General features: G+C 35.7%; 2 protein-coding genes across 6 annotated transcripts; one reads left to right on the forward strand and one right to left on the reverse strand.

Moving 5' to 3' along the window:
• Positions 1 to 13,309: 13,309 nt before the first annotated feature.
• Positions 13,310 to 69,586, forward strand: Phyhipl (phytanoyl-CoA 2-hydroxylase interacting protein like). Its single transcript, XM_076835056.1, has 5 exons — positions 13,310 to 13,415; positions 52,406 to 52,602; positions 53,642 to 53,816; positions 56,277 to 56,394; positions 69,052 to 69,586. The coding sequence occupies exons 1-5, from the start codon at positions 13,310 to 13,312 to the stop codon at positions 69,584 to 69,586; spliced, it is 1,131 nt and encodes a 376-aa protein (XP_076691171.1).
• A 550-nt stretch (positions 69,587 to 70,136) lies between these two features.
• Fam13c (family with sequence similarity 13 member C) lies at positions 70,137 to 188,267 on the reverse strand. Of its 5 annotated transcripts, none has more exons than XM_076834299.1 (15): positions 188,169 to 188,267; positions 187,795 to 187,833; positions 181,689 to 181,745; positions 177,494 to 177,695; positions 144,953 to 145,071; positions 124,224 to 124,287; positions 103,191 to 103,275; positions 91,177 to 91,387; positions 89,876 to 90,014; positions 84,988 to 85,069; positions 83,329 to 83,540; positions 77,371 to 77,466; positions 75,887 to 76,086; positions 74,496 to 74,597; positions 70,137 to 71,628 (listed from the first exon to the last, which is right to left on the reverse strand). In XM_076834299.1, the coding sequence occupies exons 4-15, from the start codon at positions 177,566 to 177,568 to the stop codon at positions 71,505 to 71,507; spliced, it is 1,509 nt and encodes a 502-aa protein (XP_076690414.1). In that variant the 5' UTR covers positions 177,569 to 177,695; positions 181,689 to 181,745; positions 187,795 to 187,833; positions 188,169 to 188,267; the 3' UTR covers positions 70,137 to 71,504. The 5 variants fall into 5 exon arrangements, with proteins under 5 accessions (XP_076690414.1, XP_076690413.1, XP_076690410.1 ...); XM_076834298.1 differs by lacking the exon at positions 188,169 to 188,267 and adding an exon at positions 187,972 to 188,076; XM_076834295.1 differs by lacking the exon at positions 188,169 to 188,267 and having other exon boundaries at positions 75,887 to 76,083; positions 187,795 to 187,929.
• Between the last annotated feature and the right edge of the window lie 100,091 nt (positions 188,268 to 288,358).

The raw sequence follows: 288,358 nt of genomic DNA on the forward strand, positions 1-288,358 counted from the left end.
AGGAGGACATTAGCAGTCTAGGGACAGGATCATTTCAGCTTTGAAGGCCATGTATGTATTAATTTATACAGAAGTATCAGTAAAAAAATCTTATGAGAACACATATTATACCACCTATAATTCCATATGCCTGATAATTATCATATAACAGAATAGCCCAAAGTGTGCCTTATAATTATCCATATTTAGATATTTTTAGCTACAGGAAATCATTAGTGTATTAGAAATATTTACTTGCATTTTTCTTTTCTTACCTATAACTTCACACTGAGGTCAAAGAGAAAGTGTGACTTATGTCTTTATGGCGTACAACTAGCTAAAGTCCAGAAGATATAACTAGAAAAAGGAAGAGTAAATGGTCCTAGTAATGGCATGTGAATTACTATAAAAATAAATTATGCTTTCATAATGTACTAAACTGAAATACAAAGACTTTTCATATGTTGTACACATGAAACTTAATTATACAAAATAGATAATTGGAAATCTTATATAGACGGACAAATGCATGTATGTCTCGATAAAAAAGCTATATGAGTAATATTTGACAATAAAAGTTACATAAAATGTTTCTATTACATAGTGCTTGTCCCCAGAGCAATATAGAGTAACTATGTAATTTGCTTATCTGTTTGGGAAATCACATGCTGTGACAATGTTAGGCAGAATCTATAAAACAAGTTCAGTTTCTTTTCCAGACTTTTTGTAAGATATGTGCAAAAAAAAAAGAAATATTGAGGATATTAATGTGGAAATTACCATGGTTCTAATAAATAGAAAATAATTCTTTTATCTACAAGAGACCAAATTGTCTCACTTTGAATATAATGGTCATGGACTATATTGTAAGGAAACTATTCTATAATAATTCATTGAGGTCCTAGGAATCAAACTCAGGGCTTCATACATGTTAGGCAACTAATCTATTATTGAACCACATCTATAGCCCTAATTGTAATTATTTCAAAACTAAAATTTATGATATGATACTCATTCAGAACCAAACAGAGACCTGACTGGAAACCTCAATTAATAAGAAGTCCAGATTTCCAAACAATAGCATCATCAGAGTGATTCTCATATTTAGATAAAATAAGAAAATAAAGATGACTTAGTAGTAATCTTTAAAATAATATGTAGGTATTTTATAATCTATACATATATTTTCATTACATGAAATCAAAGTTGCCTACATACCTGGTTTCCTATTCATCATTGTTTAATTGCCATGGCACAGAAAACACTCAATCTTCCCTGTTCTTTAAAAGAACATAATATTTTTATGATATATCTATGGAAAAAAAATTTTTTTACAAAGTGTTTTTAGGGGTAAGATGAATGCTTTTGTGTATCCCTCTACAGATTAAAATGCTTGACTCAGCAGCACTTTACAATGGAGAAGCAACCTGATGGCACTTTGGTTTATTATACTTACAGTGCTCAGGACAAAGGTTTTATTCACATAGATTTTCCTAGCTGAAATCAATTTCTCCCCTTTTTGTGCTTATACAGCACATGATTCCTTTCTCTCATATAGTCTTTGCTATATGTTGCCTTATTCTAAGCTGTACTTTTTATGTAAAAGGTGAAATATTAATATTTACAAATATCTCGATATAAATTTTAATGTTTTTCTCTTTCTTCCCTCCAAATTAAACCTTCATTTCTAAATCAATACCCCTAAGCACATGCTTTCTATGCAGAATTCAAAGTATTAGTAGCATTATCAGACAAACAAGTAACAAGGAAAATGAAAGAATAGAGTGAACTAGAATGAAGGAACCATGATTTTGTATATTTTTAGTCTAGATATTGGTATGCCAGAAAACTGTGTGTGTTACCGACCAAGAAATGTTTGTAGTATATACCAAATTATGAAAATCAGATAATTTGTGTCAGGCTGATGGCAAACAGACTTTTATCTCCTTATGAGCAAGTTCACTTTCTGAATAAATGTCTTCTACTTCTCTGTATCCTAGTACTTAGTGCTTTACAACAGAAAGAACTAAAATTCTTTGTTAAAAGTACATTAAACCAATGGAGTTTACATATTTTTAGTTGTAGTTAGACACAATGCCTTTATTTTTTTATTTATTTTTATGTGTTGATTCTTGTCTTTAAGGCAAACCTCTCTCCACTACTCACTATCCATGGGGCATTTCTATTGAGAGGGCATGGGGGTAGGGAGAAAATGAGAGAGAGTGTGAGAGGGAGAGAGAGGAAGAATGAGAGATTTTAACCCATCTTAGCTTAAGATGTTTTCTTTGTAGTCTGGGGAGCTGAGGGAGAGCAAACATATCTGATCAAGGGTGAAACTTTGAAGTTATAATTTTGAAATTTGAAATATAATTTGAAAATTATAAATTTGAAATTATAATCCAGATGCCAAAGACAATTTCACAAGGTTACCCTTTTACTTCATTTAGAAACCATTGTCTTTTTTATTTTAAACTTTTTAAATTGTAGGTGGATACAACACCTTCATTTTATTTTTATGTGGGTCTGAGGATCAAACTCAATGCCTCCTGAGTGCTAGGAGCCTCACTGAGCTGCAACTGGAGCCCTAGAAACCACTGTCTTGACAAAGGCATTGAGGCCTTTGGAGAAAGAAAAGACAAGAGCCTCTAAAAGAAATTCAACATATCCAAATTAAGTCTTCTTGTGAGGTGGCAGGAAAAAATATGTCAATCATATTAGGACCAGTATAGATTTTGCTGCACACCCACAGGTGAGAACTATAACATTTGTATCATCTACTACTGTAAATTCACAGCTTCAGCTTCCTTGTAAGAAAGACAAAGGACAAAGTCATCATGAGTTGTTTTACAAAGTTCTTATATGGTTTTAACTGAAAATGTATTACATTTTATTTAATTATTTTTTACCTTTTAAAAACTGTATTGGTGCATTATAATACATAATAGTGAAAATATAAATAACTACAAGCAAATTCGATGTTTGATTTGTTTATGTGGCACAGACAGATTTATTTGATTTAAAACATACTGATACATATCCTAAAATAATATATGTTTGGGTCACATGTATAATGATATCCTTAAAAGAGAAATAGATAAGTTGACTACTAAGGGCCCTTAAGTCCTATTGAGTGTAACATCTGCTTAGCTTTGTTCTCTTTTCTTGCCCTGCCACCCACAAGGGCATTTGACTATTACCAAACAAGAAATAAGAAAATGATCTAGAAAGAATGATTGATTCATGAATTGAGATAGTGAAATAATATTGAACAGAAACCAGGGCAATAGAATATAGTAAGGTAGTTATGTGGCAAGAACAAACTAAATATGTTTGGTTTGCTTCTAAAGTTCAATTTTGCAAGAATTAAAATTTAATTTTGTATTACTCAGGTTTCTTGGAATATTTGGACCTTTTTCATAGGCTTACTGTTCATGTAGTATTGCTATAGATTTAGTCTTTCTTTGGTTATGTTTAATTAACTTCTGTGATATCTTAAAAAAGCAAATCAGTGTTTAGCTGTAAAACAATTTTGGGGGGAGGAAAAATTAAATGCAATGTAGTATTATTGTGCTATCATAAGAGAAGTATCACATGAGAGACCAAAGAAATAATCTCCTCATCACTACTGAAACATAAACTAAATCCATACAAAGCTGTCAGGTTTGCTCTGTGAATAACTGAAATAAGACTTTGCTACATTTCATGGACTGTCAACACCTTCCACACCATGGAAGATTAGCTCATGATCTGTCCCACAAATGTGTGAATCCACAGATACTTTGTGGTTATATGACACTTATCATAAATAGAGAATCTTATTATCAAGCTTTATGACATGTCCTGATTTAAGTCTTAGAGATCATAGAGTAACCAAAAGACTACATAAAATGTAACTACACTGCAGCAGCCATTTCCTTTTTATATGCTATGCATAATTAGCTTTAAAATCATCCATGATATGTACAAATGAAACCTGTAAACATTTTTTTTCATCTTAGAAATACAAGTTTCAAGAAGACTATTGTGCAGAATAAAAAATGAAAGCTTTTGTGAAGGATTTTATGCATACAAACAGCCATATAATGAAAAATAATAAAGAAAAATTTCAATGTGAATAAGCTGGTAATTGATTTAGAAGTACTTATTTGTAGTCAAATAGCTCAGATAGCTATACAACTACTCTATAGTTATCAGATCACTCTCATTATAGGGTGCTTTTAAGTTTTGAACATTGTATTTTAAGAGGAAAATATGAAATTTTATTATAAAGTTATAATGTCCTTGTTGTATTATATATTACAACAAGGACATTATAACTTTGGAACAAAGCTGTAGTATGTGGAAAGATTTAATCTAGAGAAAGAAAAAAAGAATCAGAAGAGATATCATGGCTGCCATGTGAAAAATTAACTATTTTCTGTCTCTAAGACAAGTAAGGAAACATTCACAGTGGGGAATGTTGATTCCACATAATGAGATAAACAGAGCATTCTAGATGGAACAGGCTACCCCAAGAGGAAATAGTTCTATAGTTATTACACATATTTACATACAACTTTGCTAGCTATAATGGTTCTTAGGATACATAGGAAAGGCAGTGGTAAAAGACATATTCCAATCTGAGTGCATTTGAAAACTTTATGAATGTTATGCAATAAACATGAGTATAGTTAGGAACAATAAATATTCTCATCTATGTGTACCAACACTGGAGTCCCTTGTTAATGACAGTGGAAGGTAAAAGTCATCTGTATCCACAGCCTTCCCTATTGCTACTTTCTAACTGAAACCACACCTATGAATAGCTACTGAGTTAATATTTATGATGCTATCCTCCATTGCTAAGAATAGTTAACCAGAAATAACTCCATCTATCTGCATTCTAAGATAATAGCAACAGTTCAGGGTAGGGGATATGCTGGGAAGGAAAATGTCTTTGTATTATAACATAAAACTGAAAGTCTATTCAATAATGTACTTTATGTATATACATATATATTCTACATTCATGCATACATAGATTTGGATCATCATTAAGTGGGTGTTATTGACTGAGTAATCTCTGTAATAAGCCTCTACATACCCTGAAGTTTTTCTCATCATATGTTTTAGAGCAGGCATAATTTGGAGCCTGTGAAGTTAACTTCAAATGTTTGTATTATGATTATTTTACCAATATAAATATTACAGAGAAAATTTCAAGGAAAATGTGATTGTTAAAAGTGTCCTTTCTTATCATACTAATTAGTGTATGTCACTGATACTACAATAAAAATTGAGAAGGGGTTGTGAAATGTTCAGAAAAAAAAAATGAGGCTGCTTTAGAGGTCCTAAAGGCATTTGTTTTAGCTTAGAACTTGGGGGAAACTAAATTGTACTAATCATTATAAAAGTCACAGCTCTAATTTTGCTGAGATAAAAATCCTTGTGACATTTCTGTGGCTATATTTAAGAGAATGCTAACTAAATCAGCATTTAAGGGGAGCAGTTTTGAGCTGTGTACAAAACTAAAGGTCTTTTTTTTTTTTTTTTTTTTTTTTTGGCCCGTGAAGAACTTAGAAAATTAGTTTTGTACCTAATAATAGCAACAACAACACAATCCCTCAATACTAGAAGGATATATCAAGAAGTCAATATCTACCTGGAACATATGACAAACTAATTGTGATTATATACTTATAACCTTTCTCAACCTGTGCAGTTTATTTCTTCCATGACAAGGTACTTAAGAAGGACTGTGCACTTGAACACATCCCGAATATTCTCTATGCAACAGACACTGAATAGAAGGCACAGAACCAAAGAAGAAAAAAACTGAGTGGTTCTGTATATAAAGAAGTTCTTTCTTTTCTATTCTTCTCAAGATTTTTTCTCTCAATAACAAATCCTGTCAAATTTTGACTAGTTTTAGCAGAGGATATTTCAAGATAGGATATTCTAACTGCTGTTTTTCAGTTAGGTTGGTTTATTCAAAAATCTGGAATAGCAACAACTAAAGATATTGCTTTAAAAATGTTCTTAGGATAATCTATTTATCATTGGAAAATACACTGAAAAATGTGTACATTTTTCTTTATATGCTTTATGATGCTATGCTGTAATATTAACATTTATAGTATATAAATATCAGAATTTTATCTTTTACAGTATCAACATATTGAAGGACATCTCCTTTTGTAATTTTTTTTACAATATCAGAAACATAATAGTTTAACATCACTATATTAAATCAATATTAAAACAATAGTTTCCTTTTTATCCCTAATTATACTGCCCTGATCTATAATACCTTATAATTTCTTGTTTGGACTATAATATTCTCCCAAACTCTACTCCCTCCATTCCATTCATCTTATGAAACACAGGCAGAGTATTATCATAACATAACTGCAGTTTGTCATATAGCAGCCTAAAAAGTTCAACATTAACTATAGCATCTAAACAGGCTTCCAATGTAAGTGACGAAGTTCTGATTAACAAAGTTTTTTAGTGTGTTGATCTTAATAGTAGTACAGATTAAAGAAGGGAAGTAGGAAGACTACAAAAATACATGGCAATTTCAATAATTTGGTTAAAATGATAACAATATGGAAGTATTACTAACAATTCAGGGAAAAGTCACACAACCAAGAAATATTTTAAAATTTCAATGGTTTTGATGATAGTTTGATTTAAATAGTAGAAAGGTAAAAATCAGAAAGTTTGAGGGAATTATATAATTAAGAGATTACTGCTACTAAAGAGTAAAATGGGAAAAATTGGAAAAGTGAATCAGTTTGAGAACTTGATTAATTAGAAATGATTATAATAATGTAAATAAACATGTTCATTAGAGAGTTGGAAATAGGGCAATGGCTTCTGTTGAGAGTTGGGGACTTGAGACAGGATATGAATACACAAACAGTAGAACTCCACATCATGGACAACCCATGTAATGGGATCCAAATTAAAATAAGTTGTACTACATTTATGTATAATATGTCAAAGTGCATTCTACTGTCATGTATATCTAAAACGGACAAATAAAAAAAGAAAACAAAAGTGAAAATCTAAACATTAAGAGATTAAAACATGAATTCCCGGAGGAAATTTCTTTAAACAGGAAAGAAGATAATGTCAGAAGTTCAACTTTATGGAACACCTACACTCAAGAGAGCAACATAGAAGTTAAGAGTTGATAAGTATTAAGGACACATAAAGAAAGAGATCCAATAGAGTTCAGCAATACAGAAGTTCAACAGAAGTAAACTGTTGAGATATCAAAGCGACTGCAGATGATAAAAGGTCTTTATATTTGGTGCTCTGAAATGTCATCAAATCCAAATGTCTTCTGAAGAATAAGAATCAGAGTACTAAAGACTGATGATAAGTTGTGGAGGGTTAAAAGTAAATGGAGCAATAAATAACACTTTTATAGAGTGTAACAATTTACAATGGGTTCCTAATATACATTGGAATAAATATTAAGAAATTGAATAAATTGTTCAGTAAGACAATTTTTTAAACAAGGGCATTGGTGATGTGAAAAGACTGAAAAAGGAAGAGAAAAACTGAAGAAACTGGAGGTAGGGAAATAGAAAGATAATTCTACCCTGTAATACAATGCACTGAATAGGTAGCATAGTAGGTTTAACCAGAAACTAGTGAATAAAGGACAGGAACAAAGGAGAAACTTCAGCTTTCATTTTCTTCCCCCAGGAAAGAAGATGAGATCATGTTTATTTTAGAATTAAAATTTTTTCTTGCTCTATTAAACTATGCTTGGCAAATGAAAATCCCTTATATTTTATATGTACTATGTGATGTTTTAGTATACACTGTGAAATTATTACCAAATTAAGCTAATTAACATCATATATTTATCTTTTTTTGTAAGAGCATTTATGACCTAGTCTCTTGGCAGATTTCAAATACACGTTAACTATAGCCACCATGTTGTACATTAGGTTTCTAATGCTCATTCATCTCATAGCTGAAGGTTTGAACTCTTTGGCCTATTCCTCTTTTCTCTACCTTCCAAGCCCTAAAAACCACTGTAAATCTTAATTCTGTTTTAGATTGCACTTATAAGTGATATCATGCAGTACTTATCCTTCTAGGTATGGATTATTTTATTTAGTGTAATGTCCTCAAGATCTATCCATGTTGATACAAATTGGATTATCTCCTTTGTAAATGCTGAATAGTAGTCTAGTGTATGTGTATCACATTTTCCTTTTCCATTCATCCACCAACAGGTTTTAGGTTGTTTCCACATTTTGACTATTGTAAATAATGCTGTAATAATGAGAGTCAGATATCTCGATGAGGTACTGATTTAATTTCCTTTGGACATATACCCAACAGAATTGTTGAATCATTTGGTAGTCCTATCTCTAATGTTTTGAGGAACCTCCATACTGATTTCCATAGTGATGGTACCCAATTTATATTCCCACCAACAAGGTTTCCCTTTTCTCCATATTCTTGCTAACACTTGTTATCTTTTGAATTTTTTGATAAGTCATTCTGACAGACTTGAGATGATATTTCATTGTTGTTTTGACTTTTTATTTCCCTTATGATTAATACTATTGAACATCTTTTCATATATCTGTTAGCAATTTATAGGTCGTCTTTGGAACTTTGTCTATTTAAGTCCTTTGCCCATATTTTAATTGGGTTATTTGTATTTTACTATTGCATTGCATGAGTTTCTTATACATTTTGGATATTAATTCCTTTTTGAATATATGGTTAAAAATATTTTCTCCCATTCTGTAGGATGTCTTTTCATTTTGTTGATTATGTCTTTCACTGTGCAAACACTTCTTAGTTTATTGTCTCACTTGTCCATTTTTTGCTTTTGTTGCCTGTGCTTTGCTGTCAAATCTAAAAAAATTCATTGCCAATATCAATGTCAAGCAGATTTTCTTCCATGTTTTCTTCTAGGAGATTTTTGGCTTCAGGTTTTAAGTCTTTAATCACTTTGAATTGACTTCTGTGTATGTTATAAGAGAAGATCCAATTTTATTTTCTTTTTATGTGAATATAAAGTTTTTCCACACCATTTATTGAAGAGTCTATCATTTCCACACTGTGTATTCTTGACACTTTTGTAGAAAATTAGATGACTGGAGATAAGCGTTTATTTCTTAGCTCTCTTTTCTTTTTGTCCATGTGTCTATTTTTATGCCAGTACCACAGTGTTGTTATAGCTTTTTAATATAATTTGAAATCAGGAAATGTGATACTTTCCAGTTTTGTTCTTGCTCAAGACTGCTTTAGTTCTTTGGGATGTATTTGTGTGTGTGTGGTTTCATATGAGTTTTAAATTTTTGACTTCTGTGAAAAACACTATTGAAAATTTCATAGGGATTATCTGAATTTGTACATCACATTGGTTAGTGTGGAAATTTTAACACCACTAATTTTCCAGTGTATGAACAAATGTGTCTCCTACAATTTCTTTCATTCAATTTTCATCATACAGATCTTTTACCTCAGTAGTTCAACTTATTCCTAAGTATTATATTTTTTTCTGAAGCTATCGAGAATATAGGATTCTTTGGTTTCTTTTATGAACGGTTCATTATTAGTTTATGGAAGCACAACAGATTTTTGTATGCCGTTTTTGTATCTTACAACTTGACTGAATTCATTAGTTCTAAGATTTTTTTTTGTGTGTGTCTCATTTGTTTTTGGTGGAATCTTCAGGATTTTTTTTTTTTTATACAAAAGAACATGTCATGAATAAACAGACAATTTAAGATCTTCTTTTCAATCTGAATGCCTTTTCTTTTTCCTACCTAATTCTTCTGGCTAAGACTTCCAGCAATCTGGAACAGAAGTATGAATATTGTCTAGTTCCCGATTTAAAGGTAAATATTTAAGTTTTCACTGTTGAGTATGATATTAGCTATGGGCTTATCCAGTATGGACTTTATTACATTGAGCTACATTTATTCTATACCTAATTTGTTGAAGGTTTTTGTCATGAAAGTATGTTGAATATTGAATTGTTGAGAGCCACAGCTGAAGGGGCCCCAGCAAACTTTCAGACTGCCAGCTGATGACTGGCTCACAGCGCCCCAGCAACATCTAGCTGATTGGCTCCTCTGTGGAGATGCTCACTGAACTGTTTCCCTGCCCTTTCAGACTACCAGCTGATGATTGGCTCACAGCGGCCCCAGCAACATCTAGCAACATCTAGCTGATTGGCTCCTCTGTGGTGATGCTCATTGGGCTGTTTCCCTGCCCTTTCAGACCACGGAACTGCTCATTGGGGGACTTTTTTGGCTCCGCCCATGCGACCCAGCCAATCGGCCTCAAGAGCAGGAGGATTGTGGGAGGAAGAGGCTGGTTTGGGGAGTGTGGCTTGTGGGAAGCAGGTGGTGGCAGTTGGGCTCTGAGGGTTTTTTCCTGAGGAGCTGCTTTGTTTGGCATGTGTGGTTCTAAAAATAAAGTTAGTTTCTTTTATTACATTGAGCTACATTTATTCTATACCTAATTTGTTGAAGGTTTTTGTCATGAAAGTATGTTGAATATTGAATGTTCTCTTTTTCTGTTTTGTACTGGGGATTGAACCCAGGGGGCACTTTACCACTGAGCTGGGATCTCACAAAATTGTGGAGACTGGCCTTGAATTTGCAATACTCTCACCTCAGTTTTCCCAGTTGCTGGGATTACAGGTGTGTGCCATTATGCTTTTGAATGCTCTTTCTGTATTTACTGACATAATTATACAGTTTTTTATTTCATTATCTTAATATGGTGCATCACATTCACTGATTTGCATAGGTTGAACCATCCTCCTGTTTTACAAGCCTGAATACAATTAAACCATAAAGTTATAATAAATATAGAAGTTTTCCTCAGTGTTTTAAACGTTGCTAAAATACTTCCAGGACTTTGTATTATAAAATTGACCAGCTATCCTTTCTTAAAGAGGTTCTCAGTGTCCCATAATAATATCATGATTTTATAAGGTACTTTACAGTTCATAGAGTTTATATGCATTATCTCATTCCATCTTCTTTTGTATTTGTCATAATCCAAATCCTCAGCAGAAAGGTGCCTTGCATTGAGTAGATCTCAGAAAGTCACATTAATAATTCTCAAAGTATTAACCATTTCCTGAACATACAGTCTAGTTTACAAATGCGATCATGCTAATTTACTATTTCAAATTTTTTAACAATTTATCATTTCCTTAAGATAAAGTCATTTTATTTATTTTTGAGAGAGAGGGGGGAGAAGAGAAAGAGAATTTTTTAATATTTATTTTTCAGTGGACACAACATCTTTATTTTTTTATTTTCATGTGGTGTCGAGGATCAAACCCAGCAGCCCGTGCATGCCAGGCAAGCACGTTACCACTTGAGCCACATCCCCAGCCCAAGATAAAGTCATTTTAGAGTTTTCCATGACAATCCAAACTAAGTTATAACCCTTATATGCACTTGCAGAAGTTCCTGTACTTCTTCCTTCACATCTACCACATTTATCTTTTAAAATAGCTGTCTTTCCTGATAGATTTGAACTCCACATTTCCACACCTGGATATTGTCCTAGGTGATTAACAAATATTTCTAAGAGTTATAGTCCTAATTATATGCATGTTATATTTCTCATTGTAAACCAGAAAGACGAATCCACTCTGGTTAGGCTATCAATTTCTAGTTCTACAGAGCAAAGCTTTTGAATACAAGGAATTCACCCTAAGTACTACCTTGTCATATCTTTTGACAAGTAATAATTTACCCTATCCTTAGGGACACCCCTACCATAACAGTATGTTTTCAAACTTCAAAAAGGAGATCCATCTTCATTAATACCTAAATTTATAAAGAGGGTGTTTCACTTTACCATATCCAATTACCTTTCACAGATTTTTATCAAATTGCAATTGTGCCAAGTTTTCCATAGGCCGGTCCTTCCATTTTAGGAGGCTTCCATTAACTAGATTTAGCTGTGTCATGGCTAAATGGATGTGACTAGAAAGGGTAGCATATAGCAATCTATATGTAAATTATTTCTCTATTGGTTAACATGTATGTTTGAAATTGGAAAATCAATTAAAAGGAACTTAAATTAATTTCCAACAACCACCCATTACAAAAAGGGGGTCAGGTGTCACTATTTTTGATTCCAAGATAGCAACAAAACTAAATCCTATTTCAAAACAGCAAATGGAAACAGAAGTCAATAGGCTTTGCTTTTCGTCTTTTATTTTTAAAACACTGCACATTTACTAAGTGCACTGCAGAATTTTAAATGCTTTTAAAAGCAACAGGCATATAAGTTTAAGGTAACTTGAGGAAGCAACGTCAATCTTCATTTTCTATGGTAGCAAAGATTCCTTCTATACCTAAGTATAGAAACCCCATTAGCGTCCAGAACAATGCCTAGCCCAAAATGAGCATTTAATACTTATTTGTTGAACAAATGAAAGATACTCGAGTTTGTGAGCTGGAAAGTGACTGTCGCCCTGAAGCAGGTATGCAATCTTTTCAGCAGGCTAGCTGGCATTTTCTTATCTCCTCACCCTCAGGGTGGCCAAAAACCGGGCCCCTATATTCTTACACTCCTCAGGTAACCCGCTAATTTCTCACACAGCTGCAGCTGTTTCTGAGGACTTTCTGGCTCAGCTGAGTGTGGGCAGCAAGCAGACCTGGACTCAGTCCTCTGGCTCCAACACCCCAAATAAAGAGGCTGGGCCCTTGTTTTTCTAAACCGTGATAAACAACCAACCTGCTCTCCCTCGCCTTCCCATGCAGACAGACGCCTTGAAGCCCAAACCAGCTCCGCCTGACACCGTGAGAAAAGAGAAACAGCAAGCTACCACCGCTAAGAGCCGGAGCGAGGCCAACGCGCCACGCGTAGAGCTGCGCCCCCAGGTGCCCGTCTTTCCCGCGTGCTCCGTCGTCCGACGCCTCACGCGGGAGGTTGCGGGGGCCGCGGCGCAAGGGCAGCCCCGGGCGCGTGCGCGCGTAAAGGGAGGGGGCACCGCGCTCCAGCAGGTGGGCGCGTCCTCCCGCGCGCGTGCGCGCGCACTGTTTCTCACGTTCCCGGTGCGCCTCGTCCCCCTCCCCGCCGAGAGCGCGCGCCTCCCGCCCTCGCGCCGGGTCCCGCTCAGTCTGTCAGCCGCACACTCCCTAGAGCTCCTGCCAGGGCCGTCGCCTCGGCCGCGGCTCTCCAGCCTGGCGGCTCAGCCTTGGCCTCTCGGCGCCCAGTCTCAGATCTCCTCCCCGCTTCACCACTACCCTTCCTTTCCCGCCCTTCTGACCCACCCACCCCACTGAGAGAGCCTGGATACGAAGCAGGCGGGCTTGAGAAGGGGGTTGGAAAAATGGAGGTGCCGCGCCTGGATCATGCCCTCAACAGCCCCACCAGCCCCTGTGAGGAGGTGATCAAAAACCTTAGCCTGGAGGCCATTCAGCTGTGCGACCGGGACGGTAAGAGCGGCCGGGACCGAGAGGAGAGGGGCCGAGCCCGCGCCAAGGCTCTGCGGCCGCCCGGGCCCCGCCGACGTCGCCCGCTCGGGCGGCAGGGTCTTTTGTTGTCTCCCAGGGTGCTAATAAATGCAGGTGCGAGGTCCCCTCCTTCCCCTCTCACCCCAGAAACAAAAGGATCCCAGGGCTTGCGTCTTGGCGCGGAAAGTCGCCCTCGTCCACGGCGACCCACGCCGCCTTCGCCTGCCTGCCCCGGGAGGGCGCCGTTGGCGCCCGCGGCTCCTGCCCGGACCAGGCGTTTCCGATCTTTGCCGCAGTCCGGATTTCCCGGGTCTCTTGGCACCGAGGGAAAATGCCCTTTGGGGGTTTCTGTCACTTTCATCAGGCACGCAAACAGTAGTTAGCATTCCCTGCCTAGAAACTTATCAGACAATGCTTTTGGAAGCCTCCCATCCTCGGACTCCCTAAATTAAGTCCATTTATCCTCTCAAATTGGGGTGAGAGTGACAGTTTTTTAGTGAAGGGGCGAGGGTGGGGTGGGGTGGAAATCCCAAGCATTTCAGCACCAAGGACAGGCACTGGCTTCAAGGTTCAGGGCTGTGATTCACACTGTCAAAAAATGTCTGTAAAGGAATTGGCCTAATATAGCTGCTGTGATTCAGAGTATGTGCGAGCTAAGCACCATTGTGTGCCGATATTGTATTGTTTATTCTATTGTTAAAGTTGGCAGTCTCCTAAACAAGGAAATTGGACACAGGTCTGAGCGTTAAAGGGATAAACTAGTACTGTGTGCAGTGTGGGTTACAGGGCATCTGTGTTAGTTGGATTAGCTGGAGAGTCAATGCTTTTGCAGTAATGTGGAATAAAACTTCATTTGTAAAGAAGTCATTTAATTAGTGTTTGGTTGGCCAAACAATTGTAAAATTCTACATCTGACAACAGAAAACCAATTTACAGATTGTCAAGAGGACTCTGAATTCTTTGGACTATAAATGAAATTAATGTTTAACTATATAGAGAGCTAATGATTGTAAAACATTTTTAAACCAAAGTTATGTAGAGATACCAATATGCTCCCAGTAAGATCATAAAATTTTATTAGTGTAGGCCAAATAGGGAGCAGAAATCTTGTTTGCAAAGTCTTAGGTGTTGCTGTTTGGTATATTTAGGTTAAGTAAACACCAAAGTTTAGTTTACTTCTGTTAATATCTACTAATTTTGGAACCAAAATTCAAACCAGTGACAGTTTGAATAATTTCTGAAATAGATATGGTATGAATAAATATGTATTCTTACCAAGGCTACTTACATTTCCTTTATTCATGGATGGTTAAGTGTGTATATTTAGCTCATCTAAAAATCTTTTTGGAATGCCTTATATAAGTTTGCGTGATTAGACTAAAGGTTATTTTAAATATATCACATAGGAAGTTATTTGAGTTTTAATTTATACTTTCATGAAGTCACTTTGTAATGCTACCATTTTAATTTGCAAATATTTTAATTTTCTTAGGTTGGTTTGAGAGGAAATGAAGAATCAAATAAAAAGTAGATGTCAGTAGTTGGAAGTGGGTAATTCATTGTTGTTCCTCAGATCCCAGTAATCTCGATATTTAAAGTGAATTAATCATGTTTCAAAGATATTAGGGAAAATAAAGTTTAGGGACTTTTTAAATGAAGTTTACAGCGAGTTAATGTAGAGTGCAAAAATTAATGCTACATTTATTGTGGTCTTTTCTAGAGTAGTAACTATTTTGTTCTGGTTACATTTTGTAGTTGTTTCTGTTCACATTGTGAATTTTGCAAAAGGAGCAAATTATGTAACATTTAATTAGGAATATTTGCAATAAGCAGTTTCTATGAAAATTATTATTTGAAGACCTCTGATGGATTTATTAGAGACTAAGGAGGCTTCAGTAGGTAAAAGAGCTTATACCAATGAGTACAATAAGCTAACTATTCTATTAGAAGATTCATAAAAATTTGGAGTGACTAGTGTAGGCAGTTGTTAAATGGTTAACTTTTTTTTTCTTTATGATCCTACCTTATGTATCAATTCCAAAAATATTAAATTGGCTTGATGGGAATTATTTAGAGGGGATAATGTAGTTGTTTTTGAAAAATAGTTTGTAAAGTGTTGCATTAAATTTGTCAATCAGACCTTATTTAGCATCATTTTACATTGAGAAATTTTCAGCTGGGTGATATTTTGTTCCTTTTGCTTCCTTCACTTTCCTTCCTCTCAGGTCTCCTTATTTTACTTTTGCCTTAAGCACATAAGTATATCTTCTGCCACACACTTGTCTTTCTACACTATATAGTTATAAGTGTGTGGCAGAAGACATACTTATGTGCTTATGTACATAATAAGCATTATATTTTCATAATTTTATGATCATTGAAATAGATTTTTCTCACTTATTCTTTTCTCATTTTACTCCACTGTTAATTTGATAATGAAAAAAATAAAACATCAATTCCTTAAAAGTATAATAAAGTGAACATTCCTTTACCCTCTCCACTCATACATGTTTTAAATTTTATAATGTTTTGCATATTGTATGAACTAAAAGCTGTAGCATCTAGGAACATAACTGTATGTCGTTCTTATGTTCCCTTGGCTCTTCTATTTTATATTTTTATTTGTTACTTGCCTATTTTCCTACATATTGATGTTTAAATTATTAGCATCAATTCACAATGTTTTTTTCCTAGCCTATAAAAATATTTAGTAGTCTTGAAAGAATATAAATTAGAGTTCAAGTGGTCATGTAATTGGATTTTTAATTAAGCAAGAGGGTTCTTATAAACACGTAAACACAGAGAAACATATACATTATGGGTAGTCTTTCTTTTGATTGATAGTACTTGGTCCCTGCCCAGGTGTGAAGTTACTTGAAGTTCAAATAAGGATTCTGGATAGATTTCTATTAGGAAATCTTTAAGATGCACTGTAGATTTAGGGGCTTATATAAGTCTGTATTGGAAATAGGAGATTATGTTTGTTTCTCCACCTCTGCTGTGCTGAAATATACTCAGATTGCAAACATGATATGATTTCATTATGACTTCTCAAAAAAGGAAGGAAAAAATAATTTTTCACTTGTTAGCATCAGTAATATGGGAACTCATTTCCAGGTCATTTCTTTTCTTCTTGTAGAAATTTCAGATGCTCATTGACCTGATGGGAATAAATTTTAAAGAAATTACACAGAAGCTGACAGATTTAACTTTCTTTGTTTCTAACAATAGTTCTGTGAAGAAAAAGAAAAAACCAGTTTTCTCCTTTTTATATGTTTAAAAAATAGATTTCTTCAAATGTGGACTTTATCATACCTATTTAAATTATAAATCTGTTGAACCTCATTATTTATGCTCATGCATGTGTGAATTAAACAAATTTTGACTCAAAACAAAGTAATCCACATGCTGGGAAGCACAGTGTCTATTAGATAATCCTTGATAACATTTTCTGAAACAAACATCTAGGAAAAGTACCCATACTCTTTAATATCTTTATTACAATAATGTAATTACTCAGTCTCACTGACATGCTGTGGGGGGGTATGTGTGTATAATAATACCATAACAAATATGACTTTGGTTAGAAAATTATTGACTCCTTAGCTGTCCAACCGTAGGCAAGTGACTTAACATTTTTAACAAAGTGGGCATAGTAATGTCAGTTGTATAGAAGTGTTGAAATAATAAAATGAAGTATATAGTATAAAAATAGAGTAATAATTATTGTGAATGAAATATTATTCTCCAAATATGTTATTGAGTTAAACTACTGCTTTATCCTCTTTTTTTTGCTAATGTATTAGTCTATGTTGTTTTTCATAATTTTAGTTGTGTATTGTTTAGTTAGGAAATCTTATACTTTATGAGTAATTAATGCAAACTAAATTATGTATTTTAAAAGAACAGTAAATTTAAAAATCACAGTTAAGTAGTCTTATCCCTTGATTTTATTTTACCATCTCATCAATAATCTTTGTTAGCCTTAGCCCTAAAATATGTTTTCAGCTTCTAATTCAAATCTTTTTGTTTTCTTTTCTTGTGCCTTATGACCTTAGGTACTATTTTGAGTAGGTGTTTGCATAAGAGCCCTTCTTTGTCTTCCTTTTCAGTACTTTTTAAAATATTTTTTCTAAGGATAGCTCTGTAGGAGGTCATATGACCTCTGTATTCATTTCTGTTACTCTGGTATGACTATGAAGATGCTGCAAATTCTCATTAGTGAATATGGAAAAAAACAAAAATGAGAACTTAAAAGAAACTAAAAATTGAAACTCATCAGAATTATGTTAAACAAATTCATATTCTTGGTAGGGATTCTCATTCATTCCCCTGGAAGACCAAGAAGTTATTACAGTAAAAGTCTCATCAAAGGATATGTGGCCAGACTCCCTCCAGTGGTAGAATGACTGATGTGTCCTAAGTAGTAACACTGGCAAGTTGCTCTGTTGCCCAGGTAGGCTGGTCAGAAATTCACTCTATAAAGAACAGTATCTACACAATGTCCTAGACTACTTGGTTTTATCTCCACTAGTATTTCCACCTTGTGTATGCCCAATCTTGATTTTTTACTCTGATGTAAATATACTTTTCCTCTTTTGAATTGTATCCTGGAGTTCAGTGTTAACAACAGTTATATTGCTTATTGCAGCAAGCATGATCCTTCTAGTTTATGATTTCCCTTCTTTGTCCTTAGTAAATGCATAATTTAAGTTTTGCCTTGTAGAATATGCCTCTTTCTTGGATTTATTTTCCATTATTGTTAAATTTCTCTGTAAAAGTCTTTTGTCTGTCTTTTATTATTTAAATCCTGATGTGACTACTCAAAAACACATGCCTTAACTGTTTAAAATATTTTGTTATTACTAGACAGTAGTTAAATATCTTACTGAGCAGGTAATGTTTCATACACATACATTTAAGAAGTAAAATTAGCGTTTGGGAAGGCTTCTAGTAGAAATCTATAGAAGAAGTAGGCAGAAAAAATTAGAAAGCTTTACAATCTTTTATGTAAGATAATGAGTGGCAATGGTATAAAAGAAATCTACAAAGTAACTACTAAAGAATTGATGATTGAATTTTCAGACAAAATGAAATGTGATTAGGAGTAACGTTAGAATTTTGTCTGGAAAGTTCTGAAAATCAGAAGAATCATTGATAGAAAATAAAAATAAGGAGAAAGGAAATGATATTTAGACATCATGATGACATCAGGTTTTACGTTTCAAATTTTAGGTCTCAGCGAACATCCAAGTATGTCCTAAGCTCTTTCCAGGGCCTCTTCCCTCTCTCATAGATACTATATTGCCAGAAAAATATTGTGTATTACTTTGTCATTGTTTTTAGTATGGATCCCCTTGAGAGACCTTACATTCATTTTAGGTTCTTTTTCTTCATTCCTACTCCTCAAAAACTTCTTACAATCTGATGATAAAACTTTTAGAATCATTACTATATAAAATTAACCATTTGGATATTTAGAGAGGATTGTGAAAAATCATCTGCTTAAAGATATAGAGTCTCCAGTCTGAGTCCTGACAGACTTTTTAAAGGGATTAGTATAAAACAAAAAGAACATTTAAGTTATGTTAAAACATTTGAAATACAACATTGAGACCCCTTGGAAGGTTACAATAAATATTCATCAATTCTTGTACTATGGGAAGAAAAATTCTAGAATACAGAGAAGAATTGCTCATAGAAATACATGTTCCATTAGGGATTCTAGAACTTATGTGAAAGGGGAAGCTTAGGATTTGACTTTAGTGTTAGTCTCTAATGAGCTTTGCTTGTATCTTACTCCTTGAAGGAAAAGAGTGATAATATCCTGGGGATAGTCAACTTTGAACCCCAAAGATGAAATGAATCTACAATCAGGTTTGTTAAAAACGCAAACAAAAACTGAATTTTGAAGTTGCTCTATAGAAGTGAATTGAACAAAGAACATGACACTTGGAATTGGTTCCTTTTGTTTCTCATGACTAATTGAGTCTAGTTTGTGGCTCATTTAAAGAACAGACTTCTCTGGGAATTTTGCGTATCTACTATTTGTTATAGTGGTTGTGGCAACTTTAGTAAATAAATCTGTCCTTTTGTTTCTATAGCCTGTGGGAGTGTTGCTATCTAATTATAGTATGAAAGACTTGTAGCTTTTCCAGACATATGCCATTAAAGACAAGGCACAACATTTTTTTTCAATATACTTTTCTTATTGTCCACTAATTTGAATGATATGGTAAATATCTCAGCCTTTAAAATTTTTAAAGCTGGTTACTAATGACAACAAGAATCAAAATAATCATATACTATGTGATAGATTCTTAGTGGTTACATTTTAAAGTTGCATCTATGATGTAGACTAGAAATCAGCAAGTTATGGTCTTTAGGCCAGATCTACTAACCTGTCTTTTTTACAACTAAAATTTTATTGGAACACAGCCATGCACATTTGTTTGCATGTTTATCCACGGTTATTCTTTTGCCACAGCAGCAGAGAAGAGTAGCTGTGATAGAATCTATAGCCCATAAACCTTAAAATACTTATTGTCTGACTCTTTATTGTAAAAGTTTACTAACATGTTAGATAGAAAATTGAGAATGCAAGTTAGTGTCTTCTGAAAGAAAGTTATAAAAGAATTTCTGATAGAAAATTGTATGCTCATTTTGATTTTACATATTATCAGGATTTTAAGATTATGCAGGTCATGCAGAGAACTGTGGAAACCTGACTGTTAGCACAACAATGTTAGCTAATGTGTGGGGTTAGTCCCAAGATGGATGGCCCTTTATTATTCCATTGTGTCTGATAGACAGAAAACAAATCCTAATTTTAACATGAATCTGGCTTTCATATAATAAAATTTAGAAAGGCTATTTATGATTAGGTAATTCAAGTGCACTTGTAATTCTATTAATATGTTTTAAAGTGTCAAAGATAACTGAGAATATGTACAATTATATTAATATATACTATGAAATTTATGTAGGTACCATAATCCTTACTTCTTAACCAAACTCTCATTTAAAAAGAGTCATATTTGGGCTGGTATTGTGACTCAGCAATAGAGCGCTTGCCTAGCACAGGTGGGACCTGGGTTTGATTCTCAGCACCTCATAAAAAAATAAAAAAGGCATTGTGTGTGACCATCTACAAAAAAAAAAAAAAAAAAGATTCTCTCTCTCTCTCTCTCTCTCTCTCTCTCTTTCTTTCTTCTTAAAAAAAAGAGTCATACTTATTCATCTTTTTGTTGTCCATAGCCTATCAACTATCTGTAGTAAAAGACCCTTTAAAAAAATGCTGTCACTGAAATTTACAGAATATTTTTAAAATTACTAAAAAATTTAAAAAGATAACAAATTTTTCAACAGACATAAAATCAGATAAATTCCTGTGAAAGTTTCTTTTTAAATTTAGTATTTTTTAAATATTTATCTCATTGAAGACTGATACTTTGTAGACTATCACTTTTGAGTAGAACATACTTAAGTAGGACTAGCTAGAGGATGGTATCATTCTGTTATCCTTAGATAATTTTTAGGTACTAATCTTAACTAGTGAAGACTCACACTTTGTTGCCTTTTGTTCTCTTAGTTAACTGCTATTTTTCGCTATTTGTCTGTATATGCATTCCAACTGTAGGGTCTGTATAAAGAGCAAGTGACAGGGTTAGGGGAAGGATCTAAGAACTTGGCTTCTTCATTCAAATAATTCAGAGGTGTAATTTATTTGGGAAGATAATATATTTAAATATATAAATATTAATATGTGATAAGCACTGTAATGGAGTATAGAAGAGAAAGTGTTTAGTTCTGTCATAAATTTGGGAATCAGCATTTTTTGGATATTAAAAGTAAAATTTTGCCAGAATAAGGGGGAGAAGGGCATTTCTGGTAGAGACAGGAGCATATCCAAAGGCATAAAACCATGTAAGTTCCATGTATGGGATGTATAGCTTTTTATATTGCTGGAGGAAAGAAGTATGCCTGGTAGGAAATTAAGCTGAAAGCTAATTAATGCTAGCTAAGGTATGTAATTATGAGGAGTATAGATTAGTAGATTGCAAACTTTCTAATTTGTAGTGAACCTTTAATTAAAAAAAAACTTTTTATAGAAGTCCATTTAATAAGTGAAAATAGCATTTCACTAGGGTACATTTATCCAGTAATTCTAAATTTAACAGAAGAATAAAGCAGAATAAAGTCAATGAGTAACAGGAGGAAATTTAAATTAGCAGTTATCCTTGAAATTTCTATTTTATATCAGCCTTAACATTCATTTTATTTCTTTATTTTATCTTTTTTTGATATTATGTGTTGATAATTATAAGTTCATACAAATAAGTAGTGGCAAACTAATGTTTTAAACTCATTTACAATCTCAAGATATTATACAAATAAACTGATCCAGAATTAATGAAAAATAGTAAGTTTTTTAAAAACTTGAATCATGAAAGAGTAAATATTTCATTTGGAGGCAAATATTAGAGTGGATTTATCAGTCACTTCATTTTTTCATTTATGATAAAATATCTTGTAACATTCTGAGATATTTGTTGATATCCTTTTGTGCTTATGAAAAGTTTAGTCAGTTAAATTTATTTTAGTTATATGATGAATCCTACCTGTAAGGTTCAATTTTATTTTGAAAACTTATCTATATTTATAAACTTACTGACATTCTGAATATATTATGATTTTCTTCATTTTATTAAAGAGTTAGATAAATTGGTTTGCTCAAGTTATTTATATTCAAAGGATTTATAAAAAATTTAATTAATAAAAATATTTCTTTTGAAGCACTTATGCCTTGCTTCAGGACACTCAGCTAATGGGTTTTGAAATTTTCTGTCTATAATATCATAGTTGACTTAGAGGAAAAAAACCTACAATTTAAAGGACATTTTATATGTGATTATCCAAAATTACTTTGAAATACCTCCATGTCTAATTCTTATTAATGCACAGTTACTACTTTGTAAAATCTGGCAATAGCTTTTATAGGAATTTTTTATATTATATACTTCCCTTAATATAGTTGTCTCAACATTTCTGACAATTTAGTGGATGATGTTTTGAGAACTGATTTAGACAATATATTTTTCTTCTCCGCTATTTTACTGTTTTTTGAATTTACCTACTTAGAAAACTACAGAGACAAATGAAATCTGCCACATTCATATTTTCATTCAGTTAAATTGGAAAGATTTTATATAATTTTAGCATTTCAATTAATCAGGTATATGTGTTGAATATTTTTGTATCCTCTGAATTTTAAGACATGTATCAAGGCACATGTCTTTTTGTTTTGTTTTTTAAAAACAGCATACTTATTTAACGTTGGTTGCAATATGAGAAATGCAGGATTTAATGAGTTTTTTTCCAATTGTATATGCTTTTTTTTTTATGGTAAGTGGTATAATGACTTTGTTCCATTGTCAGATTTACAACTTCAGTTACTATTTTGTTGCAAAATTATGGACTTTGTCAAAGACTATATCACTATTTTACAAAATCTTTTCATGTGAAACTTAATGAAAACTTGTCAGATTTTATCATTACAAATTAAGTACTAATGATAAATGACTATTTTTTTATTTTAACTTTGAGTATTTATCAGAGCTGCTAGCAGATTTATTTCACTTGGAAGGGTATATCCATGTTAAACTTGGTTAGTATTTCTTGTATATCTAGGAATCCATTTTTAGTTTTATAGGTAATCATTTTATTACCTATTACTGGAAAAAGTGTAATTGTATCCCAAACTTAGAAGTAACTTCATTATTAATATAATTAGAGATGAAATAAACAAAGCTCAGACCAATTCCTTAACCTGTTTAATTTGTTATGATGAGAAGAAAATCCAAACAGATGCAGGTGAACCTTTCCTGCAACTAACTGAATGCTACATGTAGTACATGATGTTTGTAATGTTTTACTTGATCATATTTTTGGTGGCTTGAATTTCAACAAACAGGAAATAGAACCACATGTTTTTATACACTGTACCATTTTGTGCACTGAGTTGTAGGCAATGTTTTATTTTGCTGCTCACCCAAAATCACATAATATGGCACAATTTAATGTATGCCATTCGTATTACCATTTTAAAATTAGTTTAAAAATAATTACAAATAAAGTTAAATGATGATGTTTGCTGAAGTCATCTCTTTAATAAAAATATTTAAATCAGTTTTCAGTTTTCAGTAGTTCTCACAATTTATCCTAGAGGGCTTGTTAGAGCACAGATTGCTGAGCTCCATCCCCTGAGTTTCAGATTGATTAGATCTGGGGTGGAGCCCAAGAATTTGCTTTTCTAACAAGTTTCCAGATGATGCTGATGTCAGTGACCCATTGGAGAAACAATGCTGTAGATAAGCATAGTTTTTAGGTAAGGAAGTATATTTATAAATTTTCCATTACTATAAGGGAATGCTGGAGGCTGGGTGATTTTTAAGGAAAATAGGTTCATTTAGTTAACAGTTTTGGAGACTGAAAGTCCAAACAGCATGGCACTGACTCTCCTATGGGCCCTTATCTAGCAAAGGTCCTCTGGCTACCTCATCAGGGACCAGGGATGACCTTGTCTGTCTTTTTTAATAATACTCTTGCCAGAGACAACCAGGGGCCCACAAGAATTACCTCAATCCCTTCCAAGGGTAATGCCCTAATGAGCTAATGACCTCCTACCAAGTACAAAATCTCACCTCTTATTTTTAATTGATTTTATTTTTTAAATACATTACAGCAGAATGCTTTACAGTTCTTTTTACACATATAGAGCACAATTTTTCATGTCTCTGTTTATATATAAAGTATGTGCACACCAATTCATGTCTTCATACATGTACTTTGGATAATGATGTCCATTACATTCCACCATCATTGCTAACCCTATGCCCCCTCCCTTTCCCTTCCACCCCTCTGCCCTATCTAGAGTTCGTCTATTCCTCCCATGTTCCTCCTCCCTACCCCACTATGAGTCAGACTTCTTATACCAGAGAAAATATTCAGCATTTGATTTTTTGGGATTGGATAACTTCACTTAGCATTATCTTCTCTAACTTCATCCATTTACTAGCAAATGCCATGATTTTATTCTCTTTTATTGCTGAGTATTATTCCATTGGGTATTTATGCCACATTTTTTTTATCCATTCATCTACTGAAGGGCATCTAGGTTGGCTACACAGTTTAGCTATTGTGAAGTGTGCTACTATAAACATTGATATGGCTGTGTCCCTGTAGTATGCTGATTTTAAGTCCTTTGGGTTAGACCTAGGAGAGGAATAGCTGGGTCAAATGGTGGTTCCATTCCCAGTTTTCCAAGGAATCTCCATATTCTTTCCATATTGGCTGTACCAATTTGCAGTCCCACCAGCAATGTATGAGAGTGCCTTTTTCCCCACATCCTCGCCAACACTTATTGTTGTTTGTCTTCATAATAGCTGCCATTCTGACTGGAGTGAGATGATATCTTAGAGTGGTTTTGATTTGCATTTCTCTAATTGCTGGAGATGTTAGAGCACAGATTTGTGGATTGTGGATTGATTGTATATCCTCTTCTAAGAAGTCAAGTGTCTGTTCATGTCAGAACTAGTAAATGAATTCAGCAAAGTAGCAGGATATAAAAATCAGCACCCATAAGTCAAAAGCATTTCTGTATATCAGTGGTAAATCCTCTGAGAGGGAAGTGAGGAAAACTACCCCATTTACAATAGCCTCAAAAAAAACAAAACTTGTGAATCAATGAAAGAGATGAAAGATCTATACAATGACAACTACAGAACCCTAAAGAAAGAAATCAAAGAAGACCTTAGAAGATGGAAAGATCTACCTTGCTCTTGGATAGGCAGAATTAATGTTATCAAAATGACCAAACTACCAAAAGCACTATACAGATTTAATGCAATTCCAATCAAAATCCCAATGGCATTCCTCATAGAAATAGAAAAAGCATTCACCTCTTTTTTTTTGGTACTAGGGATTGAACTCTGGGCAGGGAAGAGTGAGCTTCATCCCCAGTCGTTCTTTATTTTTTATTTTGAGATAGTGTCTCACTAAATTGCTGAGGCTAGTTTTGAACTTAGAATTCTCCTGTTAGCCTTTCAAATCGCTGCAGCTACAGGCATTCACCACCACACCTGGCCAAGCCTTGCCTCTTAATGATCCCAACATCTCTTAACATTGCCACACTGAGATCACACTTTTAACACAAGAAACCTTGGGGACAAACTACATCCAAAACATATCAGGAAAGAGATATTAAATTTTGGGTTTTAGAAGTGGTATTCTGGCATTCCTTTTGATGATATTGAACTCTAGGAGTTTAACCAGTTAATGATAACTAATTATAATAGGTAGGATTCCTAAAACAAGACAGGTAAAAATCAGTGGTGAAATCAATGAATATTCTAAGGTAAAGATCTGTAAATTTGTAATTAAATTGGAATATCTCAAGTGAGACATGAAAAATGAGTTGTTGAGAATGGCTCATTTTGATATATTGGGAAGTTGGGTATATTTTGACACTACAAAACAAAATAGGAATTATTGGATGGAGGGAATAAAGAGGTAGGCTTGGTATAATAATCTATTAAAGTAATCTCTGGGTCAGTTTAGATTTGAAATGTTTTTGAAATATCTAGATGGAAATGTGTAGAAGGCCATTAGAAATATACATCCATGTCTCATAGAGAGTAAAATTGTGGACAAAGATGGAAATTTGGTTGTCTAAACTGTTTCTCAGTTGCCCTTATTTTTCCTTTTTCAATGTTCATTCCTTATCTTGTCAGTGTTTGAGATCCATGTCAGGTGTGGAACTGCTTATTAGAGTGAATAAATTAGAATACTGGTGCTTGCTTTGGCAGTATCTGAAATTATCATTTGAAAATTAGTGTTTTTTAAATATATTATCAGTTTTAGTAGGGTACATTTTAGGCAGTTAAACATGGATGAAATACAATTGACCTAAGCTCTGTACTGGATATGTTTCTTTCCCTACTTTTGACTGTATATGATTATTTTGTTTACTATGGAAAAACACTGGATTAATTTTTCTTACTTAGCAATATATTCTGCTGTAACATAAATAAATATTCTTATTCATAAAATAAATGAATTGTTGGAGCTTAAATTACATGGGAGCTTAAAGAAAAACAAATCTTCACCAAATCTGTTTCTTAGGTTTCATACTGAATATATACTATTAAATTATCTCTGACATTTTTATGAGAGGAAGCATATACTAAACTGGAAATGCAAAGATTTAGCATTTGTCGTTTTACTTCTAAACAATGTCTAAGGTAGCTAAATTATAATTGTGCTGATGATTTGACCTTGAGCCTACTATTTTAATGTTTACTAGAGTATTTGTTTAGAGCTAACCTAAATGAGACCTTTTTTTACACTTACATTTTGTTTTTTGCAGATTCTTTCTTTTTAGGTAACCCTTCCATTTTAAAGTATAATTTTTCTCTAACATTTTCAAGCTGGGTATTTTACACTATTTGTGTATTCTGGTGCAATTTGTTATATCCAGTTTTTTTCTGGGGCTTAATGTGTTGGTTATGTTCAGTGATTTTTTTAAAAAAAGGAAAGTCTAATGACTAAAAAGCAATGGTTTTGGAATTTACTCTTCATATTACTTGTTTTGCTAAAAGCTTCGTTTATTTAAATTCTAGAGGTAAAATTGACACTAACAAAATTTGATTGCAGTAATGATAAATGTTCCAAATAGAATCTAGCCATTTCTTCTATACAAGAATTCTTTTTGTACCATATTTTGTAGTATCTTAATTTATATAGATATTTCTAAGAGCTTTACATATATTTCTAAGAGTTTCATATGAATCAACTATTGAACTTTTTTTTGCTTGTCTCTTAACAGTTTGAAAATATTTTCCTATAGTATTAATACTTTCTAATTTTAATTTTCTAAAATACAATGACCACCTACTTTCCTTATTATATAATAATATTTAAATGAAAATCCTAAATAATTTCCTGGTAACATTCATTATGCTATTTAGCACAAATCATGTGTTGGTATTTTGTTATTTTCATTGTACTTTAAATTCAGATGTTGTATATTTTAAGAAAATCTGAAATATGAAATCTAAACTTATAAAACACATTAGTCAGGCAGTATTTTTCCTATAATAGTATTCACCATTACTGCTTTAGAATATGACAGAAAGGTAAAATGGCAAAAAGTGAAAACAAATAATTCTCTTACGTGTAATGATTTCTTAAATTATTTCTGAAAGTTTTATGAGAGGAAGCATATACTAAATTGGATATTAACAGATTTCATATTTTCTGTGTTATCTATATTTAAGCCATGTCATAGGTAGCTAAATTATAATTTTGCCAACAATTATTTTTAAATAATTTTGCTGATAATTACATTAAAATTGTACTCTAAAAGGCCAAATTTGTGTCATTTACCTGTAAAGTGCCAAGCTTAACCAGTATTTCTGTCAATATTCATTTTTCCTTATGGTCCACAGAACACTTATAAACTATAAAAAAATATTATGTTTAAGTGTGGTGATGTAAGAAAGGGAAAAAAGAATTTTAACCAGAACAGTTTTTGTGAAAATCAAAAGCATTTTTCAAAATTTTTACGTTGAATGATATTTATTAATAATATAAATTATGGCATTGTAAAGTTTATTTTGGCACTGTAATTTAACTCTTTTGAAAGTGATTTTTATTGGCTTGCATTATCATTAAGGGTCTGTGACTTTTGTAGGTGATGAAAAATATTTTAGTTTCTTATCTTAGGCTCATGTCTTAGTCCCCCTATAGTAAAGACAGATTAACTAAAGAAAAGCATATAAATTTGATTTTAACATAAATTTTATGTGACACAGAAGCCACCTTGAGGAAATGAAGATCCAAAGAATCTCCAATTCTTCCCTAGATTTGGAGAAATATGATTGAAAGAAAAGAGGATCTGATCTAATGATAATAAACTAGGAGAATTTAACAAGGCCTATTGTTTTCAACTTCTCTGTATTCTGTGTGTGTGTGTGTGTGTGTGTGTGTGTGTGTGAGAGAGATATATATATATATATATATATATATATATATATATATATATATATATATATATGCTGGGGATAGAACCCAGGGCCTTCTGCATGCAAGGCAAGCATTGTACCAATTGAGCTATACCTGTAGCCCTCCTCTGTATTCTTATGTCTTCAGAGTTAAGAATGTTCTTTTCCTCTGGGTATAGGTAGATCACCTGCTCATGAAAGTCTTATGATCTGTTTTGGAAAAGGTAAGAAAAGGTCAGGGTGTGAACTTTTTAAGCTGTTTTCTCAAATCTTTCAGCTTAGTATAGTTTGGAGCAGTATGTCCTAAACTCATCACTTACTAACATTTTTCTGATATATTCTCTTGCTTAGGAAATTATATGGGTCTTTTGATCATAGTAATGTAAAGTTGACTAAAATACATGGATTGTAGGTAAAAAGAATCAGTCCATAAGATGGCTGACTCATTGCTCTGGTCCCAATATGAAGCAGAGCATCATAATCAAAGGACAGGGCTAAAGAAAACAGCTTACCTCATGGTCATCAGGAGACAGAGAGGGGAAGGGGCTACAGGGAAGATGAACCCTTCTAGGTCACGTGTACCTTCTCTAGCCATGCCCAACCTGCCTCCAGTTACCACCCAGTCAGTCTTTTCAAACTGGGATAGATTGCTTTTCTTACAGCTCTCACAGTCCAATCATTTCACCTCTGAAAACTCTTGCATTAATATAGGTGGTTTTGGGGGACATCTCATATCCAAACTATAATAATAATGTTTTTTTAAAGATAGAGAGAGAGAGAGAGAGAGAGAATTTTAATATTCCATTTTTTAGTTTTCAGCAGACACAACATCTTTGTTTGTATGTGGTGCTGAGGATTGAACCCAGGCCACACACGTGCCAGACGAGCGCGCCACCACTTGAGCCACATCCCCAGCCCCAAATAATAATAATGTTTTAATTTTGGTTTTTAATCTGATATTTTCCCAATTAATATATTAAGTTTTGCTAAACTTGATAGGGAGTACCTTCTCTAGTATGCTTTCAGTAATTGTGTTTTCATGCTTTCATATTTCAGTTCATTAATGCATTTATCATTCACTCAGCAAATATTTATTAGGGCCAGGTGCTCATTAACACAGTAGGAAAGAATTCCATAAAGTTGTTTAAAATTTATCAAATTGATATACTCAAAATTAGATTGCAAAGAGATAACATCATTGCAATTCCTTGTGAACATTTTATTCATATTATGCCGATGTAGGAGATCTCTCTTGCCCAAGTGGCATTTTGAATAGATATTTTTCATGAATGTTGTGTGTTTTGGTCATAAGGCCTAAAAAGATTTAATTAACTCATACATTTTCTATAGAAGAATTTTCTCTTGATTTTTTTCTAATCATAACATTTTTTTTCTGCACCAACAATGAAATTTCCCAATTATTCACATTATTAATATTTTTTAAAAATTTTGTTTAAGTCTTTAATCACCCATTTTGTCAGCACACCATAAAGAACATATTTGTGAGTGTTTTTGTCACATATGTATCTTCATGTCTCCTGCTAAAAGAATGATATAACATCCTAGTTAGCAATATGCTAGACAATTGCAGTTTTATGAGTAACCTGTGAATACAGTTTTGCTTCAATTAATGTTTTTGCTTTTTAGATTTAAGCAACAGTCCCACTGAAAGCTCAGATTTTGGGGTGATAGCAACAACAGTAAGGTTTGAATGATTATAGATCTTAACCTGATAATTGGTCTGGCTTTCATAACTTGAGTTCCTTAATACCACTTGTAAATTTATCCTTTGGAACAATTCTGTATCTAAGAACAGATATTGTAAGGAACTCAAGGTCTGGACTTCATGATCTTGGTGTCAACTAATTCCTGATATTAATTTATCCTGGTGTTTTGTTTCTAGTAATGAAGCTCTTACTTTGACCTCTCTGATCAAACCCTTCTTATATCTGTCTCTAAAAGCTGAATCTTTCTTGTGTTTGTATCTATAAATGAATCTGTGCCTTATTTTCTTGCCCATTATCTGTATTTTGCCTTTCATGTTCCTCATGATTAATACTATACAACTTGCTGTTAAGCCTCTTTGATACAACAACCTGATCCCCTGAACTTCTTCCTGTTACCTACTACTAGAGTATTTTCTTTTATTCTAGGTCATACTTGACCTTTCAAATGAGACTTTTGCCATATGAAGACTACCTGATATTCTGTCTGGTTTTGTCTCCCTTCCTGTTGTCTAGAATTTGCCCTATTGGTATATTCACCTCATAGTCCTGTCTAATCTCTGAGACTATGTATCAAGTATCAACAGTGTGATCCATCCTTAATCTGAGATTCTCTGCTTTTACAGTAGCCACTTAGAAATTCTGTGTAAATAATGACTATTTCTGGAAATTTAAACCTGATTATTACAATTTCATTTTGTATTTCCTCTCAGAAACATTCAGAAGAAAAATTATTTGATTCAAACATGTATGCTTGTACATGAGGAAGACAAAAAATGTAAAAGTGACTGTCTTAGTCATCTTTCCCCTGATGTCACTAAAGGATCTGACCAGAACAGTATTGGAGGAAGAGTTTATTTGAGGGCTTATGGTTTCAGAGGTCTTGGTCCATAAAAGGCTGACTTCATTCCACAGGGATTGAGGTGAGGTGAGGCTGAACATATGACCAGAGAGTGTGGTAGAGGGAAGAAGCAGCTCACATCATGGTGACCAGGAAGCAGGGAGACTCCACTCTATAGATACCAATACACACCCAAAGCCACACCCCAATTCTCATCTCCTCCAACCATACCCCATCACTTCAGTTAATCCCATGGGGAACTAACTCACTTGATTAGACTAAGGCTATATATAACCCAATCATTTCTCCTCCAAACCTTTTTGCAATCTCATATGAGCTTTCCGGGACACCTCACATCCAAACCATAACACTAAGTAAAAACTGCCCTGGGTATTTTAATTTTTTATATTTATCTTATTTTTGGTAGATTTTGGAACACTTAACTGCAAAAGAGAAAAGAATAAAATTCCTGTTATTTCATGGCTGTTACGTTTTTAAGTGATTAACTACAAATATTATACTAGTCAGGTTTTATCAAATTCCAAAGTTATGGAAAGTATCTACATGATTGTTAACATAGTGCTGAACATTTCATATAAGACTGGCTTCTTTAGTAAAATAAGATAGTTTTTTTGCTCAATAAATGATAGGTAGTCACAACCTTTGACTTAAAAAACAGACCATAACTAATTCACCTTAATAATATTGCAAATGGATACTTCCTTCAGTTTATAAAGGGTAAATTTAGCTTCATTATAGCATAACATCTGAGTAAACCAAAATACTTTTTAGGTCATGTGATTTTGTTGTATAATTTGTCTTCAGTACAAGTTAATTCCTTAAAGTAAGAAATTTCTGGTTTTATTTTATTTTTTCTCAGAGAAGGGGATTATTATGTTTTCATACAAGTAAAATCAAACTGTAATGGAAATGTTTCCACAAGTAGCTGTGGACCCTTATATATTTAATGATAGTCATTATACTTTAGGATTTAAGATTATATGCTGCATAACTGGTATGCATTCCAAATTATGCAGTGATTTTCTAAATGTAGAGTTTATTTGCTTATCAAATTGTGCATCAATGATAGTAAATTAATGATAAAATGTAATTCAGTTAATGATTTTATTTGACCTCATTAGGAACCATATTTATTGTCTGTGTCATTTTCAAGACAACAGTTGATTAATAATTTTATATTCATATTATTTATTAGCTCCTAACTACAAACTTCATTGATTAGTTGGCAATCATATTCTTTATATTGTTCCAAAGTTTGGATTTTGGTTAATAATTTGCAGAGGTGTTTACATTGATTGGTAAGGTCCTGAATAAAATGGTTTTTTTTTGTAAAAAGAAAAATTTGATTTTCATTTCATTTTCTTCAGTAATGTCAAGAGTTATGGAGTCATCCTTTTAACATAGAAATCTTGCCATGTTATTCATTAGTTGCCTTTTGACTACATATTTTACTAACTACTACTTACTAGTTCTAATTAGCCATTCTCTAACATTAAGAAGCTCTTTGTGACTCTCCTAGTCTAGTTGTATTTCCTACCATTTCTCTTTATCTTTTTCGAACCAAATCATTCTGCTTGTATTGCCTTTAATACCCCATGCTATCTTTGACAAAGTTTGAGAATATTTTTAGAAGTCTAATATTTAAAAGACAGCTTTTATGTTAGGATAACCAACTTAGGAATGAGAGGAATAGCTTTTAAAAAACTGTATATAAAAATATTATAAGATAGGGGATACACACAAAAAAATTATTTTTGTTTAAAAAAACATGTAGGGGATCCAGTCTTTGAGAAGAAAACAGCTTGGGTTTTGGTAGAAGTTACAAAGGATGAGTTAACCTATATTAGTAATTGAAGTCTAAAATTTATGGATGGAGCATCTGGGTGGATGTTGAGGTCACTTACTGAATTGGGGGAATACAGGATTTGGGAGTCATTTCAGATTACTTAAAATTTGAGGTATCTTTAAGACACCAAAAGGGAGGTGTTGACTATATTGCAACCTTGTAATATAAACTTGAAAATTATCAATAAGATCATTTATAGATGATAATAATGATAGTAATCTCTAGAGTCATAACTATTTAAATTAATAAAAATTACATCAGAGTTAACTCTTCTATTGTACTAATTATATTTCATGTGCTCAAAGTTATATATGGTTAAGTGGTGATTATACTAAACAGTACATACAATAATCATTTCTTTCATTGAAGGACATTCAGTGCTATTTCACATTGGCAGCATTCATTGACAAAGAATGCTGGACTGAGAAACATTAATAATTTTTGATTAGGCAAAGAGCTATAGACTATGAAGGAATAGTTACTAATATAGGAGAAAAACTAAGACAATGTTTAAGAAGCAGCAAATGGTCAACTCTATTAAATTCTATTGAGAGTTGTGAGGGAAGAAAATTTTCTCACTCATCACTAGATGTTGAGAGCCACAGCCGAAAGGGGCCCCAGCAAACTTCCAGCTGCCAACTGATTGACTCCTCTGCGGTGATGCTCATTGGGCTGTTTCCCTGCCTTTTCAGACCACTGAGCTGCTCATTGGGGGACTTTCTTGGCTCCGCCCACACGACCCAGCCAGTCGGCCTCAAGAGCAGGAGGAGTGGGGGAGGTGGAGAGGCTTGTGGGAAGCGGATGGTGGCAGTTGGGCTCTGAGGGTTTTTCCTGAGGAGCTGTGTGGTGTGGTGTGTGTGTGTGTTCTAAAAATAAAGTTCGTTTCTTTTGACAAGTGGCTCCTGAATTATGCCCAGCCAGACTGCGGCAACTAGATTAGTGGTGGAGACTTATAAAACAAAAGACAGATGAACAAGAAGAAAATGTACAAATTTATTTAATATTCATTTTATGTGACACATAACCTTCAGAAGTGAAGACTCAAAGAAATATGGAAGCCTATATGTATGTATGTATGTGTGTGTGTGTGTATATACACATATTTTATGCTAAGTCTTATGAAGAAGTAAGTGGATAGCTGTAGAGGTGATTGGACAAAGAACCACGATGGTTTTAAACTGGGGGAAACTTAGCAAGATTTGCTCAGATTCTTCTCTGTCCGTGGTGTTAAGCAATAACAATTGTACTTCTAGATAGAAGTACAAATCTTACTTCATAGTAAGATCAGAGAATTCTTAATGTCCTGCTTCAGGGGAGAAGGTTGCTTTAACCATTTCCTCCAATACTAAGGTGCCATATTTTACGTTAGCAGTCTTAAACCCCATCAGATGTAAAGCCAGGAAATAAATGAAAATTGCCCATTTGTTTTGCCACCATACAGCTTATTGGTGACTTGACAAGAGAATTTTTGTTGAAGTGGTAGAGATAGAAACTAGATTTGATTGTGTTTAAGAGTGAATAGGAAGGCTGAGGCAGGAAAATTGCAAGATCAAAGCCAGACTCAGCAACTTAATGAGGCCCTAGCAACCTAGCAAGACCCTGTCTAAAAATAAAAAAAGGACTGTATTGTTCAGTGGTAAAGCACCCCTAGGTTTCATCCATAGTAACTCCCCCTAAAAGTGAATAGTAGGTGAAGAAATAGAGATAGCTTTTGGCAGGTATTTGGAAAAGTTAAATTATAAAGGGAAGCAAAGAAAACGATTATCTAAAAGAGTATGCAGAAGTAGGGGCTTTAAAAATTTGCATTTATGCACACACACACAGACACATATATAGAATACTACATTGTAATTTAAGTTCCTTGAAAGCATGACATTTACTGTTTTATTGATTCATCTTTTAATCCTCCTGCATGGATGCATTGAACAATAATGCATGTCTGTTGAATATGAAAGTCAGTCTTCTAGCTGAGAAAACAAATTTTTAATATTTAATATTCTTGGAGTGAGATTCTAGTCTCTAAAACTTGTATATTTGCTCGTGGAGACCTGCTTTTGCCTTTTCATAACCTTGAGGTGTCAAATAATAGTATACTAGACTATCTTTTACAGAAATAACTTCTCTCAGATATTTATTTTGCAACTTGGACACTTTCTAGTCTTCAAATAACTAAAGGAAACTTGAAGTGACAATAAAAAATGATCTTTTTATTTAAGAAGATAGATTTTGGTGAGCTGATCAACTTTATAACAGTTCTCTGAATACAAATGGAGCCTTAGTTTTAAAGAAAGCACTTTAAGATGCAGTAGACTTGTGTTTATAAGCATTTTAGTAAAAATTGAAATAATACAAAATGACTAATTTTTTAACAAAAACTATGTTTTAAGATGCAAAAGTTAAAAGAAATAATCTGTGAGGTGAATAGAGAGCCTACATCTTGGGAGCAAATCTTTACCCCTCACACATCAGATAGAGCACTAATCTCTAGGGTATATAAAGAACTCAAAAAGCTAAAAACCAAAAAACAACCCAATCAATAAATGGGCCAAGAACCTGAACAGACACTTCTCAGAAGATGATATACACTCAACAAATATATGAAAAAATCTTCAATAATCTCTAGTAATTAGAGAAATGCAAATCAAAACTACGCTAAGATTTTATCTAACTCCAGTCAGAATGGCAGCTATTATGAAGACAAACAACAATAAGTGTTGGCAAGGATGTGGGGAAAAAAAGTACACTCACACACTGCTGGTTTTTTTCAAATTGGTGCAGCCAATATGAAAAGAAGTATAGAAATTTCTTAGAAAATTGGGAATGGAACCACCATTCGACCCAGCTATCCCTCTCCTCAGTCTATACCTAAAGGACTTAAAAACAGCATACTACAGGGACACAGCAGCACAATTCACAATAGCTAAACTGTGGAACCAATCTAGATGAATGGATTTAAAAAATATAGCATATATACACAATGGAATATTACTCAGCAATAAAAGAGAATAAAATCATGGCATTTGCAGGTAAATGGATGGAGTTAGAGAAGATAATGCTAAATGAAGTTATCCAATCCCCAAAAACCAAATGCCGAATGTTTTCTCTGATATAAGGAGGCTGATTCATAGTGGGGTTAAGGAGGGGAGATGATGGGAAGAATAGATGAACTCCAGATAGGACAGAGGGTAGGAGGGGAAGGGAGGGGACATGGGCTTAGAAATGATAGTGGAATGTGATGGACATTATTATCCAAAGTACATGTATAAAAACACGAATTGGAGTGAATGTTCTTTGTATTTAAGAACATTCACATTTGTATGAAACATGAACATTTGTATGAAACATGAACATTTGTATGAAAATTATGCTCTATATATGTAATAAGAATTGAAGTGCATTCCACTGTCATACATAAATAAAAAATTAATTAAAAAGATGCAAAAGTTTTGAATTCCTAGTGCAAATATACAAAATGTATACCTTCCTAATTTTTCTCTATAATATGCAATTGTCGTATTTGAGTTTCAAAGAAATACTTGCTTTTGCAATGTTTTAGCAGCTTCTGTGCATTTTGATACCTGTGATGTTAGTATATTGTGAATGTATATTGCATTAAAAATTGATTTTGCATAAATTCATTGTTTTGACAATGACAGAGTAAATGTAGGGAAAATTTCTACTTAAAATATGGCACCTAGGGCTGAGATTGTGGCTCCATGGTGGAGCACTCACCAAGCATGTGTGAGGCCCTGGGTTCAGTCCTCAGCATCACATAAAAAAATAAAATAAAGGTGTTTTGTCCAACTACAACTAAAAAGTAAATATTTAAAAAATATGGCACCTAAATGTAGGTATAAATGTAGGGGAAATATCTACCTAAAATATGAATTATATTTTATATATCATTCAATTTAAAAATAAAATCTAGATAACTTTAATATATTTATGATGATTCATAACCAAAAAGTAAGGAATATTGAATATAAATCACTTTTTGCTGTATAGATATAATACCATTCCATCATTCTTACTTTCACTTGAGAAATTTTTTTAAATGATGCTTATTAGAAGAAACATTTTTTCTTTTATATCCAGGGATTCAAGTATGCTGCCAGTGCAAACTTTAGACTAAGATAAAATTTTATACTCTTTTTCACTCATTATTACTTTCTGAGTGAAAATAAATTTTTTTCTTATTTACGTATGTCTTATTGAAATCAGACTTGACTGTCTCAGTGCCAATTCTCTGAGTCATCTAAGTTCCTTAGCTAAGGAGTTTTGATTAACTAGCAGTTCTTGTTTTTGAACATGTTAGGCTTGCGTATTCTTGTTAAATGTATGGATGAATCCAGGTTTTGTTGTGCCTACATTTATGCAACTTGAGGTGTTCTAATTGAGAAAAACCGTGTAAAGCCCTAGTTTACAAAACAATGTAAATTATTTAAATACATAATAAAGTGCCAGGAGCAAGTGCAAGTGAGGGTCTCTTAACATTTAGCTTCATTAGCTTCCTGGTAAATTTACTTCTAATACTTCTAATACTTCTAGTACAAATCATTCTCCCCATTTTTGAGGTGAATCCCTTGAGTACAAATAATTTCAGTAATCTCTCTAAACTTTTAAAGAGATTCTTGATCCTAAAGCCCTATTCCAAAGCTCATACAATATAGAAGAATAGAGTAGTGACGAATTTGTACCCCATATACCGGTACAGACACAGTTGTCAGTAGTAGGTAAGACTTGAAGTTAATTTTACAGAATAAATTAAAAATATGACTAGAATCATATTTATTCAAAAAATGTGTCACCTCAACTTTATATAACTTGGGTTAGGGTTATAGAAGAAAAAATACATTTAATTAAAAATTATGTAATTTTGTTGGGCTATAGAAATGGACCATGCAAATGAGAGACCCAGAACATTAAGCTTCATTAATCTCATCATAAGATTCATCTTATTACAATGTAGCACTACCAATTTTGTATGCAAAATTTATTCTTTTGAGGGAGATATAGATAGTGTGTTATTACTATATTAAGTCTGCTTCTGAAATAAGCCAGTGTTGACCATATGCAGAAAAATAATATTCTGCATATTTTGAGAGTCATTTTGATGTCCATTCATCATATTTGGACTGTTTTCTGCATGTATTCTTTAAAAAAGAGGAAGTACTATGTAAAATAAATGATGAAAAGTGGCAGGTCAAAGAAATATGAATAAATTAGTGTTAGTAGTTTGGTATCTTGCACATGGAAGGTATTCTTTATAGTTTGATATTTATGTTCTGTAATGTTGTTTGTAAAAACGAAATACTCATCAGTAAGTTTTCTACTATAAGCTGGGTGTGGTGTTACATGCCTATAAACCCAGCCACTTGGGAGACTGAGACAGGAGAATCACAAGTTTGAGGCCAGCCTCAGCAATTTAACAAGGCCCTAAGCAAGTTAGTGAGGCCCTGTCTCAAAAAAAAAAAGGGATGGTGATGTGGCTCAGTGGTTAAGTGCTCCTTGATTTAATTCCCAATACCCTCTTGCAATGTTTTCTACAGTAAAACTATATTTAGTTGCCCAGGTAGGAAAAAAGAAATTCAAATGAGGCTCTCTAATTACTTTTATTTTTTTTTTTATTTTTTGTACATTTTTTTTATTGGTTGTTCAAAACATTACAAAGCTCATGATATATCATCTTTCATACATTTGACTCAATTGGGTTATGTCTAATTACTTTTATATATGTAAAATTTTATGCAGCTGGTTTATTTAATACCCCAAATTGTTGTATCCATAATTGCTTTTATAAATCACAAAATTATGCTAATTAGATATATGAATAAAGTTAAGAACTTATTTTCATTTTTACATGTATAATGACCACTCTTTTGCAGGAAGAAATTTTAGACTTGATAATTGATGCTCATTAGTCACAACATAGAAGTACCAACATATATGTCAATTAAGTGAATTTGCTTATAGGTTGGTAATTTTTTAATATGACTAAATACACTGAACAAAGAAAGATTAGTGAAAGTGAAAGAAGAACTTTGAGTTGATATCAGTAGTGGACAAGATACCTTTTTCCCTAAGGTAGGTTTATGCAATAATTTTACTTCAAATATGTATTTTTTTCTGGATTTGAATTGACCTCACAGGAGTTGACTACAAAGTGGTCAAAACAAAGTGCTTCAGTTCAATTTTAAGGGTATAGATCACATGCATTTTAAAACTGATTAGACAATTTAACTTGGAAATTAACATAGGATATGGCTAAGCTTATAAATAGGAGTATAAAACATTTATCTTACACTTTCTTATGTCATTGAAGACAAAAAATTTTTTCCTTTTGTGAATTAAGAATCCAGTTCTATATGTGAAGTGTCAGCACTACAAAGATGTACATGTTTTATTGGTTTCTCATAAAACTCCACAAACACCAAAATCCATGAGCATTGTAAATTAACTACTTTAGACCACTGGTGTATTGGGCTTCTGAGACTGAGGATGATCATATTTACCTGCTTTGACCACATAGGGTATCTTCGTAGAAAAAAAAAATATTTTCTTCAATATGTAAATATCAAATTATTCTCTATGGAGCTATTTTCCTAATATTGTGACAGATGAATTTCCATGTCCTCCTTTTGAAACTCCTAACAAACACTTGGAGTACTGAGAAGCTATGAGACAGTGTTGGTATCAGGAGGTTTTATGAACCTCATAGCTGTTTCAATAAATGTAGTTGTATCCTTGGTGAAGAACCAAATAGCAATTCATAAAACTTAACTGAAAATGAATTGAAATTTTTGTAATAAAAAAGTAGTGCTATCTGTATTTAAAATAAATCCTAGAATGATAATCACAAAATAGAGATTTTGAGATCCAAAATTGAGGTGAAATGCCATTTGGAAACTATAGTTATGGGGGAAATATGCTTTTAAAAAATCTGTATTACTGATTTGGATGTGAAATCAATGAGGGAAAAATGTGTGGATAATTAGAAATTATTATAAACATAAATGTAAAAGAAACATAATTCATAAAGAGGGGCTGAATTACATTATGTTTATAGAAAAGAGGCAATAAAAAGTGATGTGTTGCATAAAAATAAAAGACAGAATGCACCAAGCACTAGATTAAATGGGACCTTAAAGACAGGAAATGTTATGTGATCTGCAGCACAATTTAGTTAAAAGAAAATAAAAGGGAAGCGAGTATGAGAAAGAAGCATGAGATTAAATTTAGAGATTGTTTATATTCAAGTAACACATCAAAATTAGAAAACTATAGCCTCCTAAAGGAGGATTTACTAAAAATACATGAATACTAATTTCAGCAATTATTGTTTCTTTTTCAAAGGAAAAAACATTAAATATTTCTGGCAGTACTGACATTCTGAAGGGAATCAGAAAAGTTTTGCATAAGCTGGGTATGGTGGGTATACCATACCTATAATCTCATGGACTCTGGAGGATGAGACAGTAGGATCACAAATTCAAGGCCAGCCTCCTGAATTTAGCAAGTCCCTCAACAGGTTATGGAAACCCTGCCTCAAAACAAAAATTAAAAATAACTGGGAATATAGCTCTGTTGCAAAGTACCCTGTGGTTCAATCCCTAGTACCAAGAAAAGAAAAAAAGGAAAAATGGAAAGTTATATATTAATTAGACCAAAGGATACAGTAGATTAAAAATTGCCTTTGACTAACATTACCTCATCTTATATTCATTGACCCTATGAAGATAATTCATACTTACTAGATGTCAGTGGCACCTTTCCAAGTTTGTGATGTTCAAAAACATCTCCATACTTTTCCAAATGTCCCCTATATGAGTAATAAGATTGAAAATCAGAAAAGGTCTAGACTAACATTTTTATTACAAACTTATTTATTTAATTCTAGACTTCATGAATTAATGAGTTAAAAACAGTACCTTTTGAAATTATACACTTTGAATATAAATTATTATTGAGCTGTTCAGTTAGACTACAAGGATATTAAGGTCTAATATTTTATGCTTTATATAATATACCTAAAATGCCCAAATTGTTAATTTAATTGATTTTTACTACCAGCATCTTTTCACCTAACAGTATTCAAAATAGAAACCCAACACAAAATTAAACTGTAAGAAATCATCATGTAATGAAAAAGTTCATGAACTTAGAGGAAAAAAAGGCATAGATTTGCATTATTTCTTTTAATTACCCATTCTTTGACTCCAGTCATTTTTTTTAGTCTTCCTGAGCCCTACTTTATTTATATGTAGAGAGGAGAATTAAATTATATAAGACAGTTTATAAATATCAGTTCTTGAAACTAGTGTCGAACCATGGAGAAGTTTACATTTGGCTTCTGCTAAATGAAACAGATACAGAAATTTTAGTGAGATCTTCATATAGTTAAATTTACTTGATTTTTATAGGACTTTTATTCTGAGATTTTTCCATATTTTAGGATAAAATATAATTTATTTAATTACATTATAATTGTGATTATAAGAGCATATTATTTCCTTTTTGCTCTTCATAAAATCAAAAGAATTTTTTAAAAAAATTACTAGTCTGTTGAATTAAGAGATTAAGAAGTATTGGCTAGATCTCTAAGGCCTTGCTTCCTAGAAGAAAGAAGAATGTCTGAACATAAAAATTATAGCTCTACTATTTTCTTTTGTTCAATAATATAATTAGCTGCATAAGAATAACTTAGCAAATACTACCAGAAATTTTTCAAATTAAAAAAAAAGGATGGAAAGAAAGTTATATAAAAACTTAGTATTCTTAAAATGAAACTTAGAAAACCTTCAGGTAAGATGGGAATTTTGAACACGAGTATCAAATACCACCTTCAAAAGATCTTGGCAAAGATGAAAATAGAGAAAAACTTTTCTTAACAATGAAAGTTTTATTTTCACCCACATTGTATTTACTGAGAAATGTTTTGGAATTTACTCATAGAATCCTATTGTTTAAGAAGTATGTAAAAACTTGCCCCTTCCTCCTCAGAAAACCATTTGTTATTATAGGGAAAATAGTAGAGAAATTCTTGGAAGAATTCTTATAGTAGTACTCTCTGACTTGGTGGAGAGAGGATGGCTAGCTAGTAACTTTACTTAGAATTCCCTTTGTTACTATCAGATCAGTAGTTACTGAAAAGTAGGTGTTCTAGGGACCACAATAATCAGGACTCTGCTACCACCTGGTGGGTAAGGAAGCTAATCTCTTTATAGACTCTGCTGTAGAAGTCAGAAATTGAAGAATCCAAACTTGACTACATATTGTGCTGAAGGAGGAATTTAGACCAGATAGATTACTAGCAGAAGAAAACAGGTGCCTAATAGAATGACCAAGAGGAAAAAACTGAATGAGGTTTCTTTGTTGAGATTATCCATAACACTATTTTCTTGTTTCTCAGACACAAAAATTTCTTAACCAAAAAAAATAAACTTATATAACTATCCCCTTCAAATTAAGATATAAGAAAACTTTAAAATAATCCTCTTATAAGAAATGAGATTTAAATAGTATCTATCAGTTGTATGCTAGACCTGAAGAAAGACTTCTTCCTCAAGCCTGAATACAGAAAAACCAAAATGAAGTCTATGAAAAGCCTCTACAAAGAAATGGCTGAAGGAAAATTATTAATGAGAGATGGAAGAATGATACATTTTTAGATTTTTTTATAATACAACTAAATTTTTAAATTCTGATTTGTATTTTCAGTAAAATTCAATATTGGTTTTAATGAACCAAAACATGAAAGATTAAATAATGAACTTATATATAAAAAGATGTAATTCAGAATGAGAAAGAATATAAGATAATTATTAATGCTATACAAATTTTCAAATTCCATTCATAGCAAAGAGTGGAAACTACACTGAAGGAAAAAAGATCAGAGAGATGGGGAAACAGTTGAAATTTTTTCTCTCAGAATATAAAGGAAAAGACAGATGAAAATAGAAGATGATATATACGGAGGACAAACATTGAATATACTGATACTTATGGACTCAGGAAGGAAGAGATAAGAATAAATTGAACAGAAAAATTATTGTGTTAATCAGATCCTAAAAGTGTTACAGAACTCCAGCCTTCTGGGAAACTCAGGCAGCGCAAAGATCATTCTCCCCATCAAACCCCATTTCTTGTGATCAAGTCAGAAAGATTTCAAACATGTCACTCAAAGTAACAGGCATGAGTTTATTGAAGGGATAGGAAAAGAGAAAGGGGACACTCCTCTCAGAGAGGAGAGGTATAACATCCCTCTCTTGCACTCCAGTTTTATTGGGGATTCCAGAGAAGTTTCCAGAGAGTCTCACCCAGGTCCACCTCTTGACTTTAGATTGACGGCAAGATGACATCAGACTTTTAAGTCCCCAATGCCATGCCAACTCTAGGTCACTTTGGCCCATGCTGAGGAATTCTAATGGAATTCATAGCCATAAATTCTTAAAGATTCCTCCTGTGGTTATGAGTAATTATCCTTATCTCCCTGAGTTTCAGGATCTGGTCTGTGAAAATGGTCACAAAAGCTTCTCCCTTCAGGGTAACTTGGGCTCCTTTCATCGGACATTATTTTGGACCTGCATTTCTCTTGCCAGTAACAGGTAGGTTGCTGAGGAATATGACATAACCTGTTCACTTAAGCCAGGCAAGGCTGCAAGTAAATTGCTTCTTGGAAAAGAAAGCATGTGGGGTTCAGCAGAGTGGGCCCATTTTATAGAATTGTTACCTTAATCTCATGTTGCAGCTGTCTGTCCCCTATCAAAGGGATCAATTAAGATTTAGAGACAAATCAAAATACCAAGCAAAACCTTTACTAATTTACTTGGACAGTAATTATAGTCAAGCAGCAAAAAAGGCTCAGCTCTCCAGGGTTCCATTTCTTTAAACACAGCCACCCTAGGCAAGAGATGGGCGTGGTGGTGGTGATTATATCCCATTATATCCAAGGAGCAGTGGAGAAAAGTGCCTCCTGCCTTGGGTGTCCCCATCCCCCATGACAAAATCTTGGTAGAGGTGCCTGATAAGAAAAAGAGGTACCTGGAATTGGAATGCAAGTATGCTTGTGAGCATGGCTGGTGTGTTGGTGTGTATGTGTGCATGTAAGTATGTGTAGCAGAGGTGGAGGGGCTGACTCCTTGACTGTACCAAGTTACTGACTGTACCAAATCTGGTATGGAGGGGATACCCACTACCATGAAGTATGGCAAGGAAAACCTCCTGTCTATGATTAGGTGTGAAAGATTGTATATAGATTTTTGGAGAAGTCAGACACCTCCTTGAATTGTAAGAATGCTAAAAATAACCTAGTAAAAAACAGGGGGATGAAACAGGTTAAAGTGAAAAAACAATCATGTTTGTCCCAAACTTCACAACAATCTTCAATGCCAGGGAACAATGTGGTAATAAAAGAATGTCTTTGTACTTGCATAACAACCTGGTTAAATGCAGAATTCTCTAGGTATAACATTTTTGCCATGTTGTTATTCAAGTACAAAGACAACAATGAAAACACTTTCAGAAACACAAATATTTATAAAATACTGATCTTGAGAAAAAAAAAGTGATTTGAAAATGTCCTTCAACCAAACTAAAGATTGGAAAGGTAATGTTAAAAGTACTGGTACAAAGTAGCAAAATTATTTAAGTAATGGAGTTCAAAGAATTGGTGTAAATAAGGTTATGAAATGGAATGAAAATATTATAAATTATTTTTCATGGGAAGAAATTATTTTTATAAAAATTTAAAGTATTTTGAATCTAAAATATTATACTATTAGAAAATCAAAAGTAAAAATATGTCAATTTCTTCTACATATGAAAGTTCAATAGATATTTGTTTCATCTTTGATGCTGAAGAAAAATAACTTCTAGTAGAATACGTAATGCGATTTATATCTTTGAAATTACTAGGGAAAAGATATTTGAGAGAAAATACATTCCCTATAGTAAAAGAAACTAAGTAACAACAAAGAAGAATTTATTAAACATAAGCTCTCATTGACAAGAAGAAAACAATTCTAATAATTGGCAAAATTATTTAAATTGTCTAAATGCAAAAGTTGTACCTAAAAACATTGCCCCAAAAGATTTTAAAAAATAAAGTGTAAAATTAACAAAGATATTTCACTACATGTAAATTGAAATAAAGCAGAATATGAAGGTATTTTCAAGTGCAGTCCATGTATTATTACACTTACTGAGTATTCTAAAATAGTCATTTTTTAATTGAAGAAAGCTATCATCCTCAGGGAAGCTATAACTGTCATGAAGCTATAACTGTCATGTATCTATACATTGTGTTTCATAGTATGGTATAAAAATAAACAAAATACATGTATTTCATACTATGTTATCAAAATAAATAAAATACAATTTTAAACATATGAAAAGAAATTATGAAACAGTAGTCAAGTTCTTCAAGTAGGCAAAAACAAATAGAACAAGGTTAGAGATGATCTGAATAGTTTTCCTTTTATAGATCATGCATTTTCATGCTTTTGGTTTAAGTCCAAGAACTTTTTGTCTAATCTTAGTAATCACAGTTCTCAGTGATTTTTTGGCCTTTTTTTTCTTCTAATGTTTTATTGTTTTCAGTTTTTCTTCTGTTTGAGCTAACCTTTATGAAGGTGCAAGGTTTAGGTTCAGTGCTTTTTTGATCTTTTAAGATGAAATAAGAGTTCAACTTTTTTGTCAATTAGAACACATGGATACTTTAAATAACGAAATATAGACTTCAGGTGCAAAAACTGGGTATTATAAAACTGTGGTTGAAAATACAAATTGTTGTTAATAATTGTCCACAATTGCACTTCTTGGGATTGAACCAAAGATAAATAATCAAATGTATCAAAAATTTACATAGAATAAATGTCCTGTATTGTGATTGATTGATTAGATAGAATACACCAACATTAGAAATACTTGTCATGTAAAAATGTTCACAATATATTATCACATATAAAAACGTTTATAAAATAGTATGCATAAAATGTTATTAGTATAGAGTTTACAAGTGATTTTTTATTCTTTGTATTTTTTTCCTAAACGTTCCAATAATATTCATTGCTACTTACTAAGAGTATTTTTAATTTAGAGAGTTGTAGAGAATAGTTTCTTTGTGGTTACTAATTTGAATTTTATTACTGTCTGAAGTTTTCTTTCATGAATTTAAAAGTACTGCAGTGTTATGTATGAATGTACCATGGTGAATCCCACTTCTCTGTCTAATGCACCAAAATTAAAAGTGAATTCAAGAGAAACAAGAGTAGAGGAAAGGGATCTGAGGGAGGAGGAGAGACTTGGGAATAAAATGGAGCAAATTGTTATGTGCATATATGAATATGTCACAGTGAGCAACACTTATTACATATGATTATAATGCATTAATAAAAAACATTTTTTAAGTACTGCAATATTTTAAAGTTGTTTTAAGGAAACGGGAGGTATTTTTCCCTCAGCAGACTGTGTCTCTGTAAAGGAAGTTATTAAAATAACTTATGTTTAATTATCCCTTAATTTTAAATGCTTATTTTTCATTTAAATGAAATTTTAAAGAATAATAATTACACTCAAGAGTAAATCTTGTATTATGTTTTATTTTTGGTATGAAATTTTCTAAAATATGGAAAAAGTGAATAACCACCACTTCTTTGTTGACTGATTTAATTTATACATATCGACCTGCCCATCTAATGATGAATTTAGAAGTAATGAAAAGCAGAAAAACAATCTCAACCCTTCAAAATTCATATTATTTACTAATATTTTTTAGGTTAAAAACTTTTTAAGGTTTTACAAGTTTTTGAAAACAGTAATTTGTTTATCCTCAGACTAAAGACAAAAATGATTGTAAGTGGTATTGAACCAGTTATAGTTAATACATAGTAAAGTGAAATGTCAAGTCAGAAATAGTGCATTCTTTGTCAAACAAATAAGTAAATATATTATGTATCACTTGAACCAGTTTTCATTTTGTTGAAAATAATTATAGATGTCATAAGGGGGAGAATGTAATTAAATATCTGCTGTTGGATTCTATTTAAGAATAGAAATATACATATGTATGTATTTCCAGCTCTTCTAGCTATTGAGAGGCCCTGGAAGCAATGACTGCTATTCTCTTCTAAAATGACTCCTAATTCCTAGAGAAATTGTTGATTTCAGCAGAGAAGTACAAAATAAGCTAGAACACCTTGTTAAAGAAAGAAAGTGAAAAGGGCTTGAATAATTGTGGGGCCATGCCTAAAGGACATAGAAACCATCTTGAAGGACTTCAGTTGGCTATCTGTAAGGCAAATTGAGTAACAAATAACCATAGTATAACAGATTGTCTTAGGCCACTTGTGCTGAAATAATAAAAATACTTGGGGCTGAGTAATTTATATAATAGAAATTAATTTCTCACAGTTTTCAAAGCAGGAAAGTTCAGAAACAAGGCACTAGTAGCCTCAGTGTACATTAAGAACTAGTTTCTGCTTCAAGATGGTATCTTCAATTCCTGTAGAGGAGATGAGCAGTATATTCTCATGTCAGAAAGTGGAAGGGCAAAGGATGACTGTAATAAAAACAATAGATTATATGTGTTGGTAAGAACCCTTATATACTATGCTAAAGGGAATGTCAAATGGTGCAGCAGTTTTAGAAAACAGTTTTGTCATTTCCTCAGTAAGTTAAACATAGAGTTATCCATATGATGCAGCAATTCCACTGCTAGGTTATATACCCATGAGAGTTGAAATACATGTACACATAGGAGCCTTATTTATAGCAGCACAAATGTGGAAAAACTCAATGTACGTCAACTGATAATAGATAAATAGCAGGTGGCATATCCATACAATGGAATATTATTTAGCAATAAAAACAAATGAGACATGATGTAACAGGGATGATGTAACAGGCCCGTCACAAAGGAGCACATATGGTATTATACTATTCATGTGAAATGTACAGAATAGGTAAATCTGTGAAGACAAGTGATAAGGCAATGGTTGTTTAAGCCTGAGAGAAGGGGGCATATGTATATGGATAGAGATAATGACTAAGGTATATAGAGTTTCTTGGGGGGTTAAAATTTTTTCTATAGTTGATTATGGAGTGGATGCATACCTCTGAATCTGCTAAAGGCCACTGAATTGTGTGCTTTAAATGAATGAATGTATGGTATGTGAATTGTATCTTAACACAGCTATTTTTTCATCTGATCATCATTTTTTAAGGTGATTTAAGTTCAGTGAGTAAAGCTCTATATATAAAAAATTATTAGTGTAGTTTCACAGCATTTTTTATCTTGCATTTTAATATTTGCTGCTGTTAAAACTACTTACGAGCTTACTGTGTTGAGGTGGTTATGGGGGTGGCGGTGGTGTCCCAAGATGCAGTTGGCTGCATTGAATGCATTCTGCTATCATGTATAACTAATTAGAAGGATTTTTTTTAAAGTCATAAAAAAGTTATCACCTGACCCCTCATAACAAATTTCTCCATGTTTTTGAATTTATGTCTACTAGGTTGTAAATTGTAACAGACATAGGTATTAAACAAACACAAGGCTGACTTATAATGAGAAGAATGCTGAAGTTTTATAGAAATTCAAATTATCAAATATTTTGAGAAAAAGTCAAAAAGGATTGGGAATTTCAAAGATTTTTTTTTTATAATTTAAGGTTAAAAAGGAAACTTTTTTTAAAACTTTATTTCTATGTGGTACTGAGGATCAAACCCAGTGCCTCGCATGTGTGAGGCAAGTGCTCTACCACTGAGCTGTAGCCCCAGCCCCCAAAGGAAACATTTTTAACTCAGTGGGATATTCAACACTGCTCCCCAAAAGTAAAAATTTAGCAGATGTGTTACTGGTGACCTGAGGTATTTCAAAACAGTTGAAGTTTGTCATGAACATAAATCATGCCTTCCCCCAAGGACAATTCTTTCTGTAAATGAAACATGTAAAAGGAACTCTTCCATTCCACATTGTGACTCAAATTCAGATTACTGAAACTTTACAAGAGGAATGCACTGTCTCTTCTCTTTCTAATCACACATAGATCAACCTCAGACTTCACAAGTAAAAATCTTGTGTGACTTTCACATCATTCAACAACCAATACAAATATTTCCAGAACCATCAAATTTTCAGAGTAAACTTTGTACCACTGAGGTGATGGTATTATTTTCAAAAGATTCTCCTATTCATAATGTATGTTCTTTATTTGCCCCTGCATTTATTTTACCAAAAATTATTCAATTTGTTTGCCTAATTACTGCCAAAGTATCTATTTATCTCAGTCCAATCAATCCAAAACACTATATACTACATAAAATTATTTTGATAAACTGTCAATTTCTGACTCTGTTTTAGACTGACAGTGCCCCCAGATTTGCCCCAAGTTGATTTTCCCTATTTTTAAAAACTTTTTAAAATAGTTAATGGACCTCTATTTTACTTATTTATTTATATGTGGTGCTGAGATTCGAACCCAGTGCCTCACACATGCTAGGCAAGCACTCTACCATTAAGCCACAACCCCAGCCCTACTTTTAAAAATAAAAGTAATAAGTTTTCAAAAAAAGTTACTTATGAAATGCTTAGAAAGAAAAGTTCATGTTTGGTCAGACAGAAGTATATCAAGCCATTGTTCTGTATTCAACATCACTAATCAGAAGTATAGCCACAAATATTAGAATAATTTAGAATGTAAAGTAGAGAAAGGTATTTATAATTACCCTTAAGATGAAATCTTACTGGGGATACAGATACAGAACTGCATTTGGAAGTATATTTGATTGATAGAACTAAGATATTACTGGCTTTTTAAAAATATTAGTGTGATGTTAGCTAACTGTAGTTTTATTAGATTTTATAGACAGAATCATTGTTTTCTGTCCCTCATGTCAAAATCTATCAGTTAAAAATTGATTCACAGAGTATGAAGAAGAAGCAAGTTACATGTGAACTCACAGAATTTACTTAAATTATTTACTTCCTCTACCTAAGTAAGAAAGCTGCAATGCAGGTATTTAATGGTTTTGTTAAGAATTGGGACTATCATAAGTAGCTGAAAGATGAAGATTGTTGATATAACAAAATCTTTATATTGCCTCCAATGGGATAATATTATTTGAGCAAAGATTTCCACATTTTAATAAAGAGAATAACTTTTCTCAAATCTTAACATTTATAGGAAAAATATATAAAACAAAACATTCTATTGAATACATATCAATTGTTAACTAAGATGATGATGGAAATTTAAATGGGAAAATATATAATATCTTTGATAGAATTATATACTGAAGTTTTAAGTTAAAATTGATCAAATGGAAGAGCTTTAATTTTTCTCCATATGATCCTAAATAACAATTTTAATTATTTTTTCACTGAGTTGTGAAATTATATGGCTGTAGTATAATACAGATGAGACACAGAAATTTCTACTATTTGAGTCTAGAAAGTTTTTCATTAATGTTACTGATGTTTTAAAGATAACTTCAGTTAGAGTAATAGGTTGAAATGTGAGATTTTAAAAATAAGACAAAATTACTAATGTTTGGGTGTTATTTTATTGCCTTTGACTTTTCTAGCTCCAACGAACGGATTCCAGTTGGATTTTTTTCTATTCCTTTGGTTTTTGAAAAGCTTTAAGCCAGAAGCAAATTTGGGTTATCTATGAGACCAGATGGGGAGGAAAATGAAAGGGGAGTTTCTAACAGTTTCCTGAAGGGGGAATTTGGAGAAACTTAAAGTGTGAGAGAAGTTTTTAAGAGAAGAAAGGAATTTTTCGGCTATTGTTTAAGAAATGAAATTGAAAAACTTAGGTTGCTTTGAAATTAGTTTTCAACTGCCATCAGTTTCCTTTGATCATAGTAAAATTTGAGATGAGACAGTGTGGCTCAAATATTTAATACAGTTGGGAATTGTCTAACATTTTATATCAGTGATTTTCATGGAAATTGGAGGAGGGAGAACAATTTTATCTGGAAGAGGAAGGTATTTCTGTAAAGTTACTTTTTTTTCATTGTTGTTACTTTTAATTATAGTTAATTAAAGTTTGATATTTTGTCCTGTTAAAGAACAAATTATTAGATGATTGATATATGACCTACCATATTTATATATTATTATCAATTCCTTTTTTCCCCTTTGGGAGCATTGAATATTATATTAGCTTGGGGAAAGAGAATGTGGGAAGAAATGGAGTAGAATTTGATTCCAGTATGTCTTCTTATACATGAAATAAACTTGGTGAATCTGAATTTTCTTTTTTTATCCTGTCATCAGTCTTGTCCTGCTCTGTACTGTCAGCCAAAGTGGTGATAATTTCTTTAAGTACAGAGACAGTCTTTAAAGTCTACAATTTCCAGATGTTGGATCAGTTCTTCAAGATTTTAGTGATATCAGTGAACATGGCAATCATCTTTTTGTGTTTTCTTTTTGAACCTATCTATTGTTTCAGCACCCAAAAATAAATTTATCGGGATATCACAGGGAAAAGATTCCTAGAGTAATCCTTGACAACACAGTAAGTTGTAAGTGAATAGTCTTCAATATTATTTGTTATATAGTAGAACAAATTACATGCTAGTAGAACTGTTACATGCTATTTCTATATAATATCTCCACAATGAAAAGGAGGAACAATTTGTATAGTTTGTTATTGCTACTTCATACAGTTTTATAAAAATATTTCATTTATTTGACTGGAACCCTTCATTATCAACATCTCTATGAAATCATCTAGCTGAAACACCCAATACTACTTGAGGGAAGAATTGATCATGTAGGGAAATGGTCTATTGTTTCAGCACCCAAAAATAAATTTATCGGGATATCACAGGGAAAAGATTCCTAGAGTAATCCTTGACAACACAGTAAGTTGTAAGTGAATAGTCTTCAATATTATTTGTTATATAGTAGAACAAATTACATGCTAGTAGAACTGTTACATGCTATTTCTATATAATATCTCCACAATGAAAAGGAGGAACAATTTGTATAGTTTGTTATTGCTACTTCATACAGTTTTATAAAAATATTTCATTTATTTGACTGGAACCCTTCATTATCAACATCTCTATGAAATCATCTAGCTGAAACACCCAATACTACTTGAGGGAAGAATTGATCATGTAGGGAAATGGTCTCTTGGGAATTTTCAGAAGAAACCTAATCATTTAAGAGTAATATTTCATATATTATAAAGATGAATCATCAATGTTTTTGTTTTTACTCTATGAAGCAGAAATTGAGAAACTAAATTGAAATTGTAGACATGATGAGAATTAAGTCATTTCTGCTTTTTATTCATAATACAACCTTGAAAACATTCTTTATGATCATTATCATTCAAATTATTTCGTGAACAAAATGAAATCCCAGATTTAGTAATTAGAGAATTATTTTCAGAAATATGTACATTGCTACAGATTTCATAGCTAGAAAAATCCACTAATTGGATTCTATGCATTTTTTTTGGCAGGTAACAAATCACAAGACAGTGGCATAGCAGAGATGGAAGAGCTTCCTGTACCACATAACATCAAAATAAGCAATATCACATGTGACTCTTTCAAGATTTCATGGGAAATGGATTCAAAATCCAAAGACCGAATTACACACTATTTCATTGACCTCAACAAGAAAGAAAACAAGAACTCTAATAAATTTAAACACAAGGTAAAAATCTAACAAGGACTTATTTATCTTAAATGCTTTCTAAGTATGAGGACACTTTAAAAGAAGAACAATGTTCTATTAATGACATATGATATAGTTAGCAATGGGAAGAATAAAAATTGTATGTGATTTAAAAACCCTGTACCTCTAATATATTTTGGAAGAAAATGAAGTGCTCTGCTTATTGTTAAATGAATGCAAATACCATATGACCTAAATATTCTACTCTTTGATATTTATCCGAAAGAACTGAAATCAGTATACTATGATGATATGGACATTACATCATTTCAGTGTTTGTAGCAGCACAGTTCACACATTATGGAACCACCTAGGAGTCAGCCAACAGATGAATGGATAAAGAAAAAAATAATGTGTGTATACACATACACACTATGTGTGTGTGTGTATGTCTGTATACACATACACACTATGTGTGTGTATGTATGTCTGTATACACACACACATAGTGTGAATGTGTATACACACATTATTTTATATACACACACACATACACAATGGAATTCTACTTAGTCCCAGAGAATGAATTGATGTCATATACTGGTAAAGGTTAGAACTGGAGAATATCATGCTAAGTGAAATAACCCAGAGGCAGAAAGTCAAGGGTGAAGTGTTTTTTCTCATATGTGGAAGCTAGACCAAAATAAGTGGTGGGGGGGGATAAAAAGGTGACTGAGGGGTTTCCTTGAAAACAGAAGATAGATCAGTGGAATAAAGGAAGGAGTTTGAGGAGATGGGAAGAGGGATAGGAAAAGGGTGAAATTAATCTGACCAAACTTTCCTGTGTACATATATGAATATACCACAGAGAATTTCACCTTTGTGTAAAGTATTTTTAAACAGGTAAATTCTTTTGTTAGTTAGGAATTTAAGTTTCTCTTCTCTCTGTTGTTTATAAGTGACTAAAGTTACACTTGAACACCCTTCCCTCCCTCCCACCTTTCTTATTTCCTTCCTTTTTATCCTTTCCCTTCCTTCCCTTCTTTTTTGTTACTATTCTTCCTTTTTTCCTTTTTAGGATGTTCCAACAAAATTGGTGGCAAAAGCTGTTCCCTTGCCAATGACTGTCCGTGGACACTGGTTTCTGAGCCCAAGAACTGAATATACGGTAGCAGTGCAGACTGCCTCAAAACAAGTTGATGGTGATTATGTTGTATCTGAATGGAGTGAAATTATAGAATTCTGCACAGCAGGTAAGAAGACTAGATACAAATACAAGTAAAACAAAATGTTACTTGTTTCCAGAAAGGTAATTACCAAAAAGTATTTCTTTTTTGTAACTATGAAGTGAATATGTATTGCATAGGTTAGTTTTTCATTGTCAGTAGCATTGTATAACAGAATGAACAATATCGTATTGATTGAAGGGAACTGAAGTTCTCAGTTCTCAAACTTGAGTGATGTCACCAAATCACTTTTTTGCTGCATATATAGTTTGATATTATTTAGAATGAAAACTTTATAAATAAAAATCCATGCAGTTTGATAATATACTCATCATATTTTGAACTTCATTTTCTTCTTTTTATTCTTTGATTTTCACAGATATTGAAGGAAGGAAGACAGAAATATACTTCTCTAATATAGGGGAATTGAGGCAGGTCTCAATAACAGTTGGATTTTTCACTTGAGTAGTGGAAGAGCTTAAGGAAAAGATAGCTTTAAACTAGTGTCCTGTTTGTGTGTCTTTTCTTTATTAAAAAGTACCTTAATAACCATTTGGCATTAAGAAATCTGATGTAAGGAATCTGCTTTAATCTAAGACAAAAAGGCACAACCTCTTTTTCCATTGTGTCACACAGTTTGAGTATCCCTGATCTGAAATCTGGAACATTTTTTAATACTGATGTTTTTGAATTTTTGAGCATTTTAGGTTTGGGGAGTGGGAATGCTCAATCAGTAAAGTATATGCAAATATTCCAAAATCCAGAAAACTCTGAAATTTGAAATACTCTGGTGTCAAGCATTTTGGATAAGGGATATTCAACTTATAATGCAGTTTTCTCTATGACAAATGAAACAGTATCAGGTATTTGTCACTAAAAGGAGCTAAAATTTATTTGCTAAAATCCCATATGACATTAGAGAAAGGTTTGAAATATTGTTTCTTTTTTAGTTTAAGGAGATCCTTCCAGTTCAGAAATAGCACACATGCACACACATGCATACAAATGCACACACATGCACATGTATTCATTCTGTTCAACTATATAAGTGCATGTTGTTATTTCTATATGTATGAAGGAAAATTCTTTTTTTATTTTGTTTTCATTTAAAGTGGAATCTCCCTGTAGCTATTATGTACATCGCATAATTCTCCTAAAAATTATAGAGAAACTGCCTGCTTTTAAGTGAACCACAACAATTTCTATACATTATTTTGCCTTTTTATTTTTGTAAGTAAAATCTAAGAGGAACTGAAGCTGTTCAAAGCTGTAATTTGAGTTTATCAGTTTATTTGGGGACTGTTTCTTATAAACTTTATTTATAACTTGGTCTCTTATATTTTAAAAAAGCTATTGTGAATAATTGTCATTTAATCTTGACATTAATTCACATATCATTTATTGAGCCCATACTGTGAGTTAGGCACTTTACAAGGTATTGGAAATACAATATGATACAATCATATAAAATAGAATACCACAGACTAATCTACTTCTAGTATGTAACAGAGATAAAACAATACTCACTATAATAATGTCATTATTGACTATTTAAAACAATATTTATCTCCTATTGATCATTAGTTCTTTGAAGGGAAAAATATATTTTTATCTTTTTAATCTGATTATTTAATTTTGCATAGTGCTTTGTATATAGTACATTTTAATATAAATAAATGCTGGTTGAGCTGTACAGAGTAAGTAAACAAATTCTGCCATGAGCACTTTAACTAGGTTGGTCTGTTTAGAAACTCTAAGTAACCTTTATAGACCAAAAGTTTCCTTAGTTTCTGCTGCAGGTGTTTGAAGTAATTCTCAATTTTCAAAACAAAAAGCTTATTAAGAAGTATCAAAAAAAAAAGAAGTATCAAATAATTTTAAGAGTTGTACTAGATTTTCAAGAGTCTTTTGTACTCAGAGACATGTATGAGCCAGAAATGGAGTCTCAAAGTTACTGGCTATATGAACACTGAGCAAAATCATTTAACTTTGATGAGCCTCAATTTTTACATCATTAAAACAGCCATATTTAGTCTATCTTATGAACCTCAGAGGTTTAGAAAATAAATTAAGATTATTTCTACTTTGCTGATTGCTTACAGATTATAAATTTTTTTCATTCAGTTTATCAACTTATTGTAGAAAAGTTGCTATAGTGCTGATGGACATTAATTGGGTTATGAAGACTTATATTGAACATAAGTTTGTTTCAGGATATTCAATTTCAAAGAGTAAAAAAATACAAGGATATTCTAAGAAACAATATTAACCATAACAAGGGGATAGAGATGTAGCTCAGTGGTAGAGCACTTGTTTAAAGAAAAATGTGCCACACAAGGACAGTGAATGTATGTTTGTTTTTTATAAATTGCAATTACTGTTTATTTAGTTGAATTCTCTGAAGGTAATTATTAATAATTTCTAATTAAGTATGTAACTGATATTTTTGGTGCTATATTTTAAATAAAAAGACTTTTTTTATTACAGACTATTCAAAAGTTCATCTAACACAACTATTGGAGAAGGCTGAAGTGATTGCAGGACGTATGCTTAAATTTTCTGTTTTTTATCGTAACCAGCACAAAGAATATTTTGACTATGTTCGGTAAGAATAAAAAAATTGGTGTTTTTTAACTAAAAATGATTAAGATTCTAGGCTCATGTTTCCCATTACTCTAGTTTTATAAAATTGGAATTCCAGATTTCTTTTTTAAATAGTTAATTATACTGACTTTTATTTCTCAGAAAAATTAAATGAAAAAAATCATATAATGATTTTCCCCCCACATCACTTAGATTGCTTTCCATGATCATATAACAATTCTGGTCTATTTGACTGGAATGTCTTAAATCCGGTATTTAGATTGATGAGTATTTATTATACATATTCCTGCAAATCCCACTAACTCAAATGTCCTCTGCTTCACACTACCAAATGTTCTTCCCTTTTTGTGGATTTCTTTAAGACATTGAAATGAGAGGATAAGAAAAAAAGACTATGTCATGAATTATTATGATAATTCAGATGGGATTTTCAGACTTTCTCCAGAGTGGAAAGCTCTTAATCATTAGTGCAAATTAATTATTCATGAGAACAATCTCTTTTGTTTACTTTTGAATTGTAGTGATTTCAACTGGATTTTTAAAGATCCCCTATTTCAATCCCTTGAAGCAATTCTCAAGAAGTTAATAGAACTCTATCCCATAGGTAGTTTTAATACTTGCAACATTTTCATATTTGTAGAAGACAATTTCAAGAACATAAACAAGCAGATATATGTCTTAAAGTGAGACTAAGGATTTCAAAATGACAAGTGCTATGTTGGTTCTAAAATTTTATACAGAAATCACACTATAATTTTGTCATTTTTAAAAGCCCTGGTCTCGCTTTAGACTTCAGAGGATTCTTAAGTTGACAGGACTATATATGAAAAAATTTAGGAAGCTTTGGCATTCTTTCTGTTTTCTTTATATTTCTGTTTCTCTTAAATCAAGATCATGGTACTAGGTTTATTTTCCTGGTATTGTTGATGTCAATTTTAGATGGCCACTGGAGGTCAGTGTTTCTCTACAATTTTATTTGTCCTTCAGATGGGAACTGGCCTTCCATACTTGCTTCATCTGTTTTCAAAAATTCTCCCAAGAAGTAAAAGGGATAAATAGCATATGGAAAATGCATAAAGTTGATGTACACATGGCATGATATGATTCCAAATTGTAACATGAAAGATGTTTTTATTATGAAGAAAATTTGCCTTTGATGGATTTCCTGTAATTATAGTAGTAAAATCCATGTAAATTATATTTTCAAGCAGTACATATAAATAAGTATACATTGTGAAGGAATTGATAGAATCTTTCAACATTGTTTCTTAATGATGGTTTATTAAAAAACCTTTATCTCGGCAGATCTTGGTATTCATCTTATGCTATGAATTTTAGTTAGGACACATCTTCTTAGTTAGAGTCCATTTAAAATGTCATAATCTTATTCAGAGGCTTAAATATGGTGGAACCTTTCAATTACCTGATAAACTTTCCAAATCATTATTTTTGGGGAAAAAACCTAAAGTCTGATTTAAACTATAAGAAATGAACTCATTTTGATCTCTTCTTGAAAAGAATTTCAAAGTGAATATTGTTTTCCCTTACTTTAAATGAAAAATAAGACTTTACCTGTTACTGCTGTTCATTTTCAATAGATAGCTTAATTGTCCTTAAATTCCTTACTGTATCTGAAATTTTATTTTCAAGAATTCAATAAGATCAGTAGGTATGTGCAGGAATTCTTATATTTTTGGTGTCAGATTCCATATAACCTTAAAGTTGAGGCTCTGTCATTAATAGTAGGTCTCATTCCCTAACTTGAATTCCTATTTATATATTTTCTGCTGTTGTTATTTCATATAGTTGCGCTTGTGGCTCTTTATGAAGGGCATATGAATTTTATTAATGAAAATGAAACAAAGGTAACAAATTTTGATCAGGGGCAAAATGAAAAAGACACACATTTCCATATTCTTTTTACTAAGGACAACTAAAAATTTGGGGCATTATATATAAAAGAAATATTAAATTTTGCAAAGTAAAAGGAAGAAGGTAGACCAACCAGGTATTCTGGAACTGGATAAACAACACAGGGATGAGTTAACTATGTTTTCTTTACTTTTTTTTTTTTGTCACATGTAAAATCAAGTTTTTAATTCACTTTCACTTGTTAATTCTATGATGCTTTTTATGTAGTTGAGTTTCTTTTTTTATTTGTTCTAATTAGTTATACTTGACAGTAGAATGTATTTCAACACATCATGCGTAAATGGAGCATAATTTTTCATTCTTCTGGTTGTGTATGATGTAGAATTATACTGGTCATGTAATCATATATGTACATAGGATAATAATGTCCAATTCATTCTGCTACCCTTCCTTCCCCCATACCCACTCACCTCCCTTCACTCCCGTCTGTCTAATCCAAAGTACCTCTATCCACCCACCCCCTTACTGTGAATTAGCATCCGCATATCAGAAAACATTGGACTTTTGGTTCATTGGGAATGGCTTGTTTTGCTGAGCATGATATTCTCTAGCTCCATCCACTAACAGGCAAATGGATAGCGCTGCAGAATTTCATTCTTCTCTAAGGCTGAGTAATATTCCATTGGGAATATATACCACCTTTGTCTAATATGGGATAACTTTTATTTATGTGGATTTATTGATCTACATGTCTGTTTTGGTGTCAATACTATGCTGTTTTTGCTACTATGGCTCTGTAGTATAATTTAAGTCTGGAATGTATACCACATTTTCTTTACCCCTTCATCAATTGAAGGGCACCTAGGTTGATTCACAGTTTAGCTATTGTGAATTGAGCTGCTATAAACTTTGATGTGGCTGTGTCACTGTAGTATGCTGATCTTAAGTCCTTTGGGTATAAACAGAGCTGGGGGTGGGGGCTGGGATGTGGCTCAGTGGTAGAAGGCTCACCTTTCACGTGCGAGACCCTGTGTTCCATCCTCAGCACCACATAAAAATAAATAAGTGAAATAAAGATATTGTGTTCAACTACAACTAAAAAAGAAATATTTTTAAAAAAAACAGCAGGGGGATAACTGGGTCAAATGGTGGTTCCATTTCAAGTTTTCTGAGAAATCTTCATACTGCTTTGTATAGTGGTTATACCAATTTGCAGTCCCAATGGAAATGTATGAGTGTACCTTTTTCCCTACATCCTAGCCAACATTTATTGTTGCTTGTATACATGGCAGTTGCCATTCTGACTGGAGTGAAATGAAGTCTCAGTGTAGTTTTGATTTGCATTTCTTTAACTGCTAGAAATGTTGAACTTTTTTTTCATATATTTGTTAATCGATTGTATTTCTTCTTATGGGAAGTATCTTTTTAGTTCCTTAGCCAATTTATTGATTGGGTTATTTGTGGGTTTTTTTTTTTTGGTGTTAAGTTTTTTGAATTCTTAACATATCCTGAAGATTAGTGCTGTATCTGAGGTACATGTGGTAAAGTTTTTTCTCCCATTTTTTAGTTCCTCTCTTCATATTCTTGATTGTTTCCTTTGCTGTGAAGAAGCTTTTTAATTTGAATCCATCCCATTTATTGATTCTTGATTTTACTTCTTGTGCTTCGGGAATCTTATTAAGGAAGTCAGTTCCCAAGCCGACATGGTAAAGATTTGGGCCCACTTTTTCTTCTATTAGGTACAAGGTTCTCTGTTATAGTGCCTAGCTAGGTCTGTGATCTACTTAGAGTTGAGTTTTGTGCAGGGTGAGAGATAGGGATCTAATTTCATTTTGCTGAATTTCCAGTTTTCCCAGAACCATTTGTTGAAGAAGCTATCTTTTCTCAATGTATGTTTTTGGCTCCTTTGTCTAATATGAGATAACTGTATTTATATGGATTTGTCTCTATGTCTTCTATTCTGTACCATTTGTCTACATGTTTGTTTTGGTACTAATACCATGCCATTTTTGCTACTATGGCTTTATACTTTAATTAAAATCTGTCATCGTGATGCCTACTGCTTCATTTTTCTTGCTAAGAATTGCTTTGGCTATCCTGGGTCTCTTATTTTTCCAAATGAATTTCATGATTGCTTTTTCTATTTCTATGTCTATGAAGAATGTCTTTGGGATTTTAATAGGAATTGCATTAAATCTGTATAGCATTCTTGGTAGTATGACCATTTTCACAATGTTAATTCTGCCTATCCAAGACCATGGAGATCTTTCTGTCTTCAGTTTTTTTTTTTAAGTATCTTTCACCTCTTTTGTTAGATTGATTCCCAATTATTTTATTTTTTTAGGCTATTATGAATGGGGTAGATTTTCTAATTTGTTTTTTAGTGGATTTACCACTTATGTATAGGAATGCATTTTATTTATGGGTGTTAATTTTTTTTTTTGTTTTTTGTTTTTTTTTTTGGTTCTGAGGGTTGAACTCATCTCACTGAGTTGCTTTCTTTTGCTTACCTCACTTTTGCTGAGGCTGGCTTTGAACTCTTGATCCTCCTGCCTCAGCCTCCCAAGCTGCCGAAATTACAAGTGTGCACCATCATGCCCAGATATGGGTGTTAATTTTATATCCTGCTCCTTTGCTGAATTCATTCATTAGTTTTAGAAATATTCTGGTGAAAATTTTTGAGTCTTCTAAATATAGAATCATGTTGTGGGCAAAGAGTGATAGTTTGAGTTCTTCTTTTTCTGTTCGTATCTCTTTAATTTCTTTCTTCTAATTGCTCTGGCTAGAGTTTCATGGATGATGATGAAAAAAGTGGTGAAAGAGGGCATCCTTGTCTTCTTCTAGTTCTTAGAGGGAATGCTTTCAATTTTTTGCCATTTAGAATGATGTTGGCCTTGGGTTTAGCATATGTGACTTTTACAATAGATTTTTCTCTTGTTTAGATCATGAAGCACTGCTACAATTCGTCAAATGGTTTTTCTCTTATCTGTTGAGATGATCATATGGCTCTTGTTTTTAAGTCTATTGATGTTATGAATTATGTTTATTGATTTCCATGTGTTGAACAAACCTTGCATCTTTGGGATGAACCCCACTTTATCATGATGGCACTATCTTTTTGATATATTTTTGTATTCTATTTGCCAGAACATAATGGACATGTGAAACTATAGCAGATCTAGTATTTATGTGTTTAGTATCAAGGAAAAAAAGAAAATGGGACTAAAAAGTATGCATTGATGTATCTGGAATATCCCTCAAATTTAGAAAACAACCTAAACCTACAGATTCAAACTGAGAAAACCTCAAATTAGATAAATCCAAACAAACCCATGCCAAGACATATCAGAATCACCTGAAAACTGAAGAAAAAGAAAAAAAAAATTCAAAGTGGTAAGAGGGGCCCCTATCTGTAGGGAAAAGAATAGTTGGACTGATACCATTACCAGAAACCATTGAAGCCAGAAGTGGCACAGTATTTTCAAGTAACCAAGAATCCTATTTGAAGTGAAAAAATTCTATAAGAATAATGGGGAATAAAGAACCTACAATAAAAATTAATAAAAAAAATAAAATAAAAATAAAAATAAAAAATTAAAAAAAAAGACATACTTAGATGAAGAAAAACTAAGAGAATTTGTTGCCAGCATACCTAACCTAAAGAATGGTAAGAGGGAGTTGGTAAGACAGGAACAAAATAATTAAAGAAGAAATCTTAGAACATCAGAAGAAAGAAAGAACAACGGAGTGAAATATAGGCTACATGCTATCACAATGCATGTATTTCTTATGCCTCCTTGTTTTCCTATCCACGAGTCTTGGTCTTTTCTTGAATCTTCATTTTTTAATAAGTTCCCTAGGTAGTTTTCAGGTGATGGAATTTAAGACCATTCCTATTCTAAAGTCATTGGCAGATCCTGAGCATACCTCACTGGCTCACAAACTCTTTAAGAAGCATGGTGATTAGGGAAATCTTTCTTTGCTTCATTGGTAGCTTGAACTTTTCATTTCAAGTCATACTGGTAGGAATAGCAAGAAAAAGACATGCTCAAGGAATTCTGGGGGAAATTTAACAAAACCACCACTCACAAAGGTGGTTGCAGGGTTAAGCAACTAATAAGGCATAATAAAACAACCAGAAACAATCAGAAGTTAAGACCATTCTTGGAAACAGAATGAGTAGGGAGTCAATCCAGCAAGAGTAGTAGTGGACAGAGAGATGTAGTTCTAGAAGAACCCTACCAAGCCAGAACCACAAGGCCCCGAAACATGAAGTAAGAGAGACATCGAAGGATTTACCTCCTTACACACCAGATCTTCTGGTATCTCCCATTGGTATAACTGAAATGGAGAGACCAAAGGACAAAGAATTGGATGATAGAGTCTTCAGGCCACAGTGGTAGGTAAGAAAGGTGAAGAATACATCTGGGAATGAGGTAAAATAACCATGAGTGTTGAAAGCAAAATTCAAGGAAGATAAACTTGATTTGTAAACTGTGCATAGTTAAAAAAAAAGCCAAACAAAATACTTTTATGCCAATATACATGGACAGCACTCATTTGTTACTTTTTTGTTTAGTCGATTTTTAAATTATGCAACTAATACAATTATATAGGCTCTTTAGACAGAAGTATGGAGACTAAATGTGAAAGTCTGTCTTTAGCTTCATTTTCTCAACTCTTTTCCCCTTAGGTAATCACTTGAACAATGTGTTGGGAATACTCCCAGGGCTTTTGCTATACACTGACATGTGTAAATGGTTAGGGTTCTCATTCTACATAAGTGGACTTATAAATATGGTTTTAGAACTTGCTTCAAAAATGCATATCTTGCCAGGCATGGTAAATTAGCCTGCAATCCCAGCAACTCACAAGGTTAAGGCAGGAAGATTGCAAGTTCAAAGCCAGCCTCAGCAATTAAGCAAGGCCCTAAGCAACTCAATGAGACCCTGTCTCTAATAAATAGATAGATAGATAGATAGATAGATAGATAGATAGATAGATAGGCTGGGGATGTGGCCCAGTGGTTAAACACCCTTGGGTTCTATCTCATCTGATTCAAATGTATGATATGTCAAGATCATTGTATTGTCATGTGTAACTAAGTAAAACAAATAAAAAAAATAAAGGAGATAATTGAGATGATTAATATATACACAGTACTGAATCTTATCTATAAATAGAATATATATCTTACAAAAAAAGCAGATCTTAACTATTTTAATTCTACCTTGTATTCCATAGTATGGAGGTACCATCAACTGATTTTTTTTTCTTGCTGTTACAAACTATAATAAACATCCTTTATTCTTTTTAAAATTCTTTATTGATACTTATTTGTTCATCTTTATGAGGATACATTATGAGAATTAGATGCATGTGCACAATGTGTAATACTCAAACCAGGGTAATAAGCATTTCCATCTCTTTAACATTAATCGTTTCATGTGTTGGGAATTTTATACTTTTCTAGTCATTTGGAAATATAGATTGTTTTAATCAATAGTTACACTACTGTGTCATAGAAAAAATAACAACAACAACTAATTCTTCCTTTCTATGTTTTGATTTCTCTTGTTGAACTTCTTTGCATTCTTCCTCTCTTCTGCCTTCCTAGTTTCTAGTGACCACTATTCCATTACATTCTTTGACAAGATCAAGTTTTAACTTCTCCAAATGAGTGAGAACACATATTTGTTTTCTTGTGTCATACTTCACATAAACCTCCAGTTTCATCCATGTTGCTACTAATGGTAAAATTTCATTCTTTTTATGGCTGAATAATATTCTGTTATGTGTGTATACAATACTTTCTTTATCATGCATCCACTGATGGGTATCTAGATTGATACTATATTTTAGGTATTTGTGAATAATGCTGCAATAAGCATGGGGATGATACAGATATAGTCTCCGGATCCTTGGCAAAGGTGCTAAAAATATGTTGGGGAAAAAGACAGACTTTTAAACAAATTGTGCTGGAAAAACTAGATATTCATATGTAGAAGAAAGAAACTAGATCCCTAACCCTCACCTTGCACAAAAGTCAACTCAGAATGGGTCAAAATGGTAGGAATAAGACTGTAAACCGCTGGAAAAAAAAAAGTAGAGTCAACACTCCAATATATAGGTATAGACAATGACTTCCTCAGTAGGACTTCTAAAGCTCAGGAAGTATATGAGAAATTAACAAATGGAATGCCATCAAATTAAAATGCTTATGCACAGCAAAGGAAATGATTAAGAGCATGAAAAGAGAGCCTATAGAATGGGAGAAACTGCTAGCTACTCTTCTGACACAGGATTAATATCAAGAATATATAAAGAACTCAAAAACACCAAAAAACAATATAATCTATAAATAGCCAAATGAACTATACAAAAGAAATACAAAAGGCCAGAAAATATATAAGAAAATGTTTAACATCTTTTGCAGTTAAGAAAATGCAAATCAAAATGATACTGATTTCATCTCACTCTAGTTACAATGATGATCATCAAGACTACAAATAATAATGAATGCTAGTAAGGATAGGAACAGTAAAAGGAGCATTCAGATGCTGTTGGTGAGACTTAAATTAGTACAACCACTGCAGAAATCAGTATGGAGGTATCTCAAAAGATCAGGAATGAAACTACCATGTGACCCAGGTATACCACTCCTTGATATTTATCCTAAAGAATTAAAAATCAGCATACTATAGTGATATATACATACCTATGGTTATAATAGCATATTTCACACACAAAAAAATTGTGGAACAGCCTAGGTGTCTGTCAACAGATGAATGGATAAAGAAAATGTGATTTATATACACAATGGAGCTTCATTCCGACATGAAGAAGAAAATGTCATTTATGGGAAAATGAATAGAACTTGAGAACATTATGTTAAGTGAAATAAACTAAACTTAGTTAAGGGTCATATGTTTTCTCTCATTTGTGGAAACTATAGAGAAAAAAAAAGGTAAAAATATGTGTATGAAAGGGAATCATCTGAAAACAGAAAGGAAACCAGTAGAGTGGAAGAAGACAACTGCAGGGAGAAAGGGAGAAAGTGAGGTGGTATGAGAAATTAAATTTCCCAAATTATGTTGTGTGCATATATGAATAGGTAACAATAAATATGTGTGATTTTAATCCACCAATATAAAATAGTTTTAAAATATACATGGGCCGAGTATGGTGTAGTTCATGCCTGTAATCCCAGTGACTTGACTCAGGAGGCTAAGGCAGGCAGATCATAAATTTTCTACCTGCCTGGGCAATTTAGTAAGACACTTTCTCAAAATAAAAAGGGCTAGGGATATAGCTCAGTGATAAAGTACCCCTGTGTTCAATCCCCAGTTCCAAAAGTACGTACGTACGTACATACATACATACATACATACATACATACATGGGAGTGTTAAGTATTTTTTGATAGAATGATTTCATCTTCTTTGGCCGTGTACCCAGTATTGGAATTGCTGGATCATATACCAGTTCTGAGTTTTTTGAGGAATCTGCATACTGTTTTTAGCAATGACTACTAGTTTTCATTCCCACCAGCAGTATATAAGCTTTCTCCTTTCTCTGCACCCTTGTCTGCATTTGTTAGTTTTTGTCTTTTTGACAATAGCCCTTTTTAGTAGGGTGAGATACCACCTTGTGGTTTTGATTTGTGTTTCCCTGATAATTGGATTGAGTGTTTTTTTAATATATTCATTGACCATTTGTATGTCTTCTTTTTGAGAAGTATCTGTTTAGCTCTTTTGCCATTTTAATTGGATTATTTTTTTTGGGGGGGGGTTGTTGTTTCTTATATATCCTGGATATTAATCCCCTATCATATGAATTGTTCACAGATACTCTCCCATTCTGTAGGTTTTCTCAGTTCTGTTGATTATGTCCTTTGCTGTGCAGAAACTTCTTAAACTTAACACAATCCTATCTACTTTCACTTTTGTTGCCTGTGCTTTTGTGGTTCCTATCTGAAAAACCATTGCCTATACAATATTTTGAAGTGTTTCCCCTATGTTTTCTTATTTCATAGTTTCAGGTTTTACATTTAGGTCTTTGATTCATTTAGAGTTAATTTTGGGGTACAGTGTGAGGAAAGGATATAGTTTCACTCAGCAGCATGTATATATACAATTTTGTCAGCACCATTTATTGCAAGGCAGTCTTTTCTTTATTATATGTTCTTGGTGCCTTTGTCAAAAATAAGTTGGCTTTATGAACATGGATTAATTTTGGGGTTTTCTAATGCTGTTCTATTGGTTAATGAATCTTTCTTATGCCAGGATCATTGTTTTTCTACTCATATAATAGTGGTGGACTGGGGATATAGCACACAAAGCCCTGGTTCAATCCCCAGCACCACAAATAATAATGATAATATATTGGTGTTTCTCCCTCCTGATTGCTTTGAGTCTTTTGTAGTTCCCTGTGAATTTGAGGATTTTTTTCTTCTATTTCTGTGAATAGGCTTTGGTATTTTGATGGAAATTGCATTGAAACTACAGATTCCTTTATGATGGTATTAAGATCATTTTGACAATATTATTCTAATCCATGAACACTGTATAATTTTTCCATTTTTTGTCTTCTATAATTTCATTCACAAGGTTTTATAATTTTTATTATAGATATCATTTACTACATTAAATTTCTAATTTTTTTGTAGCTGTTGTGAATATGACTGCTTTCTTAATTTCTTTTTCAGCATTTTCATTATTGGCATAAAAATGTTCATGTTTTGTTAATTTTTTATCCTGCAACTTTATTGAATTCATTCAAATGTGCTAACAGCTTTTTGATGAAGTATTTAGGTTTTTCTGTGTATAAAATCATGTCATCTACAAACATGGATAATTTAATTTCTTCTTTTCTAATTTGGATGCCCTTTATTTCTCTTGCCTAATTACTCTTCCTAAGATTTCCGCTACTATATTATAGAGGTGGTAAAAGTGGACACCTTGACTTGTTCCTAATCTTTGAAGAAACACTTTCAGCTTTACCCATTCAGTGATATTGACTGTGGGTTTTTCATATATGCCCTTTAGTATTTTGAGGTATGTTCCTTCTATACCTTACTTGAGAGTTTTTACTGTGAAGAGATGTTGAGTCAAATGTTATTTCTTCATGTTTTCAAATGATCATGTTTTTTTTTTTTCCCCTTCATTCTGTTGTGTTTTATTGCGTGTTAGTTTGCATGTGTTTAACCATCCTTGCATCCCTGGGATGAATTGCATTTAATCCTGGTATATGATCTGCTTAATGTACTATTGAATTCACTTTGCTAGTATTTTATTGAGAATTTTTTCATGTATGTTCATCAGGGATATGATTCTAGTTTTCTTTTGTATTTTATATTTTGATATCAGCGTAATGCTGGCCTTGTAAAGAGTTTGGCAAAGTTCCTTTTGTTTTGAATAGTTTAAGAAGAATTGGAATTAGTTCTTCAGCATTAAAACCATCAGGCCCTGGCCATTTTTTAGATGGGAGTTTTGATTACTGCTTCTATCTCATTAGTGATCTTTTTAGATTTTGTTTCTTTCTAACTCAATATTAGTAGATTGTATGTGTTCATGTATTTATTCTTTGCTTCTAGGTTTCCCAGGGGTTTGTTTACATATAATTGTTCTTAGTATTTCTGTAGTATCACTTGTAATATCTCCTTTTCCATCTCTGGTTTTAGTTATTTGGGTCTTCTTTTTTTTCTTAGTGTAGTCAAAGGTTTGTCAATTTTGTTTATACTTTTTAAAAAAAACCTACTTCATTGATCTTTTGGGATTTTTGTTTTTATTTTTTCTTCTGCTCTGATATTATTTATTTCTACTAATTTGGGTTTCATTTGTTCTTTAAGTTCTTGAGGTGAACTGTTAGGTTATTAGAGAACTGTTTTTTTTTGTTTTTGTGGGGGGTTTTTGATGTATACATTTATTTCTGTAAGCTTTCCTTTACTGCTTTTGCTATATCCCACATATTTTGATATATTATTTTTAATTTTTTTGTCCTTTAATTTCTATTTTCTCTTTCTACCTCTTGGTCATATAGACACACATTATTCAATTTCCATGTATTTGCATACTTTCCATTACTATTGTTGATTTATAGTTTTCTTGTCTGAGAAGATACATGATATGAATTCAGATTCTTAAAATTTATTGAGACTTGATTTGTGGCCTTATATATGATTTATTCTGGAAAATATTCCATGTACTGATAAGAACGTGTATTCTGCTGCACTTGGATGAAATTTCTGTAACTGTTAGGTTGATTGGTTCTGTACTATGGTTCATTTCAAATGTTTAGTTTTTGACTTCCTGTCATATCTGTCCATTGAAGAAAGTAGGGTATTGAAGTCCCCATCTATTACTGTATTAGAATCTGTCTTTCCCTTTGGATCTAATATTTGCTTTATATATTTGAGTCGTCCCATATGGGGTACATGTATTTTTACAATTTTCTTCTTACCAAAGTGATTGTTTTTTCATTATATAATGACCTCCTTTGACATTTTTAAATTTAAAGTCTTTATATGAGAATAGCTATTCTTGTTTGCTTTTGGTTTCCTTTTTTTTTCTGTCAAGGAAATTTATTGTGTCAAATATCTCCAAGTTTGTAGTAGATCATCCTTAGTTTGGTTCAAGGATAGAAAAAGATGCATTCTCTTGGTCTAATAGTAGTGTAAGCAATCAGGCCTTTGACAGTAAAAGACTTATACCTGGATCATTGATACATATAAATCAATAAGTTTACCACTATTATACTAAAATTACCATTTCTTTTTTTCTTCCAGAGAACACCATGGGAATGCTATGCAGCCCTCTGTCAAGGATAACAGTGGTAGCCATGGCTCTCCTATCAGTGGAAAATTAGAAGGCATCTTCTTCAGCTGCAGCACTGAATTCAATACTGGGAAGCCACCCCAGGATTCACCTTATGGAAGATACAGGTTTGAGATTGCAGCGGAAAAACTTTTTAACCCCAACACTAACCTATACTTTGGGGACTTCTACTGTATGTACACTGCTTATCATTATGTGATTCTTGTTATTGCCCCTGTGGGATCACCAGGAGATGAATTTTGTAAGCTGCGCCTTCCGCAACTCAATTCCAAGGATAATAAATTTTTGACCTGTACAGAAGAAGATGGGGTGCTGGTTTACCACCATGCCCAGGATGTCATTTTAGAAGTCATTTTTACTGACCCTGTGGATCTTTCTCTGGGCACCGTGGCAGAAATCACTGGTCATCAGCTCATGAGTTTGTCTACTGCAAATGCAAAGAAAGATCCCAGCTGCAAAACCTGTAATATCAGTGTTGGACGTTAATGCCCACTTTTCTTATTCTTACTCAGCCCCTTTTCTTCCCTTAGGACCATTCTCTGTTATCCATTTTTATCATCAGATGTTTTCCACTGAAGCATGCACATGCCGCTATCACCAAAAGTAAACTACCACTTTTCAAATTTCATTCAGAGCTGTTTTAGTGTTTCCTATTCCCCACCTTTCCCACTACTTTCAATGATGTTTTCCTTCTGACACTTTGCCTAGATGCTGCAATGTTTTTATTTTTACTTTATGCCAAACATAACAAAACAATTATAGACCGCTTTAGCAAAATACAAAATAATGGCTTATAAATGGTGTTTAAATGTGCATTCATTTTAATCTACTGAACAAATATTGGGATAACTCCAAACCGCATGAAAGGGTGTAATTGCAGCATGAGTTAAATCTTGAAGCCTAGAATTGTCAGCACTTCCAACTTGTTGTTTGACAGTGTTATTTATGTTATTTATATTAGCTAACAGGAAACAACTACTGTGTTTCAACATAATAAATATAATAGAAAAATATTTTATTTGTATTGTTGTATAAAATATTTACAATCATATAGAATATATAGTTACATTTTAATAGCAATTGTATACATGTCACGAAACCATTTCCCTTATCAAAGATGTAATTTGTAAACCTCAAATAGTTGTGTATTTGTCCTGTTACAAGTAGATGACTTCAATTAAACAAATTTATGAAGGACATTATTCTCATTCATAAAAGTTATGAAATATACAGAGAAAACGAGCCTCTGAAATAGTCTGCTTCTGAAATCATCAATATTCTCATCCAAACTATATGAAAATGTGAATTTCTTCATGCTTAAACATTACATAAAATAGAAATGATTGGTACATGAGAGAAAAATGTCAACCTTTTACTTGTTTTTATAAAAAAGCAATTTAGTACAAAATAACAAAACAATATACACTGATGTTGATGAACCAAATAAAATATTCTGGCTTCTTTGCCAAGGTGTTATAACAATTTCCAAACCTTCCATTTTTATATAGAATGAATCACTACAGTGCATGAGAAAAATTTTTCACATTACAAAGTATATACCTTGGAACATTAAGAAAAATGCATATTCCCAATGGAAAAATAGTTATATAATTTTTAGTTATTGTAAACAAAAGATTAGCAATAATACTATGATCACATTAGATTATATACTGCAGACACATCTATCCAAAATACCTATTTTAAAATTTTATTAATATAAACATCTGTCAGTTATAGACAAAAGATAATTCACAAAGTACATGCTATCAGAATGAACTTTGGTAACCAGATGTAAAATTCAAATAACATAAAATAATGTGCTATTTTTATATAGAAATTAAAAAATTAGCAGTGACACACTCTAGTATATTCTAGGATATTGAAAGCCTAACATACTTAAGGGACAAGGTAGTCAATGTTGTATCACTTAAAAGCTGATTAGAAATTTCAAATAAATTATTTTTTGTGCTAGCTGTCTTTCACAAAAAGCAGAATTTGTTTTCCTCATGGGAAAAACAAAACAAACATGCTTTTTTCCATACATCAATATAAACAATCTTTGGACACTAATAAATTTTCCCTATCAAATGTAGCCCAACTATACTATTTGGATTTGACAAAATATTGGATGCATTTTGAAATAATTATATTGACTGAGTTTTCTTCTTGGAATGGAGGAGGCTCAATTTTTTCCCCCTCAGTTAGATGGTTACCTGTTGCATGTTTCCCCCATTTAAATTCCTTCTCATATATAATTACACTTATTATCCCATCTTAAAAATAGCTAATACTACAGCTAAAGTGCTTCCATTTTCAGTATGTCAAAACTACTTAGCAAGAGTGGTAGAGAGAAATACACTTGACCTTATCTTGGGTGAAAGTGATCATAGACATTTCCTGAACCTCAAATAGTTTTGGCCACATCTTGCTTGCTGATAAGGACTTCTAGTAATCTCAGTTTGGCTTTTATGTGCTTGTATTCATAGTACTCGTCTGCCATTGGTATCCTATCTTCTTTTTGTGGACTTCTGCAAAACAGAAAAGATGATCTATTTGTTTACAGTGAACCAAGTCATTACATATACTTTTTTTAAGAGAATTTTTTAAATATTTATTTTTGTTTTCGGTGGACACAACATCTTTATCTTAATTGTATGTGGTGCTGAGGATCAAACCTAGTGACTCACGCATGCCAGGCGAGCATGCTACCGCTTAAGCCACATCCCCAGCCCCCATTACATATACTTTTATAATTCATACATGAAAGTACAAGGTAGCAGCTAGCTTCCGCTTGGTTTTTGCATAGTCGTCTTTACCCATTCTTCAGCTTCACTTACTCTTCCATGTTTATAAATAATTCCCTTGGAGGATTTGAATGTCAGTTATTCTATCTAGTGCTTAGTTGTATAACAATAGGGTAAGTGAAAATTCTGAGGAAAAACAAAGGCTAGTCCTTTCCTAGTTGTCCCCCCACTATTTGCCAAAGGCCAATGCCTATGCAGAATGTTCAGTCTTAAAGTTATTAAAATTGTCAACCTGAAAACCCTAGAGAAATCTGATCACAAATAGTTCATAAATATGTGGTGACAAGAAAATACACCCCCAATGGTTACAAACTTGAAACATCTCCAAGTTTTCTTATAATTATAATGCCCGTCTCTGCTAATGTGTAGTAGAATCACTAAGCTGTTCATTGAGTGAAGTAATTTATCTGTCCAAATTGAATTTGTTCTCTTCACACTAATTCTACTGGGATATGTAACAATGCATAAATTTTTATACATATGTAATATACTATTACTGAGAACTTTTATGGTGCCATAAAACTTTTAGTCATCATTTGCATTGTTGTTTTACTTTATGGATGGTTAGGCCTTCCCAATAAAATACTGTAGGAAAACAAAATTACAGTTCATATTTCTTAGACATTCAACTGTTTTGATTTTAATTGTAATAAATTACCACTTTTATATTTAGATGAAATGCTGTCACCACAAGGGGGCATGCAACTTCATAACCAAATACAGGTATATCAGAAGTGGGTTTAGGACTCAGAGATACAATAGAAAGCTGTATGTAGAACACAAAAAATTAACCTTCAAATGTCAAAGGGCATGCGGTGTAGCACTGTAAATCCACTAGGGCAGGACTACCAACACCTTAGGAATTTTCTGACTCTTCAAAGTAGAATACTGGGTTCAAACAGGTAAAAATGTAAATTTACTTTAGGAATTCAAAGTTATGAAAAGAATGTATGCACATCTTATAGTGAACCCACTTTATAACTGTTTAGACTATTTAGTCATGCAGTGACTATTTGGATTTAGGTTACAAAAACATCTTCCTTGATAATTCCCCAAATGAAAAATTCACACAGGATGCCTTTAAAAAGACATAGATCAAAGTTTTTAATGCAAGTCACCTGTATTCGCAAAGCAGAATAGAGAAGACAGCCCAGACAAAGTCACTATTCCAAGGAATGTTTTGAAGGGAAAGTTGCATGAATGTTTTATAGAAGAAAACAAATCATCTAAATTTAACATATAACATTTCTCACATAGTTAACATAAGCAGAAAAATAAGTTAGACTTGTAGCAATTCACTGGCAAGAACAATTTCAGATGAAACACTTAAATGAATTATGCGTATATTCTGAATGCAAAAAGTTTCTCACTTAATAGTTCCACTCCTAGTGAATAGCTCTCTGATGAACTGAAATGGAAAAGCTGACAAGGACTAAAGGTAAGTAGACCAAGCTTGAATGTTTCAAGGTGTGTTTGGAAAATAGTCCCTTCATCAGGGAAACTCCCAGGCTGCTGAATCTGAAAACAGTTCAGAAAAAAACAAATACCTAGATGGGGAGGGATACCACGGAGATAAGCATTATAGTCAGTGATACATTATGCTCTAAACCACCCCCCCAAAAAATACTTAAATCTCTATCTCTCTCATTTAATAACTTTTTGCTTTTGGGACAGTTATGCTCTTTTGACATTTGTAACTTCCTAAGTGATCTCAGGAGTCAAATCATTTCAGCTTATAAAAGTAGAAGCTGAGGCTCTCAGTTTAGCTATGTGATTTGTCCCCATCTCTTCCAGTAGAGCAGTAACACTTATCTCCTGATTACATATATGTAATTTTGTTGGTGATAAACTAAAAATTAAGAGACACTAATTAAATGTATAAGATGACTTAGGTTGAGACATAAAAATAGAGGATAGGTAGAGGAGATAGCTAATTATTAAGGGATAGAAAGACTGGATATGATCTTTTGACCAATCCTTGAAGCAATAATCAGGGGCACATCCTGGAGTTTAAAGAAGATATTTAAAGTAAAGTAAGAATTGTTATTAAATAAGTAGAGCTTGTAGAACCAAGAACAAAGAAATTATATGAGCTGAAAAATCAAGTAGGTGTTTTTAAAAGTTAAATTTAAGTTCAATATAGTAAGGTTATGCCAAGTTAGAGATTTATTTTTTTAGAGTTCATTTTTTTGTATCGGGGATTAAACCTAGGGGTGCTCAACCACTAAGACACATCCCCAACCTTGTTTTATATTTTTACTTAGAAACAGGATTTTTCTAAGTTGTTGAGGCTGGTTTTGAACTCGCAATCCTCCTGCCTCAGCCTCACAAGCTGTTGGGATTATAAGCATGTGCCACTGCACATTGTTAATTTCTTAAAGCTTGTTGTCATACTTGAAAGCTACAGTCTCCCATAAAACATTCCTAATAACAGCCCTATTGGAATGTTAAATTAGAAAAATTCCAAGTCTAAGTTGGCATGGAAGTTATTTATATTTTGTATAGTATCACTGGTCTGCAAAACATTATAGCTTATTTTGAACAACAGTTATCTGGGAAAATGTAACTTAAAAAAATCTGCCCATACTTACCTTCCTGTTTGTTTAAAAAACTGTTCTTCAAATTCTCTTAGGGCTTTTCGCAATCTCTTCTTGTCAGCCCTAGTTTCTCGAAGATGATCAAGAAGTACAGGCCTGTATCAGTAAAATATATATTTTCCACTAATGAGCACTGACATAATTGAGATATCATGGGCAGACTTATCTGTTCAGCAAAAATAAATATATTATGATTGAAAAGTGTTTGAATCATAAGAGTCTCTTGAGTAAGTATGGCACTAACTATAGGGCAGCCCAAAAGCATGGGAAATTATCTAATTGAAATATGGGAAAGGAGAAAAGGCAAAAAAGAGGCAAGTGGATTGAGTCCATTGTTAGAAATGGTGAGATCAATGGCGATGTGTGGTGAGGGCATGGAATAGACAGTTTGAAGGAATAGTCATCTGCAGTTGGGTGATAAACTGAACAAGAGACAAAGGAGGATATGACCTTAAAGAAAATTCTTTCCTTAATCTGGAGTGTGGTTAGGATGATAAAACCCTTTGGAATGAAACTAAGACCCAGAAGAAAGCTGTAGTTCCATGGCAAGTTTTTCTTTTATTCTAGAACTTATATATGGTTTCAGAGAATCTGGAGAATCTGAAATTATATGTGGGCATTTTCTTTAAAAACAATCACACACACAAAAGATTTTTCTACTTCCAAACAGATTAAAACTTCATTTTTTATTTTGGTTCTTGGTCTTACCTCATCCTAATTTGCATATAGAAACTCACCAGGTTATACAATATGCTTAAGAAAATCTCATAATCTGGACTGTAATGTATAAATGAAAGAAGGCCAAATGATCAATAAAATGCCAGCTACTGAGTAATGATAATATTAATGAAAATACAAATAGCTCCTGACTGAAGATCCATTAGGAGACAAAGAACAACTCATTTATTTAAAGCTAAAGATCCATTAGGAGACAAAGAACAACTCATTTACTTAAAGCTAAGGGATTCCTACATTTAGGTGAGATGGATTCTCCAGTAATAGGCTAGAATATAGAATTTGATATTTGTTGACCCAAACAGGATCTTAACTCCTTTGGGTCCAGCATCTTCAAAGGCCAGCTCTGATTCACACACAGCCAAGGGTTACACTGCTGCCAGAAGCCTGCTAAAAAGAGGTCTGATTAAAGCAAATTGAATATTAACGTTTATGGCATCTTTAGAACTTCACTGGGAGCTGTGGTTCCTCATAACTTTGGTCTTCTAGATTTTCCAGTTAAGAGGACAATCAGATTAGGCTTTTAGGGCTACTCTCTGCAGGACAGTTCCTTTTAGAGAGACCTAATAGTCATTATAAACTTTCTAAGCATGAATAAGGTACCTCAAACCAGAAGTTAAAGAGACTCTGTACTTAGGATTCATACTCACATGGTTGCTTCATGTAAATTGGACATGGAGAGGGCTGGTTGTTTTACTTCCTTCTTTTCATCAGGTGGCAGGGCCCTAACAGGCTCAGTTTCATTAGAATAGGTGAGGTGGTCACTGATAGGGAGGCAAGATGCTGGATCTGGTAAGGAATGTTGTTGGCTTCCCTGTGGACAATCTTCATCAGAGTCTTCTTCTTCCTGCTTGTCATAGGCAAAGTTAAATGAAGAAAGTCACAAAATGATGCCTCTTGAGAATGCAAAAATGGGAAGGGGAACCACAAATAGACATCATGAAAACCCATAGGTGACCCATGTGCTCACTGAGAACTGGAATTGGAAGCAAACAAGAACTTTCTCATTTGTATTAAAAAACCTGGAAAAGTTAATGAGCAAAAAGGCATGCAAGCTAAGCTAAAACACTTACCAAGTTCATTTGTATTTGCTTGGCCAGAGAAGGTACAGATAGGATATGACCCAGACTGGACTGTACTGCCAAATAGTTCCTCCCTTTTACCTATACCTGGGCTCCAGCTTCACACCAGTGAGAGGAGTTAGGATGAGATGGTCTACAGATACTTGCCATTCAGAAATACTCCAAGTCAGGGCCCAGTGTGGTCAGATACAAAGGACACTTAAAAAATCGATGAATTCAAAGAAGAGCCCTTTGAAGACCAAAGTAAAGTGGGTTTCCTCCTTAACATATTCTGATAACTATCACAACCAAATGATTTTCTTGTAGAGAAATCTGAAAATTCCACTTTAAGTTATGTTTCCTCAATGAGAAAACTTTAAAGACTATAAATTATTATTCTCTTATTTTCTTTGTAAATGTACTCAAGTATACTAAAATTTATATTTGTAAACACGTAATCCTTTTTATATCGACATCTTGACCAAGTGGCTATTTTGATATTAATGAAGTAGGATTTGTGGTGCTTTTCTAGTTTAGTATTCCCATATATCATTCTTTATCAAACCTAGTTAACTCAATTGTCAGTACTCCTATTTTCTATTAAAATAAATATACTCAGATAGTGTAGTCAAATTGTACAATAACAAATGTTGCACTGTATGAAGGAATATACTGTCAATTTTCTTATTAAAGGAGAAAAATTAACCAATACATGCAAAATAGAGAGGCTCTGGTTTGTCTAGCTGTATTATAAATGAGATTATGCCAAACTGAAATTTATCATTTTTTATCTTCATCCAAGGTAATGAAAGCAGACGCAGACATTAGAACTGGATTCAAATATATAAGAGTTATATATTCCTGCTGCATAATAACTCTAATTATTAGTCATAATATTGAGTCTAGAGAAGATGACATTCCTGCTTTTTGAAGTAACAGCAATGGTGTCGGTGGTGTATATGGTCAAGAGGACTGCTTCACAATTCTAATAGTGCTAGCTATGACAGTGCCAACTAAACATCAATACAGAGCACCAGTACAAATTTTCAGTTAATATAGTTATCCTGACTTACAATTGTTGGAATAAGGGAAGGCGTTGACAAGATTTGCTTGATAATTCTGTATCGGTCATAAAGAGGCTTTATGAGGTTCTTGTCTTGCTTAGTTACCTGAAAAACATAAAATTATTTTTCCTTTTTCATACAAGATTAAAAACATGTCAATTTTCTTGACCAAAAATAAAAGTCTCGAAGCCTCAAAGTAAAAGACTTTATTTCTGAAATACAATACTAATTAGAAAAGGGGAAGTTATAAGATACTGTATGTAGTAAGAGGTCAATTTTTTCTATGAAAGGTCTCTTAAAGAATAGGTCTAAGTCTAGAAAGATGGTTTTTAAAAGCTTTCTGAAAGTGTCTGCAAAGCATAAATTGTATGAAACTTCTTTAAGAACTTAATCACTTTTTTAAAGAATAAAAATACATTGATTTTTTCTTCTGAAATATCTATTTAATCTGGACTTTAATGATTATATCACAAACATGAACTGTATGAAGGTATCTTCATCATGATTATATACTAGCTTACTGGTTAGCTCTGATACTAAACTAAGTTATTTTGAACAAAACAATTTACTTCCTTGAACTCTCAGTTTCCTACCTACACAACAAAGAGGTTACAAAGTCTCTTCTACACCAGTCTGAAAATAGTGAAGTATTCTCAATTGATTATCCAAAGTTACTTTCAACTAAGAAATTCCATAGCCTCTTGGTATTTTAATGGATTCTTGTACCCATCTACATCTGACTCATCCCTAGGCACTACTGTCCACAAGTCACATTGTATATAAAATTTTAAATAGGTATCAGTTTTTTTCTGTCTACTTCACTCCTTTATTTGCCTTGATTTTTCTCCTTTGTATCCTCATTTACTTACTACATGTCCACTATACACAGCCTCCTTTTCATTCTATGCCATTGGTTTGCACCAGCAGGTAGTGAAAAGGGAGTGATAGAAATAGCTCAAATATAAGCATTCAGATATCTTTTTATCAAAGTACACACGACAGACTGCCAAACAGCAGTCTTGCAGGGCTTTGAAAGAGACTCTTGAGGGAAAAGAAAATGGCTTAACCATGAGTTAAGCTTCCCAGTTAGAATACTGTCTGCCCATTCCAATTACAAACCATTCTAGCCCATATTAATCTCCTTTTCTTTGAACTTCTCTATCTTAACTGTTTCCTTAATTGTTTTCTGTTTCAGTCTTATCTCCCCAAATCAAAGTTTCTCGAGGGCCTAGATCACATCACATAATTCTTTTAAGTTCTCTCAGTACCTGAAACAACCCAGCCCCTACTACCATACTGTCAACACAAGTTTATATACAAAAAGGAATCTAATTTTAGAGTCCTTTTCCATATATATTTCACAAGCTATAACTGAAGTTCTTGCATTTTTCTTTCTTTTTCAGTAGAAAGAAAGATCACCTCTCTGTATAAGCCTCTTAAGCATGGGTTAAATAACTCCTAAAGGCTTTAGTTTTCTAGCCCAGTCTCTCCATAAACATTTTCTTAGTGATAACATACCTTTCCAAGAAAAAAAGAAAGTCTACTAAACTGCACTCCATGGTATTTTAAGAGGTGACAGAAGGAGGGAAAAAATCTCAATCTTTAAGTCAAAAAATATTGAAATAATGCTTTTTGCTATCTCATTTGGGATTTTATATATATTCTATAGAAAACACTTAAGAAAATTATGTATCTATTATTGGCTTCTCTTTTGAAATTTGATTTTTGTGATTTTAGGCTTAGTATGTTACCCATTCTATAAAAGCTAAAACTGATCCTAAATGCAACAAGAGTCACCAAAAAGTTAGAATGATAAATGCCATTTGAAAAAACTTAAAGATTAAAACTGGGGTAACACATACAATGTATGTACTCACCTTTTACTCTAATAACTCCATAAGTTTGCTTTTAGGATCATTACTGAAACAATCCCCAAAGAGAAACATGAGGGTTCAGTGACCAGCTCAGATGTGTTTCTTAGACAAAGAGAAATCTTGGCAGGACTTGATTCATAAAGCTAAAGAGTAAATTTTCTATCATTCACTGTTCAGAGAGGAGAATGTCAGTTTTCCTTCTGACTTTTAAGAGAAAGCTCCTTTATGAGGATTATTAGGAATTATTTTGTTTCTAAATTCCTGTGGTTTTCTGAAAAAGAATACCTGGCATCAGTTCCATGGGAAGGAAGGAAAATAAGTACACTAGTAAATGTACTAGAATTATGGCAGATTTGTTTCCAACTGTCTGACCAGGACCCAACAAGAAATATCTGGGCTGACCACTAAATAGTGTTTCCCTCTAGGAAAGCCATCTCAATTTTAGGCTACTCTACCAGTCTTTGATGACTGAATTATCTACTGCAATAGGAGGCTAGGAGCTTTTGTAAGGCAAAGTTGTTGAGCTATCAACAAATTAGATCATATTAAGTTTATACAAGTTCTTTCTTCAGTCTCCTCTTAGTTTTAATCCTTCTACTATAAAAATGTAGGAAGTAAGTATAATTATCCTTTGTGGTTTATCTGCTTATACTTACCTTGAAAATAGCACATCCATTTGTACTCTGGATAACTCTATTTGGCCGTTTTAGATTACTCAACATGGTTTCCTCCATTCACATAACAAAAATTAAAAGTTAGATACATGTTACATACTATAGGGAGCTAGCAATGTATAGAATTAGGAAGGAAGTAGAATTATTCATTTCTGGTGTACTACAATGCCCTGTGTGCAGAAGTGAAATTTTAAAAAAATATCCATAGCTAAAAAAGTAAGGAAATTACCCATTAGCTGATATCTGAATCAAGAAGGCAATACTGTAGGAATTATCAGCATCAGCAGGGGCTCTGACTCTAGTCATATAAAATAATACAAAAAATTGAGAAAAAGAATAAAAGTGTTTCCAGAAAAGAAATCATTCTTCATTTTAAAATTTTTAATATTTAATGTAATTTTAGCAATAAGGCAAGGAAGGATCCCAGATGAAAGTCATCTGGCATTTTGAGTTTGAAGAAATGGAACCTAATGAGATGATATGAAATGTTGCTGAGTTTATTGAGGAAACAGAAATAAGAATGGCTGCTTTGGAAATATATAATATTGCCTTAGAGACATGCTTGTAGCCTCTGGACTCACCCTGAGGACTCATCTTACAACTGACTAGCCACAACATGGTATACTGTGTCTTGCTCTCTCAGGAATAATACTGAGTATGTAAGTTTACATAGTTAACTTTAGATTCTCTAGCTAGAGGCCTCAAACTTTCACTTACTATAGGGCTACTATATTTATTTGAAGGGGCTTCTACCAAATATTTATTTAGAATAATAGAAATAACTGCCATTTATATAAGGATAACTCCTGAAGCACTCAGAGATTTTTGTTTAATCTTCAGAATTCATATGCATGTGCCTATTTGATTTAGATGCCTCAGAAGGATGACCCACCATCTAATTTTGCTTAGTACTGAGACATTTCCCAGGATGGTTGGTTACTCTATTCTTGAGTGATCTTAAATTTAATGTGTCCTAAACAGAATCCTTGAAGTTTTCATCCCCAATCCAAAATCTGTTCCTTAGTTTTCTTTTTTTATACCTTTATTTTTATTTATTTATTTTCATGTGTCACTGAGGATTGAACCCAGGATCTCACGCTTGGGAAGCACTCCACTGACTTCAGCCTTGTTCCTTAGTTTTCTCATGCCAGTAAATGGACTCATCACCATTCAGGATCCCTCCTTTCCTCCTCTCTCTCTTATCCAATGCTTTAGCAAGTTCTTTTTGTTTCCAAACAAAATATACTTTGAATATGTTCACTTCTCTCCATCTCCAGTGCCACTATGCTAATGAAGCCACTAATTCCATCTTCCCATTTTCACTTTTCCCCTATGATTCAGCCAGCAATCAGAAAGATCTCTTAAATATGATTCATCTCACATCACTTTTCTGCTTACAATCATTTGGCAAATTAATTCTTTTCATAGCCTAAAAGATTCTGTTTGATGGGTTCCCATCCACCTTTTTGATCTCATCTCACTCCATCCTATGTTCTAGCCCTCAGACCTGTGAATTCCAAGAACACAAGAATCTCTTCCTTCCTTTAAGAACTTTATACTTCCAGTTTTTTCAAGAATCTTATTCATCCCCTCTTGGCCTAAAAATGTCATGTTCTTAGCCTTCCTAATCACCCTAACAAAAGAAGAAATCATACCCATTATTTTGTATCATTTCACTTGTTTAATTTCATTCACAGTACTTACGAAACTCCTTATTGATTCTGTTTATATCTTGTATACCACTCTAAGAACTTGAGCTCCAAGAGGGCAGCAAACCCCACCATAACTTCTCTTATTTTTTATACCTAGCATCTTTTTGCAAATGAATGATTGTCTACCAGTCACAAGGCATTTCTTTTATTGTCACAATAATTATATCAGTATTATCTGTATTTTGCATGAGGAAGTTAAATCTCAGAATTAGTTCACTTGATAAGTGAACATGATTAACAAGTGGTTAGTTAAGTACTAAAACCTAGTCTAGTATTCTATACCAACCCAACACTACCCTCACTGCCCTAATTGAGTAGAATTTAGAATTAGGATTTGGGTATTGACCAAAATGCTGTTGTAAATGTGGTCAAGGTAACTATGAAATACAGGAGAGACCCCTAGAAAACCATAGATGTATCTGGGTGTGTGTGTTTGTATACACAGACATTATCCATAGATATTATTACAAAAGTCTGGCATCTTTGGTGGGAGATGGAATAGGTTGGCTACACAAATGAAAAACTATTCACTACTCACAACATATCTTTAGACTTAAAACAACAACAGTGTATTTCATGAAGATGGAAGTGACCACAGCTCAATTTCTACTTATAGATCACAAAGTTCCAATGTAAAGGACGAACCCAGGGGCTAACTGTGACCCTTTTGGGATTTGATATATGTTACCTCCTTATGAATACCAGATTAAGTACAATAAAATAGATAAAACCTCCATTCTCCTCAGGAAGACTTCATATTCAAGATAAATGTGCTAGTTTGTTCCTGTCCATTTGTCCGTTTATTCAACAAACATGTATTTGATACCTACTATGTAGACACTAAGGGATCATGAAGAATGCAAGAAGTTTAAAGTGTAGGGATAGCAAAAGACATGAAGCTATGACAGGATAGCTTCAACTCTTAATCAGGAGCTAAAACACAACCATGCCAGTCTTAGAGTTGATACAGAAGAACCAGAGGAAAGCTTCCCTGTCACAACTGAAATGGAAACAATGATAAGAAGGATGATGAGGGATTAACCAGGTAAATGCTGATCATTTTCTTCTTTGTTAATTACAATAAGACTTTTCCTTAAGCTCCAGGATCATATAGCCTAATGTCTAGCGGTAACTCCATCCAGTTGTCTGAGATTTCAAAACTAATTTGTCTAAAGAATTCGACTAAAGATTTCAGATAAAATTAGACCAATTTATCTGAATTCTTTAGTTCTAACTTAACACTTCCAAAGAAACCCTATCTCTCTGTCCTTATTACATAAAATACCAAAACACTTTCATTGCTATTTATGCCTCATCCCTGCTTTATTATATTTTAACATATGGGGAAGGGACTATAACTGGATCTCTGTCCTTTCAGACAATATACTAATTCCCCAGTCTTGAGTTCATTTGCCAATTTGTAAGGGAAGGAAATTAGTTGAGAAAGGGATGATATATCCCATGTCTTTGCCAATTTCTATCCTTCATACAAAACTATAACCTCATAACAGCAGTACATCCTTCAATCATTGGGCAATGCCCAGGGGTCACAGCCAGTAACCCACCAGAAATCATCTGACTGAAAGTTTGGAGCCAGTTGCCTAAAGATATCTATGGTGGCAAAGTGCTCTGATAAATTGGTAAACAGGATGATCTTACTGGCACTAATTTGGAATGTTGGGGCCCCATGATGATGTGGTCAGGTACCTTAAAATCCTCCTGCAGAGGAAGGTTCTCTCTCTTCTCCTTCAGGCATGTCAACACAGCATCTAAAGTTTCCTCTCCAGAGGAGCTTGGCTCAGGGCCTGCAGCTTCTGGCTTCCCATTTTCTCTGGGGACCATGGGTTGCTCACAGGACAGATTTCTAGGTGGGCCTTTGGGAGCACTCCTCTGTTCTTCAGACAGCTTCAGCTTTAATTCTAAGAGAAAGATCATGAGTTACCATGTGGAAGAGGACTCACTATACCTAATCAGAATGTAGACCCCTTCAGGAATTCCCTCGCTGGATGCCATATTGATAGAAATGAACAATGCTAATAATAGCTTTCCATGTGGTAAGGGCAGCCCTAATAACCATGATTAATTTCACAAGCACCCAAACAAGTGTAAAAACAGTGAGCCCCAACAGCTGGGTCCTCATGAAGTAGAGGATAATATGTAGTAGTAACTCTGGTGTAGACTTCAGCAGAATTCTGGAGGAAGACCATTAGTACCTGACCCCAGAGTTCCCACCTGTTACCTACTTATAGCACCTGAATTCTATACCCAAAGATTTGCTGATGTAAATTTTGAAAGTCGTGTGTTCATCGGGATAGCTTCTGTGGAAATACTAGTTCATCTAGAGGGCATTACATATGTAGATACCCAAGGAAATGCAGGCAAGTATAGGAAAGGGGAAAATGGGAATGCCAGCCCCAGATTGACATATTTTACAAACTTGTCGAAGTCCAGGTTTCAAAATCCAGGAACCACTGTTATTGCAATGTGGCTTTTTATAAACTTATATAATTAAAAATTAAAAAGCCACCAGGGACTTATTAGGGAATTGCATTTCAGAATATGTTAGGGAACTGGTGGTTTTAATGAGGCCATTTATATTGATTTCTCAATTATATAGCTCATTTTCTTTGATGTTTATTTTTTGGAATGTGTGTATTGTTAGTGAATAAAATTTTAGTGATACTAGTTTTGTGTTTAAAAACTGCACATCTTCTAAATATGCTACATCATTATAGTTTAATACCAATGAATTTCCTTATACTTCTTAATCACTATCCTTCCAGAAATTTGGAAACACTCCCATGTCTAAGAAATGAAATTGGGATGTGGAGGTAAGAAGAAAAATTTATTGGTAAATAATGATAGTCCTGTTTCAATGTATTTTAGAGCTAATTAATACACCATCATCTCCAGAGAGGGATAAAGAAAGACAAGCACTGAACTAGGACACAGGAGAACCAAGTCTTAGCTCTGGTTTACCATCTCCAAGCTGTGTGACCTTTCTGGGCATAAACATGTTCATCTATGCAACTGGGTATGTAGAATAAATTCTCATTATTATGTATTAGATGTTGTTTCTAGCATCTAAGAATCCAATAACCAGGGAGGTTATAGCTTCACAGGTTGAAATGTTCCTAGCATTAAACTGAATCATTCCACTAGGAGGCTGGAGGTCCCCAGTAAGGAGGTTTACCAAGTAGGGCTGAACAGCAAAGGTAATTGAGGACTCTATTTCAAATAGGGCCTCCTATCTAAGTGGTAAACTAAGTTCAAGAAGGCACAGGTGGAAGTGAATCAAAAATATCCTGCAGCACTTTATACTATTTTATCTGCTTCTGAGAAAAGAGACCTTTGGATGGCATTTACCTTTGAGCTGTTTACGACCTTTAGCCAAATCATTCATCCATTTCAGGACTTCAGGATTAGAAGTCTTGTCTCCATGTGAAGGCTACCAAAGGAGAGAAAAGGGAAGGTGGAAGGGAATTAAGGAGGGACGGGGGAGGGAAAGAGAAAAGGAAAACAAAAATTTTAGAGAGCTGAGCTACATGAAGATAGTTCAGGAACATAAAAACCTGGGAGAGAAATCCAGGCATGAAAACTCCAGCTGATGAATGTGCTTCTGGAAAACAGCACATGTTCTCGACCTCTTCCATTCGTTCACCCTTGACATGGGCACATTTCTAAACATGCCTGGCCACCCAGCATTTTCATAGGTCTAACCATGCCATTGCCCCCCTTCTTTCTAATCCACATATCACCTGTGAGGCCTCCTGTACCAGAATCAATGTTGCCTGGTCATTCTCTATATCAGTGCAGATGATAATACAGACCATTTCTTACTATCTTGCCTATGGCTCATATACATGGCTTGTGACCATAACCCAATGGAAGATACTGACAAACTGGGAGTTTGGCTCTTATCAGCCGTATCCTCTGAGCTGAAGAAAGAAGATCCCAGGGTCTAAAACTTGACAACAGTCAGGAGAAGTTCGATTGTCAGGGAGAGTAGCCATATTTCTAACCTTAATATCCTAATGAGGCTAACATTAACATGAAACTTAATCATATGTGTGTGACCTTGGGCAAATTATTTAGCTTCTCTGCTCTTCATGGCCTCATGTATTAAATAAGAATTATAACAGTGAATCCCTTGTAGGGTTGATGCAAGGAGTTAATTAATATTGATAAAGCACTGAAAACAATTCCAGATGCACAACAAACAGTATAGAAGAGTTAGCTGCAATTACTGGTTTTATTTTCAGTAGCAGCAGTGATAGTAGTAATATTTCCACTAAACCTTCAAAGGAATACTGAATGTTTTCACTGGCAAATACACATGGAGGCGTATGTAGGTCCTACAAGTAGCCAATCACACCTTAGATGTGGTATTAAGAACATTTTTAAAGGAATAATCTCTTGTCAATACAAATCACTTACTTGACTTCTGGATTCCTTCTCAGAACACAAAAGTGGACTTTCTACAGAAAAGAAAGTAGGAATGACGAGTAGCCAAACATACCCTCTACCCCCACAGATCAGTAAGGAGCATTGTTAAATAATCCAAGGCCTCCACAATTACTTAGTTGTGGGCTTAGGCAGATCAAATGGGTACTATAAACCAAGGATATATAAAGAACTATATAATAATGCTCAAAAAGGATGATCATAAACTTTATTGTGTGGAATGTGTGTATTGTTAGTGAATAAATTTAGGAGCTGTCATGTTTCTTTAATGATCCCCCTAAATCCAGCTATAAGAAGATAGAGAACACATTCCTTTAAGTTCAAAGGACAAAACAGTACTTTTATGACCATATCAAATATACATGGGACATTTGTTCATTTGTGACACAAATGGCATGGGTCTGTCAGATCAAGTGATATAAAAGCCTCACATTTTAAAATCAAGATGGAAAGAAGAGGAAAGAAGTTTATGAAGGATGATTCTTTCCTAAGGGAGCTTGAATGGAACACTGATTTCCATAAATGGGCCCTAAATTTAAGGTCATGGACAGTGCCACATGGGTCACTAATCTGTCCCCCAAACCAGCTTAATGTAATCCTACCTAGGGTCTGCAGAATGATGTTCTGTACTAGTTCCCTGCCATATAGTCTAGCATTTTGGCTTTGGGTAGCAGTCTGGTTATACAGATAGTCAATGTTTTAAAGCATTTGGTTTCTCAGAATCTTCAGAGAATCCTCAATTTCAGTCTATGAACTATCTTGTTAAACAATGCTTAACTGGATCTGCTCCATACTGTTAATTCCATCTTTTGAAATACAGTAAAACAAAAACAAAAATCCTAAGCTATTGACCAACAACAAAATGAGCTTTTACTACTACACATCAGACTTAAGAGAAATTTAAAGCTCAATTTTCCAGCAAAGTAATTTAAAGCCTGAAATCAGTTTCAGAAATGAATTTCTTATTTCTTTGCCCTTTGGGGAACTTTTAAAAGATGTTAAATTAAGCTCACATGGATGGCAGCTCTCATGTGACATAAAAGTTTTCATATACTAGTATGGATCTTTAATCCTTCTAACTTTAGAACTGAAATAATCTGACTTAATAGACACTAACAATCATATACTGGAATTTACAGAGATTTGGCTTTGTTCAACACAATTAATATGGGACATCCAAACCACATTACTGGGGATATCATTGGAGAAGTTTTGTGGTCTGCCAAAGATGGTTCATAATCCATCTTTGGTATTTATGGATTGGTAATGAAAGACCTGTGATATTCTCTTAACTAGATTAATTCTTTGCTGTGTGATTCTTGGAAATTCACCTCCTGGGTCTCTATTTCTTCAATCATCTGATAAGAAAATTGTTGAGCTGATCTAACATTTTCTATTTCTACTGAAAGCAGACATCTGGTGGCCATAGCCTTTTCTAAACCCATGAGCCTGTTTATCAAATGCAAAGTCAAGTTGTAGAAAATAAGTACAGTTTTGAATAGAAATATGAAATGGTTACATTCAATAGAGATGGAAAAATGTATGTTATACCCAGACATCAGAGTAGCACAGAAGCCCAGCAAGAGCTTGGATTCAAAAATTAGCAGTGGGTGCTATTAATTCCATAGTCAGGATGCCAGGAAGGGGAAGTCTTATACACAGCAATCAATTAAAGCCTACTGACATATCAAACCTCTAACCATAGCCTAGCATCCTGACAGAAAGGGCAAGGGGAAGCCCTATTTCCTAGAACATTCAAGGATCTAATTACATCCAAGAGTTACAGACAGTAAAGAATGGTGACCTTGAACCTTTTCCTCCTCCTACTGCTTCTGCATCCATCCTTGTGCGTAAGTACATGTGTCTGTCTATCCTCTTTAAACCTTCTCTAAACAAAAGCAGGAGATGCTTAGAGAATTTCTGTTCCAAAATGGGCAACTTGTGGATGATTGCTATAGTCAAAGGAAATAAATCAGGATCTGTGGCTGTAGGAAGATCCAGGGAAGATTTAATGTGTACAATTTCCCTTCATTTTCTGACAAGGCACAGACTGCTCAAACAGATTAAATAGTTAACAAAATCTAGAACCATTCCCTTTATGAAAATACTATAATAAACATTATACATGTGTTCACTCATTTTAATACCCTTAAACTTAAGTTGCAATTGATAACTCAACTTTACAAATGGACACCGAGACTCTCACACTGAGACTCAAGTGTGAAGTAACAAGTCCAAAGTTGCAAATTTCTTAAGTGTCTGGCTGGATTCAAATCCAGAAGAGTCAATAGGCCCTAGGAATGGACCCCCTAGTTGTTACTCTGCAGAGTCCAATGTGAGGAAATCAAAGATCCAATAACACTCCAGCAGCAAACAGGTGAAATTGGCTTCTCTTGGGATATCTGGACCTTTCAATATATGGATACTTGAGGGGTCATGGATGTAACTCAATGAAGGAACACTTGCCTAGAATGTTGAAGACCCTGGGTTTATGCATAGACCCCCCCCCAAAAAAAAACCAGAAAAAGTAAAATGTGGACACTTGAGAATTTTACTTCTTCTCCTAAATTACAAAGCCCACTCATCTTTAATTCACTACTCCAAGCCTCAGCTGATAGAACACAATTACTTTAGGCGATTTATAAATCTTCACTGGGCCTCAATTTCCCTATCTTTGGGGAAAAAAAGACTTAGCATTCCTTCCTGCTCCATTAAAAAAATATAGCAAGTAGCTGTGACTGCCTGACTTTGGAGGAGAGAAGGATCTGCCACAAAGTGACTGAGGTTGTCTTGAAAGCCAGTTTTTTTTTTCTAATTTTTTTATTTTGCAAAAATAAAAATCACTCCTTAAAACCTCTCCTTTAGTGAATTTGAGGCCACACAGGACAAGTTGAACAGAAGAGTAGAATCTTACCTATTCTCAGCTCCCTCCCCAGAACTTATACTCACAGTTCCACTTGCCTCTGTACCAAGTGCTTAGTGAGCTTTAAATATTTCAAGATGTATGAGAAATTATTCCCTGTTCTTTTATTTTAATAACAAGCTATTCTGGGCCTTCTTCCAAAGACCCAATATCTTTATGCAATTCTGCATGAATATGATTTTTCTCTATGTCATGGTCACCATGATAGAAAACAAAAGCAGCATTGGCCATCAAGATGCTTACCTATGGCTCTTGTTGTTTCTTATTGAGAAGAGACAAGATTTGTTTTATAGCACTATACAACCAGCATGAAGATTGGTGTCTGATTGGAAATGATGGTTCAAGTTTGTTCTTATGAAGGGCCTGAAAAGATCTCATGTGAGAAGTCTCCACTCCACAACCAGGAAATACTAAAACCATCTCCCTCTCATTGTTCTGCACCCTTAGAGAGTCTGCCCTTCAAGTATATAATAGGTTCTTATCACAATGCAAATAGATAAAGGTTAAAGAAAAAAAAAAGAGTATACTTCAAAAGCTTTCCAAATTTTGGTCCTAGATAATCTAGAGATAGTAAGATTCCTTAGGGGAAAAAAGAGAACAGCAGGAGAGAGGGGGATGAATACTAAAGTTCAGAAATGAGAGTTAAAATCCATCACTGGGAAGTATCTTAGAGGAGATAACTGGCAGCATGTGAGAACAAAACAGAGTCAAGATGGGAACTCATCAACAAGACCTAGATTGGCCAGTGGGAACAGAACAGTCCCCTGACGAAGATGGGTACCCAAATAGGAAGGACAGAGACTCAGGAAGGTCCACATACCTCAGCCTAACACGATCTGTTCTCATGTTAAATTCTAAGGTGCTTACCCGGTATTTCTTTTCTTGTTCAAATTTCTCTTCAAATTTCCGAATTTTCCGCTTGAGGCTCTGGATGTGCTTGGTGAGCTGGGTAATGGTCTGTGGCTCCTTGCCATCACCACAGCTACACCGAGAAGAACTTCGGGGCCTGCCATGATTAGAAGGAGGGAAAGAGCATGAGAAACAATGGTACCCCAGTAAACACTGCTGCTTGTTCTACAAACCAACATTATCAGAGAAGTCTAGAATGCAGTTCATAATTTGATGAGTCAACCATCTGCTCATTAATAGCCCTGATAACAGAACTGCATTATGAGCAGATGTCCTCAGGGTCTTTAGTAGACAAAATGTCAGAATATTAGTCCAGTAAACACGTTTCGTAAAATTGATAGAGGCCAATTTAAGGCTCAGAAGAGATACCCATATTGAGGTGTTATCTTCAATAGGTTGCATCAGCCACTCTTATCAACAATTTCAAAAGAAGATTTACATTAGTGTTTAACTTTCTTGACATAAAAAAACAAATATTTTAAAATATGATGAAAAAAATGGACCTCCTCCCCAGAAAATGTGTACACCCTCACATGACACGTATTTTAGATGCTACAGTAATAATCACTAACTCCCTCAAATTCAAGTAGATAGTCCAAGGACCCAATTTAGATCAAATAAAGAATAAGTTATGAGTGAAAAATTTAGGATTTCCTGGGCATATTTTCAACCAAGGGATTCTCAGTTTTAGTTATGCATCAAAAGGATTTATGAAACCCCCAAATAAATAACATATATTGTTCTTTTATCTTATTCCAATGCCAAATATAAATTCCAAATGGAGTGGATTGAGGGAAATATATATATTTAAATATCTACATCTAATTTTGGGGAACACCAATTATAAGTTACCACTTTTCTAGAGTCTACGAAATTGAGGTGGAAAATTATCTAATGTTTCTATAATCCATCCATTTACACCACTGTTGGACAAGGAAAAATATATTGCACTAATTGAGAATGATATTCCTGATACTAGAACATTCATAGGATTAGGATTCTGATAATTTCACCAAAAACTTTAAAACCTGCATGCTCCTGATTAGCTTGTCTCTCATAACCATTTCCACCTTAGGCATTAAGTCCTGAAACAGGATTCCCAACTAGAAAGTACACCAATTTTAGCTTTATCATTCAGATCTCACAGTTGCATTTGTCAGGTTGCTTGCATTATTCCAGAGGCATAATAGTTCATTTGTAAATGTGGTATTTAAAAAACTGCATGAAATGAAGACTATTATAAAACAAGGTTTTCTTACATCATGAACTGCTGAGTGCTGGGTGGAGAAGGGGCTGACTCAGGGTCTAAATTGAATCTCTGGCTTTGGCTAAAGATGGAGCATCGTGGCGACAGCAATGGGTTGTCACCATCAGTGATGTGATAAAGCAGCCTGCTGGTCCCGACAGACTGGAGGTCTTCTGGTGTGCTGTCGGCTTCATTCTGCCCATCTTTGTGGACTGGCATGGGGTCTGGGGAAACAAGATAATTGATCAACACTTAGAAGTGACAGAGGGCTTGAAACTGTCATGTTCCTAAATAAAGATCATAAACATTCATTATAATAGCTTGCCTCTTTGTCATTTCTTCCTTCTGGGGATATGAAAAGCTTTCAAAATACTGTCATTTTTTTTTCCCCTCACAGAACACGGGGAGAAAATATGACAAAGCCACCAACAACAATAAAAAAGGAAACATTATTTCAATATGAGTTATTCAGTCAGCATAACCCAAAACTACAAAAAATATTTTTATTTCATAGTATTTGCATATGTTGGAGGATATATGACAAGTATGAGGGTGAATAAAAAGAGAATGAAATTGAACTGCAGTAAAAGATTACAGATTATGAAGAATAAAAGGGATAACAAAATTGACAGCAAAGAAAGTAGGAAGGAAGAGAACAAAAAAAGGAGGAGAGGGAATGGGAGTCCCCAGAGTGAAAATTACCCAACAGTCCTCAAAAATGATGGAGATCTTTGCTCATCAACATTGAATAATGTTCAGAATATGCTAAATGGAAACCACAGGTGTCACAACTAAGCAGTAATGGTTTCATTTCACATATATGTGTACAAATAAATGTATCAAAAGATCAAAGTAGTTATGAAGTAACTGCAAAACATGGTAAGATTAGGAATGATTCTATTTCCTTCCTTGAAATCATATGCAACATTTTATTTCAGACAAAATAAAATGGAAACAAGTTCTCCAAAAAAAAAAAAAAAAAAGTCCTCTCCCCAGCTAGCCAACCCTGTGCCTGAATTCTTGCAATGGCCATTCTTTTAAGTTATCCCATTAGCTCCCCACCTCAGGAGCTTGAAGGTGAGTACAGTACAAGCACCTCAGTCTTGAAGGTGAGTACACCTGTGCTATGGAGGGTAGGACGTGAGATGTGTCAATGAAGGATCCTCCGGACCTGGATAAAAGACTCTTCACCTAGGGCTCTGGAGGCAGCCCAAATGAACTTCTCGATTTTCCCTAGCAGACAAGTCAGGACAACTCAAGTTTTTTATAATGCCTACTTCTGTAAAGAAAGTGGAAAACGGATTTTCTGAGTGAATAAGCAGAATCAGAAAATATAACAATTCACTTTTCCAAAACAAACATTTATCACAATTTGTTACCGGATGAATCTTAATCAGATTTAGAATGACTCCTTATTCTCTAGAGCTTGAAATGCAATTTGCTTTGTGTAACATCAAAGGTCTGATTAGTCCTGATGTGTTTTCGGTTGGCTTCCCTCCTGGTGAGTTGTACACTGGAAGGGTAGACAATACTTCCCATTGTACCTGTGAAGTTTGCTGACAGCACTTTTGTCAGAAGCTGAGGATAGTAAAGGCAGAGTGGACCCAGGTGATAAAACAGCAGTGCCTGCACTGAGGCTGGGCAGGAGCCATGATGAATAATAGGAACAAGACCTACTACCCAATAAGTCTTGGCACATACAATACAGTCACCTTCAGAATCCTCCAGAAGATCCTGCCAAATCCTTCCCTTAAACCATCAGGCTCTAGGAAGAAATATATTTTATTCATGTTGCCTATTTCTTGGAATTACATTCTGGTAATAATGGAGAAGAAAATAATCTTTAGCAAGCACCTGGGATCAGCATGTTTTTAATTGAAATGGCATAAGTTCTGACACCTTCAACTATTTGCCTCAGCTATGGCCCTGAGGCCCAAATTAACATAGGTCTGTTGTTGTCATTTTATAATGTCCAAACGGAAACCCTTGGGTTCCTAGCCACAAGACCATGAAGTAGAGCTGGGAAAAGAGTTCAATTTATAAAACCCACAGAGTCCTAAGATACAACTTCACAGAATCACAGATCACTTTGAATGGCTTTTTTTGAACTGTATTGCAATAGTGACTGTATACCTCCATTGAGGTGAAACCGCTTTCAACGGGCACTTACATAATTTACCAGTACTGCCTAATTAATATCCTAATCTCCCTTTCCCTTCAATTCACTACTTAAGGAAGCTGGGAGCCAGAAAGATCCCCAAAGCAACCAGTTGAAAAGCCACAGAAACCCAAACTGGTAATTTGGTAAAGCTTCAGTTTTTTGTCCAAACTCACTATTTGAGTTGAGAAGGGGTTTAATTAAATCAGCTGGCATCTGTATCAGTGTGTGCATTTATGTAGACAGAACCATTGAGCTCTTTGGTTAAAAGAGGCAAATGTAAATTCAGAGGCAGCGCTGCTACCCTCCTGGGAAAACAGCACAGGCCACCACTTTCAGACCCTGTTCCTAATGGGGAGCGGTCTGGAAGATTCCCCCTAGAGTCGCATTATTTTTTCTTCCAGAGGCAAGGGCAGCTTTTCAGAGCCTGTGCTGTGATACATTATGGTTTAGAGGAAGGGGTCTGAAAGCCAAGGGTCTGCCATGCCTGTGCTTTTTTTAATGGGACTCCAATCAATTTCGCAACCTCTCTCTGTTTCCTTGTTTGGCCCATCTTTCTCATAGAGCTGTGATAAGAAAAATAAGAGGAGGTTTGCTGTTCAAAACTGTGCCAGTAGTAAATAAATACCTATTGTATACTTAAGATTTTTGTTAAAAGGATAGACCATGTTGAGGGCTCTTACTCTGGTAAAATTTTCTTCTATTAAAAATAGATTTGTAACAAATATATCTTAACTTTTTAGGAAGGTAAACATAAGTTAATGAAAATTTTGGGAAGAATAAAGCTTTCCTGAGAAGGAAAGTGAGGAAGCATCTCAGATGCAGCAAAGACTTAGCTGACCACTAGGTAAGAGAATGAAAATGTTGATCCTTTTTGAACCCCAATCTCTTAATATGTTAAATGGGGAGAACAATAATAATGCCTGCCTCACAAAATTGAGGATAAAATGAAATAAAACTGTGTTCCTATAAAAATTTTGCCATAACATACACATATATGTGTTTACACTATTTTTACACACACATATATATAATTTATATATATGCACACAAATATACTTTTGGCTTACAGATTTTGAAATATTTCAGCTTCATACTGAGCAATGATGATCAAGAAGTCATAAACTTGATGTTCTAGTCACATTTTCTCAAACTCATACACATTAAAATAATTTGCTCTTAAAACTAATAACGTGCATCCATGCATCCTTTGTATAGCATACTTGGTGGAAAAAAGTAGAATAAGGCATAGAAAAACACAATATCCATGCAAACCATCATTTTAATCATTATTATTAAAATAAGACACTTAAATATTATTTTACTCAGCTCTTATGGGGTTAATATGGGAGGTGAGAATCAATATATCCCTCAGTATCTCATCCCTATCTCCTATTAGTTCTTATTTATAAATAACTAAGAATAATGATCTAATAATATCTAATATTTATGGAGTGACTCATGGTGTCCTCACACTTGTTCTGAAAGTTTTCACATGTATTTAATCTTCATAACAACCATATGAGACTAGTAGTAATGTGATTCCCACTTTAAATTCAGTAGGGAAAGTTGTTTAACTATGCTAATTCAATTCAGGGAGGGTTTGACCAGTGCCTGTAGTTGAAGAATCCACATCTCTACTCTGGAAGCTGAAGTGTTTCTGGCAACCCACTCACTGAGCAGTAGGGAACACGGAGAAGAGAAATAATTATCAGTGTGTGAAGGCCAAGAGACCACTTCTTCTCTGGCTGCAACCCCAGGCAGAAGCAGATGCTATATTACAGCTGTTCAATGACTCAGTCAGATTTTAAAATATATCTTTTTAATGTGAGTTTTTAAAGCAATTCAAAAGTGAAATAAATCTCTCTCGGCAAAAGCTTGAGAGGCACTATTGAAACTTAACTGTAATAAATCAGCTATAGTCTTGTAGCTTTGTTAAGTTGCACCCTCAGATTTGCCTATATTGGTGGGCTCATAGATCCCCAAAATGCCAAATATCAGCCTGTGTTGGTTTTAAAAGCTAAATGAGCCAAAAGTATGTCTATGATTCTAATGAGATTTATCCAGCATGTCTAAGGACAGATAGAAGGGAGGATAATAGTGTCACGAACACAAAGAGAGCTGCAAAAATAATAGACAATAAAAAACATCTGATGGATACATGATGCTTTCAGTTTTAAGTATACTGAATTTAAGGTTAAGAAGATACCCTAATAAGGGTTAGCTACTGGGCCAGAAGACAAAGAACCTGTAGTCATGGCAGTATAGCCACCACTAGAGAAACATGAACTTGGTTGTTAGAGAGCATTGAGAGAGAAGAAGCGGGTAGGGCTGGCTGACCTAGCAGGGAGAGGCATACACTCCAAGCAGGCAGGAAAATTTGCCAACCATGAAAGTAGGGCTGGGCTTCATGACAGGGACCCTGTAGGTCCCAAAAGACAGTTTGCCATCACAGGTGAAAGCATGGTTTGCAAGCTCAGAAAAATCTAGAATCAAGTCCCAGTTTGCCACCTGTGTGATCTGGGACACAATCTTTCAAACTCAGAAAGAGACAAATATTATTAAGGAAAATGGCTAATGAGCCATGTCTGATTTCTGGGAACATCATTTTCCCTCTCCATGTCACCCAAGTGAAGCCAACTACTCACATAACAATCAGGCTGCCCTGCCTAGGTAGAGGAATCTTCCTGAACTGTGGAGCTGGGGAAAGAGTAAGCATCATCCATAATAGTGCTAATCATCCAGAAGCACCCTATCAGAGCAGAGAGAGAGCTGGGTGTTGTGATGGTCTTCAGTTTTCAGCCTAATTGACTCACCAGGTCTTCTAGTCAATTTCTGCACAACTGATCATCTCAGTGGTACAGTTGATAAAAATCAGTTATTAAGATAACAGAAGCCATTTTCAGAAGGGAGCTTTCATTTACAAGCAGAAATGCTTTGAAAAACACAAGGAAAATTAAATACACAAAGCAGACGGGAAAACTGCTGAAGGAAATTCAATCTTCATTGTGAGCTGTACATTTTCTGGGCTTATCCAAAGTCAGTTAGGAAGCATAGCTTTCAAGTGTCTATTAGTTCCGCTGAATTGGTCAATTTGATCAAAGAAGCTGGATGAGCAGCTCGACAGAGCCCCCAGGAAAAGATAATTCTCAGAGAACCAGAAGACAGGGAAAAGGTTGACCAGCTGGCTCTAGGCTTGGGAGGTGTCTGGAGCAGTTTCAGACACCAAGCTTCTACGTGCCATCAGGCTACTCCTAACCTATAAATATTATAAGGATGGAAGAACAATACCAAAATAACCCAAATAAAAGGTATTTTTAAAATGACTACAACATGTGGGAAATCTCTGCACAGAGGAAAGGTGATAAATGAGAATTCTCTGTACAATCTACTCAATTTTCTATAAAATTTAAATTTTTAAAAAAGTCTTAATTTTTTTAAATGAATATGAGTCTTCTGGCTAAAATCCTAGGCTCTGGAGTCAGAATTGTGGGCTTGGCCTGTGATGCCACTTGATGAGACTTGTTACATGTTTGGGTAGGCAAGCCTCTTCAAATTCAGTATAGGGTTGTAGTGAAGATAATCAGGATAATGTATGTTAATACAGTATTTGTCCTGAGTTTAAAATTGAATTTTAAAAACATTTGTGAATAATCACCTGGCAGTTTGCACTAAACAACTCATTATTTCCCTTCCTATAAGTCAGTTGCAGAAATGGCCACAGAGAATTACTTTATCCTCTATAAATTTTGAAATCATATTAAAAATACTTTCTTTGGAAAACAAGGAGTTAACATAACATTACCTCCTTTAGAAACTATAAAAATGGTCATAAAAGCCTCAGATAAAAAATTAGTAGAACTTTTCTAGTCAACTTATAGGTGTAGCACAGGATAGATTTTATTATAACAAATGTAGTTTCAACTTTAATAGGTGGTCATTATTTAGCCATCAGCTCTACAGATTATTGCCCTCATAAATACCTTTGGCTTAAGGGAACTAGTATAATGTCAATGATATGCAAGACTTGAGAGGGAATCTAGGAAGTATGAAATGTCATTTATATACCCTGAGAGCAGTCAGAAATTCTTACAGAGTAGTATTTAAAGACAAATGTAAATAATATTAACTGGAGGAAAGGCAACATAAATTTTGAACAGAGCAAGAACAGCCAGCTTTTTAAATAGTGGTAGCTAACATTTATTGAGTATTCATCATGGGCAAGGTATGAGAAATTTCATATATATTATGCACTGTAATCCTCACAACAATCAAAATAATATGCTTTCTACCATTTTAAAGAAAATAAGACTGAGACATAGAAATATTAAATAACTTATCCAATATCACCCAACTAGTACATGAAGTTCTGCAAGGAGTAATGTTTTAGAACAAAGCAGAGTCAATAATTATAACATATTTTGGGATTCAAGAAGTCTATAGAATAGTTTTCATATCTAGATTGAAAACATAGAATAGTTTTCATATCTAGATTGAAAACAAAAACAATCACTTCAAGGTCTTTTGGCTAAAACCAAGTGTAAAATAAAACCAATGATTGGGCCATGAACATAAAATTCACTTAAAAGTATGTACCAAAGGGCAGAGTCAAATTAAATAGCTTTTTGATGGACCAGTCAGTATCAATCCTTGCAAACAGATCCTGGATTAATCTTATTTTACATTTCAGAAATGACACAGAAGTGGAAGTACAGAAGTCTAAGTTTGCAAATGATGTTGACATCTTCCAATGAGTAAAAAACACAAAGCAACCACAGAGCCAACTCACAAACAGTTGTAGATAACTAAACTATGGGTCAAGAGGTAATGGAGTTAAAGAAAATTAATCTTCAACTCTTCTTTTCTAGATAAAACTACTTTTAACAAATAGTAAGCACTAAAATACTAGTTCGAGAGTGGATCTCATTTTTGTAGCTGAATAGAATATTCTGATAGAACAGAAAAGCCAAGAAAATAACATGCACCTTTAGGAAGTGGTTGCAAAACACTCCTATGGTTATAACCATCTTGTAATTAGTTTATAAATCATCCCAGGCCTGTATTTTTTAAAATATTAACTTTTAAATTTGAGATGATTATACATCTACATGTTATCATAAGAAATAACAGAGAGATTCCTTGTCTACTTTTGCCACTTTGATCTAGTTTGCCTCAGTGGTAACATTTTGCAAGACTATATAACTTCTGCCATATTTATGAATAAAATTCTACTAATAGACTCCATCTGGAATACTCTTGCAAGTCAAATAATACAATCAAAACAAGTGCAGAGGCCTACAGATAGTTCAAATCAGTGGAGCTGAAATGAAACTGGGAACAATGGTGCTGCAATAGGCTAATCAACTACAAATCTAGGTCTTTATGAATTTTAAAAGTAACTTTCAAAACATTAATTATACGACATGTATATAGTGTATATTGACATACTTTCAAATTATAAAATATGAGAAATATGGGGACTTCACACTTAGGCTACTTGGTAAACAGCAAGTGGTAAAGAGTTTAGACTATGCAGTCAGAGTGGGGAATTCCCCACTCGGACCTGTCCCCTTTCCTCCAACCCCTCCACTAATCTGTAGCCATGGCACCTTCAGCAAATTGACTTTCCAAGTTTATTTCATCTTCTTTAATCTGAGGATAATAATGAAACCTACCTCATAGGATTCTTATGAGAATAACGTATGAAAATGCATGCAATAATTTCTGATACAAGCCAGGAGGTCATCTAATGTTGTCATTCATTTAAAAGCTATCTAATGAGGTGTTTCTAAACATCAGCACTACTGACTTTTGAGATCAGATAATTCCTCCCTGGGGGCTGGGGCTAGTCTTGTGCATTGTGGGATAGTTAGCAGAATCTCTAGCCAGTACTTACTAGAAGTAGCCAATAGTGCCCACTCCTCAGTAGTGACAAATACTGTCTCCAGATATTGTAGAATGTCTCCAAAGGAGAGGGGAAAACAATAACAATAGTAATAACAAACCATAAACCCCAATTGAAACCATCACTTTAAAGGAACCAACTTAGGACAAACAAATAAAGTTCTATTTTCCACAGTAGTGGTTATTTTTTAGTAAAATAACAATTGGTGCATAGTGAAAATATAGAAAGATCCAAAAGGGTTTGAAATCACATACACACACACACACACAAAAAAAAACAGTCCATAAAGTTTCTAAAATATATTTGGGGATTCTGTATACTCCTGAGTTTGGAGACTCTGTTCTTACTGACTTTCAAAGTCTCACTAGGGCAGCCCACCAAAAGGATGAAAAACCAAGGTACGGATAATCGGCCCCACCCTAGAAGGATACTTGAGATGCTTTCCTGTTCTAGAAATCCAATTATAAAGTTTTCTGCAACAAAAATATATTTCATGTTATCCCTCGTATGGCACTGTGCTCTGGAGAGTGTGCCTGAACCTTCTTGCATGTCAGAATCACTAGGGGAGCTTTGCCAACAGAGATTCTCAGCCCTCAGACCTCCACTTTAATTTTATTCTCCACTTTAGAAAGTAAAATTAAAGTTCATTTCTAATTATTAATTTATAAATTATTTAATAGTTATTATTAATAATTTTACTTTTAACAAAGTAAAAATTAAAGTACGTTCCCAATTAATTGGAAACTTCTGGTCAAGTAGGAAGTTTCTGGAAATATGTGAGAGGTTGGTAAAATTTTCTTTGACTCTGCCCCACTTCAAAGTCTACATTAGGATAGAACCTACAGATTATACAGAACTCTTTATTAGAATAATTATAGACGCAAATGGATATACTATATTAGTAGTATCTTAACTAAATGAAAAATTCAATCTGAAAATCAAAATTTTAGCCAAAAGGAATTAGAAACTGCTATAAAACTATTGCTTCTAGTAATAGGTCTCAAGTCATTGCTGTTGACAGTTTTTGCTAAACTTTCATACCATCAATTATCCTTGGTGAGACAGAATAAGAGTTATGCTTAGTCATGTGGAATGTCAAACAGTCCTTCTGCATACTTTGAAAATAACAGGCAGTTAATATGACAATCCTCATTCCATTTTCCATTCAATGACACCAGAATAGATGCTTACTAATGCCATGGAAAAAAACATTTAATTTTAGCTATAAGAGGCTGTTGATTCAGTTGGAAGAATTTTTCAGCTTATTATGTAGGTTTCTGTCTCAGTCAGTTTAAGTTGCTATAACCAACTACCATAGACTGGGTAGCTTATACATAGGAGAAATTTACTTTTTACATTTCTGGAGGCTGGAAGTCTGAGGTCAGTATGCCAGCATGGTCAAGTTCTGCTGAGGATCCTCTCTCAGGTTGCAGATGGCTGACTTCTTATTGTATTCTCACATGTCAGAAAGAGAGCAAGCTAGCTTTCTGGACTCTTTTTATGATGGCACTGATCCCATTTATGAAGGCTCCATTCTCATGACCTAATTACAACCCCAAGGCCCTACGTCTAAGTACCATCACACTGGGGATTAGATTTCAACATATGAATTTTGTGGGGACACACAGATTCAGTCTAGTAGTTTCTATCTCACAGTATGTGGTTTTTAACCTCTTGACTAATGGATCCCAATACTCAGGAGTGTTTATGAAATATGAAGAATCCAGGACTTCTACCTCTGACTGTCAATGAAGCCTGAGAATCTCCACAATCACCAAAAAGCTCTTCCAACATAATGGCTAAGAAGGTTCTAGAACATTACTGAAAACACAAGGTCCCTATCGGGTGCCATGAAGAGAACTATTTTTAAGTTACTATAACATATTACAGAATTATGATCGTTTGTGCTAATATTATATGAATACCTCTTGGCAGAGACTTACCCATCAAAATCCCCACAGTTTCAAGGTATCAAAAAAGAATCACTCAAAATAATCTGTTTAGAGCCCCCAAGTTAGAAACAGCAGATCTGAGCATACATTTCTTCCTGATGCAACACACATGGAACAGAAAATGTATGGACTTCCTATAAGAATGCACACATTTTAGAAACCAGGGAGACAAAACCATCCCATATTTTCAATCATGAAAGTATGTTACAAATGCCTGTCACTTTGACAATGTCTCTGCCAAATGACATATGCCTTAGATCTCTGAAAACAACAAGTTTTCTAGATGTTTCTAGAGTCTAGTGCTCTAAGATTCTCTTAGAAGGGCTCTGAGATAACTCAAATTTATCTACATTTTGGAAAATCCAGAATCCAAATCACAAGCCTCCTCTGTCAGAAGTCTTTGCCCATTTCTGACATTTGATACTTAACAAGAACTGTATGGCTGTCTCCTTCATGCTAGCAACCTCACCACAAACTGGTATTTATTTTCATTTTAGAAAGAGTGTTAATAAGCTTTTAACATCATGTCCAGCCAGAATGAGAAAATGCAACACTATTATTGATATTTAGAAATAAAAGTCATGATTTAAAAAAAATATATATATATATATATATCCAACATGCAACAAACATTGAATCCTCCTTGCTAGATACTACTATACCTAATCAAAAATGTCAGATAATTCTGAAGTTACTGAGGATCTGGCTTGAGACTTCTTTATGTGTTTTGTATGCTATTTGTTTGGAGAACGTAGAATATGAGGTTGTGGGAGAGAAAAAGGACATTGTCAAATACCCTAACTTAAACCCCTGATCCGGGCCTCACCCAATTTTTGCATTTCATCCAAACATAGTGGCCAACAGAGCAATAGCACTCACAATACAACAAGGACAGCCAACTTCCCAACAATGTGTATCCATAGTAATTGACCATTTGCAGTAATGTCATACTAGGAGGCCTTCCTTAGTGTCCTTACTATAACTAGTATTATTTCAAAAGTCACCTTAAAGATTTAATAAAACATACATAAAGTGCTTAAATAGTTCTTAGATCATAAAAAGGTTTAAATAAAAATAGTATCTACTCTTGGTTGTTCCTATTAGCCACTATTATTAATAATATACATCCCAACACTGGAGATGACTGTTTGGCCTGCTTAGACCACCTGGGACTGTTTTAAACAGAAGTGTCTTAAACATACTATTGCTAATGGTACTGTAATAGATTACCTTTGCAGATCTCTTCCTTCAACTCTTGGAGATTAAGGATGTCTTATGAACAAGCTTACCTAAGTCTATTTCTACTATCTATCCAGAAAGCAGTCTGCAAGACTCTGACCCATTTGTTTTAGAAAACACAAGCTAGGCTCTTATTTCTACTCATATAAATTAGTGCTTCTTTCTGCTCTAGACTTCCTGGGAGCATTAATTTGTTAACCAATATACCACCCTCAGGATTAAAACTACAGTAACAGAAATAAACTAACAGACTTAATTTTGAGACTTTTTGATACATAAATTAATGCAAAGAATACTGAGACAGAACAAGAATTAAGGATCCAAATGAGTGAATAGTGGAGCACTTATCTCCACTCCTCCTGTCTTGATGGATCATCTTATAAGCATTGAACAAGAAAAAAGGAAGTAGTGTTGAAACTCCCTCAAATATATCAGGAGTTCAAAGACAGACAGCACAGAGCATCTAGGTTCAGTGATATAAAACAATACACCACTCCTTTGTCATAAGAGACCACATAAGAAACCCAGAAAAGAAGGTATATGGGTGATTTCACCTGACACCCATTTAAAAGTCTGACTTTTGGTCTGAGCCAGAGACATCTATGTTACAGCAGATCTTAATTCCTCCCGTTTCCTCTCAGCACCTTCTGGGCAACACTTGGGCTCTCACATACCATCATTTCTTTCAGGGGCCTAGGTGAAAGATGAAGCAGAAAGAGGATGAACTATCTTGAGAGTATGATCTGGGACATCCCCCAAACCCTGCCTCTTACCTGCAGAATCTGCCTCATCGGCAGGCACACTTTGGGTTGTCACGGGGGCTGGCTCCTTGATTCCATGCACCTGGGGAGCTTCTTCCTGGTTTGTCAAAAATGCAGAACACAGATCAGATTCGAGAGCTTGGAGCTTCAGCAAGGAATTCTGCCAGCAAAAGCAGAACATCAGGCCAGCTAAGTAGATGCCTAACACACAACGGTGGGTCTGCAGCTCCTGCAGGCACCTTTCTCCAGTGCCTGGCAGGAGGGTATCCTGGAATAGCTGCTTCAGAAACAGAGCTGGTTGTGCCTCAATCAGATGCGCATTATTCCACATGCAGTCTCAGTTCCTGCCTCATTTAAATCCTAATGTATATGGATTATCAGTGACCCATGGGACTGGCGATTGATTTCGTCAGCAAACGACGCTGCATCTGAAGAACCAATCTCAGAAGGTATCTGCTTCCTGAGCGCTGAGCCTTTACGCTTTGCAAGTGTTTCATTCATTGTGCTGACATCAGGAGTCGATGACATTAGGCCCCTCCCAGGCTACCATTCATAAAAGCCATCGTCCCTCCAATGCAAAGACTGCAGTAAACCGCAGTGCACAAAGAGTTACTGCTGCAGAGGCTCCCTGGCATCTGGGAGGGGCTTCAGGCTCCCTCATCCACACTGTGGCTGTGAGTGCATCTTCTAAAGTTACTTCTCTCACATGGGATGGCTGCAGCTGTCTTGTATCAAGAACAGGGTGAGGGAGACAATCTTGGTCCCTCGGTTTAACCTAATCACAGAGGGAGAAGCAATTTATCTTTCTTAGCCCCCCAGTACAATCTCCTGCCCACTCCTTTCATTTCTCATTTTAAATTTCTCCCATGTTCTTACTAAGAACAAGTCATACAGACTGACGCACATATCCTGCCATGATGCAGATGCCCAGAAAACTAATTGCCCTAATGAGGTGAAAGTGAGTCATGCCCGAGGCTCTGGCTGAGTGCTGCTCCTTGACAATGGGCAAGCCCTGCGGGTCTATGGAACTCTTCCACCCACCTGGTTCCAGTTCCAGCAAGGACAGCCACAGAGAGCAAAGAAAATGATCCTTTTCCCTCTATAACCTCCCAATATACACATGCTCCTACTCACATACTACCTTCCACACGGCCAAGCACCCTCCTCCACAGCTCTACTCCATACCTCATAGACACCCTTATCCCTATCCCTCATCCATATATCCTATTCCACACACACACGTACACCCCCCTTCATACCCAACCCACTCTCTCTACTCCACAAACACCCTAACCCGCAAATGGCCCCCTTTTTCTGCCTCATACACTCCTCATACCCTACTCCATAAACACCCTCACACTCAACTGTCACTCATACCATAGTCTACACACATAAAACACCTCCCCACATTCATACCCTACCTACCATACACTCACATACTAACCCCACACTCTTCACCCTGTGACAAATATACACCCCATTCTTGATTGCCCCACAACGTACCTCTCCCTCATAATACCCAATACCTCACACCAATACCTATTACTTCATATCTTATCCCAGAAACACCCCCATACCCCACACATATTCTCATACTTGGCCTCACACCACAACTACTACCTTCCATTCAATACCAACTCCCACACAGTCAGCCTTAACCCTTCTATTGACATGAGTAGCTGTCAGGCTCTACCAGTGTTTTAAAATCTGTTCACCAAGCAATGTCTTAAATATTATATCCTCTGCATTTGGAAAGCAGTGAGCGTCTTCTCTGCCTGCCAGATATGGGGCAGGATCTGAAAAAGTTTTCTAGTGCTCAGAGGCTGAGAGAACACAGCTCAGAGGAAGCACCTGCCTAAGACCAGACATTTTATGACTCCCTCCTCCTTCCTGAGAGTTTTCCCAGCAGCTGAGTGCAGGAGCAGGAGCTCCTGAGTGTTAACAGGAGGTACTGAGTGTTAACAGGAGGTACAGAATGAGCAAGGGCACAGAATTTCTGGAAAGATTTAGTAGTTAGTAACCAACCAGATGGCAGGCAAAAGAATATCAGACAAATTTCCTACTGGAGGGCCTTGGAATTAGAGTGACCTCTCAAAAAGAGCAAAACTGCTCTGAAAATTTAGAAATAATGCCATGGGAATGTAACATGGTGCCGTCACTATGGAAAAAGTATGGTGGGCCCTGAAAATATTACAACTAGAATTACCATATAATTCAGCAATTCCATCACTGGGTATATACCAAAAACAATTGAAAGCAGGGACTTGGACAGTTATTTGTATACCTATGTTCAAAGCATTTTAACAGCCAATAGGAATATTATAGACTAAATGTGTCTCTCCAAAATTTATAAGCTGAAGCTCTAACCTCCAATATGATTGTATTTGAAGACAGGACCTTTAAAAAGGTAATTACATTTAAACCTAATCCAATATAACTAGTGTCTTCATAAGAAGAGGAAAAGACACTAGGGATGCTCCCACTGAGAGAAGGCACATGAGGACCCTGTCAGATAGCAAGTATCTATAAGCTAGGACAGATGTCTTAGGAGAAACCAACATTGCTAACACTCTGATCTTGAAATTACAGCCTTCAGAACTGTGAGAAAATAAGTTTCTGTTGTATAAGTCATCTCATTTATAATATTTTATTAAGGCAGCCCTCAAAAACTAATACAAGAAGGAAGCAACTCAAAATGTCCATGGAAAGATAAACAGATAAACAAAATGTGGCATATACTTGCAATGGAACATAATTCAGTATTAAAAAGAAAATTCTGACACATAGACAAACTCTGAGGACATTATGTTAAGCAAAATAAGCCCAGTCACAAAAGGATGAATATTGTATAATTCCACTTATGTAAGGTACTTACAATAGTGAAGTTCATGAGACAGAAAGTAGAATAGTGGTTGCCCAGGCCTGGCAGTGAGGGAGATGGGGAGTTATTTTTTAATGGGCACAGAGCTTCAGTTGTATGCAATGAAAAGAGATCTGGGGATGAATGGTGAAGATGGTTGCCAGCAATATAAATGTACTTAACCCTACTAAAAACATACACTTTAAAGTGGTTAAAATGTCAAGTTTTATATTATATATATTTTATAGCATTAAAAAAATGAAAGATAAAAGGGGATAGACCTTTTACCTATAATTCTTTAAAAAATAAAGTTGTGGTACCAGTAGCCTGGCTCAAACTCATATGTGCTCTTTATATTCCTGCAAAGTAAAAGAGGGCACAGATTTCAGGTTCCTAAAGAAGTAGAAGGGACATCAGCTCTGTTGTGTACTGTGGCTGACTTTGGGCAAGCATCCTGGCTATTCCAAGCCCCAATTTTTCATTTGTAGTAAGAGGCAAAGAAAACAGTCATGTTGGCATTTGCTATGAGGGCTGCTCAAGAACACAATGAGGGAAGGCAGGCACTTTGCAGAGCCACCAGCATGAGGCCCATCCTCCATCACTGGACTTCGTGATGAGTATGAGCATCTCCAAACCCTAGGCGCCAATGGGAAAGCCCTGTCCATATAGTAAGGACATACTCCACACTGATTCTGAAGCCCCCACCTGTTGCTCCACCTCTTAGGTCTCACTTCTGTACCTGCACAGCAAGGACCTCAGGGTAGATGACTTATAAGTCTCCTTCCAACTTGAAGGGAGAGAAAAAGCAATGTACTGAGGATTGAGACCCAGAATCTGGAACCAATGGGTACTTAGACTATGGAATGGAACAAAGAGTTCATGCAACATGAACATTTAAAAAAATCTCATTGCATACAAGTACATTATACTTCATATTCAGAAGCTTCTGAATCCCCTTAGAGAGGTGTAATTCTGTGACCCCATAATGATTAGAAGTATGAACCAGTTGCTCTCTTCCATCTCCCTCTGCCATTTTCTCCTTCACTTATACTCATCTGAATAGGATTCTGAGTGCCACAGATCTATTTGCATGGCTGGTTTGCTTAAAGGAATGGGAAGAGAAAATATTGGCAAATGGTACAGGAGAGAGAAGATGAAGGTCTCAAGAGTCAAGATCTTCAAGTAGAAGGGAACACATTATTGCTATAAAGGACAAGAAGACAGAATGGAAGAAACTCTGCAGATCATCAGCTCTCACATCCCAACCCTGTACTGTCCCATTACCTGATGACAACCAGCCTTTTGACATTACAGGATACTCTTATGTCATCCGGAACAGAAGGTGGGAACTGGGACACCCCATGTGGGTTCCTTTCTTGATGACCAGGTAACCCAAGGACGTGGGGAGGGCAGACTTACCTATGAAGAGTCTACAGCAACGTTGCATGAGTGTCTTTCCTGTGGACAACAGGAGACTTCTAGCCTGTAGTATCAGGACTGAGCCCCATAGTCACACCAAGAAGGTTTATGGGCAGCTCTCACCACACAGGCAGGGGTCATGTCCCTCTGGCAGACATGGTGCTACTATGCAGTGCTCATGCTAAGGCAGCTTTCAATGCACAAAGAGTCTTACTAGACTCTAGAGTATGAAACAGATATCAGCCCCTTCCTTATGGGGCCTCTAGTCCAGTGGAAAAATAAGTGAGCAAATGAGTAATAATGACATTTATCATTTTTATACGGCTATAGAGGAAAAAAATGGTGAGCCCATAAAGAGTGTCAAAACTGCCATTTCACTATTCTGACATGCCTAATTAGTGACCTTTTAATATAAGAATGTGCTTTGCCTTCTATAGAAGCATGATGAAGTACCCTACCTCACTGTGATCCAAGTGCTACCTCAGTCCATCCCTTCTCTCCTGGGACTTCTATTCCCTGAGAGACTAACTGCCCCAGCCAATCATTCAGAGCCAGCCTGCTAATGCTCTTCCAGGTTTATATCCAAAGCTCCATGGATGGATACCTAGAATCTTTAGAAAAAATGAGTAAGGGCTCATGGATTCAATAAAGAATGATGACTGTCTCCGCCTCTTAACTATCCCATCTGGGTAACAAAAAATGAGAGAGAAGTCCTTGAAACCTACGTGTGGTTTTATAAAAGCTAATTTTTCCCTTTTACATAATGGAGAATATGCTTCTTGCTTTAGAAAATACTCATTTTCTCTTCTCTACAATTACCCAGATCCCACTTTAGTTGGGTTGGGATAGAGAACACCCACACCAGTTGGATGAACTATTTTAGGGTGCATTTGTCTGCAATACACTAGTTGCAGAGCAAGGACAGTTCCCAATTAGTTCCTACAAAGGGGTTTAGTGCCCCTCTTCCATTCCTTTGTCTTTCTAAGAACTGTATGTAGATTCTCTATGGTGATATGAACACTTCTTACTCATGTCCCCCGAATATAAACTCCCCCCACCCAACTCCCATATACACACAATAGCCTAGACTCTCAGATCTTACTTGCTTGGGAGTTCAGTTTTCATCTAATTATTGAGCCAGTTCTGATTGCCTCATCTAAACAGTGTTTCCCCTAATTTCTCTTAGCGTTATGTTTATTTCCCTCTTAACAATCACTACAATGTGTGATTTTATTTATTTGTCTACCTGTTTATGGGCTATTTCCAGCCCCATAAGGGCTAAAACCATGCCCCCTCTGTTCACTGTTGTATCTGAGCACAATAAACAGAAAAAGAGTTAATCAATAAAAAGACTACCATTATACTTTAGTTTTATTTTTTAGAACTAGTACTTCAGACGGGGAGCTCTGAGTATCTAATTTAATGCCCCCTAGTATCCTTGTTTAGAAATTTTAAAATGTTTTAAAATTAATGAGGAGTTTATAAAACCTGTGAATTTCTAGGGAGGGACCACCACCCCAAAGATTCTGTCTCAGTAGGTCTGAGGCAGAGGTCATCTTGACTTAAGACATCCAAGGTTTATGCTTTGAAAAACATTGCCCTATTCTCTTAGGTCCTATTCTCTTAGGCCACTTTAAATGCTACCATGGTTTTCTGCTTAGCTTTAACCTACCCGGGGACAACAGCTTTCCTCTGAGATCTAGCCCTCTGCAACTCTGTTTCCTCTTGCCTGGCTTCCTTTTGAGACCTGGACCTCCACACCAAAGAAGTACAAAGTGCTGAGAATCCAGTCAGGGTTGCCTCCTGAACTACTGCTGCTGAACTCTAGATGTTTTTCCCAGGCAAAGTAGATCTTCTTCCAATGTCATTGGCTATTAGGAAAAGCCAAATTAATTCTTCCACTAGAGTACTGGGCTTTTGGCTAGTCTCTCTGGGGACTATGTGGCTTATATGCTACTGTGCTTTTCAATATGACATATCTCAGCTCAACACACTCCAGTTTCCTTTGGTGTAGTGGGCTCAGCCCCCACTTTCCTACACTGGCTAACAAGGAAATTGAACGTAAAAGAAAAACACTATTCATTTAAAGGATCCCACTGTTGACAAAAAGATTCAAGTCCAAGTTGAATCCTATCAGTACTTTTTTTTTTTTTTTTTTTTTTAAAAGTACAACTTAACCACAACACAATAACATAGTTATGTTTCCTGTTAGCCAAAAGATTTCAGCCTACGGAGAGTCCTGTACCTAGTTTCCCCTCATTATGATATCCTTTATAAGTTCACCTTGTTAAATAATAAAAGCAAGGTATTTTGGAAAAATTAATAGAGTTCAATAATTTCACATTTTAAATCTAGATAATATTTTCTAGATAAATAAGAATTATTTATATTTTTCTAAAAATATAATGTGTCTCATTTGCAACTCATGGAACGAATGTCAGTAGTTTCTCACTAGAGTTACTAGTCCTTAACAACAGTGGCGTGGGTGTCATAATGGATATACTGCCCCCTCACAGGTTAACCCTTTTTTTTAAATTGTATCTCATGGGCTGAAGTCCACAAAACTACTGTTATTACTCATGTGGCTCCTTTGTGGCTAATTTTATTCTGTTGTTTTTTTTGTTGTTGTTGTTTTTCTATTTAGGTCTGAAAAATATTATGTTTAAAAACTAAACTCAGGAAGAGGTTTAGTTTTAGTGGTCCTACATACAGAGGACAACTGAACCCCTATTCTGTCTCATTCTATGTCACTGGGCAAACCACCTAACTATGCTGACCCACAGGCCTTTTCTTTTTTCTGATGACATCACTACCTTAAACTACCTTCAATTTCTAAATTTTAAGAATATTTGAAATTGGTAACTCTCCTACTGGAAATCATAAAGTTGTACGTCATATAAAATACATAATGTATTTACATCTTCAATGATCACAAGCCACAATGGAAAACATTAGCCATTTTCTCAAATACTAATATTTTGTTAGAAAATAAGAAAATCCAGCTTTTTCCTGCCTTAAAATGTGAGTTTTATAGCCCTAAGAAAGCCAACACCATCCTATAAAAGGCAAAATGTGCCAATGCGAGAAAAGACAGACTCTAGGAATAGTAAGTCCAGAATTAACATGTGTCCCTACACAACTCTGGAAAATGGGAATGACAAAGCTCATTGTATTGCAACCATGTACCCCACTTCTGTGTCAAAATATACTGCTAAAATAATTGCTTATTAGAAAATACATCCACAAAGATATGATAAATCGTGGTATAAAGCTGTATTAAGAATTGTATGAAAACAAAGTAAGAGAGCTCATGTATAATGGCATAATTTGGAGTGAATATACAGAGTTACAAAAAAAATGTGCTATGAATGGATAATTATGAATGAAATGCACTCCACTATTGTCACGTATGTAAGAAATAAATTGGGGAAAAAAAAAAGACAAGGCATCTAAAAGGTCACAGCTCTCAGGCAAAATATGGTCTTGGGACCAGCAGTAATATTTTTTTAAAGTTAATGAGACTGGGGAAAGTGGTAAATGTATGTGTCAACTTTATATCTCACACCAAGTGAAATGTTCAATAACTTTAGCAATTAGGGAAATGCAAATCAAAATAACACAGATTTTCTGACTCCAGTTAAAATGGCAGCCACCAAGAATAAAATCAATAAATCCTGGAGAGGATGTAAAAAATTAGAGTTGTTAATCAGTAAAATCACTATAGAAATCAGTATGTAGGTTCCCCAAAAGACTAAGAATGGAACTACTGAATGACCCACCTATACCACTCCTTGATATTTATCCTAAAGAATTAAAGTTAACATGATACACAATGCATTTATATCCATGGTTATAGCAGTATAATTCACAATAGCCAAATGAGGGAAGCAGCCTACATGACCATCAGTGGATGAAATGATAGAGAAAATGGGGCATATATACACAATGGAGTTCAACTCAGCTACAAAAATGTGAAATTATATCATTACCAGGAGAAGGGATGGATCTCAAGAAATTATATTAAGTGAAATAAACCAAACTCACAAGGTCAAGTTTTGTATGTTTTCTCTCATATGTGAAAACTAGAGAGGAAAGAGGTAAAGAAAGGCAGGGTGGGAGTCCTTCAAGAAAACTTAAGGGAATTCAGTAGATTAGGAGAGTAGAGGCAAAGGATTAGGGAGAAGGATAAGAGGGAAAGGGAAAATTCTGGGGAATATTAGTGGCCAAATTATACTATTATATTGTGTGCATAAATGAATATGTAACAATGAATCCCACTATTATTTATAATTATAGTGCATCAATAAATATATGGAAAAATACATCACCAAGTGAGAGCTTGTTAGAAAACAAACAGAATCTTTCCTGGACATTTCATCAGAGAATGGGAAAAAAAAGAAAACTTAAAATCTCTTTGTTCTCATGTTTATCCTTTTGCCACAAAGTCATGAAAACTGCAACAGAGGCTGACCCTTGAGGGCCATGAAACTGGACAGAGCCTTTTCCATATTCCAATGAGAGAGCAGGAAATCCATAGCACAAAGAAGAACAAATAAAAGAATGATAAACAAGAGAAATGACCAAGATGCATGAAGAAAAGCAAGCAGGGGTCCCTAGGACAAAGTCACGGGGGAGTTGGGTAGATGGGTAATGGCAAACAGAAGATAAACACAGGTGTATTGGCTATGGCAAGTGTTTCCACATCTTTTCTGCTCAACCCAATATCTGTGATGTTTCTCCAACTTAATTCTCAGGCAAGGAAGAATATGGGCAGCAGTTGTCACGGCTGCCACCTTTTCTGCCAATACCTCTCTAACGAATCTCCTGGGGGTGAGGGCTACAGACCTGGTTCCCCTGGAAACGAGAAGTCAGTGGACAGTTGCTTCTGAATTGATGGGGCAGATAAAGCAGGCCTGGAAGCAGTTAAGAAGTTATTTTCTGTGTAGTTCATTGTACTGGGAATGAAAGCCAGGGCTCTCATCATGACTGTTGGCTACAGGACATCCTTGTTGACACTGACAGCAAAAGTTGGCTAAAATTAAATGAATCATAGGACACTGTTCTAGCTGAGAAAGACACCTTGGTAAGGGAATAAGGTTACTTTATCTCAACTTCAAAAACCATACCAGAAAATGCCAAGTGGCATCCTGCAGTGGTCCAGCAGAGAGGAAAATTAACCTGGAGATCATGTTACCAGGGATCAGCATCCAATTACTCATTTTCTATGAACAGGATTCCCAGTTTCAAAGTGGGAAATATGGCCCATGTCTAGCAATAATCTTAATATAAACCCCGAGCTCATGGTGAGTAGTTCAGGAAAGGATAAAGGCCCCAAGCTAGACAAATGAGACTCATGTATGAAACTTTTAGAATGCTTTAGTTTTAGAACTAAAATGAACAGCTTCTGATTCCACTGTGTGGTAGGCAGGACCCAAAAGATGGTCCCCAAGATTCCTATACCTGGTTATTCAATCAAACACTATTCTAGGTACCGTTCTGAGGGATTTTGCAAATCTAATTAATCCCTAAACATTTGACCCAATACAGAGATTATTTGAGTGAGCCTGGCCCAATAAGATGAGCTCTTTAAAAGTGGACATTTTCTAACTGGTAGCAGAAGACGACATCAGAGAGATTCAAAACAAGAGAAGGCTTTAGTGTACTGTGGCTGGCTCAAAGGTGAAGGTAGCCTTGTGAGTAAAAATGTGGCCACCTTTGAACGTTGAGAGTAACCCAGCTGATAAGCAGCTAGGGGACAGCAGACACAGTCCTACAAGAAACTACAAGAAACCACTTGAATGAGCTTGGATGTGGACCCTTCTCCAGAAACTACAGTTAAGAAACCATCTGAGACAATGCCTTGATTTCAATTTTGTGAAACTCTCAGCAGAGAACATGGTTGAGGGTACCCATATTTTTATGTATATAACTGTGAGCCAGTAAGTGGGTAGTTAAACTACTAAACTTTTGATAATTTGTTACACAGCAGTTGAAAACATATATGCTAAAATTACCTGATAAAAGAATAATGTGTCACTAGAAAGGGGCTAACCTCCAATATAGTGGCTAGAGAGAGGCTAACTTTCCAATTTAAGGAAAAAAAGCCCAGAGATAGAGATGAATCTCTATAACAAGTATTTAATCCCTGATTCTACATATGCTTGGAGCCTATTCCAATGCCAAACTTTAAAGTGTGTGCCAATAAAAACAAAAAAAAAAAAAAACCAAAAAATAACACCAACAACAAAAACTCAATCCTGAACTAAGGTCCAATCCTATAGACTATGTAGGCATTAAAAAAAAGCAATAAAAGAAAAAACAAAACAAAACTAAAACCATAGCTGTCTATTCTTATAGAAATAATAATATTCAGCCAAGTTGGAGTGTCAAAGGGCTAGAGAAGACTTGATAAGACGATTTTCCTAAAACTCAAATAATTTTTAGGGAGAGAGGCATTTCAATCAAAACACTGAGTACATCCAATTCTTCATATTTTTTTTGGTTTTCACATCCAACTGCAAATAGAAAAGTTTAAAAAATATTGTGTCTAGACTTAACAGGTACAGAATTGTTTTTGTTATATTAGCAGTGCAGTATAAGAACATTTAAATAGTATTCACTTTGTATTAGCCGATTATAAATAATCTAGACACGATTTATAGTATGCAGGAGTATGTGCATAACTTACAAATACTATTCCATTTTATAGGATGGATTTGGGGATCTGTAGAGTGTTCTGAAAAAAATACCTCCAGTATACTGAGGGGTGGTTATCATTTTGAGTTCTGCTATGGCTTGATGAAAACGTATCTCTATGATAAACCACAAATGATAATAATAAGACAACCTCATCTTCCTCATGGAGACACATACAGATAGACACATGTATAAAGACTCAAATAGGAAACTATAAATGTGTGAATTATTCAAATTTAAACAAAAATATTAAAAGATTCTTCACAGTTTTAAGAGGAAGAAGATATCTAATATTGAGGCTGATGTTGAGCTATTGTGCCTGCATAATTAACAAATAAAGGGTAACAGTATTATGTGAAAAATAATCTCTTTCATACTCAAACACAAACAGATGCTGCCTTTGTATGAGAAGTAGTAAGATTACAGTTTAAAATGGCTATTAATATTAGGTCATTAAGTATTTGTATCATGCCAGTAATTTATTACTTTTGCTTTTTATAACATAGGCCATTTCTGAAAATTCCTAATAGTTTTGCCCCTTTATGGTAGAAGCTCAATGAAAATATTGCCCAGCACACTCTGACCATAAGCATCTTCTCCATGTATGCTTTTCACCAAACACTGAGTGAGGATTACACACATAAACCTGGAAGTCTCCCAGCTATTTTTTATAAAGTCAAACTTCAAAGCAGCCGTAAAACTATAATAAATTTCTAGGACATCCTGCAAGGTCATTAACACCCAAAATGTTTAAACTCTATTCTCTAAGCTCAAAAATCTACCCACAATGAAGTCCTCAAAATAAAGTTACACCAATAGTCTTCCCATTCAAGAGCTGATACTAGCCTCCTGATCTAAGCATTCAGAAAAGGAGCACAACATGGTATCAAACTTGTGACGACAAGGTGAAGTGGCATAGCTCATGTGACTGTCAGCTTTTTTCAGGAAGGGTAAGTGTGGCTAGAATTTTCTTCACTTTCACAAACCATTCCTTTCATCCTCTCTACTTCACAGAGTGAGGCAAAAGGAAGAAGGTTGGGAAGGTCCGGTTATTACCATTACCCTTTGACCCTAGCTATTGAGTCCACTAATTTCTCCTTCCCTAGAAAAGACAATACCATCCTCTTGTTTTCTATGATCTGGATGTATATAACTCAGAAACTTCTATCTAGATTGGTTTCTTAAATCTCTACCTGTGACCTGCTTCCATATTTAGTTTCTTTAATATCCACACCGATGTCTATGTTAATGTATGGTCACATAATTCCTCAATATCAATGGTACTAAATATGTCTAGCTACCTCAGCAGGTTGCTGTGAACTAAACCCCATTTCTTCCATCTCTTCTTATCATACCCTGGAAGAGAGCTTATTCTATCCTTCTAATTACATTAAAGTTCTGGTGTCTTCTATGTTCTTAAGATCAGTTACCTCAGACTTCTAAACTCATGGGAACCATATGTGGGGAAATAGGCAGCTAGTATCATCACAGTTTTATTCTGGAGACACAGAATGACAATATATGTACCTAAAATGTCCTGGAGGGAAACACTTGTAAGTCTTGGCTACTCTAGAATCATCACCAGTAAAGGTGAAAGGTTTATTGTCAGGCAAAAACTAATGCAGAGTTTATTCACTTTTCCATTCCAAGACTAAGCACCTGCTTCACTGTATTTGACACATCTCTCTTGGGTAAGTCCATTATGCCATGGAAAAAAAACATTTTTCTCCAGATTTATAAGCCAACTTTGTATGCCTGGAGAAGATAAAATATAGTATTGGTCCATGCCAGCTAACAAGCCTCAAAGGGGGTGGTAAATAAGGAACCCATGTAAGGGCAGCAAAGACAAACTTCTTTTCAGAGACTGGTTCGCTAATGAATAACCTTATATTTAGCATCCTGAAATTTTACACAAAAAATGGAATATTACTTAGCATTAAAAGAGAATAAAATAATGGTATTTGCAGGTAAATAGATGAAGCTGGGGAATATCATGCTAACTAAGACAATCCCAAAGAACCAAAGACCAAATGTTTTCTCTGATATGTGGATGCTGATCCATAATGGGGGAGGGGGAAGCATGGAAGGAATGGAGGAACTTTAGATAGGAAAAAAAAGGAAGGAAGGGAAAGGGAGGGGGCATGGGAGTAGGAAAGATGGTGGAATGAGATGGACATCTTTACCCTAAGTATATTTATGAAGACACGAATTGTGCGACTCTACTTGGCGTACAACCAAAGCCATGAAAAGTTGTGCTCTATATGTGTACTATGAACTGGAATGCATTCTGCTGTCATGTATAACAAATTTGTATAAATAAATATATTTTTTTAAATGTGACATGGAAACAAACTCTTCTCCAGCCAACACTTGCTTTATTCAAAGTTAAGTGGAGAATATCTTTCACAGTATCTATGAGTTTTAAAAAAAAAATGAGCACAGGAACTGATCACAGGGACCAGGGACACTTCTGAGGTGATCATCTCTTTTTATAGGATAACACAAAAGTTGAGCAAATATAATGCAGAATTGGAGAGAAAGCTCAAATTGACCCAGAGCTTTCTTTCAAATCCTAAATTACTCCCAATTCTTCATTTATGAAAATGTGAATGAGACCTGCCCTTTCCCATTGATAAATAATTATGTAAGCACAGGTAGCTTTTATAGCCCTATTTACTATTCACTTCCCTCAACTAGGCCTCCATAGGGCTGAACTTGAGGTGGCCTTATTGTAAGTAACTCTGGGACACTGTGACTCATCCCTTCCCAGATGGGAACATATGACTAAATTCTACAAAAACTGAGAAAATAAAAAAGGGAGTAGAATCAAGAAGTATTAAATCTGAAGGAGTTCTTGGAGTTGACCCAATCTATAACCTCTTCCCCAATTTTACAAATGTAAACTGAGTTGATGTGATGTGTGCTGTGTAGTCAGGAATTGGTTCGAGGATCCAATTAGGCATGTTTGCTTAGGGAAAGGGAGATCAAGAAGTTTGTTTATATATCTGTAATTTCTCTTAATTAGAGCTGAAGTCAGGATTGGAATCTAGGTACAAACAGAGAAAACAGTCATTTTTCCTCAGTTTATCTTTCAAGCAGTCTTTGGATCTACTGAATTGAATGCTTACCAATTATATGGATGTGGTAGAATAACTAAAGACCAAGGATTAAGGTGGATGAGAAATTTACCATTGTCCAGTCTATAATATTTTCTAATCAGGATTCAGGAGAACCCCAACAAATAAAATCACCAGATATCTTAGAAAGACAGTTAGATGGCTCAGGTGAATGGCAGTAGGAGGATTTAATTGCTTTTTTAAAAACAAATTCCAATACCACAGACAAACACACACACGTGCAGAAATGAAGATGCAAATCCTATCACAAGACCCAAGTCAAAAACTGAGAACTCTAGACTAGTAGAAGAAAAGCGATATTGACAAGACTCAATATATATATTTCTGCTAAGTGGAAACAAGAAGTTAGGAAGCTTTTCAACCCACCAAGAAGATATGAAAAACACACAAAAAGAGGACATACCATAAATCACATGATGGGCAAAAGAAACCTCAGGTTGAGGACCAGTCCCCAAAACAGTGCACAGGTAAGCCCCATTTATCTGTAGCGGAGCAAATGGATCAAGAAATTCCAATAGTAGAAGTTAAAGTATAAGGAGCAAATCTAGTATCATTAGTGTTATTATTTATATATGATTTATTTATATATGATATTTCATAGATGGAAGCATACGAAAACACTCGTGGATCATCTTCTTATGAGACAAAAGAAACTGGTTATTTTATGTTTTTTTTCTTTAGACATAACAAACAAATATCTATGCACCAAACAATGGGGCATCTATGTATATCAAACAAACACTTCTCAACTACAAGAACCAAATAGAACACAATACAATAATACTGGGTGACTTTAAATATACCTCTCTCACCACTGGATAGATTGTTCCAAACCAAAACTAAACAATTAAACTACAGAGCTCAATAATACAATCAATAATTTGGACTTATATATAAGACCTATATAGAATATTCTATCCATCAACGAGTGAATACACTTTCTTCTCAGTAGCAGATAGATCCTTCTCCAAAATAGACCTTATGTTATGCCACAGAGCAAGTCTTCGCAAATTTAAAAAAATAGAGATACTACCTTGCATTCTATCTGACCATAATGGAATGAAATTAGAAATCAATGATAAGATAAAAAACTAGAAGCTACTCCAACACCTGGAGACCAGACAATATGCTACTCAATGATGCATGGATAACAGAAGACATCATGGAGGAGATAAATGAGCACTCCGAAACAACTTATCAAAATTCTATTGGACACTATGAAGGCAGTGCTAAGAGGAAAGTTGATTGCATTAAGCACATTCATTAAAAGAAAAAAATGGTCAAATAAACAACCTGACATTACATCTCAAAGCCCTAGAAAAAGAACAAACCAACAATAAAAGTAGCAGAAGATAGGAAATAATTAAAATCAGGGCAGAAATCAATGAAATTGAAACAGTACATTTCCAAAAATTGACAAAACAAAAAGGTGGTACTTTGAAAATAAAATAAATAAACCTTTAGCCACCCTAACAAAGAGAAGGAGAGAGAAAACTCAAATTACTAAAATTTGTGATGAAAAAGAAAATATCACAACAGACACTATTGAAAAACAATAGAAGACAATAAGAAACTATTTTGAAAATTTCTACTCCAGTAAAAGAGAAAACCTCAAAGACATTGACAAATTTCTAGAGGCATATGATCAACCCAAACTAATTCAAAGGGACATGCACAATTTAAACAGATCAATTTCAAGTAAGGAAGAAGACACCATCAAAAGCCAATAAAGAAAATCCTGGGATCAGACAGATTCACAGCTGAGTTCTACAAGACTTACAAAGAAGAATTAATACCAGTACTCCTCAAATTATTCCAAGACATAGAAAAGGAGGGAACCCTTCCAAACTAATTCTATGAAGCTAGTACCATCCTGATACCAAAACCATGTAGAGACACATAAAGGAAAGAAAATTTTAGATAAGTATCCCTCATGAACATTGATGTAAAATTAATAAAATTCTGGTAAATCACATACAAAAACATAAAAATATAGTGCACCAGATTGAGTAGGTTCATTCCAGGGATGCAAGGTTGGTTCAACATATGGAAATCAATAAATATAATTCATCACATCAATAGACTTAAAGAATCATGTGGTTATATCAATTGATGCAGAGAAAACATTTGACAAAATACACCACCCCTTCATGTTCAAAATACTAGAAAAACTAGGAATAGTAGGAACACACTTCAACATTGTAAAAGCTATCTATGTTAAACCCAAGGTCAACATCATTCTAAATGGAGAAAAATTGGAAGCATTCCCTCTAAAAACTGGAACAAGGCAGGGATTCCCTCCTTCAGCATTTCTATTCAACTAATACTTGAAACTCTAGCCACAGCAATTAGACAGATGAAAGAAATTAAAAGGATATGAATAGGAAAAGAAGAACTCAAACTATCATTTGCTGATGACATGATTCTATACTAACAGGATCAAAAAAAACTCTATCAGAAAACTTCTAGAATTAATAAATAAATTCAGCAAAGTAGCACAATATAAAATCAATACCCATAAATCAAATGCTTTTCTATATATCAGTAATGAATCCTCTGAAAGAGAAATTAGGAAAACTACCCCATTCACAGTAGCCTCAAAAAAATAAAACAAAACAAAATACTTGGGAATCAACAAAAGAGGTGAAAGACCTCTACAATGAAAATACAGAACACTAAAGAAAGAAATTGAAGAAGTCCTTAGAATATGAAAAGATCTCTTGCAAAATTAATATTGTCAAATGGTCATTCTACTCAAAGTGCTATACAGATTCAATGTGATTCCAATTAAAATCCCAGCATCATTCCTTATAGAATAGAAAAAGCAATCATGAAATTCATTTGGAAAAATAAGAGACCCAGAATAGCCAAAGCAATCCTTAGTAAGAAGAGTGAAACAGGAGGCATCACAATACTACACCTTAAAACTACAAAGCTATAGTAACAAATCAGCATGGTATTGGCACAAAAATAGACATGTAGACCAATGGTATAGAATAGAAGACACAGAGACAAGCCCACATAAATAGAGTTATCCCATAGATGGGAAATCCCATAGATAAGATATAGATAAGATATCTCATATATAAGATATCTCTTGTATCTCTAGACCAAGGAGCTAAAAACATACATTGGAGAAAAGATAGCCTCTTCAACAAATGGTGCTGGGAGAACTGGAAATCCATATGCAACAAAATGAAAATAAACCCCTAATTCTCACCATGCACAAAACTCAAAGTGGATCAATGATCTAAGAATTAGACCAGAGACCCTGATCCTAATAGTGGAAAAAGTAGGCCCAAATGTTCATCATGTCAGATCAGCCCCTTACTTCTATAACAAGACTCCTAAAGCACAAGAAATAAATCAAGAATTAATAAATGGAATGGATTCAAACTAAAAAGCTTCTTCTCAACAAAAGAAACAATCAATGAGGTGAAGAGAAAGTCTACATTTTGGGGGCTAATTTTTGCCACAAGCACATCAGAGCACTAATCTCCAAGATATATGAAGAAATCAAAAAACTTAACACCAAAAATACAGACAACCCAATCAATAAATGGCCTAAGACACTGAACAGATACTTCTCAGAACAAGCTATACGATCAATCAATAAATAGATAAAAAAATGCCCAACATGTCTAGTAATTAGAGAAATGCAAATCAAAACTACTCTAAGATTTAATCTTAAGCCACTCAGAATGGTAATTATCAAGAATATAAACATCAATAAGTTTTGGCAAGGATGTGGGGGAAAAGCCACACTCATAAATTGCTGGTAGGACTGCAAATTGGTGCAACCAATCTGAAAAGCAGTATGGAGATTCCTTAGAAAATTTAGAATGGAACCACCATCTGACCCAGCTATTCCACTCCTTGATCTATACCCAGAGGACTTAAAAATCGGTGTAATATCATAATGCAGCCATATCAGTGTTCATAGCAGCTCAATTCACAATAGCTAAACTGTGGAGCCAACCTAGATGCCCTTCAGTGGATGAATGGATTAAAAAATGTGGCATATATACATGATGGAATTTTACTCATCAATAAAAGAGAATAAAATCATGGCATTTGCAGGTAAATAGATGGAGCTGGAGAAGATAATGCTAAGTGAAGTTAGCCAATTCCAAAAAACCAAATGCTGAATGTTTTCTCTGATATAAGGAGGCTGACTCATAGTGGGGTAGGGAGGAGGAGCATGGGAGGAATGGATTAATTCTAGATAGGGCAGAGGGGTGGGAGGAAAGGGAGGGAGCAGGGGATTAGCAATGATGGTGGAATGTGATAGACATCATTATCCAAAGTACATGTATAAAGACATGAATTGGTGTCAACATACTTTATATACAACCAGAGATATGAAAAATTTTGCTGTATAAGTGTAATAAGAATTATAATGCATTCCATTTAATTTTAATTTAAAAATTAAAATTAAAAATAAAAATAAAATTTAAAAAGAAAACAGCTCATAATGAGATTACAATAAATAACACCTGATCATAATAGTTAAAAAAAAATAGAAATAAACAATGCAATTGGTTACCGCAAGGCAAATGGTAACTACAACCCCATGCAAAACATGGATAAATCTCACAAATATAACATTGAACAAATGTAGCCAAGCACACAAAAGATTTTATCTAATTCATATGTAAAAGATTCAAAAATAGGCAAAAAAAAATCTGAATAGTAATTATTCTCAAAGTGGAGTAGTAACTTGAAGGAATTAGAGATATCCATTGCGCTGGTGGCGTTCTCTGTCTAGATCTAGGTATTGGTTACTCATTTCCTAAGAATTCATCTACCTACATGCTTATTATCTATGCACTTTCCCTTATATATTTTCTATTTCCATTAAAAATAACAAATAACAAAGCAAAGCTTCTCATCCATGTTCCATAGGACTCAATCACCTAAAAACGATTATTAGGCAGTTCTTCCATATGAGTGGAGTCTTTGCTTGGTGTGGTGGTGCACACCTTAATCCCAGAGGCTTGGGTTGCTAAGCCAGGAGGATCCTGAGTTCAAAGCCAGCCTCAGCAACTCAGGGAGACCCTGTCTCTAGATAAAATATATATTTTTTTTAAAAAAAGGTTTGGGATCTGGTTCAACAGTTAAGCACCCTTGGGTTCAATCCCTGGGTTCAATCCCCAGTACAAAAAAAAAAAAAGAAAAAACAGAGTGTGGTATTCATTAAGTTTGAGAAATACCGAGGACACATTTTAGATTTCCATTCTATAGATTGTTTTAATCAATGAATGTGACCCTACTAACCCTCCCCTGAGACTTCTTTTCTACTCATGCTGCCCCACTTCCAGTTTCTCTAAGGTCTCTTTCAGTACCCCAAATTGTGGTCACAACAGAAGCTGCATAAAAGAATATGGGCTAGTACATACAGTTTACACCCTGACTGGAACAAAAACCATCTGGATGGAGCACATGCTCACTATGATCAACTGATCTGTAGCACAACCTTTGCCTGGAGGCAGTCACATTCAAAATACAGCACCGCCTGCCTAAGAATGCACATTTCCATTCAGTGCTCTTGAGCCCATATGATGTCGCAGGAATACACACATCTCAGATCATTTGCAAGTTGGATACAGTGAAGGAATACAGAAAAGCAGATTTTCAAGTAAAGCTTTTCACAACTGTGATTTAGGAATGCTCAAATAATCCTAGCATTCTCATTGGATTCCAGCTTAAAAATCAATTTCTTCCAAATACTTGAAAATTATCATGAATCGACTGTTATAATCACCTAATTTTTCTAGTCACCTATGTTAAAATGAAATCACTGCTTCTTTACAGCTAGCATTGCAGTTGTTCCCAGTGGGGCAGACAGCTGCACACGTGCTTCAAGCTCTTGCCTCTTTTCTTTGAGACTTTTTCCACTTTTTTGTTACCATGAGTAAGGGTGTGAAATTTAAGGGCTATCTTTATGAATACAGAAAAATAACTCACACTATTCTGTTATCTTTAAGACATTTTTCACAACTTTAGCTATTTTACTTGGCTTAACCAAATAACTAGTTTACTTTTGACTGTTCATTTTTGCCAAGTTTTACTGGAAAACACCTACATTTAGTTTAATGCTTTTTATGGGAATGTTGAGGGGCACAGGAGGGGTGTGCCTTCGAAATGTCAAACAATTTGTCTGAAATCCATCATTTCTCTTCTAGGCATCTGAGTGTCAAGTCTTTTTTATTTTCTTTTCTATAATCCATTAGACATACCACATACCATCTTCTGCTCTAATTTAATGAAGACAAAAAAAAAAATCAGACTGGGTATTCCAAACCAATGTTTTAAGCCAAGGAATTCATAAAGGTAATCATCATAATTATATTGATTTCCATCATTAGAATTCAATTCTATATTGCAAAAAAAATCTAGAATAAGCTACTGTTGTGATTTCCAGTTCAGTGGAAAACTATCTGGATTAGGAAACATGGCTTTTATCTCAAAGCATACTTACTTAGAAGACCATATTGCAAACACCAGTCTACATGAGGCTTAGTGAATAAAGAATAAGCACAATTATATCTGAGAATGCAAAGGCCAATGGGAAAACAGAGATGCAGATAAATAAAATTAAGAAAAAAATGTTGCAGATGTTAATTTGCAAACCATAGGCATGGCTATACAATCCTAAAGCAAATGTGAAAAGTGTAACATAAATTGACTACTGGACTGGTGTCAGGTTCGAGACATGGTGAACAATCTATAAAATAACATTTTGAATTGTTTGCACCATAGCAAGGAAAAGCATTCCAACTGAACGATGGAGTATAAGCACGACAAGTTTACTAAAGAGCAAAAGTGCTTATAGTTTTAATCAGAAAGAATTTCTACTGCTGTCAAAAAAATAACAGTAAATTTCATGATCGTTTAATTCATGTTCATATGACCAGAAACAATTGCACTTACCTCATTTAAGTCCTGCTGAGTTTCAAAAGCATCTTTTGGCCAATTGGTAGCCCTCTGGTCTGTTCTGTAAGATACAAAGGAAAATTATGTCCATTTAAAAGAAACCTTTCAACAATGCACAGTTGAAGCTGGTAGCTACAGATCTGACAATGCCTCTGTTAAAATCCCTTAGTGGGGTCCCCTGACTAGAGAATAAAATCTAGACTCCTTAAAATGAACTGGAACACATTATCGTGTTTGGTGGGGTCTTTCTGACAGTCTCATCCTTGTCCACACACCCCAGCCACCCTAGCTTTCTGTTTCTTGAACACATAGTACTTGTCTGCTGTTCAAACTTCTGTACTTGCCATCTCTGGGCCCAGGCTGTTCTCCCGCAAGGACCTAAGCATTAGCTCAGCTTACATATCACCTCCCCAAGAACACCTCCAGACCTCCCTAATCAGAAGCAGCCCTCCTCCTCACGCCCTAGTACTTTCCCGTACATTTTATTCTTGGTGTGTCTTACTATCTGAAATTATGTGTTTATTGGCACTTCTGCACTAAAATGTGTAAGAAAGCATTAATTATGTTCATTTTTTACACTGCAAAATCCTCAATACATGGTAGAAGTTTAATAATTTTTGAGTAAATGAATATTATCTGATACAGTTGCTACAGAAAGATACTATTTATTCACTAAAGTCAGATTTTTAGAAATCTTATCTTCTAATCTACACAATAAATGTTACAGTGTTAGCTTACATGGTAAAGCTGGATTTTTGTCACTACATAATTTCCAGTACAAGAAAAAGGACTTAAAGGAAACCATATCACTTTGAGTCAGTTTTCTTTAGTTTAAAAAAAGAAAAGAAAAAAAAAGCCTTACTGCTGATAGTGCTGACAGATGCTTAAGTCCAAATCATGATTTGGCAAATTCTAGGTCCCAACAGCATCTGTTACACAGCATTCAAGTTTTTTTTTTTCTGCAGCAGTATGCAAGACATTATATAATAAACATTAAATTATAGTTATTATCCTTATAAAAAGGCCAGCTATCTTAATGAATAAGAGGTTTAGTCAGTAAGTTATTTATAAAAAAGATTTATTTGGGGATGTAATTAATTCTTGCTATTATTCTGCCCCAATTTGAATCTTAAAGAAAGAATATTTCTTCTCTGAATGGTCAATAAGATTAATGATTTCTAAGTGTCACATAGAAATGTGCATTTAGAAATGCCATAAGCTCAACCTCAAATGTTCTTAAGAATGAGAATTCTTTCAGGCCACTGGTGTTGCTAACTGTGTACTTTATTTATTTACTTATTTGGGGGACAGGGAGATGGGGTCTGACTATGTTGCCCAGGCAGGTCTGCACCCTTCTTCCTTAGACTCGCAAGTAGCTGTAAGCCACACCATGGCATGCACCCACCATACTTCCACACCTATACAATCAGCAGACCAATGACTAGCCAGTGGTTCTCAAACAATGTTTATAAGAATTATGGTAGCACCCGGAAAATGGAAGAGCTGTTTCTGAATAGGGGAAATATTTCCCAGTTTACACCTTTCAAACATAAATTTTTATGGGGCTTTGGACTCAGCTCCCTGTTGATGAGTGACAGGAGATGGCAAAAGAAATGGCAAACACGAACAGAGGCGGGAAGAAATCTACTGTGCAAAAAAATACAGTGTATGTTATAGAGATGCAGAGAACAGCCTTTGTATAGTACCACATACTCTCCCATAAAACTACTAACCATTACATAAACCTCCAGAACAAGTTTGATAATCATGGTCTGAAACATCAAAAGTACTTTAATTTACTAATCATCTGAATGTCTATTGGTACATGCCTGGTACTAGGGACAGAGATAAACCTTTCTCTTTGTTGGAGAAATAATATAACAACAATGAAAAGAAGCAGAGTCTATGCCTTAAGGAATCTTAAAATCTAATGGAATCTTAAAGGATAAAACTAATGAGCACATAGCCTTGAGGATATTCTAGTGGATACAAGTATGGGACATGATGTTAGAACACTAGAGAGGAATTTGAGAGGTAGAGACTAGTAAAAGACATTTTTCAAAGATAAAGCAACCAAGAGGCTTTGGGAATGAATTCAAAATATGAAATGAAGAGATGGGAGGATCAAAATGATTTCAAAGTTGTGAGCCTATGTGGCAAGAAAAATGAGAGGTGATTTTAATGTAATATTAGAAAAATATATAATTTGGAGAGAGAAAGAGAAGTAATAAATTCAGATTTAGATATTCAAAGTTGAGATAAGGCTGAAATAGAGAAGTAAAAACAGCTGGTCAGGGTTCACATGAGACATGAGCATGGGGGCTCCCGGCGGCGTGTTCAGCAGAGCACAAGTGATGATGGCAATGATCACTGTGACCCCAGGTGAGGTCACATGGTCAGGTCCTATACCAATTTCTTCCTCACTGTGTAGACAGAGCCTAGCTCTGTGCCCGGCACATGGTGCATTGCCAGTACAGATACCATTTTAGATGAATAGATAAACAGAAAAAAAAATAAACCCAAAAATGAGTTTTCATCTATTGCTTACTAGGTCTGTACTCCTGGTGTATATACCTCTCCAAGTCTCAGTTTCCTCACCTGTAAAATGAAGATAATGATAGCTACCTCATGGGCTTTCATGTGTTAAGGATAATTGGTGAATAATACGTTTAATATAGCTAACAGCAATAGAAAGTAACACATGAATTCCATAACCATAAGAATTCCATATTAGAATGATCATAATTATAATTAATGGTATATTTCATTAATAATATTAAAGTCTGGTTAATAAGCTGAAGGAGAGAAGAAATCAAGGCCATTTAGAAAACAAGAGAGACAAGCTATGAAGAAAATACAGAAGATTCTCTAAGGAGGCAAGAAGTTAACTGGAATCAGTGCTATAAATACCAGAGAAGAAAGGTATAAGAAATGGGAGTGCTATAGTTTAGATACAAGGTGTCCCCCAAAATTTCATGTGTGAGATAATGCAAGAAAGTTCAGAGGTGAAATGCTTGAACTTACAAGAGCCTAAACCTAATCAGTGGATCATCCACTGATATGAATTAACTGGGAGGTAACTAGAGGCAGGTAGGGCGATTGGAGGAGCTGGGTCAAAGGGGGCGTGCCCTTGGGGTTTATATCTTGTCTCTCATGAGGAACACTCTCTCTGCTTCCTTGTTTCCATGTCCTGAACTACTTTCTTCCACCTATGATGTTCCGTCTCACCTCAGGCCCAGAACAATGGAGTTGGCCAATTATACTGAGACGTCTGTAACCATGAGTCCCAAATAAACTGTCCCTCCTGTACCTTGTTCTTGTCAGGTCTTTTGGTTGCAGCAGAGAAAATGCTGTCTAAGACAGGGAGCATGAAGAGGATCCTAACCCTTCACCAGCCCTTACTATGACAAGCTGGATAGGCCAAAGTACATCTATTTGACTTAACAGGTAAAAGGACAGTTAAAAAAACTTCATTTAAAAAAAATGTGTCTTAAGTCCTGACTATGTCAGGTACTATTCTAGTGTTGGAAATAAAAAAAAAAAAAAAGACAAAGCAGTCTGTCCTTGTGGAATGTTTATTCCAATGGGAGAGGAGAGAATAAAAAGAAACAAACCAGAATAATCTATAATGCACCAAATGCTAGGTTTTATAGGGGAAGAGAAAGCAGGGAACACAGGACCTGCAGAAGGACTATCCAAACTCATGCTTCCATAAAGTGTAAGTCATCCAGAGACAATGAGAACAAAAACAGTGGATTAAAAAAGATAAAGGTCATGGCAGAAGAGGAAAAAGGAACCTTCCCACTGGTAAAGTACAGCAGTGAAAAGAGGAGAAATAGTCCAGTAGCTGTCTCAAATCCTCTTTTAATATTTTTAAAGATATTGCTCAAGCCATGCACAACCCTGCCAGGAAGATAGCCTACTCACAAACTATCACGCTGAAACACCCCACCCCCAAATTCTCCTGCCTCCTTCCACCCATAACAATAAAAGCAAAGTGATTAGCACATCTATATCCAATTTTACTTCTGGAGGGGGCAAAGATGAGCAAGTGAGTCAGTACCCTGCCACTCTATTATAATCTTGCCTTCTAGCCCAGGCTTCGGTAATGGGAAATTTAGTCTGCTTCTCAGAGCCCAGCCACAGTCCTTGATAGTACTGAGTGCATGACAGCTCTGATCACCACCATCATTACCTTCAAGCCTGCCATAATACACACCAGAGTTGCCACCGTCAGTTTTAATTCTCACCATCACCCACAATGCCTTCACCATCATCGATACCAATACCATTGTCATCATCACCACTAGTATTGCAAACACCTGAGGCCCAGAACAATGGAGTTGGACAATTATACACCAGCACCATCACCAACAACACCAGCACCATCACCAACAGCACCATCACCATCACCATCACCATCACCACCACCATACACACTACCATTGCCACTGTCACTACATCATTCAAAATAAAAACTTTTCAACAGAGAAATACAGAACTTAATTGTGTTCTGATATTAAAGAGTTCTGATTACAGACTTGTGAACAGCCTCTTGAAGTGCAACTTTTCTAAAACTTGTTCATGTTTCTATTTTCCCAGAACCCTCTGGTATGTGCTGAGTCAGCCTGTGCAGTCATCCTGCAGTGGACCTCTCTTTTGACATATAATGGAATTCAAAACAGCCAAGCCAACTAAGCATTATAGTATTTTCCTTGGCTGAGGACAACATCAAACCACACAATACAATCATTTGTGAAAAGGCCACATTTTAGCTTAGGATTTTATATTTATATCAACATTTTATAATTAGATTAATAGAGGAGCACGTTCCCTTCCTCAGGGAAAAGCTTGCCATCTAGTTCATGGAAGACACTCGAGAATTATCTGAAACATTCCTCTCCCTCAAGTCCAACATCCAGTTCATTACTTTCATAACCCAAATAAACTTTTGCATCTGTCCCACCTCCCATCTGGACTACCTAGTGACAAAGTTCCTTATTCTCTGATTTCCCATCTTTCCTTCTGCCCTCCCCAAACCATTTCCCACTTGAGATCTTGTCACTAGCCTTAGTGTACTACATTTAAAATAAAGAGCATATTTCTGAAAGTACCTGATGACATCCTGAAGGAGCTGGCTCCTGCCCACCTCTTCAACCACACCCTGTGACTCCCTCCCTCTCTGGGCTCTGGCTACAATGACATTGTTTCAGTTCCTTGGATGCACCATACTTCTTCACAGCTTATGTCTCCAGATGGGCTGTCCCTGTGCCCATAAAGCTCTTCCCAGGCAACTGTCTCTTCTAATAAAATAATTTATCCTTTAAATACCGGGTAGCTCCTAAGTGGGTCTCGCTTTTATATATTCTTACTGTATTATGATTTTCTACTTCAGCCGTGTAGAAGTAGAAAATTATTTCTTGGTTTCTAATCACGTATTTAATTGACTCTTTCTAATGACAGTAAGCTCAATGAGGCAGGAACCATATAAGTCTTATTTGACATTTTCTTTTTAGTGCCTATTCTGGCCTAGGTCGTATGGTGGGCCCTCGACTGTTTGTTACTGAAGTACTCATCACGGGGTTATGTGCAGCTACCAATTGCAGTTCAGCCTCGAGTGTGCACAATGACTGCAACGCAAATCAGCAAAATCATCCTCCTTCCTACCCCGGCAGCATGCTCCCCTAAGCAAATACATTTCTTCCCCCAAGAACACCTACTAACGTTTAACAAGTGACTTTCTAATCCATAATTTTGAAAATTTGGGCAGAAAGAGTAACAGGAGAGCAACAAGAGCAGCATCACAGCACAGTTTTCAGAATGCTTCGTGTAGAAACACAGCCTTAGGACGGAAAAGTGCCAACCTCAGATCACTTCTTCAGATTTAAGATAATCCACTGCATTAAGTTAAGCCTCTGTATTAGAAAGCAACACTGGGGATATACTAATGTATACCCGGATGACTGCTGGCTGGCTGTACGACTGCTGCTTCCTGAAACCCTTCTGAAAACAAAAGGTATATCCCAAGAGGACGACCGTCTGTGCAAAACATTCTTTATATAAAAACAATTGCTCTATATGCAGACACAGAGAAGATGCCAATAAATTCCAGTAATATTATTAGCAACAATAACAACCCTCAATACCAGTTAACATAAAGTGCCATTCTCTGGGAGTCTAAACCACAATGAAGGCATTTTCTTTTCAGTTAAGAATCAATTTTCTGTGCTAAATGACTGAGGTCAAATATTGGATAGCTAACTTCAGATTCTAAAACTGAGGCACAGAGTCTGAAATTATTCCCAGAGACCACCACTAACAGAAAACAAACTAGAATAAATAATCATGAACTGACTGTCCAACTCATATCCACTTGTCCAGGTCCATAAATTCCTGTAGAAAGGACAAAGGTCACAGGTAGAAACAGACCAATTCCCAGTTGCACACACTCCTAGTAAACGGGGCCCAAGCCTTAACCCACCCATACCTCCCCCCTTCCACTTCTCTAGAGATCAGAATCAACCAGTACTATTAAAACAGAAATTCCTGGGCCCAAATCCAGACTCACTGAATCAGAATTTCCTGAGGAGCAGAATGGCAAGGTGTAGTTAAGAAGCACCCCAGGGGATTCTAATTGGGAATTTTTATCCTAAAATTCTTTATCCTAAAGTTCAAGTGCAACACCCTGGGAGGAGACCAGCGGCTAAAGGGCATAGGTGAGGGACTTGTTGGAGTGCAGGAATTATTAGGTATTTCTGGCCTGGCCTCAAAGGGGATACATAACCAGAGAGGGAAAGACTGTGACTCTGGGGACACTAAGAGAAACGCCAAACACGAGCTTCCCTGGAATAGGTACCTCTCCTCACTTTGGTGGGCCAACGTAGCCAGAAATAGGCAGGATCAATGCCAATGCCTGGAAAATAGGGAAGCAGTGAATCGGGATCAGAACTGGCAGAAGGAAGATAGCAGAATAGTCATGGGGGTGGATGAAAACATCCTGTGAACCAGAAAGGAAGACCGGGATGGGATATTGAGGACATTGGGACCCAGCCAGATTGTATTTAGGACCGAGTGAGGGCAGAGGTCCCAGTAATGCATTATTAGTAGCAACAACATAGCAGCACCTGGTTTGTTGAGCAGACCACAAAGCACTGTGCTTGCATTGCCTCATTCACTGCATTAATTAATAAGTAATTATCAGATACCTGCTCCCTGTGCCAGGCAGCGTGCAGCCCAGGAGACCGAGGGGTTGTAGCTGATGCTTCAACTCTGTGAACAGTTCTAATCATTTGCTTCAACCCACCTCAAGCACCAGCCAAGTCTCCCTTTTCTGCCTCATGTATTTTTTTTTTTTTTTTTTTTTTTTTTTTGCAAGGCACAGCTTGCTCCTCAACCCTGTGTGTTACAGCCGACTGTCTGGAGGCCACTGTCTGTGGAATGAGGAATGCACAGCTCCAAATTTCAGAGTGTAAATGAGGGGCTCCTTAGAGGGGCACCAGAGTGGTGACCTACTAAGCTACACACCTGTGTGGGCTCTTCTACCTTCCCTATTATCTAGGACCTCCTCCCTCCTAAGTTCTGCTTTCAGGAGAAAACTGGAGTAAGACAGTAAGCAACATGACAAAGCAGACCCAATCTCTGTGTTTCTGGAGCTAACAGCCAGGGAAAGACAAAATCAACCAATTGCACAAATAATTTCAGGGGCAGCCATAATGAAGGGCACAAAGGATCACAGATGAATACTGGCTGCATAGGTATAAATACTTATTGTACTGGCACTGTGATATTACAGCTATGCTCAGACTTTGAACACTATAACTTTTAAAGTATGAGTCAGACTAGCTCTAAAAATGAAAGAACTTTAAAAAGAAAAGCACCCAGGATTTGAGTAGGTATTGATATAACCTAAATGCTACCTGTTCCCTATTACAACTTTTCTTTCTCTCCCAAAAGGAGAGAGTCCTGAGTCTATATTCTTCACTCACTATCTTTATTGCCAGCATCCTCTCCCATATGGATGACCTATTAGTTTATAAGATGTCTCTCAAGTACCAGAGAGTACCCAGTGTGGCTTTTTTTAAAAAGTAAATCTGAGCACGTCATTACCCTTTTCATAACCTCTAATGATTTCCCTCTGGACTTAGATAAATTCAGAACCCACACAGGACTACTCAGTCTGGTCACTCTCAGTCTTTCTGATGTCATCCAATCCCATTTCTCTGCAGTTCACTGTACTCTCCAGCCTTCCTTGTCCTGGCTGATGTGGACTTGGCACAAGCTAAACAGTATCTAGTCCAGGGTCAGTCTGAGAGTCAAGTCAGAGCAGCTTGTGTCTTCCTATATACCTTTGTTGCAATCAAGGTTCATGAGGTACATCAGACTTTTTTTTTTCAGTTTGTTTAAAATTAGTTCCTAATTCTTTTCTTTCATTAGTTATAGATTCTTCCCATGCCCCTAAGTCACCCAACACTGATTTTATGTGCCCAGCACTTTTTGTCTCCAACCCACTTTTTCTGACACCAATTTCCTTTCCTTCCTTTTAGGAATAAGCCCTTCATTATTTCATGCACAGCAGTAAACACAGGCCTAAGCTGTGCACATTAGTTACTTCTCCCTGGAAGTTGAAACTTGATCAGGAATGGAAAGCTATTAGCACTAGATCATCTAATGGGGAAACCCCAGGAGGATAAGTCCCTGTCACTGAGATTCTAGAAATTCATCTACCAGGCCTGAACCCTTTCTCTTCCCATGGCTGGGCTGGCTACCCTTAGTTCAATTTTGTAAGTTAAACCCATAATCTTCCATTAGATACCCTTTCCTTGCTTGACTTTCCACTGTTTACAAAGAACACCAACCCTCTTTCCTCTTATAAATGTAATTTTTACCAAGAAATAATCACTGGACATGCAATAATAGCCTAGGTGTCCTTTGCTGCACACAAGCCAAAAAAGTAAAGTTGCCAGAAACTTCATAATGTACAGGACCATATTCTTTTTTAAATATTATTTTAGTTGTAGTTGGACACAATATCTTTATTTATTATTTATGTGGTGCTGAGGATCGAACCCAGTGCCTCACACGTGCAAAGCGGGCGCTCTACCACTAAGCCCCCAGGACCATCTTCTTAATGCCTGTTTTCCCAATTGCCCCTTTCCACAGCCACCTAGGACCACATGGCTATGTATAGCACCTATATAAGCTTCTTCAAAATTATCTTAATGTCTAAGTTAAGCAAAAGAGTCCAAATCATTGGGGTCTCAACAGACAATTCAGGAAAATCAATTGGTTTCAAGTATGCAAAGTTTGTGATTCAACCAGCAAGAAGATAAGGCCTCACTAAAAGATGAACAGAAGAGCAGGACACGAAGGTTATCTGAATTCTGTGAAGGAGAGGCACAGAAGCACGGCAAATGCAGGCAGTGCACATAATGACCAAGTAGAGTTTGCAAAGGGCCTGTAATTCATAAAGAAGAATGGCCAAGAGAGACATAGGACTCTGGAGGGCAACCTAGAATTTTAAGAACTTTGTCTACCTACAAATCAATAAGTAGAAACTTTTCTGGGAACATTCAAAAGAATTATAGAAAAATAACCTTATATCCTATTTGAAAAGAAAAAGCAAACGACTCTTGTTTCAACTCATGTGCAGTTCAGTTGAACATTCTCTAACTACGGAGATTAATGTGGCCTGATGGGAAAAGAGAAAAGTGCAGGAAAAGCTAGAAGTGAGCTGGGCTCTGAGACCAATCTCAGAATTTGGATAAATGGACATGAAAAAGGAGACCATCAGAGACAAGAGGCTTGTGTAGGCAGTGCCTAGGTCAGTTCTGTGAAGCCAGATGGAGACCTGCATAAAGGAACTGGACTGGTCTCTGAGGATCAGCAACATCAATGTGTTAAGCATAAGCTGCAGGCCAGACTCTAAAGGAAGCTGGGCTTGTAGTATCTCCTTTAATCCTTACAACAGAAGCTCTGGGAAACAGGTCCTGTTACTTCCATGTACATCTGAAGAAGTCAAAGCCTGGAGAGGTTAGCAAATTTGTCCAAGAAAGCAAGCAGCAAAGTTGGAGTTGGCATCCAGTTCTGCCTACTTCAGAAGCCCTTCCTTTTTACATTACAGCATCTTGGATATACTTCTAGGCCCTTCCCAGAGGCTCTATTATGTGTGTTTGAATTTATTCAATAGACTGGGTGTGACCAAAATTGTTTTCTTATGTTGGTGCTAAGTTCAAGGCATTGTCTAAGAAGCATCTGATATCTGGCTCCTATTTCTACTGCTTCGCAAGCTTTCTCCTTTTGGACCCCACCCTACTTGAAAGGGCCTTGGAATTTCCTTTGTTCCTGGCATCTGCTGGTGATGGGGTGTTGAGAGCTACAGCCAAAAGGGGCCCCAGCAAACTTCGAGCTGCCAGCTGATGATTGACTCACAGCAGCCCCAGCAACTTCTAGTTGCCAACTGATTGGCTCCTCTGTGGTGATGCTCATTGGGCTGTTTCCCCGCCCTTTCAGACCACGGAGCTGCTCATTGGGGGACTTTTTTGGCTCCACCTACATGACCCAGCCAATCAGCCTCAAGAGCAAGAGGAGTGGAGGAGGTTGAGAGGCTTGTGGGAAGCTGGTGGTGGCAGTTGGGCTCTGAAGGTTTTTCCTGAGGAGCTGTGTGGTTTGGTGTGTGTGTTCTAAAAATAAAGTTTGTTTCTTTTGACAAGTGGCTCCTGAATTGTGCCCAGCCCAGACTGCGGCAATGGGGTGTTTGGAAAGAACTGTTATTGGACCCTTGAGAGGCTTAGAGCTGCTGAAGGCTTGGAAAGAACCTTTCTTCTGCTTTCATCCAGAGTCAAGCATTCAGAGAAAGAGGGGGCATAAATTCCAGTTCTAAATATCATCCAAGTCCAGGGAAATTATCTTTAATATATGCTTTCTGATACCAACTAACCCAAATCATAAAAGCCACAAATACCCCAGAAAATTCCTTTTAAGATTCTAAGATGATATAAAAAATAAAAAAAATCCATTCTCTCTTAATACTTTTTTCATATTTTTATCTACTCCAAAGTATGATATAATAGTAAATCAAACAAGGAAATTCATAGAAATAGTATGTACTATTATTTTTCTTGGATTAACAAATTTATCACTTCCCCCAATTCTACAACTAATAAGGGACTCATTGGAAAGAAAACTTGAAAAGCAACAGGAAAAAGAATATTTTTTTTAAATCACCCACAATCATCCCACCCAAAAGTCATCACCAATATTGATTTATGTCTTTTTTCAGTACGTTTCTGTACATAATTATATAAAAATGGATAGCATTATAGTACTGTTACATAATTGCTTTTTCTATTTGAGATGAACATTTACCTACTTTAATACTCAAACATGATTTTATTTTTAATTATAATTAATGCATTAATTATAAAATTAATTTCATTGGACATTTACATGCATGCATATATTGTGTCTTGATCATATTGTCCACCTTCCCTTTTCCCTCTGCCATTCCTTTTCCCATAGTCCCCTCCCCCCATCCACTTTCCTTCAAGTCCCTATTTCCATATAGGAGAGAAAATATGTGATTTTCCTTTTGTGTCTGGCTCATTTTGTTTAATATAATGTTCTCCAGTTTCATTCATTTTCCTGTAAATTACAAGATATCATTCTTCCTTGTGGCTAATATTCCACTGTGTTTATCTATATATTTTCTTTATCCATTTATCAGTTGAGGAACAGCCAAGCTGGTTTGATATCTTGGCTACTGTGAAAAGTGTTACAGTAAACAGGGGCATGCAGGTATCTCTTCTGTATGACAATTTCATTTTCTTTGAATGTACATATATGTGTGTATGTGTGTGTGTGTATATTATCCGAATATAGCTATATCATGGTGGTTCAATTTTTAATTTTTAGTAACCACTATACTTTTTTCCAGAATGAAGATCATAATTTACATTCCCACCAACAGTAAGGGTTCTTTTCTCTCCACATTCTCACCAGATTTGTTATTTTTTATAATAGGCATTCTTCCAGGGGTGAAATGGAATCTCATTTCAATGTAATTTGGTTTTGTATTTCCCTGATGGATAAAAATAGAGCTTTTTTCCCATGATTTTATTGTCATTTGTACAAGTTCTTTTGAAAAACATGTTCATTTGCCCATTTTTTGATTGGATTATTTATTTTGTTTTTAGATTTCTTTATATATTCTGGATATTAATCTTCTTTCAGATAAATAGCTGCAAAGATTTCTCTCTCATCTGTGGGTTGTCACTTCACCCCGTTACTTTGCTGTAAAGCAGCTTTTAGTTTGATGAAATCCCATTTGTTAGACTCAAATGGCTCAAAAAACAAAAGCAAGACTTATTTAGAAAATTATTGCCAATGCCAATATCTCGGAGTGTTTCCTTATGTTTTCTTCTAGTAGTTTCAATGTTTCAGGTCTTACGTTAAAGTCTTTCATCCATTTTGAGTTGAATTTTATACAAGGTGAGAGAGGAGTCTAGTTTCATATGGTTATCCAATTTTCTCAGCACCATTTGTTGAAGAGGCATCTTTTCTACAACCTATGTTTTTGGCAACTTCGTTGAGAATCAGTTAACTGTGGATGTGTGGATTTAATTCTGGGTTCTCTATTCTGTTCCACTGGTCTATGTGTTTATATGCCAATACCATGCTGTTTTTGTCACTATGGCTCTGAAGTATATTTTGAAATTGGGTATTGTGAGCCTCCCCAGCATTAGTCTTTGTTATAATTATACATAATAATGGGATTCACTGTGATATAGTCATACGTGCACAATGCATAACCCGATCTATTTCACTAACCACCCTTTCCTTTAGGTCCATCCCCCTCCCCACCACCCCTCTCTAGTGTCCATGAGAGAGAACACACAACTCTTGACTTTCTGGATCTGGCTGATCTCACTTTGCGTAAAGTTCTTCAGTTTCATCCATTTTCCCGCAAATAACATAATGTGTTCTTGTGTCTGAACCAAACTCCACTATGTGTTATATGGGATGTGTGTGTGTGTGTGTTATATGGGATATGTGTGTGTATATATCAAATATTTTTTTAAAAAATGTTTTTATAGTTGTACATGAACAAAATGCATTTTATTTATTTTTATGCAGTGTAAGGATTGAACCCAGTTCCTCACATATCTAGGCAAGCACTCTGACAATGAGCTACAGTCCCAGCCCATATTACATCTTATTTATCCACCTAGATGGGTTCCATAATCAGCACTGCTCTTTTTACTCAGAATTGCTTTGAATATTCATGGTCTTTTTGTGTGTCCATACAAATTCAGAGTGTTGTTTTTTTGTTTGTTTGTTTGGTTGGTTGGTTGGTTTTCTTTTTGTTTGTTTGTTTGGGTTTTTTTGTTGTTGTTGTTGTTGTTTTAGTTCCATGAAGAAAGTCACTGGTACTTTGAAGGGGATTGCATTGAATCAGTAGATCTGAAAACTCCAAGCTTCTTATTCTGAACTAGAATGATGGGGCCAGTGGATGAAATATAAATATCTAGTAATAAGGAGAGAAGGGATTGTATTTAATTGTTTCAAATATTCTACCCAGAGCCACAAGTTAGGATTTCAGAAATCCAGCCACATGGTTCTCTCAAAGTTATTAATTTCCTATTATAATCCTCTCTTCTTCCATAACCAGACAACTGAAAAATTTATATCCTAAATCATATTTCAGTTCACCAATTCAAAGCCTATACCTAGACAGCTTGACCTTTGAGCACAAATGAAGAAAACTATAATAGGTGAAAAAAGATTTTAAAAAATGTTTTCTATAGAAATATCTAAATATAACTCATAGAAGTAACAAAAATATCAAAAAGTCTGTAATTAGTTAAGTAAATGATGGCATATCACAGAACGGGATATTTTATAGTCATTAAATATGATAGAGCATTTTATGATGTGAAAAATATTAACTGATATAAACAAGTTACACAGCAATGTGTTTCTATTTTATATATAGAAAATATTGATGTATACACACAAATTTATTTCTCCAAATTTTTAATCCAGTATTAGTTAACAATATAAAGGGAAAATACATATAGAAGGGGTGGCTAGGAGCTATGTGTGGTAATTAACATAAATCCTGAAAAGAATAATTTCGTTGACAAATACTATAACAGAAGTAGTAGCCATTTCATCATTGACAAGATGAAAAGCAAGTGGAAGGATGGCCTCATTCTAGTGACCTCATGAGTGCTGAATACTTAATCCTAATTTAGAATTTTGACCACCTGCTTAAGTATCCTATAATCATTACTAAAATTTCTCTCTTAAATCTATTCCAAGTTAAACCAGGAGGATTTCCAAGATGTTCAGATGTTAAAGACAAGTTTTTCTGTTTTGTCTCCTAGAAATATTTCTAGTGCAGGGCTTTAATGACACCAAAGCTTGTAAAATATGTCCATTATAGGAATTATGTATTAACATGTTTATTACAGAAAACTAAATTTGTTCACTTTAGCCATGAATGAACTTATCTTGTGGTGATTAACCTATTTAGTTCTCAACTTATGGTCTTATATTGAAAAAACACACTATTGAATATAAATATCATGTGATCAGAATTTATTCTGGCCTTTCTACCCTTGGACCTATTTGAAATCAACAGTGCTTCTAGCAGATTCAGGTCCCAATGTACTCGGGAGCTCCTTTCAGACACACATCATTTTTACGCCAGTGTTAAAATAGTAACCAAAATTTAGAAATTTACATAATAGTAGCAGTGCTTATTTATGGATGGCAGGATTATAAGACATTTTTATGTCCTTGGGATTTTTTATGTTTTCCAGTATTTCATTATTGTTGTTATTAAAGGACTTTGGGGTTTCTTTTTTATCCTGATGTTTAATTGTTGTGTGATGAAAGTGCTAAAAATTTATCAAATAAGCAAGGGCAACTTCCTTTAAAGAGAGGAGAGAGAGGAGAAAGCAGGTGAGGGAGAGAATTTTCATTCCCAAAATAATCAAGTGTGGGTTCTTTATCAGCAATTTAAGGATTTAGTGTGGGATTTTGTGTGTGTGTGTGTGTGTGTGTGTGTGTGTGTGTGTGTGTGTGTACTCTACAGCAGGGAGTGGGGAATTATTTTTATCTGTGTCTTTAAGATTTTTTATTCTTAAATTACACTCTGTTCAAGTCTAACCCTCTGAACACTTACAGAATGTTGAGCATTTTCAATGTTAGAGACAGAAAGGGCCTTAGAATCATTGAACCAAATTCCTTATATGAGAAGACAGGACTTAGAATGAAGTGACCAAGATCATCTGATTAACATAAGACCCTAAATTTCTTAATTCAAATATTCTTTTCATTCTACCAAACCGCTTCTGTGCCCATGGGTAACGGCAGTGGGAATAGGTAGCGAATAACAGCCCTGACCAACTTCCCATGCAATATTCCCAGCGTAAAGTAAGTTAGGACCCACTTATTACCCAATCATTGTCAACCCTAAATATTGTCAATACAAGCTACCTTTTTCTTATCTCTACCCCATCCCTGCCACTCCCATAAAAAGCAAAACACTAGGATCACACTAACAAGGAAGAAGAATATGCCAGAGACATGCAGAGCTCTTGCTCTGGTTCAGACTAAGGAGGATTATGTCCCATGTATGGATAAAAATCCCTGGGTGTTCATTCTTTCTCTCATTCTTTCCCTTTTTAGCACAACTGATGAAGACTGTGCTTAGCTAGGCATAGTGGTGGCCCCTGTAATCCCAACTACTCTGGAAGCAGGAGGATCACAAATTCCAGGCTGGCCTGGACTATTTAGTGAAATCTCATCTTAAAAGAATGAGAAGGGGTTGGTGATGTAGCTTGGTGGTAGAGCACCCCTGGTTCAATCGCCAGTAATGGGGGAGGGGAGGGGTGGAGAGAATCTGCTCATCAGAAACACACACACACACACACACACACACACACACACACACACAAAGTTGTCCATCTCAAAAACAAAAGATGAAAGAATTTATCCCCTATGGAAAAGTTGCTGCCAACAAAACTTCCTCTTTCTAAAAAGCAACAAAGCTTTCCAGCTCTTTTTTTTTTCTTTTATCTGGATATTACAAAAATAGTGGAAACCATCAAAGACCATTATTCTTGCTGAGAATCTTCAACCTCTTCTAATTGGAGACTTCCAGAGAAAAAAGTCAGCGAACTGAAACTCACCAATGTAACCACTTACCTAATTAGCAGTAACAGTGCTATTTACACAAAGTCTTTAATAACATTAAAAGTCTAATTCTGTCACAAATTTTAAGACATATTTTAAATACAAGTGATTAATCACTCTCAAAAAATAAATTTAGCTGGGTAAGAAATCCCCAACTCCATTAGTATTCTCTGACATTCACAAATTCCCCCTTTGTCATATCTAAGGATTTACAGGATTGGCACTGGCTTTAGCTAAAAATCAGTCAGACTGCTGCATATTGCATCAAGCAGCTGCTCTAAACAGATCGATGATGATTTTCTTGGTTCTATTACTAAGGGGAATGAGAACTTTGGCACCCAGCAAAGCTCTGATTTGCTTAACTAGAAAATGAGAGAGTTGTATTAAACTATTACTAAGGCTTCTTCCAGCTCCAGCTAAATGCAGTTCTACGATTTTACATGTTTGGAAAAGCACCAGAAATTGAGTCGATGCTGTAATGTAATGTAGTGGAATGCCCTCCACTCCGATGCACTGAAAGTCCATGTTAAAATGTAAACCCACCATCTGGGGAAAGTGGCATTAAGACTATCAGCCAGCATCATATTAGGAGTTAGCTTCAGGCAGTCAGAGTTCCCAGGATGAGCAGTTGCTGGGAAGAAAAGGATTGAAATAGGCATTATAAATCAAATGCCTGTAGGAGACAGGCTAAGAGCACAAACAAATGGGAAGAGCTGAATGGGGGTGTGAAAAATTGTAGAAGTGGTCCTCAGCTCTAACTGATTGCTGCCTGAGGAATCAAGGCTCGGAGTTATCCCATCTTCAGATTTTTCCAAATAAGGGTGAAAAGCTATAAAAGCTCTCAATTTTAAAATATTGGATCAAAATATCTTAAAACATTGTACAAGTCAAATATGTCTCCACACCAAATACACCCGAGAGTTTGGATGCAGCACACTCTACCATCAAAGAACATAACATAGGGAAGGATATAACATACAAGAGGGTTGGGGGGAGGCATGGCAAATGGGAAGGACCAAGGGGCTAAAATGAAGTGAGGAAGTGAGATTGGCTTCACTAGGAAATTCAAAAGAGCAAGCAAACTTGGGGGTAGAAGATATCAAATCAGTGATGTTAAAGCTCCATATGCTTTTCTTCAGGGATTTTCTGTGGAAAAATTAAATGTAGCAGGCCAAATAAGGACTCCCCAAAGATGTCCATGTCCTCCTCCCTTACCCATTCCACCCCCACCATGTTACTTCATAGTTAAAAATATTTTGCAGATATGATTAAATTAAAGATCTTGAGATAGGATAACCCAGAATAATCCCTCTAATGAACCCAATCTAATCACATGAATCACTAAAACCAGAAAATCTGTCCTGGCCCTTGTCAAGAGGGAGATGTAATTATGGAATAAAGGCCAGAGAGATGCAATGCTGCTGGCTTTGAATACACAGGAAGGGGCCATGGTCCAGGGAACACAGGCAGCCTGTGAAAGCTGAAAAAGCAAGGAAATGGATGATCCAGAGCCTCTGAAAAGGAATACACTCCTGCCGACACCTTTATTTTGGCCCATGGAGCCATGTTAGACTTTTATCCTACAAAACTGTAAGATAATAAGTTTGTTTTGTTTTAAGCCATAAGTTGTGTCACTTACTACAATAACATCGGGGGGAAAAAAATCAATATAGTATATATAATCTGAGACTTTGGCAAAAGCATTCCTACAGCTTTCTGAAGCTCATCTACAGACAAAGACACAGGTCCCTTATGCTGGAAAGAGCCCAAGGTACAACAAAGTATAAGCTGTAGATTTGTGTGGAAAGATCAATATCTACCCCATGACCTCAAAAAGCTCTGAAATCCCACTTATAAAAGGATGAATTAATTCTCTGAAAGCTGCTCCTTAAAGTCTCAGCCACATGACATGTGAACCCTTTGTGGCTCCTTGCTACAGAATGATTTTCCTTCTTTACTTGTGGGGTTGGTTGGTTATGTTAATAACCTTTTCCCTACACTGCACACCCCCACCTCCAAGAAGGTGGCATTTTACACCTGCTGAGATTTAGCCTGGCTTCTTCCCTCACTCTCAGCCAGACCAAGGTCTGGCGTGTCCTGTTACAGTATCATGTCTCTATCAAGATTTTACTAGGCATGATGTGTCTGAACCTGGCCATATGCTGGCTTAAGACAGAAGAGGAATGTTATCAGGAATGTGAGCTACCTGACTCAAAGTTGTTTTTAGCCTCAGATCTTCTTTCACCAGTTCATCAAATTTCACAATCCCAGTAATATTTTGAATTATGTATTGTTTTAAAAAATTCCATTAGAAGGTCCTTGGGTAATGCCATCATAATTGTGATGAATAACCCTGTGGTTTAAAGGTTACCAACCTAATCTAAATGCTAAACCTAATAGTTCTAGACAGAACTGGCCTAGCATCACTCCCCATCTATGACTTAAGATCAGATCCTCTGACTGACACCAGTACATAGAAGATTCTGGAGTGCTGCTAGTTCAGAAACCTAGATTGTATGAAAATCGTAAAAGTGGGGCATTGGGGGCTAGAAGGGGAAAATGATTACAAAGTATTTTGAATCTTATAAAGGTTTGTTAAAGGTTAGCTGAAGACAAACCAAATCTGCATGTATAAGGAGAAGCTGCCAATCAATAAGACCATGCTCTAGTCCTCAGACTTAAAGAGAAAGGGCATTCCATACCTGATTTTCCCCCTCCATTATGTAGAGAAGGTCCAGGAAACTCCTTAAATTTTACCCAACCTGTGTGTGTCTGTGTGTGCATTTTCTTTCTTTCTTGTGACAGGTTACTATGAATCTGAGGATTTGAAGAAAGTACAACTCCCCGCCCCAATAATGGAATATTTAAAATAATTCTATTTTAAAAATCAATATTCTTTGCTTTTAACTACTCATATGAATGATCTCCGCCACAGAATCCTACTAGATTTCAGACTTGCGCTCTGACAACATTAAAATTATCAGTTAGCATCCCTACCATCAATAGGATATATTTAAGCCAATACCGTTTTTCCCTATCAGCCTCTGCTGAATGTCCACCCCCAAGGGACTGCCATACATTCCACACACAAGCCTGAATGATTTAGTTTTGGGTCTTGTTTGTTTTGTTTTGCTCTTATACTATTTTGAAATATGCTTGGGAACTAGTTGACCTTATTCTTGCTGAGATGCAGTCGTCAGGCTAGTGCAGGGAGACAGGGTCACTGCCTAAGTTGATTCTAGCCAGCTAACAAGTATTTTAGTTACAATTAGGCCTAAAATAGTAGGGAGAATATTCTTATCCATGAGGAAATGATATGTTTGAGTCCAACAGGTGTTATCTAAGGTCAGATAAGAATAAACAGGTAAGAGAGAGCAACTTGTGAGGAGAGTTCAGAAGGTATGTGTGAATTCACTTGGGTAATGGGTCATTTTTCCTTGCAGGTCCCCACCAACCCTTTAGGGTTCTAGGATTCTAAATTTAGTATGCTGAACGTTTTAAAGCCAATCTCTCTGTAGTTGGTTCACTTAGACTGTGCTGCCTTAGGAAAAAAAATCTAAAGGTCAAACTCAGTGGCACAACACTCCCTTTCCACTGAGTGAGGGCTATGATTACACCACACACGAGATCCTACAAAAACAGCTGACACAACTCACAGTTGAATTCTTTCTTCTGTTTATTTTCAGAAGAGACTTTCCATAGACAGCTGCAGTGCCAGTCTCCCATCAGAACGTCATGCCAACCTTTCTGCAGGCAGATTTCCACCCACATCCTTACCCTGGGTCCAGCAGATCTGATAGGCTACAGAGGCCAGCCATGGGTTACTTCAGGGCTAAGGTCACTGGACACTTGGGTCAGCATAGAAGCATTAGAAACTATACCTGCCGTGCCACACTCTGACATTTGTAGGTTCAAATTCTGACTCAGCCTTTTTTCTTGGAGGGGGCACAGTACTGGGGATTAAACCTAGGGGCATTCTACCATCAAACCTTTTTATTTTTTGAGACAGGTCTGAGGCTGGTCTTGAACCTGTGATCCTCCTGCCTCTGGTTCAGTCTTTTATCTTGTGCAGTATCCAGCAAAGGCCTTAATGTCTCTCAGCTTCAACCTCCTCCACAAAATGGAACTATGAGTGACTAGCTTTCTCAGCAAGTATAGACGGCTAAATGAGATCAGAGTTGAAAAGTAACTGGCATGATGTGTACACAGTCGTCACTAATTTGTCATTATCCCAGAAGAAAATCTAATCCCCTCTGCCATGAAAGGAAAGGGGCAGAATAAATTAAATCAAGATTTCTCCCCCAGAGGAGGACCTATCTCCACTCTTCCCTGAATCTTAACACTGATTATCTTCAAATAGAAAGACAGGGAAAGTAGGTCTTTATGTTTCTCTTTGCCCTTTCTCAGACTATAAGGATCGCCAAAGATCAGAAAGCCCTGACTGTATGGGGCTGGCATCACACAAGTTAGTACTTTTAGAAAACAGACTCCAGGCACAGTGCAGCTCCTGACAACAGAGCACTCACCTTGGTTGAAGTCGAACTGCTTCTTGACACCTGAAGGTGTTGTTCTGTGGACTCTCGTGAACTGGCGTTCCTGTTCTGTCCTGGCACTCCAACTGGCTGGGCCCCACGTGCTCTGTCTCCTACAAGAAGAAATTGTAAATGTAGATGAGCTGTCAGCAGTGAGTGATCAGATCCACAGCTTTCTGTGGCTGGGGCCTTCTTAGGGCAGGGGAGCAGCAACATATCACACACACATTCTACTGAATATAGTGTGGGAAGGGAGAAATTCAGTGGTCAAAAATTTAAAATATTTCTATCAGTCAGTTGCTGCAAGATTATAGGAGAAAAGAAAAAAAAACTGAAAAAAATCCAATGTCCAAAAGTTCTGAAATAGCCACCCAATGGAATTTTACAGGCATTAAAGATAATGTTATAGAAGACAATTTAATGAATAGCTACATCTGAAAATATAATTTATAGAATATTTGTAGTATAGGCTAATATTTGTAAAACAAACCTATGTGAATGTACATTTACACAGGGATAAGCCAAATCAAAATCTTAACCATGATTAACTCTGGAGATGTCATTTTTGTCTCTTTTGGGTGCCCATATGGATTTTCTAAATTTTCTATAATAAGAAATTTAAGTTAATCTGAAAACTAAGGAACAACCCATTTTATAAAATCCAAATCCCAAACATGATTGATATGTCCCCCTTTCACATATAACTATTGCCATTGACTACACTGCATCCAAAAAAACCACCACATTGGGCATCCATGATGCAACCCACTCATTGATTTAGAAAAACTCCAGAGTGTTAAACACTGGAGAATACCATAAACACACCCAGCTAAAAATAGTCTGGATTTAATACAAAGACTTACAAAATGAAAGATTTAAAAGTCTAGCAGTTCAATTATTATAGCCATTGAAACTTTGCAAACCTCCAAATTCTTAGAATAAGACATTCCTCTTTACCTAATAAACGAGACAATAAAATGAAAATCCATGAGAAATTCCATAAATCCAGATGGTTACCACCATATAGTCAAAATGTTTGACAAGTGCAGTGATTTTTTTTTGTTTGTGTAGTATATTGTGTTGACAAATAGATACCCAGCCCTTGTACTAGGAGTTGCATTGAAGTCTATACAAGTGACAATGTGTCAAACGTCTAAGAAGTCATTTTTCTAAAATACTACAATAATCTGGTGGGGTTATTTGCCAAGTCATCATCACAAACTTCTGAAACAAAATCTTACAAATGCCTTCACATAAGGTAAGTTGAATGGTGGGATTGGTAGGAGAGCTGAAGGGAAGGAATGAATTAAATCTATTAGGAACTGTAATACTTCCAAGCCTCCCTATTGAGGACAAAGGCTCTTTACATGAAATATTCCACAAGCATCCACTTGTGGAATATGTCTAGTTTTCTAGACAGTAGTTTGTGAGAAATTCTATAGCTACACAAACACTGGCCAACTTCCCCCACACAATGATTTCAAGTAAGATGGCTTTGCTTATTACTCGCTAGGTATGTGACCTTGGCCAAGTTATTTAAATTATGTAGCCCTCAGTATCCTCGTCTATAAAATGGGAATTTTCCTTCCAACCTCACACGGTTGTTAAACAAGATGCGACGAACAGCTCTTTTAGTGCCTGACAACTAGAATATATAGCTGATCAAAACTGTTGATGATGATAATATTCCTTGAGATATATTGGGCCTCAAGATACATAAAATTCCCTTAGAAAAAAAAATCAACATTCTAAAACTTGGGCTAAGGAAATGCTTAACCTAATTTCAGCAAAAGACCTAAAGGTTTCTATATTAACATTAATATTAAACATCATATTACAGCCTCAATGACTTAAGAAATTTAAGACTTAAGGCCTTAAGAAATTACCCTGCTAGTCTCTAAAAAAGTTTAAACACAAAATTCACATTTTATTAAAACTCTCCTCTTTAGGGAAGAGCAGCTTGTTTTTCCAAAGACAGTATTTCATCTAATTCTTTGAGCCTTCAACTCATTGAGAAGGGTAGAAGAGACCACTCGCTGCTGGATTCCCTTAGATCTAACAATTTATCTCAGAGATCAATAAGAGGGAATTTGAAGACAGTAGTCTCTTAATCAGGTCAGAATTCTCAAAGCATTGCAAGAGGAGAACTTCTGAGATGGTGAATAAGAAGTACTTGGAGACGGCTGACAATCAAGTCGCCAAATCAAATGCAGAGAAAATGCAACTATCATGCTTCCTTAGGCACTAAGAATTCCAAACCTCAATGTGTGTGGAGATGGGGAAAGAGTAAGGAGTAGAGTGAAAATCATGAACACTGAGGAACAAAGCAGGCTCTGATGTGAAACAGATGCATGATGGCAATGACAGGTTGCTCTTTCCAATGTCCAAAGATCACACCCCAAAGTTCAGATCTCCAAAATCCCCTCCAATCAGAAACTCAAATCTAGCCTCTGTCAGAAAATGACAAATGAATTCCTTCAAAGCCCCTATGAGCTTGGAAAAATCTTCTGTTTATAAGAAAAATATTAAAGATTTTCCATTTAGTTGCTTCTATTCCATTATCTCTTCATGAAATGTCCCTGTGTGAGCCAATAACCCCAGCAAATCTCACTCGGGAATGTATAAGGCTTAAGTGATTGTAACTTTAAGGCCATAAGTCTTCCAGCTAAGGTCCAAGACATCACAGAGATAATACCTCCTTGTGTCCCGAGTTGCTAACCAACATAAACTATGAAATGTAATAAGTAGTTATTAATTTAAGAGTTATTTGTCACACAGCAGTAAATCTTTCCTCTAAGATACCAATAATGAAAAAAACCACCATCTATTTGATTAAATAATATTTTTAGCAGAAAATAATGCACACTAAATGCACCTATACATTTTAAGGTACAGATATGAAAAAGTTGAAAGTCTGAAAGGATCTGTGTGTCGGAATCAAGAAATCACAAATCATGCCTGGTAGAGCCTGGCATGTGAAAGACACAGTAAGTTGTGTCAAAAAAACAAACCCAGAAAAAATTATTGCAAGATTGCAATCTGGGGGATCTAAGATGGCGGGCCATAGGGGGCAGCATTCTGTGTCGCTCGACCCAACACCCCACCATGGGAAGCAGCCCACCTCCATCTTGGGTGCCCTTCCTCGCCATCTCTGATGGGGGGCAGCTTCCAGATTGGAACTCCAGCTGGCCAGGTATCCTGTTTCCAACTCCTCCCTCTCCCCAGTGTCCTGCAATCCCACACAGTAACTGCCTAACACAAAACAGCTCAGTGGGACCAGGGCAATGCCCACAGAAGCCCCAGTGAGAGAGGCTCATTAATTGGGAACTATTAAGAGAAAGGGAAAGGTTGCAAGAGTGTGGAGACTAATAGATCAGGAACTGGGAAATCTTGAGGCAAGATAGGGAGACAGGACCGGGTGCTCAAGTCAAATGAGCGGATCCAAAAAGAGACCCTTGTGGTGCAGTCTCCCTCAAGGGGCTGGTGGGTGCTGCACCTCACTTCCAGGTACCCTGCACCAGGACCAACCCCCATCCTGGTTACCTTCACCATCCTTAGGGCGGAGATACCAGCTAACAGACAACCCCACCTATTAGATGAGAAGACAAGCAGGAAAGATACCCATCTCCAATCAAAAAAATTAATAATCCTGGTTTCTTCCTTCAAGATTTTTCTTCTCTTCTATTCTCCCACCTTCACATCTCCAACATATGTGAAACCAAGTACTTTGCAGGAATTAGGATTTTGAGGACTGGGACATCTTAATAGTAAATTATACTTGTGTAGTATATACCTTTTTTCTCCCTTTTCCTCCAATTTTGTTACATTACATATAGGGGGGGGACAATTAGGATAACTTCAGGGTCTGGGTTGAAAAATCTGCAAGCTTGACAATCCTGGAACAACACGTATCAAGCTCTGAAAGAAAATGGATGCCAACCAAGAATCTTGTATCCAGCAAAATTAAGCTTCAGATTTGATGATAAAATAAAAACCTTCCATGATGAACAAAAGTTAAAAGAATCTACAACTAGAAAATTGGCACTACAAAACATCCATGAAGAGGAAATGAAAAACAACAATGAAAATCAGCAGAGGTAGGTATTACACTAAAGGAAAAACTAATCAAAGGAGAAACCAAGTCATTAAATAACAACAAAAAAGGCTAGGAATACAAATCATGTCTCAATAATAACCCTGAATGTTAAAGGCCTAAACTCACCAATCAAAAGATACAGGTTAGCAGGCTTGATTAAAAAAAAAAAAAAAAAAAAAAAAGACCCAACAATATGCTGCCTCCAGGAGACTCATCTATTAGGAAAAGACATAAGACATACACAGACTGGAGGTAAAATGTTGGGAAAAATCATACCACTCACACAGACTGCGGAAGCAAGCAGGGGTTTCCATCCTCGTATCAAATAAAATAGACTTCAAGCTAAAGTTAATCAAAAGGTATAAAAGAGGACATTTCATACTGCTTAAGGGAACCATACACCAACAAGACATAACAATTATATATACTCCCCAAACAATGGAGCATCTATGTTCAAACAAATTCTTCTCAAGTTCAAGAGTCAAATTGACCACAATACAATAATCTTGGGTGACATTAACACACCTCTCTCACCACTGGATAGATCTTTCAAACAAAAGCTAAGAAAAGTAACTATAGAACTCAATAATACAATCAATAACTTAGACTTAACTGACATATATAGAATATTTCATCCTTCAACAAGTGAATACACTTTATTCTCAGCACCACATGGATCCTTCTCTAAAATAGGCCATATAATATGCTACAAAGCAACTCTTAGCAAATACAAAAAAAATAGAGATACTACATTGCATTCTGTATGACCATAATGGAATGAAATTAGAAACCAATGATAAAATAAAAAATAAAAATTACTCCAACACCTGGAGACTAAATAATATGCTACTGAATGAACAATGGGTTGCAAAAGACATCAAGGAGGAGATTTAAAAATTCTGAGGTCAATGAGAATACTGACACAACATATTGAAATTTCTGGGACACTATGAAGGCAATACTAAGAGGAAATTTCATTGCAAAGAGTTGATTCCTTAAAAGAAGAAAAAGTCAACAAATAAATGACCTAACGTTATATCTCAAGCTCTAGAAAAAGAACACCAAAAGCACTAGAACACCGGAAATAATTAAAGTTGGAAAAGAAATCAATGAAATCAAAATAAAAGAATTAAAATACTTGACAAAATGAAAAGTTGTATCTTTGAAAAAATAAAATTGACAGACCCTTAGCTATGCGAATGAAGAAAAGGAGAGAGAAAACTCAAATTACTAACATACATGATGAAAAAAAATTACAATAGACACTAAAAAAATACAGGAGATAATTAGAAATTATTTTGAAAACTTATACTCCAATAAAATAGAAACTATTAAAGGCATTGAAAAATTTTGTAAGTCAAGGATTTGCCCATATTGAGTTAGGATGATATGTACACAATTTAAACAGACTAATATTAAGTGATGAAATAGAAAATGCCATCAGAAGCTACCAACTAAGAAAAGCCCAGGACTGGTGGATACACAGCCGAGTTCTACCAGACCTTTAAAGAACTAATACCAATACTCTTCAATTTATTTCAGGAAATAGAAATAGAGGGAACACTTCCAAACTCATTCTATGAGGCCAATATCACCCTGATTCCAAAACCAGGCAGACACATCAAAAAAAGAAAAGAAAAAAAAAAAACCTTCAGACCAATATCTCTAATGAACATAGATGCAAAAATTCTCAATTAAATTCTGGCAAATTGAATACAAAAACATATCAAAACATAGTGTACTACGATCAAGTGGGATTCATCCCAGGGATGCAAGGTTGGTTCAACATACAAAAATCAATAACTGTAATTCATCACATCAATAGACTTAAAGATAAGAACCTTATGATCATTTCAATAGACATAGAAAAAACATATCACAAAATAAAACACCCCTTTATGTTCAAAACACTAGAAAAATTAGGGATAACAGGAACATATCTCAACATCTTAAAGGCTATCTATGCTAAGCCCAGGCCAATATCATTCTAAATAGAGAAAAACTGAAGGCATTCCCTCTAAAAACTGGAGCAAGACAGGGATGCCCCCTCTGTCACCATTTTTATTTAACATAGTTCTTGAAACACTGGACAGAACAATTAGATGAAAGAAATTAAAGGGATATGGACAGGAAACGAAGAACTCAAATGAGCAAATCAGATAGAGCACTAATCTCTAGGGTATATAAAGAAATCAAAAAGCTGACGATATGATTCTATACCTAGAAGACTAAAAAAGTTCCACCAGAAAACTGCTAGAACTAGTAAATGAATTCAGCAAAGAGGCAGGATATAAAAATCAACACCCATAAATCAAATAAATACATTTCTGTATATCAGTGACAAATCCTCAGAAAGGATGACTACCCCGTTTATAAGAGCCTCAAAAAAAAATTGGGAATCAACAATGAGGTGAAAGACCTATACAATGAAACTACAGAATCTTAAAGAAAGAAATCAAAGATGACCTTAGAAGATGGAAAAATCTACCTTGCTCTTGGATTGGCACCAAAATAGATTGGTAGATCAATGGTACAGAACAGAGGACATAGAGACTAAACGAAATTACAATTATCTTATGTTAGACAAAAGTGCCAAAAACATACATTGAAGATAACCTCTTCAACAAATGGTTCTGGGAAAACTAGAAATTTGTATGCAACAAAATGAAATTAAACCCCTCTCATCATGCACAAAACTCAACTCAAAGTGGATCAAAGACCTACGAATTAACCAGAAGCCCTATGTCTAACAGAATATAAAGTAGGCCCTAATCTCCATCACATTGGATTAGATCCCAACTTCCTTAATAAGACTCCTGTAGTGCAAGAATTAAAATCAAGAATCAATAAATGGGATACATTCAAACTAAAAGTTTCTTCTCAGCCAAAGAAACAATCAGTGAGGTAAATAGAGAGTCTACAGAATGGGAGCAAATCTTTCCCCCTCACACATCAGATAGAGCACTAATCTCTAGGGTTATAAAGGTATATAAAGAAATCAAAAAGCTAAGCACCAAAAAAAAATAAAATAAAATAACCCAATCAATAAATGAGCCAAGGACCTGAACAGACACTTCTCAGAAGACAATATACAATCAATCAACAAATATATGAAAAAATGTTCATCATCACTACTAATTAGAGTAGTTTTGATTTGCATTTCTCTAAGATTTCATCTCACTCCAGTCAGAATGGCAGCTATTAAGAATATAAACAACAATACATGTTGGCGAGGATGTGGGGGAAAAGGTACACTCATACATTGCTGGTGGGACTGTAAATTGGTGCAGTATGAAAATATGAAAAGGAGTATGGGGATTCCTTAGAAAACTGGAAATGGTACCACCATTTGACCCAGCTATCCCACTCCTCAGTCTATAACCAAAGGTCTTAAACACAGTTACAGGGACACAGCCACATCAGTGTTTATAGCAGCACAATTCACAATAGCTAAACTGTGGAACCAACCTAGATGTGCTTTAGTAGATGAATGGATAAAAAAAAAATGTGGCATATATACACAATGGAATTTTACTCGGCAATAAAAGAGAATAGAATCATGGCATTTGCAGGTAAATGGATGGAGTTGGAGAAGATAATGCCAAGTGAAGTTAGCCAATCCAAAAAAAAGAAAAAACAAATACCAGATTTTTTCTGTGCTATAAGGAGGCTGATTCATAGTGGGGTAGGGAGGGGGAACATGGGCAGAATAGATGAACTCTAGATATGGCATATGGGTGGGAGGGTAAAGTAGGGGGCATGGGGTAATAAATTATGGTGTAATGAGGTGGACATCATCCCCCAAAGTACCGATATGAAGACATGAATGGTGTGAATATATTTTGTATACAACCAGAGATATGAAAAATTTTGCTCTAGATGTGTAATATGAATTATAATGCATTCTGCTGTTATAACAAATTGGAATATAAATATTTTAAAAAACAGTCCAATCTGGAAGCCTCAAAAGCAATAAGGGAAGAAAACCCAACCCTTAAGCTGTACTAGTTTTTAAATATAATTTCATACTTTCCCTCAAAGGAGAAAGCAGAAGAAAAGGGGAATATCATCTTACTGAATTAACAGAACAATAACTTTCAAAGGTATTGTGCTAGTCATAATTTATTCATAGGGAAAGGAAAAATACAAAACAAGAACAATAGTACTCAAATGTATCTGCTTCCATTAAAAAGCTTTAGCTACACATAGGAGAGACCAGGTCTCACTCCCTTGGTTATCCCACGTCTGTTCCAGTTGGACTCCACGGTTTGGCCAGTGCCAAGGTTAACAAGGGCTATCAAACAAAGTCACAAAGTCGTCAGAGTATATAATACACTTCAGGATGATTGGGAGTTAACATTTTATCCCCAGTCCTGTCTCTCCTCCAAAGGTGACAACATACGAACAAGAAACAATGCATTTGGTTACCTTCCCCTTTTAAGCTTCATCACATCTTTGTTCAGAATTAGGTGTAACACCTAGCTCAAAAATTCTAGAACACTAGAGTGTTTCTTCTGAAATAATTGAGACACATTTTTTACTTTAAAAAAATCCACTACTGCATAGCAGGCATTTGATAGTTGAGGAGGTTATGTAAAGGTGAATAAGACACTCCTTCCTCCAAAGAATTCTAAATCTACTATTTGACAAAGACTAAAGTATAAGATGGCACACTCTAATTTTCTTACTTCTGTATTTATCCATTTTTTAAACAGTCAGGTCCAAGCTGACTACGAACACGAGGGAAGGAGAAGCCTAACCCCTCTCTTCTATGCTGGTCTTCCTGCCTGCCACCTGGCCAGAGAGAGTTGGATGGCCACTTGGAAAAAGAGTCATTGTATATCTTTTCCTGCTCCCAAGTCCAGCTTCAGCCAAGTGATTTTGTAGTTCTGCTATATTCATAAGCCATCAAATTGACTAAGCTCTGTGATATTCCATTAGAACGCTGCCTACGAAACACACTTTTTAGGTTATTTTCTGATCCATGCACAGAGGAGTGACTAGTGTGCACAATGACAACAGGAAAGGAATTAACTTGAGAGGCTCAAATTCCCAGCTCAGTTAAGGAATAATTAGCTTCCCCAAAGCAGGAATGATGAAATACATTTCAACCTTGTTGGGATTTTAATGAGCTCAGGTGGTGACTCCTGTAGAACTTGGGAGAATCTAGGTTTGTTTCAATGGCATGGATATTGCTTCAGAACCTCCCAAGTTCCCCAATTTGTACAAATCCATAACGGGGGGTGGGGAACATTCTACATCCTCATCTCTGTTCTTGCCCAGTTTTTTGACTTGCTTGACAAGTCAAAATGGTACCTTTGGATCTCAAGATATATGTATCTTCTAAATCTTCCTTCCGAGATGTGGCAGATCAAAACATTGAATCTTTTTTATCTTCTCACACTTTGTTTGTTCTATTCTAAAACTGATTATACTTATTTTCTTTAACTGCTATCTTGTATTTTAAAGAAAATGTTCAATAACTAATCATTTCATGCTAATAGCAATGCTTTGCATTTTCAGAACATGTGCCTCCTAAGAGCCCCAATTCTTACCACTATGACGATAGTTGATAGCTTGACAGTTTGGAAAACTATGTATACTCAAACTTTAAGATAAACAAGTGCTATGAAGTTACTCTATACTCTATATCACCTTAGCTTTCTTCTTACCTCAAACCTGCATACATCTGGGAAAGTGACTTAATATTCTGTTGAATGATTGGAGAAGCTTAAAAACTTTTTTTAATCTCCTGATTAAAAGAACTACTGGATTATTACATTTGTGCCATAATTGGAGTAAAGGAGGCCCTGAAAGAGCTAATTTCAGAAACATGTATCCATTATTTAAAATGTTCTGACCAGTATGAACAGTTTCTTCAGATCTATTTTTGAAACTAATTTTTGGTTACCATAGTCATTATTTCAATAAATAAATCCTGAAGAGAGGCATGGTTTCATAATCCATACACGTCCACAAAGTAGGATCTCCTTGGAATTTGTAATATAGAAGTATCTATAATATAGAAGTAGTACTCAGGTATTGCTATATTGTAAGAATTTCTAGTAGAAAACAGATTTAAATGTCTATTTTATCCACTTCCCATGCACTGAGTGCCTGAACTTAAACCAGGCACTTCATCTACATTTCCTTAAATTTTAAAACAGTCCATATTCTTATTTTAAATTATAAAAGCAACAAATAATCATGAAACAGGTCAAGCAATTGAATTTATGAATCAACACAGCCCACAAATTTAAAAAAACCCTTAAGTACACAGTAATATCCACATCCCATCATACCCCCCACCCCAACATTTGAGCTTCCCCTCTACCTTTCCTCATGGGATCCTACTATCCACTATTTTACAAACAGATAAATGAAAAGGAGACTGCAAAGATGACCCAAAAAGACAGATGGAAAGAAAATGCAGAGTGTGCTGTCATGAAAGTTTTAAGAAGGAGCCTGACTCACCTCTTTCATATTTCATTGCAATGAAAAGGAATTTTAGCTCCATTAGAAAAATGAGGGTAAAGCCAATATGGAAAGTAGTATGGCAATTTCTTGGAAAATTGGAAATGGAACCACCATTTTGTTTTGTTTTTTTTTTTAATTAATTTTTATTGTAGGTTGTTCAAAACGTTACATAGTTCTTGATATATCATATTTCACACTTTGATTCAAGTGGGATATGAGCTCCCATTTTTATCCCATATACAGATTGCAGAATCACATCAGTTGCACAACCATTGATTTACATATTGCCATTCTGGTGTCTGTTGTATTCTGCTTCCTTTCCTATCCTCTACTATCCCCCCTCTCCCCTCCCCTCCCCTCTTCTCTCTCTACCCCCTCTACTGTAATTCATTTCTCCCCCTTATATTTTTCCTCCTTTCCCCTCACTTCCTCTTGTATGTAATTTTGTATACCCCTGAGGGTCTCCTTCCATTTACATGCAATTTCCCTTCTCTCTCCCTTTCCCTCCCACCTCTCATCCCTGTTTAATGTGGAACCACCATTTTGACCCAGCTATCCCACTCCTCAGTCTATACCAAAGGACTTAAAAACAGCATACTACAGGGACACAGCCACATCAATGTTTATAGCAGCACAATTCACAATAGTTAAACTTTGGAGTCAACCTAGATGCCCTTCAGTAGATGAATGGGTTTTAAAAATGTGGTATATATACACAATGGAATATTACTCAGCAGTAAAAGAGAATAAAATCATGGCATTTGCAGGTAAATGGATGGATTTAGAGAAGATAATGCTAAGTTAAATTAGCCAATCCCAAAAAACCAATGTTGAATGTTTTCTTTGATATAAGGAGGCTAATTCATAGTAGGATAGGGAAAGGGAGAATGGGAGGAATAGATGAACTCTAGATAGGGCAGAGGGGTTGGAGAGGAAGGGAGGGGGCATGGGGTTAGAAATGATGGTGGAATGTGAGGATCATTATTATCCAAAATACATGTATGAAGACACAAATCGGTGTGAATATACTTTGTATACAACCAGAGATATGAAAAATTGTGCTCTATGTGTATAATAAGAATTGTAATGCTTTCTGCTGTCATGTAAAGAAAAGAAACAAAAAGAAAACTAGGAGGTGTGTTTTAGTCTGCCTGTTTTCTCCATGATGAAGACGAGAGATGAGTTCCCTAGGCCAGAAAGATGAACTTTCGTGCAAGAAATGCTTTCTGTAAGAACTTGCAAACTATAGCTAATATTCATGTATTTTAAGACTATTCCCAGGAAAGGTGATAGTAGGTATTTCTGTTTTCTGGCTAAAGTAGAAAAGATTCAATGAAATACAGTTTTATCATTCAATAGATCCATTAGCCTTGAAATTCTACCATTTTTCATTAATTTGAGGGGACCCTTCATTATTTCAAGTAGTTTCCATTAAAAGAGACAATTACTTTAAACCCCATACTTAATTTAAAATTGCATAAATTAGGACCACTCTGTATTCCTTAACTGAGCTAAACAGCCCAGTTCCAAACCCTAATCTCCTAAACCCTAATTCAAAGCTCTTCCTGCTGTTTCAATGACCCAGGTTTACAAAAGAACTGAGAGGTGCTCCCAAGGAAATCAGTGTGAACACAGTCACTGTTAACAAAATATAACAGCTGGGGCTGGTGTTATTCAAATATAAAATCAATATAATAAGAATTTTCAATGGTATTTGTTTTCTCTGCTCTGCAGCATGTGGCTAAAGACACAGAGACTCTTAAGTGGGGGAGATTCATAAAGTAATTAAAGTCTTCTCTTCAATGAGTTTACACAGATTTTATCAGGGGCAGGATTTATCAGCTAAGTGAAATGCAAGATTAACCTCTGGGTGTTCTAATAATGAGCTACCCCAAATCTTACTACCTCTTTCCTAGAATCTTTACATTTATTCTTCTGTCCCACAGAGGAATTAAGCTTGTATGAACCTCCAACTCCGCAATTATAATGCTTCATCCAGTCTACAGAATGCCCCAAATGGAATGAAGCATGAAGGAAAACAAAAGCCAACAAGTTCTGGTCATGATCACGTTGCTTCACTCCTGGGTAGTACTGGTGTGTAGACTGCCAGGCCCAAGCACTGAAATGTGTTTACCCTGACCTTTGAACCAGATAAATCCCTCGAAGGTAATGAGGCTTTCTAGACTTGACTGCTATTAACTAAGGATTCAGGAACTGACCATCCCTATAGCTTTATGGGCCTCCTGGAATTCTGGCTGTATTTATTTGTCATTTGTTTCTATGGAGTACCTATTCTGTTCTTTTCCTCGTTCTGCCCTTAGGAAGTTCACAGTCTAGTAATGGTGATGGGAATGGTGCCGAAAAGTAGGCGACACAAACCATAAACAGGCAACTATAGTACAATAACGACTGAGGCCACAATAGAATGAAGGTATGTGAGATGCTTTGAGAACATATAGGAATGACACCAAGCCCAGTCACAGGAGAAGTATCACTAGGATGAAGCAACAACCCCAGAAGAGACAGAGATGGGAAGAAAGAATGCTACAAGGCAAACATGTGAAAGTGAGAACACAGCATGTTCAAGGACTTCAGAGTGTGTGGCCATCTTTGGAGCTAAAGCCAAAAGGGGAGATGGTGACCAATGAGGTGAGCAAGGAGGGTACAGTCATAGCACATATCACATGAATCTTATAAGTATTAAAACCTTTAAGTCCTGAAGAGTCTGGGCTTTCTTTTAAAGGCAATAGCAAGTCACTTGATATTAGAAGAAAGATATGTTTGGATTTACACCTGAGGAAGATCATCTCAGGCTTGCACATTGGTGAATTTCAAGGTGAAGAGGAAGAGTAGAAGAAGGGAGGAGAGTTAGACAATTACAACTTTACAAAAAAGAAACTGCCATTACTTGGATTACTGAGGTGGTTGTCAGTATGGACAAAAATTAATTGCTTTAAAAGATTAAAGAGGTAGAGATATATGCCTGTTGATTGACAGGATGTGACTGAATGAAAAATAGGAAAGACCAAAAGTGATGCTAAATGTTCTAGTTAGGAAAATGGAATGACTTATTGTCATCACCGAGACAGCAACAAGATGAAACATGGTGTTCAGGGGCAATGGAGTATGAGGTGCCTATGATGAATCCAGTAGGAAATTATAGGTGAGCTAGAATCTTACAGCAAAGCTAGGATTACAAATTTGGGAATGAGTGTGAGGGTGACTAAAACCATAAATGGGGTACCTAGTCAGTGTGCAGAGAGGGAAGAGAAAACTTGAAAGAATGTCCAGGAGAAATCCCTGAGGAATGCCAACATTATGGGATCGGTGACATATTGCCATATTAGAAATAAAGCTGTAAAATAGGGGATAGTAAGATCAAATGTGGGGGGGTGGTATGGTGAGGTTGTGGATATTACTGTGTATTTATGGTTTTTAAAAAAATGTGGAATGTGTTGATTCATAAATTACTCAATTGCTTGACCTATTTAATGAATATGTGTTGCTTTTATAATTTAAAATAAGAATACTGACTTTTTTAAAAATTTAAGAGACAGGCAGATGAAAAGGAGACCTCAAAGAAGACCCAGAAAGACAGATAGAAAGAAAATACAGTGTGTATTGTCATGGAAGGTTTAAGGAGGAAGCTTATTGCCTGATCTACCTCTTTCATATTTCAGTGAAATGCTAAAGAATTTAAAAGAAAAAAACAGGGTAAAAAAATTTAAAACATTAAATATTAGTAAAAATGCATTCAATAATACAACCTGTCTTAAGATGTTATAAAGTTTCAAACTAGGTGTCACTGTTTCTCACAGCTTGTTAAATTTTTAAAGAGACATTCATTTTTCAAAGCAATGAATCAAAACTCATGGTTAAATGGAACAACTCGAGAGTGAGTCAGTGCCTATAAATATGGCAACACAAGCTCAAGCCTTCCTATCAGAAATTGGTCATAGGCACAATGCAGAGGTATCAAAGAAAGAAAAAATGGTCCTTTTGACAAGTGAGAATTTCCTTCTCATCCACACGGCATCTCAGGCCTGTGACAGAAGCTAGTGAATTATTTTAACCTTAAAAGATTATTATAATTTAAAAATTGGAAATATTTCTGATTTTAATATCAATTAAAAACATTTTTAAATAGTCTCCCTTTGAGTTGATGTTTAAGTTCCCATATATACCTCTTACTCCAGATAATTACTTGAAAAAAAATATCTTTTATTCATTTTTGCCTGACAAGGCAAACAGCCTGTTAATATGAAATCTCTACCATGCTCTTTTCTGAAATTATTAAAATATGTGAGTTATTCTTTGCTTTTAAAGCTCTCTCAATGCTTCATTTCACAAGCTCCCTTGTTTATTTTATTTAGCTTAGCAAAAATCAAATTACTCTTCAGTTCCCAAAACAGTCATGAGAAAAATCCAAAATTACCATCATAACAATTACCCCAGTTGCTCAAGCTCCCCGACTAGGGCTAAGCCCAAGGAGAATCAGGACCTTCAGAGAAAAGTCCATACTCAATGAGGGAGGGGGGCAAAAGGGCTTTTCTAATTCTAGTTGTGAATAAAATCTGTGCTTTTATGGTGGCTCCTTATACAAATAGTAATGAAACACTTTCTACTCTTCCAAGGACAAACATAGCCATAGACTACAGTAGCAAACAAAATAGATCACAACTCAGGAATCAACAACCACAAAGCAAGAATAAGGTTCTAGGCTCTTGCACAATCAGTGCAGATTTCCCCCACATTTCTTACTTTTCATAATGAATGATCAAACCAACAAGCCTAAGAGCACTGCAAGATGTAAAATATCTTTTGAGGAGGACCCTCTACCCCAACCATCCCTCAATCCATACCCTTTGCTTTCTCAATGCAATTTCCTCATTCCAGGGATTATTTGCCTTACTCCCACTGTAGTTATATCCCAGAGATCCTGGATGGTCGACTCCATGTCCCACCTCCCTCATTCCTGAGGTCACAGGAGCAGTCCTGTGTCTTTCTTGACTCTCATTTTCTGTGGTGTTGAATCCTATACAACTGTATTTTGCAGTCTATACAGAATCTGTGTGCTTGGAGTATGTCCTCCATGCTAAAAACATAAGCACCCCAAACAAGAATGTCTGTCTCACATTTCTTTTCACTCTCTCAAAGTTTTTCAGCATCATAAAAAATATTTGACAATTCATTCAGTCAGTCCTGACAGGTCCACTGAGCACCAGTTCCTGGCACTGCCATTTGTATGTTCAGGAAACATGAAACACACACACACACACACACACACACACACACACACACACACAACATAAAACCTCTAAAAATTGGGACTTATTCAAGGGAAATGCCAGTTGAACTATTTCTGGAAAGTAGGAACTACTAAATCTCTTTACTGAAATGCCAGTTTCTCATTGCTTGCCTGCTCTTTTCTGTAACTGGAATGAGGCTAAGAGAGTTTGGCCTAAGGAAGGGCCTTGAACAGCTGTTTTACTGAATAAATAAGAAACTGCCAAACACTAACAGCAGCTTGCATTGGCAGTATGTAAACTTTTCAACTGCTTTCCCATCCATTAGCATAACTTATCAAGTATGTTTTTAAATGAGGGCATTTAGGTACTTGGAAAGTATTAGTTTTAAGTGTTTTTTTTCCCCTGCCTACATCAGGATTATGCCTAACAATTTTTCATAGATGGTGGTTGTGTAGAAGTCAAACCAGACATTTTTCTCACAAATTCTGAGCAAATTTAAATTCGACATCTTTAGGTTTTCTTATATAGCACTGAAATCTATCCCAGTGCTGAATAAAACACGGCATTAGGCAGGGACATTTGACAGTTTTCAGCACTGGGCTCTAAACACATTCCTGTATCGTAAAAGGACATGTCTGTCTTTCCTGCCGCTGAACTAGACATTGAGGATTTCAAGGCAAGTCTAACTGTTCTCCTGAAACATGGATCAGTTAACATAAAGGGGAATCACGCCATTTGATCATCCCCCTTCTAATGACTGTGGAAACATCAGATATTTCCTAGTATTACAATACATGGTTCTGTTTTATCTTTTTTAAGAACACAGGGGAAGAAAGAGGGGAAATAGTATTATCTCAGAAACCAGAAAAGCTTAGATGGATTTCAATTTCACAGAAAATTACTTAAGAAACAGTTTATTGTTGTCCCAGTTATAAAATAAGATAGAAATGAAATTCTATGTACCATTCCATCTTAAACTAAAAATGAATTACTAGAAATAATTTTCTTTTGGGGATGAATTTTCTAAGATATGTAAAAAGAAAAGACATATTGAAAATAGTGGTATCTTAATAATCTCAAATATTCACTTGCAATTATGATTTCACATCCATTTTAACAGTAATTAAAAGATGCCCAATCTTTAATGTTAAGTCAACAATAATACACCATTCATACCCTCAGAACCCAAGATGCTAGACTTTGGGTAAGAGGTAAAGGGACAAGACAAGCAGGACTGACCTGACAGGGGCCAATCCTCATCTTAGATTCTCTGTCTGATTCTCCAATTAACAGACATTAGTGTAAGGGTCCGGCAAGCGTCGGAGGAAGAGACCACCAAGAGACTGACTTTATGCAATAAGCAGGAGGGAGTTTATTGAGGATCCGATTCAGCGCGCTGAGGCCCCAGGCAGGCTTGCACACAAAGGGAGAGCAGCCCAGAGCCCCAAGCAGAGGTCAAGCAGTGCTTAAGTACACTTTTTGGGGAGGGTTGGGGCTTTGCATACATCAGAACAAATCATCATGAGGCGCGGGAAAATTGAACAACAACTCTGAGACATGATTAGTACATTCATTTGTGGGAACAGATTGGGCAGGGGTGATTGGTCACCCCTAAGCGGGGTACACATTCAAACTGATTGGTTTAGGTCCTGTAATACCTACATGCCAGGCTTCACAGAGTCCCAAGTTATTAGACAACCCGGGAGTCAATGGAAATATTTACTGGGCAGTTCGGGTATTGTCCTAACAGCTACAGGGATTTCAAGTTTTGGGGGTAGCAGAGGAATTTAACAATACTTGGTCTTTTACTCTTTAACCCAGGCCTCGAAGCTTTACAATGCCCGGTCTTTTACACTTTAACTCAGGCTTTGCAGTTTAGAAGCAGCTTAGAAATTTTACCCTTACAATTAGGACTGTTTATCTCTAAGTCTTTTTTTTTTTTTATTGGTTGTTCAAAACATTACAAAGCTCTCTTTTATCATACTCTGCTATGGTTTGTTTACTGAGTATCTCCCAAAGGGATATATAGAGAGGCTTGGTCACCAGGGTGTGGTCGATGAAGGGTTTTTAAAACTTTAAAAGCAGTGCCTATGGGAAGTTTTAAGGTTGCTGGAAGCATGTCCTCGAAAGGGAATTGGGACCCTGTCTATTCTTTCTGTCTCTGCTCCAGTTCAAGAGGCAATAGTTTGCTCCTACACATTCCTGCCACAATGTGCTTACAGCCACTGCTATCACCAGAGGAAAACCTACACCCACACTGCCCAATCTGGGCCTTTGAAGTTCCAAAACTGAAAGCTAAATAATCTTTTCTTTAATTCAAAAGTAGGAGGAATGTTCAGCATTTGGAGCTGGGCTGACAGATATCCGTGTATTTTTAGTGACAGAAAGCTGATTAATACAGACTCTTTAGCCAAAAGTAGACTATGTAGAGGTTTTGTTTCAAAGGAGGCTTCCATTTACACAACAGGATCAGATGACACATTTGGATTGACTTGAATATTCCATGTAAAGGGTACATACACTGTAAGGGTAAAATTTCTAAGCTGATTCTAAGCCGCAGAGCCTGAGTTAAAGTGTAAAAGACCGGACATTGTAAAGTTTCTAAACTGCAGGGCTTGGGTTAAAAAGTAAAAGACCAAGTATTGTTAAGTTCCTCTGCTACCCCCAAAACCTGTAATCCCTGTAGCTGTTAGGACAATACCCGAACTGCCCAGTAAATATTCTCACTGACTCCTCTGGTTGTCTAATAACTTGGGACTCTGAGTGGCCCGGCACATAGGCATCCAAGCCCCAAAACCAATCAGTTTAAATGTGCACCCCGCTTAGAAGTGGCCAATCACCCCCATCCAATCTGTTCCCACCAATGAATGTACTAATCAGGTCTCAGAGTTGTTGTTCAATTTTCCCGCGCCTCATGATGATTTGTTCTGATGTATGCAAAGCCCCCCCGCCCTCTCCAAAAAGTGTACTTAAGCTCTGCTTAACCTCTGCTCTAGGCTCTGGGTTGCTCTCCCTTTGTGTGCAAGCCTGCCTGGGGCCTCAGCGCGCTGAACCGGATCCTAATAAACTCCCTCTTGCTTATTGCATAAAGTCAGTCTCTTGGTGGTCTCTTCCTCCGACGCTTCGCCGGACCCTTACAACACTGTAGGAAAGTCTTTATATGGACCTGAGAAAAGTCTAAGAAGGGATTATTAGATTTAAATACTAGTTTGAATGAGCACTGCTCATTCTGAGGAGATTTTTATTTGGAAACCTAGAGGTTATCTGGAAGGAAGAAGAAGAGCTTAACACCAGAACATTTCCATTCAATAACATTTGGAGGTGGGCTGATGGATAATACAGCATCTCCAATTTAAAGGCCACATATCCATACTACAAACTATCTTCTCTATGGCTTAAAGATACAGGAAATCCTGAAGGGAGATAGTATAATTTCCGTGGTGGGATCCTAGGAATAACTGAAGAAAGTCCATAAGAAGAGATTCCAAAATTAGGTGACATCATTTCCCGGTGTTAAGGTATCTACCAGTGTTTCATTGCATGCACTGGGTGCTGTGCCAGGGGATTTAAGCCCACACTATATGTATTAGAATGAAATTTTCATGGTATCTACTCTATCACAGAACTCATTCTCTATCATATCACACAGCTACTCGATAAATATTTGTTCACTATGTTATTAACATGACATAATTTCCTGGGACATCAAATATAATTTAGAAATATTTTTTTTCATTTAAACATTAATAAACCGTGGAGTTCTCAAACATTTTAAGATGGTATCATTTATCAATCAAGATCCTTAGCTTTAAACAGTAGAAATGAACTATTATGATTTGAAAGTGTCTCCCAGTAAGCTCCTGTAATATATAATGCAGGAATATTTAGAAATGCAATGAAAGCTGATGCTGAGAGTCACAGCCGAGTTGGAATGGCCCCTGGCATTTTTGCCAGAAGTAATGGTTGAGAGGTAAGCCATTAAGATGATGATATTAAGTTAAGCTGTCTATAACTGCTGTGACTGGATGATGCTGGATTGAAACAGGCTGTGTATTCAATTGTGTATTAGACCTTTACTGTCCGGTAATAGGTAATAGGGCAGCTCTTGCTGCCTCAGGCGCCTGCTACTTTGGAGTTCTGGGATTCAGAGAGTGAGTGCACGCACAGCACGGTGGAGGGAGTTCCGGTTGGTGTGTGGTGTTCCTGAGGGCCGCGTGGGTGGCATTCGGGAGAGTTCCCGGGGAGTGTGAGTGGAGTGCTGTTGGAGTTCAGGCAATAAAGTTTCCTGTTTGAACATACAAGTGCTTTGTGGCGACTCGGTGATTTGTGCCCAGCCAGACTGCGGCAAGCTGTAACCTAATCAGTGGATCCATATGATGGATTAATAGTTTGCATGGACTGTTGTGGTAACCATAAGCTAAAGAAAGAAGGTCACTGGGTGCATACCCTTGGGGATGATATCTTATTACCATGGCCACTTGTCCTCTCTCCGCTTCCTGGCTGCCATGAGCTAGTTCTGCTCTTAAGCCACTCCCTTCCACCATATTGTTCTGCTTAACCTAAGGCCCAGATTGATGGAGTTAGTCAAATATGAACTGAACCTCTGAAAACATAGCCCCAAATAAACATTTCCTCCTCTAAGTGGTTCTTACTGGGTATTTTGGTCATGATGATGAAAAACTAATACATAAACTAAATAATTTAAGCAAAGAATGAATTTATTGGAAAAATTACAGAACAACCCAAAGGGTTGGAGAACCAACCCATTGGACTGCTAGGCCAGGATAAAAACAAAATTAACTTCAGAACTAATCTAATCTGGATACTGCATTTTTTGATAATTAATCTTAAAAAGTAAAATAATAGCATATTAGTCTAAGTAAATAATGCTGCTTAACATTATTGTCAACTCTTATAACATTATCAACTATCACAACACTGATTTTAAGGGGCTTTCTCATTTCAATGATATCAAAATGTTGGTAATATGTAAATTTTAGGATTGATGAAAAACAGTTAATTCTATAGTATGCAATGCTCACCACACACTGAAAAATGGGTACCACCATGCCCACTGCATGCAACCAGATCTTATTTCTTATGGCAAACACTCCATCCCTGGAGTTTCTTTGAGCCATATGCTCTTAAGCCAAGATTGAGGCAAGGACATCCAACTGGCAGAACCTAGATTGCCCCCATGTTCTATCTAAAAGGAAGATGGAGGAGTAAATATTGGTCTTTTCCACTTCTACAGAAGGAAAAGAAGGAAAAAGAAAAGGAGTCAGCTTTTATTTTCTCCTATGGGAAATTCTCCAAACACAAGAACAGAGTTCAGATGCTTGGCAGTCAAAATGGAATGAAAAATATCCTCTATAGAAAGATTTCAAAGAAACTCCCTCTTATGGTAAAAGTTGGGTCTCCTCTGCTGTTAAGACTTAGAAAACAAACAAAATGTTAGAGCAACACCAGAACAAGAAAGCTCCTTAGAATGGAATCCAAAACTCTTACAACACAGACAGCACAAACTTCTCTAGTCCATCTTCCTTTACCACATCTCACAGTGTAGGCATGGCAAATCAGGTGACAGCCCTTGAATTGCCACTATCCCTCATCTCTTCACTCATGGTATATTCCTTCTACCTAGGAAACCTCCCTGTCATTTACTCCACTTGGATGACTCCTGTTGCACAATTTGGGTTGAAAATCACCTCTTATATGAATTCTTCCGTATGGCCCCATCTTTGTGACCCCCTTATCACTTTATACAGATCTCTGCCATTGAAGAAAAAGGTCCCAATTTAATATATGAACCAAAAGTGGAATTTCTTGCTTGCTAAACCAAGAGAGCTGCATTTTAAGAGAATCTACCTAAACAAGGCAAAGAGCTCATCGTACACAGGGTTTGAAGACCCTTAGAGGTCAGGGACTGGCAGACTTCAGAATATGCTGAGGCATCAGGTGACCTTCAGCTGCAGAAGCAAAGCTGGAGTGAGAATATTGTTGACTGATTGATTTGCAGAAGCATTTGTACGACAGTTAAGCTGTTGCTAATTGTCGGGCTTTACAATTTCATGTGCTGGCAGATGCCCTGACTGGCTAGCTTAAAGAGACATGCAAAATTGCAGAAGCAAGTTGTTACTGATCCATATAGACAGGGATAAGACAGGTCCTGATGGTTACTGGTCACCATGGCCACAGGGGAGGAAAAAATCTGTCTTTTCCCAAGAAAAAATGAACTTATCATTTTCATTCTTACTATAGTGACAATATGTGAGGATATAATAAATATACTAGTTAATAATGTTAAATGAATGCTCAATAAATATTATCATTTATTTGATAGTTATTTATACACAAAGAACTGTATTAAGCACTTTAAAAGTATTACCTCAATCCTTCAAATAAATGTATAGGTGGGTACTCTCATCCCTCAGTCACCTTAGGTGCTTCATCAGGATCCAAGTGAACACAATGACAAACAACAGATACCATGTTGCTGCCAGCACTTGAGGACTCCAAGGACTTGGCACCTATCTCCCCTGTGATAGACAGTATGCCTGCCACAAGCATCAGATCTCATCTGGATCTCATCTGTCTTTGTGGTCACAGCTACAGTGGTCCAGGGCTTCTTAGGATTCCTATTAGTTAGAAACCTGATCTAAAGGTCAACAAGTTCTGCATCATGCCATCCAACCATGGTCTCAGCTGATAATAAAATCAACACTGAGACCAATATGTCAACTATATCTATGATCTTAAGAAAGCCAGACTTTAAGACTATCTATTCTATCTGGTTGCCAACAACTTTGGAGCCAATTTCCCATCTTTGATGCAATGATCAAACCTATTTGCACGTAAGGTCACATCCTGAGGTTCCAAGTTGATATGAATTTTGGGGGAAACATTATTCAATCCAGTAGCCCTCAAAGTCCTTTCAGACACACTTAAACTGGCATCATTGATGAAAGACTATGTTGTTATTGACCCAAATCAAGCAAATTTGTCAAATCAAACAAAACCAACTGGAGGCTTTGCCCAGGAAGGGACAGTTAGTATAACTGGCAGTTTGAAAAGGAAAAGGCTAAGTTAGTGTGTCTGGGGCAGACCATCTTTGAAATAGAATGTGGATCCTGACATCACTAAAGAAATACAGGTAACCGATTAAAATTATCTATTTCAAAATAAGGAGACAGGTGTTTACTTTTGTGTGTGCATGTGCATTAAAGGCATACTCTTTAGTCTTGAATACAATGAAAAAGACTCCTTTTAAAGAACACAATATTAAAGTCTGAAACAAATCACAGCAACTAGTTTGTGAGTAAGAGGAAGCCAAAATAAACCAATTTCAAAAGTACCTTAGTCAACAACAAAATGTATTCAGAGGTTCAGCATCACAATCAGACACCCTAATAAATTCTGGGTGTGTTATTTCTAAAATTCTAACCAAATAATGAAAATTTCAATAACAGGAAAGTAAAATAATGCTCAATAATTGTCACACCTATTTCATTTTTTCTATTAAAAATCATTTTAAAAAACAGTTTACAAAGACCTTCATTATTTGTTGTATTAAAATTTTTCCTCCATTTCCTAGAGATCAGAATCTCTGTCTGACCCAGTATGAGTTGCCTGCTGCTCCTCAGCCTGATGCCCACCTTGAGAGCACCACAGTCTCTACATAGGTTTGGTGACTTCTTGGTGAACTGGGCTTAAGCCCCTCATTTGCCACCAAGCCCTGAAGACATCAAAGCTATATTGACTGGAACAGAGCTCTAATGATCCCTGCCTAGCACATGGCCCAGCTAGGATTCTAATCTCCAGACACTTCATCAGGAACCAATCACTGAGTTCCCATCCTGATTTTTAGCATAAGCTGGATGGGAAAGTGGGGGATTTAAGACTTCCCTGTCCCCCACACTTCCATCATGCTGCTTCACATCAGGTAGAAAGAGTCACAAACTACCAAAGTCTTTGTAAGTAACCAGTATTAAAAAAATTCAACAAATTTTTAAAAGAAATCGGCAAATACTCAGGATTTAAACTATTTTATATTTAGAACTCAACTAATTCAGGCTTTTGTTCAATCCTCTTGGTTTTCAGAGAGAGATCAGTATCCAGGTGTTCATAAGGCCAGGCTATATTTCTAAATCTAATGCCAGTTTCAATAGTGCAGAGAAGACTAGCAACAGGGAGAAACTGACAGAATAAAGAGGTGGGAGACAAAAAATGCCCTCCTGTGGATCCACAAGCACACATCTGATGGTTTCCCGTGGTGTTTTTTGTTTTAATCATGTTTTCTCATTAAAACACAATGAAAGACAATCACAATCCCTTACCATGCTGACAAACTGAATTAGCTTTAAACCTGGGGTATTTAACATTATTTACAGAGAAGAAGCCCCAAATGTAACATTGAATTGACCTTTCCTGTTGAAAATTGCTCAGGCACACAACATTACCAAGTCAAGCAATCATAACCCTACAGCTCAGCATGTTAAAGCACAAAAGGAATAGTGCCAAACATCTGTCTCTACACAAAATCCCCTAATTGTGGCTACAACTTATTAAACAATAAAGCTGTGAGGCGTTCATCTAAATAAAGATTCAGAACAAAACCACACCCAGGATCACTGGATGGGAAGATAAAGTTCCATCAGGATCAAAAAACATCAAGTTACCTGTGCCTGGAGGCATACACATAATAACATCATGCTTAAAATAGCTAACTATCCTCACATGCTTGTGTACATGTTTGTGCAACACTAGCCTCAGTGCAGAGCAGCACTTTTCAAAACTACAAGGCTCTGGTTGGCCACTTTTTATCTTCAATAGAATTAATTCTCAAAACATGGCAGTACTGTTCTGTCTGCTTATGGCACAAGCTATGTCACTTTTGGTCACTTTAATGCAGAAGCTGGATCATAAAAGTCACCCTTCCTATTGATTTGATTGTGGCCACTGATCATAGCAAGCAGGATCCTATAGAATAGGTTCACAAACTTTGAGGGCAAATTTTCATAATTTGAGTGCTTCTGTCCTTTTTTTAAGGATTTATCATCCCAAGACAGTGGGCAGCTTTTTCCAAAATGTTTCATGCTCTTTGAACACTACAGATAAAATAAATGCTTTTAACAAATCTTCTCCGTTTAGACAGGCTGCAGACCTCCCTTCCTAGGCCATCTTTAACCATTCTTGAAAGACAAGGAAACAAACAACAACAAACAAAACAAGCCAGTTCTCAGGCTTACAGGGATCCAATGGGTTAAGTCTAACTTGAGAAGAGACAGTGCATATGATTAAATGCTCATGCTCTCATTCTTGATAGGGTCACTAGAGTTAGCAAATAAAAGAAAACCCAGGATGCCTAGTTACATTAGAATTTCAGATAAACAATGAATCTATGTTGAATCTGTAATTTATGTTAAGTATATCTCATGTAATATTTGGAACATGCTTGTTCTAAAAATACTGTTTATCTGAAATTCAAATTTTAATTGTATCTGGCAACTATTTCTCTCACAAAATATGGGGCCCAAAATTGTAGGCTTGAGGTTGATATGTTATGTCTCAGTCCCAGAGTGATATTTAACTGTGTTTGATAAAGTTTAGATTAATGATTCTCAGTTGCCCAAAATGTCAGTTCATTACGTTTCTACTACCCAAACCTTCCAAACAGCTTTACTTCCAAGCTCCAAAACAGGCTGTGGAAGTCCTTGCTAAGCTGTTTTCTTTGCCTAAAGAACACTCTGCTCTTGGATAAATATCACCAAGTACGTGAAGATGTGAATTTGCATATGTATGCGAATGCAGAAACCCAGCTCCCACATCTTACAATATTCAAATTGCCAAATACACTTTTTACAGGAAGTATTTTTGGATCAAATTGCCTCCAAATCACTCCATCATAACCCAAAGATACTACAATCTTCTGGCAAGAGTAAGACCCCAATTATTCCTAACAAAACGGCAAAATTAGTGAGCTCTAAGTTTTCATTTGGCAATCCAGAAGAAATCAATACTAGACCTACTTCTTTGTTCCACATAATAATAAAGCAGGTACTTAATTGAAGGGATACTTGACAAAACTCCAGCTCTTATTGAAAACAATAAGGTATATAATTGAGAGACAACCTAATTAAAGTTTTTTCTTCTTCTAGTCCTTCACATTAATAACATCAATATTTTAGTATTTTATGCATCAGAAAGAGGGGGACATAATTTAATTTTGTTTTGGGTTACTTGCTATTTTGAATAAAGAATGTGGAAGTCACTAGTGTTGTTGGCTGTTATTTTATTCTCCTCCTTAGTAAGTGTGGTAGGATTGTACTTCTTGGCCCAGTGTATTCTGGGCTTGTGTTAATGAAGGAAGCATATAACCAACTCTGGTCAATGAGTAAAGAAATCCTGTATACAAGTTCAGGACTGGAGTTTCTAAGGGTTGGTACAGGACTCTTCAGAGATCTTTTCTCTATGACTCAAACCAGAAACATTCAAGACTAAAAATGCTTCATTAACCATATTCCTTAATTGGCTGTGTTCACATACCTCCTAGTGACCAATGATGGCTTGCTAGTGTGGGTGTGAAAAATGCATTTTTGATGGCTTAAATCATAAGGTTCTGGGTTACTTCGGATGCTACCAGCCTTGCACAACTCAGGAGACTTACAAATAATAAGATTTATTATATATCCAGCCAAATGGGTATAAAATATTCTACAAACTACTTTTAGTCTCCTAAAATTTGCTGAACATTTAAGTTTATATCACTATCCCTTTTAACCCTTAACAATCTCTTAATATTGATACAATTACCTCCATTTTATCAAAATAAAAAGATGGAACTTAAAGATCTAGTTAGCTGATGTTTAAAGTAACAAAGGAAAAAATAGCCGAGAAGGAAAATGTCCCAAAGATGCTCTTCTTCCCGTGTATGTATTGACTTTTTTTATGGGATGAATTTAAATGGCTACATAATGTCAGAAACCATCCTTGGAACTCTGTAGAAAAAATCAGAAATTATTTAAGAATTTGTGTGTGCAAAAGATGCAAAGGAAGAAGCAAAACAGAGCATTTTAATATCCTATATAGAAGCAGTCTGTATCAGTTTAACTAGATATAAGTCCTTGCCATCCTCCATTGCTGCACTCAACCAATAACATCAATACTTTATTATTATTTCACTTACGTTTGGGGTGGTGGTGCTGGGGATTGAACTCAGGGCCTTTCCCTAGCTAAGTAGGCAATCTACCAATGAGCTGCATATCCCCAGTGCCTTTGTTCATTTTTCAAAATAATCCTTCTGTAAATTCTATAATAGATGTACTATCAGATAATATAGCCCTGAACACTGTAAAATTTTCAAGTTTCCCTTTCCTTATAAACTTTAAAGTCTCAAATCAGTTGTTCTGAATGCAAATTCCATATGACTATCAACTTTTTAACACTTCTTACATTAAATGTCCAAGTAAACAAAGCACATCTCTTTATTTTGAGATTCCTTTATGTCAGTATGTAAGCTAAATATATTTGCATATTTCGAAAAAGTGACAAATTTATGTTGCAGACATTCGTGTTTCTTTTTAAACATCTTTAGATTCACTGTTTAAGAACAGGTTGGTAGTTAAATTTCAAAGAGGAGTATCAAATCTTATAGACCACGAGAAACCACTAAATCTAAACATTGACTCAGTTGGCCTCACTTTTAAGAACACTGCATTTCTCAGAACCCTGTTCTCCTGAATCTCTATCACTTTACTCTTGGGATAATAAGGGAAACTAAGAAAATATACTAGAGGACCACTTTTCTTCCTCACCAGTAAAATCTTTCAGAACATCCATACATAAACAGAAATTAAAGTAAAACATCCACACTGGAGCTGTAAAAATCATGCATGAGAAATAATGGGTCATAAATTGATAGTTAAAACAATTACCTCCCCATTATTAGAATCAATGAATTCATGCTCTCAACACCCTGCAAAAAAGCAAACAATGCATAAAGAAGATCCATAATTGGAAACAGAATTTTGGAGAGGTGGGAGGAATGACCCAGAATTAACTATTATCTTTCTTTTAATTCAGAGCCTACTTCAATAATAATATTCCCCATAAATAAATATTTCATAGTTGAGTTACTTTGCTCAAAATTATTATTTTTAATTTTTTATTTCTGCAGAAACATTAACATGAAAATTTTACAATCAGACCTGGATTTCTTTCCAGCTTCTTACAGCACCTACTACAGCCAAGTAGAAGAAACCTGATGCTGATATACAACAGCCCAAACAGCTGGTCTCCCCAAGGAAGTGGATTAGCAGAAGGATCACAGTACACAGCTCACTGCAGAAAAGCTCTCTATATAGCTTCGTACTTTTTGTATTTTGCTAAAATAGCCACCAGAGGAGAGGACAGAAGGATGATGCATAGTATGATGCCAGATGGCAGGGAGTGAGGATGACAAGACTCCATCTACCAATGCTAAAAATGAATGCCCTCTGGACAGTGTTAAGGCCCAATACAGGAAGTAGTTTCTGTTCATCAAATCTAATCTGTTTCAAATCAGCCTGTCAGGAATTAATATTACAACTTGCATGGCAGTCAGTACAGGACCACTTTTAATTTTTCCACAAAATACTAAAACACATAATCCATGCCTTCAATCAGTTCTTCTCCTTGGAAAGAGTGTTTGCAATTTGACTAGACATTTTACTCAAGGGTAAACTGGATCAGGAATTTATGCTTAGCACAGACTCATATATCTTGTTTTAACTTCAATATATCAATGAAAACCCAGCCTTTCAGGAGACAGGTCCTTAAATGATCCTAACCCAAGCCATTCTTTTCCAAAGCTTATTGTCTACGAAAGAAACCGATAAACAAGCAGAAAGGAAAACTGATTCTGGTTCAAATAAACATTCTCCTAATCCCAAACATTTTAACTTCTTGGAGGACATTCTTGCATTGTCTTCATGGTTCCTGGACTTCTTTTTTATTGTAAATATACTAAGCTTTCTCATTTTAAGACATTCAAAGTGGATGCAAAACTGGAATTTTAGTCATTCACAAATGCACACAAAATCTCAGATTCTGCTACTCTACTCATGGTTCCTTCTCATAGAGGTGGGTCAAGGCCAAGATTAAAGAAAAGTTGCTCAAATTAAAATCCTAACTTGACCAACTAGAAGTGGAACTGCTCATTTTGAACTTTAAAGGTAAGAAAGGTGGGCATCAACCCAAACTTTCAATGGTTTCCATCTGGCTTCTTCTGCCGTCCCTACATTCTGATTGGGATCAGAATGAAGAACTACTCTCAGCTCCTACATACAAATTCTGTGAAAAGAAAAACCCAGAAATCTCAATAGCTGAACACACACAATAGTGTTCTTTTTTTTAATATTTTAAATTGTAGATGGACACAATACCTTTATTTCTGTTTATTTAGTTTTTTCATGTGGTGCCAGAGATCGAACCCAGTGTCTCATACGTGCAAGGCAAGCACTCTACCACTGAGCCACAACCCCAGCCCATACACAATAGTGTTCTTCAGTCTCAAAGAGGGTTATACCCATCGGTTCTTTACAGTTGCTCTTAGGGAATGTTGATTCCATAACAATATGAGAATTCAACGTCTTAGTAGTAGCAACGAGCATCAGACAGGACTCACAGCTACAATTTCAACTTAGTTTCCCCCAAGTGCATCCAGCTTTACAGAAAATGATTCTCTCTACAACCTTGCATGGTAAGCCTAATGAATATAACATTTGCCCTGTAATCAAAACTCTTACGAGACAGTTCTATCAAATTTCCCTATATTTGTCCTATATTTGGTGAAACTTTACATGATATCAGACAATTCTATAATGTTATCAGTGATAAATATTTACTATTTAAGATGTTGACCTGTCCACAGCCTTCACTTGAATCTAGCATCATCGAAGCCACTGGTTTTCAACCTAGGGTACACAGCAGAAGTAAGATTCCCAGTGAAATTTAAGTGGCCTGTTATAATTCAGTTCATTCTCAAATATAGCAGCGAGCTTCATTTGCGTTTCATTCTCAAAACAACACTGTACACAAGATGTTGGTTGCATAATAGATTTTCCCAATTAAATCCTGGTTAAAAGGAAGACAGATTACCTATGGAGTTAATAAAAGCACAGATGTCTAGGACCTACACCCAACTTAATGCATCTTTTTCCTTGATATTCTTGGTATAGTCTTAGGATAATTATGTTTTACATTAAGGTTTTTTCCTCTGAAAACCTATATTCATCCATTTTTATAATACCAGAAATAATATTCCCTGGCTTATTTGAAAATAGGCTTAGTCACTGGCTTAGTCATTATCCTTCAAGGTATTCTGTCTAATTGTGGGGGGATGATTTTATTGTTTTGCACTTCACATTATGCATTATTCTATTATGAGGCTCATCAGGCATTTCACATTTTTAAAATTATCAGTAATAAATTAATCACAGCCATTTCAGTTTCAGTCATCTATAGTTTTGTTTTCCTCCAATGCTTAAGGCTTTACTCAGTTTTAGGCCAGGTTTGTGACTCTGACAAAGAATCTCAAGCACTCCATGGAAAAGCACCTTCAAACAATTGACAGTTCAAAGAACTGAACCTTGGATATAGATATCTTGTGACACCAGCAGACTATCAGGATTTGCAAGACTTTGTGAAGAAGCAGACCACTTCATGATACCACCAAACCCAGGTCAAGGGAAAAAAGAATCAGTTATGATAAGACTACTCTAAGTAGTATTATTATAATGTTCTTTGTTCAATGTATTTTTAATGTTCTATTTTCTGAAAATAAGGAGTCCTCTATTTCAACTATCAATAGCCCACACTGCTTATGTCAAATAAAATGAAACATTTAAAAATGATATTGGAGTCTCACTGAACCCCAGAGTTCAAAAATTCATACCAAGTGTCCCTACTTTTTCAAAAGAGGTTGTTTGTATGCATTCAACAATAATCTTCCTTTTAACCAGGATATAATTGGGAGAATTTATAATACAACCAATATTTTGACTACACAAATTATATTTGAAAATAAAGCTCAATGAATCAGAATTGGCCACTCAAATCCCATCAGAATTCCTATACAGTTTTATGTGCAAAGACTACGCCAATATGTCTCTCTCCTCTTATTTTCCTATGTATAAGCAACAGGCTGGGAATTACATACACCATTACCACCTTATTACAAACTGACACCTGTGTAATTTCTGTAAGGCCAGACTACAGAATGATAAAAGGAGGGTATTCTGAGATGGCTGGTCACTCTGAAGCCCACAATGTCACAGGTGATTCCTGAAATCACTCAGACTTAAGACACCCTTTGGAACCTGTGCCTTCCCAGCGAAACTCTAAAGAGACAGATGGTGGGGTACATTCAGTAGCACTCAGGGCATCAAGCTTATAACAACCCAGTGGTAGTCCATGCTCTCCTCTGCAATGGGAGTCATACACAGAATAAGATAATCACAATACAGATTCATGAATGCAGAGGTGTTAGAGTCTGTAAACAAGTCTGGATGGCACCTGGCAAAATGCCAGAGGGAGTGGTTTGTGAAGTAACAAAAGCGAGCCATTAAGTGTGGAGATTCCTTATTGGTTGACTGCTGTATCTATTTTATGCTAATTAGATAAGCTGTGTAAAATGTTTAAATACCACTCCTATCCTACAATAAAGGGCTTCCATTCCTGCTGCATCAACGTACACACGTTATTCGTCGCCCCCCGGGATATTTTGCCCAGCCAGCCGGGCTGCGGCACAGAGGCATTCACATTTCACTGCAAAAATAAGAGGTCACAATGCCAAGGAAGAAGAGAAACAAAATTCACAAGGTACATAACAAAACTGCAAGGTCAAATAAGCTGCCCAGCAAAAGTTGTTCTAACAGGAAGATCACCTGGCACCCGTTGCTAAATAGGATTGGACTTAAAAGTTCCTACATAATTAACATATTCCACTTAAGAGTCTCCTACATTATTTTTAAAGTTAACATCTTAACAAAAGAGTAAAGCTTACATTTGTGGAACAACCATGGCCTCAAAACTATGTTAAGTGCATTGTAAGTATAATCTATATGTTGGCAATATTAACTTCGTAGTAAGATAAAAGCAGATTATATTTAATCTCTTTTAAAAGCATCATAAATTATGAGTAACTTTTCGATTTTTTAAATCATGTTCTTTGTTATATTCTAGACAACTAGGAAAACAATTATAAAATACCAGCTGATAATCGGAATCTGGTTGGAAAGATGCTGTATTCATTCATTTAAGTACTGATTGGCTCCAAAGAACCAAATACCACCAGCACACAGAAACACACACACACATACACACCTGAATGTTTATTCAAGGCCACTAAACTGTAGCCTAAGAATACATGGCTCCAGATCAAGCTGGCACTTTTGATTTTGCTGACTAGAATCCCCAAGTTTGGAGCAAGAGTGACACTGTCTTGAATGAAGAAAGGAAAAAGAGGTCTTCCCCTTCCCGGCAAAAGAGAGAGACCGCTCCTTTCCGTGAAAATCCAATATTTAAGAACGCCAGTTTGAAAGGGCAATAAAGCATTTAATAGCCTGTCCAGAATGCACGATTTCTACTCAAAAGAGCATCCAAGTGTCTCGGGCTGGCAGTGCCCTCAAACTACCCTCATCTCTGCCAAGGTACCTAGCAAAATGTTAGCCATACCTGACTTTCTCCGTGGGTCCTCCCACTCTCAGTTCTGAAGATGGACTTGGGCTTCCTGGACTTGAAGTTGCCCATGGCGGGTCGCAGTACGCAGTCCACCTGCACCGTCTGCTCTACATGCTGCGGTGCCTCTCCGTGGGGCGGCGCGTGCTCCTCTACAGGAGCCCGAGCGTCTGGGTAATTCTCTTTATTGTCTTCATCTCTACAAGAGGAGAGCCCCAATTAGAAAGCACCAAAAATTGAATAAAGCTGTGGGACAAAAGAGACGCTGATGATATACATTCATTGCTGCTATACCAATAGGATCCCTAACAAAATTTATAGTGCAGGCTCAGGAACAACTTAAGAAATGGCAAATTTCACGCTTTTTAATTTCTCTACTCTCCCTTCCATTCTTCGAGTGGATACATACTTTTTATAGTTGTTACTCCGTGCCTACCATCATTGGTTTTAAATTTTACACTTTAAGATGCTTTCACATATATCACATTTTCCTTGCAACAATAATATGAGATTTTCAGGTTAGACATTGTAATCCCAAATTTATAGATTAAAATGCAGCAACCAAATAACATGCCTAATGAAAGGGCCAATTTACCCAGACTCATGGTGGTCAGGAAGATCTCAGTTTCTCAAGCCTGTATTCTGGGTTCAAGATGGGATGCCTCCCCAGCTTACAATCATCTCCTTACAATTTTCAGAGGCATTTAAGAGTTTAATGGGACCTACTTTGATAGAAAACAAGTCACCTGGATCAAATGTAACGTAAGAGCCTGATTTTACTTAACTAGGCCATCTGAGCAAAGCCCCCAGTGGAAAGTCAAAGATCTTGGTGTTTGGGTTCTGTTAGTCCCAAGTCACTAAAGAACATAGAAGAGGCTGGCATTACCACCACCAGGTGCAAGGAATGGTGCTTGCATTTTTTCACTCCACAAATTCAATGCAATGTTCCCCCATCCCTTCAGTTCTAATCTTCTCAGAAATACTGACATGGTAACACTCCTATATGAAGCCATTAGTCTTACTTAAACCTAAACACATTTTATTTTTCATTTTGCTAAGAATCAAGCAAACACTATGGACATAACCAAATATGCGATCAATTTCATCAACCTTAACCCTCTGGAAATCACTTAGGCCAGATCATGCAATTCATTAGGAGCAGCCACTTTCCCCGGGTGTTTTTGCTTTATGCTCTCTTATTGGAACCACCCATAAAAGAGTTTTGGTGAGATCTGGGAAGATATTCCTCCTTGCTGAAGGACACATAAAGCCAAGAGGCAAGACCAACAAAGCACGATTTCTATGCTCTCTGCTAAGGACACATTTTCACAAATAAAAGAAAGATTAAATTCACTAAGATAATCTCAGGGGAGAATGAACTTCCATTGGTCTCTGGAAAAGACCAAAGCCAAGATTGGGATAGGTATTCAGTAGTAGAGGCCTTGTGCAGTGGGCAAAAGGTAGAAATTAAACAATGTAGAACAGTTAAGCTTAAGTCTCAGGACAAACTTTCTGCTCCCTGATAAAAGAAAACTCAACAAGTGAAATAATTCTTCACTGTCAGTAATGAAAAAAAAAAATCAATGCCAATGACACGGATCTTAAGATGATTCACAATTATTTTTTTCCCCATGATGAGGATACAGCTTAGTGGTAGACAGATTGCCTAGCATACAAAAACGCCCTGAAAAAAAAATATAAGTCACTAATGAGTTTAGAAATTAATATCAAACCATGAATTGGAAATCATACTAGTTCATTTGAAGTGAATTTTTTTCCCACAAGGAAATATGGAATAATACTCATCTACTTTATGTTCCTGTGGGAGAAAGAAAAGTTTACAATTAACTTAATGTTCCTAATTCAAGTAGAATTCCAGAACACTCAGGAATAAGAGGGGGAAAAAGTAGTTTTTTCAAATCTAAAATGACTTTGATAGACTCATTTCCCCAAAATGCCTGAAGTTTGTTTTACGTCATATTTCCAAGTTGCCCAATATTTATAAATGTGATCATATATTAACTTTGAAGGGAAAGAAAGGGGGAAAGGAGCAAGGCATCTTTCACCTATATACACATGTAAGACCTGATTATAAAAGTCATCTCCAGAAATATACCTTTTACATATTATTTATTGGTTCCTTAGGATTCCCAAAACAGAAAAGTACACGTTATGTATTTTATGCCACTACTCATTGGAATAAATCATAACTGACAAGGAACATGGTGTCCAGAAAAGGGTAAGAGTTCGAAAGATCTTTCCATTTAGTTGTGCAGTCTGGGCCACAACACTTCAGCTCTACAATCCTCATACAATAAATTGGACATCATCTCTACCTCGAAGCATTGTATGATCTCTGTAAAATGCCTACCACAGAAAGCTGGCTCCAGGCCACAACCCAAGAAATGAAAGCTATTGTGTCTCTCAGGCAGGGCCTTGGCCAAGTAATTATTTGCACACACTCACACATATTCATGTTCTTTTTAGTTTCCTCAATACTTCAAAACATAAATTCCAAACTCCTTAGCAGGGCATGGAAACCCTATGCAATCTGATCTTTGCTTACCTCTAAAGCTTCATTTCTTATCACCCCTTGCATTTTTACCCCAACTTCTCAGAGTTCCTACTACTCTGAATTGCTTGTTGTTCCCCCAACTCCAATATTCTCTCTGCCTACTGTTGGCTTTCCATTAAGCTGCTCCCTCTGCTTGGTGGCATCAAAATTTTTTTTTGTGGCCTTAGATACACATACACACACACACACAAAAAAAAAAAAAAAAAAAGTTTTTTGCCATGTGTAATTTTCTTTAGGAATCTATCCCATAATCCTGTCTGGGCTATTTGGTTCTTGTTATGGTTTGTTTGTACAAATCCTGTGTTAATATAGGAGGTGAAATGATTAGATTATGAGAGTTGTAACCTAAGGAGAGTTTATACTTTGTCTGTGACTCCTAGTATTCTCTCTGCTTCCTGGCTGACATGAGGCGAGCACCTTTCCTCCACCGGCCTTTCCACCATGATGTTCTGTATCACCTCAGGCTCAGAGCAATTGTCAGCCACCATGGACTGAGTCCTCTGAAACCGTGAATGGAAAATAAACTTTTGCTCCCCTAAGTTGTTCTTGTCAGATATTTTTAGTCACAGAAATAAAAAGCTGACTAATACAGTCCTAGGTGAATCCTATTCTTACCTCTAATATATTAACACTTTAATACTTCATCTGTGTTCTTGCTTATCTTCTTTAGACAACCAAATTCTGCTAGAGGAATTAGGATTGGTTTGACTTTATCCCAAATCTTGACTCATTTCTGACATACAAAATAGTCCCTCAACAAATGTTGTTATGCAATAACTGAACTGTAGAATTTGACAGATTTGGGTCCAAATTCTGTCTCAGAGTGTCATGTTATTTGTATGAGCTATAATCCCTCTGAGCCTCAGTTTTACCATCTACAGGATGAAGAAGAAAACATCAGTTTTCTTTCAGTTGTTTAGGTTAAATAAGAAAATGTTCGTGAAAGTACTCAAAACAAAGTAAATGTTGAAGAAATAGCAGACCATAAACATTTTGCTGTTGTACCATGATCCCCTTATTGGCCAAGAACATGTCCCAAATAACATGTTTGGTGAATAATCTAGAACTTCTTCCTAAGAGTACACCATAGGTTCCTTGAGATAGGTTAATCAATGTTCAATAGGCATTTATTGAGTATTTCCCAAATAGATATAATTGTCCTAAGTACAAGGTGGGTATACAAAAGTATATAAGACAAAACTTCCCTTAAGAGCTAAAAAGCTAAAAAAAAAAAAAAAAAAAAAAATGCTAAAAATCTAGCCGGGCATAATGGTGCATGCTTGTAATCCCAACGGCTTGGAAGGTTGAGGCAGGAGGATTGCAAGTTCAAAGCAAGCCTCAGTAACTTAGGGAGGCCCTAAGCAACTTAGTGAGACATTGTCTCAGAATAAAAAATTTTAAAAATGGTTGGGGATATGGCCTCAGTAGTTAAGCACCTGTGGATTCAATCCCCAATACCAAAACAAATAAAAAGCAAACAAACAAAAACCCTGAAAATCAAGTATACGAGATGAAAACAAATAATTTGAGTATAAAGAAGAGACCAGAATGCAGAGACACCAGACCTAGATGGTTTCTGATTCTCACAAAAAAGAATCAAGCAATCATGGTCCATACCTGAAACTGGAACAGTCAGTCTGATCTTCATGTAAAGAGACTATGTCTTCGTCACACCTAAAGAAAGTGGGGAGAAAAACACATCAGATCCAACTGTCCACTATGGCAGTAGCAGCAATGATCTAGAATTATATCAAGATTAACATATAAACTACAAAATGCAACAATCCTCAAAAGTCTCTCCCAAACCAACTGAGTCCTAACATGTCATTGGGTAATGATGTCTGTGTTGTCACAGTGTCACCACTAATGTTGTCACAGCATGTCAGCGTAAAAGCTCAGAACCAGATATGACTTTTCTTTTTTCTTCCATGCTAAATAGACATTACCTAAGATAACAAGATCTTACCAAGGATCTAGATGTTCATAGCACAGGGACTTCAGGAACCATGATGAGTGGATGGCGGTTAACTCAAAAGAGATTCGATCACATACCTCTTTGCATTTTCTCTGCATCAAGTAGTCTCAAACCATGCTTGCTCCCATTGGCCTCAGACTTTCTAGATCTTGTGAAAAGCTCTGGCTCTTTCATACTGAAAAATCTCCAGTGCTTCATACTGCCTAGGGAAATCTGGAGTAAGACCATTCTCTCTGACTCTAGGGTAGGAAGGAGTCTGTGTTCCTACTCTCAGACATTCTGACCTTGCCTCACCCCATCCTGGAATGCGGTTTTCATCTTCAGTTGTTACTCATTCTTCACTGCCCAAGTCAGGTCTCACCAGCTCTGAGAACCTTCCCAGCCAAGTTCACACACCTGCCATGCTCTTACTCTAACCTTGACAGTGTTTACTCTTCATTCTCAGGTAACAAACTATTTCTTGCTTCACACTGCTATGTAATCCTTTCCAGTTCTGAGATTTAATGGCTTACTCATTCATGAGAAGAAATAACTATAATTTCTTTTTCTAGATACACTGATATAGTGCTATTTCAGAGTTGACACTCAAAAACTACTTGAATTAAAACATTATTTCTGTTCCTTCAGCAAGTCTAGTTCCTGAAATGATTTAACAAATATTAATTGAATATTAACTGAGCCCAAGTGCTGAATTAGGCATTGTAACTGTGCTTCTAAAACTTTCTGGGGTTCAGGACTGACCAGCTTTTTGTTTGTTTGTTTGTTTGTTTTATATAATGCATCCCCTGTGTACAAATTCTTTGGTAAGGATGTCACAGCAATGTCAAACTTCTACTAAAGTTATTAAATGTTTACTCCCTATTTTCTGTTCTTTTCTTCTCTCATACAAGTTACAATTTGGATACCCACATTTTGAGAAACATTGCTTCTAAAGAATGCAAAATTTTGAAAAGATTTGGTCCCTGCACTGAAGAATTTGGAGAATAATGAGTAGACAAAAATAAACAGGTAAATGAATACCTATTATACATATAAAGATGATCATATTTATAGTACTTGTACTATATTAAATAGGTTTAAATTTTTAAATAGTCTTAACTTGCAATGGTATACAAATAACCCACAAAATGAGTTAATAAAAGTTTCAGTTAGCTTCCCTTATAATCTTTTTAAATTATGGCTTTTGTAGTGAGTTAAATAAACAAAACCACCTACAGACTCTAACCCTCTTTACCTGCTGAAATAGTTTGTTCCCTTTATAAAAAAAACAAAAAACAAAACTTAAACACTCCTTTTACCTAAATGATCTAAATTGTCTTGCTTTCTCCTGGCTTTGACCACCAATAATCCATTCTGTCCATCTCACAGAAAACAATATTAAATTCACAAGTATTGTTTTGTTCTACTCCATTAGCAGCAATCACCTACCAGGTCAACTGTGCTTTATAATGTGAATAATAATATTTTCCAATAGCAAAATAGCAAAATCTATGAAGAATAGGCATCTAGAATTGCTGCCTCTAAGACTCAATCTGAGATTAACCCTGGAGCTCAACAATACCAATTGTTTGGGGATTTGGCAACAACTTATTTTTTCCCTCATTTGATTTATCAATCTTTCTCCTCAAATATAATCAGTTAAAAATGGAAACTGAGCACCAGAACATACAAAATTGCAGAAGCTTTCTGAAACATGAGTCTGGACCAAATTAGTGGATCCAATTTTAATACAGAGTGAATAACTCCATTTGCCATTCAAAAAAACACAACTCTAAGACTCAGAGTTTAGCAATTGATGTAGACCTCCCTACCAGCATACAGAGCACAGGTACACAAACCCTTTGAGTTCTATGGAGTTTCTGGTTACTTTAATAAAGACCATCTGCTTCCATTAATTTAGCAACTCCTTTCTATTCTTGCTCAGGGGTACATTGCAAATGTATAATACTGGTCCATTTATAAAATCATATTCCACAGTGGGAACCAGTACCCACATATCCTCGTTCCTGGAAAAAAATAAACTCAAACCAAGAGATCAACTGATCTTGGGCATGGCATTCTCTTCCTACCTTACAGCCCTACACAGGAATTTTAAGCCCAATCCTTTGCACGATCTTTCTCGGATATTCAATACGGAATATATTGTAATGAAGTTTTTTTCAAATTGTATGTTGTGACCTGTTAGTGAATTGTAAAATTACACAGCAGCTACCAGCACGTTTTTTTTGTTTGGGTTGTGAGATGCAGTAGAAAATGTTAGTACAGTGTTAATTATTGACTCGCTGAATTTATTTAAGTTACACATATGTGCATTGGATTGACATATAGAATGTTTTTCTTAGGGTTGTTCATAGTTAAAAAAAAAAAAAAAATGTGAGTCAGGTTTAGTGATGCCTGCCTGTAATCCTAGTGATTCAGGGTACTAAGGAGGATGATCACAAATTCGAGGTCAGCCTAGGCAACTTGGTGAGACCTTGTCTCAAAATAAAAATAAAAAGAATTGGAGATGTAGCTCAGTGGTAAATGTACACGGTAATTCACATCTTACCTGCGTTTTTACACTATCTCAATTCAACCTGACCATGCTACGAGGTAGAAATTACCATCACTCACAGGGTTTTATTGCCTAGGATTCCAAGGCCTAGAGCAGTGGAGCCAGGGTTGTTTCTTCTCTACCCACACAAAGTCCACAGGGCAGGAGTCAAAATGCCTCCTTAGTCTGTATTCCCAGAGACTCATGAGAGAGGGAGAAGGACATTTCTTAGAATAATGTAGTGAAAGAAGTATCCATGAAAAGTACTTTTTTCTGACTAAACGGGAAGAAAAGGTTGGCTGGTAGATGAAATGTAGTTGGGTTAGAAAGGGATTTCCATTCACCCTATAGTACCATGTGCCCCAACAAAACAGTTGACACCAGCTTCCCCTGCCCTACCATCTCTACTCCACCACAACTCTCTTAAGAATGGGCCTAGAAATGCAGAGTTTAAGCCAGATTACCCACCTGCTTAACTAGTAAGCTTCTAAAAAGTTATCACCTAAAGATTTCCAAAATCCAGACCAGCACTGGGTTGATTCCAACACAACCACCCACCCATTCTGAGTTCCCTGTGGAGATAAAGCCTGGGAGTCTATATGGTCTATAAACTCCAATCTTGTTTCCCAGTACATAGTGATGATCAGCAGGTTTTGAGAATCAATGCTTTGAATGATAACTAGTCAGAATAATTGCAAGCCAGGCCAGGCTTCATTTCAAATACATAGTTAGCCAGGACAACATAGGAAATTGACCATGGAAAAAATAATAGAAAGATGCTGCAGATACAGAAGAAAAGGCCAAGGCCATTCTGATATTAAAAGAAGCTGGACAGAAAAAGAAATTGAAATTGGTTCAGAGCCACATAGACCATGCTAGGACTAGGAAAAAACAAGAAGAGAAAAAAAATCTGTCCTTGTGTCCTTCCCAATTCCGCCTCTGTTTGACTTTAATGAGATCTCCAACTGGCCAAGTGAAACCCTTTCAGAATATCTGATAAAATAACTCATATTAAAATTTTAATGACAACTTGAATCCACCTTTTAGGAGCATAGACTTATATTTCCATTCACTACTAGAATCCTTAATCTCAAAGAAATCATCTCCAGGTACAATTTCAGGGGGTTTGAGTAAGAAGAAAGTAGGAATAGAATGGGGAGAGGAGGAAGAGGAACTTTTCTTGTCTCTTGGGTATGCTAGAAGGGAGGAAAGTGCCTCCCCAATGCAAGACCTCAAGGGAACATTCACTGAGCACCTGCTATGTCTGTGTCTCAGGATAGTGCCTCCTAGTCCTTCTAGCTAAGGAAGCATTCCCAGAGAAAGAAGGAACATGGTTCAGATTATTGAGGCAGGTGGCGGGAGTTATGTTGGACAATGACTAGTTTTAAATGACCCTAGTCTGTGCTGTGTTATACCTATGAAGCTTTTGGTATGTTTCCAAATATGTTTCTTAGATTCTTATATTAGCCAGATGGCTTCCCAATTATCACTCAGAGCCTTTTAAAATAAATCATTCTCACTTCTCTGAAAGTAACAACATGATCTTATGCAATCATTACTCCTTGGGGAGTATCCAAAGACAAGGCACCACACTCTCCCCAGCATTTAACCATTGAATCTTTACCAAAATTTAGAAGAAAAAAAAAAAAAGCATGTGAAATATGGAACTAAGAGTTTCCATTTTGAAGTTGTTAGGCCTGTGACTGATTCCAGGGATTTAATCACACAGACTTCCTGAGAATCAGGTTCTGAAAAGCTCTTGGTGCTTAGGAGCACAGCAAAGGGAGGAGAGCAGTACCTGTGCACCTGAACCAGAATGTCAAGAGCTCATCTTCACCCTGCAAATTTTGTCATACATCTCTCCTTTTATCCATGCTTTTAGAAAAGTAAAGTGGAGCACAGGTTACTAAGAAATCTCATTAACAGGAGCATCTTCTAAAGTCAACCCTGACTTCTTTTTTCCCCCTAAAGTGACTACTTAAGTGAGCTCAAAGCTGGACACTAAGAGAATCGCAATCCAAATACAGAGAAATTATATAGTAGTAGTAGTAATAGTAGTAGTAATAATAATAATAATAATAATGATAATGGAAATAGAGGGCATAGGAAGTACTGTAGAATCTTACCTCTCTATCACCAAGTCACTGTGATAGTGGTGGGACCTGAAACTCAAATGATGTTCATTTCCAACATTTATTTGCTTTTTTGAAAACTTTGGTAAACATCGCCCAAGTTAGTTGGGGTTTCTGTGTCAAACTCTTAAAATATTTTTAAATAACATTTAAGAAAACAACTTTATGCTTGTCTTGTTCCTAAAAAGCTGTTAGGAGCCACTTCTAACAAAAGGTCCCAGAAGTTAACATAAATTAGCCTAGAGAAATATTGCAAAATGATGTGCATATACATAGTTTGTACACATATGTCTATATAAATTACATATAGTATTAGCAAAATAAGCTACCTATTAATTTTTTACATGTAGAGTATAATATTGGGCAAACATTAAGGAAGGGATGACAAGACTTAAAACGATGAACTATAAATATCTAATAAAAAAAAATACTGTGCCCGCTGGACTTGAGTAAAACACTGTACTCCTTCATCCCATGTTTAAATAATGTTAGTTGCCCTAGTCAACAGCTTTCCCCGTAGGACCAGATAACTCATTTCTCCTATATCCACATCTCTGAGGTCAGAAGACAAAAACCACAAAGAGCATGCAAGAAAAGTTTACTCCACTGTGTCTTAAAAATCTGCAGACAGGAGAGAACAAGGGTAAGTTTAGTCTGTTTATCGCATGCTGGAAATTAAACTCAAAGTCATTTCGCATCCATCTCCTATTTGTGGTACATGTACACAGCTTGCACTGCATGAAACTGACACTAATGTTGGCAAAATACAACCAAGCTCCCTTTCTGACATGTCAGATAGATTTTTTAAAAAACTCGAGCTCCAAGAACTCATCTTGGAGCATGGAGCTCCTGCAAGCAATCAGCTGGTTTTAATATCTCTCCTGCAGCTGCTAAAATGCTGATTTCAACCTGTAAAGATTTCTGGGCCCCATCAGTCAGCATGTCTGGCGATCTTCGCAGTCCCAGATTACAGGAGACAATGCATCTAATACCAAGAGGGGTAGGGGACGGTGAATACCTTCATGATAGTTGCTTCCAGAGAAAGGCATGCAAGTCTAATTTTTAATGGTAAGAATCACTTACTCTGTTACAGCGGTGCTGCTGAAGGAATTATCCTGAAGGCTGAAACAGAAACAAGAAAACATGAGCCAAGTCCGGCGGGGGAGCCGTCTCCCTGATTGCTCTCCGGGAGTTAGAGCACATACACAAACATGGCATTGCAAGGCAAGTCTCAGGGCTTGCCCGGCACGCTCGCTCTACCTTGGGCTGCTGTCTGCACATGCTCGTAACGACACCCCCAGCAGGGGCCCAGCCGCACGAGCGAACCACAAAGCTTGGCAGCCGGTGAGGCTGCGGGGACAGAGCCGGGCGGGGCGCGCCGGTGGCCCAGACCCCAAGATCCAGCAAAGAGCACCTGGAGAGTTACCCCACGACCCCAACCTAGCCAGGCTAGGCACCTCGTTGAATTCACCGCTTTCCAGGCCCACCACTCGGGGGCTGTCAGTCGACTGCCCCACTGTTTGTGCCTAGGTGCTGAAATACCCGGGAGACTCGCTTTCTTCCTGACGTCTCCTACCAGTTTTACTGAGCTACCTCCCCCACCCCCACCCCACCCTCCAGGGATGGAGGCTTGCAAAGATTCACCCATCGTTCAGAAAAAGCTGGGAGGGAACGGGAAGGGGGAGAGAGACATTGCTGGCGGGTTTTGTTTTATTTTTATTACAAGTTGATTTTTATTGCCTAGGAAAAAGAAGAGCCTAGGAAGGAGAGCTCCCGGCATCACGCCCGAGCTGTCTGTGCTCTGTTATTTCAGTCCCAAAGAGGAAGCGCCCAGCCCTGGACGACCAAGCTGTGAATGAGCCCACGCAGGGCGAGTGGCGAATTTATTCCAGGCATTAGCTAGTGACTAGGACACGGTGCAAGGGGTGGGGCTTGCTGTGCCTGCCTAAGCTCCTCGGCCTAGCACCTATACAAAAGGCTGGAGACACCGAATTCACAAAGGCTCTTCCCTTGAATAAAAGCAACCCTGTTGGGGGAAGGGAAGACAGTTCCCACTTGCTTCAGCCCATGGGGGTATTTGTTCTGCCTTCTTTCCATTGTTCATTTCTCCTCCCATGTTGACCTTGATATGCAATGAAACACTCACACGTGATAGATGCTTATTTGAATTTTAAAATAAAAGATCCTCATCCCTCTTTTTTAATTTCTTCACTACTAAAAGCACTTGAGATGGTGGTTTTTAGTCCAAATTCCAACCTAATGAGTTCAATTACAATAGCAACAAGAAAAACTCAGATTTAAACATTTTTTTTTTAAATTAGAAAAATTACCCAAAACTTGGAAATAAAGAACATGACTTCCATTGTTACACCAAGACATTGTTTAACAAGTCCAGCTTGGGACTAATTAATTCTCTAGGAAAACACTTGTTTTTGACTTTGCCACTAGTTACTAATTATATGAAGTCACTTGTTAACTTGCACGTTTTGTTGAGCCTATCCACCAAAAAAAAAAAAAAAAATGATAATGTCAATGTTTAATGTTTTATTGCACTGCAGGATTTAAGCAATTTTGCATCTAACTAAACTAACATTCTTTATAAATGCCTACAAATATTCAGATCCTCAAAATGGGTTTGGAAGCAGCTTCACCATACAACAGTTTTCCTCAGTGATATATGAGTAGATCTCTGGTGCATGCCTATATTTTTGTAAGAGTCTGTTTGTAACTTTTAAAAGTTATACTTTGAAAAAAATCAAAATTAATTTTTAAAGAAAATCAGGTTTAAATAGTTTTTTTGCAATCTTCCTTTTCTCCAAATATTCTTTAAATCGATTGCATAAAAGCTTAGTGTGTTTTTTTTTTAACTTGAATTCTAAGGATTAAATTAGAATACATTCCCCTGAATGTATAAGTATATTGTGCATATTTGTTCTTAAACTACCTACAGTGGTTTACTTAGATGAGCTAGGTTCAAGAGTGACAGATACAGCCTCTTCACTGAATTCATCACAAATTGAGGTCTGTTCTATTTATTGAAACTGATGAATGTAAGTCTTATTTCAACCTTCTTGTTTCCACAGATTCAAGAAGTTGTCAGTTTCCAGAAAGCCCTTTTACTCATTAGCTGTCATGCTGCTTCCAGCTGTTCCAGTATGGAGAAGGAGCATACTTTTCTCATGTAAACGATCCCCATAATCCATTTGGGATGGAAAAGAGTAATGCTTTGAACTTTGAACCAGGACTTGGACAAGTATATAAAATTATGGAGACATTTTGGAAATGAAATGAAATAACAAATGTATTCTATAAAGGCAAGTGTTAAATAAAGACCACAAAAAAGAAATGAGAATTCTCAGAAACTCATGAATAGAAGGAACCAAAATTAAGTTTTAAGTACTATTCATATACAATGAAAACAATTGGTTGGTATAGTATATTATGGTTAAAAACTAAAAATGTCCCAGAATACCCTGTCATTTGGCAGTTTGTAAGAAACCATTTTAATTTCTACTACTCACCCAATTCTTATATTTGTTTTTATCTTAAGTCAGTTTTAGAACTGTCTTTATAATGTCTTTTCAAGTGCATTAAAAAAAAAAAAAGATTTGTACTACTCAATATAGGAGTACTAATGAATATCACACAGCATACGGTTATTTTTGAGATCCTTTGCTTATCTAAATAGCAGTTTGGAGTGTTCAAAAGGAGAAGCAGAAAAATTAATATAGAAATTTGTGAAGAAGTAAGTTTTGGACTAGTATTTCCCAAAGTGGCATGGCATTCTAGTCTCCCAAATGGTGCAGGTTTTTTTTTTTTTTTTTTTAAGTTACGTGGTCAAAAATAAGTTTTTGAAAGGAGACATGTTATAAATTCACAAAGTACACTTGGCAGAAAAGAAAAGCATTTCAACTATTTTAAACTGGTGCTTCTCAAATTTATTGAAAAGTAAAATAATATTTTGCTTAAACATACCAGTTAACATCATATATAACTGAGAACTTTGAGAAAACAGTTCCTGCATATATCAGGGGGAAAAAAATTAATGAATAACAAATGATGCTACATGTTTTATCTCTATTCCATAGTAATGAACAAGACAGACATAGTTCCTGTTATTATAAAGTTTCGAGTGTAGATATATATATATATATCATATACATGTATATATGTATAAAATACATAGTATAGGTATTACATGTACAAATTTATTTTAGACAAGATAAGTGAATACAGGAGAAATAGAGATGCCAGTTTTGAATATGATTAACTCACATGCCAAAATTTTCGATGTTTTAATTTTTCTGTCAGTGCTCATAAAATCGACATCTAGCCAGGTGTGGTGACACACACCTATAATCCCAGCAGCTTGAGAGGCTGAGGCAGGAGGATTACAAGTTCAAAGTCAGCCTTGGCAACTTAGTGAGACTGTCTCAAAGTAAAAAAATAAAATAAAAAGGGCTGAAGATGTGGCTCAGTCATTAAGTGTCCCTGAGTTCAATTCTTGGTACAAAAACAACAACAAAAACCCAAACAAACAAAAACCATATCTGAATTTCAGATTTAATAGCAATAGTTTCTTTATTATAATTGGAAAATTTTAAATTCCTATGTATTAACCTAGCCATATGCAAAATGTATAACAATAGGCTAGTGATCAAAAAAGAAATTCCAAAGTTGCTAGAGCTCTAAACACTAGCAACTTGAGTTGAGTACAACAGGAGCTTAAATTTGAAAACCACTATGTGCCTCAATCCTCTGATCTGTAAAACAGAGATGATAATTCCCTACTTGTAGGTTTTTACAAAGCTTATGGCATTCTTGGAAATGAAAAAAATAACAGCTGATTAATGCTAGCTTCATCATCATTATTCTCATTGTTATTATTACAACAAATAGTATATAAACAAAGTTTGAGAAGATGAAAAAACCTGCTGTGCTTCAGTAGTAGACTTATAGATGCTATTTTCTTTTTACTTCCTGTGATGGCACAGTCCTTCCATAGCTTTTTTTTTAAATTTTTTTATTTTTTAAGAGTCATAAAACTTAAAACTTTATTAAATGAGCTTACTCAGAATGGCTTTATGCTCACTTTATGACTCTTCAATTTAAAATACTTGCACATCCCTGGAGGAACAGACAATTCTGAGAAATCACTTTCTGCAAGATGCTGGGGCAAGGAGCCAGAACCTTCACAATGACAGGAAGTCAACAGAGGCCTGCTCTATTGGCCTGGACATAGTGACTTGTAGCTTCCTGCCGGTACCCTCGGGAATGACCAGGCCTCCCTGTGAAAAAGAGGACTCTTGCCTGAAACAATAATTTTCCATTAAAAAAAAAAAAAAAAAAATCAAAACTCTCCTTGACTCCCTGTCCTCTAATATTTTCCTCTGCCAACCCCAAGACCTGACACCCTAACAAAAGGGGCCTCATTATTTGAGGAGTCAATATTTGAACTCCTGAGAAGTCAAAGGTGCCCACTGAAGCAAAGTCTTGATACCAACACACACACACACACACACACACACTGGGAACAGACTGTTTATAGTGTTGGTCTCCATTCAAACATTCTTCCCTAATTAATGCTAGTGTATGTCAAGTCCACCTTTTTGTCTGCCAATCTCTCTCTGACTCATCTGAAAATAAAATGTAGATACCATGCAAATTGATTACTAAGTGAAATTTCAATTTTTACAAAGATTTGGAACCACATGAAGTCAATGAAAATGATATTTGTGAACAGCTTGAATCACATTCAAAACTAATTACAAGGAAGGTTTTGGTGATAGCAACCAAAGAGTAAAAAAATTGACAAGGCTGGTGACATATCAATTCAGAAAAGGATGCATCAAATATAAAACAATGAAGAGTGGTCTTTGGACAAATTTATGAAACGCTTAATTAATTTTGCAAATGTTACCTTTTTATAGTTATGCAATGGTTATCACAGGTAAGGTGAAGTTTATCATTTTGAGTTATTAATTTTTTCTGAAAAATTATTTATAACTCCAGTAACAGACAAGATTTCTTCACCATTGTTTGTAAGAATTATCTTAATATGTCAATTATATCCAGAATGTAAAATAAGAATATTTTTAGGGCTGGGGATGTGGCTTAAGCGGTAACGCGCTCGCCTGGCATGCGTGGGGCACTGGGTTCGATCCTCAGCACCACATAAAATAATATAAAGATGTTGTGTCCACTGAAAACTAAAAAATAAATATTGAAAAATTCTCTCTCTCTCTCTTAAAAAAAGAATATTTTTATAATACTTTCATAATTTATTTTTTGCTTGCCATGGCCTAGCAGCCCTGAATGCTCCTCCAAGGGATATCTGAACTATTCTCTAGCCACACTGGTGCCCCTGCTATTAGAACAACAGGTGAAACTCATCCTGCCCTAGACTTTTGCACCTATCATTTCCTTTGCCGGGAGCATCAGCTGAAATATGCTAAAATGTGCTTCCTCAAGGAGAGCTTCCCAACCACCCTTCCTAAATTAGTATTGTCTATGACTCTTTCTGTTTTATTTTCTTCACAGAACCCGTAACTATCTTGCATTTAATATTCATTTGTCTAATTGTTTTGTAATTGCCTCCCCCAGTGGGAACAAAGACTATTGGATCTTATTTACTACTATTTTTCCAGGGCCCAAAGTAGTATCTACTATGGTAGCTACCCAATAAATTCTTATGGAATGAAATTAATGAATACTTCTATTTTTTTCAAGATAAAGCTCCACTGAACTCCCTACTTTTTTCCTACTTAGTATGAAGGTTATAGCCTCTGTTTTAAGAGATTCAAAGTTAAGTACGATTTTCCATGATAAGTTATCTTCAGGTGATGAGACTCTCCTCTATCAGACATTCCTTCCTTCACTTTGCAAGGATGACAAACTGCTTTCTTTCTGTAATGCACCCAGTTGCTGGTGGTACTGGCTGTCCAGATCACTGTTCTGAGGTGTGGTCCCACTCTACCCAGCAGAACTCTGGGATTGTTTACTCAGCAGTGTTTGCTATGGGAGCAGGATATGGGCATAGTAGTGGAGGTGTCAACCTAGAAAACTATTAAAATAAAAATTTTTTATTTTTAACATCTTAGCTTGAATTAATTTTTAGATAACCAAATACATTCCAACTATTGATGTGGAGACTCAGAATATATCTGCTCTTATTCTTTTTTGTTGTTGTTTGTTTCTTCTTGTTCTTGTTTTTGGTGCTAGGAATTGAATCCAGGGGTGCTTAACCTTTGAGCCACATCCCCAACCCTTTTATGTATTTATTTTAAGACAGGGTCTTGCTGAGTTGCTTAGGGCATCACCAAACTGCTGAAGCTAGCTTTGAACTTATGATCCTCCTCCTGCCTCAGCCTCCTGTGCTATGGGGATTATAGGCGTGCACCATTGCACCTCAATTTTTTTTTTAATACCTAAACTTCCAGAACAATATCCAACTCTTGCTTAAAATCATCAGGGCCCAGAAATTCATACTTACAAAGCTCCTTTATTAGATCCTCCAGTTCTTGAAGGAAGAAATAATTCACTTGAGTCCTCCTTTGCTCCTTTTAACTTCTGCCATGACTGAATTACCTTCAGAATTAATCTACTTCGTCTTTTCATCTCCCAGCCCCAAGTTCCTTCAGTAAAACCCCATATGACATGACAGAATATTTCAGCATCTTACGTGGTACTGGATGAAGTGCAACTATATCCTCTTGAAGGGTAGCCCCCACACTGGACATATAACTCCAAGTGTGGTCTGTTTAGTGAAGAGTGAAATGCAACTTGTGCCTCCTTCTCCTTGATAATGTACCCTTGCGTGAGGCCCAAGATCTCCAAGAGTGGTTTTGGCAGTTACATCATACTTCAGACTCACATGATTGAAGACACCAGAGCTGTATCTGTGCCATTCAGGAGAGCAATTGGTTTGTTGAACGTAAGTACCATCTTTGTGTCTATCCCATGAAGTTCTATATTGTTTGAACTGACATTTTGTACCCTTAACTTCAACCTTCCAAGTCATAGAGGATATAGATTTTAGCAAAAATTACAGTGTCTATCCCTTCCAGTTTTATATAATCAGTTCTCTGTGGACACAGTCCTTCCAAAAATTTATAGCATGTAATTAATACATTTTTATTCAATTCATGTTTTCTTTTATAAGTTAGGGGAAATTATTGAGTAATAACTTAGTATATTAAAATTTAAACTGTTGATGTTATTTCTTTAAAGGTAGTGGGTGAAAGGAGAAGAAATGAGAAATGGGACTTACTTAGACCTAATATTTGAGGTGCTGCTAGGGTGAGAGAAAGCCAAGTGCGGACCCCAGAGTTGCCAGGTGATGGGAAACATGGAGGCATAAAACCATGCAAGGTGAGAGTGGCATTCTAACCCCTTTTGCATTCTCTTTCTCTCAGTAAGGCGGTATACCTGAAGCCCTAGTCAAACACACAGAGCAATTTAACCAGTTGCCCTGTTGAAGGACAACTTGTGTTTCCTTGAGTATACATAATTAAAGACACATCTGAAATGTGGGAGCTTCACTTGGAGAAATTTCCCCAGTTTATGAAGGTAAAAGGGTATTTTCTCCCCTCAAATTCCTCCTGAACCTTCAAAGAGAAGCTTTTGTTTTGATTTCTACTCCCATGTTGCGTTTACCTCCTCTTTTTTCAATTTTGATATGTTCCTTCTTTATACATGCCATCTCAACTTTGCCCTAGGTTAATCTATCTACCTTTCCACTAGTGATCTCTTAATAGAAATGCTTTTGTCTGCTTACTACCAGATAATCTGATCTCTTTGAAATTCTCAAGCCATGGATATTATTCTGATTTCCTATTATTTTAATGGCCTATAACAAATATTTTACTTTGTTAATGATTTTGAGTGTCAAGAATTCCTATATCATTCAGCTGTTCATCTCTGATCCATGTGGTGTCAGCTAGAACAGGAGGAGATGAAGGATCACCTTCCAAATAGCTTCTTCACTCACATAGCCACTCAGTACTCTATGGCTTCTCCCTATATCATCTCATTATTCAATGCCTCTCCATATAAACCTTTCTGGACTTTAATGCCTTCTAATGTAATGGTTTTAGGGTAATCTATCTTACACAATTTCTGACTTCCAAGAAACCAAGGCAGAAGCTAGCTAAGTAGTCAATTTAAAGGCTTGGCTTAGAACTGGCCAAACTCTATTGGTCAAACATATGAGTCAGCCCAGATTAAAGGGCAGGAGAAAAGAGCTTACCTCCTTCTGGGAGAAGAGTCAGAATTTATGACAATCTTTAATCTGTCACAGGCATTTGCAATGATGTGTCTAGGAATAATTCTTGGTTTACTTGTTCTTTGGGCCATGACAGCGGAGAGCTATATTTCTCATGTCAGTAGACCATTAATATACCCTTCTAGGATACCAATAAATACACGTCATATGTATGAACAAAGAGATGGGTGGATGAAAGAAATAATTATTAAAAAGACAAACAAAATTTCTGATATTTTCAAAGAACAAAAAGTCTGGCTATTTAACTTAGCTAACTCAAGCAATAGTCCTTTGCAGTGTTGGTTTAACACTGTGGCACACAATGATTAGTTGTAAGGCCTTTTGCCACCTGGAAGTCATTTGTCAAATATTGACCATTTGTGAATAATTCAATTTCTAAATAATACATCAGATCCAAGTTTTCCTCTATAATAACATCATTGTTTCACACACATGCATTCCTAACTGCGTTCTTCAATGGAAACAAGGGATTACTAACTACAGCTCTTCCCCTTGGGAAATGCTCATAACCCCTGTGTTATGGTTTAGATAACAAGTATCCCCTCAAAACTCATGTGTGAAACAGTGCAAGAACATTCAAAGGTGAAATTATTGGGTTATGAAAGCCTTATCACAATTAGTGAATTAATCCCCATCAGGATGGTAACTGAAGGCTGGTAACTGAAGGCAGGTAGGGTGTGGCTGGAGGAGGTGGACATTGGGGTTGTGCCTTTGGCAAGTGGAGTCTCTCTCTACTTCCTGATCATTATGTGAGCCACTTTCCTCTACCACATTCTTCCTTAATGATTTCTGTCTCACCTCTCATCCCAGGGAATGGAGCATACTCTCTATGGACTGAGACCTTTGAAACCATGAGCTCCCAAATAAACTTTTCCTCCTCTAATTGTTCTTGTCAGGTCTTTTTGTAGCAGCAATGAAAAAGCTGACTAAAACACTCAGCTACACCCCAGTCATCATTTATCAAACCTGACTTAGAGAAGGAAAAAAAAAAGATTGAAAATCCTATTTTAGAGCATTTTTCTTACAAAGCTAGTATTAATTAGTGAGATAAAAGCTGTACCAAATCCAGATATGAAGTAGTTGGAAGTTTGTTGGAGAGAAACATAGTCTTGTCCTTCCTTCTCTTTTTATCCTTTCTCTCTCCTTCCTAGCCTTTTCCCCTAAGGGATTGCAAATGTGAACCAACAAGACTTGGTAAAATGTATGAGCTACCAATCATATTGCAAAAATAATTCAATGTCATACTTTGGTAAAATTGGGTCAGGAATAATGTTTGTTAATATTGAATATGACAAATATAGTTCCAAAAATCATAATGTTTTACTTTACAACTATTTATAATTACTAAGTATATTTTTATACAAAATAATAATTGTCCTATCACTTCCTTCAGATAATGACTTGCCTCTGTTTTCCATGGCCTTGCAAGTTGCCTGGCATGTAGGTGGTTTACGGGCATCCACAGATAGCAGCTTTCCCTCGAACTCTGAAGCACTCTGGGCACTGTGATTCTATATTTGGTATCAATCCCTCAGTGCAGGATTCAACTCAGATCACTGCTAGGCCTATTGTCACTAGGTTTCACTTTGCACCACTAGGTTTCACTTTGCACGGAAACCAACTAGCTTCTTAGTAATCAAGAAGAAATTGAAACTTCATGTGCAATGTTATGACTTTCCACCCCATAGTAAATAGCAGGTCCTAGAACCAGTACAATATAAATTTCTGCCACAAAATTGATTAGAAATGGTCAATATAGTGAGCAAAACTGAATATCTAGAATCAACTTATAAAGAAATACAAATTTTGAAAAATGTGTACCATCTGTTAGAAATTCTTTTCATCTGATTGCTACAATACTGAAAGCTTAAAACCCTGAAAGAGCAACATTAATACAAGGAAAAGTACACAACAGAGACCATTCTGGGATTTGGAAGCTGCCTTGATTCTACCATTGACACCCTTGCCCTTGAGTGGTGAATGTTTAAACCTTTCTGGACTTTAATGCCTTAGGACACACTAGGTATGGGACAGCCAGACTTGATGGTTTTTAAGAGCTATAAAAATTCTCTGATTTGGGACTGGGGATACAGCTCAGTAGGTAGGGTGCTTTCCTTTCATGCACAGAGCCCTGGGTTCAATCCCCAGCACCACACACACAAAAAAAAAACCCTATAATTTTTGGAGAAATGATGTAAGTTGTATGGCCCTTGTTTGAAAGAGAAAGAAAAGAGGAAGGGAAAGAAAGGACGGAGGGAGGAAAAAGAAATAAAGGAAAAATGAAAGAAAATCATATATGGGGGGAAATCTTTGAAATTAAACCTCGATCTAGTTAATGATATTAACATAATAAATGGCTTAATGAAACTACCATGGTAAAGGACTGGCCAGTAGTTACAAATTTGAGGTAATGGTATATAGCACTACTAAACATTATTGGCTCAATATACAGACTGTTAACTTGTAGGTTCTATGTATAAGCTTCTAAGAAGTCACAAAAACTTAATCAGAAAATTGAATTATATTTTTGGAAATAGAATGGGACTATTTCAGTAGTTGCTTCAGTTTTCCACTAGAAAATGACTTGAATTTTTGCAACATGATGGGTAAATTATATTCTGTGGACAGGCCTGGCCAGCTAGGATTCCACCCTTCAGGACGTTGTTTCAGTGGGAGGAAGCTGAGGGGACTGAGATGACGTCTCCCTGCATTGGAGTTAGTGAAGGTCTAGGAGTGGAAGGAGAGAAGGCAAAGATCTTAGAGGCGACTGAGATCAAGAAGGAGGTTTAGAAGGGGAAAACTAAGGGTAAAGAGAAGTACCCAAGAGCAGGAGGGAAAAAGTGGCTGGCGAAGTATGCATGGGTATTACGAGGCAATGGGGATGTCTGCATTTTCAGTCAGGCCCTGGACTCGTCTAACCGCCTGACTCCTATGCTATTTCACACCCATAGAACCCCCCTGTCTTGCGAATATAATATCCATCTTCTTCCTGCCATCATGAGAAGTGACACAGTAGAAAGGGACTCACTGCACACTCTCCGGGGGCTGGCATGAACACTGCCTGCTGATTGACAACACGAGCTCCTAAGAACAGTGTTGCAGGCTGGGGTCTACCTTGTGGAACTGGTGAGTGGGCAGGGAGGGGTTTGTGCTGTATATTGTTAAAAACGAGTTGGGAGTTTCATGTTCACACTTCTTAAATTGAGGGAAGCCACAGAAAGCCGATCCGGGCTGTTTCCCAATCAACTTATCACATTGTCTTGAGCTCTCATCACTGATGCTCCCTTCCTTGGCCTCCAGCCCAGAGAGGCTTTAACTCAGGGATTTTTTAGCTTTTTTTTTTTTTTTTAAGCTTTTCCAACATATACAAAAGTAGGAGGACTAGTATGATAAGCCCTCATGTGCTCATCACTCAGCATCAACAATTATCTGAATTTGGCCGTTCCTCTTTTGCCAAATGCCAGCTCCCTCAAAATATCATCAATAAAAACCTATTGACAGCACAAAGTTGAGTTTCTGCTCACCTGGTTAGATACTATCTTGCCAGAGTCTTAGCACCTTCTTGAAGGGAATATGGCAAACCTGGGGTATTTACAAAGTTGTGGAGTCCGCTATAAGGTGAATCTCTAAATCGAAGGGGACACCATTAGGATTAAGTACAGACCATGGTGTGATAATGTATGATCTGTAGACACAAGAGTAGGACATTGAGGTGAAAGGTTCAAAAGAATCTTGGTGCATTAACTGTGGCTTGGCACCATATGTTGAAGATTTGAATTGTTTCATGGGAAATTCCTGAAACAAACAAAATATTTATTTGCAATGTTTATCTTCCTGGGCAAGGGTACCCTGGAATAGCGAGATCAGATGGATGAAGGCGGTGGAAGAGTAAAGTCATATTTGTGTAGCAGCTAAAGTCCTATTAATGTATACATTCCTTCCATGGGTGATGTGTTTGGGTATTCAGTATTATCTAGCCTCGCCTCACTTTTACTCTTCTTTACCAGAATATATTAAATTATTGCTTGTCTATTTTTTTTTAAGTTACCAATGGTATCCAACTCATGTACATACTCTACAATTACATAAAATCTCTAAAATCCAGAACCTCACATACTTGCTTTTTTTCCTCCCAGTTGTTCTATTCTTAGCTTCATCAGAAAAGCCAAGGAAATAACTCGCATGCTAGAAGTTCACTGTCACACTCTGGCATAAAAATGCTGAAGACTATTCAGAATATCAAAAAGCTCTAAACAGAAATCCTTGCCTTATTAGGCAAACAGCCAGTTTAAGCCATGATACCAGGAACAGAGAGAACCAGCCAGCACCAATTCAATGTGGACTTTGTAGGCAGCACACTGGGTGAAGCCAGCCCCCTTTTAGTAAATTAAGCATTGTTCCAAAGAGGAAAACAGCCTTAACAAATGGTAAACTTTTGACAATGTTTATCTCCTGGGCAAGCATATTAAGGAATAGTGAAGTCCTTTAATGAAAGCAGTGGAATAGTAAATGGATAGCTTTTGAACTTTGCTCCTTTGAGGTTCTGGTAAATATTAAGTGAATTCAGGCCACAAACATTAATTGGGCCTGTGTTTTTTTGTTTTTTGGTGGTGCTGGAGATTGAACCCAGGGCCTTGTGCACGTGAGGCAGACACTCTACTGATTGAGGTATATTCACAGCCCTGATTGGGCCTGTTTTAAATGCAGGACAAGAAGAGCTTGTGCAGAAGGGAAAAGCTTGCCTCGGTGAGGAAAACACCAACTTGGGAGTTTTACCTGGGTGGGAATCTTGAATTGTTTAGAATTGTTTAGTATCTAATTTCTTAATATCTCTTAAGTTTCAAAAGTAAATACAATATCTTGCAAGCTTTTAAAATCAGGTAGAAGTCATGAAATGTGTAAAGTCTGACATCTAGAACATGCTAATGTTTCTATTGCAATTTGCGAAAATTTGAGGATACTGTTAAGAGTAGGAGGGAAGGACAGCGGGTCATGTTGGGGTCTGGTCATCTATGATCCACAATGCCATATTTTACTATAGTCTGTGTGTGAATGAATATTTATAAATAGGATGCTGGAATGATTAGAGCCATGCTTTAGCAATATAAATTTCTTAGCCTATGTCACGCTTTGACTCAAAAAAGAGGGCTCTATGCTTGGCACCAGCCTTTGAAAGACCATTAGCAAGCTAGTAGAGATGCTTGCTTTGAGGTCCAGGTCTCAGGGCCAGCAGAGTGTGACCCACAATTCCTGTATCTAATACTGTCTTGGTTCCAGGGACACACTCCTTCTTATGGCTTGTCTTGTGTCCTCAGAAAGGAAGACAACTGTCCAAATGCCCTGGCGATTTAGTGTTTCTCCACAGACAATGCTCCAGAGTGCTGGGAGGATCTGAATGACAGAACAGCTTGAGGAAGTAAAAAGACAAATTAGTTAACTTGTCAATCTTCCCTCTCAGAGAGCATAAATGTATTAAGCTCTTGCATAACGAAGTTACCCCAGGAGTGCTGAGTATTCTTTTTTCCTTTCTTCCTTCTTTCTTATTCTGTGTTCTGGAGATTCTCACAATTAGTGAGCTATTGGAGGTGTTGGCAGCTAAGGAATAGTTTACAATAGGATTTGATTCATTTAATTAAAAATATAGATTAAGTTGAATGATGTAAAGCTGCCCTCTTATTGTAGATAGCTTTTCTGGGTCAAACACATACACACACACACAAACACACATACACACATCCATGTCTAAAGGGTTAACATGTGTTAAGCATGATAACACTTTTTATATTCTTGTATGGATCTAAAATTGGTTTAAGAGATGGTTAAAACTGAGGAGTGTAAGCCATAGACTTACATAATACAATTATTTTATAATATATCTTATGATCATATTTAATCATATGCAATCCTATTATGGTATTTGGACATGATACATTGATGACTTTAATGTAATATAGAAAGCACATGATTATTTCCAAATCAAGTCAAAATATTGCTTTAAGATTTTTATTTGAGAATGGGGTTGTGGCTCACTTGTGGAGTGCTTGCCTAGCATATGTGAATCATTGGGTTGGATTCTCAGCACTGAATAAGCATTAATGAATAAAATAAAGGTTCATCAACATATAAAAAATTTTAAAAAGATTTTTATTTATTTATTTATATTTTTTGTGTGTGGTACAGGGGATCAAATGCAGGGCCTCATACATGGTAGACCAGCATTCTACCACCAAACTACATCACCAAACCTAAAGATTTTTTTTCCCCCTGATAATTCCATTTGCTTTTGTTTTGGGAGGGTAAAGTTTATCTGAAATAAAATCAATTAAAAAAACTATCTAAAAACTATAATAACTCACAAAAATTACATTACAGAGAAGAGATAAAAAATTATTTGAAAATCTTGATTGTAGCAACATAGTTCTTTATTTGGCTAAAATACAAACAAGAAACATAAATTTTAAATGTAAAACATTTTATAAATCATGTAAGTCTTTATTTTACTATGTGTATAAACATCACTAGTCTATTCAAGAAACAGACCACATATATCCAAAATATAAATTTGGTCATTTATGACACTTTGCCAGATTTAATTCTATTAAAACTATAGTTTCAAAGGCATTCTTCATGTTTTGTTATATTATGAAGATGTACTTGCCACTGTAGGAAGATAGAACATATTTTACTTAAGATTTTGTTGACTTGCTTTTTACCCTAATTGTGGGTATTCTTGTCCGAAGCCTATCAGAGATCAGTGCAGGCCTGTTTCTGGAAATATCTTTATTCATTAATCACAACTAGTTATTAGCACCAATGATATAATAAGTAAATTAAAGAGGATACATACTTAAAGGTGATTAGACAATAGGAAAAGCTCCTATGAAAGTCTTTTACTCAATAAACCAGAGACAGATGTCATAACAAGTGAAGTCAATGGGGAGGAAGGTAGTGCGGAGTGGTAGTGACTTGGACACAATGGGCAGAGCTAATACTATGTCTAAAGCGGACACCCATTGCTCAGGCTCAGCTATTGTTGCCATGTAAGAATATGGATTGCAGACTGCTAGTTTATGCTTTTTAAAATAAGAAACTGGAAATATGCATATGTTCACATAAAATTTTTCAGATTGAAATGATTTTTTTAACTACATAGAATAAATGTGTCTGTGGGGCAGATTAAACTAATAAAATACCATTTTTCAATCTCTAAGGTAACAAGGGCATGAACTAACACACCTTGTACTCTTCTGTCATCTCTCATTCATTCTCCTCTATGGGTATCTGTTGTCTTCTTCTATTTCCTTATTTTCTTCCTCCTTTATTCCCTCTTCTTTTCCTCTTCCACCTTTCTCTCATTGCCCTCCTCCTTTCTCATTTCCTTTCCTCTCCCCCTTCACTCTCAAATTTGTTCTTTCTCATTGTGATTCATGGCTACCATCACTAGTTAGAAACTGCCTAGCTAAGGGAGTCTCTTGCACTACCTGCCTTGGAACAGGAAAAGAAGTTCCTGGAGAATATGGTTGGGCACCATAGGTTTTCCCCAGTGATGGCAAGTTGAATAATCTGAGATTAAAATTCTTTGAGGAAGCATATTTGGGCAAACAATTAAGGAATATTTTGTACCCAAATGACCAAATATTTCCTATTTCTCAAGTTGACTGTTTTATATAGAATATTGCCAAACTTTTCAACCTCACCCACTCTCAAATTGGAATAACAGAAGTAAATTTTGGGATGTTTATAATAATTATAATCATTCATTTGTGTACATACTATATATTGTAATTAAATTATGACTGTTGCATATGAATAAAACAGATGATAATTAAACTGAGTTTAATAAACTTTCCATTTTTATACCTGGAAGGGTTGAATACATTTAGGGCTGCATTCTGTGTGCTAATGCATCTACTCCCACATAAACGCGATGGGGTAGAGAATAACTGGGGCAAGAAGATAATGATGCTAAATAAACCATCACAGAGAGCCCAGTAAGAGAATTGTCAAAGCTGACGAGGTAGATTTTCAAGCTAAACACCGCTTGTCTCATAGGGTAGTCACAAAAGACTGTACTGGATGGGAAAATTGCATTTTGCTTGATGTTCCAAAAATTGACCTTTCCAAATCGATCTCTCCAATTTGTTCTTGGAAACCTTTATTTTTATTGTGGGAGTTCCATTTCTCTGCTCTAAGCAACTATTCACAGATTAGACATTTAAAATGTCAAACAAGAATTAAAACAGCAAACATTGCAACACAAAATACACAATCTGTGTAATTATTCATCGGGAATTGAAGTGGTATGTCGAACTGCAAGTCCCAAATGGTGGACCTTACTTTAAGTAAAAAGCATATGAAATCAGGGATATCATTGTTTCCTTAATCTTATCCAGTTAACTATTTTTCAGCCTCGCTCATCCTTTTAAGTAAATCAGGAAATTTTTCTATATGTATGGCATCAATCAATCTTACTGTAAATTTAAATCAACTTCTTATATTCAACTTCAACAATAGAGAATGACCTGTCATCTCTCTATAACGCATTTTGGGTAAGTGAGTTTTAAGATTTATATAAATAGTGAATCTTAGGCCTGTAAAATCCTTAAACATCGAAACCTTCATGGTTTATAAATGAGGAGCCCCAGGCCCAAATATATCAATTGATTTACTTTGAATCAAAAAGCTAATAATTGGCAGGGCCTGGGCTTAGATTCAGACCTCCTTAGGTTTAGAACCTTCCTATTATTTCAAATTTAATTTTCACACAAGATGGATCATTTTATGTGCTGGGAAATTCTCTCTTACCTGTGGCAGGCTCAGTCTTTTTGTAGTATCCAGACCTTCAATTGATTTAATGAGGACCACCACATTGTGGAGGGCAATCCTGGTGATAATTAATTTTATGTGTCAACTTGACTGGGCCATTGGATACTCAGCTATTTGGTCAAACATTATTCTGGATGATTTTGTGAAAGTGTTTTTGGATGACATTAACATTAAAATTGGTGCACTTGAACACTGGATTTGATTAACATCTAAATCAGTGGAGTAAGTAGACTTCCTTCCATAATGTGGTGGGTCTCATTCAATCGGTTGAAGGTCTAGATACAACAAAAAAACTAACACTTCCAGAGGTAAGAGAGGATTTCCCAGCAGATTGCTTTTAGACTTTGTCTGCAACATCTGCCTTCCCTGCCTCCTGAACTTTGAACTTGAACATGAGCTTTCTGTAGGCACCCTGTGCCACTGACTCACCCTGCAGACTTTAGACTTACCAGCCTCAATGACTGTGTGAACTAATGCCTTATAGTAAATCTGTATATGTTTCGACTTTTCTGAAGAGCCCTATTGCAGCCTTCTTCACACAAGTATTTCTGAATTAGATCAATTTTCCTATACAATAATAATTTGAATACTCCTCTTATCTTTTTACTTTTTCTACATTTCTGGTATTACAAAGTTCCAAATTGGACAGAAGTATTTTGAATCATGTTGAACCTTTCTGTCAGCTAGGTAATTTGGCTTGAGTTCCCTCTGCTTTCTAAGGCAAATTATGCTTTCTGGACAACAGTGCTGCTGTCTTCACTAGGGTCCCCGAGATGGAAGATATGAGACAAATTCTCCAGTGTCTGTGGCCCCCATGTCTGTTATGCCAAATCCCCTTCCCCGTGCTTCACGATTCAAACACTAAAATGACTCCCTAAGCTGCCAAGGAGCCTGGCCTGATAATGCAATCCAGAAGTGTGGAGGAGAGGGGTTCCTAAGTTAGGCTTGACCAGTGGGAAACTGGTCAAGTTTCCACTTCTGTGTGCTACACTGCCACTGCGGGTGGGGGCGGGGGAGGGGGAGGGCATGTCCTCTAAGCCCTTTTGGAGAGTTCTTCATGCTAGTGAGTCTGACTCCAGAATAACTGGACATTTCTCTTTGTGGTTCATTGGGATATGTTAGCCAGCTTGGGAGCATATCACATCACTTAGCAACCCATCTTTCTTCAACTCACCTTCCTCTTCCCTATTCTACTCATCCCAGGGCCATACCTCTGAAATAAAACTTCAGGGTTTTGTTTGGTTTGGTTTGGTGGGGAGGGACACACTGGGGATTGAACCCAGGGGTTGTCTGCCAAGTCTTTTTATTTTGAGACAGGTTCTTGCTAAATTGCTGAGGCTGGCCTTGGACTGGCAATCCTGGTACCTCAGCCTCCTAAATTGCTGGGATTGCAGGAGTGTGCTACCAAGCCTGGCTGCAAGCTACAGCATTTTAATCTTTGCTTTAGGCTGTGCTTTCTGGTGGGGGTGGGAAAAACCCAAAAGACATGCTTTCTGAGTTAGGATTGCAGATTGCTCAATAGCAGATTCATTTAGGAAGTGAAGAATAGATAAATTCATCCAACAATTATATACTTAAAAATCAAAACTGAAGTTGTATTATTTATTTTTATAATAGAGAATATCTTGCTAAAATATTTAGGGGCTGCAGAATCCCAGTCACATGAACTTGCTGGCTTACTTGTCATTCAAGTCTTTTTACTTCAAAACACAGGAAAACCTTAATTCACAGGTTTATGAGTGAATACTGTATATTGTCTCCTCGGTGCCTAAATATTTTTGTGTATTATTTAATGTTTTCAATATTAATCATGACAGTGGCATGCTACACAGGAACAATGTAAGAGACTGTGTGGATGACCTTCCTGGGACTGTTTGGGATCCCTTTAACCAAACAAATCTCATCTGCTTCCTTTTCTCAAAGTGATAAGTTGAGGGTTATAGTCTGATAAATCTCAATTAACCAAAGTTTTTCCTGACCATTATAGACTGAATGCTTGTGTTTCCTCCCCCACCCTCCCCAACAAAATGCATATGTTAAAGTCCTAATCCCCAATGTGATGGTATTTGTAGAAGGGGCCTTTGTATGTCATTAGGTTTAGGTAAAGTTTTGGAGGTGGATCCTCATGCATGGAGTAGTGCTTGTACAGGAAGAAACCAGAAGGCTAGCCCATTCTTTTTCTTCCACGTGAGGTGAAGGCACAGCAAGTAACTGGCTATCTGCAAGCCAGGACGAGGACCCTCACCAGGAATGGAATTGGCTTGCAGCTTGATCTTTGGCTTTTCAGTCACCATAATTGCAACAAATAGATATTTGTGTTTCAGCCACCCAGTCTTTGTTTTCATCATGGCAGACTATACAGAGTAATACGTTGGCACTGATGACTTACTTAGATTCAAGCTTGACACTTTCTGTCTGTCTAAACCAGTCAGCAAGAACAACATTAGTGGAGAGAGTGAGAATGAGAAAGGCAGATGATCGATGAAGAGTTCAGAGTGAAGTTGAAATGTAATAATTCTGTCTGAAATCTTCTCTAAACACAAACCACTAAAGAAATAAACTCTCTCTGAAACTCAGAATTGCTGATGTTGACCTTGCCCTTTCAAATACCTCAGGACGTCAGAGCTGAACATTCTGGTCTGAGTCCCATGGATACAGGATTTAATAGCTTCATCCAAAATCACAGTTAGGGCATATTCTGGTCAGCAAAAGGAACAAAAATACCATCTGCAGCTCCTTAATTATATTTTCTCCAAGAGTTAATTTAAATTTGTTTAGTTTATTATGCAGAGGGAAAAAACATTATCTAAAAGATCCCAACTTTTCACAAAGCTAGGGATCATAGAAGTCAAACCACAAATCCAGCCACTTACGTCACCAATAACAGAGATTCTATAATTAGATGTTAGCCAGCTGCAATCATTTCTGATGCTCCAGACAGCTGGATCAAGCTGATTTCATATCACTTGTGTCAAGCTAGAATGTCCCATTTTCAGCAGAATAGTGTGACTCACACAAACACAGAGCATCTCTTTCTCCCATCCAAATCTCTAACAAAGTACTTTTTATACCTATAAATTTTTTTTTCTAGCTTCACATCTCTCCCAGCTAAAACATTTCTATTGCCATGTAGCTGCTGGGTGATATGCCTAGACAATCTTTCATCTTGACTTCAAATTGATGTCATTAGGAATGGTTCTTCTGAACTATGTTCTATATTCAATCCTGCACAAAAAGAGCCATTCCATGTATTTTTTTTTTCACTTCCAGTTGATGGTTGAGAAAACTTAAGATTAATAACTATGGCCAAGGGAGGGACAATGATGACATCAATGCTTACATTATTAATGGAAAAGTAAGCTTTCCAGGCCAGAAGCTCTTTACTCTTTATGTAACACACTGGAAGTTCAGGTAGCCTGGACTCTGTGCCTCCAAATGCTTTCTTCCATTCAGAAGCTACTGATGTTATTTTGGCCTGTGTTCTTTCCATTGTTTTGTCCTTGTTGTAAGATGAGAAAATGACTTAACACTTTAATGTAGATGGCAAAGCTAGAGAAAGTAGTAATAAAGATAATAATAGATAATAGATCATCAATCTTGATCGCTTCTAAGATGGCATCAGAATGCTGAAAGTCTCTAAAATTTGACAATTTCCCTATTTCACAATTATTAGAACCAGAATTTACAGGAATACACAACTCCACTCTGAGTGAATCCAGGAATACTTGTAAGAAATACATTCCCGCATTCCTAATTACATTGCCAATTAATTATTAACCAGCTGTCTACTAACAAAAAAATGAAGCAAAGACTAAAGATGTATACTTTTATTCCAGGGCAAAAATATTCCAGGAAAAGGAATTTTTCTAACCTAAATTATTTAAACTGTTGACACCCAAAAATAAATATTTAATCTTTGAGAAACACACAGTTGCCAGGGGTTGGCCTAATTTTTTGAAGACTTCTTCACGCAGGACCAAATGCTCTATCTGGTCTATATGAATTTATACTCCCTCTTCTATAAATAAATATCTTACATTTGCTGTTAGGATTGCATGCATATCCTAATTCTATGTTACTGAGTTGAAATTAGAGTTGGAGACATGTTCCAGTTGTATGGATTAGTGCTTTCCAAACTTGATCAAGGCCAGGAGTCCCTTTCATTAATTTTTTTGATAAGTTCTGCATCTTGCAAGGTTTTGTCAGTCCAACAAGCTGTTTTTAATCTTGGTTCATAAATTGTAACAAAATATACTTTTCTAATGTGAGATAATAATATTAGCATGAAACAAGGAGAGGAAGCATATAGAAACTGTACTTTTTCCACTCCTTTTTCTATAAACCTAAAGCAACTCAGAATTAAAGTCTGTTAATTTCAAAATAAAATAACTGAATCAAAAAGATATATTCATGAAAGTATTTATTTTTTCTATTTTTATTAATGATATCTATTGATACTCAAGGCAGGAGACGGGCCAACTGTATTTAAGTGACTTGCAAAAAAAAAGGAGAAGGCAAGTTCTCACCTGGATAGGTGGAGAAAAACACAGCCCACAAATCCTGGACTAAATTCCCTTATTGTCTACAAACTTCCTTTTTATCTGCTCTGCCCTATCCTTACCCATTATTCCCTCTTTCTTCTCTGGCCTGTACAGTGGTTGTAAGGTTGTGCCTCCACTCTGTTTTCTACACCACACTCTGCACCCATGAGTTCAATTTTTACACCTTACTTATATTTTTAAAAATACAGTTTTACACAATACCTGACACCAGTAGAATATTAACTAATATTTTATTTAATTAATAAATGAGTATATGAACCAATGAGTAAATGTATAATCATATAAATACATCGCCATAACTTATTCAGATAAGTTTTCCACAAGATTCTAAGCCTGTGCTGATCTGGCAAGATGTAAAAGATAAGAAAACATATTTCCAGAAATGGAATATAGTATTGGATTTTAGGCTTTTGTAGAATACAAGTGGACAGATAGCTCTTTTCAGATGTTCTGTTCACCATTTTTTTTTTTTTTACTTTCACTTGTTAGTGAACAACTTAGGTCACATTTTGATTTTTTTAAAAAAATTTGTTATTTTTAGTTACACATGACAGTAGAATGTATTTTGACATATCATTTATACAAGGAGTATAATTTCCCATTCTTGTGGTTGTACATGATGTGGAGTTGCACTGGTCATGTATTCATATATGAACATAGGAAAGTTATGCAATTCGTTCTATTGTCTTTCTCATTCCCATGTTCCATCCCTTCCCCCAGCTCCTCCTGTTCAATCCCATGAACCCCCACTCCTCCCTCCCCTCTACATGTTGTGAGGCAGCGTCCTGCATATCCAAAACCTTTGGTTTTTCAGGGAATTGGCTTATTTCACTTAACACGATAGCCTCCAGTTCCATCCATTTACTAGCAAATGCCATAATTTCATTCTTCTTTTTGGTGGATTAATATTCCATTGTGCATATGTACCACCACTTTTTCTTTATCTGTTCATCTCTTGAAGAGCACCTAGGTTGGTTCCACAGTTTAGTTATTGAATGGAGCTGCTATAAACATTGATATGGCTGTGTCACTACACTATGCTGATTTTGAGTCCTTTGAGAATATGCCAAGGAATTAGATAACTGGGTCAAATGGTGGTTCCGTTCCAAATTTTCTGAGGAATCTCCATACTGCTTTCCAGAGCGGTTGCATCAATTTGCAGTCCCACCATCAATGTATGAGTGTACCTTCTTCCCCACATGTTTGCCCACATCCACTGTTACTTGTATTATTGATAATTGCCCTTCTGATTGGAGTGAGATAAAATCTGTGTAGTTTTAATTTGTATTTATCTAACTGCATGTGATGTTGAACATTTTTTCATGCATTTGTTGACCAAATGTATTTCTTCTGTGAAGTAGTTGTTTAGTACCTTTGCCCATTTATTGATTAGGTTATTTATGGGGTTTCTTGGTGTTAAATTATCTGAGTTCTTTATATATCTTGGAGACTAATGCTCTATCTGAGGTGTAGGTAACAAAGATTTTCTCCCATTCTGTAGACTCGCTGTCCATGTTCTTGATTGTTTTCTTTGCTGTAAAAAAGCTTTTTAGTTTTATACCATCCCATTTATGGATTCTTGATTTTAATTATTGTGCTTTGGGAGTCTTGTTGAGGAATTCAGTTCCTAAGACAACAGGATGGAGATTTGGGCATACTCTTTCTTCTAGTAGGTGTAGGATCTCTGGTCTAATACCTAGGTCCTTGATTCACTGAGTTTTGTGCAGGGTGAGAGATAGGGGTTAAATTTTCATCTACTACATATGGATTTTCAGTTTTTCTGACACCATTTGTTGAAAAAGCTATCTTTTCTCCAATGTTATGTTAATGGTACCTTGTGGGTTTGTCTCTGTATCTTTTATTCTGTACCACTGATATTCAAGTCTGTTTTTGTGCCATTACCATGCTGTTTTTGTTACTATAGCTCTGTAGTATACTTTAAGGTCTGGTATTTTGATGCCTTCTGCTTCACTTTTCTCACTAAAGAGTGCTGTAGGTATTCTGACTATGGAAATAGACAGGGAAGCATTCCCCTGGTGAACAAGCTCCAGGGAGGTAACTGGTGTCCTGATTCCCACTATTGGAATACCCAGCAATTCCCTGCTGAGGCTATTAAAATAACTATGCAAATATACTACCTGGTTTACATAGTGATATCCTTTGAAGGAGAGAGACTCTGTGATTGCATTAACCTGGACCTAATCTCAGCTAGCTAGCACTCAGGATTAAAAGGAATGCTGGCTAAAGTGTAATCATTGGTGGTGGGTAATAAGTAACTTTTTGGGTTATTAAAGATGATGGCAGACAGGGGTAGGTACCCCCTTTTGTCTGCCATCCTTCTGTCTGTCTGCACCTTCCCTGTGTGTCTGTGTCTGTCCTTTGTGCACCTCCTCCACAAGTCTCCCCACAGAAGTGTTTCTTTACAGATTGCTTTTTTTATTCTGGGCCTTTTATTTTTCCAAATGAATTTTATGATTTCTTTTTCTATTTCTATGAAGAATGTCATTGGAAGCTTAATAGCAATTACATTAAATCTGTATAGTGCTTTTGGTAGTATGGCCATTTTGACAATATTAATTCTGCCTGTCCAAGAACATGGGAAATCTTTCCATCTTCTAAGGTCTTCTTCAATTTCTTTTTTTAGATTGCTGTAGTTTTCATTGTAGTGGTGTTTCACCTCTTTTGTTAGAATGATTCCCAATTATTTTATTTTTTAGGCTATTGCAAATGAGATAGTTTTCCAGATTTCTGTTTCAGTTGATTCATCACTGATATATAGGAATACAATTGATTTATGGGTGTTAATTTTATGTCCTGTTACTTTGCTGAATTCATTTATGAGTTCTAGAAGTTTTTTTTTGTGTGTGTGTGTGTGTGTGTGGAGTTTTTGGGGTCTTGTAAATATAGAATCATGTCATTGGCAAATAGTGATAATTTGAGTTTTTCTTTTTCTATTTGTATCCCTTTAATTTCTTTTTTTCTATCTAACTGCTCTGGCTAGTGTTTCCAGGACTTTGTTGAATAGAAGTGGTGAAGGAAGGCATCTCTGTCTTATTCCAGTTTTTAGAGGGAATGCTTTAAATTTTTCTTCATTTATAATTATGTTGGTGTTGTGTTTAGCATACATAGCTTTGACAATGTTGAGGTATGTTCCTACTATTCCTAGTTTTTCTAGTGTTTTGAGCATAAATGTATGCTGTATTTTGTCAAATGCTTTTTCTGCATCTATTGAGATAACACATTTTGATTTTCATATACATTATTCTATTTGAGCCTCACACTGTGAAGTAGGTATAATGTCAGTTCTGCTTTATAAGTCTAATAATAAGGCTCAGAGAGGATAAACTTTGCTAAAGGTCATAAAGTTTGTAGACATAGCATGAAATTGGACTACATGTCTGCTTTCCATTTGGACCACAAAATATACTCTATATACCAATAAGTTCATTATTAGTAGTAATCAGCCATAGGACTGGGTAAGGTAAGAGAATACAGTATACAAAATGTCCCACCAAAAAACTAGAGAGTTGACTCCTACACCAGTATGTGAAATGCACACCATCAGGATTGATTCATAGGGAGCTTAGCATAACAACATGCATGTGTACTATAAGCTTAATTGGTGGGGAGGCAGTAACACATGAAATCATACAATGAAAAAAGCATACATGTCTGAAGGTTAAGCACAGTACAGTTGTAGATCATTGTAACTTTTTCTTCTTCATAAATTCGTATGTATTTCATATTTTACAGTAAATATGTATAATCACAAGAATATGTTTTTTGAAAATATACTAGATATAAAATTGGGTAAATGGATAGCCTGTGTAATAGATTAGAAATAGATCCAGCATGTAAGAATTTAGCTCAGGAGTTCATCTTCTTATAAATTTTCAACTTAAAGACCTAGATAATGATAAAGGTCTTTCATCTTCTCCTACCACCAATAAAATAAATTAGACTTCCTGGTCTTTTTAGACTTAGGAACAAATGAACTTACACATTATCTTCAGAGATCTTCAATTAATATGTAGAGGACACTCCGGCCCACATCCCGCGCAGGTGGTATGAATGGGGTTCCCATTGGTGGAAGGGGCTGGCTGAGAAACATAAGCTAAGAGAAATAAAATGGCAAAACAAACAAACAAACAAAAAAAAAAAACACAGAACACAGAAAGTAGTTTTAAAAGTGGGGCCAGGATGGGCAGGCTGATCAGACGAATCAAGTTTCTAGACAAAATGGAGCCCACACTTGCTTTATTTACATTGGGAAACATCAGAGAATCTATAGAATGTTCTTTTCCATAAAAGGTTACAGTGGGCTGTTCAATTCCTAGCAGGTTACACCCATCTTTGGAGCTACTATGAGGAACCTTCCTAGCAGCAGAGGGAAAGGTCACAGGCATTGGGCAATGTGGGAGAGCCATGGAAAGTTCTCAATTCCAGACCTAACTCTCTCTGGCTTCCATGCTGAGAGATGATCCTCATGTATTTCACCAATGGCTTTCTGCAGGGCACATAGCGAAAGAAATACCACAGAGAAATGGGAAGTTCTCTTTTAAATAGTACTGATTTTTATAAACAAATACATTGATCATAACATTATTTGTAATAGTAAAAGTTTGGAATTCAAATAAATATTTACAAATAGGGTAATGATGTGACATGAACAATACATCTACATAACAGATTATTATATAGCTATTGGTTATATTTACAAAGAACTCTAATGATTTGTGGAAATTATCAATATGTGAAGTTACTTTTAAAAAACCAGGATACAATTTTTGGTAGAATTTGAAATTTGATATCAGTTTTTTCTTTCTGAAATGATTGGTAAAATTCAACAGCAAAGTCAGATCCTGGAATTTTCTTTGATAGAATTTTTATTTCCAATTCAATCACCATTCTCCTTATTGGTCTGTTTCTGATTCAGTGTTGATAGTCTTCATGTTTCTAGAAATTCATTCATTCCTTTTAGGCTATGCAGTTTTTTAGTGTATAGTTGTTGATATGAACATCATGTTCTTTTATGATCCTTTGCATCTCTGTGGTATCAGCTGTAATGCCACCTCTTTTATTTCTAATTTTGTTTATTTGAGTCTTCTCTCTTTTTTCCTTTGTTACTCTACCCTAAGATTTGTCAACTTTCTTTAAGTTTTTGAAGAAAACAGCTTTTAGTTTTGTTGATCTTTACTATTTTTTTTTTCTCTCTAATCTCTTTGGTTCTGCTCCGATCTTTGTTATTTCCTTCCTTCTGCTAAGTGTGGGCTTACCTGGTTCTTCATTTTCTACTCCCCTGAGATATAATGTGAAGTTGTTTATTTGAGATCTTTCTTCTTTTTTAAATAATGATGTCTATTGCTATAACATCACACTAAGAACTGCTTTTTCTGTATCCCATAAGTTTGGGTAAGTTGGTTTCCATTTTTATTTGTTTTAAGATATTTTTAAAATTCTCCTTTTAATTACTTATTTGATCAACATATTCAGGAACATGTTGTTTAATTTACACATATCTGTGAGGTTTCCAAGTTTATTCCTCTAATTGATTTCTAGTTTTATGCCTTAGTTGTCAGAAAAGATACTCTGTATATGATTTTGAACTTAAAGACCTAGATAATGAGAAAGGTCCTTCGTCTTCTCCTACACCAATAAATGAAATTAGACTTCCTGGTCCTTTTAAACTTAGGAACAAATAAACTTGCACATTATCTTCAGAGCTCTTTCATTAGTATGTAGAGGACACTCCCCGCCACATGAACCCTTGAGAAAACATATATTCTTTTGCTGTTTGAAGGGATATTCTGGAACTATGTTAGGTCCATTTGAAGGGATGTTCTGGAACTATGTTAGGTCCATTTGGTATAAAGTATAATTCAAGTTCATTGTCTTCTTACTATTTTTTGTCTAGATGAACTGTTCCATATGTACAGTATGGTATTGAAGTCTCCTACAATTACTCTATTGCAGTGTATATCTCCACTCAAATCTATTAATGTTTACTTAATATTTAGATGCTCTGGTGTTGGTTGCATATATATTTAAAATGTATCATCTTGATGAATTTTCCATTTTTTCATTATATAAATTCATTATCAACATTGCTTTAATACCAAAATCAGACAAGGACACTACAAGAAAAGAAAACTATTGGCCAAGATGCCAGATACAAACAGATGCAAAAATATGAAACAAAATAACAGCAATCTTCAACAGTATATTCAAATGATCATTCACCAAAATCAAGGGGGGTTCATCCCAGAGATTAATTTATGCCTAAATTAATAAATATGATACTCCATATTAACAAAACAAAAGTCAAAAGCTGTATAATCATCTCAACAGGTGTAAAAAGAGCATTTGACAAAATTCAACATGTGTTTATACTAAATACTCTCAAAAAATGAGTATTGGAGGAATGTACCTCAATATAATAGAGGCCATATGTGAAAAATTCACAGATAGCATCATATTCAAGGAAAAATTAAAGGCTTTACTCTAAGGTCAGGAAAGAGAAAAAGATGCCCCCTCTCACCACTTCTATTCAACACAGTTCTATCCTCAGCAATTGTGCAAGAAATCAATAAAAAGGCATCAATATAGGAAAGAAAGAAAGAAAATTGTCTTTGTTTGCTGATGACATGATCTTATAGAAAACTTATAGACTCCACCAAAAAAACTGTTAAAAACAATAAACAAATTCAGCAAAATAACAAATTAAAAAATAAACATAAAGATCAATAGCATTTCTACACACCAACAATGAACTATCCAATTGAAAGATATTAAGAAAATAATTTCATTTACAATAGCATCAAAAAGAATAAAATAATTAACATTCAATTTAACCAATGACATGAAATATTGGTACACTAAAAAATCATAAAATACTGATTACAGGTTTTAAGAAAATATAACAAATGGAAAGATAACTCATATTAATGGATTGGAAGAATATTATTAAAACATTCATATTATCCAAGGCAATCTCCAGATTCAATATCATCACCATCAAAATTCCACTCTCATTCTTCACCTAAATATAAAAAAAATCATTCTAAAATTTTTAGGGACTCAGAAAAGATCTCAAACAACCAAAGCAATCTTGAGTAAAAAAGAACATAGCTGGAGGCATTGCACTCCCTTATTTCAAAATGTAGTGCAAGGATTTAGGGATGAAAACAGCATGACACTAGCATAAAAATGGAAACATCATCCAGTGGAATAGTGTAGAATCCTCATAAATAAAACCACATTATCTATAGTCAATTAAATTTTAACAAAATTTCTAAGACCATGCAATGGTGAAAGAGCAGTCTCTTCAATAAATGATGTCAGGCAAGGTAAATATACACATGTATTGGTTGGATTGTTATCTCATCCCATAGATAAAAATCAACTCAAAGTTGAAAGACTTAAATCTGAATTTATAAATCTTCTAGAAGAAGATACAGGAGGGAAGCTCCATGCCATTTATCTGGCTAGGAATTAAAAGCATAAGCAACAAAAGCAAGCATAGATAAACGGGATTATATCAAACTAAAATTTCTTTGCACAACCAAGGAAATAATTAACAAAGTAAGGAGACAATCCAGAAATTGGGAAAAATATTTATAAACCATGCATCTTATAAGGGGCATGTTTATATATTCAAGATAAATAAAGAACTCAAATAACACAATGGCAAGAAAGTAAATAACCCAATTACAAAATGGCAAAGAATTTAAACAGATAATTCTTTGTTCAGGAAATGAAAAAAATATGAGTGATCAACAGATATTTAAAAAAAATGCTCATCTCCAATCATCAAAGAAATGCAAATAAATTCATAATGAGATATCATTCACACCTCTTAGAATGGTTATTATAAAAAAAAATGAATAATAACACATGTTGGCAAGAACATGGAGAAAATAAAAATTTTATGCACTGTGGGTAGAAATACAAATTAGTAAAAAATTTTAGAAAACCCTAAAGTTGTTCTACAATATAATCTAACAATTCTAGTCCTAGGTATGTTTGCAAAGGAATTCAAACCAATATGTCAAAGAAATATCTCCACTACCATGTTCATTTAACCAATATTCACAATAGCTATTAAAGCAACCTAAGTGACCATCAGTGAATAAAAGGAGGAGACATAAAGAAAATGTGAAACACACATACATATAAACACACACACACACACACACACACACACACACACACACAAATACAGTAAATACTATTCAACCGTAAAAAGAAGGAAATCCTGTCATTTGTGACAACATGGATGAAACTGGAAGACATTATTCAAAGTGAAATAAGCCAGATACAGTAATACAAATACTTACTATGAAATTTAAAAATGCTAAACATAAAGAAGCAGAGAGAAAAATGATGACAAGAGGCTAGGGTGGTAGGGGACAGGAGAAGTGGGAGCTTCTAGGCAAAGAATGAAGAACTTCAGGTAGATGAGAAGAGCAAGTTCAGGAGATCTATTGTACAATATGGTGACTGTGGTTAATAACTATGTATCCTGGAAATTTATTAAGAGGGTAGATTTTAAGTATTTTCACAACCAAAAAATGATAAATTAGTGAGGTGATAGATATGTTAGCATGATTAAATCTTTCTGTAGTATATACATGAATAAATACCACATTATAACCCATAAATACACATGATAACTATTTGTCATTTAAAAATTAACATGTAATTTTTTTAAAAAAAGTCATACACACAAAAGCCTGGATGCAGAATTGCATATATGCATAAGCTCAATGATAGAAATATATTATGAATAGAAAAGAAGCAGCTAGCAATATTTATGCATAGATGAATTATTGAATAAATTTTAATTTGTATGAATGTTTTCTCTATATTATATATATATTTTTTCAATGAGCATTTATCAAAAGGAAAAATAAAAATGTGAACTTTTGTCTCCTCAGGCTTCTTCCTGCATTCGCACGTGCACACACACACACACACACACACACACACTCACATATACACACACACACTTGAAGCAATAAATCCAAGGTTTGAATCAAAATAGATTTGACATAGAAGCAGACAACAGTCTGATAACCAAATAAACCTTTGGGGGAGCCAAATTAGATGAGTCTGCTGTAAACACTCAAAACCTTGGCTGACCTTGCCTTTACCTGAACAGAAGACTCAGAGCCAAGTGTTTGGAACTACATGGTAAATGAAAGATTTGCCTCATCTCAGGACAACAGAATTGCTGACCTATCTCACAGATATTTTTGCTTTTCCCACAACCAACTATTCTTCTCAATGTGCAAATTTTTCCAGGAATAAGTATTCAGAGCTCCAGTACAGCGTGAAAAAAGAGAGTTAAACAAGTTACTTTGGAATTCTTTCAAAAGTAGGATTGAAATTGATGTATCACATTTGTGATTTATGACTTATGGTTGCTAATTTACAAAGCACTTTTCACATGTGCTGTCCTACAACCACAAAGAGATGTGTAGGACATGCATTATTTACTTTCACTTTGCAAATGTACTTGCTTTACCTGAGTCCTTGAGTTTTTCTAAGTGATGGAGCCTGTCTTGAATTGAGCATAATAAATCCAATCATATGTTCCTCTCACCAATGCATGCTATTATCCCTCAAAAACAGTATTAGTTCATAAGTTATAAAGTGACTCTACTAGAAATACATTTATCTTGTTTATCTTTAAAAAAGAAGACACTATGTTATGTACAACTTCCCCAAGATTCTTAAGAAAACTATTAGTGTTATAGGGCTGCTTCTAACATTAAGCATCAATACAGAATGCTAATGTCATACTGAAGTGTCGCGAGTGGGCCCTGGGCTGTGAGTTATGAGCATTTGAGCGTATGGGAGGACTGGCCTGGTGGTGCATGCTCTTTGGGCTGTACCACACACTTGAGCACTTTCCTCTCACTCTGCCTTTGATCCTACACAGCACCTGAGATGAGTGTGGGCTCCAAGATGTCAATCTGCTGACTGCAAGACATCACCAAGAGACCCCCTGAAACTGACCCTTTGCCTTATTTGGCTTGAACTTTCTCAAATGTCTTTCCCCTCAATACATAGGATGGTTTCAGACATGCTCTCTCTCTTTTTCCAATGGACCCCTAAGGATGAGACCCATCCCATATTTTGAAAAGGTAATTCTGTGCTTTCTTCACCATTTTCTCAGTTATCGATGTAGCCAGATTTTGTGAAACCAACATAGTACACAGTCACCAGCCCAGTGTAGCATGATTTCATGCAAGCAGTTTTCTGTGAGGATGAATGGACTATATGTCCATGAGGTAATTTTCCTTTCCCACCAATTTTTTCTGAACCTTGAGTTACATTAAGCTTGAAAGCCATGCTGCCTGCATTAAGAAGCACTGAAAGATATGAGTGACAGAAACCCAATTTAACGTACTTTGTTTAAAAGGAATTAATAAATTTAGCTTGAAATCACCAAGAAGCAACTTTGCCTACAATCAGCAACTGTAACCAAGGCCTTGACTACAACAAGCAGGACTCTCCCTGTTAAGTCTCTGCTTCTCTTGGATGTTCTCTTCCTTCTCTCAGAGAGGCTTCTTTAGCACTACTCATATCCTGACCACTGGCAATTCTGAGAATGGCATCTTCAACTACCCCATATTTTCTTCCCTTTTCTCTCAATGTGAAACATCTTAAGAGAAACTCTGGTTGGGTTAGTTTAAATAATGGTCAGGATTGGAGAGTATTTTATAAGGCAGTGCCCACTAGAAAAACTAGGGAGTAAGAGATCTGCACTAGGCAGCTCAGGTTGATATAACAAAACACCACAAACTGGGAGGCTTGAACAGCAGACATTTTTTTTTTCCTCTTATAGTTCTGAAGGATAGAGGTACCCGGTTGCATTTCTTGCAAGGGCTCTCTTCCTAGCTTATAGACATCTGCCTTGTTTCTATATCTTCACATGGCCTCTCCTCAGGGCCTGTGCATGGAGAGGGAGAGAATATGCTGCTCTCTGGTGTCTCTTCTTACAAAGACACAAATCCTCGGATCCGGGTGCCACCTTTATGACTCATTTAACCTTAATTCCTGTCTCATGGGCCCCATCTATAAATATAGCTATGCAGGAATTCAAACTATGAATTTTGGAAGGACACAGCATTCAATCTATAACAAGGTGGGTTGGCCATTTTCTAATGAAGAAAGTTACTCCTACCAGAATATGGAGTGATGCTGGACAGACAAAGCAATAGATGGACTGATTGTTCACTATCAAGACCTGTATTGTAGTTCCTACTTCTAGTTAAATATGCAGGTGTGTATTTCAACAACCAACAGAAATGAGGTGGGGTTAATACTCTGTCATTAAAAATGGGGAGTCTGACGATACACTACTCTACCTTTGAGCTGAGAGGCTGCCTTTACAATCACTGTGTGGCCTCTCAGGAGATTGCTTTGGTTTACACTTAGCACATACATGAAAAAGTTGTTGAGACATGTATTCCAAACAGAGCATAGCTAACGTCGTTTTAGACTGGAGAATGTGTATGGCATCAAATACTCACTTGTGTCAATAAAAATATAACTATCAGAAAAGCCAGAAAATATTCTTAATTATGTACTTTGGTATACCCTCCAAAATAAATCAGTTAAAAATATAATGCAACATAATTGAAGAGTTAAAACTTGCCACAATAGAAACACAAACAGGGTGAATCTCATCCTTCCAATACAATGTCTTTGATATTAAAATATTTTATCTGAATCTCTTCTTTTTTGGCAGTAATTACAGAGCCAATTTGGTTATCCATCAGGGAAACTGCTGGCTTGTGATAATAAAATAATGACATTTGCATTTCAAAAATGTTTATGTTTCTGCATTCTATAAAAGGGAGACAGTGTGTTTCTATCTCATCTAAAGGAGATTCAGGTCGGGAAGCTTTGATCTGAAAGGAAAATGGACAGAAAACACTCCTGAGATAAAAATTGCTTTGTGATTAATCAAAAGAATATAACAATAAATTCTGACACTTGCAGTCATATGAAGTCTGTATATGTAACAAAACAAAGGGTTTATTTTAAGCTCATCAACTCAGTCCATAACTGATATCTGTTACCCTGAATCAAACGCTGGGAGAAAAAAAAAAAAAGGATAAAAGCTATGAACTTGCTTTAGTTCATTCTAGAAAAATCCCTCCTCCACATGATGATGAGCAAAACAGCATTTATTTGCTCCTTGATTAGAATTTTGATCCCCAAAACTCAGACTTGCAATCAAGAAATGTATATCTTACACAAATAAGTAAAATAAATGTATAATAAGGTAATAAACATTTTTACAGAATAAATGATGTACCTTCAAAAATTAAATATTATGGGGCTGGGGATATAGTTTGGTTGGTAGAGTGCTTGCCTCGCATGCACAAGGCCATGGGTTCAATCCTCAGCACCACATACACATATACAAAATTAAATATTTTACCATATATCTTACTTAATAGATGTATTCTTTCTTTCTTTATTTATTTTTAAAGTGTATAGTGGGCTGTCTTGGGTATGAGACATATGCCAGCCTTCTGTCTGTCTCTCTCTCTGTTTCATAGCTCAGCTTATTTCAAATGAAGTCTCAAAATAGTCTCACTGAATTTCCATTCTTTCTATCCACTGGTGTTCTACATCTGGATGAAAGACCTAAAGTCATAAGCAATTCTCAAATATCGTCTTTGAAAATTTGAATCTTGGTGTTTCATCCCTCTATCCCTTTTTTAAAATCTAATTTTATCCCCTATTGATATTTCCATTAAATTCCCAATTTAATATCCTTCCACAAGGACAGGAATACAAATGCCTATATGGCCACTTGCTCTCCTAAAAATCTCCCATTTCAGGGTATCCTTCTGACAATCCAGGTAGAGCTTATGTTAAGAGTTTATTTATTTTTATGTTTTAAAGATTTTCATTAAAATAAAGTACTTTAAATTCTCACAGTAAAATTATGGACCTAGATTATGTTTCTGGATATGGTTTGAGAACCTCTAAAGTAGTCCTCCTTCTAGATTTAGTCAAACAATACTCTGCTATTACATTGATAAAGGTGAATTCATTGGCACGGTGTCTTCCCAGGTGTTTTATCTAGATTATAAGATTTTCTGTTTGTTCATTTGTTCATTTGGTCATCTGTGTAGTGAAAGAGCTGATTAGCAGGCAGCTTCAAATTATCAAAGCAAATTTGGAGTGATAAGTCATATTTATAAAACTAAGAGACTGAACTCCCTCTTGACCATCAAGATTTAGCCTTGTATCTCAGTACCTCCTGTTGGCACACTGCCTTTATGGCCATACACACTATTCATATTCAATTCTTCCTCCATCAATGGTTTAAATCTAAGGGATTTCAAGAATGTTAAAAATTTACAAAATTACTGAAACTTGATTTAAAGCAAGACTTGGATGGTCTTTTTAGGTTCCTATTTCCCCTCTAAACTGACAAAGGTTTATTTTGAAACAAGCACTTGGATGAGACCCACATTTGCTGTCACACACTAAAAATGTTTTTATTTTAAGCTCAGATAAAACATTGATAAAAGAGGGAGGATTGGGCTGGGGATGTGGCTCAAGCAGTAGCGTGCTCACCTGGCATGCCTGTGGCCCGGGTTCAATCTTCAGCACCACATACAAACAAAGATGTTGTGTCTGCCGAAAACAAAAAAATAATTATTAAAATTCTCTCTCTCTCTCTCTTTAAAAAAAAAAAAGAGGGAGAATAAATTTTCTACTGGGGTATCAAGAGCAGAGTTTTAAACATGCTTTGAATAGCAGTAGGTCCCAACAGGGCTTGAAAGCTTCTCAGCTCTGTAAGCTCCTGGTCTGGGGATGAATAATGGACTATTGGACAACCAAGCTACATTTTTAAATGCTGTGTTTATTTTTCAATGTAAAACAAATAAACTATACTGAAGATGGTGATATGTAGAGACGTAATCTTGATCAAGTCAGATCACTGTAGGAATTGCATAAACCTAGGAGGCATAATTGACATCGTATACAGCCTGTGTGATCAACTCACTCTTAAAGGTGAGTGTAGGTCCTGGGATGAAATTCTCTGGAATGTTTTTTAAGCTACCATGTACACCAAACAGCATCATCTCAGTTCATAGGTACATCTCTTGTGAGAAAATTTTTATTCAAATAATATTTCATAACAAGTTTATTTTATTCTCTTGGTTCCGGGTGGGACCCCTCAGACCATTGCTAAACCCAAAACCCAAGTCTTCAAAGATAAATAATCCCATTTTGGTAAATGTTTAAATAAATGTTAAATACTTTCATAAAATCATAATAAAAAAAAGATGAACAGTTCACTTGAAATATGGACAAATAAGAGCACTAAGAGAGGGTCTGGGAAGACAGTATATGCATAGAAGAAATCTTCCACTTCTCCCTGTTTCTAGCACAGCTGCTCTTTGTGGCTACTGCCTTGTGATCACACTCCTTGTCAGCCATGATACAAAGTTAATAAAGGAAGAAAAGGAATATGAAGGAAGAATAGGAGATTAGGAAGTAACATTAAAACCCTAAAAATAAGGGAGTAAAAAAGGTAAGAAGAATGAAGCACAGATTTAAATAGGAGAATAAATATGCCAAAAAAGATAAGAGATGAACAGTTAAAAATAATGAAAGAATATAAACGACATTTAAAATAAAGTATACAATTCTAGAGGTCAATGAGATTAAAAACTAAAAACCTAAAAGCAAAAGAGGTAAAGAATAAAACTCCATGAAATAAAATTTTTAGACAAAACTCATATAAGCATAAGAGATCAAGGATTGAGAGAAGGAATTAAGAGATAAAAAGGCAAAGTAAAAAATATGAAAAAATCAATATAAGGAGGATTAAAGAAAATTAGGTTTAAAGGTCTAAAAATGAAAAGTCAAATGTTAGAGAACCATTGAAAACAATGGTGGGGCATGCAGGTGGGCCTCAGTAGAGGGTGATATGAAGGGGTCAGCAGCTCTGAGACTGAGCCCTTTTCCATCATAAGGGATTTACCTGTAAGTGGGGTAGTCCTTGCAGGGGGGGGCATGAAGAGGCTGAAGAGAACTCTTACAACTTATATCCCTGTGTCTCCCTAAAACAGAAAAATCTGTAGCAAATTGGTCTCTCAACACTTCTAAGCCAAGCCCCACAGAGAAGTTAGTGTTCTTTATTCCAAAAGACAAAGGCTGAGGGAAAAATTGCTAAAGTCTGTCAAACAGGAAGCTATAGAGAAGCAGGGAATATGGTTTATTATTTGAACAAAATCTCACACTATCTGTGGGAAAGTAGCTAATTTAGGACCTTTTTACCAAAAGACATTATCACACAGAAATTAATGAAAATGGAACTAACAGCTCAGAGAATTGGTATAAATAATACCTGAAATGTTCTCAAAGGAATTTAGAAGACATGTAAAGTTAGCAAACACAGTGGAAAAGGATTGGCAAGCTCACCTGGGTTCTAAACATTCAGCTGTGCCATAAGTTGGCTGTGTGATCTTAGGGATAGCATTTGATGATTTTGCATCTTACTTTGTACATGCATATGTAAGAAGAATAAAAGGGTTGAGCTTGACATTCCCTGAAATTAACACTTGAACTTGATATTAGGAACAATGAGCTTCTGTTGTACACTGTCATAAGCTGAATGGGTCATGGATATGGTTCTGTAAACAGGAATTAAAGATAAAATGCTTAGAAGAACTGGGAAGTTGAATAAATGAGAGAAATGGCCAGGCATAAAACAATAAGGGCTAATGATATTGTGAATAATTGAAAACACGTGTCTCCTCTCTAAAGAATGGTGTGTCTCTGTTACACTGATGCTGCCCTTTGGAATACAGGCAGGCAAATATTGAGATTTTTCTAGAGCAGCCAGAAAGAAAAATGTAAAAGTGAAATTCCTTGATTATTAAATATCATTAAGTTATTTAAAGATTAAAATGTACTGGATGAGATGACTGAAAAACATCTACCTGTTTAATTTTGTCTGTGGATCACTGTTTACAACTCACTGGTCTGTAATACCTAAGTTATTATTACCCATGGCAGGACTTACCTAAACAGCTGTGGCCCACACCGCTTTGTTTCTCTGATCACTATATTTATTCTTGCAAAATCAGAAGTAATGCCTCCTTTTCCATTTCTGATATTAGTAATTTGGGTCTTTTCTCTTTTTTTCTTGATCAACCTGCACTAGCCCAAAGGTTTGGCAATTCTGTTGATCTTTTCAAAGAATCAACTTTTGATTTATTTTCTTTTTGTATTGTTTTTTCTTCTGTATTTTATGTAATTACCTGGGATAATCTTCCTTGTTTTACTTTTGTCGACTTAACTCACATAAAAGTAGGCAAGAAGAAGGTAGTATTCTGCTAGAAGTAGAGGAAGGGGAAACACTGTGAGCCCAATGAACCCAGATTAATTTTATGTAATCCCAAGCAAAAGCTGAAGAAGGTAATTGTAGAAGAATTTAAGACAAAAATGTTAAATGACAAAGCAAGGTATTTTATAATGATAAATGAGTCACCTCATCAAAATGATACAACAATTATAGATGTAGAACAAAAAATCCCCCAAATATGACATGAAAACGGAATTGAAGATAAAAATAGATGTTGAACAATAATAATTGGGGATTTTCACAACTGAAAGTGGGGTTTTGAAGTCTCCAGTTATTATTTTCCAGGTTACAATCAGAAAATCAACAAGGAAATAGAAGAAACACTATCAACTAACTAAAGCAGTTTGAGTAGAGGAAGGGATAACTCATGTGACAACAACATATTATGTAGGACTGTGGAGAGCAGATACAAGAAGACCAAAAGGTTGTAACAGGTTGGTGTAGATAAGAGAGTTATTTGAATCTAGGAGCATGAGACAGTCCTAGAACATTCAATATGAAAAGGAATAGGGTGGGAAAATAGTACTTTTCAAAAAGCAGCTCTATGGTTTAAATTTAAACATTTCTATTTATTTTTTGAACATATAAAACAGAGTAGTAATAAATGTTTTACTGTCTTTCTCTACTAATGCTTACATTTACACCAGCTTCAATTGCTTTAATTTTGCCATGATTATGGGTAATATTTTCCTGCTTCTGTGCATACGTGGTAGTTATTTACCAAACACTGTGAATTTTATCTTTTTGTGTGCTTAAATTTTATTACCATTAAAATGCCTGAGCTTTGTTCTGAGATGTAGTTGATTTATTTAGATATAGTTTGATAATTTTGGATCTTGGTTTTAATATTTGTTAGACAGGGATCAGAGAAGTGTTTGTCTTACAGCCAATTATTCCTCACAATTGAGACAATACCCTTCTGGGTATTATAAGCAGTGACCCACAAATTTTCCATTTGGCTTGGGGAAATAGGCAGTATTACCTGCCCTATCAGAAAATTAGTCATTATTTTCTAATTCTCCCAGGTATTTCTCTCCCAAAACTCAGGTAGTTTCTTCACATGTACATACTTACTAGGATATTGCTAATTCCTCAAAGAGAGAATATGTAGATCTTTTGGTTTCTCTTTTTATGTGACTTTTTTCTTTCTGGTTCTTTGACTTGCAAACTCTGTCTTGACAGTTCTGTCTTCTCAAATCATGGAGTCCACAGGCTTCACATGGAATCCCCTGTCTGTAGATAAGTCTAGACACTCTCTAAATGTGATAGCAGATGGGGCAACCTAGGAGTTTACCCATTTATTTTCTGTCTCTCAAGAATCACTCGCCTTTATTCCCTGAGGCCCAAAGTCTTAGAAACCATTTACATATTTTGTCCTAATTTTTGATTATTTTAGGAAGGAAGGAAATTTCGAACCCTGTTACCTCATTTTGGTTGGACTGTTATGTTTATCTAATACAGAAATGTGATTTGTATGTTTGTCAAGTTTTGGAAGGGATTAGTAAAAAATATTTGAGACTATATCCAAAATAAAATGTTATTGTATTAGCGTTTGGCATATGCACTTCGTCTCTCAATTCTCTTTGAGAATTTTTTTCTTCATTCTTTCTTACATCTGGCCACTGTAAACCTACAATGCTCTTTTAAAATAAAAATTTTTGCTTATTTCCTTCAGGATCTCAAGTGTGGACTAGCTAACTTTCCCTTTTATAATGTCATCAGATGAAAGAGCTAAGGACTTCATGTGGAAAATGTCAATCTTTGCATTCAAAGATGCCATTCTACTATTGGTGGTACTCCAAGTCATAAAGAAAGAAGAGAAAAGGGACTTCAGTAAAAAAGGGCCTTCCAGAATGCTCCGAACATTCCCAAATTGAAAAATAGACTGATGGTTAATCTGATTTTACTATAAGATTTAAGAGAGATTTTATTTTTCAACTGAGTGTTCCTAGTCACCCACAGGGAGGATTTTCATTTGATTGATGCATCAATTTTTCTTTCTAGAGGTATATAAAATAATATTCTTAAAATTGGTGATGACTTAGATTTGATCAAATATGGTATGATATGCTTGATTTTGACTTTTCACTACTCAAATTCATGTGCAATAAATTCCTCAGACAAAAATAGTAATTTTTAAAGTTTTATTTTAGGCTAATATTTTTTTAAAAATCCGAGTCCTTACTTTCTTCTGTACCAAATGAAAAATCAAACTATCTTAATAAAAGAAAATTTATTTGAAGTTAATAAACGATTCTGTGACATAATAAAAAGAAAGATTAGGTTACGAAAATCAGTGGGGTGAGGCCTAAAAAAGAATCTACATTTTAAGACAAACTCCAAAGATTTTCATACAATAACAGCTACTATTATCATTATTATAAATTTGTGACTAATTATTATAAACCACTTAAAACATAATGACCAATCATTATAAAGCATTTATGAAGTATTAGATACTATTGTAAACACGTTATATATATTAACTAATTATTCTTCACAATAATACTTGTAAGGTCAGTACTATTAGTATTCCCCTATCTTATACATGCAGAAATGATATAATAGAGAAGTTAGATAACATACCAAAGAGCATACAGTGTATAAGAGTTATAACTGGGATTCTAATGCAGGTAGTCCGAAACAACAGCTTTTACTTAAACCACTGTTCATGATGCCTCTGAGTTTGAAAATCACTGCTAAACCTGTTCCAAATTCCAACTAAATCACTATTACGTAAAAATTGTAGACAGTCAGAGAAGGAGTCTTAAAATAAATGTTTTTTAAATAGGCCTAGTGGAGTATCACAGGAAATTAAGAAACATACCATCTGGATTCAAATTGCCATTGTCAGAGAGGTGGACCTCAGTAAAATTCTAACTGAATCTCTAAGACTCTTTCCAAATGTTTAAACTGCTTCCATTAAAAGTTAACTACAAATTTCACATTTTGAGATGTCAAGTCTTCAAGGCATATCTCAATGAGTATAAGTTTGAAATCAACATTCTGTATTGGTTTATAGTCTCACCAGTGGGTAATGGCCATAGTAGATAATGATGACTGGTAATGAGGGAATTTTGGACCAGAATCTGTGTTTGAAATATATATCACTAGTTGGCAAGAAAAGTCTACAAATTCAAGCTGGTTGTAGTGAAGCAGTCTCAATAAAAGATAGTAAGTAGTGAGGAGTTGGTGAATTGGAGTGCCTGGGATCTGGCATATGGGCAGACCCTGTTCCATCGGCCAATTATTACAATGTGAAAAAGCACATCCAGATTTCCAGGTCTCTTCAACTCCCTTTCTTTATGGAGAGAATTAAACAAAGTGGATTTCTAATATCATGAATTATTATTATTAACAACAACAACAACAACATTATGGGTCAAACAAAACAAAATTGCTAGTTAATGTGTGACTGCTGGTATAACTCAAGAGAAAGTAAGGTTAAGAAAAATGGCATTTATTGGGCTCCTCTTTTGTTCCAGGTCTTCTAAGTGCTTTTACATAATTGTTTACATTTCCTCTAACAGAGTTTGTTCTCAGCAAAATAAATTTCATGAGAACATATTTCTTCATTTCATGAGGGAAAATTGGGTAAGCCAAAGACAACTGGAGTAGCCAAGATAGGGAAAAGAGAGCAATCCATAATGTCCTTGATAATCAAGCAACCCAGTCATTGGAATCTCTCTTTTTTCCAGAGTGTCAAAATAGCCCAAAGAAAATGCTGCCCTCATTCCCACTAAAGAAGTTCATCCTAAGCTTAGCGCTTCCTTATTCTGTATCCTTATTTTGTGCCTTCCCACCCACTCCCAGCCAAAGACCCACAACTTAATCCTGTCCTCCCTAGTTTGTCCAATGAAAGTGGCTGGTCCCTAAGCTATGTAGGAAAATTCCTGAGAAACCAAGAGAAATGTGTTGTCAGGTTTGAATGATGGAGTTCCCTCCAAAGTTCAAGTTGAATCTTAATCCCTATTGTGATGGTACTAAGAGATAGGGCCTTTAGGGGTAATAATTCATGAAGGTTTCACCTTCATAAATAGAATAGTGCCTTATTAAAGGACTGAAGGAAACTAGCCTAGGAGAGAATCAGAAAAAAGGGATCCCTTAATATTTTTCATAGACTTGTACCAACCTTAGGTTCTCTTTAAGTTTTGAATGTGCGGGACCAATTCAAACCACCACAGCAAAGTCTTGGAGAATTTAACTAAAATTTCAAACACTTTACACAAAAGCTAAGATAGAACTTGTGGTATAGATTTAACCATAGTGATTTCCTGCTAGGTCAAAAACAACAGTCCCCAAATAATTATAACAGGACCCAAAGTCTATGTGACATAACATTAATGATGTTTAAATCCAATTAAAAATTAATTAGGATTTAATTAAAATTCAATGATTGTTAATTCTCAAGAGAAAATACAATCAACAAAAGCTAGCTCTAAGGTGGCCTACTTATTGAAATAATTGTATTCTATGGAAATTATCATACATATGCTCCACATGGCAAAGTAAAACACAGTTGAAATAAGTGAAAAGGTAGGATAACCTTTACAAAGAATTCAAAATATTAGAAGGAACTAAATAAAACTTTTAGGACTAAATGTACTTATCACAAATTTTAAAATTCACTGGATGGGCTTACTAGAAGAACATTCAACACAAGAAACAGAATGGTGAAAATAAGTTAATAGAAATTAGTATGAATTGTTTGATACGAAAAATAATTTTTTTAAAAGAAAACAATCAAAACCTGTGGTACAATTTGAAATTACTTATACACAGATATATATGTATAAATATATACAAATATACACACATACATGTATATATGTATGTATAAATAATCTAAAATATATTCTTTTAAATATAAAATATATTTTATTTGTTTATTTACATACTAATTGACATACTACGATGTATAGGTAGGATAATTATGGTTGACAGCTTGTAACTATTTCAAAATTGCTAGTAGATAAAATTTTGAATAATCCCAACACAAAAAAATGATATATGTCTGAGATGATATACATGCTCATTACCCTGCTACCTGTTCTGATCTTTACACCTTGTATTCATGGATTGAAATGTCACATTGTACCCTAAAACAATGTGTGATTACTATGTATTGAATAAAATAAAAACATAAAGAGACACATTTTATAACACAAAAGGAATATTTTATTGAGAAGCCATACTCACTATAAGCTCATAAAGACACTTCAAAACAAGGAATTAACCATATATTAAAAATCAAATTCCTTAAAAAATAAATTTTTAAAAAAGCCCCATGTGGTTACTTTTCCTTCTTTTCATTCTCTTTACTTCTGAATTCAATGATTGTTATTCAGTATATCCTAAAAAACTCAAATTCTTTAATACAGAGGAAGCATAATATATTGTAAGGGTCTGGCAAAGCGTCGGAGGAAGAGACCACCAAGAGACTGACTTTATGCAATAAGCAAGAGGGAGTTTATTGAGGATCCGATTTCAGTGCGCTGAGGCTCCAGGCAGGCTTGCTCAAAAAGGGAGAGCAGCCCAGAGCCCAGAGCAGAGGTCAGGCAGAGCTTAAGTACACTTTTTGGGGAGGGTGGGGGCTTTGCCTACATCAGAACAAATCATCATGAGACGCGGGAAAATTGAACAACAACTCTGAGACATGATTAGTACATTCATTGGCGGGAACAGATTGGACAGGGGTGATTGGTCACCCCTAAGCGGGGTACACATTTAAACTGATTGGTTTAGGTCCTGCGATGCCTACGTGACATATTACACAGAATCCCAAGTTATTAGACAACCAGAGGAGTCAGTGAGAATATTTACTGGGCAGTTCGGGTATTGTCCTAACAGCTACAGGGATTACAGGTTTTGGGGGTAGCAGAGGAATTTAACAATACTTGGTCTTTTACTCTTTAACCCAAGCCTCGAAGCTTTACAATGCCCAGTCTTTTACACTTTAACTCAGGCTTTGAGGCCTAGAATCAGCTTAGAAATTTTACCTTTACAATATCACGACTAAGCAGGATTTATCCTGTGATTGCACATTTGGTTTATACTACTTAAAAATAAATCACTATAATTGTTTAGAATAATAAAATAAAGTGCAAAAAAATCATGATAATTTCAATACAGTGAGAAAAAGTATGTGAAAAAAATACATTTTTCATAATGAAAACTTACAGCACATTTGAAATAGTAAGAAACTTCCTGTAGTTAATAATATTTGATAATATTAACTACCTTAAATCTGAAACAAAACAAGAATATGTACTTATTATTTTTATTCAATATTGATTAGCATGCTAGTCATAGCAATAAGGCAAGGGGGAAAGAGTATAAAGTTGGAAAAAAAAGAATTAAAACTTCCCCCATTTGCAGTTGATAATGATTGTTTACAATGATAATTCCAAGGAATTTACAAAAAAAAAAAAAAAAACCTAACAAAATTAGCAAATGAATTTAGCAAGGTCATAGGATACAGATTTACATACAGAAACAATTAGTCTGTGTGTATGTGTGAACAATTGAAAAATAAACAAGAAAATTCTACTGAAATCAGCATTTAAAAACTCTAGAAATAAGCCTAATAAAAATTGGCTAGGATACATCTTTGATAAAAATTGGTGAAGTATTAAAACATTGCTGAGAGAAATTAAAAAAGACCTAAATAAGTAAGAATTTATCAGATTCATAGATTGAGGTGCTCAATAAATCAAACTGATAGAATCAAAATCACAATCACAAATATAATTTCAGCAAGTTTTATAGAAACAGTCAAGAGATCCCTAAAATTTATATTTCAGAGGAAAGACTAATGAAAAAAAATATAGTTCAATAGAAAAGTTTCTAGAATTGAGTGAGAATTTTGATAAAAGAGTGGAAAATTCAGTAAAGAACAGTAATACACAAACGAGATAAATTGAAAGCATGCCTGTAATTGTAGTCCCAGAAACCAAGAATAAACTAGATGAAGCAAAAGCAATGTTTGAAGATACAACCATGAGAATTTTCTCCCAAAGGTATAGGATATTAAGACACAGATATAAAATGTAGTATTAACTTCACACAAGATAAGTATATCGAAGTAATTAAAATGAGAAATGTACAAAAGTAATAATTAAACTTCTGATACTAAAGATAAGAAGACATTGTAAAATGAACAAAGAGAAAGACCACCTTCTGAAGGACCAATCATAGTGGTCTCACCTGACCCATGAGTAGAATAAGAGTTTCCAAGGAAATAAGTGAAAATGAATGTAAACCTAGAATTCTGTTCCCAGTGGAACCATCTGTCAGGGATGAAAGAAAAATAAAGATTTTTTTTGAAAATAAGTTATTTTTGTTTATGTTTTCCAGTTTTATTGATGTATAATTAACATATAATACTCTGCATATATTCAGTCTAAATTTGTAAATTTCTTATGTACCATGACTGCAATTAAGATTAAAAAAAATCCACTAAACCCAAGACTTTGCAAGGAATCCTATGAAATCTCTTCCTCCCTTTCCAGATTCCTCATGCATTCCTCATACTAAGGCAATAACAGATTCTTCTTTTTGTCAATACAGGATATTCTGCATTTCCTAGAATTTCATGGGTGAAATAGTAACTACTTAGCATAATTATCTTTTGACATATCCATGGTACTAATGTGTCTCCCTCTGGTGCTCTCAATTTATTCTTTCTTTTGGTGTGCTGGGATCAAATTTAGAGCCTTGTGTGTGCTAGGCAAGCTCTACCACACTACTAGCCCTAGTTCTCTCAATTTTTATTTCAGATAGTTTAAAATTTTGCTAGTAGGCTTATTTCATACACAAAGGATTGTTATGTCTTCTTGACGGATCTACTCTATTATTATGAAATATTGCTTTTTCTGTGGTAATACTCCTTGCCATCAAATAATAATGTGTCTGATATCAATTTAGCAAATCTAACTTTTTGGTGGTTAGTGTTTTCTCAATACATCATTCTCTGAAATTTACTTTCTCTGTCTCTTTCTTCTAAACAGAATATAACTGGATCTTGTTTTTCTTTTATGCAGCCAAAATTTATGACTTTCATTGGAATGTCTGATCCCTGATAATATGGTTCCAGCCTGAGACTGAAGGCCTGAGAATCAGGAGAACCAGTAATATAGTTTTGGTCTGTAGAGCAGCAGGTTCAAAAGCCAGGAAGTGCTGATGTTTCACCTTGAATCTAAAGACAGGAAAAAGCCAATGTTCTAGTTCAAAGCCAATCAGGCTGGAAAAATTTCTTTTACTCAGGGCAAGGTCAGCTTTTTGTTTTATTAAGACCTTGGGCTGATTAGATGAGTTCAAAGGCAGTAAGGCTGGAAAAGTTCTCTCTGACTCAGGGGAAGATCAGCCTTTTTGTTTTATTAAGACTTTAAATGGAGTAGATGAGGCTCAGCCACATTAGGAAGAGCCATTTGCTTTATTCCATCTACCCATTTAGGCCTTAATCTCTTCCAAAAATCACTAGGCAAAGAAAGACTCAGAACAATGTTTGACTAAACATTTGAGTATATATGATTCAGTCAAGCTGACGCATAAAGTTAACCATCACAGGACTCTTCAGATAAAACATGTCAGACCTTTCTAATAGGTAACTCACACATACAAGTTCAGACATGATGCACACAGGAAAAGGTTTGAGAAGTCCCCATAATCTCTAGCCAAATCTAGTATGAAGCTGGTCCTTAAAGGCTGAGAGTGATGGTTATTTTTTTCAAACGCTCAACTGTCAACAAAAGATCACACGATGCATTCAACAAACAGGAAACAAGGCCCAACCAAAAGACCTAAATAAACCCAGAAAACAACTCAAAAAAATCAAGAGATCTATAAATCACACTACAAAGAATTAAAACTAATTATTTGAAAATGCTCAAATATAAAAAGAGAACACGGATAGACAACTAATAAAAAAATCAGAAAAAAATACATGAACAAAATGGGAATGTTAACAAAGGGATAAAAACTGTTTAAAAGAACCAAATTCTGGAGATGAAGAATGCAATAACTTAACTGAAAACTTCATGAGGGGTTCAATAGAAGTCTTGTCGAAACAGAAAAACAAAAAAACAAGCAACTTGGAGAGAACTCATTAAAATCATCTTATTGGGGGACAAAAAGAAAAGGGAATAAAGAAAAGTGAAGAGACCCTAAGATACTTATGTGACATCATCATGGAGAACAATACAGGCATAAAGAGTTGATGAATGAGAAGAGAGAGAGAAAAAGGGAGAGAGAATATATACAAAAATTAATGGCCAAATACTTCTTAATTTTCAGAAAGCAAATGGACATGCAAAGTCCAGATGCCCAATGATCCACAATTAAGATAAAACCAAATAGCATATGCTGAGGCACATTATAATCCATCAAAATTCATAGATAAATAGAACCTTGAAAATGGCAAGAGGAAAACAACTTGTCACATGAAAGGGAGCTGTTAGATTAGCAGCAGAAATCATACAGGTCAGAAGGTAGTGAAATGATATGTTCAAAGTACTGCAAGAAAAAAACTGTCATCAAACTATGCAGAAAAATTGTCCTTCAGAAATCAAGGTTTTATTAAGACTTCCCCAGATAAACAAAAGCTGGGGGAGGAAGGAAGGTCATCCTCACTATGCTTGCCCTCCAAGAAGTGATCTAACTTCAAGAATCCAGAAAAAGAAGAGAAAAGTAAACTCAAAGTTAGAAGAAGGAAGGAAATTAAAAAGAGCAAGCTGGAAATCATCACGAATACAAAAAAAAATAATAATAATATAGAACATCAACAAGATCGAAAGTTAGCTCTTTATCAATATGAACAAAATTGATAAACTCTTACTTAGACTAAGAAAAAAAGAGAAAACATGAATAAAAACATCAATGAAAGAGGAGACATTACATCTGGTGCCACAGAAACTTTTAAAAATCTGTTAAAAAGATTAATATGAACCACTGCATTCCAACATACAACATCCTACGACTGAATAGCGGAGAAATAAAGTCAGAACCAATCTATTACTAGTAAGAAGATTAAATCAGTAGTCAAAAACCTGCCAGCAGTGATTTTGGCCAAATTATATCGTTGTATTGTGTACATGTATGAATATGTAATAACAAATCCCATTGTTATGCACAACGATAGTTGAAGACTTGCTCCCCAAGGGTAGAACTTTGGGAACGTGATTGGGTCTTGAGAGCTCTAGCCTTCATTAACAGATTAATAATTTTATGGCATTATTGGGAGGTAGTAGAAGCTGTAGGACATGAGACCTAGTTGAAGGAAAAGGTCCTCAAGGGTATGTTTTCAGGGGACTGTATTTTGTCTCTGGCTGTCCCCTCCTCCTCCTCCTCCTCCTCCTCCTCCTTCCCCCCTCCCTCTCCTTCTTGACTGCCACCATGCCCCTCTGCCATGAAGTATGGCCTCATCACAAGTTCAGAAACAACGGAGCCAGTCAACCATGAAACCTCTGAAACCATGAACCCAAATAAATATTTCCTCCTCTGAGTTTTCTCAGGTATTTTGTACTATCAGTGAAAAGTTCATGCAGCAAAACAAAATTCATCAGCACAGTAAAATGATCATATACCATGACAAAGTGGGATTTATTATTTCAACGCAACAATGATTCTACATGTTAAAATTAATATTATACACCATATTGACAGAATGAAGGGGGAAAAAAAACTTCTGTGTATCTTAATGGATGCAGAAAAAAGTATTTAAGACAGTTTTGTAAACTAGAAATAGAAATTACCTCAACATAATAAAGGCCATTATGAAAAGTCCACAGCTACCATGACATTCAATGCTAAGAGACTGAAAACTTATTCTCTATGATCATGAAAAAGATAAAGATGCCCATTCTCAACATTTCCATGCATTATATATACTTCTAGCCAATTAGATATGAAAAAAATAAATAAAAGAAATACAAATCAGAAATAAAAAAAATAAACCTACGTTGGTACACAGATGACATTACATGGTAGAGTGAAAATCACGTAAGAAACACTGTTCCACAAAAAAGAACTGAATTAATAAATGAATTCAGCAATGTTGTGTGACACAAAATCATTCCAAAAATTGTTGTGTTTTTATACACCAACAATGAACAATCTGAAAAGAAAACGAAGAAAACAACCCCACTTTAAAATATCATCACAAATAATAAAATACTTGGGAATAAAATGAACCAAGGAGGTGAAAGATTTGTACACTGTAAACTATAAACATTGCTGAAAGAGATTAAAGAATATACCAATGAATGGAAGTAATGCAATGTGCAATGGAAGGCCTAAAATTGTTAAAATGTTAGCACTACCTTCTAAGATTCAATGTAATCTGTATCCTAATGACATTTTGTATGTGTGCATAAATTTTTAAAAAATCAAAAATTCCTTGAAATAGAAAAACATCATCTCAAGGGACCTCAAAATGTCAAATCATATTATCCAAAGTACATGTATGTATGAAGATATGAATTGGTGTGAACATACTTTATATACAAACAGAGGTATGAAAAATTGTTCTATATGTGTAATAAGAATTGTGATGCATTCTGCTGTCATGTATTTTTGAAAAAGGAAAACTCATGAAAAAAAAATCTTGAAAAAGAACAAAGTTGGAAGTCTCATACTTTCTAATTTAAAAATAAATCACAAAATCATAGTAATCAAAACACAAAATAGTATCTTACTGGCAAAAAGTCAAATATACAGAACAGTAGAGCAGAATATAGGGCCCAAAAATAAACACACATGTGTTTAGCCAAATTATCTTCGACAAGGGTGCCAAGACTATACATTAGGCAGAGGACAGTTTATTTAACAAATAATGTTGGAAAAACTAGATACCCAAATGCCAAAGAATGAAGTTGAGTCTTATGTCACATCATATACAAAAATTAACTCAAAATAGATTAAAAACCTACATATAGTACCTAAAACTATAAAACTCCTAGATGAAAACATAGGTTAAAATCTTTAGGATTTTGCATATGGCAATTACTTCTTAGATATGACCTCAAAAACATAGGCAACAAAACCAAAACAGACAAATGGGTTTACATCAAACTTTTATACTTCCATACATTAAAGGAAGTAGCCAACATAATAAAAAGTAACTCTCAGAATGAAAAGAAATATTTGAAAATCATGTGACTGATAAGAGATTAATATTCAGGATATATAAATAACTCTTCTAACAACAATAACAAAAACAACCAATAATCCAATTAAAAGAATGAAAGATTTTAATAGACATTTTTCCAAAGAATAAATACAAATAGCCAACAAGCATATGAAAAGAAGCTCAATATTGCTAATCATTAGAAAAATGCAAATCAAAATAACAATATCACCTCATACCCATTGGGATGGTCACTATCAAAAAGCAGAAAATAACTAAAGTTGATTAAAGATGTGGAGAATTAGAACTCCTGGGCATTGTTTTTTGAAGTGTAAAATGGAACAGCCACTATGAAAATTGTATGGAGATTCTTCAATTAAAAATAGAATTATCATATGATCCAGTAATTCTGTTTCTGAGTCTACATCTAAAAGAATTGAAAGCAGGATCTGGAAGAGATGTTGACACACCAATGTTCATTGTAGTATTTCTTAAAATAGCCAAGAGGTGCAACCTACCCAAATGTCTGCCTATGGATCATTAGATAAATCAAATGCGGTATGCACATATAATAGAACATTATACAGTTTTAAAAAGAGGAAGAAAATTTATCACATTACAAAATAGATGGGCCTTAAGAACATGAGCTTAGTGATAGAAGGTAGCCCCAAAACTAAATACTGTATGAGTCTGCTTTTATGGACTGCCTAGACAGTCTCATACAAACAGAAGGTAGAAAGGTATTTGTCAGGGACTAGGGGGAGGGGAATATGAATTGCTATTTCATTATTACAGCATTTCAGTTTTGCAAGATGGAAAAGTTCTAGAGGGTTTTTTTTTTTGCATAGCAATGTGAATATAGTAAACACAATTTAATCATACATGTAAAGATTTTTAAGATGGTAAATTTTATGTCTTTTTAATTACAGTTTTTTAAGAAGTTCTCTCTACTATTCCTTTTTTTGTTTTTTTAAATCTTTTAAAATGGCAGGCAGTTACCTCACTGCTAGCTATATCTGATCCTCTTGAGGGCTTTTTGGCATCTCACCTGAATGCCCAACACTGCCTGTGCTCAGCAAGGTTCCACTTCTTGAGCTCATCAGACTTCCAGTGTGTCTTAGCACTATTAATAGCAACCACTAAAATCTCTGTTCATTTTACCCCTCAAGCGCTCTCTGCTGAGCCTCATGGAATCTTGCCCTGCAAGTGTATGGCCTAGTAGTGACTGACCCAAGAGGACCTTGGTAAAGATTTCTGAGGCTTCATTTCTAAACAGTTATTTCCTTTCGACTAACATGCTTCACATATTCCAGCCGCCATGAGTCTCTTAATTCCTACTTTGGACTCCACTGATCTCTGTTTGGGGTTCTATTTCACTGCACTCTATTTCATCCAGAAAATGGGTTGTTCACTTCATGTGTTTCTTTCCTTTGGAGGATATCAGTCCTGGTCAGTCTATTGTTAAATATCTGAAAACAGTTGCTATTTTTTAAAACATTTTACCTTTGTTTATGGATGAAGGTAAATCTGACAGTTATAACTTTGTCATTGCTCAGATTAGGAATTCATCATTTTCAGACTATTTTTTAATTCTATAACTAACACCCATCATTCTAGAATTATTTTTCTTTGCTTTTTTTGTTTTTAATTCTCTGTATGCCTCCACAATAACTTTTATAAAAGAACAGTAACTCTATCAGTCTTATTCAAATTGGGTTTCCAGTGCTTAGAAAAATGCCTTATACTAATGATTCAACAACAAATATTTATTTAGTGACATTAAATAAATGAGTTATTGAATATGCATTGCCAAAATTTGCATCTGAACATATTAAACATTTTACAATAAAAATGCAAAAGAATAGTTGAATAAATGGTAGAAATTTTTTTTATAAACTCACAATGTTGAATAAAAAAAGAGGCAAAAAAGTGAATGAGTAAAAAAATAGATGAAGAAAAAATGGAAAGGAAGTGAAAAACGGGGAAAATGGGGGAAAGGTCAGCCACAGAATTGCAAAAGGGAAAAGAGACTCGAGGAAAAACTGAGAATAAATGAAGGAAATAAAGAAAAGGAAGAAGGAAAGAGACAAGAGAAGTATTATTTTAGTCTCTAATGTCCTAGCTCTCTATTTCATGGAAAATTCTAAAATTACAATGATGAAAAAAAAATCTGATCATTCTTAAAAAAAATACTTTGTCCTCTAGAAAGAGAGATATTATGACATATTATGTAAATATGTGTGTATAAATCCAATTTAGATTGTGTAATCCAATATAGATTGTAATGAGTGTTATAAGGAAGCGCACTGGGGCCGGGTGCAGTGGCGCACACCTGTAATCCCGGTGATTACAGGAGGATAGTGAATTCAAAGCCAGCCTCAGCAATGGCAAGATGCTAAGCATCTCAGTGAGACCCTGTCTCTAAATAAAAAAAGAAAAAAAGGAAGTCACTAGGACCATTGTGATATTGAAGTCTTGTCTTGGAGAAAGTGACTAAATTTGAAGGATGAGTAGAATTTCAATATATGGAGAAGTATGAAACAGTTTGGAAAAAAAGGTTTGAAGAGAGGTAAAGAAAGATTATGAACCAGAATGTGTGAGATTTTCTGGCTTTCTTAATAATGTCTGGAGTGTACTGGTGGGATACAGGGTGGGAAAGCAAGTCCCCATTACCTGTGGAGACCTTTGTAAATTTACCGGGAGTTTGAACTTTGAGTGCCCTTTAGCCTTTGGGAGCCTCTGAGAGCTTTTTAATAGGGAAGTAATAAGGTCTGAGTAGTAGAATAGAAGACAGAAGTAAATTGAAAAGAGAGAAGGCAACTTCAGGTGAGCTTCTTTTCTTGAAAATGCAATTTTGGCACTAGAAAATAGTGAAAAAGATGTTGGTATTGGGAATAATTTTATCACTGTTTTCATCTTGTTTGCTAAGAAAGGGCATGGATTTTTACTATGCATCAAAGAACTCTGAGCCATCTTCACTCAGAGACACTACAGCTTAATGCTGGTATTATGGATCTGCTGTCTGACCTAAGCCCTCTTGCCCCAACAGGAATTAAGACATGGAGGCCTGAGTACCTCTAACAGGAGAAACCAAATTAAAAGAAGAAGAAAACCTACCAATTCTCAGGAATTAGCCTTTTTCTGCAACAAAAGAAAACAGGATCCTGTTCACACACTCTGCTTTATTCATGAAATTAAGGTGGGTTTAGTGTACAAAATAGTGCTATCTCAATAAAATTCAAGTGTTGCACAAAAGGGAAAGAGCATTTACTTTTGAATCGAAATGCTTTTCATTCTAGAACCAAGGTGTTTGGACATTCAGGCATTTGTACACCTCTCACTTCTCACAGGTCGTTCCAAAGTTATATTTCAGTTAAGAAACTCATCTCTATGAAAGGAAGATCTTAGGGTTAATTCTTGAGGATTATTTAAGTCATTTCAAGTATTTTCAGTGTCCTCAATTAAGTTTATTCAGATTGATTTAGTAATCCCTGGGGAATGATTGGGGGCAATCCTCTATATACATATTAAAAATAATGATTGTCCCAAGAACTATTTGAAAAGAGAGCTAATAAGATGTTGAGTTACTTAATTTATTATTAAATTCAGACTCTCAAACATTTGAACATTATCTGGAAATCTTGATATATTTGTTTCTCCCTGTGCTAAGTCTCTGAACAATCTTCAATTGGCCTTAATTTACTAACACATAAGAGTATTCCCATAATTTCTGTTTTGTATCTTCTGTATTGATTTCCAAATGGATAGAAAGCATAAGTAAATAGCTTCCAACACATACCATGAACATCTACCTACATATGCATCCATCATTATCTATATATATATCAACCAATTTATATCTATAAATCAAGAGATATTAATAGATAATGATGGATACACAGGTAGATAGACATGCAGACAGGAGCAATTAGCTGCTAGCACATAGCCTTGCATGCAAGACCAGAGTGTTGGTGATGACAATGGACATTTTACATTGGTATATCTGATAGTTAGGTGGTATTTGGAGTTTCTGCTAAATTTTATCTTCTTCTTTTAGCTATTCTCTTTGCTATTTAGATCATGGACATAAATTATAAGTCATTTCTCCCAATGGCTAAGTTAATGTATTCTCTAATAGTGAATCTCTACTTCTTATTTACCACATTGATTGATTCTCTAACTTGTGGATCTCTTCAATTCACTGTCTAGGTAGATTCTATAATGTAAAAGCCTCCTTAGGGGAAAATATTATTCAACAACTACTTAGAAATCTAATGGTTGGGCCATTTAACATTCAAATCAAATTCACTGTGTAGCCAGTCCTATTAACTGAGCACACATTAGCTATAAATATGGCAAAAAAAGTCACTGAAAAATGATTGACTCAGTGATTGCAAATAGGCTTTAAATGCTCTTGATTAATTGAAACTTATCTCCAGAAATACAGTGTCCAAGATTCTTACAGTTAACTATTCCTATAGACCAAATGAGCAAACTACTACAAACCTTTCATTTTTTCTTATATGTCAATTGGTTCAACATAATTATACATAATTGTGGGATTCATTATGTCATATTGTTACATGTGCATAACATAATTTGATGAATCTCATTCCCTAGTACCTTCCCTTTCTCTCCCCTCCTACCTCCATCTCTATCCCTTCTTCTACTCTATTGCTCTTCCTTCTATATTTGTGACATCCACCTTTTTTAAATATTCCCTTTGTTTCTGACTCTCTTTTTCTAACTTCCTCATATGAGAGAAAACATCCAAGCCTTTACTATCTGAGTCTGGCTTATTTTAATTAGTATAAATGTTCTCCAGTTTCATTCATTTACCCACAAATGACACTATTTCATTCTTTATGGTTGAGTAAATACTCGATGGCATGTCTGTATGTATTTATCAGGTATTACTATATGCTGATTTTAGATCTTTTGGATAAATATCAATGAGTGGAATAGTTGGGTCATATGGTGGTTCCATTCCCATACTGCTTTCCAAAGTGGTTGTACTAATTTGCATCCCCACCAACAATGTATAAGTGTACCTTTCCCCCCACATCCCTACCAGCATTTGTTGTTATTTGTATTCTTGATGATTGCCATTGTAATGAGTGAGATGCAATCTTAATGTAGTTTTGATTCACATTTTCTTGATTGCTAAGGATGTTAGTAATTTTCTTCAGATGTTTGGTCATTAGTATATACTAATGTTTGGTCATTAGACAATACTAACATTGGTCATTAGTATTTTTCTCTTTTGAGACATGTTTATTTATACCTTTTGAACATTCACTGATTGGGTTATTAGTTTTTTTGGTATTAAGGATTTTGAATTCTTTATATATTCTGGATATTAATCCTCTGTCAGAAGAGTAGTTAGTAGATTTTTTTCCCATTCTGTGTGATGAGCCGTTTATTTTTGTACAGAGTGATTTATACATTTTTAAGAAGTTGAAAAATACAGAAGAATGTTTCAAGACAAAATAAAACCATATGAAAATTTAACTGCCCATAAATAAGAATTTATTAGAACACAGCCACTCAATAATCTATATATTGTCTATGACTATTTGTTACTATAGTAGTAGAGTTGGGTGTTTGTTACAGAAACTGTAGCCCATAAATCCTGAATATTTACTATCTTATCCTTTAGAGAAAAAGTTTGTCAGAATGAATATATATATATATATATATATATATATATATATATATATATATATATATACATATATTCTCCTACTTGCTTCATTTATTGAATCAAGTAGCTTAGGAGTTTATCTAGTAACAGACATGACCAGATTCAAGTTTGAACTCTTGATACACTCAGGCCAACCAATTGTCTTTGTGACTGATAAGCAGATCCTGAAGGAAAGGTGTTTACTATGCCCTTTTGCTGTTGTTGCTAACTTGGTGTACCTAGTCCTAAAGCCCTCACCATACAAAGCCAGAGATGGCCTCTGGCCACTTTAATTTATCAGTGGAATGTTCTCTTCTAGTAGTTGCAGCAAAGTCTCAAAGCTTTCTCTGCCTCTTTTGGATTGAGTATAGTCCTAGGTACCACAAAACAGTATACATGGGCTGAGTGTGGGTAGGGTTGTTTTTTAAACACAAAACTGGGAAGGAGAAGAAATGGCTGCATAGCATACAAGACCAGTAGATGACCACTGTAGGAAGAAAGGAAGGTATTAATTTGTGTCTCCGTTTTTAGAGGTAATAATACCTAATACCAAAAAAGTTAAAGGATTATTTAAATTTCCCAGATGGAGAACACAATTTGTCTAACACCTCTTTGGTAATCTCTAGTGCTCTATAATATCTTTCCAAATAGTAGTTACTGAGGTCCCAAGTGTATATGTATACCAGCATGATGGAAAATGCCGAGCCTTCCATAATACACACAGCCATCTTGATTCCACCTTTGTCAAACTAACTTCAACCACTTAGCAAGACCTAAGGGAGAGGGACTTAGAGAACAGACTAGCTTAGAGTTAGGAGGACAGTAAGGTAGAGGGAAAACTTCAGAGCAGATGGTTTCCCCTAGTGAGAAAGAGTGTTTCACCATCAGGGCCCAGGAAGTGATTGGGATCACGTGTGACTATGTACCTGTGTATGTGTATGGTGGGGAGTGGGTAAGATAACAAGAGCAGAAGTTGAGTGGAGAAAGGAAGAGAAGGCAGGAGAAGAGAAGAGAGAAAATGCGTGGCCTTTGAGAAATAGGTTCAAATATGCACTAAAAGAGGTCTTGAGAAGAGAGGCTGGAAGAAAATTACTGTCTTTTTCATAATGGTGCACGAGCAGCATGCGGGCACATTCCTCAGGTGTAGATTGGGCTCTACAGAGGATGAACTGGGAGTAGAATCAATATGCCAGGCATTTCCATTTGCATTGGGCAAGCAATGAGAGGATTTCTTTAAAGAATTCTGAGACTAATGAAAGTGCACAGTTCAGCAAGGATGACTCACTTGGTGAGTCAATTGCATAATACTTTCTCTTTATGAGTTATCACTCAAATCAAGCTCCAGTGTTATGCCAGTGATTGGGGCCTCAGCTCAACTCCAAAAGAATCTTCAGTTCAACCCACTGGCCACCTGCTGAATTCATCCTTTACTTTGGGAGAAGGTACTTGGCATCTGTATGCATAGAACATGACAACCTTAGGAGTTAGATCCAAAATAAATTCAAAATTGTCATCTGCATGGTTTTGTATTCAGTTTCCAGATGAGCAAAATGCCTTAGCACCTTCATTGTGAATTCAATCCAATTCCTAAACATTTAAAACAGCAGGGATGTAACAAAGCAGACATTTAGCTGAATAGTGAGCTCAATTTTGGTTTGTACAGAAAACATGAACTAGATGTTAAATAAATGCCAATTTTCATCAATGTGTTTCCAATTTCCAGACTCCAGAATTTCAGTTCCCTACAAATTCCTTAGGAATAGGAGAATAACCAAAAGCAGAGCCTCTATTAATTTAGCTCTTCCGTTAGCTCATTTGGATTTGAGCTCTGACATTTCTTAAAAGAATGTAATTCTTTTAAATCTAAGAAAATTGCTTTGAGACCTATTAGAAAAAGCCTGGCACCTTGGTATTGTAAACAAGGAGAGTCATCTGGAGCCCTATATCTAATCCTTTAGCTACTTACAGCTTGTATTTGTGCTCCACATTGATGAAGGAATTAGACTCTGAGAAAAGGAAATGCAATCAACATGAATTCCTGTTATGTGTTGGCAAGAAAAATCATTTTTTTTTTCTGCTTCACTTTCTGCTTAGGTTCTTTCCTCTCAAATTTACTAGTGGTGCACCCCAGGTGTGAGCAAATCATTTTTTTTCTTTTTGTAGACTGAATGAGCTAGGATGAAACCAGGAAGAGACAAGAAAATAAGGGGAAATATGCGTTTAACAATTAAGATGGAGACAGAACAGAGATTGCTGAAAGGAAGAGGAAGAGAAAGAGGTCCTCTAGGATACATTCTGTACCTCAGGAGCAATGCCATATCAAAGAAGGTTTGCTCTAGGCACCAGGGGAGCATTTTGAGAATCAAAAGATGGCAATCAGCAGGCTATGCAATTGATGTCAATTATGTTTGCCTGCCCATCTCTTCTTCCGTAACAGAAAATATGGCTCTCCTTTCCTGCTTTCAGTCCACATGGATCACATAGGGCAGACCTCACCTCCCTGCCCCACCTCCCATCAATCATGATAGTCATGTGACTCTCCAGGCCTGACCAGTAATATAATCTATTCACACTTAGCTTCAGTGAATTATCAGAGCCAGACTCAATCCAAGCCATTCCAAAGATGCCTCAGTGTTTCTTTGAATCTACTTACTTGTGGAAAAGGTCCAAAAGAATCTTTCTCTATATTCTCTCAGATGGGTAAGCTGGTAGACTTGAAGGTAGATGAATAAACTTTCTTACTTTCAAAGAAGAGGCTACTTCAGAAAGAGACCAATATGGGAGAAAATAGACCTGAGCAACTTAAACCCACAGGCACACAAAGATACTAATGTTCTTTGAGTCCTTGAATCAAACCATGCCTGGTTTCTCTTGAATGTCTTAAAAGACTTTAAATCACTCTTTACTTTGTAATCTAGTCTGAGCTGAATTTTTGTTGACTTTTTTTTTTTTACTTTATTACTTTCAACTGACCCTACTTACATATGGTATCTATTTTCATTGTTACCCCGGATTACAGTAGGAAGCTGACTAAAGGAAAAATAAATGAAAAGGATAAGGAGAGGTGTTACATTGGTGTCAAATACCAGGAATTCTTCAATAATCTTTCAAATAATCCTCAAATAATCCTTCAAATAATCTCCTATTTGGGAATATATATATATATATATATATATATATATATATATATATATATATATATATATATATATATATAATAGCAAATTGTTTTTCTTTCCCTTGATGCTGTTGGGGGAGGATGATTATCTCAAGAGAATTTTCTCCTGCACATTTTATTGCTCATCCCATCATCCCATCATCTAGTACATCTCAGTTTGAATGAATTGTGGTACTTTAAGATGCCCACTTCAATTTATGTTATGACAATCTAATCTTCAAAATATACTGTCGCTTCTGAACAACACCTGGGTTAAGACTGAATCATGGCAAGAGAAAAGCTTATGAGTAATGGTGATCCATTACAATATGCCCCAAATTCTTTTTCCTAAAGCCTTTCATCTATAGTTATTTTTTACAGAGGTAAAAATTATCAATTTTCTTACATGGATGAGCAGAAGAAAGAAGTTACCCTATCATGCAATTTAGTAACAAAGATTTATTTATTGATATTTTATTAAGAATTCTACCAGGTTATCTACAGTGATTTATTTTTGTTATTGTTATTGAAAGGGACAAGTTTTGGATAAGAACCAATATTTCCTTGGAATCTTGTTCTTTTATAAGAGCTATGAGTCATGAAGCAAAATGAGCTTATGAATCACTATCCCCAGCAGAGAACACATTTATAATAAGGTTGTCTTCAGTTGCTTGTTTTACTTACATTAAGAAGATTTTCTCAAAATAATCCCAAACTCTAACCATAACCTATCTATTAATATTCTGAAGGACTTATTTAATTGGTGTGGAAGAATAAAAGGCCAGTTAACAAGGAAAGTCTGGAATTATAGGTTCAAGTCTTGGTTCTGAATATATTGCTGGACATCTCTGAACTTGTTTTCTCTGTGAATGTGATATAGGACCAAAATCTACACTGAACTCTAACCATATCCATAACAAAATTATATAGCTAGTGGATATGGTTTATTTGTTTTTAGGGTTAAGATTCTGTATTTAAATATTACTTCCTAAGGAGTTGGACAAATAAGTCAGTAACATATATTGAATCATAGGTTCTGTCTGTATGACACCAAGCATCTAATTTAAAAGTGAAAAAAATTAGGCAATCAAAATTTTCTATGCAATGTCTATTCAATAGAGTGACTGTCCTTTTTCTACAATGCAATGAATTTAATGGTAGTAACCATGGTTAGGTAGTGAATATCTGTTAGGTGGTAACTATTTCTTAGGTGAAGGTGAGGATCCACTTCAATACCAAATTTAACATCTAGAGTCACGTGAAGTGACTGTCCTATGTAAGTGCTGTCCTATGTAAGATCCCTACTTTGCTTTTGGATATGCCCAAATCCCTTTCCAAAGCAAATGGTCATACAATAGGAAGAGCATAGAATTTGAGACAAACAGAATTTAATTCTGATCCTGGTTTGCATTCTGTTGCCTATTGGTTTTGTGACATTAAGCAAGACCTTTTGCCTCATTGAACTTCAATTTCTTCACAGAGAATGTGCATGATAACAATGTTGATTTTTCAGTAAAATAAAAATGTAATATATTGCATAACAACGACTTGTTGATAGACGCTAAAGTCCACTGCATTACATACTGTAGGGGGCTGATTCTTCCACCTGCAACTGTGCAAAACTTTACTATTCGTTAAACCTTCTAGAGCCTTTTTCATGTAGGAAGGAACCATTGATGATATGGTAGCTCTCCTACTTAGTATATTTACCTTCCATAAACTTTGAGAATATTTCAGGAATACTGCTTGGTGTGAGAGAGTATATCTTCTCCTACATATGCAGTCAGATTTATCAGTTAGGTTTTATGGTCATATTTAATAAATATTTGAGTGAACACCTTATGTTAATGGGATTATACCTTATGCTTTCCTGATCGCATAGCTAAATACCTACACTGTTTTTATGTCAAATTCTGAAACTTGTTTGAAGAACCCTTCCTAGTTGCCCCATCCCCCAACTCAGAAGTTTTCAAAAGGTTTAAACTTCAGAAATCATCATGGGGTTTGGATTCCTTTCCCAACCTACTACATCAGGATCTCTCAAACTGGGGCAAACATACACAATTAAGATTTTTAGTTCATGGGTGATTCCGGACATACTTGTCATCCCTTCATGTCAAGTACCTATTTACTCCTTATTACCCAATTTGACAGGCACGTTGAGCCCCATCACAAGAACCTATGGCATTGCTTCTGGTTTTATTATTAATAAATCTATTTTTCAGATGTGGAAATGAAGAAAGATAAGTTAATTAAGTGAATTTTCTAAGATCAGATAAAGAACAAGAAACAAAGGTGGGACTCAAACTCAGGTTGTCAAGTTGCAAATCCCTCCTCTTTCCCCATGTCACAGGAGACTTTCTTTTCTAGCCAAGGCATTTGATCTGAGAAGTGGTTTCTCCTGCGTCTAATTCTCACTTGTTACCCAACATGGATTACCAATGAGGTCTCAAGACTGTCAAGAAAAATGTCAGAACACTCTGAAGCAGGCTGTGGAAAAAGGATATGTTGTCCAACAGACTTTTCTCAAGGACCTCCACGCATAAAATCAGGACTGCTTTTCTAATGAACACTTTATTATCTGTTGTTCTAATATGTTGGAAGAATAATATTTTGTCTCATTTTCATTCTTTAACTTCAGTGACTTCTTTTTGTATGTGAGGGTGATCTGGTCGTGACATCTGTAACCCCATTGATCACCAGAGCTGATTTGGCTATCTGGTTGGCTAGATTGGCATCCCTCCTTCCTCCCTCATGGCACCCTGAAGGTCCCTCCCCAAACTTCATGTTAGGTAGATGAGGATGACTTTTCCACATAGAGGAGGGCCATCTTTGATCAAGGGTATATGAGTAGCTGCACTCCCCAGCTAGAACCTCCAAACAAGCTCTCAAGATCAATGACTTGCTTTTGTTTTTAATTAGAGTTGTGTCGATATTAATTTTATGAAAAAATATTTAAAAGATTCTACTTGGGCATAGTGGCTCATACCTGTGACCCCAGTGACTCGGGAGATTGAGGCAGGAGGATTGCAAGTTGAAAGCCAATCTCAGCAACTTGGCAAGATCCTGTCTCAAAATAAAAAAATAAAAAGGCCTAGGGAAAGGCATTTTGACTCAGTGGTTAAGCACTCCCTGTATTCAATCCCAGATACTAACACAAAATAAAATAAAATAAAGGTTCTATAACCTTTTCCATGTGTTGACTTCATGATACTTACAAGGCTAACAAACATCTCAGTTGCTTTGGGGACTTTTAGCTATATAATCATGTAAGGAAACCATAAACTCAAATTAGTTAAATAATATATCCAGCACTTGGCAAAATTTTACATATGTATTTGTGATTTTAATTTACCTCAAGCCCCTTTTCTCTAAGAAGTCAATAATAATCAACAAGTATAATATAAAATGTTTAGATGAATTAACAAGGAGTAGAGTTCCTATTTGAATATGACTAATAATTTTTTATTATAAAAGACAATATACAAGCAGTGAATGGAAAATTAATTGTGAAATAATATAATTGCTCAGTTATTGATGAAAAATTATCCCAACTATCTAAACTGCAGAAAGTTCTACTTAGCGACAGGATTGAGACTATAAAATATGCCTGATGGTTCTTAGTGTAGAGCTAGTCACATAGAAATTTTACACTTAATGCCTTTTGATTACTAGGAATATTTACTCTTCTATAGATAATAGATCTGGTTTCTTTAGACAAGTAACAGATTAGTAGGACTTATGCAATGAGAATGACGTATTATTATTATTTTTTTTTGTGTGTGTGGTCTTATCGGCTTTTCTCTATAAAGAGTTCCTCCTCATCTGTTCAATGAAGGCTTGGGTAGGTCTCAGGACTTTCCTGGTAAATATCAGAAAATAATTCACCCAATGGTTTTCTGGTTAATTTTAGTGTTAATACTCACTTCAAGTGATACTCGCTTCAAGCATTAAAATACCCATTTCAGGCAAAAGTAAAAGCTCGAAACTATGTTCCAATGTAGAACTTCTCTCCTTTCTCAGCTTGAGGTTTCTGCAGGCAGGAAGCCTCAATGGCAAGGACGCAGCAGAATTCTTCTTTATTTTCCTACATGGTGTTTCTACTCCTCTTTTCCCACTTACAAAGCTGCTTTCAACACTTCCAGGATTTAAGTAGGAGGAGGGAGGAGAGGTCCAGCAACTTGGGTCATTGCCCTGCCCATAACCCATCACATTGAGCCAGGGCACCCACGGTTGCCACCTGCAGTTTCATGACACCTCAGCTGAGAGTTTTCTTTGGTCCCTGGACATCCTTCCTTCTGCATCCAGAGCAGGCCAGAACTGCTGAGGAATTAATCCTCCTAGGAGGAGCTCTCCACCCATGGTTGACAAGAATTGAAGAAGGCTTAGCTCCTTCAGCTGGAATAACTCCATGGCACATTCTCTACTGTGACCCAGAACAGACAGTTACACTCCAGTTCCCATAGCTTTAATCTACTGTTTCTTGCATGCTCCTGGCTTCCTTTCCTTTATTTCGACTATTCTCTTGCCTGTGCTTCTGGGGATCATCTCCAAGAGCAGGAAAATATTTACCCTCATATCTGTGTTTAGAGTCTACTCCCATGGGAACCCAAACTTAAGAGGAAAAGAGCAGGTACTATGTTATTTGTAAAACAAAGATATACCTAACATTGGTTTCCTCTGACTGTAGCAGGCAGTATAAATTCACATTCTCTGAGCTTTCTGAATTCTTAAAAGAATTCTCTTTCTTGGGATGTGATACAAGTTCTTTAAAAATCCTCCATTTTTGGAGCTATCTCATCTTTTCCTTGAGATTTCTATACTTGGGTGGTATTCTATAGCTGGTTGCTTGTGACTGTCAACCCTCCCCCCCCCTTCTTTTTTTTTTTGTCTTCTACATCATGAAAAGGTTAAAAATCCATTGTGCTTTGAAGTGCTTTTGTTGTTCAGTGTCCCTTCAAAATGACTCCAGTCCTTCTCTCTGTACCAAAGTGCCCATTCTCCATGCCTCTTTTACCCTGATGAACTCTGGGAGTGCAGGTCATTCCTAATGAACAATCTTCTTTTACTGGACAGCATTACAGCATTGCTGTCTGTTTCATCCTGTTGTCTTAGAGTCTCCACAGACCACAGATCAAGATTTTCATTTTATCTCCTTGAAATCTAATCCTCTAAGGTTGTATATTAAGAGAGGCTCATCCTCCTCTTCTTTTTATAGAAATACATTGTATCTCCCTCTGAAGATGTCTTATCTCTAGTTTCCAGCTGCTTTGATACTTTATCTTATACCTGTGTGTACCTTCATGGGAATGAGTTTCCTTGGGCTCCAAAACTGATTTTCAACCCTTTTCAAGTCTATCAGAAGTGTTCTATAAATCAGTAATGGGTTCTGGTCCGTTATTTTGTTGGAGACTCAATAAAAACTGAGACAGAATAAACCTCATTTGAACATTCTATTATGTACATTATTATTACTATTATATTTTTACAAAGTTCAATAGGGTTAAGCCCATATTCTGTATAAGCACTATACTCAGTAAAGAATAGGACCACATTCTTGCCCTGAAAGATCTTCTGATTTAGTAAAAGACAGACATGTCAATGAATTAATATAGTGTCACAGGAAATACACAAGAGTAGAGTTTTAGAAGACACAAAATTATAGAAAGGAAGTAATAACTAGTTCTATCAGAGTCAGGAGAAGCAGAATATCTGACAAGTTAATAGGACTTTCCCAGATACACGAAAAGGGACATCTATGCAGACATATGAAGAAGCATAAAATATTTAAGGAACCAGAAAGATTTAGGGGTGCTTGTGGAGTGTGACATGCCCTAGATGAGAGATTAAAAATGTATATTGAATTACACAGGTTGATACAGAGTTGAAACTTAAATTTATATAAGGAATATATATATGATTCTCTTGCCTTCTAATGGTGTTATGTCCCCAAACACCCATTGTAAATAGAAAACACATTTAATACAACTAACCAACTGAACATTATAGCTTAGACTAGAATGCCTTTAAAAATGTTCATTAGCCTACAGTTGGTCAAAATAATTTTATAATAAAACATTTAATATTTGTTACTTTTTTAGATATTTGAAATACAACTTCATTCTGATTCTAAACTAAAAGGAATGGGAATGACAGTAACAAACAAGAGTCACCACTGAATATTGTGATGTGACTGTTGCTTCATATTCTAAACTCAAGAAGGAAACAACTGTGTTCCAAACAGCTAAATATAAAGGTCCAAAAAATGAAGGGATTTTTTAACTGCCACATTTTCTCCAAAGCTCATTCATCTCCTTCAGCCTTCCACAAATGAAGCACATGTCTGCTTAGCTAGATTTTAGTAAAGTGGCACACACGTGGCACTGCAGACGTCACAGGACGGTTGCCTATAAAACTAGACTTCTGACACGGGGTCCAGCTTAATCTTCTCACCGGTCATCATCCACATTTGGTAGAGCAATTGTCTGAGCAACTTCTAAATCATGCTCATACTGCGCGTCAAAGCGGGGTCCATGACAACCTCTGGTGGGGCAAGAGCTGGCATGGCAACAAGCTCCAAATTAGGGTCTCCAATGAGCTTTCTTTTTCTTTCTTTTACTGAAATGGAAATTTATTGAAATGTTTCATTACATGAAAAATGTGAGAAACTTATGTAAAGCATGTCCCCATTTGTATTTAAAAAAGGCTCAAACTCTATATTTTTCAACTGTACATGCTTAGATATGCAAATATAAAGGAATATGAGCTAAACAGCTATACACCGGAAGTTTAATAGTAGTTACATCAGTGGAATGAGAGAAAGATTGGGTAGACTGAGGTGGTAAGAAGAGAGACAGTTTACCCTTTGTATTTTTGTATTGTTTGGATCTTTCTAATTTATTATGTAATTTAAATAGTTTTAGGAGTCTATGTCACTAATATAGGCAAGAAGTTGGAATGTGTATAATGACAATTACAAAAACAGGAATATCCCTGAGATTAGTAGGAAGTGAGAATAACAGAACTTGATGAACAATGAGTAGTAGAAAATGAAGGAGAAGGAAAAGCCTATATAAGCTCAGGATTTTAACCTTTTTTATTATTCTAATTTGTTATATGTGACGGTAGAATGAATTACAATTCATATTGTACATATAAAGCACAATTTTTCATATCTCTGATTGTACACAAAATATAGTCACATCATTTGTGTCTTCATGCATGTGTATATCCCCAGCCCACTCCAATGAGCTTTCTAGCAAGCCAGAGAAAGGGTTTTTCAAAGTTGTATTTACTTTTGGCTGAGATGTCATAATACTAAAGATTCTTATTTCAACGGAAGACAATAGATTTTGCCTTCACTGTCCTGTCCAGTGTGCCATTATAATGTCTGATGTGACATCAAGAGTTACTTACAAGAATGTTCCTAACTGGCATAGAGATCTGGTACAGGTGTGTTAAAAAATCCCCATCGTGTTGTGTGGCAACAAAGTGGAGATTAATATTTGGTGTACATATACAAATCAGGGTTTTGTAGACACAATGGGATGTTCAAACACAAAACATAATACTACACAAAAAGTCCTGGCAGCCTAGTACAGTGTAGAATATGAGGCATTAACTCATGATCCAGTGGTAAACTGGGAGCTACAGCCATTGTCACTGCTCAGTGTTGCATTAAAGTATTATACTGCATGTTTTAGCCACAGGAAAGATGAAAATGCCAAGTATGGTTTCTACTGAATTATTGTTTTCACATGATTATAATGTCAAGAAACCAGAAGTTGAACCATTGTAAGTCAAGGACCATCTGTATTTGGGAAACCATGGCAGGAGATGAAATCACCTATGGAATGCTCCTAGAGTGAAAAAATTTTTTAGATGCTTTAACATCAACAAATCTGTCTATAATCATCAAGCATTGATGAAACACATCCCATGAGCTCCAAGTGAAGAATTTTATTCTGATTATTATGGCTATAAAACAGACCAGTGGGGTCAGCTAGAGTTGAAAACCCCTAACTTTTGGGTGCCCCAATTTCACTGTGTGATCTTCTCTAGGAGCACCTGCATATCAAAATGGAAAAGGAATATTTTTTAAAAAAAATTTATCTGGGGATGGACATGCTAAGGTTGGAAAGGTGAAAGGACAAAGGGAACAAATCAGCGAAGTGATGTGTTGCATAGTCTGGATTGTAGCCAATGTAGTCTAGATAGAAAATAGAAAAGTTTAGGGAGATGTAATGAAGTAAGTGCTCAAATATACAGACTTTTTTGTAATTACTTTTTTGTAATTATTAATTACAATAATTTTGTAATTATTTCTTCATGGGGATACCAGAAACACCTAATACTGATGATAGCAAATAATTACCTGCAGATTTCCTGTTACTGAGTTTCTCCTGGTTACAAGATTCAGGACTCTCAGGTCTCTGGAAACAGTATAATAAGATGACTTCAAGGAGTTTATCCTTCTTTCCTTCCTGGCCTTTGTTATAATAGATTGTGTTCTCCACACTGTCTCAACAAGTCCAGCACTTTTAACTGGAGTTGCTTTTGATTGTCAACTGCTTTTTGCACATATTCTACTGGTTACTATGGCACCCATATCTTGGATTGTCTTTTCTAGTTATCATGAAGGTACTGTTGCACTGATATTTTTAGAATTATACCCAGAATGTAATCCAGGCTTTTAGTTATTCATTAACTCAACAGGTATTCATTCACTGAGCACTTATTATGGCCTAGGTATTGTGTTTGGCAGTTGTTAATTTTTTTTTTTTTGCTTTAAACAATTATTCATTGAGTACCTTGAGGGAGGATTACTTGCAAGACATTCAAATAGACACATATACAAACACACACACACACACACACACACACACACACACACACACACCGGGTTTTCTTCTCACAGAGCACCAGCTCATCCTTCTATTTCTGAGGCGTTCTACCCTTAAAATTTTATGCTGCGTTCTAACCAAGTTTTCAGTTTTGCCAAAAAAGGATGGATTTTATTTATCCCCAAAGAATCAATTTCTCCATAAGATGGGGTTCTTGCACGTACTGTTCTATTCATCCCTCCTTCTAGAAACACAACTCTCCTTCTACCTGATATTTCCTATGGAAGCTGCCACATTCTCATTTCACTTAAGTGCATCCCCACCTTTCAGAGTTATCAGAAATTGGGGGAAGGGGCACTTTAACCATTTTCCCCTAGCCAAGCATGGTGGTGGATGCCCATAATCCCAGTGGCTCAAGAGGCTGAGCCAGGAAAACTATAAATTCAATGCCAGCCTCAGCAATTTATCAAGGCCCAAAGCAACTTAGTGAGATCCTGCTTCAAAATAAATAAATAAAAAGAGCTGGGGATGTGGCTTAGTGGTTAAGCACCCCTGAGTTAAATCTATGGTACAACAAACAAAGAAAAAACCTCCCCTAAAGTATTTAAAGGTAGGTTCTAAGATGATCCAGACAAGCTCTCCTTGGAATTGAACTTGTTAGAAATAAAACTTCAGCACTGTTGATAGCTGGGTGGGGAAAGTCCACCAGTAAAGAAAGAGAATGGAGCTTAGGTGCAAGGAGAACCAGAGGTTACAGTTGGTGAGAAACTGTTCTGGCAAAATCAGGGCTGAGGAATTCTTTGCTTTGGAGCTCAGCTGAATCCCTGTTCTTTTCCTCTTTCTAAATATTCTATCTGTATGTAGATAAATTTAATTTTTTTTTTACTTAAAGTCATTCAAGATAGGCTACTGTGTTAGCCAGCTTTGCATTACTACAATGTAATACTGGAAGCAACTAACTTACAAAGAGAAAAGGTTTATTTAACTCATAGTTTGAAGGTCCCAAGTCCAAATAGCATAACGCAGGCTTGGTAAGGGCTTCACTGTGTCACTTCATTGCACTGAATGGCAATGGTGGGTAAATGTTTCAGGACCAAAAATATTATGGTATCTCAAATCAGAGCAGAGTGAGAAAGAGGACAATTCAGGACTCACAACCTTCTTTGGGAGTATGCCCCAATGACCTTAAGATCTCCCGCAAGGCCCAACCTCACCGAGGGTCCACACCTCCTAATAGTGTCATCCTATAGTCAAAGCCTTCAATCATGGACCATTGTGGAACACCCAAACCAATATCAAAACCAGAGTAGTTACCCAAAGAATTTATAAATAATACACACACACACACACACACACACACTTGTTCCTTATGCACAACAACCAGAAAGTGAAGTCAATGTTCATATAGATTATGAACCTAATTTTTTAGGTAATAACTTTACCAGGCATCTTTTATGTGTGACATGATAGTAAGTATTTTACATGATTTGCAATCTTTACAGCAGGCATTTAATGTACAAATTCTTATCTCCCTTTTAAAGGTGTGTAAGTTCAAAGAATTTTAGTGACTATCAGTCATAAAGGCAGTTTTTAGAAATTAATAAGCCTCAAATAATTTCCATGGGTTATTTTTCTCTGCTGGGTTATATTAAATAATGAAAATATATGATGGGGCTGGAAAAGCCAAGCAACTTAATTTATCAGAGTCAGGCAATTTACTATAAAAATAGTAGTGACTTAAAATAGGAGATGATAGAAATGATAGGTAAAATATATTTTAAAAATTGTTAACTCTACATCAAGCTGTAATTTCACATATTTTGAAATGCAAACAGAACAAAACAAAATACTTTTTGAACACTGTGTTATAGTGAAATAATACCTTTATAGATTGCTCATAGCTGTAGAAACTGGTAAAAGCTTTTTTGGAGAGCAGTTTGGAAAAACAATTCAATAGCCATTAAGTGCTCACATCCTTTGACCCATGTAATTTTACTCCTGGAAAAATAGCCTTTGGAAATAATCCAAAACTATATTCATCAAGACATTATTATTATTAAAGCCACATTTATAATAAGACAAATTGAACACCTCTGATATGTGTAAGAATCACAATTTTTGAGCATAAATTTGCAAGTTTTTAAAATTAATTTGATCAACAAATAGTGATATGTTTGACATGTGCCAGACACTGCGTGAGACAAAAAGGTTTACAAGGTAAACAAAGCCAAGACACAGTCCTGCCTTGTATAAATGCTGAGGTTACATAAACAAAAGAGAAAACAAGAACATAAAAAAAATCATTTTTATATTTTCCTTCACAACTCTTTTTAGTTTTCTACAATATGAACCAGGTTATAAAATCATAAAAATATAATAAATAAATGCAAGACCAAAATAAATACATATTTGATAGAAAATCAAATTTAGAGAGAGGAGTTCAGGTACATAGTGTTCTGTTTGGTTACTTAGGTCTCAAAGTTGCTTCTGAGGTTTGAAGCAGGCAAAGGAAAAGTGAAACATTGTCAGAGACTGATCTACCTGGTTAAGTGATACATGCAAGAGTTCCCCGGAAGAATCAAGTTACTTCTTGCATTTGGTTTTAAAATGAACCTCTTTTTTTATAATACATCAATATGTGATGTGACTAGCACCTCCTATAAGTTCCAGAAGACATTTAGAAATAATAAAATATTTCAAGCATGTGAAAAAGTATAGAGTGATTTAATGAACACATGAATAATTTTACATGTGGCCTAAAACATGAAAATAATACAATTAAAGTCCTTTTGTACCTCTCCACAATCCTGTTTCTCAATATCCCTACCAAGAACTTGGTATCTCTTGCTCATTCAATTCAAATCATATGGATGCACCCATTGAAATGTATAGCATGGTTTTTGTGAACTACATATTATTTCAATACATGAAAAGTGAGGGATCCCTAGCTCATTTTTTTATTGTTGAATAATATTTTACTCTATGAATACATCCCATCTTCCACAGCCTCTACCAATTTCTCCATTCTACAACCAAAGGATATTTGCATTGCTTTTATTATTTTGTGATTTCAAAGTTGCAACAATCTTTCTCACAAATGTCTTTTTGGGGTCCTTGAGGAAGCTTCCCTAGCTCTTTATCCAGAGTGAAATTGCTGGCCAGAAGGCATGTGTGTATTCATCTTTATTCAATGTTATCACATGACTCTCCAAACTGCTCATTTCAAATTGCACAGAGGATAATTATCTTGGAAGGTAATCCATGGTAGTGCTTCCAGGAATATATCAATGCTTTATGGGTCAACTCTTCCCTCCTGCACTTCGAGTTCCTAGTCAAAGAACAAAACTGGAACTGGAACTTAAAAAGTCACCTTGGAGGCAGCATTTGATGACATTTGAGGCAGAGGTGGGGAAACAGAATTGGAGCAATTCCCTGTCTTGATGCCTCAGTCCCAAATTCTCTAACACATATGTGCAGAGAGCCAATTTCTAGGGTATACCCTGAACCCATATGACCCAACAAGAGATGTTACAAGTCTGGAGGACAAAAGCTCTCAACTCAACTATAGAACATCCCTGTGGAGGAGAGGGAAGGGTAAGAACACACAAAATAGCTACTTTCTGGCAAATGTGGCCTGATGATTGTAAGTTAAGGAGTCCCTTCTTCCTGAAGGAAGAGCCCACGTGTGTTTTGGGGAGAAGGCTGCTGAATTAAAAAAGGCTGAACCCCTGTGTGACTATCAATTTAATTGAATTTGCTACCACATTGATAGTTCAACAACCAACATTTTAAATTCTTTCTTGAAACTGTGGTAACAACTGAGACTTTCGTCCTGTGTAACTTTTCATTGCTGTCACCAAAAACTCTGCTAAACAATTTAGAGGAGAGAAAGATTATTTGGATTAAGGTTTCAGTGCCTTCAGTTCATGGCTCTATTGCTATGAGCCTGAGGTAAAGCAGAACTGCAGTGTGGAAGGGCAAGGTGAAGGAAAGCTGCTCAACTCGTGGAAGCCAGGAAGGAGAAGTAGGCAAAAAGGGTCTGTGACCCCTAATCCCCCAGGGAATGCCCCCAAGGACCCACTCATTCAGCTATGTCCCACCTCTACAGCCTCCACCACCTCCCAGTAGCCCGTTCAGCTATCAATGCGTTAACCCTGAGGTCTGAACCTTATGATCCAATCACTTTCCCGAAGAAGCTCCACTCATGAACAATATTGCGCTGAAGACTGGCCCTCAACATATGAGCCTTTGAGGGATATTTCAGATCCAATCCATAAAACACGACTTCTTCCCTCATAAAATTATAGAAACCATAATGACAGAAGAGATAGTTTGGGAAGTTTGGACCAGAATGAATGTCACACACACAAAAATCAAGTAAGTGTCCACTCTGGGAAGCTTCTTTTAAAAAGTAATAATGAAAAATGGAATCAACGTTTATCATGACAATATTGGTAATATTGGAATATCTTGAAAGTCATATAGTCTCATTTTATAAACTGTGTTATTTGGCTATTTGTAGGATTATTGTTTTATATCTGTCTATTCTTTGATAATTGCCATTTTTCAATAATCGCTTATTGTCCATTAACTGCTTAGTTCACCCTATCTGCAATGTCATTTCTGCCGTAATAAGAACTTTAAAAGATTTTCAGCTAGCTGTGAGTAATCATAAAGGAAGGATGTTGGTATAGAAGAGCTTTTTACTTTGCTTCCTGCCCATTTGTGACCACCAAAGATGACTTAACAATCTCTTGACTTTCTTTCTTCTTAAGAAAGTAGTGAGAAAGAAGAAATAGACATGGCCAAAAAAGGCATTAAGTGGTCATTACAAAATACATTTCCTATTCCTCACACTTTCCAACTTCAATTGCAGATATAATCAATAGATAACAAAGGATCTGCAGTGGGCTGAGGCTGAGAGGTTTGTGCAGGGCCTGACTTGATAATTGGACCTCTCTCAAGGTCTTTCAAAGGATAGTGAACTTCTAGCCACATGTTACTTATTGCTGAGAAACTCTGAAAAGTTCCTAAGAAAAGCATTCTATCAGACCCTTCCCTTTTGGAAGGGAAATGTTGTTTATTTGTGTTCATGTCTCCCACTTCTTTATTTTGAAAAGATAGAGCTAATTCCCATCTGGACTTTGCTACAAGATCATAGGAGAAGTTGCTTTAAGTAAATTCACAGTCACCTTCCTTCATTTTTTGTTATTTGAGAAAATAAACAACTTTTATTTAATTATCTCAATTCCTTGCAGCACAAACACAATCAATGCTACATATATACCTCTTCATTATAACTAAACTATTAAGGAACTGGCAATTCTTTCTTCGGCTTTCCCTTTTATTTTTATTTTTTAAATAATCATCAGAACTAAAACTTGAGCTCTGTCATTGGATAATTGAAATAGCTTCCAAATGTGCATTCACCTCCAGTATCTCCTCTCTGGGTTGATTGGTATTCTCCAGGTTAATCTTTCAGCAAAATCCCCTGTCATCATTACTTCCCATTGATTTTCTAATCAAAAGTCTTTAATAATTCCTTCCTAGTTTAAATCTAAAACATGGTCTGATATTTAGGGGACACTCAGTAATGTGGCCTGCCTTTCCCCTCCTTCACTTCCTATCATTCTAAATGCTGTGGTCCTTCAGTCCACATCTAACAATCCAGCCAGAATCACCAGGACACATATTGTATCATTTGTACCTTTCATTGCTTTGGAAAGCCTTACTAAGCATGGAGAGAACAAAGATGAATATATCAAAGTTGCATAACTTCTTTTCTCTACCCATCTGTTGCAGGCTGAACAATGGCCCCAGAGCTGCTCATGTTCTAATCCCTGAACGTGTGAATGTGTTACCCTATATGGCCAAAGCATCTTTGCAGATGTGATTAAGGTAAGCATCTTGATTTGGGGTGATTATCCTGGATTACTTGGGAAGCTCTAAACGTAAACACAAAGATCTTTGTAAGAGGGAGGCAGGAGAGCCAATGGGAGACAGCAGGATGGTTTAACAATGGAAACGGAGATTGCAGTAAAGCAGTTAAACGACAGGGAATGCTGGAAGACTCTGGAAACCGAAAAAAAGGTAAGGAAAAGGCTTGCTCTAGAGCTTGCAGAAGGAAACAGCTTTGTGAACATCCTGATTTTAGCCCCATAGGTCTCATTTTACATTTATCACCCCCAGACCTGAAATATAATACATTTATGTCTTAAATTACCAAATTTCAGGCAATCTGTTACAACAATATAAAATTAATATACTATCTAATTCCTAATCATTCCTCAGGACTCAAATGAAGTTGACTTTATCACATAGCTAGCTAGTTGTACCAATAGATTAATGCCATAGTCATTTCCCTTCCTATAAATATTTTTTCTACATAGAACAAAATTTGCCCTTTAAGAGCCCAGTTTTATAATTTTTAGTGATATTTGAGGTTGCTAAATCATCACTATAATCCAGTTTTAGAACATTTCCTTGCCCTAATAATATTCCTCATCCTGCTTACACTAGTTAATTCCTCCAGAAAATCACCAATCTACTTTCTGTCTCTATATACTTGCCTTTTCTAGAGAACATATTTGAGCACCTCATAAAATTAAAAACTGATATATTTTTAGAGGAATATCATCATAGAGGAGATATATTTTTTATTTGTTGTATAAATCTATAACCACTATAGATTGGCTTTAATTTTATTTTTTTTATTTTTCAACATTGTCCCTAATCATTAGCAGAAATTCTTGAGGGGTGAGGATTGCTTTACTGAGTTTTGTGTGTTTTAGTCAACATTTCTATTTTGTATACCAAAGTTCTTGGTTTCCAGGCATGATTTTTAACATCAGCATTAGTATTTATCCCAGCATGACCACATAATGAATGGCTTAGATGCTTTTGTAAAAAAAACAAAAAAAGCATTTAAATTATAATAATAAGGAGTCTTAAAATAATAGCTCAACAGACATTAAAATCACGTGTATATAAACAATAGTAAGTAATTCTAACAGAGAACATTGGGCAATTCTATTTACCAGCTAAAGTGGTACCAACATTTTCCCACAGCAGAAACATAATTTACAACACACCCAGATAGCCAGTTGTGATATTTGGACACATTTTTATAATGTATAGAGGGCAAAATATGAATGTTTTTAATTTTGAACTGTTCAATTTCAAATTTATATAAAAATGTGATCTCATTTATATTTTTGAATTGTTCATTTGACCTTTAATATAAGGTCTTGCTTATTCTAACTGCCTAATGATTTTAACTGACCTGGACACTTCCTTACGTCTTACATCTTTCCTTCTTTCACCTCATCCTGCATATAGTATTTTTATCAGGAACTGCTCAGTCTATTGAAGAAAATTACCTGTTAGAAGCCCTACAAATACTAACTTACTTAAGCAAATGATGATTTTTTTTTTACTGTAAAATAAAGTGTCCTTATTTCACTCATGTTCTCTCAAAAGTAAAAAGAGAAAATGATGGATAAATGTCAACCCATAGACATTTTAATTTGTATGACTCTGGTATCCTAATTGAAAATAACTCTAAATATTTATCTGATATCAGTTCCCTACAGTTCTTTTTTAGGCAAAAAAAATCAAGCTCACAAAAATCAAACACTGATTTTCATATAATGATTTTAAGCCTACTCTAGTTCCTCTGAGACATAGCCAGCATAAAATTAATTTTTTGTGAATGGAAATACAAGCCTTATCTCAAATTAAAAATTTCCCCCAAAGATTTTGCTTAATAGATCTCCAAAGAAAAATGAAAGAGGCAAAAATATTATATGTAGCAAAACAAAATGATGGCACTTAATTTACATATGTGGTTCTCCAAAAATAATGAATTCAATTGGAAATGATTTGTAGATGGAACTTGAAATTACCATTGCAAGGGCTGAGGACGTCGCTCAGTGTTAGAGCATTTGACTAGCGTATGTGGGGCCCTGACTTCAATTCCCATACTGCAAACAAATGAAATACTACAGCAAAGTAGAAGAGTGTTTTCTATCCCCAAGGAAGCATTTAAAAATAGTATTACATTTTCACAGCAGAATACTTTTTTCAATAAAACCGCTATGAATATGATTATGAAAATATTTGGGTAATTGTGGTATTTTTGCCTTGAGTCCAACTCCAAAATTTGAATTTTTAAATATTCATAATTGGTTTATATTTTTTTCTGTTTACTAAGTGGCAGAACGTGGAAAAGGTCAAAGAAATCAAGTTATTCTGCTCCACAGATATTTTGATTTAAATATTATTATTAGTCAATTTAAATGTGATAATGGAAATATGATAGAAGAAAGTATCTTTTGGGGACCATGATTCTCGGGTACAAAGTTTCTATATTTTTGTTTTTTAATCATGCCGACAAAGAGGCCCAAATTGCTTTTTTATGGAAACTCTCTTTATGAGATGGAATTCTTAAATTATGAGTTGTTGTGATTCGGATTTGAGGTATCCCCCAAAAGTTCCTGTGTTAATGAATGAATATTCAGAGGTAAAGTGACTGTATTATAAGATCTGAAACCTAATTAGCCCATCCTAGTTTAATGGATTAATTGAATGGTAATGTAGGCAGGTAGGGCATGGCTGGAGGAAGTGGGTCACTGGGGACATACCCCAGAAAAGTTCATCTTCTCGGCCTTCCCCTCCCCTTTCTGAGTGGCAACTCCCGGACCTTGTCCTTCTGTCATGATGTTCTGCCTTGCCATATGGAATTAAATGATCATGGACTGAACATTTGAAACTGTGAGTCCAGAATAAACATTTCCTCCTCTAAGTTGTTTTTTCATCACACAAATGAAAAGCAAACTAACACATGCATGTTAACACATGGATTGTTTTCACAATCTCAATGGCCAACAAACCTAAAAGATTATGGAGGAAAAGAGGTTACCCTGTGAACAAGGCTATTATATTGATGATGATGATGATGATGATATTGTCTAACTTTTATTTGACTTTAGTAAAATTCCAGGCACTTTAATGTGTAAGTATCTCATTGGTCTCATTAAACCCAAATAATAACCAGTGAGGTAGAGATCATCATCCCCATTTTATTTATATGGAAGAAAAATTAGTTATCTAGAGCAGTGTCACATAGGTGAGAATAAAGATCTAGGATGTGGAGCTTGGCTTTCTTCTTCAGAGCCTGAGCACACAGTCACTGGGCCACAATTGTGTGGAGGACCGAAAGGGCACAATGAGAGCTGCATGTCCAGTGATCACAGGCCATCTTCCTTTCTGGTTCTGAGTTTTGTGTTTGAGTCATGTTCACATAAAGATGGTATTTTTCAAAAAGGTTCACAGTTATACTGCCATTGTGAATTGTAATATTCTTTATGATAACTCATCTCTATCCCATTAAAAGCTTTTATTCACGAATCAGGAGCTGCCTGATATTAATCAGGTGATGCCTGCTTGCCTTTGTTTTTGCAGTTGTCAGATGTATCTTTGCCTATTCTTTAACAATTAATCTTTCTGAGTCATTCTGTTTAGAAAAACTAACACATTGCTGCAGCAGTTATGCAGGAGGTGACAAATGAAAGGATGTGTGGCTTCCTGAGGTTGTACTGATGAGAGGCTGAACTCATTTTATTCTATCATCCCAGATGTGGAACACTATCTTTAAATAAAGATAGTATATAATATACAACTTGTAATGTAATTATATAATTATAATATTGACAATAAAAGTTAATTAACATAATAATGTATAAGCTCTAGATTATGATTTCCAATCTATTTTAATGCATTATGTTAAGTTCATTGAAATACTCAAAGAATTTAAAACAGATTTATCTGATTAATGATGATAAGGGATTATAATAAAGAAAAAAAATAGAAAATATCAAAGAGGAATGATATTTCTAGGCACAGATTCCTATGTCCTTTCTCAGTTTCATAGGATATGCTTCATTTTTAAGTTCAAATCACCAAGACATATGTAAAGACCACTTAGTTTCAGAAGAATCACTTGTTCAAAGATGAGCCTTTTATAATCCTTTGATTACATAACTAAATCCTGCCCATTGACCAAGACACAATGATAGAAATCAAAGAAATATAAACTAGGTGCAAATAATCTATGCATACATTTTCTACAAACAATGCTGATAAACTGGTGTAGCCTGTCCCAGTCGGTCTTGGACACCAGCATAGGGATAGAGTATATTTCATTTAAGTTAAGCTAAGAGTCAGCCATGGTTTGCCCAGAGAAGAGTACAGGTGAGAATAATCCAGTAGAGTGGTGCCTACAACCTGAAGTTTTCCTTTCATCCCCAGTTAAAAATTAAATAGAAAATTCCATAAATAAATAATCAATAAGTTTTAAATTTCACACTGTTCTGGCTAGCATGATGAACTCTCACATCATTCTGCTCTATCCCACCTGGGGTATAAATCATCCCCATGTGCAGTGTATCTGTGCTGTACACACCGCCGCCCATTAGTCACTTAGCAGCCACCTCAGTTATCAGATCAACTGTTGTGATATCATAGTGTTTGTGTTCAAGTAATCCTTACTTGTTATGGTTTGGATTTAAAATGTCACCCAAAAACTCATGAGAGGAAGGCTTGGTCTTCAAGGTAGTAGTGTTCAGAGGTGGGGTCTTTGGAAGATGATTGGATCATGGGGTTCTAACCTCATCAAAGGGTTGATCCATTGGTGGAGTCATCATTTAATGGGTTATTCAAAGGATAAATGTTATTCAAAGGTGATAGGAACTTAGGAAGTGGGACCTGCTTGCAGGAAGTAGATCCTTGGGGGTGTGACCTTGAAGGGGCTCTATATTGTCTCTGACACAGTCCACTCCCTGTCTCTTTCTACTTCCTGGCCACCATGAAGTGAATAGTTTTGCTTTATCATGCGCTCCTTCCAATGGTGTTCTGCCTCAGAACAGACCCAGGAATAATGGACCTAAGCAACAATGAACTAAAACCTCTGAAAACTGGGAACCAAGTTTCTCCTCTTTTTAAGTTGTTTCAGGTATCTGGCTATTGCAATAGAAAACTTCCTAATACACTTATGTTACTTAATAATGGCCCAAGAGCAGAAGAGTAATGATACTGGCAATTTGGATATGAAAAAGAGAAATCATAAAATGCTTCCTTTAAATAAAAAGGTGAAAGCTCTTGACTTAATAAGGAAAGAAAACAAGTTGTATGCTGAGGTTACAACACCTACAGCATTCATCTCAACTTCATCTCATCAGTTAGGCACTGTATCATCACACATCATCATGAGAAAATAGGTGAGTATAGTACAATAAGATTTTTAGAGAGGATACAATAGTGATATAACTTTTACTATAGTATATTGTTATAATATATTTTATTACTACTTATTGTTTAATCACTTACTATGCCTAATTTATAAATTAAACTTTATCTTAGGTATGTATGTATAAGGAGAAAACATAGTGTAGATATAGATGTATGCTTTGGTACTGCCTATGGTTTCAGGCATTCACTGGGGGTCACCCCCAAATATAAGGGCTGACTACCATAGTGAACTAGTCTACCCTCTAACTCTTGGTCAAGATTTTATAGATACAAATTGCTCAATATTATTTTTTTCTTTCTGAGCCTTTTTACACCATTTAGGAAACAAAAACACAGAAGGATAAATTCCATAATACTAACACATATTATGAAGTGAGGTTTAGAACTGTTTCAAAGAAACTTTTCAGTTTACCAAATACTCTAATAAAGACTTATTCTTAAACTATGTCCAAGTTTAAATGGCTTACCTCCTTCAATAACTGAAATCTGAAATCTGTAAAAGGTAATAATTGATTGAATCAAAGTAATAATTATCATTAAAATCTATTCCTTTCTGAACAATTGGTTGATATCAGAAGAACATTTTTTGAGAGTTTTAATTCATTCTCCCACTTTGTTTGCTCATCAATATCTGGTACCAGCATAGGTTTGAATCTAACATTTTCATAATGTGATAGGTGCCTTGCTTTAATTTTAGTTACTATTCTTTTACTACCAATTGTGCTGAGTCATTTGTTCAGTTGTGTGAAGGCAAAATGGACACACTGTTGCCATTTTAAAAAATGTATGTGTATATCATGATCCACCTTCAGAAGGGAAACACACACACACTACACACACACAACACTAGAATTGGCCAAAAATAATAGGCTAGCATGTCAAGTTCTTCTCACTAAAATGAATGAAGCATCGAACATTTCATGTTTAAGGAAATAATTTTATGAAAGGCTGATGTCTGAAAAAATATACTGGTGGCTGTAATAATTGTCAAAGTTTTCTGGTTTTTTCCCTCAACATGTTAGGACCATTATGAGTTAGAAAGCTTGGAGATATTGAGTTTCTGCCTTTGAATGCATACTGTATTTTATTTAGTGAAGACAGTTATTTCTGATGTCTGATTCCCTTGCTCCTCTTTGCAAGCAGCACTCTTATCTTTTCTAAAATGCTGTTGATTCTGAATTTTCCTTTGTCAAACATGCCTCTATTGGACCACTTATTTGACTTTGACTTCTTTTTGGTAAAATGTTGTAATTTTCTCTTTGTGCAGGAGAAAGGGATTCTAAGAGAACGGGAATTTAGGACACAAAATTTTATAGCCTTGTAAGGCTTTTTCTTTTAATGTCTATTACTTTTGTACCATCAAACCGTCAAAAAAAATCTTAAATTGAAATATTATAAATTGGGTACTATCTGTAAGCCCTGATCTTGCTGTACTTCCATTCACTTGAGAAAAGATAAGCAATAAAAGAAACAAATATGTGGTAAATGTGGTAATTCAGGTTGTATAAGGTGTTTTGAAGAAAAATAAAGCAAAGAGAATGGAGAGTGATGGTGGCGAGGTGTGGTTGTGATCTCTCTGATAAGGTGATGGGGACTTCATGAAGTTCAGAGGTGGTATCTGGGGAGAAAATATTCCAGATAGAAGATGGAATAAGTGCAAAAGTAAGCTGGAGCTCTCTTGGCCAGTGTAGTGGGACTGGAGAAAACAAGGGAGAGAGTGCTAAGAATGGGATCAGAAAGGTGGGGTGAGTATGATGTAGACCCATTAAACCCTGAAGCCCTGAACATCTATTCTAAGGGAAGAAATGACAAGATCTTACATTTAAAAGGAACACTGGATGTTGTGTGGCAAAACCTGTGGAAGCCTAGCCAGGAAACCAGGTGGTAAGCTGGCACAATAGTCCAAGTGAAAGAGGATGGTAACAGTGGAGATGAGGAGCATTCAGTAGATTCTGAACTTCCAGGTTTTTCTCCTTGTTTCTTATTTTTAATGGTAGGGATAGTGGCAAACAATCTGGTTGGGCTCATAGGGAAGACGGATGATCCAAAGAAAACCAAAAGATCTTTAAGGAAGCATGTGTGGTGGTGGCTGTCTTCGCATGTCTAATTCCTGAAAAGGGGGCTTATGTCCTACACCACCACAAGGATGTGAGTAGGGTAGGGAAGTGGTTTGGCTCTCATGTGCAGGTCTTTGATCCATTTTTAGTTAATTTTACATACTAGTTTAGAGGGTCTATTTCATTCCTTTATAGGTGGATACTCAATTTTCCCAAGACTATTTATTAAAAGAGAATTCTTTCCCTCACTGAGTTTTCCTGGCACCTGTTATAATTTAGAGAAGAGGTGTCCCCCAAAAGCTTATGTGTTGGATAGATAACACAAGAATTTTCTGAAGCAAAATGATTAGGTTATGAAAGTCTTAACTTAATCAGTGGATTAATACACTGATGTGGATTAACTGGTTAATAACTGTATGTAGGTAGGGTGTGGCCGGAGAAGGTAGGTCACTGGGGGTGTGCCTTTGGGGTTTGTATTTTGTCCCTGGTAAATGGAGTTCCCTCTCTCTCTCTCCCCGTGTGTGTGTGTGTGTGTGTGTGTGTGTGTGTGTGTGTCTTTCTCACTCTGCTTACTGATTGTCATATCCTGAGGTGCTTTCCTATGCCTTGATGTAATACCTCACCTTGGGCCCAGAGCAATGAAGTCCATTTATGGACTGAGACCTCTGAAACTGTGAGCTCCAAATAAACATTTATTTCTTCTGCATTGTTCTTGTCAGATCTTTTGGTCACAATGATGAAAAAGCTGACTAAAGCAGTACCCTTGTCAGAAAAGAGCTGACTATAAATATAGGCTTATTGCAATTTTTAAATAAAAGTTAATGTGATTTTTTCATTATGAATTATACATGTGCCATGTATAAGGTTGGAAAATGCAAAAGAAGAAATAATTTTATCTAATCCTTTACAATGAATGTGCTTATTTCAGTTTTTTATGTATGTGTATATGCATGTGTATAGATATTTTAATAACTAATAAGGTTATTATTATGATCCAAAGTAATATACTATATTGTATATTAAAATATAATTATATAATATAATATATAATATATTATATAATAATAAAATATATAATATATTTTATTATATTACTATAGTAATATAATACAAAATTCTTGATGATAAAATATTAACAGCTATAGCTAACATTTATTAAACACTTAAATATCAATCTTTCCCCAGTAATATGAATGATTATGTAGTGTAACCTCATAACAACTCTGCTATCACTTGGATATGCTTTGAGTAGCCCCCAAGGGTCCATATATTAAAGGCTTGGTCTCCAGGGTGGTAGTCCAGGGAGATGGTGGAAACCTTTACACATAGTAGAAGGTCCTTGGTTCACTGGGGATCCACCCTTGAATGGGATTAAGGTAGTTCTGTGTGACCTCTTGGTAATTCTCATGAGAGGGTGGTTTTAAAAGAGCAAGCCCAGCCCCCCCCCCTCTGGCTTCCTGTTTGAGTGTGATCCTTTCCGCTCACTTGCATTCCTATCATGATGTGATGCCATCTGCTATTAGAGTCTCACTAGAAGCCAAACTAACAGGGCCACCACATTTTGGACTTTTAACCTCCCAAACTATGAGCTAATGAAACCTTCTTTCTTCATAAGTAGCTATGTACAAACTATAACTAGCTTTCATTATAGTGACAAAAAGGTGATGAATACAAACCCTATAAGTAGGTTCTGTGCTTAGGCCTAATTTATAACCAAGTAAATGAAAACTCACTAGCAAGTACTTCCTACTTGCTAAAATTAGACTCTCTTAACCATGCCCTTAATATTCTATTGCAAGGTTCCATTCCCAACACGTAGGTCTTGTCTACACCTATTCTAAGCTTGCTTATACCCCATAAACTCCTTATGACTTTTAAACCACTCTATAAGGGGTATTTTTAACTTCCATTTTATAGACAAAGAAGCAAATTCAAATATTTGGCAAGTTTAATGGCAGAACCAGAGTTACAAACATAGGATTTCTTATTCCAACTTCAGCTATCCTTCTAGCACAACAAAAATGGTTTAAAATCATGTTGATCTGCTTTAAAAGCATTGAATTTATATTTAGTTTGGTTATGTAAGTAATTTGAATAGTCATAAATCTGATCTTGGGTGATGTTTCTGGATTTCTTTTTCAAAATGAGAACTTTTGAATGATTTTCAGCCATTTTTTTCCATCATAGATTCTTTTGAGAATCTAATGAAAACTTTGGACATCTGGTCCTCAAGAAAAATGGATACAAACACATAAACACACATATATCTGCAAATTATTTCTAAGGATTAAGGGACTCCTTACATTCATTCAAGTATCTCAGATAAAGGACCTATAGCTATGTAGTCCCTAAATTCCTCCCAACTCCAGAATGCTAGAGTTCCTTTGATGTTAAAAAGGAATCCAAAAAAAATTTATAATAATATTTAGAGAAACCAGTTTTCTTTCTGCTTCAGAGGCAAAGTCAGAGTAATGCAAGTTAGAATTAAATCAGCAAATGGGTTTATTTCCAAAAAAAGATAATTGAAGAACTACTCACATGGCAAGTCCTCCTGCAGAAAAATCCTTGTTCCTAAATTAAGTATTTTACTCCTAGTGCACATAAAACAATATTATTATTAGCAGACAGAAAACTCACCGTGACATGGATTTCAACAAATATTTATTTGGTATTTCTGGAAAGTGGGGTATCTTGTAGGAAAATTAAGAATTGAATAGATAAAGGTAAAAGTGTTTTCACATCTTTCAGGGAAACCAAGATATGAAGCAAGGAGGTAGTAAGATATGTACTTTCTCATGTTGCCTGAAAAACTACTTTCAGTTTTTCAAAGAGCATTGTCCCATTTACAAAGGGTAGTAGCATGCTCCCTCCTGAAGATAAAGAGACTAGATTTCAGCAGTAGCCCAGGACCAACCTACCTGGCAATCATTCAAGTTCACAGCGTCACTTCAGAAGCATGAAAGTATATTCTAGAAAGCTGGTAAAGAGCAGGAAATTTCAATATTGTTATGTCTGTGGCAGCATAGTAACAGTGTAAATGTCGATCATTCCCAGCAAATTTGTGGTATGGAATTTTTATACACTTAAGATTTTTATCTATTATTATGGCAAGTCAAGGACAGGTAGGGAAGCTACAAAACTGTATGCTTCCATCTCTGAACAAAACAAACAAAAAATTATGTTAATAATCATTGAAAAAAAAACAGAAAGCTATTCACCAAAATGTCAATGGTGATTATTTTTAGATATCAACCTTTTAAAAGTTTTACCCCACATTAAAGTTTTTTTCCCAGTGAATGTGTTATTTTTGTAGTCAGGAATAAAATAGTAAATAGAACCTACTATATCCACACTAATATTGTCCAGTCTTCTACTTTTGTTTTTATTTATGTGTTACCAAATGTATAAAAATTTCAATTGTTTTGTTTGAACACATTTATTTGTATCTTTTATGGTTTAGATATGGTGTCCCCCAGAAGCTCATGTGTGAGACAACGCAAGAAGGTTTGAAGGAGAAATGATTGGGTTATAGCCTTAACCTGTTCAGTGAATTAATCTCTGATGGGATTAACTGGGTGGTAACTGGAGGCAGGTGGAGTGTGGCTGCGGGAAGTAGATCATGGGGGGGTATGGCTATGGGGTATATATTTTGTATACGGAAAGTGAAATCAATCTCTCTCTCTCTCTCTCTCTCTCTCTCTCTCTCTCTCTCTCTCCTTCCTGATCACCATGTGAGTTGTTTCCCTCTGCCACACTCTTCTTCCATGATGCTCTGCCTCACCTAGAACCCCAAGGAATGGAGCTGGCCTTCTATGGATTAAGATCCCTGAAATGGTGAGCCCTCAAATAAACTTTTCCTCCTCTAAAATTGTTCTGGTCAGGTCCTTTTGTCACAGCAGCAAAATAGGTGACTAAAACATTGTCTATCTTGATATATTCTGGTTTTGATATATTCTGTTTTGAATGCTCAAGTTCTTACCCAAAATAACTCTTACCATCTCTGATAATTTGAAATAAAAGCAAAGGAAGGAACCATTATTGGTCTTTTGCTCCCTGATGTTTAGATTCACAGAGACAAAAGCATGTACAAGGCCCTGGGTTCAATCCCCAGCACCACACACACACATTATATACACACACACACACACACACACACACACACACAAACAGAGAGAGAGAGAGATCTCTAATGAACAAAGTGATCACCATTTTCATAACTTCCCATCACTAACAAATTATTAAACACCTATATGTATAAGGTGTTTTGAAGGATATTTAGTTACGTAAGACACAGTCTCTGCTCTGAAAGTAGTTTATAGATTCCCTGATGTCAAACTGGGAACTGGGGCAGAATCTAACCCAAGAGAACCTACTCCCATAAGATCACTTGGACTTTTAAGTAGCTTGTAGCTTTAGTGACTCTTCTGTTCTCCTTCTACCTCAATTGAATACACTATGCCCAGGGGTGTACTTACCAGAGTTTGAAGAAATGATCAGCTGTCAAGCACTGTAAACAAAGAGGATCAGTTGTACCTTAACTGCAGGCAGAATCAGTGATGGATTGCTTGGTGTGAAATGAGGTGTGCCAGGCCATCCTCAGGCCAAAAAGAAATCTTATCTCCTTCAAGACCTCAAGTAACCTGAAATTCTAGTACTAAAGATTTATTGCTTTGGATCCTGAAGATTTTTACCCTTCAATTCTTCCTATAAATAGGAAAACATCATTTCAGTGACAATAGTTAAGCCACTATTAGCTTATGTCTTGAAAAGATATTAATAGATAGGCCACTTTCTAAATTTTGGTACCTGGTAGGTGTGAAAATACTTTTGTGGGTTAATAACACATTCTTCAAAATGTTAGGTTTTCCTTAGAAATTTAGGATGGATACTCACTGTATCTATCATTGTTCTTTTCCATTGGGTTGGACAGTCTGGAGACCTCACTAAGAGAGCACCAGATCCATTCATTCATCTGAAGTTCAGCCTCTTCAGATATCTAGGCATTCAAGCAGAACAGAAGGTCATCTGGCTCTAGTTGCTTCATTTCTGCTTGACATATAAATACATGAAACTATAAGGATGCAAATATTCAAGGAGGAAAGAAAAAATGAATGGGGCAGCAGAAGGTTTACATTGGAGGTGCTGAAAGCAGAGGGGGACTGATGCAAATGCACACACTGGTACAGACACACTCTGCCCCTGCTCAGAATTGTGCCCAGGACTGGCTCAAGCCATGGAAAGGTCTGTACTTACATTCCCTTCTACTTTACCAGCAAAAGTTTATTATTTAATAGCTAATAGTGAATGCCAAAAATGACTAGGGTTATTAAGATTACTTTAAAAGGGAACATAGGGAAAGAGAGAGAAGGGAAAGAGAGAGAAGTCACATTGTACATTCTTTTTAAAGATGCGTAAGGAATAGGTATTGAATGAAAGAATTGGATAAGTAAAAAAATGATACTGAACTGATAATATTAGTAATAACAGTAACCACTTTAAAATAGAAAAGAGCAAAAATCTATAAACAATTTTCCATATAACATCAAATGAAACACACTATTATCTGTTTTATGTTTTGAAAAAGTACAAAACATGCTAGCTTGTCTTGAAGTGGGAAAAAAAATAATCTCAGAAACAAATCAAAATACCAAGCCTTGAAGCCTTGCCTCTATCTTTGTTATTTTTATCTACTCCCTTTTCCAAAATGAGTAACTACTGACATTCTGGGCTTTCGTAAATTGGCTTGAAAGTATTATTTCCACTGATTGACCTTAACATGAATCAGAAGCAATCAAAGCTTTTCACCTTTGTTAATTACAGATTCTGAATGGGTCAAAAACTTCATTTGAGGTGAGGCCAGTGGGTGAAAAGTCTATGACCTTGACTTAAGTGAGGGATCTGTCAGAAAAGGAAAAACATACTGTGATCTATCACATGACATTAAAAAGACACATCTTTAATTTAGAAAAAGTGCTTCTGCTCTATTCAAATACATTGTTAGCTGTAAAGGCGGAAGCTTAGATGAATGAACAAGTGGATATGGTGGTCTCTTAGCAAGGTCTCCAAACTTTCCCAAGCCAATGAAAAAGAACAATGGAGGATCAAATGACTGACCATCTGGAAATTTTTAGAAAAACTAACATTTTAAATAACCTATCACCAATCCACAAAAGCATTTTCATTTTTTATGTACATTGATTTGGGATTCAGAAAAAAAAATGGGCCATGTATTATGGACCAGGAGCTCTGGACAAGAGCTCATAACTACAGAATGATGCAATAAGATTGTTAGCTCAGTTTAAATTTACAATATTGCTATAAAGTAAGGAGATTTAATCTTGGTGCTAACTCACTTTGTTTCGTGGAATGAATTCTTAAATGCCCTTGAATAGAACAGACTATGGTTTAGGCCAAAGTATAATAGATAAAAGGAACACATTAGCTAAAATATTGAACGATAAAGGAATTTTCTTCTTAATAGGATTTTCTGATTACCTAGGGATTAGGGAAAAAATAACTTGAAGAAATGAACTTCCTGAATTATATGACTCATTCTTTAGAGTCCCAATATGTGAATGGAAACATATCTGTCTTTATGGGTTTGAGGTCATCATTCTGTACTTTAACATTTCAGGGGCCATTTCTGATAATAGGCAGTGCAGGTCTTTGTACTAAAGCTGGATTGACTTTAAAACAATATCTTAAAAGTATTTGGGATAGTGAGTTAAAAAAAACAACTATGCACATGATGCTGTATACTACTTTATTATTTACCTTTTTTTCTAAAAGGATCCTGCTTCTTCTTAGGACTGGAGGTTCTTTATAAAAGGGTGCTACATAATAAATCTGTGTACTTTGTGTATGCTCATCTTTTTCTTGCCTGCTACAATTAGTGGGTCCAGGTTTTGCTGCCATTTTTTCAGACAAATTCTCTAAATTCTAGATGTTTATTCTTATACTCACTTGAATGCCTGACTATATCTTTGTCTGGTGTTTGTGGGAGGCGTCTGTGAACCTTGAATAAGAAACACCATCTGCAGTTCATTTCTTTGGCATAAAGATCTGTTTAGAGAGCTTTTTGGCATTTAAAACCAAATTGCTGTGCTGCCCTCTGGCTGCTTCTGATAAAATCTAATGGAAGAAATCATAGCCATATTCCCCCCATAGACTCTTCCTCAGTCTGACATTTCATGGCTGTATCACAGCGTACTTGAATATCCACTAATCACATTATGTGGACATGCTTAATGTCTTACTGATAGGACTAAAGACATACTCTGAAACAAAATTACACTGGTCCTGCCTCCTGTTAAAGTCCTGTCTAAAGCTGCACGTGCATACTCATGGTAATTTTCCAGACTGTAAGCTTGAGTATATTTCCTTGAGTTAAGATATGCTGTGATTTTCCATTTTCACTTCCCTTGGTTTGATGCCTTTAGATTGGGGAAGGGCTAGGCAAATGTCATTTTATTTGCTGTGCATTTTGACAAAAGGTGGAAGATTTTTAACACTCTGTCTCTGCAAGCTTCCAGGGGAGGATAAATGGCCCATATTGCTAAATTTACAATCTAATTGGGATAAAACAGTATTTGTTCCCAATTTGCTTCACTTCCGATTCAGAAGGCCCAAAAGTCATCTATACAGAAAGCATATTTTCAGCCAGCCCATGAGAGAGGAGAAAGAATCTCTTCTTTTATCATTCAAAATGATACAAATCCTTTCCTCCTTTACCAAGATGACAACAGTCTATCAAATTCACACAATTTTAACAATAATTGTACCTTAGATTTATACAGGTCATTTGTCAAGGACTCTTATTTGAAGAAGTTTTGGAATGCTACAAAGTGAATGTGAAGAGACTTTTAGATTTAGTTCACACAGGTAAGTGCTTATATGTTGTCAGTCCTATCCTCAGAATAAGAAAAAGCTGAACATACTGAAAATCAATGACTTCTTGGACCATTAGAGAACTTAGGTTGCTAGGTAGACAATCACTCTAAAATCTGGAGAGACAGAGAGAAAGAAACTCGGGAAAGATTAGCTTAACCCAAACAGAAGCCATTTGAGACATAAATTGGTGGGAACACTTAAATAATGGTTTGGATGAATTGCTGTAGGCTGAGTGTATACTAACATGAGAATAAATGCAAAACGTGGACTATCCTCAGGATGAATTGGAATTGAAAAAAAACAATCTTTAATATCTATAACTAAAACATACCAAGTTTTTGGCAAAACAGACAATTGAGGAATCCCCGATTGAGCAGGTCCCATAATAACCATCTCATTATTAATGGCTCTTAAATCTTGCAATAATCTCCATTTACCAGATTTCTTTTTGATGACAAAAATGGGAGTATTATGGGGAGATACAGAAGGTTGTATATGTCCTTCCGCTAATTGTTGTTTGACCAGATCATGGGCTGCTTGTATCTTTTCTTTAGTCAGGGGCCACTGAGGAACCCATACTGGTCTGATTTCCAAGTAATTTTTATTGTCTCAGTGGCCCTTTCTGAAAATCCAACCCATGTCTGTCTGTTCCTTGATCTATTTGTATTGGTGCTGCTATACCTTGTCTAGTCATAATAGTGGGTGCATTTTGGTTGATGTTATTTGTTAATGTCAAACCTAATTGATCTAGGACATCTCGTCCCCATAAATTTATAGGAAGATGATCCAATACATATGGCTGTATAGTTCCTTCACATCCTTCAGGATCCTTCCAATCTAATACCATTGCACTTCTATGGGGATTAGTTGCCACTCCTAGGCCTCGAAGCGTTTGAGTGGCTTGTTGTAATGGCCAATGTTTTGGCCATTCTTGACGAGAGATGATGCTAAGGTCTGCACCTGTATCCAGTAGCCCATTGAATTCATGTCCTTGAATATTTAGTTTTAACATGGGGCGAGAATCTAAATTTAAAGACAGCATAGCCCAATCTACACCTGTGGAGCCTAATCCCTTGTAACCTCTTTCTACAGCACGACTGGAAAATTTATCATGTAGGCTTGGTATTATTAGTAACTGTGCTATTCTATCTCCTGGTGAAATTACAGATATACCATTTGGAGAACTGGCTATAATTTTTATTTCACCTTCATAATCAGGATCAATTACCCCAGGACTTATCATAAGTCCTTTTAGAGTAGAAGAGCTGCGTCCCAATAATAAGCCTACTGTTCCTTTGGGAAGAGGTCCTTTTACCCTTGTGGGAATGATTTGAACTCCCATCTCTGGAGTTAGTACTGCTCTGGCGGAGGTGCAGATGTCCAACCCTGCGCTCCCTCTGGTTTGTCTGATGAGGGATCTGATGGACAATGTGTCCTGGGCACTACCCTGATGGGGTTGCTGGGTTCCTCCAGTGCTCTGTATATTTGTGGTTTTGGGCCCTGGAGCATTGGGCCCCCTTGTCCATTTTTTGGCAATGGAGCCCAATGCCTTTCTCCACGATATCGTGGATAAACACTTGGTCCTTGTTCGTTTTTTGATAATGGAGTACCCTCTATGGTGGTTTGAGAACGGCATTCATTAGCCCAATGTCTCCCTCTGCGGCATCGTGGGCAAATACCCGGTATTCTTCTCCTTTGATACCTAGTTTTGTTAAACCCTCCTCCTATGGGGCAACTCCTTTTAAAATGTCCTGTTTGTTCACAATTGTAGCATGTTCTTGGCTTGGCATCTAAAGCCTGCTTTACTGCAGTTGCCATGACTTGCTCTTGTTCATTAATATCTCTACATAATTTAATATATGTGTTTAAATCTTCATGTTTCCATGGTCTAATGATATCTCTGCACCAACAATTCACTTGGTCATAAGCCAGTTGTTTTATTAATGGCATTGCTTGTTCTATATTCCCCAAAACTCTGGTAGCTGTTTGAATAAGCCTATCTACAAATTCAGCGTAAGATTCATTAGCTCCTTATCTTAGATAATTGATCTTGTAAACCTCCATGTCCTTGTAAAGTCTTCCATGCCTTAACTGCATCTACAGCAATTTGTGAATATATACCAGGATCATATGCAATTTGTTGCTGCTGATCCTCATAAGGTCCCTTTCCTAACAACATATCTAGATTTCTCTGAGGATAACCAGCTGCTGCATTTTGCCTAGCCGTCTCCTTGCAAAATGCCTCATTGGCAACCTTCCATAACAGGTATTGTCCTCCATTTAGCACAGCTTTACACATATTAGCCCAATCTGCTGGCGTCATGTTCAAGTTGGTAATGGATTCGACCAAGCTTACAGTGAAGGGTGCTTGAGGACCATAGGTTGTTACAGCCTCTTTTAGCTGCTTCACTGTTTTGAAATTTAAAGTATGGTAAATTCGCTGCCCTCCTACCTCAAATACAGGGCATGTTAATACTTGAGATCCTGTCTCAGGATCCGAACTATCAACTGCGGGGGTTGGGGGCCTCCCAGCATATGGAGGTGGCCTTGTCAGTTGGACACTTACATCCTCTGGTGATAGAAAGGTGTTAGTAGCAGTCTCCTGTAGAGGTGGTGCTGTTGGTTGGACACTTAAGCCCTCTGGTGATAGAAAGGTGTTAGTAGCAGTCTCCTTTTGTAACTTTCCCCCTGATGGCTTTTTCTGCTTTACACTTTCTTTCTCTGTCTGACTACCTTGAGAGGCCTTCTCTTTTACTTGAATGTTTTCCTCTGTCTGACTAGCTCGAGAGACCTTCTCTTTTACTTGAATATTTCTACTATAACTATAATACAACCCAAGAACATAACGCCAAACAAAACTGAAACAGAGTGAAACAAAATTGGAACAACAGAAAATCATTATAGCCTTTCTATCCTCCTGAAATGTCCATCTGTCCTTTCTCCCTATCTGTTCCTCAGATGTGAGCGGTTTTTCTTCCATCTTACACATCTCCAGGGACAGGCAACTTAAAACAAAAGTGAAGCAAAACAAAAGAGGAAAATGGCTACCCATCCTCTCACCCTGCCCTCAGGGGCGAGCAGTTTACTTACCCTCAGTCGCTCCCCGTGCGAGCCACCAAATGCCGCAGTCTGGCTGGGCACAATTCAGGAGCCACTTGTCAAAAGAAACTAACTTTATTTTTAGAACCACACAAGCCAAACAAAACAGCTCCTCAGGAAAAAGCCCTCAGAGCCCAACTGCCACCACCGGCTTCCCACAAGCCACACTCCCCAACCACCAGCCTCCACACCTCCCACAATCCTCTTCCTCTTGAGGCCGATTGGCTGGGTTGCATGGGTGGAGCCAAAAAGTCCCCCAATGAGCAGCTCCGTGGCCTGAAAGGGCAGGGAAACAGCCCAATGAGCTTCACTGCAGAGGAGCCAATCAGCTAGATGTTGCTGGGGCTGCTGTGAGCCAATCATCAGCTGGCAGTCTGAAAGTTTGCTGGGGCCCCTTCAGCTCATCAGCTGGCAGTCTGAAAGTTTGCTGAGGCCCCTTTGGCTGTGGCTCTCAACAAAAACCAAACAAAAAAACCTCTATACTTAGGAATATCATCTTTAAACTAAAGAAAACCAAGACAAATAGAAAATCCTGAAGGAAGACAGAGGAGAATGAAAATCTCCTATTAAGTTAAAAAGTTAAGAATTGAAGGAATTTTTTTCTTCAAAAGTCATGCAAGCAAGAGAGAAGAGCAACATATTTAAAAGATTGAATGAAAATTAAAAAGCCCACACCCCTAGAATTATATATTTTGCAAAATTAACTTACTAAAGAAAAAATACTTCTACAGACAAGTCAAATTGAGAATTTATCACCAATAGACCTTCTTTGCAAGAAATGATTTTTAAGAAGATTCTTCAGAGAGGGGTAAAATGATATTGGTCAGAAACTTAAATCCACTTTTTTTCTAAATAAAGCTCAAAAAAATTAAATAACAAAAATAAAATATTTTCTTTCTCATTCTTTATTGATCAAATAGATCAAATTAATTGTTTCAAAGTAATAATAGAAACAATGTATTGGGTCATTAAGCATATTATAAGTAAAATAAATGATAGCAATTTTATGAAGAAAAGGAGATAAATTTGGGATATTCTGTGATAAGATACCTGTAGTAACTGAGAAGTGGTACACTGTCATTTGAAATTTGTAAATTATATTGCAAACTTTAGAGCAACAACTCAATTTTTTTCAAAAAATATAATTAATATGGTGAGAGAGAAATGATATAAAATATCCAAGTAAAATCAGAGAATACAGAAAAAGAAAGAAAGGGGAAAAGAAGTGAGAGGTGTAGCAAATAGAAAATAATTCCAAAATGGTTCATATTACTTTTACTGTATCAATAGTATATTAAATGTGAATATTCTAAACACTTAATTAAAAGACAGAGATAATCAACCATAAGTCAGTAAAATAAGACTCAACTACATACCTTCTGTAAGAAACCTACTCTAAATATAAGACAAAGGAAAATAGGGCATAGCACCTGTACAGTGGAGAAATCTGACAAACATTACATCAGCCAAATGGCCAAGATCAGTATAAACGGTGGTGAGAAGTCATGTTGACCATAGGGATTCTGGATAAGGTGGGACAAAATGCCACTCTATGGGCTTCCTCTCATTAGAAAACAAATAAAAACAGATCATCCTACCAAATGCTTGACAGGTGTTCTTCAGAACTATCAAGGTCATCAAAAATAAGGAAATTTTGAAAAACTGCCACAATCAAAAGAAGACCTAAGTAAATGGGATTCTGGAACATAAAAGAGACATTAGGTAAAGAATAGGGAAATCTGAGAAAACAATGGTCTTAGTTAGTAACTATATCAATGCTGGTTTACTAATTGAAACAAATCTCCAATTCTATCTAATGTGAGATGTCAGTAATAGGTGAAACTTGGTGGGAGTATGAAGAAACTTACTGTTGTGGTGTGGATATGAGGTGTCCCCCAATGTCTCACATGTGAGACAGTGCAAGAAGGTTCAGAGGAGAAATTATTGGATTATGAGAGTCTTAACCAATCAGTGAATTAATCAGCATTAACTTAGTGGTAACTAGAGGAAGAGGTTCATTGGTGGCGTGGCTATGGGGTATATATTTTTTATCTGGAGAGTAGAGTTTCTCTCTCTGCTTCCTGATGTGAGGTGCTTCCCTTCCACACTCTTCCTCCACCATGTTGAGCCTCACATCTTGAACCCTGAGGAATGGAGCTGGTCTTCTATGGATGAAGACCTCTGAAACAATGAGCCATCAAATAAACTTTTCCTCCTTGGAGTTGTTCTGGTCAGATTCTTTAGTTATGGCAACAAAAAAGCAGACTAAAACATTTACTGAACTTACTATTTTCACAATTTTTCTATGAATCTAAAACTTATATAAAATTAATTATGTTTTATTAGAAAAATAAATGTTAACATATTGAAAACAATAGGAAAAAATTAATTTGTTCAAATTATTTTTTCAGATATTACTGTGTTTGAAGTTACAAGGAGGGGAAGTGTTCCAGTCCGAAGAAAAACTAAATTACTTTACAAAACAAGCAGAAAAGCAACAAAAACTACATTTACTGAAACTATTCAAAATATTCAAAACTATTCAAAATAACATTGAGTTTGAAGAAACAAATTCTATTGTGCATTAAACTAAATTGAGATATTTCCTCAAAGCTCTTAATTATTCATTTAAATAGTTCATTTGGAAACATGATGGAACTCCTATGAATTTAGCACGGTATCACACCTTGGTTGCAATGATAAATCAAATTCAGTGCATAACCTCAAGGAGTTCAGTCTGATGGGGAAACGCATTATAAATGTAAAACTGCAAAGATTTGCCCAGATCCCTAATTGTAGGATATGCTATGCAATCCAGAAGAGAAGGAGACGAAGGAAAACCATAGAGGGCTTCACACAGATGACATCAAGATGAAATCAAGACTGAAGGCTAGGTGGAAAGACATGAGCCCTTGCAGGTGAGACTGGAAGACTGCTCTGGCAAAGGCCCTGATGCCTGTGGGAGCAGAGCCTATTTGAGAGACTTGCATTATGGTGGATCTTAGAAAATCGTCATCTCTAGAAAAGGTCTGCAGACCACATTGCCCTGATTCCTCACTCTTCCCTTTGTGACCAACTGCAGAGAGTTCTTAGTTTTCTCATCTGCTATAGAGATAAATGCCTTCTCTAGAGCTCTGGCTATTTTTGCATACATTAGTGTTTTTAAAACTTTTTAATTTTTATTTTTTGCTACCTAGCGCTACACAAATGCTAAAAATGCAACTTTCCGGATTGTAAATTAACTACTGCAGCTGATTTTCATGCTTTTTTTCCTCTGTGGGATGAGAGTCATTTTAAGTCCCATGCCTATTGTCATATAAATGACAACTTCTGATCTGGGTGCCATCTGGAAGCACTGTCTCTTAATATTCAGGAGTAATTTGCTCTGTGTTTAATTCCTGTGTTGCATTTCCAACAAAGCCATTTCTCAGCAACATCTGTGGTTTCTCATTAACCATTTTCTGCTTCCTTATATGTAGATTCACTAAAAAAGCTTCCAAAAGGAAGGAAGCATGTTCACTCATTCATTTATTCAAAAGCATTCATCAAGAACCTACTACTTTGTTCCAAGAACAAATTTGGATGACTCTAGGTAGAATAATGCTCTATGATAAAGCAGGTAAACTGTAAAATCTTAATGGCCTAATGAATAGGGTCTTATTTCTCACTCATGAAACAGTTCAGCACTGGTGCTAGGCAGGCAGTGATTCAGGAATCATGCTCCTTTGATATGGTGGCTCATCCTTCCTTTTTAAAAATTTTTATGGTACTGGAGATTTAATGGGTGCTCCACCATGGAGCTATATCCACAGCCTTTTTTGATTTTTTTTTTTTTTTTGCTGTTGTTTTTTTGTTTTTGTGGTACTGGGGACTGAACCCAAGACCTTGTGCATGGGAGGCAAGCACTGTACCCACTGAACTATATCCCCAGCCCCCATTTTTTAAATTTTTATTTTGAGATAGTCTCAGTTGCTAGGCTAGACTCAAACTTGCCATCCTCCTGCCTTAGCCTCCCAAATTGCTGAGATTACAGATGTGTACAACCACACCCAGTTCTACCTTTTTTAGAGCCTCAAAATCCTTCAAGTCCAGGGAGTAGATGGGGAAGGAGAAAATGGGCAATATACACCTTCTTTGGAACTAACTCTGTCCCAAGTGACAAATCACATCTGTTTATCTTGCACTGGTGAGAACCCATCATATGGTCACAGGTAGCCTCAGTGGGTGGGTGAGCTAGGCAGGCTGGCTTGGCAGCATCCTCTGGCCATCACTCTACAAAATGAAGGCAGGACATTTCTTTTTAGTGGATAGTTGCCATCTCAGCCATTCTGCTGGAGATTCTAAGACCTACCATCAATCTGACTCACTCTCACAGATGTGAAAATCCTGAGCCAGAAAGAACGAACTAACCAAATTCATGCCCTCATCTCTTTTCATTCTTCCAAGTTCCTTACCAAGGGAGGAGCAGACACTCATGGACTCAAGACTGCTTAGCAACTATTCAGGCATTTTTTAGGACCCTTGTTTTCTTTCACTTATTGATTCTGTTTTTGCTACTGATGTTTTTACCAGGATGGGAATACAAAAAGGAACATGAACGTTCTCCCACTTTCATTGTAATGTCCACTTCACAGAGCAGTCAGAAGGACAGAGGCCTTCTCTTTTTTGCTCCCGAGGGTGTGACCTACCTTTTAGACACAGTCGGAAGGCCCACATTTCCTCAGAACTGATGATCTGCTAGCTACACTCTGTGTGAAGAGGTCTATGATTGTCCACTTTCAGGTAAGTAAACTCAGGACTTATTTTTTCCCAATTCTTCCCACCAGTGAGCCACAAGATCTAAGTATAAGTGGGTGATAGTAGGATATCCCAACATTGAACTCAGACTTGGTCATTTTCTCAGTCCAGCTTTCCCAGGGAGTCCTGTATTTGGGGTTTTGTTGGACCATCTCAGGAAATCACTTAGGCCAGATCATGCAATTCGTTAGGAGAAGCCACTTTCCCCAGGTGTTTTTTGCCTGTTGCTCTTTTATTGGAACCACCCATAAAAGAGTTTTGATACTCTTTTATAGGTGTTGATATGTTCATACCCACTGACTCATTGGGGCCATTTTTCACTAACTAGAACCCAAAGGGAAGAGTGAAGAGGGGTTGGAACTTACATCCTTCAATATGAGTAGATTAAGTAAGAGTCCAAAATAATCCTATTGTATACTACTGTGTGACCCCCAAATCCCAAAATATAATTAGGTAGAAACAGTATCAGCTCGAATTATTTTTTCTATCATGTCTTATCAAATAAATTAAAATGGTATCATTTGTTATATACTTCAGGGATAGGGGTTAAAAAAAGACAGGGGAATTGTGAGATGAATTTTCTGTGGTTTCTAGGTGCCATTTCTCATGTTTGATGAATGTGGCATTTATTTTAAGCAGTGCAGCCCCTTGGATTCCCCTTTGAGGTGATGTCTAATTCCTCCATTGCTGAGCTGAACCTTTTTATGTGGAGTTGAGTGTGACCTGGAGCAGAGGTCTTCAAGCAGAAATCAATAGGGGATTTCTTGGCTGGAGGGGATGAGGTAGGAGACAGGAGGCTAAAAAACACTACATAAAATTTTTCGACATTCTGAGAAAATCTTATCATGAATGATTCCCTTTATTGAGTGTCAGGGAAAATAATACCTGTTTTTCTTTCTGTAGTCTAGGGGGGAATCCAGAAGCTGATCTGCAGTTACAGATATAGAGCCAAGTTTTCTGACCACACTGGCTGAATCAGAACCCTTATTTACCCTATTGCCAAGGCCTTTTATTCCAGCATTTGCCATGACAACTAGCTGAGCATGAACACAATCCAACAGCATCTTGCTTACCTGCACACAGGGCTCCTTGGCATCTACTGGGATCTTCTCAGTCATTATGATGCATGTGCTCACCTAGGAGTGTGTGCTACTCTGGACCAATGGAAAACCCTGGATAAATACCACCCTCCTGCCCGTCTGGAAGAGACAAGTCTTGAGTTGTGTACTACTGGTTCATCAGAGGGTCCTCAAGTCTCTTGGCCTGTAGCAGTGACCACTTTTCCTCATTTCCCTGTTGGACTCTTGCTGGACGCCCACTGCCATTCTTTGGGGTCACTTCCCTACGTAAGCAACATTCACATAAGACCTGGACACAAGTTCCGTCTTTTACAGGAGACACAGTTTGAAGGGACTTTTCAGATGACGATACTAACAGACCACAAAACTACAGGATCCTCAAGAAGACCAAAGGTTTCTTTCTTTCCTTTTTGTTATGAAAATATCCAAATGTACACAAACTAAAGAAAAGAGCATAAAGAACCCTCACGCATCTATCTTGTTTAATAATTGTTACCATTCTCCCTTTCAAAGGGTAACTTTAAAAAACATTTTATTTATTTACTTGGCAAATTGAAAATTGTAGATAGTTATCATGTACAATATGTTGTTTTGAAATTTCTACCTTGACTACCTCAGTTGAGCTAATTAACATATGTATAACTTTGTTATTTTTTGTGCTGAGAACATTTCAAACTACTCTCAGCAATTTTCAAGAATGTACTATACTATCATTAACTATATAGTCCTTTGTTGTACAATAAATGAGGAAATCTTGGTTATTGTAATAAACATTGTGCTTTAGGCCTGAGGACGTAGCTCAGGTAGAGCACTTGCCTACATGGATGTTGAAGTACCTGTGTGTTGTAGAATTTCTGAACTTCTAGAGTGGACACTGGCTAATGCCTTATCATAGTGACTGAATCAAGGCCTGGTGTGTAATGGAGGCCATGGACGGTGTGTAGTCCTCCCCCAGTCTCTGAGTTGGGCAGACTTGTCCTCTTAGTCTAATCAGACTGCAGCTCACCATTTGGGTAGATCATTGTGGAAAGAAACTTTCTTTTTCCTGTGAGAGCCAAAAGGTATCCTGCATCCCTGTGAGCACTGAGAGCCATCCTGTGCTCATGAAACAAAATGGCTTCAAGACGCAGCCAACTTCATAGAGGGGGAAAGCACTGGCTTCTCAGCGATATTACGGATCCATTGGGTCAGTTCCTTCCCCAAACACCCATACTCTAGACTTTTCATTTATGAGAACCAATACATTTCTGTTACTATGAAAGGCAATATGGATTTTCTGTAACTACCATACAAATATATTCTAATTGATGTATTTCACGTAAAAGCCATGGAGTTTGGCAAATGTTTGAGAAGTCTAATGGTTAAAATAAAAGTAAGACAGTTTCATTTATTGGGAGAAAATGTTTGCATTTTGATTTCAAGGTTACTAGACAAATGGAGTATACTAGCTAAGACTTAAGGATATCAAAACCTATTTTTTTTAAACCATAAGATTTTCATTAATCACTAATTATTTCAACAAGATTCATGAATTTTCAAGCATTAAGACACTTTGCTTTCAAATATGATTCTTTCAACAAAGTCCTCTCATTATTCTTGTTTTTGCTAACCTCAGAATATCACAACTGCCCATTTCTCTCGTGATGGAGCCTACCTTTGGGAGGTGATATTTCTCCTGTGCCTTCCTAAGTCCTCAGGGGAACACTGGCGAAGGAGGGAATAAAAAGAAAATTTAGTGTTTGTCTTGTTCTTCCCACCAAGCTAATGCTTTGGGATATCAAACAACCTTTCCAACCTCATTTCTTCTCTTGCAGATACCCTACAACCAACAATTTATAGTACTAAACCTGGCAGAAAAATTATATAACCTTAAGAATTTATAACCTATGCTTGATGGGATAAAAATAGGCAGAGCAGCGATTGAAATTTATGTTACCTCAGAAAATGGCACGAATAGGGGCAGTACAGAAATACCCTCAGGAGTCCTAAAAGTCAGCTTTCTCCACTACCTTACTGAGGTTTTTATTGCTTTTCTTTTACTTAAATATGGAATGTATTTGCAATGTCACTACACACTTCTTTTGAAGAAAAACAAAGCAACAAAGACACCCGCTGTGACACAAAGCACTTGAAATACACTGTCAGCTAGAGAAGCTTAGCTGGCCCATGCTGGAGCAAGATCACAGGAAGCTCCCGAAGTATAGGAATTAAAACAGAGAAAGATAAAAGAAGGCATAATGAGAGGGCCGGCATGAGAGAAAGGAGAGAAAACAGGGAAGGGAACAAAGGGAGACAGGAAGAGGGAACTGGGTGGAAGGAAGGGGGTCTTGTACTTAGTGAAGTAAATTTAAAATCACAGAAAGCGTTACAGTATTTGCCTATAAGACGGGAAGAGATTATATGGTGAGGATTTGGTTCTATATAGGACAAATGCTAAACTAAGGGGCAGAATCTATTTTCTGCTATTCCATTGCAGCCAAACCTTCACATGGCCAATGATTCCAGAGGAAAACACTAGAGGTGTTGCAT

The sequence above is a fragment of the Callospermophilus lateralis genome, chromosome 15, assembly GCF_048772815.1.
Source record: "Callospermophilus lateralis isolate mCalLat2 chromosome 15, mCalLat2.hap1, whole genome shotgun sequence".
NCBI lineage: Eukaryota > Metazoa > Chordata > Mammalia > Rodentia > Sciuridae > Callospermophilus > Callospermophilus lateralis.

Excerpts from the sequence above, each read along its gene's own strand:
- Phyhipl (XM_076835056.1), top strand. The coding sequence starts at position 13,310 with ATGGAGGTGCCGCGCCTGGATCATGCCCTCAACAGCCCCACCAGCCCC. Across the intron at positions 52,603-53,641 it reads CTAATAAATTTAAACACAAG|GATGTTCCAACAAAATTGGT; the intron begins GTAAAAATCTAA and ends TTTCCTTTTTAG. Across the intron at positions 53,817-56,276 it reads TATAGAATTCTGCACAGCAG|ACTATTCAAAAGTTCATCTA; the intron begins GTAAGAAGACTA and ends TTTTTATTACAG.
- Fam13c (XM_076834294.1), bottom strand. The coding sequence starts at position 187,856 with ATGTTTTCTTGTTTCTGTTTCAGCCTTCAGGATAATTCCTTCAGCAGC. Across the intron at positions 90,015-91,176 it reads AGCACTCAGCAGTTCATGAT|GCCCCGAAGTTCTTCTCGGT; the intron begins GTAAGAAAACCT and ends TAATCATGGCAG. Across the intron at positions 71,629-74,495 it reads TTTTTTAAACAAACAGGAAG|AAGTCCACAAAAAGAAGATA; the intron begins GTAAGTATGGGC and ends TCTGTTTTGCAG.